This window comes from Cuculus canorus, chromosome 15 (genome assembly GCF_017976375.1).
Source record: "Cuculus canorus isolate bCucCan1 chromosome 15, bCucCan1.pri, whole genome shotgun sequence".
In the NCBI taxonomy this organism is placed as follows: Eukaryota; Metazoa; Chordata; class Aves; order Cuculiformes; family Cuculidae; genus Cuculus; species Cuculus canorus.
The window spans coordinates 2,246,723-2,523,741 of NC_071415.1; the positions used below are offsets into that span (position 1 = coordinate 2,246,723).

Genomic DNA, 277,019 nt, shown 5'->3' on the forward strand with positions numbered 1-277,019 from the left:
CAGCCCCAGCCCCGAGCTGGGTGTCCCCGAGCTCTGTCGCCTCCAATGATGCCGCGGGGCTCCTCCCCGCCGGGTCCCGCACCCCCACGGACGCGGCGCTATGGGATCCCGCGAGGAGGAGCCCCGCAGCCGCGCTCTTCCCCGCCCCATGACGGTGCGGGAGGAGCCCCACAGCCGTTCCCAGCCCTGTGACGGCGCGGGGCGGTGCTTGGCGGCCCGGGGAGCAGCATCAGCATCGGTGGGAGCGGAGCGGTGCGGGGCGTCAGGATGCTGGAGATCCAGCTGGACGATGGGGGGGTCGGGGGGTACCCGGGCGACGATTACTGCTCGGGGTCGGTGATGTCGGAGCGGGTCTCGGGGCTGGCGAACAGCATCTACCGCGAATTCGAGCGGCTGATCCATTGCTACGACGAGGAGGTGGTGAAGGAGCTGATGCCGCTGGTGGTGACGGTGCTGGAGAACCTGGACTCGGTGCTCACCGATAACCAGGAGCACGAGGTGGAGCTGGAGCTGCTGCGGGAGGACAACGAGCAGCTGCTCACGCAGTACGAGAGGGAGAAGGCGCTGCGCAAACAGGCCGAGGAGGTGAGCGGCGCCGCCCCGGCTCCATCTTGGCCGCGCGGGGGGTGCGGAGATGCTCGGGGGATGCTCGGGGGATGCGGGGATGCAGGAGATGCGGGGATGCTCGGGGGATGCTTGGGGGATGCAGGAGATGCTCAGGGAATGCGGGGATGCAGGAGATGCAGGGATGCTCGGGGGATGGGGGAATGCAGGAGATGCGGGGATGCAGGAGATGCGGGGATGCAGGAGATGCGGGGATGCTCACGGGATGCGGGGATTATGATGGGGATGCGGGGATGCAGGAGATGCTTGGGGAATGCGGGGGTGATGATGGGGATGCGGGGGATGCAGGAGATGCGGGCGGTGCGGGGACGATGATGGGGATGCAGGGGATGCTTGGGGTTGGGGAGGGCTGGGGGGCGAGGATGCGGGGCTGCTGGGGGCGCTGCCGGGTGGGGGATGCGGGGGTGATGGGAGGATAGTGGGGGTGCGGGAGATGCTCGGGGTTGGGGGGCGCTAGGGGGCGGGATTGCGAGGGGTGCGCTCTCGTGGGGTGCAGGGCTGCGGGCAGGAGGTGCGGGGGACGCGGGGCTGCTGGGGGGACGGGAGGGCGGGAGATGCACGGGGTTGGGGGCGCTGGGGGGTGGCGATGCGAGGGATGAGGAGCTGGTGGGGTGCAGGGCTGTGGGCAGGAGGATGCAGGAGGTGCGAAGGGTGCGGGGCTGCTGGGGGCTGAGGGGCTGTGCAGGGCGCTGGGGGGTGCGGGGCTGGGATCCGCTGCAGGGGAACGGGGTGAGGGGTGCGGGGCTATGTCTCCCCCATCAACCCGGCACAGTTGATGGCAGGGAGGCCTGGAAGGGCTGCGGGTGCGGGGCAACCACTGCTTTCCGTGGGATCTCAGCCCCCACACTGGGGTCAGGCACGATCCAACTCCCATTCTTCCTCCCGCACACCAGGATCGGGCAGGATCCCATCCCTATCCCTCCTCCTGCACACCAGCATCAGGCAGGATCCCATCCCCATCCGTCCTTCTGCACCCTGGGATCAGGCAGGATCTCATCCCCATCCCCATCCCTTCTTCTGTACACTGGGATCAGGCAGGATCCCATCCCTCCTTCTGCACACTGAGATCAAAGTGGGATCCCATCCCCATCCCTCCCTTGCAGGATCCCATCTCCAGGCCCTCCTGCACAGCCTGGTTCCTCCGCTGCAGCTCTCCCACCCCAGTAAAACCAGAGAGGAAAAACCTCAGCAAAAGCAGCCGCAGCCTAGCGAGTTTGCAGAATTCCCTTTGGAATGGCGGCAGCGCAGAGGACTGGACGTTTATGCTAATTTGTGGTTTAAAACAATACTTTAAAAAATGGATGATTTCTGTGTGGTCGCGCGGCTCTTTTAGATTTTGTTGGAGCAAAAAATTAACCCTTAGAGCAGAGCATCTGGGTTTGGAAACTTGTTTTTACCAAACCTGCACCCTGAACCTTAATAAAAGCGTTCCCCGAGTTAGCATCTGCCGTCCCCCTGGAGCAGGGATTTGCTCCTGTGAGAGCCCCGAGAGCTGCTTGGTTGGGATGGGGGGATTATGAGATGTGTGTGGAGAAGGACAAAACCCTCGGATGGAGACAAGGCTCAGATGGAGGCAGAACAGAGAGGGGAGGTGACTTGCACTCTGCCTGCTTCCTGCATCTGCGCCTCTCCGTGCTGGCACCAGGGACATCTTTTCAGCTGAAATGAGGACTGTGAACCATGGATTCAGCCTCTCGCGGTGAGGGGATGTGAACTGGGATGGAGCACTGGTGGTAGAAGAAGCCCATCACCTCCACATCATCCTCGTTTCACTGCAAAGTGTCTTTAAAAGTGGGGGTTTTTTTCCATCTCAACTAAGAGAGAGCAGAAGATTTAAGTTTCATGAGCCTTATGAGGAGTCAAGTTCTGATATGATAAGGGGAAATTAATGAAATAGCTTTTGAACTGGAGAATAGTGTACAACACCGTGCAGTATTTCTTCTTGTTGCTTAATAATCCCATGTAAGAATCTTGCTGACTGATGAGGAGGACACTCACAGTTCATTACTGACACTGAAGGCGAGAGCCAGGCAACTGAAGTTTTAGTCCCGGGCTTTAGTTATGTTTTAATGGAGTAAGAAATCATCTTTTAAAATTCTCTTGAATGTGTGTAGGGTTTGAAAAATGATTCTGAGTATATGAGACTTGTTAAATATTGTATGGGGCAGTGTTTGCAGCTTCTGAGAAATCAGATTTTTTGTAAGTGTACTATTTATAAGGAAAAAAACCTGTGAGCAGAAATAGGGAGTGGAAGAGTCCAGCTGGAATGGTCCTGCATCTTTGGACTGAGGTGGATTTCTGTTCTTGAAGTAGTAGATACAGGATGTGTTTTCTGGAGGGAAATGGAGTGCCAGTGGTTATGTTGCATGCACGGAGGTTGGGGGACCAGAGCGGAGCGGTGCCTGCTGAATTCCTTTAGGAAGCCCAGCTGGTGCTGCTGGGCTGTCCCACCACGATGGGGGTTACTGTGCCCATAGGAACCAGGGAAGCAGCGCTCAGCCTCCTACGCTGCGCCTTGGGGTGAGAGCTTCATTTTTGGGTGGGAGGATCCTCCTCTGGAATGGGATTTGACCCCATCTGTGATTCCTCTCTGCACATGAGTGCTAATTACAACAGTTGAAGTTGGGAGTTGGAGATGAAAGCTGTTCTTCTGCAGTGTCATGCCAAAAGATCCTTAGTTGTAATTACTTTATATTAGTTTATTGTCAAAGTAACTTGGAGCCACGAGTGGGCATTGTTCTCTGGTGTGAAGACGTGCGCTGTGGTGTGGTGTGACCGTGCTGTCGGGCCATCAACTCTGCTGGTTTGTCTTTATGCAGATGTTGTGCACAGACTCTGAGCTCTGGTTTGTTCAGTCAGGGCTGTTTCCAACTTGCGTTTCACTAAACTCCGTAAAGAAAAGTTTTTCCTTCTCAATATCCTTCTGTCTCCTCCTCTAAGAGGATTCTATATGTTATCTTTTAAAACAGTCTTTGCCAAAAGCAGATGATTGCTTTATTTTTTAAACCCCGAGGCTGCAGAGTGACTCTGTATTTTCGAGTTGTCCTAAAATAGGACAGCAGGAGCACCTAGGCAAGTGGGTTGGAGATAGGAGTTCCTTGGCACAAGGGAGTGCTGTCAGTCATGATTACGGGGTTTAGTGCACACTGGTTCCGTTCTCCATAACCTCCAAGGTTCTGAAAATGTGAGACTGCACCAGGTGTTTGGTGGTTCTCTTTTCTTCCATCTGTCTGGTGGTATGCGTGAACATAGGGTGATGATTGCTTGCGTGGTCTGGTGTTTGGTGGAATCACAGCATTGTTTAGTTTGGCGGTGACCTCCTGAGCTTGCCTGGTCCCACACTCCCTGGTTGAGAAGGCTTAGCCACATCAGGGTGCCCAGGACCGCGTCCAGTTGGAGCTGGAGCATCTCCACAGATGGAGACTCTACAGCCTCTGTGGGCACTTGTCCTGGTGTTTGACTATCCTCAAGGGAAGAAAGTGCTTCATTGTGTTCAGGTGGAATTCCACGTGTCCTTAGCCTCTTGTCCAGAGAAGAGGCCGGCTCCCCTGTTCTCGCCTAGCATAGCAGGGACTTAAACACTGATGAGATCTCCTGTGCCACCTCTTCTCTGGGCTGGAGAGCCCCAGCTCCCTCAGCCTCTCCTATGAAAGATGCTCCGAATCCATTTGACACCTTTGTGGTTCTGGTATTTGTGACAGTGTATACTTACTGTGGTGCATACCATATATTTTGACTGACTAAGTACTGGTTTTAGCTTGATTTCTTAAGGGAATGAAGCTTACGTGGTTGCTCTGTTAGGCAGCCACCTCCAGCTGGTGACCGCTTTCAGCCATTTTTGTACAAAAAAGAAAAAAAAAGGGCTACTTATCATTATTTGGGTTTTTTTTAGCGAAAAGAAGAAGAGAGAGTAGCCAAGTGAAGGTCCTGTCTGGAGGAGAGACAGGCAGTGCTCGCCGCTGTGCCGGTCAGTAGCAGGCAGCAGGATAGTGGTCAGTAGGTGGATCTGGGATGGGTGGGTCCAGCTCTCATTAGTCTGTATAAATGGCATCTCTTCCTGATGTCTGCTCAGAAGACACATGAGGCAGAGTTGGGATGGCGAAAGGACTAGGGGACACCAGCAGAAATCCCTAGGGAAAACAAGCTCCAGTTGACTGGAGGTAGGAAATGTGACACCCATCCACAAGAAGAGCTGGAATGAGGATCTGGAGATCTCCAGGCCTGTTGGTCTGACCTCAGTGCTGGGGAAGGTTATGGAGCGGTTCATCTTGGGTGCCATCACACAGCATGTACAGGATAACCGGAGGATCACACCCAGCCAGCACAGCTTTGTGAAGAGCAGGTCCTGCCTGACCAACCTGATCTCCTCCTGTGACCAGGTGACCACCTGGAGGATGAGGGAAATGCTGTGGACATAATTTACCTGGACTTCAGTAAAGACTTTGACACTTTCCCTCAGCATTCTCCTGGAGAAGCTGGTGGATTCTGGCTTGGACAGGCAAACATTTCAGTGGTTAGAAGAACTGTCTGGATGGCCGAGCCCAGAGGATTGTGAACGGAGCTGAACACCGGCGTTTGCCGGTCACAGGTGTGTCCCCAGAGCTCTGTGTTGGGGACGGCTCTGTTAAACATCTTTATCCATGATCGGGGTGAGGGGATTGAGGGGTCCCTCAGGGAGTTTGCAGATGACACCAAGCTGAGTGGGAGTGCTGCACTGGTGGAGGGCAGGAAGGCTCTGCAGAGGGATCTGGACATGCTAGGATGGGATTTAACAAGGCCAAGGCCAAGGCAAGGTGGAGAAGATGCTGGGCAACAATGGCTGAACATGATCCAGCAGTGGCCCAGGTGGGCAAGAAGGCCACCAGCGTCCTGGCTGGGATCAGCCATGGGGTGGCCAGCAGGAGCAGGGCAGGGATCATCCCCTGCACTCGGCGCTGGGGAGGCTGCACCTCGAATCCTGGGTCAGTTTTGGGCCCCTTACTCCAAGGAAGGACATGGAGCTGTTGGAATGAGTCCGGAGGAGGCCATGGAGATGATCTGAGGGCTGGAGCTCCTCCTGTACAAGAACAGGCTGAGAGAGTTGGGGTTATTCAGCTTGGAGAAGAGAAGGCTGCGGGCAGACCTTAAAGCAGCTTCCAGTGCTGAAAGGGGCTCCAGGAAAGCTGGGGAGGAGCTCTGGATCAGGGAGTGCAGGAATAGGATGAGGGGAATGCTTTGAAGCTGCAAGAGGGGAGATTGAGATGAGATCTTGGAAAGAAATGCTTTGCTGTGAGGGTGGGGAGGCCCTGGCCCAGGTTGCCCAGAGCAGTGGTGGCTGCCCCATCCCTGGAGGGGTTCAAGGCCAGGTTGGATGGGGCTTTGATCCAGTGGGAGGTGTCCCTGCCCATGGCAGGGGGTGGAACTGGATGGACTTAGAGGTCTCTTCCAACCCAAACCATTCCATGATTCTATGAAAATCGCTCCCTTCCCAGGATTTGTTAAAGGATGATTTAAGTCTTGCCTCCTATATTAATTCCATTTAAGAAGATGGAGAGGAAGGGTGATAAAAGTGATGCTCTGTGCTCCAGCCTCTGGTGTTCTCCACTGTGAGTGCTTTTCCCCTTTCTGCCTTGTATTTTCTTTCTCTGTGAGATGGTTCGCAGCCTGGGCAGGGACTTTTGATTTCCCCACCCTGAAACCTGACTCACAAATAGCTGATTAAACTTCTGCAGCTTGATGGTGACCTCATAGGATCGAAGGAGGAAAGCATTTGGGAATAGCAGAAAGCAGATAAAGGCTTTGCTTATTGCAAGGATCCTTTCTGTTCTGTGCGGTTGAAAGTAACTGTCAAGCATGAAATGCAGACGTGCTGCCCAGCTGTCTGTGTACAGGAACTGTCTGTATTCTTCAGGCACCTCTTTGTCCGTTCCTGAAGCCTACAGGCTCTGACAGGTTGCGCCAAAAGAATGAGCAGCAGAATCTGTCATTAGAAGGTTCCTTCAGCTTATCTTGAGTCCTGTTTTGTGATTGTCTTGTTTTACAAAATCCGTTGATCCCAGAGAAGCTGGATTCTTCATTTTTTTGTGACAAGTACTGTGATATTTATGATTTTTTTCTCCTAAGCTTGCAAATTTCATATTTCTGATATTTTCCTTCCTTACCTGTTCTAAGGTTCCAAAATAGTACCATGTAGTTGTTCAAAAGTAGAAAAAGCAGCACGAGCGTGAGTGTCTGTGAAGTGATCCCATGCCTTCTGGGTGAGACAAACCCTAAATGGTTGAGGTAGTAATAATCTTTTTTTTTTCTCCTGTGTGTTTTGTCAGAGATATTCAATACTCCTCATCTGGAGTATTGTGCCAGTTCTGGAACCCTCAACATTAGAAGATGGAGCTGTTGGAATGACTCCAGAAGAGACTACAAGGATCATGTGAGGGCTGGGGCACCTCCCATCTGAGGACAGGCTGAGAGAGTTGGGATTGTTCCACCTGGAGAAGAGAAGGCTCTGAGGAGACCTTAGAGCAGCTTCCAGTGCCTGAAGGGGCTACAGGAAAGCTGGAGAGGGGCTGTTCATGAAGGCTTGTGGTGATAGGACGAGGGGGAATGGCTTTAAACTGGAGAGGGGCAGATTTAGACTGGACATAAGGAGGAATTTCTTCACCATGAGAGTGGTGAGGCACTGGCCCAGGCTGCCCAGGGAAGCTGTGGCTGCCCCATCCCTGGAGGTGTTCAAGGCCAGGTTGGATGGGCCTTGGGCAGCCTGATCCAGCGGGAGGTGTCCCTTCCCTTGGCAGAGGGTTTGGAACTGGGTGGGCTTTAAGGTCCCTTCCAACCCAAACTATTCTATGATCAGTTGAACATCATTTGTCGTTGATCACAATATTGCAGATGATGATTAAAACTCGACAACTGAAGGCAATAAAATTAACTCCATCTATTTACCAAGTAAGCAACACCAGAAGATGTTTCTGGAGACCCCTTCTTTTGCAATTAATCTGGAAGAGGACAGCGTTAGTTGTAAGGATTCCTATTTTCTCCTTTCCCTCTTAAATGGTAAAACAAACCTACTGGCCAACCCCACCAACAGTGACAGCCTCATCACTGCTTTGCCCTGCGATCCGCAGGTCCCCGTCTGAGCTGCCTTTCCTTACGAACAACTGTAGCAATAAACCTCAATAAGATTGTCAGCCACGGATCTCGCATCCCGTCGCTTGACTGCTGATGCAGGTCTAGGATCGATGTTAATGCAAATAACAGCAGTAGAGACAATGCTTTCCTTCCGCTGAAGGTGAAGTAGGGGCATTTGCTGGGAAATAATTCAGCGGTGCCTTTTCTCTCCTCACATGTGAGGGCTGGGAGCTGCCTGTACCAGCAGAAAGAGGGTTTGCTGCAGCTCCAGAATGGTTTCTGTCCTGCCCCTGCCAACGTGACAGCAGGGGCGAGCCTGTCTGCAGAGGTTTGAGAGCAGCAGCCGCTCTATCCCCTCTCCCCAAGATGATTTTAGTATCGTTGCACTCTGCCCTTTGTTATTTCCTCCCTTCTCTGAGCATCACTCCGTCCCTGGCGCGTGGTGAGGTGTGGACCAGGGGTAACAGTGTGGATGAAACCCAAGTTGGCAGCACTGCAGCGTCCTGGAAGACGCGGAATGTGCTGATTTGTTCCCAGGACCGCATCTCCATGGGATCTGTCTCATGTTTGAGATGCAGGAGAAAGCTGTGTGCTTCTGCTGGTGGGAAGCCAGGCTGGTCTGATGGAGCAGTAGTGGATGCAGACTCAGAGCTGAAGAACAAGGTGTAATGTTTTGGGGTCAGGTAGAGGCAAAAATGCTCTTAGAAACACAGAAGCAGCTTGACCTTCCCTCTGCTTTTTTGATCTTCTCCGTGTAAGAAGTTTGTGTGCAGGATGCTATTTTTTGATGTAAAAACTATAGGGTTTTTTTAGCACTTTAGAGATGTTGTTATAGGACTTAAAGTTGTTGAGAAGCTGCTTGCTAAGAACACTTGATTAGTTATTCTGAATTTTTCTAATGAATGGTATGAAGTCCACACTGATTGAGGAAATTAATTGGGAGATTGTTCAGTTTACAAGCTTTGTTAATTTAAAGAAAACCAGCAAAATCGATTTGTGACAGGCAATAGAACCGACCCTATGAGACATATTTTCTTTGCGAGGAGTCAGGCTTTCCAAAGGCGATGGCTGTCAGTCCTTGTCATCCGGTAACCTTGTTTTATTCTCACTGATCTTGGAGGTAAAACCTCTATATCTAAACACAGATACTTCATGTGAATCCTTTTTGTGTTGCTCAAACGTATGGCACTTATTCATATACATAAATCAGTGCATGTTATTAAATGTTACCTTTAAAGTGAAATCAGTCTGAGTGAGCGCTATGAGTTGTTGCTGTATTCAAAGAGCAATTCAAGGTGATATTCTTGATGTCGGTTGATGATGATGATCTGGGGTGAAGGCCAGGTTTCCCCTCAATGGGGTTACCCACATAAGTCAAATTGTAATCTCCAAACAGGATTTTGAGAAGCGTTTTTGTCAGCTCCTGGTGAAACAAAGCCGACTGCTTCATGGTCGCTTTTGGCTCATGGCTCTGCAGGTGGGCTTTTCCAGGGTGTTGTTGGGATGTGCTGGGTAGATGAAGGCAGAACTTGGTACTGGGGTTTTAGGAGGTAGATCAAAGGCAGCAGGGCGAGGGAGGGGTTTCTGCCCCTCTGCTCCACTCTTGTGAGACCCCACCTGGAGCCCTGCGTCCAGTTCTGGAGTCTTCAGCACAGGAAGGACATGGAGCTGTTGGAGTGAGTCCAGAGGAGGCCACAGAGATGATCCAAGGGCTGGAGAAACTCCTGTATGAGGCCAGGCTAATAAGAGAGTTGGGATTGTTCAGCCTGGAGAAGAGAAGGGAGGCCTTAGAGCAGCTTCCAGTGCTGAAGGGGGTTCCAGGAAAGCCGGGGAGGGGCTCTGGATCAGGAAGTGCAGGGAGAGGACATGGGGGAATGGCTTGAAGCTGCAAGCGGGGAGATTGAGATAAGATCTTGGAAAGAAATGTTTTCCTGTGAGAGTGGGGAGGCCCTGGCCCAGGTTGCCCAGAGCAGTGGTGGCTGCCCCATCCCTGGAGGGGTTCCAGGCCAGGTTGGATGGTTCTTGGAGCCCCTGATCCAGTGGGAGGTGTCCCTGCCCATGGCAGGGGGTGGGACTGGATGGGCTTTGAGATCCCTTCCAACCCAAACCATTCCATGATTCAATGATTTGCAACACATGGAGAAGAACTCAATTATGGAGAAAAACCTTCCCCTTCCCACTATGGAGAGAGATGTCATTTCAGGATGTGTTACAGTTTTCTTTAATCGATCAATGGTGGGTTTGGAAAATAATCCAAATACGTGTTTTGGTTGAGGTAAACCCAAATACTCTTTTTATTTAGTTGTAAATCCATTGTGTCTTGCACAAGGTGTGACACTAGCGTGTGTTTACAGAATGAGCAATCTAAATTCAGCGTGTCCCAGTAAAGGAGGATGGAGGGTAAGGCCAGAAATGTGTGTGCAGATGTGTGTGTCTGCATGCACAAGACTAGAAGATAGTGGAGATACTGGGTCCTCATGTGGCATATCTCTGGGTTTCTCTCTTTGCTTTGGAGCTGCAGCTGAGAAGGCAAGAGCCTGTTTTCAGCAGAAGACTCCTTAGGTTGAGGAGTGGGTGGGCAGAGTTGGTGGTAGTCATTGTCGAGCTGCCCATGGTGGTAAAATTCAGAAGAATCTGGTGCTCTCAGCATTTAATTTGGTGCATATGTTCTTCTCCGCACTACTTAAGGAACCTGTATAGCTCGTGTTTTAGAGCTAAAATCAGAGTGAATCATTTCCAAGTTAGGAGATTTTCAAATAACTGATCCATTAAGTAGTGTTTTTCTTGTGACGTTGTAAGGCGGTTTGTATTTCATGGAGATGATGGCACTAACTGACGTTCTCTGTCTGGGTCTCCCTTCTTGTTTCACTAAATTTGTTGTTGCCCAGTTCCAGTGTTGTCTCCAGAAGCCCATGGAATGGGCCACCGCCCTCACCGCAAAACATTTCTTCCTAAGATCTCATCTCCATCTCCCCTTCTTCAGCTCAAAAACTGTTCCCCTCCATCCCATCCCTTTCAGTTTCTGTTCAAGATTTAAAACCAGGGCATCAGTGTCTTTTAACGCCCTGAACAGTGGCTTGTGCTAAGCTGTGCAGGAAACTGTGGCTTCGCTAGTGCAGTGTTGTACATGACAAACATTAGAAAGAAAGGGAACACAGGGAGTTTGGATGGTGGCTGTTGATGCTCTCCACTTGCTACACTTGTGTGTGGTATGATGATCTCTATGATTTGGGAGAAAATTGACATCTACACTCCTGAAATAGGGGAAGTTACCTTAAACTAGTATTTCATCCAAGAATGCCTCTGTCCAGGTGTCCAGCTTTCATGGCACAGCCTGTGTGGGAGTAGCAGGTGAAGCAGGAGGTCATGATCTGATGGGTGTCCAGCATCACAGGAAAGCTTGGGAGTGGGTCTTTATGAGTGAGTGCAGGGATAGGATGAGGGGGAATGGGTTTAAGCTGAAAGGGGGGAGATTGGGACAAAATCTTGGGAAGAAATGTTTTGCTGTGAGGGTGGGGAGGCCCTGGCCCAGGTTGCCCAGAGCAGTGGTGGCTGCCCCATCCCTGGAGGTGTTCAAGGCCATGATGGATGGAGCTTGGAGCCCCTGATCCAGTGGAAGTTGTCCCTGCCCATGACAGGGGGTGGAACTGGATGGACTTTGAGGTCTTTTCCAACCCAACTCATTCTACAATTCTACGATCCACTCCACTTGTTGTTTTAATACAGAATGCTCTATTAATTATATGTTTATACACACACACACACGTATACGGTAATATTAATATTGAATAAGTATGTAGCTATAGTGTTTATGGTTCTAGTGCTGGAGACTGCCGTAGTTTGAGTTACTCCAGACTTGATCCCTAGGGGCTTCTTGGCACATGGTAATTTTTGCACCAAATCTGTAGCTGTTTCGCCTCTGGCGTTCTTAGAAAGACAGTCGCTCTTAATTAAAATCTTGGGACAATGACACTGGAAGGACTTCCTGAGTCAGCATGTCCAGTCCCTTTCTATTGCAGGCAATTGAGTTATAGAACCAGTTTCATAAATATATCAAGCTTTGTCTTAAATCCATTAGTTACATTTCCTACCTCTGTTCTTACCTTCTTCTGAATTGCAGTGGAGTTGGATTGATTCATGGCCCGCCTTTACTAGTTTGTTCTCGGGCCAGCATTGTCCTTTATGATTAGGAAGGTTTCACTCTGTCAAATATTTCTGTCTTTGCTGTGTCTTATCCTGTTTTGGTCTCATTTTGCTCGGTGTTGGAGCCAAGCTCTTCCTTCGCCAAAGCAGGTGGGTGAACTGGTGTGTGCCACACATCCTGCTAGAATGGAGGTGCCCAAGTGTCACCTGGCCAACCGAGTGCTGGTTTACAGATTCCCTCGTCCCTCTCTTTCTTGAGTAATTTAGCCATGTCTGGTGCTTAGGTTGATCCTCCCTGAGAGGTAAGATGAACAAGAATAGACTCATAGAACAGTTTGGGTTGGAAGGAACCATAAAGATCATCCAGTTCTACCCCCTGCCATGGGCAGGGACACCTCCCACTGGATCATGGTGCCCAAGGCCCATCCAACCTGGCCTTGAACACCTCCAGTGATGGGGCAGCCACCACTTCTCTGGGCAACCTGGGCCAGGGCCTCCCCATTCTCATTGTGAAGAAATTCCTCCTTACGTCTAGTCTAAATCTGCCCCTCTCCAGTTTATACCCATTCCCCCTCGTCCTATCACCACACGCCTTTGTGAACAGCCCCTCTCCAGCTTGCTTGCAGCCCCTTCAGGTACTGAAGCTGCTCTAAGGTCTCCTTGGAGCCTTCTCTTCTCCAGGCTGAACAACTTCAACTCTCTCAGCCTATCCTCGGATGGGAGGTGCTCCAGCCCTCGGATCATCTTTGTAGCCTCCTCTGGACCTGTTCCAACAGCTCCATCTCCTTCTTATGTTGAGGATTCCAGAACTGGACACAATACTCCATATGAGGTCTCACGAGAGATGAATAGAGGGGCGGAGTCCACTCCCTCCCCTGCTGCCCACACTTCTTTGGGTACAGCCCAGGACACGGTTGGTTTCTGGGCTGCGAGTGCATGTTCCTGGCTCATGTCGAGCTTCTCATCAACCAGCACCCCAAGATCTTCTCCTCAGGGCTGCTCTGGAAGCAGTGCACAGCACCAGCCTTTCCCCACCTCACCTATGGTTCCCAGTGGATGTCTCTGCCAGGTGTATGTGTTCCTCGCTGCCTTCACCCCCTCAGCCCTGCCATCTCCTTCCAGTGAAGGTAGGAGGGGATGGAGCTGAGGCTGAGCTGCTCTTGGTGTGCAGGACCCCTGCAACACTGCCAGCCACGGTGGATTGAGGCCACGTAATAAGATTGCTGCATATGTGTGCATGACTGGCTCTCCGCTTGGTTTATCCCTCTTATGATGTGATGATTTCTGATTACGTGCGGCTATTTTTAGTCATTTTCTTCCTTTGCAAAAGGCAGTAACGCGGCAAGCCGAGCGTTCCTCACAGTACCACTGCTTTTCAGAAGAACACTTCTTCTTTCACCTTAAGATGATTTTATTTTGCGGTGTTTATCCTGTGTGAGGCATTTTTGTTTGCTGTTTAAATGTAACTGTTCATATTCAGGAATTATTCTTTGAAATGAAGCACAAGGACTCTGGAAAAAGCAGTTAAAATGATAAAAAATAGTAAAAATGTGAACTGTTGCGGTCTCTTGAGAACTCCTGGGAGCATGGGCTCTTTCTTCTTCCAGTTTACTTTGTCATAGTGGGGTTGAAAAAAGCCAAAAAGAATATTTTTCCTTAACCGTTGCTGGAATTATCTGGTCTGTTTTTATTTGGTTTTGAAATGTCTTTACTGCATCTCCATAAAGATGGAGCTGGAAATCACTGAGGTGTAGGTCTGAACTGAGCTCCGTGCAGTGAAACCGTCAAAAAAAATCAATTGTGACGCCTGGCTCTGCAATGAGAAACCCCTTGAAATCAAGGGCAGCTCCTAGCAGTAAGTTAAGCCCATGATTATTCACCAGCCCAGTATGGTTTTTTGCCTCTTGGCAGCACTAAAGTGAAAGAATGCAGTCAGCAAATTTGCGTTTCAGTTTTTAAACTCAGCACCCTGGCCATTTTCACTCTTGGCAGAGTTCTCTGTAAACACTATATCTCAGTTAATTTAAAATGTCTTTAAAAGAGGGGTTTTTTGGCCCACTCTTATCTTGTTAAATATTCAAATTTATAATGAAGCAAGAGTAGAATCTGCAGTAGCTGCTGTCAGTAAGTCATTGAAATTTGTACTATTTCTGAGGCCAGAGGTGTGAATTTGATTCATGTGAACATTTCTTTTCCTGTAGGAAGGTTTGCTGATTTTCATCAGCGCCCACAGAAATGTTGGGCTTCATTTTTGTGCGTCAAACTGCAGCGTTTGGGTAGGATTGGCTCTGCACAAGCTTAAATGAAACCCCTCGGTAATGGGAGTAAACCAGAAGGACTCTTTTTTTTTTTATTGTCACTGTTTTGGTGCTTTTCACAACTATTATAGGCAGAAAATGTTGAGATGGGAAGGTGACTTTCAGGTTAGTGTCCTCTCTGCCGGTTTGGCTTTAGGGAGTTTAAAAGGTTGGGGGAAAACTTAATCCGGTTCGAATCATAGAATCATAAAATAGTTTGGGTTGGAAGGGACCTTTAAAGATCATCCAGTTCCAACAACCCCTGCCATGGGCAGGGACACCTCCCACTGGATCAGGGGCTCCAAGGCCCATCCAACCTGGCCTGGAACCCCTCCAGGGATGGGGCAGCCACAGCTTCCCTGGGCAGCCTGGGCCAGGGCCTCACCACTCTCGTTGTGAAGAAATTCTTCCTAATGTTTAGCCTAAATCTGCCCCTCTTCGGTTTATACCCGTTTGAGAGACTGAGAATATTCCCAGAGCTTCAGTATGGCCAGGATTGTATCCACTCCCCGGAAAGAAGTGGAAGATGTGAAACGCCTGTAAATGTTTATTTACGGAGCTGCATTTGGGCAATGATGTGCTTGATTTCAAAGCCTCTGTGAATCTGGTTAATGAAAAATGAATGTAAATATGGAATCATAGAATCAAAGAACTGTAGAATCACCAGGTTGGAAAAGTCCTCTTCGTCATCGAATCAAACCATTCCTGTCTGCCACTAAACCACGTCCCTGAGTACCTCATCTATCCGTCTTTTAAATACCTCCGGGGATGGGGACTCCACCATCTCCCTGGGCAGCCTCTGCCAGGGCCCAATGACCCTTTTTGTGTAAAATTTTTTCCTCATATGCAGTCTGACCCTCCCCTGGCGCAGCTTGAGGCCATTCCCCCTTGTCCTGTCCCCTGTCACTGGGGAGAAGAGCCCAGCTCCCTCCTCTCCACAACCTCCTTTCAGGCAGTTGTAGAGAGCAATAAGGTCCCCCCTCAGCCTCCTCTTCTCCAGGCTAAACAACCCCAGGTCCCTCAGCCACTCCTCGTAAGACTTGTTCTCCAGCACCTTCCCCACCTTCGTTGCTCTTCTCTGGACACACTCCAGAGCCTCAACATCCTTGCGCTCTGTTTCTCTCTGCCCAAATTTGTAGCGGCGAGGGTTGGTACAGAGAGCAGGGGGATGTGCTGTGTGCTTGGGCTGCACCTGCCTGGTTACAGGAGGCAGGAGAGAGACCAGAACCAGCCCGCACAGTGCTGCGGTACTTGACCATCTGCACCCAAATGCCATGGGCCACAGCCCCAGGACTGCGGCACAGCATCCTGCTGTGGGTGAGGAGCTGCTCTCCATTCTGTGTCTCTGGAGGCTGTTCACAAGAATACAAACTGTGCTCAGTTCTGGGCCCCTCACCACAAGAAGGATGTTGAGGCTCTGGACCGTGTCCAGAGAAGACCAACCAAGCTGGTGAGGGGCTGGAGAACAAGTCTTACGAGGAGCGGCTGAGGGCCCTGGGGTTGTTTAGCCTGGAGAAGAGGAGGCTGAGGAGAGACCTTATTGCTCTCTACAACTGCCTGAAAGGAGGTTGTGGAGAGGTGGGTGCTGGGCTCTTCTCCCCAGTGACTGAGGATGGGACAAGGGGGAATGGCCTCGAACTGTGCCAGGAGAGGATCAGACTGGACATCAGGAAAAACTTTTTCACAGAAAGGGCCATCAGGCGCTGGCAGAGGCTGCCAAGGGAGGGGGTGGAGTCCCCATGTCTGGAGGTGTTTAAAAGATGGGTAGATGAGGTGCTTGGGGACAGGGTTTAGTGGCAGATAGGAATGATTGGACTCGATGATGCAAGAGGTCTTTTCCAACGTGGTGATTCTATGAGTCTATGATTTTAGGGGCAGTACGAGGGGGCCTGAAGTTCCAGTGTTCCCCAAACTCCTGACACCGTGTAGCTGTGGATGTGCTCGTATTCCGGAGCATTTCAAGCTCTGCTTGTGAAATGTCTGCTGCTGGCTTATTGGAGAAAAAGCAAAGCCTGCCTGGATACCCTGATGAGAGTTTGCTCTCACATAGCGGTAGGCGGCAGTGATAGCGAGGGCTGAGCCAGTCGGCTTTCCTCGGGTACAACCCTGGCAGGGAAGCCTCTCTTCTTCATCCTGCTGGTGTGGCTGTTCAATCCTCTCTGGATCTGGGACTTTTCCTGCTCTCAGACCTTCTGATGCACGAGGAAAACCTCAGGTGAGATGGCTTCTGAGGTAGGAGCAGGTGGAAGGTGCTGCACCCCCAGGGCAGTGGAGCCCTCCCCCCATGAATGCCGTTTGTCGATCTCTCCAGCAGACAGGATGGGATGTACTGCAATGAGTTCACCTGAAATGCTGTTCTTCCCTCAGAATACTTAGGGTAACATTAATATTTCATCTTGTTGTCTCCATCTCTCTTTTTTCTCCAAATGGTTAATTGATTTCCAGTTTTCTGTTTCTTTGATTACTTTGAGGCTGCAAAATAGATGGGAGTGAATAAGAAGACTGAGCCATATTTGTAGAAGACTTAATCTTTCAATCAGTTTGCTCTGAATTAAACCAAACAGCAGCAGCAAATCCAGGAATCCTATTAAAGATGACCTACATAGTGGGAATATAATTGGGCTTGTACCTTCTTTTGCTTTGTAGTTTACCGTTGAGAAATCTGTGAATGTTGTCATTAAAGTCCATTCATTGTTATTGGTGCTAAAAGCCTTGTTCCTGCCTGGCCTGGATGGCATGATCTTGGGTGGAGAACCAGGAGCAGGAGGGCATCTCATGCCAAGAGGGTGGTGAAAGCTGAGCCGCTGCGATATGATGAGGATACAACCCTTGGCTGTAATTAAAATTTTGAGTTCATCATCAGAGATTTAGCACAGAGTGGTTCCATCAGAACCCTACAAGGAGATGGAGATTAGACCGGGAAAATAGCGGTTTTTGTTGGTATAGCATTTGATCAGTTCTCCAAAGAGAATCATAGAATGGTTTGTGTTGGAAGGGACCTCAAAGCCCATCCAGTTCCACCCCCTGCCATGGGCAGGGACACCTCCCACTGGATCAGGGGCTCCAAGCCCCATCCAACCCAGTCTTGAACCCCTCCAGGGATGGGGCAGCCACCACTGCTCTGGGCAACCTGGGCCAGGGCCTCCCCACCTGAACAGCAAAACATTTCTCCCTAAGATCCCATCTCAATCTCCCCTCTTTCAGCTGAAAACCATTCCCCTCATCCTATTCCTGCACTCCCTGATCCAGAGCCCCTCCCCAGCTTTCCTGGAGCCCCTTGCAGCACTGGAAGCTGCTCTGAGTTCTCCCCAGATCCTTCTTTTCTCCAGGCTGAACAACCCACATGGAGCGAGTTAAAGTGGTCTTCTCTTGCTCTGTTGCTCAATATAGCTGTGTTGGTTAGGACTTTTTTTTCCTCTTTTTATTCACTCTGAAATTATGTTGTCACTCTGGAAAACGTTTCAAGCCAATTGCTTTATTAATTTCTCAAAAACCATAAAATATTGGTGGATATTTGTGAGCGACGAAGTGATTCCAATGTTTAATTGACATCTTGAAGAAGAAAGCTGACTTAGAACTTTGTCCAGTCTTAAGATTTCATTAAAAAGTAAATGTTTAGCCTCTGAGATGATGCCTGTATAGAAGAATCATATTGACATTTCTGGTATTTCTAGAAAATACTGCTGGAAAACAACCATAAAGGGGGGGGAAAACCCCTTATTGCAATGAATTTGGGCAAGTGAAAAGCCCAGTTAAAGGTTAAAAGCACTGCAGAACACAGAGTGCAGGACAATGAGTCATGGCTGAAATGCTTTTGATTGTTTCTATAAATACAGATGTGGAGGAATGAAAAGGGGCTCTTTGCTCAGCTGAATTTACTGGGCAGTTGTAAAAAACTCACAGGGCATCACAAGGGTTGTAGCCTGTCAGCCGTCTGATCTGTTCACAGACATCGTGATGGCTTAGTGTCACTGGTAATGATTACAGGAGGAGTAGAATCATAGAATCATAGAATCGTTTAGGTTGAAGGGACCTTAAAGATCCTCCAATTCCAACCCCCCTGCCATGGGCAGGGACACCTCCCACTGGATCAGGGTTCCCAAGGCCCATCCAACCTGGCCTTGAACCCCTCCAGCCACAACCTCCCTGGGCAACCTGTTCCAGGGCTTCACCACCCTCATGGTGAAGAAATTACTCCTTACATCAAGCCTAAATCTGCCCCTCTCCAGTTTATACCCATTCCCCCTCGTCCTGTCACCACACGCCTTTGTGAACAGCCCCTCTCCAGCTTTCCTGGAGCCCCTTCAGGTACTGGAAGTTTGATATAAGGTCTCCTCTGAGCCTTCTCTTCTCCAGGCTGAACAATCTGAACTCTCTCAGCCTGTCCTCATATAGGAGGTGCTCCAGTCCTCTCATCGTCTTTGTAGCCCTTCTCTGGACCCATTCCAGCAGTTCCATATCTTTCTTATGTTGAGGATTACAGAACTGGACACAGTACTCCAAATGAGGTCTCAATGAGTCAAAGTAAGCAATGAGGAATGTGCACGTGGCTCATCCTGAGAGAGCAGCCAATGCTCTGCATCTTGTTTCCTGTGCAGAATTGAACAAAATAATCTTATTGTGCATTTCAGTGCATTCATTTCCCTGGGAATCTTGCCTCAGAGTGATTTTCACCAGTCGCAGAGGGCAGTGGGGCTTTCCTGTCTTAAAAGAGAATGGCTGTGCCCTCCTGAGCAATGTTATTCGCAGAGAGCGATGCTTTCCCTGTGCAAAGGAGGGTGGGGAAGGCTTTTCTTCCCCAGTGTCCATACTTTTGGGTAGCAGAACTTTCAGCCAGCCGATGTGCACGTGCTGGTAAATCAGAGCTCAACCTAAGGAGTCTTTGCAACCAGAGGGAGAAGAGGAGAGGCAGCACCAGGAGCAGAGCACTCTTGTGGGCTTCTCATAGCCCCAAGGTGCCTCCTGTTGGCTCCTCTTGTTCTATCAGCATCCCCAAGGGAAATTAAAGCCCTTTTGGCTTTATTTCCTGCTCGCTGTCTTCCTCTGCAGCTCTGAATCCAGAGCTGCTCCTGGACCCCTTATTTTGCTGCTTAGTTCACGGGTTTGTGTTTTCATTACTGGAGTGGTTGTGGCAGATGACTCTGTTGTTTCGGCTTCCTTGGATGGGGCTGTTCAGGAGCAATGTAAGGAGACTGGAATTTTGGGGTTGGTAAGGCCAGAGTAGGACTTGTTCTGAAGCTAGTGAGTTAGCTCTACTACCCTCGCCACTGCAAGCACGATGCGCTGTGCTTTAGTCTTGATTTGCTGCAGAGAGGAGGTGTGTGGTTAACAAAGCAAAAGTTTTTTGAGTCTTATGGCTTTTTCCACCAATTTGTGTCAGGGGCATGACAGAAGTATGGATTATGGGTTGTTGTTGCATGTGGGTATGTGGTAGTATTTTGCGTAGAGAAACTCTTGTGACCACATACAGCATGAGAACGAGGCTTGCTTAAGCATGCTCGGAGATTTGAAGGTGCTGTGCTGGAGGCTGCTGCAAGGTCTTCTCGGAGCCTTCTCTTCTCCAGGATGAACAACCCCAACTCTCTCAGCTGTCCTTGTACGGGAGGTGCTCCAGCTCTTGGATCCTCATGTTGGACCACAGTTTATATATTAATTGTACATCGAAGATGTACTTTTTAATGTAAAATAGTCCCTTCAGCTTGATTAAATGCTATTGTACTAATTATAGTGCTTAAAAATTCTTATTTCCTCTTCTGTAATTTATAGTCTCTCAATTTTTCTTTTTTTAATGGGGAGAGGAAAAGTCACATTGGGCAAATGCATTTCATAGATGTCCTCATCTGTGCATCCTCCTCTGCTTCTTCCTTGTTCAGAAATTCATAGAATTTGAAGATGCACTGGAGCAGGAGAAGAAGGAACTACAAATCCAAGTGGAACACCTTGAATTTCAGACTCGACAGCTGGAGCTGAAGACCAAAAACTATGCAGATCAAAGTAAGCAAAGCTGTGCCCCAGATGTGATTGTCTGCTTTGCCTTCCACATGCTTGTACTGCTGCTTTGCCAATATTGTTCGTACTTTTTTGTTTGTTTTAATGTAATTTATGCAAAGCCTGAAATGTCTGATTATCCCTTAATTTGGTATAAAATGTTGACCCTTCTAAAGGATGGGATGTGTCTGCACTAATTTAGGAGGGCCCATGTTGCTTCTTTTTTATGGGGCTTGCTCAGTCGCTCCAGATGCAAGATTTAGAGCATGGGAGAATTTTCCATTTCTCCTTGTCCTTGAATAGAACCTCCAATTTTTCTTCTATTGCGTTTGTTCGTTTTTACAAATACTTCCTCAACATGCAGCCATGTTTGTTGGCTGATGGTCCCCATAGAATTCAGTGGTGTTTTGTCCAGGACTCCTGCTCCTCCAATGTCCATCCCAGAGGAGAATTGTTGTCAAATGAGGACACTTGCAGGGCACCAGACTGCTGCTAAAGATCTCTGCTTTTGTGGTTTTGTTGCGCTGTTTGGTCTGCTCATTTTTGGTGTATGCACATACCCATGAACTGAGTTCAGAGCTCGCCGTGCGCATTATTCTGTTTCTGTTTGTTTTGTTCAGTAGGTATAAATTTATTTCATGACAAAATAGGCTTTGAGACTTGTAGTTTGTTTTGAGAGCCTGGTGTCTGTTTGCTGATGGTTGGAATCTTCTCTTGGTAGTTTCACGACTGGAGGAACGTGAATCAGAAATGAAGAAGGAGTATAATGCTCTCCATCAGCGTCACACAGAGGTGGGATGTCATCTGATTGTTTCTGAAATAATAAACTCTTTGTCAGTAAGTGAAATCATGTCAGAGGATTCAGCTTTACAATTCTAGCGAGGATTATAGCTTCTGATCTTTGGGAACGTCAGAAGTATCTGGAGGGTGTAAAGAGTGTGGAGCCACGCTCTTCTCAGTGATGCCCAGTGACAAGACTGAAGGTGTCTGGCACAAACTGGATCACAGAAGGCTCCTTCTGAACATGAGTAAAAGCTTCTTAATTGTGAGGATGGTGCCAGGTTGCCCAGAGACATGGTGGAGCCTCCATCCTTGGAGTTCCAAAGCCACTTGGTCCTGGGCAACCTACTCCAGGTGGCCCCGTTTGACCAGGGACATTGGATCTGACGGACCCGAGGAGGTTGCTTCCAACCTCAACAGTTCTGTGATTCCGTTAACAGAATCTCCACTGCCTCATCTCCCACTGCCAACGAGCCTCTAGGAGGCTCTAACATGATTTTTGGTTATGCTCTTTCATGGCTTTTCTGTTATGAGATCAAGCTTAAGTAATTTCTGACACTATTTGCTGTCAGATTTCCTGTCAGATTAGTCCATTTACTTACATTGTCACTTAGGAGATGAGCAAAGGCAAGGAGAAGTGTAAGAAAAGAAAGGAAATTGAGAATGCATGCTGGAGAAGATTAAACAAAAGCAGAAAATGAGTCTTCTCTGTTTTGCTCATGGGTTTTTCTCTCCTCACAGATGATCCAGACCTACGTGGAACACATTGAGCGTTCCAAGATGCAGCAGGTTGGGGGCAATAATCAAACCGAGGGGAGCCTGCCTGGGAGAAGGTAGGGTCAAAACCTCTCCATGGAACGTGTGCTGCCTGGGAACTCACAAACTGAGTTGGAGAGAGAAAAACCAGGAGCAGGATCTGTCCTTGTGGGCAGGGGTTGTAGCTGAAGCCTTTCTGTAACAGGTTGTGGGTGAGTTGAGGGTTTATTTGCTCAGCTTGGCAACGAGGAGAGCTGTGTGTTCTGTTACAAAGCTTCAGCATTGTCACGCTGCTGTTGACAGGGGCCTCGGGGAAAATATATTTGTATTCCAAGGTAGCGTGTAACAGGTTTATCTATGAAATGGATGGAGGCATCAAATAAAGCATCTGTGTGTGTGTGTCTTTGTGTGTCTGACAGCCAGCAAAACTGTAGCAATTAAATGTGTTATCCCTTATAAGATTCCCCCCGCCCCGTTTCTTCAAGGGAAGCTTTCTCTAAGTCAGTCACACAATAGACCTACTTGTGCCCAAGAAATGGATTTTTCTCCCTCTCTGCCCCATTTTCAGAGCACCAGACCAGTGAGAACCAGCCTTTGCTTAAAGACAGCAGTGGTAGGATGGAGGTTCAATATAAGGAGAATGAGGCTTTTGCAGTCTTAGCACAACTTTAAAGCAGAAAAGTTGCAGTTATATTGACTTCAGTACGAACGCATCTGCTTTTAACTGCTCTGTGAAGGAATCCAATGCTTTCTCTTTGATGATGCTATAAACCAGGAACATTGCCCACGGGTGAGAAGTAGAAGTGATGTTCCATAAATACTGGTAATAGATCACAGGACACATGGTCACTCAGCCATAAAAAAGAATTTTTTTGTAGCAATTTTTATGCCCAGCAGATTAGTGTTTGCATTAATTACCTGCTAATGAGGTGATTACCTCTATAGTGACGCTGTCTAACCCAGAAGTTTTAAACCGAACCGTTTTCGAAGGGTAAACAAAGTTAGTATACTGCAGGAATGATATCTTTTTGTTGCCCTTACCTGTCTTTTTTTTTTAATTTTTGGGCTTCTCCTGACCTTGAGGAATGTTAAAGGTTTTGCACACATGCTGACCCTGAGCTGTGTGAGCTTTTGGTCTGAAAAATGGACAAAGACAGTACCAGCTGCACAGGAATACTGAGAAAATAGCCTGTGAGGTTCGTCCCCCTCTCTTACAAAATAGATCTGATTGACTGTTGTTTATAACTGTGAATGTCACTGAACTTCACTCAACTCCCTAATCTTTTGGAAACATTAGGCTGAGGAAAGGAATGGGGAGGGATGTCAGACTGTACACAAAGGGTAGCGTGGGCAAAAACACGGAGAGGGCTCTATTGGGAAAGCAGATAAATAGAAAACCGTGAAGGTTTTTGAAGTATCGCCTGGTAGGGACGAGGAAGCACAAAAAGCCAGCATTGAGAAAAATTTGGAGATGTAAGGAAGAGCAAAATGATTTGAAATTAAGAATAAAGAAATATATTAAAAAAGGAAGAGTAAGTGAGGATATATTAGTAACTTATATTTAGGTCTGTAACAATTAAATATCAGACTGTCAAATGACTTTGGGTTAATGTAATAGAAAGGAAATCACAGGGCTTGGCTCAGGGCATGGAAATCCCCTCTGAGAGAAAAAGACACCCAACTCCACCTTGTCAATGAAAGAGATTTGAAGGATGGAAAGGGAGTAGGAAAAGAGATGACTCTTCAGAAACTTTGGTAACTGGCCTGGGTCTCCTGCTGGGTTCCCTGCATCTTTAGAGTCATGCTATGTCCTGAGCTGGAAAGGACCCATCAGGATTATTGAATCCAGCTCCTCACCTCACGCAGGGCAACCTGGAGGTTAAACCAGATGTCGAAGAGCACCTTAGAGCAGATTCCAGTACTGAAAGGGGCTTCAGGAAAGCTGGGGAGGGGCTCTTGAGCAGGGAGTGTAGGGGTAGGAAGAAGGGAATGATTTTCAGCTGAAAGAGGGGAGATTGAGATGGGATCTTAGGAAGAAATGTTTTGCTGTGAGGGTGGGGAGGCCCTGGTCCAGGTTGCCCAGAGCAGTGGTGGCTGCCCCATCCCTGGAGGGGTTCAAGGCCAGGTTGGATGGGGCTTGGAGCCCCTGATCCAGTGGGAGGTGTCCCTGCCCATGGCAGGGGGTGGAACTGGATGGGCTTTGAGGTCCCTTCCAACCCAAACTGTTCTATGATTCTGTAGTAAGATTTTTGTACTCTCATTTATAAGGCTACCAAAGCCTTACGTAAAGGAAGGAAAGATGGTTATACTTGAGTGAAGGGGGCCTGTTTACCCTTCCTCTTCTGACAGTCTCATAGTCCTTGCAGAACAGAGGATCTCTCATTATTCCTTGCAGACAGGCGTAACTAAAGGCCGTTGTAGTTGTGGAGTGTCCTTGTGGAGTGAGTTCTCTTTGTGCTCTATTTTCTGCAAAACAATTAATCAGTCTCACAACAGAGAAGTGTTGAGGAGAATAAGGATAATGATACAATACAGTGCTTGATGTCTGCCTAAAACTGAATAAAAAACTCCTGGGGAAGCAAAAAATCCTGAGATAGATGGAATCGTTCCTGGGCAACAGAGACAGGAGGGGTGCAGGGAGCAGGAGCTGACATGGTGTAAAAAGAACCAGCTGTTTGTATGTGTTCTGCTCATAAAATTCCCATGTCAGGCTGGTTTTCTTCCTTGTCCTCTCCCCCTCGTGGTCTGGAAGTCCACAGTGAGCTCCCAGGACACGATCTGATCCTCATGATGCAGCTGGAATGGGATAACTCTGTTAGGTGTGTTTCTGTGCCCACTTATGCTCTGTACACAAGAATATGCCCGTGGAAACACTTATATAGTAGATTATGGAAGTACTAAAAGCAAAAGGCTGCATAGGGTCTCTCTTTCAAGAAGGCACTTCCTCCCTGCCAAAGCTGGGTTGGACTGCATCGCAGAAATTGATTTTAAGGAGGTTTTCCTTCCCTAACTTTCAAATACGCTAAAATTAATAGTGGCTTCACTTAATCATTACCATGAAGGAGATGTGCAGTGAAAAGTGTTACTGGTTGTAGCTGCCAGGTTGCCATTATTCGGGATGAAGGGCAAAAATTGCCATCATTGTTTGCCTCTTCATATTAGAGAAGTCAGTCTGTTACTCTTTGGAATGGGGCATATTGCATTTCCCCTTGGGAGATGGAAAGGGAAACGCTGTCTGTGAAATTGCTTTTCTCCTTTGAGAAAAGGAAAAAAAAGGAGAAGGAGAAGGAAAAAAAAGGAGAAGGAAAAGGAAAAAGGGAAAGAGGAAAAGGAAAAAAGGGAAAGAGGAAAAGGAAGAGAAGGAAAGGAAAGGGAAAAGGAAAAGGAAAAGGAAAAGGAAAAGGAAAAGGAAAAGGAAAAGGAAAAGGAAAAGGAAAAGGAAAAGGAAAAGGAAAAAGAGAAGACCGTGAAAGCCCCTGCTGGGGCTGCAATCCCAGTTTCTAGGAACCACCAGTGGGAAATGGGACATTTTCCTTCCTCTCTAGCTTTGCACTGTTGGCGTGTGTGCGTGGCTCTGTGTCTGTATGTGCTTGTGCACAGGGTCGTGGGACAGCTGTGTGGGTTTGGGGTGCTGCACAGCTGGATGGGAGCGACCACCAGCGATTTTGTGTCTCAGTGAACTGCCTTGCACGGGGGGGTACAGGGCGCGGGGTTCCTCATGGCCTGTCACACAAATTGGAGTGCATTTATTTCTTGTCATCTGTGGATGTGCTTGGGTGTGTCAGGCTGCATCGGGGGCGCATATATGCCCAATACCGTAAGTACACCGAGTGTGTTTGCCTGTCCCTTGGGAGAGGTTTGGGCAGGAATAGTTGGGAGGGTGATCTGCTGCCATCCAGGAGGGGTGGTGGGTCCGGTGAGCACTTCCACACCGTGTGGGTTACGGTGCATGCCTACCCCGTGTCTGTTGTAGGATTGCACGTCTGCATGACCTTTGCTCTCTAATGGTTGTTTTTTTGTCTCGCTTTTTGTGCTGTTGCTGCTCTGTTTTGGCTGTTTTGTTTGTCACTGCAGTCATCGCCAGTCGTGGAGAAAAAGGTAAATCCTATTGCTGCATCTTAACTTTGTTAATGCCGGTTGTGGAGATTGCTGTTGAGTGGTGACAGTGTCACGCTGGGGACGTACTGCACATGGACATGTTTGCCCTCTTTATCTACTGGTCTCGCTCCTTTGAGTGAGCTCCCACGCTGCTGGGATAGTGTATCAGGAAGAAGCTTGTGTGCACAAAGGCAGAAGATGCAGAAGTTCAGTCCAAAGCCAGGATCAGTCCTCTGTGACTGGACATTCCCATCACAGAATGTTTTAAAAAGTCATATTTTCTCTCTTGGTTTACTATATTGACCCATGAGCGAGGTCAGAAAATGCATTGCTAGCTCTCCAAAGGCACTTCTGACATGAGGTTGGGCAGCAAGTCCTGCACCTGGAGCCTGCAAAGAGAACAGTTCTCGTCTTTAAATGCTGGCAAACAAAATCATAGTTTTGTTATGTTTTATAAGCGTTAGGCTGTTACTTGTAGAGCATCCTGATCCCAGGTGTTGGCTACTGCAAATCTTTATTGAAGAGTTCACTAATCACCTCGTAACTAACACAAGGTGGAAACGTTCAAGCGTAGAGAAACACCCTGTACTGGAAAGAATTGGCTATATGGAGGCTACCCCAGCATTCAGAATGTAGACCAGCCCTGAGGATCATAGAACCACCAGGTTGGAAAGGACCCACTGGGTCATTGAGTGCAACCATTCCTAACATTCCCTTAAACCATGTCCCTAAGCACTTCATCAACCCGTTCCTTAAACATCTCTAGGGAAGGTGACTCGACCACCTCCCTGGGCAGCCTCTGCCAGTGTCTTTGAAGACTGGTAGCCAGCCCAGGACTGCAGAGCTAAAGTTGGCTCATCTGTAGCGTTTGCTCTTTCCCCATCCCTGTGAGGTTCAGAAGAGGCTGGAAGGTGTTTCTAGATAAACTCAGCACAGACATTTGCCAGTGATCATAAAATCATACAATCCTGGAATCATAGAATAGTTTGGGTTGGAAGGGACCTCAAAGCCCATCCAGTTCCACCCCCTGCCATGGGCAGGGACACCTCCCACTGGATCAGGCTGCCCAAGGACCATCCAAGCTGGCCTTGAACACCTCCAGGGATGGGGCAGCCACAACTTCCCTGGGCAACCTGTTCCAGGGCCTCACCACTGTCATGGTGAAGTTCCTCCTTATACCTAGTCTAAATCTGTCCCTCTCCAGTTTATAGCCATTCCCCTTCATCCTATCTCCACAAGCCTTTGTAACAGTCCCTCCCCAGCTTTCTTGTAGCCCCTTCAGGTACTGGAAGGTCATTCTAAGGTCTCCTTCGAGCACAAGGTCTCCTTGTCCAAGCACAACTTTCTCAGCCTGTCCTTGGATGGGAGGTGCTCCAGCTCCATGTTAAAATCGTTTCCTGAAGATCCTACAGCTTCTGATGCTACAGAGACTTTGTACTTCTTTTCTCTGTTCAGCGGCAGCAGTGAGGTTCATACATTCCCCGTGTGGTCAGTGGGGTGCTGAGTCTCCTTACATGTTGAATCCACATGTGTTTGTATGGGAATGGAGACACAAGCTATGGGTTCTCAAAAGAAATCTGATAGAGATGTCCTAAAGTGACATAAATGAATACATTTGGGGTGGCTCACAGACTCAGTGCTGCCAGTGAATTATATCAGGCCATCCCAGCATAGTCACAAAAGCATAAAGCACGTTGTTAGATATCCTGACCACGCCGCTGGTTTTGCAAGGCATGTGTTGCAGTTACAGGATATGTTCTCCATGTTTATACGCTTATGGAGCAAAACTCTCTTCAGACAGTCATTCTAACCTGAAGAAGGGAAAAGAGATGAAAGTAATGGCTAAAGCAGCTCAAAAAATGTCCTGTTTTATTTTCTCCCTAAAAAGGCTGATTCTTTTGAAGCAACTTTATTGCTCTCTACAACTACCTGAAAGGAGGTTGTAGAAAGGAGGGCGCTGGGCTCTTCTCCCAAGTGACAGGGGACAGGACAAGGGGGAATGGCCTCAAGCTGCGACAGGGGAGGGTCAGACTGAACATCAGGAAAAAATTTTTCACAGAAAAGGTCATTGGGCCCTGGCAGAGGCTGCCCAGGGAGGGCGTGGAGTCCCCATCCCCGGAGGTATTTAAAAGATGGGTAGACGAGGAGCTCGGGGACGTGGTTTAGTGGTTGATAGGAATGGTTGGACTCGATGATCCAAGAGGCCTTTTCCAACCCAGTGATTCCATGATTCTATGACTCTTTGGGACCCTTGGGTTTTTCTTTGACAGCAAAGCTAGGAATTTTCAGTCTTTGTGACATAAAGTTCTCATTTCTGGTTTCGTATCTCTTTCTAGTCTCTTGTACGTGATGTTTTGTGGCTTTTAGATGAGTACAGTGCCAGAGGTGAAGATTTCATAGGAGAGGAAAAATTGCCCTAGTAGATTATAGAGAAACTTAAAACACAGCTGTTCAAAACTTTCTGGGTCTTGGAATGATAGCAGTAGGATAAGGAGAGATAAATGCAGGAAGGCAGACAGAGGAAAATGTACTTTGGCATCATGACCCTTTAAGAGTGGGTGTAAATGCCCAGAGAGAGGTCACCAGTCGGGGTTTAGGCAAACAGCGCTGGAGTGTTTTCTATAAACCTTCAGTGACTGCTGATATATAATAGGAACAAGCACCAAGATGCCTTTTGAGTGGAAAAGCTATGAGGAAACTGATAATCCCTATCATACATGAATCCAGTTTTGAATCTCCTGGAAGATGATTGCACTTTCACCATAAAAGAAAGTGAGGTTCACCAGAGTGTGTCAGCTATCTGTGCTCCTCTAAAATCCTTGTAAGAGAGTTTGTCTATAAAACTTCCATGTATGAGTCTTTAGGATCTTCAAGACAGGATCTTAGGGGAAGTGCATCCTTGCTGGGCCACACTGAAACACCTTTCTGTCCTTTGTGCCTATCTCAGATAGGTCATGGCAAGGAACCATTGCTCAGTGCAGGTGACATTGTCCCAGTGCTGTGGTGTGCTGTGTTGGTTGTGCACGGCTGAGGGTAGGAAAGCTGGGCAGTTTGGTTTTCTCACAAACGTTGTCCCCTCTGCTCGACACTCCACCTCCTTCCTTCAGAACTGAGCTGGTTTCTGCAGCATCTCCCATGTTATGTGTCTGCGTGTCCTGAGGGCCGTAGGTCCGACTGCAGGCATTTCTCCCACACTCACAGCAGACGTGGTTGTGATGGTTGCCTGGCCTGATTGTCAGCCCGGTGCTGATGGTCATTAAGGAATGGCACAGGCCAAAAGCCGGGTCCTGCACTTGGGGCACAGTAACGCCGTGCAGCTACAGACTGGGGGAAGAGTGTCTGGAAAGCTGCCTGGAGGAGAAGGACCTGGGGGTGTTGGTTGACAGCAACTGAACATGAGCCAGCAGTGGCCCAGGTGGCCAAGAAGGCCAACGGCATCTTGGCTTGGATCAGAAACAGCGTGACCAGCAGGGCCAGGGAGGGGATTCTGCCCCTGGACTCGGCACTGGTGAGACCGCATCTCGAATCCTGTGCTCAGTTCTGGGCCCCTCACCACAAGAAGGACATTGAGGCTCTGGAGCGTGTCCAGAGAAGAGCAACAAAGCTGGTGAGGGGCTGGAGAACAAGTCTGACGAGGAGTGGCTGAGGGACCTGGGGTTGTTTAGCCTGGAGAAGAGGAGGCTGAGGGGGGACCTTATTGCTCACTACAACTGCCTGAAAGGAGGTTGTGGAGAGGAGGGAGCTGGGCTCTTTTCCCCAATGATAGGTGGTAGGAGAAGAGGGAATGGCCTCAAGCTGAGCCAGGAGAGGGTCAGACTGGAAATCAGAAAAATATTTTTCACAGAAAGGGTCATCAGGCCCTGGCAGAGGCTGCCCGGGGAGGTGGTGGAGTCCCCATCCTTGGAGGTATTTAAAAGACGGATAGATGAGGTGCTCAGGGATGTGGTTTAGTGGCAGACAGGAATGGTTGGACTCGATGATCCAAGAGGTCTTTTCCAACCTGGTGATTCAGTGATTCTATGATTCTATGATTCTATGATTCTGTGAGGTTCTCCTGTTACTACTGCTGGTGTACAGAAGGCCAGATTCAATCACTCCTCTCACCAATAACTGGAAGCCCTGTGCAGCAGTAGGCACAGTACCGTCGTTGAACCCCTCGTTGGGTGCACGTCGCGCAGAGGTTCAGCTTAGTTCGTCTCAAGGCACTGGAGTCCGGCTCACGGAGGCTGCGGGGATATCCCAGAATGATTCTGTGCTCTGTCCCTGCGGGCTGCCTCTGGCGCAGACCTAGCTGTTAGTTGCAGAACGCTGCTGCAGCCTCCGCCAGTGCTTGCTCTAGATTTTCTCCCTGTGGAACTTGGTCTCAAAGCCTGGGCCAGCTTTTAGGTTCAGGACCAAACCCACAGCTAGCTGTTCACCTGCAGTTGCCAGAAAGAAGAGCATGAAGCAAACGTCACTACAGACATTGGCAACATGGATGGTGCAGTCATTTATACCTTTGTTTAATTTCTCTATTTCGAGTGCATAGTGATGTGGGTTTGGAGAGAGGATCAGAGAGTATAAATATTATTTTTCTTGATTAATATTGGAAGTGATCCAAACCTCTCTGATTTCTGCTAGCGGAGCTAACTAGTTTTGGGGTGGGAAGTGCGGAAGTGCCATGTTCTTGCTTGAAAGAAAACAGGAGACTTGGGACGGGATCATCTTAAAAGTCTGTTCCAACCCAAACCATTCTATGAAAAACTTCTTTCCTGACCCAGATGTCATCTCTAGGATTTATGGGAGCTTCTTTTTTTGCTGTGAGAGGTGTTTGCTGTGGCTTGTTTTCACCCGGTACCTCTGTGTCTCGGAAGATGCACTGGTTTAAATTGGCTGGTGGGTCCCTGCACTACCGTTTCCCCTAGATGTTGGCTACTGAGGGAGAATTCAGTCCAGCCTGCTGTGGTCACTTGCCTCCCTCCCTCTTAGAGTCTTCCCAGAAGGGGATGTGGCTGTAGCAGCAGACACCATGGTCTGGATGGACAATACTGTGGGAGTTGGGAGTTCATACAGCTGCTACATAAGGGGAAGAAGTGCAGTTGGGTTTCTAGTGGCTAATATTTCACATAAGCTAGTAAGCTGTTTCTTTTCTGTAAGAACCTTGTCAACAGCTAACAGATTGTTTTCCCCTTTCTCTCTGTTTCTCTCTTTAGCAGGAAGGAACGTCCTAACTCTCTGAATGTCTTCCCCCTCGCGGATGGCATGGTATGTGGGCAGATAGGGGCCAAGATCGTCCCAACACTGGACCACTGGCACCTGAGTGACCTCGGCCAGCTGCAGTCCAACTCCAGCTACAAGGTTTAATAGACCATACAGAGCAAGGGTTTCCCAGTCTCCCGCTGTCGATAGCATCCCATGTGTTCATTAAGATGGAGACCAATCTGTGTCCGTAACCCTTTGCAGCCTCTCCCTGCTGTGTGTCTGCTCCCTGTGCTATGGGTGGGAGTAGATTCTTTGGCATAAGGTGTGGGAGGGGTTAGACACAGCTCCTCATGCTTCGTGTCTCAGTGAGCATCTCCTTTACTTGACTGGCCCCAAGCTGAGAGGAATGCGTGGGGATGCAGTTAGAGATTTAGGGAAAATAAATCCACAATTTTTTGTAGCTTATTTGGGAGAGGCAGTGGTGGAACCTGTCCCCTCTCTCCTCCTCGATAAGAGCAATGCTTTCACATCTCTACTGGGACCAGGCATTGATTTGTGCTTGGTCTCCAGGGTTTGTCCTTTTTGACTGATCTGTTCTGGCCTTCCTGTCTTCAGTACAAAGGGCTCCTGATCTTCTCTGGGTGCCCAAATCTTGCACTGTGCTTCAAGGTCTTCAGTTCCTCGTATATCTTGTCAGTGCTGTAAACTTGCATTATCTAGCTTCAATACACTTGACACTTTCGATGTGCTGCCTTCTGCACCGCGGCTTGCCAAAACACTCACCACACCACAACCGCGCTGACGCAGCTGCATGGTTCTGCCTGTTGCTTGTGGGGCTTTGGAGACTGATCTGAGCTCAAAGACAAGCGTTGCACTCTTAGCTGACAGGACACTGCAATTATTTACCGTTTAGACTGTGTGTGGTGACCCACATTCCCCATGAGCTGTATCTGCAGACTTGTTAAAGTTTTTGTGCTCAGGATCCCACCAAATTCCTCTTTTAATGATGTTCCACAAATGTCAGTGGTGCATCTACCCAGAGTGGCTTGCAGAACGTCCACCAGTATCTCACAGAGCTTCTGGGCTCTTTCAAAGGTATCTGATAAATGGACTTTCTCTCTGCCTGGAATTTGTGGAACATCAGGTGCTTTATGTGTCACATCTAAAGACTGGTGTCTTTTTGAGAAGCTGTGAATAATTAATCCTGTAAAATCCATCGAGGCAGTAAAGGCAAAGAGGAGGGAGGAAAAAAAAACAATGCCAAACCCCCTGAAGTTCTTTTTGTACCCATTTTTCATGTCTCTAAATTGCATTAATGATATTTTGGCTGGGGGACCCTGCAGGAATGGCCCCTTGAGGCAGAACATGAGAAACTCAGACAAATTCGAAATTCAGAAAAATTCAATATTTACACAGAAAACAAAGCAGCAGCTTCCCTTTTCTAACAGCATCTTTGTAAAGTAGCCAGGCCTAGCCCAGCATAAACTGTAGTACCTCACCAGCCCTCTGCCACCACCCTGGAAATCCAGAAGCGAGATCTTTGGATAGGGTGGAGACTGTTCTTAGAACCCAACCCACAGAAGTTTGGGAAAGAGAGCAACTGCAGAATGCTGGTTGGGTCCTGCAGTAATTTCTGGACAGCTTTGCCTGGAATGGCATGAGGTTCAACAAGGCCAAATGCCTTGTTGGGTCCTGCACTTGGGGCACAACAACCCTATGCAGTGCTACAGACTGGGGGAAGAGTGGCTGGAGAGCTGCAAGGAAGAGAAGGACCTGGGGGTAATGGTTGACAGTGACTGAACGTGAGCCAGCAGTGGCCCAGGTGGCCAAGAAGGCCAATGGCATCTTGGCTTGGATCAGAAATGGCGTGACCAGCAGGTCCAGGGAGGGGATTCTCCCTCTGTACTCGGCACTGGTGAGACCGCATCTTGAGTACCGTGTTCGGTTCTGGGCCCCTCACCACAAGAAGGATGTTGAGGCTCTGGAGCGCATCCAGAGAAGAGCAACGAAGCTGCTGAGGGGCTGGAGAATGTCTTACGAGGAGCGGCTGAGAGAGCTGAGGTTGTTTAGCCTGGAGAAGAGGAGGCTGAGGGGGGACCTTATTACTCTCTACAACTACCTGAAAGGAGGTTGTGGAGAGGAGGGAGCTGGGCTCTTCTCCCCAGTGACAGAGGACAGGACAAGGGGGAATGGCCTGAAGCTCCACCAGGGGAGGTTCAGGTTGGATATCAGAAAAAAATTCTTCACAGAAAGAGTCATCGGGCACTGGAACAGCTGCCCAGGGAGGGGGTCGAGTCACCTTCCCTGGAGGTGTTTAAGGAAGGGGTTGATGAAGTGCTGAGGGACATGGTTTGAGGGAGTGTTAGGAATGGTTGGACTCGATGATCCAGTGGGTCCTTTCCAACCTGGTGATTCTATGATTCTATGAATTAGGGAATAGCAATAGTGCAGTGACGTAGTTCAGAATGTTAAGGTGTCCCTGCCTACAGCATGGGGTTGGAACTGGATGGGCTTCAAGGTCCCTTCCAACCCAAACCATTCTGTGATGGTGGAAATAAGGATAAAGCATAAATACGTTTCCTCAGACTGACGCTGTGCCAGCACAACCCTGCTGCAAGGACACAGGCAGCAAACAAAATGCACGGAGACCACCCTGCTTCTGTTTCTGGAACCAGTTTCAGCCTTGGGTGCTGCACACTGTGGTGTGAACGTGCCCTTGGGCTCTTCAGCAATCAGGTGTGTGCGGCAGGAAGTAATTGTTAGAGAAGCACTGGGAGGACATTAGAACGGCCTTCCACAGATGTGCTAAGGTGTGATTATTTAGGCTGTACCGTTGCAGAGGTTCTGAAAGAGGTTAAGTGGATTTCGTTGATAACCCAGAATCTGTAGTGCAGGAGAATGCAGAAGGAGCCCATGGGAAGCTTTGATGTCCCAGTTGAGGTGATGGAGGGTTACTAACTGGATCTTGTAGTGATTGAAGGGGTCATTGGGCACTGGCAGAGGCTGCCCAGGGAGGTGGTGGAGTCCCCATCCCTGGGGGTGTTTAAAAGACGGGTAGTTGAGGTGCTCAGGGTTTAGTGGCAGATATTAGTTGGACTCAATAATCTAAGAGGTCTTTTCCAACCTAATGACTCTATGATTTTATGATTTGGTGGTGCCGAGACACTCATTCCTGGTTCCAAGCAGGCTTTGTGCAGAAGGAGCAGTGGCTACTCCAGATGTATCTGACGGGTAGTGCTGGCGTTTGTGTGGATGAGTGCTTAGGAAAACTCAGCAGTGGGGTGTGGGAGGCTGACCGTGAAGGTGGAGCTAGAGAGCTTGGGCTGTGGAAGCCTTGGATGGGAACGGAGCAAATCTTTGGATAATTAAAGGATGTGACTGACTGACTGACGATGTGCAGTTTGGAATGAAGATTTTCCTGCTGCAAGCTTCTGACGCGCCCTCTGACTGGAATGCTCTTTCTTCTATGGGTTGCATGACTCTACAGCACTGCTCACGCACCCCTTGCTTTTTTTCCATCAGCTCTGATATTTCACTGATATCAACTGCATGCCCTTGACTCTCTCTCCCAATATCTATATCCTGACTTTTCTGACTCGTTTCCCTTCTCCATGGGGCCATACGACGATTACAGTTCAAGTGTCCTTGTATACTCATTATTACTTTCTTCTGTTTTAGTTGCTGCCATCGTGTTATTTTATTTTTGCCTTCAGTTGTACATTTATTTTATATGCTGTTTTGGAGACGAAAGTCCTTAACGTTTTTGTTTTTATGTACTATGCTTTCAGTGTTATAACCATACAGTTGTGGCTTCTCATGGGGACATATGACTGCTATGAATGTTGGGCCTCTGCAATGCATTTTGGAGGTCACTGCTACACATTTGATGTTTAGGAGGTTGACAGGTATGGTTGTAGGTAAGTGGTGGGTGTGGAGAGTACACTTTGGGTGAGCTCTGGGGTATGGACAATGCCTCCTACGCTGTAGAGGAGAGCCGCATAGTGGAATACGTAGCATTAACGAAGCACTCAGGACAGTAGAAGGAAGATACCAGTGAAGATTATTAGAGCGTCTGGCCTGTGAAAAGACAAGCCGTAGTAGTATTTGTGTTGGGGAGAAAATGCAGGCTGGTAGATTGAGAGAAAACATCGTCGAGGTAATTATAAAACTCAGATGTATAACTACAGTGAAGTGAAGGATCAGGGTAATCACTTGCTGGTGTGTTCTGAGTGAGGGGCAGGTGATGTCGATGAACAAGAAGTTGCAGGGTGTCTGTGATACAAATATTGCCCTGCAGACACTGACGATACAGGGTTTCTGAATGATTTGTGGTTCATAAGAACAAGGAACGCGTGGGCTTCCCTGGGTGTCTCTTACAGTGCTGAGAGGCTCGTGGACTTTGATTATGCAGTGGGTACAAGAACATCTCCAAATCGTGGCGTCCAACAGAAGTTTTGTTTGGCGAGAGAGGTTTTGTGGTTGCATTCTACGCTTGATTCTCTCTGTCCCTTTGTACGTCAGAAGGCCCACCAGGCAAAATGTAGTAACACAAGGCTTTCTGGATCTTATTGCTTCTCAAAAACCTGGTTTGACTTTTTGTCTTCAAATATTAGGAAAGCAGGAATACAAAGTAGAGGTGGGAGGTGTGGTTTACACATGCAGCCTAAGTGAAAAGCCCCCGTCTCAGCCTTGATGCTAAAATCAGCAAATGTGCAGGCAGACAATGTGAATGTCCAGGTGGGAAAGAAGGTGCTGTCTGAACTGACAGCGCAGAAACGATATACAAAATGGGATTTGTATGTAATGGTAATGTAGGTTCTAAAAATCTTAGTTTATAATACAAATGCAAAGATGCAATGTAAAACCTTTGACTTCCCCAGTGCAACGTCCTGCAGACTGTTTTCAGATAAGCACTTAGAGGCCAGTCTAATTAAAGGAAGATCTTGATAAGATTCCAGATTTAAATGAATAATGGCTGCAAAGGGTTAAGTCACTGTTTTTTTCAGTCTTCTCTCTCATCTCATTTTGAATTTTTTGTCACGTTATGAAGTTATTATTAGTATAAGAGAATGAGGCTTCCAAACCAGTGAAGCGAAACAGCATCACAGCTCCAAGGTTGGAAGGCTCTGAGCGGCCTCTGAGCAGAATCAGGATCTTTGGAGTTCTTGCACCCACCAGAGGGGAGAGGCAAGGAGGAAAGGTTAAAGCTGGGTCTGGATGTGCAGATGCTGAATGTCACTGCACTCAATTCCACCTCATTATCACATGTAACTCTCCACATTAATTTGTCACCGCTTCGCAAGCAGTCGTTAGAGTGGGCTGCTCTGGGGAGGTCCCCCGTAGGTCTGGGAGTGATCACAGCACTGGTTGGGATGTCAACTGGCTGACTGCGAAGCAGCGCTGGTTTAATTGATAAACAAGGGTTGCAGAATAAAATCCTGACAGAGCCTTCTGTGTTTCTTCGGAGGTGGAATTACAAGGAACGGGGCTGTCATGTCTGTAAAAAATGAGACCCATTTGTGTGCGTTTCACACCAGAATCCATCTCCTTTGTTAATTTGTCTGAGCTTTTAATTCTTTAGTCTTGTCGTTCTGTCGTTTGGAAGCGGGGACCCCACCTCCCTTTGTACTGTGTTGTCAAGCTGGACCCATGCCTGTCTCGCTTCTGCAGAAGGTGGGACAGGGACATAGGTCTCCTGTACCAGCAAAGTCAGACCATCCCAGCCTGGTATTTGCTTTGCCTCTGCACTTCAGTGTCAAAACCACTTTGCTGTTCTCTCATTGAGGTTGTGTTGATGGCTTACAGCAATGATGTCACCCAAGACCTCTAAGAGGCCACTTCAGGTCCTTCCCAAGCAATATCCATGTTGCCTTCCACTCTTGGGAACCTCTGACCTGGCTTACCGCAAATAGCAAAGCCCTTCAGCTTCCACCGCAGTCCGTGTGAGCTATGGGTGCTTTTCACTTGTGATGAGGCCACCTTTCCTGGGCTGCAGGATGAAGAGGTCACACACATTTGAAGAACAGTGTTTATTAGTAAAGGAGGAAGGATGTCAGTCCTTTCACAGGTGGGATTTGCTTGCTGAGTTCAGCACGAGAACTCCAGCTTCGTTGTGGTTGTAGCGCCTGGTGTCACCCGCAAGCGCTGGACATGCGGCGAGCAAGGCTCATTCTCCATAATGCTTTAAGGCAGCCATGCACCAACAAATGGGAGATTAACTGAAATGTATAGCTGTGCTTTTCCCTTTTTGTTCTTCCCCCACCTTGGAATTGTCGTAGTGTCCCCAGGATGAAATGTCCGAGTCTGGGCAGTCCTCGGCAGCTGCCACGCCGAGCACCACCGGCACCAAATCCAACACTCCCACGTCGTCTGTGCCCTCTGCTGCCGTCACACCTTTGAATGAGAGCATCCAGCCCATGAGTGAATACAACGGCACAACCAAGAGCAATAAGAGGACACGAGAAAAGCGGAACAGCCGGAACATGGAAGTCCAGGTGACGCAGGAGATGAGGAACGTCAGCATAGGTACGCAAACTGGAGCTGGAGTGTTTGGGCATTGAAGTAATTGACTTGGCAGTGTTTGTGTCCCTCTATCACAGGACGGGGCTGGGAGATTGAGAGATGATTGGCTTCATCAGGATAGAGTTTGAGGTGGCCTTACTTCAAAAGATCTGTGAGCGAGACCGGGCTGATGGCAGTGTTCTGGGGAGCAGATGTTTGAACTATCGTTAATATGAATGGTTTCACAAATATACAGGACAAGAATAGGTTATTGAGGTTGACCCCTGCAGCTGAGCTCATCCATGTCACGGAACGTCTTTCACGCACAGTCATGTCCCATCGTAGTGTGACTGAGCTGTTGGAAAGCTGTTTCGGGATCCCATCAACATGATAGTTTAAAGCTTCTATTTAGTTTTCGCTTTGGATTTATGTGTAAGTATTTTATATCTGGTTGTTCATATGCCAAATCTGCCAGTTAAGTTAAACAATTATTTTCCCTTCTGTGTGTTTACCCCACACCCTGATGGGTTTAAAAATAGCAATTCTAGCCAACTGGTTTTCTCAGCTAAATGAGCCGGCTTCTCTCAGTCGTTCCCTAGTCTAAGAAGCCCCTCAAATCTCTGGTGGTTCCAGTTATTTGATCTTCACTTTCTGGAGTCCTGTAGTAATTGGAATTCATGAATTCTTGCCAGGAAAGCCATCACCTAAGCCTATTTAAATAAAGAAAAAGGTGTAATAACATGATAAAAGCCCTTTTCTGTGCCAATGTAGCGTCTGAACAGCTCCCAGCCTCCGCTGGATTCAGACTTGCAGCAGCCTTCAGAAATGAACAGTGCTGTTTTACAGGGCATGAACTTACGTACAACAGGACTGTAAAACTAGCTGGTGATCATAAGGCAGATCTGTGCAGGAGCGCAGGGGTGAGCATGTGTCTCCGAGGTTGGCATCTAACCAGATAATCATCTTTTTTTACTGAGTAATACGGAAGAAATTCCTCTGCTAATGTTCACAGCTGATTCCTAACAAATGAAGACCATAAGCCGACATGTAACATCTTCTGTTGTAGCATTTGGATTAGAATTGTCATGACTGAGTCGCATTCTGTGATTATATTGGCAGCTGGAGTGGTCTCAGTGTCACAGATGTCGATCAGCCAGAGACTAGTGTAGTTCTCCAGAAAAGCAAATAGCTTCTGCAGAGCCAACTGGTCTGTTGGGGTGAACTTGGCCAAGGCGAGTCAGGATGGGCATTGGTATCAGAGAAATGGAGGACGGGTGTCAATAGAATCAATGCCCTATAAATATCTTACTGATCCTTGCTTTTGCAGTTGCTGCCTTACAAGCTCCTTAACCATCAATAGCTCTCTTGGGTCACAGTGTCATAGAATCATAGAATAGTTTAGGCTGGAAGGGACCTTAAAGATCATCTAATTCCAACCCCCCTGCCATGGGCAGGGACACCTCCCACTGGATCAGGGGCTCCAAGCCCCATCCAACCTGGCCCTGAACACCTCCAGGGATGGGGCAGCCACAGCTTCCCTGGGCAACCTGGGCCAGGGCTTCACCACTCTCATCCTGAAGAAATTCCTCCTTATGTCCAGTCTAAATCTGCCCCTCTCCAGTTTATACCCATTGCCCCTCGTCCTATCACCACAAGCCTTTGTGAACAGTCCCTCCCCAGCTTTCTTGCAGCCCCTTCAGGTGCTGGAAGCTGCTCTAAGGTCTCCTCAGAGCCTTCTCTTCTCCAGGCTGAACAACCCCAACCCTCTCATCCTGTCCTCAGTTTGCTCTACGTGTGCACCTCTGAAGCCATTAGGTTTGCAAAGCTGCTTTTTTTTTTTTTTTTGGTGAAAGTATCCCTTTGTGGAGTCTACTCAAGGCCGAGATTTGTATCTTTCCTCTCTGCTCTACCTGTTCAGCCTTTCAGCCATTTCTCACATGAAGTGCCAAATCAGATCTCCGTGCTGAGGGGAACACAGGTACATGAATTTTAATGACAGATACTTGAATTTTTATCCACCGTGGTATTGGTGGATAAGAGCAGAATAACCAATGTCATCTACCTGGACTTGTACAAAGCTACTATCTGTCATATTTGAGAAGTCACAGCAGTCCAGTAAAGTTCTCACTTCCAATGAAGCCGTTATGATCTGAGAGCTGGAGCACCTCCTGTACAAGGCCAGGCTGAGAGAGTTGGGGTTATTCAGCCTGGAGAAGACAAGACTCTGGGGAGACTTTAGAGCAGCTTCCAATGCTCAAAGGGGCTCCAGGAAAGCTGTGGAGGGACTCTGGATCAGGGAGTGCAGGGACAGGATGAGGGGGAACGGTTTTAAGCCAAAAGAGGGGAGATTGAGATGAGATGTTGGAAGGAAATGTTTTGCTGTGAGGGTGGGGAGGCCCTGGCCCAGGTTGCCCAGAGCAGTGGTGTTCAAGTGGGGTTGAACCCTGGAGGGGTTCAAGGCCAGGTTGAATGGGGCTTGGAGCCCCTGATCCAGTGGGAGGTGTCCCTGCCCATGGCAGGGGGGTGAATTGGATGATCTTTAAGATCCCTTCCTTATTTTTTTATTTTAATGGATGAAGTATTTCTAGTTATCATGTTGTAATGAGGATTCAGGCCAGTGACCTTGGTGACACTCCTGTATGGTGGGAGGAAGGGGATGCTTATGGTCTGCCCACTCTGGAATTGTGAGGGTGCCTTCCCTGCCCTGGTGCATTTGTGACTCTAGAGGATCCACCACTTTCTGTTCCTATTTTAAGGCCTTGAACATGACACCATAAAGTTTTGAAACTTCAATATCCAGAGCAACGAAAGTTCCTTCAAGAAACAGCATCCTGCAAAAGTCCCGATCCTATAGATCATGTGTATTGTCTTACCTAGGAATGGGCAGCAGTGATGAGTGGTCTGATGTTCAAGACATCATAGACTCTACTCCGGAGCTGGATATGTGTCAAGACCCCCGCCTGGAACGCACTGGGAACAGGTATTGATTGTGACTTTTCACCATGTGCTCTTTGTTTTATGAGAAGTGAGGAGTGGGTGCTGTGGCTCACGCCGAGTTCCCAAAGCAGCTGAGAAAGTCTGTGTCTTGTGCCTGGCGTGAATGTGAAGGGTATTGACCTCCTTGAGTCCTCCAGAGAAGGCGTGTCTCTGCTGGTCATCTGCAGGAAAGTCTGACCAGTTCTGATCCAGAACTGGGCTGGTTTGCTCTGCTGGAGCGGAGAGGTCAGGGAGATGGAGCAATGAAAGGTTTAAGACAGGCAAAGGAGGTGTAGGTTTAAGCTGTCAGGAAGAGGGAAAAGTTGCATTTATCTAATAAGAGATCAGTTTTGAATTCAGTTTTAAACCCTCAAGCTTTTCTCAATTGTAATTGTTATAAGCGTTTGAAGAGCAGAAGCGACGCTGCTGTGTGAGGGAGGGTGAGGAGAAGCAACCTCAGTGACCCCAGCCCTGCAGGGTCGGAGCAGAGGGAGCAGAGCACTGACAGTGAGCTCCACCAGCAGCCCCAGACAGGCCAAGGAGCTGAATTAGGTCCTGGTGCTGCCCATGTGCTGCAGGAGACGGGACTGAAGGCAGGTACACCTCCAGAGAAGCTCAGAAGGCTGAAGGTGGTGGCCTGAGGTCAAAGAAGCCCTTGGATTGGTCAGTCCCAGGTGAGGCTGGTCGGAGCAATTTTGACACATCACTGCACTCAGGACCTCAACAGAGCCCTCTGAATTAGCAGACTTTTACTGAGCTGCTCTGCTGCTCTGGTTCCTATCCATCACCCGTTTTGGGCTAATCCAGTTTAGCTCCCAAAAGGCTATTAATTTAGCTCCCTCATTTAGCTCCCTAGTCTATTAATTTTGGCCCCATGTTTCTGTGAGGCATGCATTGATCTAGAATTGTTAGTCTAGGTACCTTGTTTTTACTAAGGTCTGCTGGTTAATTTGATACAATTCATTAAGTTTTACTCTCATCCAGTGGGTAATTCGGTACTACCCGAGCAAAAATCCCCTTCCGGCTCTTACGGGTGTGCAGATGAGAAACCCTTGACAAGTGGGAAGGGGCTCTTCATTAGGGAGTGCAAGGAGAGGACGAGGGGAGCGGTTTTCATCTGAAAGAGGGGAGATTGAGATGATATTTTGGTAAGAAATGTTTTGCTGTGAGGGTGGGGAGGCCCTGGCCCAGGTTGCCCAGAGCAGTGGTGGCTGCCCCATCCCTGGAGGTGTTCCAGGCCAGGTTGGATGGGGCTTTGAGCCCCTGATCCAGTGGGAGGTGTCCCTGCCCATGGCAGGGGGTGGAACTGGATGGGCTTTGAGGTCCCTTCCAACCCAAACCATTCTGTAATTCTATGAAAGTGGAGGTAAGATTTTCTCACAGTCCAAATCTGGGCTGGATTCCTCCTGTTGAGACCCCTCTTCGAGAAAGGCGTGAGCAGCAATAACAGATGCATTTCTCAACTCTGAACCCACGTAGAGTTTGGCTGCCCTCAGAATATGCAAGGATGCATGAACAATGGGATGGATGGACAATTGTTAAGGTCAGGTGCAGGAGGACTCTAGGTAGCCAAACCAGCTCTGTGCATGGAAGACAAAAGTGACTGAAGAGATCAGATCAAAAATGGGCCAGACCCAAGGAGAAGAAGGGAATGGAGAGGATTGCTGTACTGGGAGTTCTTCAGGCAGTGATCTCTGATAGAATCATAGAATAGTTTGGGTTGGAAGAGACCTTAAAGGTCATCTAGTTCCAACCCCCGTGCCATGGGCAAGGACACCCCACTAGATCAGGCTGCCCAAGGCCCATCCAACCTGGTTTTCCACCTGATCCAGGTGGGAAAACTGAAAGTGACACGGGATGCAAGCTGATTCTGGAGATGCTTGTTCTGTAAAAGCAGAATGCTTTTGAGATCTGTACAGCTTCTGAAAGTGGAGGGCCAGGCTGAACTGGGTCTTCAGGTCAGATGCTGAGTGCTGGTTGTTATCCATTAGACAGCGTGAAGGTATTGTTTGATTCTGGGGCAGTCACAGCACCCATATGTAACTCCTTGGTGCTCTCAGATGTCTGGGGAGCTGTAGCTTTTCTGTAATTGAAAAAATCACTTTTTAAATTTCTTTTTTCCCTGCAATTTGCTGTAACTTTGCAATATCAGACTGCTCCCACACCCCATTTGTAACCTCCAGGCTTTGTTGCCAAGACTTAGAACGTCTAAGAATGAAGCCACATGACTCAAAATATCTCCAGTGGTACTGACCTGGTTAGACTACTGGAAAAAAACTCCAGACTCTCTTCACACTGGCTGGTTCCTCTTACACAAGGCAGGGCACTTCAAAGCATTTATACCCCCATTGAGACCATTTCTTAGAGTAGGTGATGACAACTCCGGTGGCTGCCTCACCCTCACCTCATGTGACAGCACTTTTTCTGTTTGAGCTATGAGATTGGCAAGAAATGCAAAAAGATTCTTGATGGTATCAAAGCCACTGAGAGGTGGAAGCATGCTCCTGTATGATATGATTTGAGAACAACTTGGATTTACCTTTAATAAAATACATGTTTAGACTAGACGTAAGGAGGAATTTCTTCACTGTGAGGGTGGGGAGGCCCTGGCCCAGGCTGCCCAGGGAAGTTGTGTCTGCCCCATCCCCGGAGGTGTTCAAGGCCAGGTTGGATAGGGCTTTGAGCCCCTGATCCAGTGGGAGGTGTCCCTGCCCATGGCAGGGGGGGTTGGAACTGGATGGGCTTTAAGGTCCTTTCCAACCCAAACTATTCTATGATTCTGTGTTGATACGTGAATGTAGGATTTTGACACATAGACTCACCCCAAGAAGCAGCTAACCCTTCAGGGCGGTTTCTCTTACGGGTTGTTGAAGAAAAAAGACTTGCTGTTTTTCTTCTGATCTCACTGCTGTCTAAGGTTGCAATCTAATTTAATGCAACAATCCTATCGTCTGACAGGAGAACTGATAGGGAATCCTTGCAGAGTCTGAAATGTCAGAGCCGAGAGCTTCTGCAAGATGAAATTGTCTGTGAAGTACTGAGTAGTCATTAATTATTATGATTTAAAAGGGAGTCGGCAGGGCAAGGTTGTGCATGGTAGGTAGTTGTCCTTGATACGGAGGATAAAACATGCTTCTTTCTTAGTACGTTCTCTGAATCGGCCTGTGGTGAGCAGTTGGAACGTGCTCTCAGGGTCTTGATTGCTCTCAGGTTTTTGATTTGATGTCTGGCATGCTTAGGGTTCCAGAGAGAAATATTGGAGCTTAAATAGTACCAAATAACAAGAGTCTTGGTTTTTTTTTCCCTTCCAACAACAGCCCAACACAGGGGATCGTGAACAAAGCGTTTGGCATCAACACGGACTCTCTATACCATGAACTTTCCACAGCAGGGTCAGAGGTTATCGGAGATGTTGATGAAGGAGCAGATCTGCTAGGTAAAAGCTTGTTTAGAACCATTCTGTTTTCTCTGGTACAATGACAACTGTATTGAGCTTCCAGAAGCAGATAAATGATCTTCTTTTGTTGTTGTTGGTAGAACTTGGATGTTTAGCTTTTAAAAACTGGCATGGAAATGGAGACATGATGTGGCTGGAATATGTACCTGATGTTCAGTGATGCTTGCTTAGATAATAACTTAAACTGTTGGGTCGCTTTTATTTGGATCGTCTTTATGTACGTAAGTTATTTTTCTACAGGGTTCTCCCACACAAACAGTTAAAAGACAAAATTTGCTCCTTCTGCTTCCTTCCCCAGCAATTTTACACACTAATAATTTCACTTGGAATAAGGAGTTTGATTGAAATTTGCAATAAACTAACTCCTTTTGTTAAGTTTTTGACTTTGAAATGTTAAGGAAATATAATTCACTTTTTTAGGCTGATTTTGAAATAGCTTGTAATACTGAAGTCTGGTTATATTCCATACTCTTGACTAGGACTTTGGAGCAGTCAGAGAAGCAACTTTGCCTCAGGTAGCCGTCAGAGCCCTTGCTGTGATTTTTGGTGTTGGACCCTTGAGGATCTAGACTTTAATTCACAAGAGAATTTAAGCGTTTTCTGAAGCTGGTCTTGGAATACTCAGCTGACAAGGTTTATGGCCGTGTAGCTCCCTTTCTTTTTTACTGCTTGATTTAAGGAACCCTAGGAGAGATGAGGACTCCAAAAATACACCTTTTAAGCGTTTAGTAGCAAGAGATCCGATCTGAAGTGTATGTTTCCTTTCTGGTGATTACTGACCTAAGAGCTGCTCATGGAGAATCTTGAACTTATGGTTCTCTATGTATATCGAGGATAGGAGGAACCAGACCATGTCACGGCTTTGCAGCAGCTCAACTTTGCAGAAATTAAATTAAGAAGAGACTTAGAATCATAGAATCACCAGGTTGGAAAAGACCTCTCAGGTCGTCGAGTCCAACCATAACTTATGTCACTGTTGAACAGAAGTCTGACCTCAGGACCCTCTGAAAGGGTGTGTTTCTGCAGAGAGGATGGATTTTACCCTGGTCACTGAAGACTTAACCATGAAGATGTGGACCGAAGACTGGAAAGGAAGTTAATGCAATGCTTCTTGCTTTATCGGAGACAAAAATCTGTGATATTGTTACTATTATTGGCAATGGCATGATTGGAATGTAAGAACACATTCCAGAATGCTTGCAATATCTTTTTGGTATGGATAGGTTTAGTTTTTTTAGAAGTGTGGCTCTATCCCTGCATGATGCAGGATAATTCTCATATGTGGATTGATGCCCGTTGCCTTAAGTGTGAAAACATCAGTTATTTCACCTCCAACTCAAGATTGCTGAAAGAAAAAAATCTACAGAATAGCCAAGATGAAAGCGTGGGCTCTCTCTGCCTGCAACTGGAGCCAACGTGTACGGATACTTCCAAAATTAAGAATTTAGAAGGAAAAGTAAGATTTCAAGATTTGAGACTGACCTGGATGTTAGCAGTCATGGCAGAAAGTCTGGGACTCCTGCTTGAAGTGAAGATGAGAGTAGGAACAACATTTGATGGTTAAAGCTTCAACTGCCTGTTAGAGTGAGTCCAGAGGAGGCCACGGAGATGATCTGAGCACTGGAGCACCTCCCGTACGAGGCCAGGCTGAGAGGGTTGGGGTTGCTCAGCCTGGAGAAGAGAGGGCTCTAGGGAGCCTCCCAGTACTGAAAGGGGCTCCAGGAAAACTGGGGATGGGCTCTTTTATCAGGGGTTGGATGAGGGAGAATGGTTTTCAGCTGAAAGAATGGTGATTGAGATGAGATCTTGGGAAGATGAGATCTTGGCCGAAATCTTTAATATTTTGGTAGTAGTATGAAGCAGACTGAAGGCTCTTGATCAGGGAGTGCAGGGATTGGACAAGGGGGAACAGTTTTAAGCTGAAAGAGGGGAAATGGAGATGAGATTTTGGGGAGAAATGTCTTGCTGTAAGGGTGGGGAAGCCCTGGCCCAGGTTGCCCAGAGCAGTGGTGGCTGCCCCATCCCTGGAGGTGTTCAAGGCCAGGTTGGATGGGGCTTGGAGGCCCAGATCCAGTGGGAGGCGTCCCTGCCCATGGCAAGGGGTAGAACTGGATGGGCTTTGAGGTCCTTTCCAACCCATTCTGTGCTTTTATGCTTCCTCCACCTCCCTCTTTGTCCATTACCCCCTTCTCCCATCTGCCCCTTCCTTCTCTTCCCTATCCCAAGAGTTTCTGAGCATGAAGGAGCTCTGGCAGTTTGGTTGTGTGCCATGGGCAGGTCCTTCCTTTCAGTTTTAGGATGCCCAACCGTGTTTGCTTTGGAGATTAAAATCTCCCTTCGAGTACCAGGGGTTTTGTGGTGAAGACAGAAATTCAGCCCTATTAGCGGTAAGTTGATGTGTCGCTATTTGTGCAGACATTGAGATGGGATTATCAAACTGAACCCCAGCACTGCACTCTAGAAAAGAAAACAAAATGATTTTGACTGTAACTCATTTCTTTTGCAAACTGAATTCATTGAAGAGCACGTTTATGATCAAACCTAGTTGATAAAATCACAGCGGGGGGAGATAGGAGAAGGCAGCGTGAATGAGCTGTTCTGCATTCAGTGGTACATTACTAAATAAAGAGAAAACAAAGAGAAAATAAAGGTCTATCCAGTCCAGGTGGATGCGATTGCCTGAGATCCCTTTCTGGAACCTGGGAGTAGCCGAGGTGTGAGGGTGCACTTTTACCACGGGTACCTTCCCTTAATTTTCTTTTATGTCCTGTATGTAGAGTCATGCCATCTACAGCCATGACGGGTCCTGTCCTTACTATTTCATGCCTTATGACATGGAAATGGCTGAATCATTGTTATTTTTTTTTAACGGTATTTTTCTTTGGTTGGTTTCAGTCACTGATTGATCCTTTTTTTACTTCCTTTTTCCCTTGTCTCTCTGTGCTTCGCTGGACATGACCCATAGGGGAGTTCTCAGGTGTGTATCTCCTCTGCTCAGTTTCCTTTCTTGTTTCTTTTTGCCTTGTTGAGGTCCAATTACGTGGTATACACGTGTGATACTCCCCTGCTCTTGTCCAAACACAGTTGGCTTTGCAGACTTCTCCCCTCCTCACCTCGCTTGGTTGCCATGCACCGATGGGTCCCTGGGCAGCTCTGTGCTCCCACACCTGCTGCCTTTCCACGAGCTCTACTTGCGTGGCTTTCTGCAGGTTTTCTCCACTGCCGTACACTGGGCTGGCACGGGGGGGCTTGGGGCGCAAAGTGGGGTTTGTTCTGTCAGGAGAGGAGCTGTGCTTGGAGAGAGCTCGGGTGAGCACGGGGCTGAGTGAGGTCCTGCTCTCCTCCCGGTGAACCGTGCTTTGAGGAGTCCCTCAGGTGCACAATGGCCACAGGGGCTCTTCTGGAGTAGCTGTTAGTGACTTTATAAACACTTTCTTGATTGATTAGAGCAGCAAAATCTCTGTCTTTGCTGGAAGCTTTGCCTTTCTGGTAGGAGTTTAAGTGGTAACTTTTTCCAGTTCAAGCTGAAAAAAAAATGGAGATTGAGATGATATCTTGGGGAGAAATGTTTTGCTGTGAGGGTGGGGAGGCCCTGGCCCAGGCTGCCCAGAGCAGTGGTGGCTGCCCCATCCCTGGAGGGGTTCCAGGCCAGGTTGGATGGGGCTTGGAGCCCCTGATCCAGTGGGAGGTTCCACCCCATGGCAGGGGGTGGGAATGGATGGGCTTGGAGGTCTCTTCCAACCCAAACCATTCTATGATTATATGATTCTCTGTCTTGTTTTGGTGAAGGAGACTCCCTGCCTTCAGGCTGTGCTCTGTGGTCAGAAGGCCGGAGGCTCTGTGCCTGCAGAGTTTTTGCCTTTCTATAAAAAGCACTTGGGCCCCAGTGCAGTTCCAGATGAAGTTCAGGAGATCTCTCTTGATTTCAGTGCAAACTAGGTGAACGTTCCCGTGTAGGCGAGGCAGGCGGCTTCTGCCGCCACGATAGCTGTGAAGGAGTGAGCTCTGTCCCCTTCTTTTGCACGGCACTTCTGGGTGGTGGTTCTGTGAGGTATCAAAAGAAAGGGATGCCCTCAGCCTTTCTTTGAGTTCACACTGGTTTTACCACAAGCCACTTTTTGTGGTCCTTTCTCAGAAAACCTCCTGCTGAAGCTGAGTTGGAGTTTTTGCATGGCAGAGGTGGATTTGGGCGTGTGCCAAAGGGCCAGATAAGAGCTTTGACATCCCCCCCCCTTCTGTTGTTCCTCCTGCCCCTGTCCTCCCCTCACCCCATTCATGATGTCTCTTGCACCTCCTTTGTCGTGGGGATGGGAAACCCAAAGGTGTGTAAGCTGGGGGAGGTGCTGAAGGTGGAAGATGAAGGTGAGCTCGTCTTGAGCTTGTCTTGACCTCTCGAGTGTGAATCCCAGGCTGCAGCACAAGAGGGTGTAGGTTAGTGACTCCTGAGCCTCACGCGCACTGGCACACACACCACGTACACATGCTGATGAGCTGCTCTGTTTGCTGTTTACAGACTGGTACTTAATGGCTGCTTTTTTTCTCTTCCTTTCTTCCCCTTTGTCCCCATCTCTTTCTGTTCCCTTTCTCGTATGGGATGGCTCTCATAGTACGGGATGATTTCTTTGGTAAGGCGAAGGCCTTTTTTCTTTTCTTTTTTTTTTTCTTTCCATTTTTTTTTTAATGTGCATTTTTTTCCTAAATTCCTTCCATTCACCCACCATCCCTCCATCTGTCTTGCATTACCTTGATTTGGTTTGTGTGATGGTGGTATCACCGCTCCAAGAAGCAGGACGCAGCTGGTCAGTAGTGGTGCTTTGGGGATTCTCCTCTGTTTTTTGTGGTTGATTATCCACTTTGATGCTTCACACTATTTGCAAGGCTATGGGAGGCGGACAGTGTAGGATGGGCTCTGTTAGACAGGGCTCTGTCCAGAGCTCTTTTCCCTTTGCTCCACACTACAAAGGGATGAAGAGATCTCGCTTTAATCACTCCACGGGGACTTTTTTCCCTCTGTGAGCAGGGCTATCCCATTGCAGCCTGCATAAGGTTGCTTTATGATAGAGTGATGTGAGGGCTGAAGCACCTCCTGTACGAGGACAGACTGAGAGAGTTGGGGTTGTTCGACCTGGAGAAGAGAAGGATCTGAGGAGACTTAGAGCAGCTTCCAGTCCTGAAAGGGGCTCCAGGAAGGCTGGGGAGGGGCTTTTGATCAGGAAGTGCAGGGATAGGACGAGTTTAACGGGATAGGAATGGTTTAAAGCTAGAAGATTGAGATAAGATCTTGGGAAGAAATGTTTTGCTGTGAAGGTAGGGAGGCCCTGGCCCAGGGTGCCCAGAGCAGTGGTGGCTGCCCCATCCCTGGAGGGGTTCAAGGCCAGGTTGGATGGGGCTTGGAGCCCCTGATCCAGTGGGAGGTGTCCCTGCCTGTGGCAGGGGTGGAACTGGATGGGCTTTGAGGTCCCTTCCAACTCAAACCATTCCATGATTCTATGATCTGATAGTGTCCAGAACTGGGGATAAACTCTTTCCCTTGTTGTCCCTTCAGCACCTGTAACATCCTTTTGCCATTTTTTTGTCTTACCCAGTTAAATATTTATTTCATTATTTGTAGAACCACTAAAAAGGAACAACAAAATAGTTTAATCAACAGATGACTTCTGATCAACACAGGGCACGCCACCAAAGAAAGGCTGTAGGTCGTTCACCTTACCAAACCAAACATACAGTTCAGTTTACACTGCAGTTACTGCCTCTCCCTTGGTTTGCTGTTTGTCCTCTTCTTTGACACAGCACCCAAAGAACACATTGCCTGAAACATCAAAGTGATTAATTATCTGTCTACACATTTTTCAAAACTTACCTGAAGATGCTGCTTCTTACTCATTCTTGCTGGGAATTTGCTTTTGCCATCATGAATTCATGCCATTTAACTGTGGGAAGAGGATCTGTATGTTGGAGTGTCGTGATGTGTTCTCACTTCTTGTATGCTACCATGTTTCTCTAACTTCCATTTACTTCAAGTTTGTGCTGTTTTTATTTTATTGCAAATATTAATTAATTGGCCAATAATGGATCACGAAAACTGTTGATGCCTTTGCTGTAAAGGAAGAGGTAGTTCAGAGGGCAGGACGAGGAGCGCTTCAGCACAAACACTGATGTTTGTGAGGCTTCTTTGTGCTCTGAGAGCTGTGGTGAGAAATGAGCTGCAGCCCTAAGTGTCATCCCCCGACAGGGAGAGGTGTCTTTGCCTTTAGTTCTCAGGTGGCCTCTGTTCCCAGCTGTAAGATGACCTGGGGAGGAAGCAAATCCCTGGCAGCAGGAAACAATGCAGATACGCTTTTGGTCCTTAAATTCCTTTCTGTTTAGTTTTACCAAATACTGAAGTTGACCTTCACTCTTAGCCTCAGGTTTTTCCAAGCGCTTGCAACGCAACCTGCTTGTTGCAGTTGTCGCACATTGATGCCCAAGTACAAGCACAGTGTGGCTGATGTACGTGTTTTATTGATTGTGGGTCTTAAGTGATGGGACCAGCACTTAAGATTTTAAACATCTGTGAGAGAACTTTTAAAGGGAACTAAAGCAATGGACAATCAAAGGTCCTATTAAAATTCCTCTGGTGGAAGGCTGGTAATGAGAAGCCTTTCATGCACATGAAACTGGTCACAAGCGTGATCCCAGATCTCTACTGAGAAACAGAAAATTTGGCTTGTGCTAAGAAAGAAAGAAAATTACTGATGTGTAGGTCTGGCCACAGTTTGGACACTGTTCTGCTGTCCTTTGTGAAAATCCCGTGAACTTCTACCTTCTTTCTGTACAAGTCATGATAAAAAGCAGTTGCAATCACTCATGGCTGGACCAGGAGTTACTGACTTGCCTTCCTTTAACTGGCGTTAGGGAAGCTTTCCTCTCCATCCCACTCAAGGGAGTCTGTGAAAGGTGCGGTAAGAAGCTAGGTCTGCATTTAGGCTCTTTGTAGGACACATGGGTGTCTTGGCTTGTGCTGCATGGTGCAAGAAGCACTCCCCGCTCCGCAGCAGGACCCAGAAGCCTAGGGAAGCCTAACAAAAGTGATTTCTCTTCCTCAAGCATGAGTCAGGGAGTGCCACACAAACTTCATATTTCTAGGAGAGCGGGTGAAAACTGCCTGGCCTTTCTTTTCAGGAATGGGCAAAGAAGTGGGGAATCTGCTGTTGGAGAACTCGCAGCTACTGGAGACCAAGTAAGAAACTGTTGCGTGCGCTGAACTGCCTGCCTAGGTATAAATGAGATGCTGCCTTGGAGCAGGTCTGGGCCATAAGTCCTGCTTCACAGGGGCTTGCTCAGTTATCTAACAGGTTCTCTTAAATATTTTTTGTTCCTTCAGTTGTAGAAGAGGAATTGCTCTTATGAGCAACTTTCCTAACTGTTTTCCTTCTGCAGGCACTTGAGTGAAGTTTCTGGGCATGTTCTGGTAGGGTCTGGTGCCAACTAAAATCAGTGACAAGCTTTTAATTGTCTTCAGCGGGAATCTGGCTGTGGGGCTGAGCCTCTGCGAGGATATTGCTGTTTATGAGGTTTTATTTGCAAGGTTTGCTATTCAGAAAGAAAAGTTTCGTAATAACAGAAAGAGTTTTGAAAGATTTAGTAGCTGATAAAAGAGAAGCAGAAAGCATAGTGGAGTTATTTATTGGGAAAGGCTGGCAAACCAGATACTAAAGTGAAGCAACCAGGAAGAAGAAGGCAAAGTACCCCCAGGGGAGGATTGGAGAACTTTCTATGGTAGGAAACTGCTGCCTTTAAAGAGGGTAAGATATTTCAGAGCTGATCGGAAATGCTTATTTATATCGCCGCCCTCTACAATTACATGTAACAGCAGTTCTGAAAGACATGTTTTAGATTGTCATGCCGTTGAAAATAGATTTGAACCTTATGCAGATGATAGGTTGCCCTGCCCCTGCTTTCTGCAGCATCTCCTGAAGGAGGGGTTGGTCTGTCAGTCAGGAGACAGGACTGGACAAACCTCATCCTGACCAATTATGGTGATTCCTGTGTTCTTCTGCAGCTCCTTCTTGCCAAAATTTAGTTTGCTGTGAGTTATAGCTGGACTGAATTGTTTAAAGACACTCATTTCAACTCTCTTTGTAGTGCCTGTGACTTTAGTTTCAGGTCTCTCTTATGGACAGATGCTGGTTTTGGGCATTTTTGCTTATTGTCCCTTTCAAACCTTTAAGAAATGCTTTGAACGTTGTGAAGAATGATTTGATTGCCAAGGTGGACCAGCTGTCTGGAGAGCAAGAAGTGCTGAAGGGAGAGCTTGAAGCAACAAAGCAGGCCAAAGCCAAAATGGAAACCAGAGTCAAGGAACTGGAGGAGGAGCTGAAAAGGTGAGTGATCCACACTGTGCCCCAGAGGGCTGGGAGGACGTGAGGGATAAACCCACCTCCCCTGTTAGTTTTACACTGTTTCCCTCATGGAGTTCAACATGGGAATTCAGAGTTTCCTTACAGAGCACTCCAAGGCTGAGGATAGGTGGCTGGTTGGTTTTATTGGATTAAAATGGGTTATTGAACCTTAGAAAACCATGGGAATTTCCTCCCCAGGACTGGGATTCTGCAACAGCAACTGTAAATCCAGGCTTCCTGGAGTGAAGCATTCAGAGTTTCCATTTGCAATTTAACAAAAAGAAAAACAAGGAGGAATCTCAAACCCCGTAGTTTTGAAGGAAACTGTCAAGAGCTTGATCCTCGCAGCAGTCAAGGCAGCTCTGAGAGGAATGAATGCCCATTCATTTAATGAAAGAGCTAGTACAGCTCCCCACACACAATATTTAAATGCCGGTATTGTTAGTTGTTTCATTGTTCATGTTAAGAATGAGAAGAAGAGGCAGAAGAGATGTTGAAGCCCTATGCAGGAAGCATTTGGAGAAATCCCACTCCTTGTTTTCTACTCAAACTAGCGAAACCAAAGCCTGAATGCCTGGCAAAACCTGTGATGGTTCCAACTGAAGGTGCCCCATGGGGCTCAAAGTAACATCATGACATTTTGGCTCACTGTGCATTGCACTGTGGTGTCGCAGCTCAGAGATGAGCGTTTATTTTGCTATTGGAATCTGGAAGTCTACCTCCATAATCGAAGCATAGAATCACCCAGAATAACATTGATGGGTCTCTTCGTTGTTCAGAATATCTGAAATGAAAGCAGTCTCACAAGCGGTGGAGATAGCTCTGATTTTTTCAAATGCCTTTTGAATCTCTGATATAATATACATAATATATTTAATATACTATGCAGTAGGGACGTGGGCTTTTAGACAGCGAGTGTGCCTTTGTAGGAGATGCAGACTGCATTTGGTTTCCACAGTGTCTTTGCTGTTAGTAAAAGTGCTGTAATTCAAATGGCACTGCATGACTGCACCTCAGGATGGTGAAATGAAAAGCACTCAGATAAATACTTCAAGTATTTTATTAATGTATTTTATTGATGTTTTCTTCTTTACCGTTATGGCAAACTGTCATTCGCATTAGAGGTTTTTTTCACTGCACTGAAAACAGAAACGGCCCAGAAGAAGAACTTAAACCAGTGTTTTCACTGTTCATTTTCAGTGTTCACTGCTCAGTTTCCCTTGTGCTGCGTGCAGACCTTCCCACAGACGGTTCTCCTCCCAGAACACCTCAGGGCCAGGCAGGGTATCACTTGCTGGTCTGATGCCTTTCTTCCTGTTTTCTAGAGTGAAATCTGAAGCGATTGTTGCCCGACGAGAACCCAAAGAAGAGGTGGAGGATGTAAGCAGCTATCTCTGTACAGAATTGGTATATTACATTACTAAAATGCCTGCGGGGAAAGGGGGTTTATATACTTACTCTGTATGATTTCATATGTACGAGTCCTGAGATGCAGATTGATCTGCCTTTGTTAACAGTGAGGGCAAAGCTGGTGGGCTGTGGATTGTTGCTGATGAGCACTGCAAATAGACAGATTGCCTCTTCGTATGATTTTCAAACCCTAGTTGGGCAAAGATGAGCAGCCAACACAGTGGCAGTATCGCGCATGACATGGTTTCTGCAGTGCCCTGTTCAGCGCCTTCCCCTTTTATCTGGATCTTCCGAATCTTGCGTTACAGTCTGGTGTGCAGTGTGGTTTCTCTCAGGGTCTTGTGATAATCAGGCTGCTCCAGAAGAGCTTGTCTCCACGTTGGCAGTGGAGCCATAAACTGTGATGACATTGTGCAACGAAATGCAGTTTATACTGAACTGCATTCGGTTCTGGAGTCCTCAGCACAGGAAGGACATGAAGCTGTTGGAGTGAGTCCAGAGGAGGCCACGGAGATGATCCAAGGGCTGGAGAACCTCCTGTATGAGGTCAGGCTGAGAGAGTTGGGGTTGTTCAGCCTGGAGAAGAGAAGGCTCTGGGGAGAGCTTAGAGCAGCTTTCAGTACTGAAAGGGGCTCCAGGAAAGCTGAGGAGGGGCATTTGATCAGGGAGTGCAGGGATAGGACGAGGGGGAAAGGTTTTCAGCAGAAAGAGAGGAGATTGGGATGGGATCTTAGGAAGAAATGTTTTGCTGTGAGGGTGGTGAGGCCCTGGCCCAGGTTGCCCAGAGCAGTGGTGGCTGCCCCATCCCTGGGGGTGTTCAAGGCCAGGTTGGATGGGGCTTTGAGCAGCTGGATCCAGTGGGAGGTGTCCCTGCCCATGGCAGGGGGGTTGGATGGACTTTGAGGCCCTTTCAATACCCAAGCCATTCTGTGATACACACAGCTTTGTGGCAAGAACTGTCTTCTTTCATTAGTTCTGTAATCTCAATTTTACTGCCTGGTTTTTCTCATTATGTCTTTCACATATGCCAGAGCTGCCCGTCACGGAGCACAGGCAGGGAAGGCTCAGGGACTGTTCTTCTATGACAGCTCTTCAAACTGTTTGGCTGAGGTCGAGGCTTTTCAACAAAGACCAATTGTAACCAAAAAAAAAAGACAAACCAAGGCGGGAACAGAGATTTTACTTGTAAATGTCACTCTCCTGGAACAGGGAATTAGATATGCTTCTTTTCAATATTATTGTGTTCTTAACTTTCTATGGTAGCAGGTTCAATTCCAGTAATTCTCTTGATTTAACTGGGGTGAACTTGGTCTGTTGAGAATTTAGGTAAACAGGAATGTTTTCACGTTGTGCTTGAGAACTGCTGACGACGACTGGACTTCTTTTAACCTGAACTGACAGGAGTTTTCTTTCTTTAAATAAAAAAAAGAAAGCATGTAAAATTCCTTTTGATTTCCACTCTCCTTGCTCTGACTGGTCGTAAGGGTTTATTCCAAGTCCAGGGAGGCTGGAGAGAAATTGAGTTAATTTGTGCTCTTCCAGCTCTCTCAGCAGTTCTCACCAACCAGGGTGAGCTTCGGGATTGCCTCAGTCCAGGCACAACCCAGAGCTCCTTTCTCGTACTGAGTTCCCAAAAGCTTTAAGATTTCGTTTTGGGCAGATCTTTTCCCTGACTTAGCCATGTTGTTCTCATTTTCCACTCCTCAAAAGAGACAGACAGGGTCTCATTCCTATTGCCTCCTAACCCAAAGCTGCGCGTGCCCACATCGGAAGGCCAAGTTGTGTCACCAAAGAGGAAAAGTCCTTGCTTTCGTTTCTTGTGCCCTGCACCTTTATCTGGGGAACTCTTGGCCCATCAGCCTGACCTCGATACCAGGGAAGATTATGGAGCAGCTCAGCTTGAGTGCACTCACCAGGGAATTGGGCTCAGCCAGCACCACTTCATGAAGAGCAGGTCCTGCCTGACCAACCTGATCTCCTCCTGTGACCAGGTGACCGCCTGGAGCATAAGGGAAAGGCTGTGGATGTTATTTACTTGCACCTCAGTAAAGCCTTTGATACCGTTTCCCACAGCATTCTCTTGGAGAAACTGGTGGCTCCTGGCTTGGACAGGTGTACTCTTTGCTCGGTAAAAAACTGTCTGGAAGGCTGAGCCCAGAGAGATGTGATGAAAAGAGCTGAACCCCATTCTTTGCCGGTCACAGGTGTGTCCCCAGGGCTCCGTATGGGGGATGGCTCTGTTTAACATCTTTATCCATGATCGGGGTGAGGGGATCGAGGGCTCCCTCAGGGAGTTTGCCGATGACACCAAGCTGAGTGGGAGCGTTGCTGGAGGGCAGGAAGGCTCTGCAGAGGGCCCTGGACAGGCTGGATTGGTGGTCAAGGCCAATGGGATGGAATTCAACACAGCCAAGTGCCAGGTTGAGCAGGTGCCAGGCACTTGAGCCGCAACAACTTAATGTGACGCTCCAGGCTTGGGGAAGAGCAGCTGGAAAGCTGTCTGGTGGAAAAGGCCTTGGGAGGTCCGGTCAACAGTGGCTGAAGATGAGCCAGCAGTGGCCCAGGTGGGCAAGAAGACCACCAGCATCCTGGCTGGGATCAGCCATGGGGTGGCCAGCAGGAGCAGGGCAGGGATCCTCCCCTGCACTTGCGCTCATGAGGCCACACCTCGAATCCTGGGTCAGTTTTGGGCCACTAACTCCAAGAAAGACCTTGAGGGGCTGGAGCGTGTCTGGAGAAGGGAATGGAGTTGGGGAAGGGTCTGGAGAACAGGGGTGTGGGCGCAGCTGAGGGCCTTGGGGCTGTTTAGCCTGGAGAAGAGGAGGCTGAGGGGAGACCTCACCGCTCTCTGCAGCTCCTGGAAAGGAGGTTGGAGCGAGGTGGGTGCTGGGCTCTGCTCCCAAGTCACAGGTGATAGGATGAGAGGAAATGGCCTCAAGCTGTGCCAGGGGAGGTTTACACCGGATATTAGAAAAAATGCCTTTACTGACAGAGTGGTGAAGCCCTGGCAGAGGCTGCCCAGGGCAGTGGTGGAGTCTTCATCCCTGGAGGGGTTCAAAAGCCATGTGGCCACGCCGCTTGGGGACATGGTTTAGCAGGCATGGTAGAGCTGGACTGACAGTTGGACTGGATGAGCTTAGAGGGCTTTTCCAACCTTAATGATTCTGTGTTTCCAGTCCTCTTGAGGGGACAGTTTGCATTTCATGATGCTGCCTGTTGCATGTGCCTTTATTTGCTAATGTACTAAACCCTTGATTTCCAAACTTTCTGGACCAATGGACCACTGTCAACTCTCATAATTTCTTGCTGACTATCAAAGCACCTTGCTGGCAGTAGTCCCTGGGCGGGTCTTTCAGTTTGGTGGTGGTTCTAATTGTAAATTCCATGGGTTTGCAGAACACCCAGTGGTCCATGGGCCATAGTTTGGAGCTCCTCATACAGGGAAGTCGGGGTAATCAAACAGAACTAACAAATATATCTTTCTGTCTCCTGACTTGCCCTGTACTAATATCAGTCCCCTTCCATCTTTTGTTGGCTGAAGCAGTGCTCCTCCCCTCTGCAGGACAACATTCCCATAGCTCAGCGCCGCCGCTTCACCCGCGTGGAAATGGCCCGGGTTCTGATGGAGCGCAATCAATACAAAGAGAGGTTGATGGAGCTGCAGGAGGCTGTCAGGTGGACAGAGATGATCAGGTGAGACAATCCTGTTTGGGACAGAACCTGGTTGTGTTTGACCTTGGATCGGCGGAACCCCTACCAAGATATGGATTGAGAAATGCTGAAGACTTTCCAACCTGTAGATGCCTCTCTCCTAATATCTAGTTCTTTCTTATTCTTGAACCTGGGCTGCAAATCTCGAGTTGCCATCATTACTTGGAGACCGTAGGCAGCGGTTTGCCTTGCTTGATTCTTGTGTGCTAGTTAAACCAGGAAAAGCTGTAGGGAAGAGAGTTGCTTCTAATTAATGACTACTAAAGGCTGTGGCTTGAAGTGAATGTAATGCTGGAGTCTGTAGTTACCAGGGTCGTGCTGTGGCAGTGGTAAAGTTGCAGGGAGTTGGTAAAACTTCAAATTGAACACCCTTATGCACCTCCTGTCAATGTTGAAGCATAAAGTGGTTGGATGTGCTTGAATGAGACATCAGTCCATGTGATTTCTTCTGTTGTGCTTTGAAACATATTTCAATGAATTCTGAATTTTGACATGGCTTCCTTTGCTGGAAATACCCTGCTGGTTGGCAGAAACTTGGGTAAAAAAGGTGCTGAAACTAATTTGTGTTAGCTGAAACTGCTGTGTTTGTCCTTAGAGCTTCCCGTGAGCACCCGTCCGTCCAGGAGAAGAAGAAATCCACCATTTGGCAGTTGTAAGTGTTTTATTGTTTTGTATAAGGTTAAGAAAAGGGGAAGCGTCATTTCTTCTTTAGGGAGCAATGTGGTAAAATGACATGAAGGAAAGGTCAACTAAAAGTGCTGTTAGGTGAACTTTTTTGCCTTCAAGGGCTTCCTTTGTCCCTAGTGAAATTAGAATCAGATCTGAACATCTACATTGGTGTTGGTTTACAAGCTGAAAAAGCTCACATTTACCTGGAACAGAAACGTACTTCAGTTTACAATCAGTTTTAATACAAGTATTTTAATAAAGTACCTTTTCAGAATATATCTGTTCCTGGAAGCTAAAAACACATTGTGTCAATCAAACATATCCCTTAGCTCTGTGTTTGAAGTAGGGCAGTTTTCGAGAAGGATTTAAAGCCCCTGACTGCATACCTCTCGCTTCCCATCTTGGGACTCTATGGTGCATTGTCTCTCCAGGCATGTTTTCTCATATTTCTTGGCCTTTTTTTGTCCCTAGCTTCAGCCGCCTGTTCAGCTCTTCCTCAAGTCCCCCACCAGCCAAGAGGACCTACCCATCAGTGAACATCCACTACAAGTCTCCAACAACCGCAGGGTTCAGCCAGCGTCGTAGTCACACCATGTGCCAGATCTCCTCCGGCAGCCGCACCCTGGAGTTCTTCCCGGAGGAGTGAGTAGTGTGCTGTGTGCCAAGCCAGGCTCCCCTGCAGCTCTCCCAAATAGTATTTTGTCTTAAAATAAGCTATTTGCTGCTTTAAAAAAACCCTCTGTGTGTGGTTAATACATTTCTATCTCTTGTGGTGTATCTCCCTGATGTTTCACTCATCCTTTAACCACATGGATGGGCTCAGCAACCTTTGTCCTCTCAAACATATGTCACCTGTGCCTTTCTGAACTGTGATGGCTTATCTCAACAGGGACTACTGTGAGCTGGAGGTGGCCTCAGCCCTTGTTCTACTCTCATATCTGCAGACCTTGTGACAGTAGTAGGGCTTTTGTGGACGAGTGTGATGACAGCCTTGGGACAGCAGGATGGAGAGTCTTGCCCAACTCCCTTGGCAGGGAGTTTAGACCAGGACAGTTAGGTTATGATATTTGGTTTTAGTCTTGACTATGCTCAAAAGGGGCTCTTTAGTGTTGCTACTGCAGAGTCGTCTCCCTGTCCTTTGTGTCTTTGACTTCTGTGCTCTACTTGACTTCAAAATATGGATGTTGTACCCTTTTGAGATTGTAGAGTTTAATATGTGGTGTGGTTTTCTGGAAGGACTTTGGAGAGTGTGATGGTAAAGCGTTATAGCTTATAAAATAAGAAGGATTTGTTGGGAAGGCACTAGATCAGGAGAAGAGAGATTGTCTTGATTTTTATTTCCTAGGTACCCACAGTCTTTACTCTGTTCTTTTTGATCTTATTACAATTTCATAGTCATCGTGTGGTGTCTGAGTGCTTTGCAGCAGTGCTTTAACACAACATGGGAACTCAACATTGATTCAGCACGAGAAGGATGTGGAGCTGTTGGAGTGAGTTCAGAGGAGGCCACGGAGATGATCTGAGGGCTGGAGCACCTCCTCTGTGAGGCCAGGCTGAGAGAGTTGGGGTTGTTCAGCCTGGAGAAGAAAAGGCTGTGGCGAGACCTTAGAGCAGCTTCCAGTGCTGAAAGGGGCTCCAGGAAAGTTGGGGAAGGGCTCTGGATCAGGGAGTGCAGGGACAGGATGAGGGGGAATGGTTTTAAGCCAAAAGAGGGGAGACCGAGATGAGATCTTGGGAAGAAGTGTTTTGCTGTGAGGGTGAGGAGGCCCTGGCCCAGCGTGCCCAGAGCAGTGGTGGCTGCCCCATCCCTGGAGGGGTTCCAGGCCAGGTTGGATGGGGCTTGGAGCCCCTGATCCAGTGGGAGGTGTCCCTGCCCATGGCAGGGGGTGGAATTGGATGGGCTTTGAGGTCACTTCAACTCAAACCATTCTAAGATTTTGTGATTAAACAATGTGAGTAACCACTATCAGGAGCTGTTTGTGCTCTCATCCTCCCCCCCAGGGGAAGAAGCATGTGCAGGGCAGTGTTTTGTTTTAGCAGGGGTTCGTTTTGTTTTACATGTATAAGGCAGTGTGTGGGTGTGGGTGGAAGTTTGGATTGGATTTTTTTGCTGAAGTTGTTTGTATTTTTAAAAAGCTATTGAGAGCTGGAACAGATATTCAAACAGGCTTTATTTATATTAAAACATATCTTAAGAGCTCACAGATCGATTCTTCCTTTAACCAGTGCAAAGCTGGAGTTGTTCTGTGGAAACCAGCAGTTAGTGCTTATTTTCCTTGTCAGTGGAGAAAGCTTTAAAATGGACAGAAAAACAAATAGCTAACTATAATGAAGGAGAGAACTCAAAATGGCTTCCTGATGAGACAGCAGATGAGTGAACTGTAACATCTAAGCAAAAATGTGTGCAATCTCATAGATTCATTGGTCTTATGAACCTCTTCCAGGGTGGTGAAGCACTGGCCCAGGTTGCCCAGAGAGGCAGTAGATGCCCCATCCCTGGAGGGGTTCAAGGCCAGCTTGGATGGGGCTTTGAGCCCCTGATCCAATGGGAGGTCTCCCTGCCCACGGCAGGGGGGTTGGACTAGGTGACCTTCGTGGTTCCTTCCAATCCAAACCATTCTATGATTCCATATGGAAGATTAATTCCCTGTTTCTGAAGGGTTCTTGAAGCACTGAGGTGGAGGTGACAATGATTTGGCCTGCCACATTGCTCAGGTCACGAGGAGTTAGCGATGAGGGATGCCTCTTAGGGTTGTCTGCTTTTCTCTCCAGTTTCCTGCATCTGTTCTCAGAAATGGATTTGGTTTGCTTTGTGCTTCCTCCCCCTGCTCTGTCAATGCTCCCTTAACCTTCAGCTTTGGTTTGATTGAGAAGTAACGCCGTTGTTTCTCTCCTTAGTGACTGTACGTCCTCAGCACGCCGCGAGCAGAAGCGGGAGCAGTACCGCCAGGTCCGGGAGCACGTGCGGAATGATGATGGGCGATTGCAGGCCTGCGGCTGGAGCCTCCCTGCCAAGTACAAGCAGGTAAGGACCACCCTCTGGCCATCATCCCTCACAGTGAAACCAGAGAAGACCTGTGTGCCCCACTGATAACCTCAGCTTTAGTCCTTAAATATTTCCTGTAGAGGTCTCATATGCATGCTTTATTTGCATGTTAATTGTAGGCAGCCCAATCTAGTGGGAGGTGTCCCTGCCCATGGCAGGGGGATTGAAACTAAATGATCTTTAAGGTCCCTCCCAACCCAAACTATTTTATGGTTCTGTGATTAAATTAATCTTTTCTCCATCAAAGTCAATGGAGGGGGCATTCCTCTGCATGAAGGTGCTGAAAGACCTATCTTTAAACCAAAAGTAATTAATCTTCTTTGTCAAGAGTCCAGTAATTGGTTTTATTTCCTTCATTATTATGATTGGGCCTGGAACATTAGATATTTCGTTTATACTCTGAAAACTTTACCAACCATTTAGTGTAAAATACAAACGCAATGCAGTTTGCTTCCACTTCTCCCCAGCAGTAGGACAAAATCAGCTGTCATCAGCCTCATTTGTTGGCCTGTGACTCTTTCAACTGGTCCAAGACCACCTGGAAGGAAGGAGTCTTGCAGTGCGTCTTAAAAGTGGAGGAGTGTCAGAAACACTAGTGTTGGTTCTTCTTGGCAGGGAGCGTCCGTTAACAACCCTTTCTCCGTCAGTGAGGCAGCATACAGCCTCTGCTCACAAGAAGTGGGCACTGTGTCATGGTGAGAGGCAGTTTTTCGGGTAGGCTGCTCCCATCCTTGTAGGGACTCTGTTTTTCACAAGATGTGAGATGAAGCCTTAGCAGCATCCACCTCTGAGGCTAATATGTTCAATTCTGCCATATTGTTTACATCTCCCTTACCGTAGCCTGGTGGTTACAGCTTTGGACTGTCTGTCATCTTCTTTTCCCCTACAGCTGAGTCCCAACGGTGGCCAGGAAGACACTCGCATGAAGAACGTCCCCGTGCCTGTATATTGTCGCCCACTAGTAGAGAAGGACCCAACCATGAAGGTGTGTTGTCTCTGCGTACCATTGCAGCCCAGAAAGGGCACATGCAACAAAGAAAGACTTTTGGTTGCTAAATGTGCGATTTTTACAACAATTTACTTGATTTTTTTTTTACATTCTATATTTCAAATTCTATCTTCTGCTTCCTTTTTTTGCATGGTGGTTTCTAGTGAACGTAGGGAAAAGTACTTCTCTCTTCCAGTATGTAATTCTCATCCAAGAATTGCCAGGTCCCATCCTTCTGTTTTACATATTTTGCTTTTTTGAGACAACTCTTATATAATATCAGCAACATCTGATGCTTGTAAGACTGTCGCTAAGACTCTTTAGGGTGTAATATGAAACATAAGAAATCTTGAATACAAACAGGTAAAAGTGAAAATGCATTTCAACACTTCTTTAGATCCCACTGGTGACCGGGATTCACTGGCAATAGGCCAAAGTTCTGTAGGACAGATCTTTGTGAAGCTGTGTCTGTCCATGCTACAACGTTTTGAGTAGAATTGCAGTTGAGAATAGATGGTCACCTCTCTGCAGGAAGCACATCTGTCTGCTGTGATGAGTTGTTTTGAGTAGTTGGGTCACCATCCATGGAGGTGTTTAAAAGACAGGTAGATCAGGTGCTCAGGGACATGGTTTAGTGGCAGACAGGAGTGATTGGACTCAATGATCTAAGAGATCTTTTCCAACCTAGTAATTCTATGAGTTTTGGAATCCTCAGCATATGAAGGATATGTAGCTGTTGGAATGGGTCCAGAGGAGGCTACAAGGATGATTTGAGGGCTGGAGCACCTCCCATCCGAGGACAGGCTGAGAGAGTTGGAGTTGTTCAGCCTGGAGAAGAGAAGGCTCTGGGGAGACCTTAGGGTGACCTTCCAGTACCTGAAGGGGCTACAAGAAAGCTGGAGAGGGACTATTCACAAAGACTTGTAGCGATAGGAGAGGGGCAGTGGCTTTAAACTGGAGAGGGGCAGATTCAGATTGGACATAAGAAGGAATTTCTTCATGATGAGGGTGGGGAGGCCCTGGAACAGGTTGCCCAGAGCAGTGGTGGCTGCCCCATCCCTGGAGGTGTTCAAGGCCAGATGGGATGGGGCTTGGAGCAATTGGATCCAGTGGGAGGTGTCCTTGCCCATGGCAGGGGGTGGAACTGCGTGGGCTTTGAGGACCCTTCCAACCCAAACTATTCTATAAGTCTGATTCTATGATTCTGTGAAATAGGCAACTTGTTTGGTTTCTTTGGTGAAGGGTTTAGAGGTGGAGCTGTGTGAGGAGCGGCTGAAGTCACTTGGTCTGTTCATCCTGGAGGAGACTGAGGGGAGTCCTCATGGTGTATCTGCTCTCTCCCGCTTGCTTTGCTACAATGGCTTAGAAAGCATAGTCAGAAAAAACTGAGGACATTTCAAAGCCTGTTTCCAGCCATACACCTGATTGATTATCTTTATTTACTTTAAATCTGTTGTGTCACATCTGTCAAACCCAGTGATTTTCACTAGGTTACCGAGAACCTTTATTACCTCCATCAGTCTGTGTCTCTTAGTAGAACTCAACAAGATCTGGTGTTTCCAACTAAATATTTTAAGTGTTTGATGTGTGCCCATAGTTCTCTGCAAAGGTATCTGAATTTCAAGAGACCCTGGAGCTTCCAGAATTCTTAGTTTAAGCTTCCTGTTTCTGCCATAGCTATGGTGCGCAGCAGGAGTCAATCTCACAGGATGGAGACCGGTGGAGCAGGAGTCTGGGAATGGGCAGAAACTGGATCCTGGACGTGATCCCCTCACCTGTGATAGGGAAGTGGAAGGCGAGAACAACAAAAGTAACCACACATCTCCTGAAAAGAAAAAGGTGAGGATATATTTGTTGTCCAGGGGGTTTTCATCACTGACATGCCCGCCCTCTCAATGTCTTTGTATAACACAATATAATGCTCTAACTTGTATTTGTGAGGGAGAAGAGAAGGCCGAGGAGACCTTAGAGCCACCTTCCAATACTTGAAGGGGCTACAAGAAATCTGGAGGGGGACTGTCTACAAAGGCTTGTAACGATAGGACGAGGAGCGATGGGTATAAACTGGAGAGGGGCAGACTTAGATTAGACATAAGGAGGAATTTCTTCACTCTGAGAGTGGTGGGACACTGGAACGAGTTGCCCAGAGAGGCAGTAGATGTCCCATCCCTGGAGGTGTTCAAAGCCAGGTTGGATGGGATCTTGGACAGCCTGATCCAGTGAGATGTCCCTGCCCATGGCAGAGGGGTGGAACTAGATGATCTTTAAGGTCCATTCCAACCCAAACTATTCTATGATTCTATGATCATCTTGTGAGGCAGGGTTGTGTTGTGGCTCTTCTTCAGTAACTTTCTGTGTGATTTGGGATAAATCATCCAGGATGGAATTTTTTAAGTTCTGCTTTTGAAACATTTGAAATTTTGAAAGAAATCCTAATAATTAAGTGCTTGAGAGGTTGTCAGGAAGATTAAGGAGTCCTCATCACTGTAAATGAAACAGAAAATAAATTCAAGCAAAGCTTTGCTAAAAAGACGACTGACACAGCAGAGTCCATGATTCTATTTGGTTCAGAAGTTGAAGCTCTTGAGATTTATTTCAACTCTGTTTTTTAATCGTCTCAAGAGTTTTATTTTTAAGAATGAAGCTGTAATTTGCAGATAATCATACAGCGTTTCATCCTTTCTGGTTTGTGGGGTTGTTTTCCACAGCTGGTTTTCCCTGCTGCCCTATAGTCTGCTGAGATCAGCTTGATTACGCTGATAGGTTGAGTATGTCCCAGTTCCATGGGGTTCTGTCTGAAGTGGATGTTCAATGATGCATCAGTCAGACATCTCAGAAAAGAGAATAATGGCCAAGCTTCTCTTGTCCTAAGGAGGCGGATGAGCTCTTTGGCCACCGTTCCAGATATGAGTGCGGCAGCGTGAATAAAATTCGTACAGCTCATGCTGTTTCTTTGCATCAGCTGGGAAAAGGCTTACCTCTTTGAAGTGGCGTTGTGGTCTTGGCACGTGCAAGCGTTGCCATGCACCGCTGCGCTCAGTCTGATCTGAGAGGAGCACTGATTCCACCCGTGTGTTTGCTTTTCTGAAGGCAAAGGAGCTCCACGAAATGGATGCCACGTCCAGTCGCGTCTGGATCCTCACTAGTACGCTGTCAACAAGTAAAGTTGTAATTATTGATGCCAATCAGCCTGGCACGGTGGTGGACCAGTTCACTGTCTGCAACGCCCATGTGCTCTGCATCTCCAGCATCCCTGGTAAGTGAGACCTGGGCACTGGCTGTGGTCTGCACAGCATCACCTGCTCCACTGAGGAGTGGCAGCATCCTCACTTCAGAACTAACCCTGGGACCCTGCTGTGTACCATAATTATCCCTCAAACCCGATATCTCAGATCTTGTCTTCTTGTAGGACCTTTCCTTGGAGATCCTTCACTGTTGAACATTTAGTAAGTGGGTCCCTTGGCTGGTTCTTGGGAATGAGAGGGAGCCTTGCCCAGGTTTGGAGGCTCTGGAACTAGCTTGGATGTTGATGCTAGGGATGAGGGGATTCACCATAATATTGATGGATGCTGTGATGCCTCCCCAGGGTAGTGAACCCTGAGGGTCAGCATCTTCCATCCATGTCATTACGGATGGAGTACTACTACATTTAAATTAGGAATGACCGCTAGATTGATGGGAGAATCTGTTCTTTGCCCTTCAGCGGCCAGTGAAAGTGATTATCCTCCAGGCGAGATCTTTCTGGAAGGAGATGTAAATCCTGAAGAGTCATCTGGAGCAGATGGTGTCTTGGCAGGAATCACTCTGGTGGGCTGTGCAACCCGCTGCAATGTGCCCCGAAGCAACTGTTCCTCCCGTGGTGACACACCTGTGCTGGACAAGGGACAGAGTGAGTTTCGGGATGTAAAGCTTAATGACAGCCCAATTATAGCTAGTCCTGTGCGAGCTTACGGTCTTAGAGCTCATCCTTCTGTCCCTGAGTTCATTACTTCAGCGACCTAACTGTGGTACAGGAAGACCAGTGGCCCTTTCAGTACGTTTCTCTTTAGAGGCCTCCTGTTTAGCCTGGAGAAGAGGCTGAGGGGAGGCCTTATTGTTCTCTACAGCTACCTGAAAGGAGGTTATATAGAGGAGGCTGCTGGCCTCTTCTCCAAAGTGACAGGTGATAGGACAAGGGAGAATGACCTCAAGCTGTGCCAGGGGAGGGTCAGACTGGATATCAGGAAGATATCAGGAAAAAATTTTTCATAGACGGGGTTATTGGGCACTGGCAGAGGCTGCCCAGGGAGGTGGTGGAGTCCCCATCCCTGGAGGTTTTTAAAAGATGGGTAGATGAGGTGCTCAGGGACATGGTTTAGGGGCAGACAGGAATGGTTGGACTCAATGATCCAAGAGTTCTTTTCCAACCTGGTGATTCTATGATTCTATGGTTCTCTCAGAGTGATTCACATCCCACAGCCTGGTTGCAGGGGTTGTAGAACAGAGTGTTTTGGACAAGTGATACAATTGCCCTGCTAAAATTGCTTCCAGTCTCATTGGTTTCTCCTCTGAACCGTGCCTTCCTCTGAAGTCAGTTAAGCTCATATGAAAACCATAATGATGCCCTTGCTGACTCCGTTCTGCAGTGAGGAGCCCTGGTGAACTTAGGATATGATCATGCCCCTGTTCTCGGCTCTGGTGAGACCGCACCTCAAATCCTGGGTTCAGTTTTGGGTCCTTTGCTACAAGAAAGACCTTGAGGGGCTGGAGCGCGTCCAGAGAAGGGAACGGAGCTGGGGAAGGGTCTGGAGAACAGGGGTTGTGGGAGCGGCTGAGGGCCCTGGGGCCCTGGAGAAGAGGGGAGACCTCATCGCTCTCTGCACCTCCTGGAAAGGAGGTTGGAGCGAAGTGGGTGCTGGGCTCTGCTCCCAAGGAACAGGTGATGGGATGAGATGGAATGGCCTCAAGTTGCACCAGGGGAGGTTTAGATTGGATATTGGGAAAGATTTCTTCACTGACAGAGCAGTGAAGCCCTGGCAGAGGCTGCCCAGGGCGGTGGGGGAGTCTCCACCCCTGGAGGGGTTCAAAAGACATGTGCTTTTGGTACTTTGGGACATGGTTTAGCAGGCACAGTAGGGTTGGGCTGATAGTTGGACTAGAAGAGCTGAGAGGGCTTTTCCAAACTTAATGATTCCATGATCCTATGATTCTATGGTTTGCTCACAGAAAGTGCGTCACTTTAAAACAGCCTCTGTTCCCCAAGCAGAAAACATGGGGGAGCTGTTGTCTGATTTGCAGGCTCAGAGCTTGATTGAATTTGACAAAGAAGGATAAATTAAAGAATAGGCAGCCTGATTTCTGTATAGCCAACTTACCAGCTTGTCCTCCAGTGCATCCCACATGGTTCTTCATCTTCTAGGTGAGGTGTCCACTGTCTGCAATGGGAAGATCAACCAGTCCCAGTCTACTGAGGAGGCAACAGAAGCTACAGAGGTACCAGACAACAGCACAATGGAGGCAGAGCCTGCTGGAACCCATCCTGGGCCCCTCACGGAGCATGTGTTTACAGATCCAGTCCCACCCCAGGCACCTCCTCGGCAGAACAGGTAGGCACTCTGGGGCCAAGAGTGCTGGCTCAGTTCTTTGTCAGCTGTTTCCATAAGCTTTTTGATGTTTGAACAAGCCTGACCTCCTGATAAAGCATCAACCTTTTTTCAGTTTTGTGCCCAAGTGGTGTTACAGATGGGAGAAATAAATGAAAATCCACATGGTTCAGGGTGCAGCAGACTGTGTCCGCTGTGTGAGTGCAAATATTTGAGCTCTGAGAATGAATTCAGACAGATCTTCCTAAGTACATGCACATCAGTGTTCTTCCTGCAGGAGTTCATTGATTCATATGTAAACATGATGATTGATTGATTCGAGCAGTACCCCTCATGTGCTATAAAGGTAATGAAGAGAGCATGCTCACTACCCAAGGTATTCTTAAGACAAAGGAGTCTGATATGATGGCTTGAGGAGCTGGGTGGAAGTCTTGGACAGAAATAGTTCCTAAATGACCAAGTTGTTCTAAGTTGTTTGTGTTGAAGTTGGAAAAGAACCGAGAAAATATTGATTTTATAAATAGTGCTGCCAAACACTAAGTGAAGTTCCATAGATTTGATGTATTTCCTTTTTGTATTGGTGGGGTAAAAGTAAGTTTTGCAAATTGCAGATTCAGGAGTCAAGCAATTAAACCCCCCTGAAGAGAAGGAAGCGATTTGTGTGTACTAGTGCCCCTTCTTGCTTGTGAGTGCCAGGCTGTGAGTGTGGATGGGCGTTCTGTGTGCTGATAAACACCTCTAACGGATGTTCCTTTGTCTTTTCAGTGAGAACGGGCAGCTGAAGCCTGAGTCAAGCACAACACTGCCTGAGCAGGAGTCAAACGGGGATGCTGCTGGGTCTTGCACCAGCGCTGCCCCAACCATGTGGCTGGGAGCACAGAATGGATGGTAGGTTCCCTTGCGCTGGCGGATCTCTCTGTCACCTCCATTCTCTGGGCTACACCTTTCACGTCCTCACACCTTTACGTCACTGCTTGTTTCTGGAGTAGGTTTCCATTGCTTGTTTTCGTTCTGAGCCCTCAGCTCCCCATAGGCACAGGGACTGAACTTCACTTTCTCACCTAAACACCCCTTTCTGAAGAGAAGACTTTAAGCCTAGTCAGGCTGAAGATGGGAGGCCTTGCTGCTAATCCTCCCCAATTTGTCCTTTCACACAGGCTTTATGTGCACTCAGCTGTATCCAACTGGAAGAAATGTCTGCACTCGATAAAGCTGAAGGACTCTGTGCTGAGCCTAGTGTAAGTGTGCACGCCAAGGGATGCCAAAGGAGAAGGTTCAGTGCCTAAGCGATATTTTAGATGAGGGTAGCAGCTCATTGACAGTCTTTCTTTGCTTTCCTAATTGCATTGGTTTGTGAGGAAGGTTTCCCAGGGCTTTTGTTACTGGAAAACCTCATATTGAGCCATTTTCCTGCTCAACTGCAGACCTGAGCTGATTCAGTCAATAAAGTGCTAAATGTATCAGGAGGAAATAAGTGGGGAGGAGAAATGCAGAAATTCACTGGGGTGTAAATGAGATGGGATTTGTTAAAATGGATGGAGCTTGTAATGTGAAGGAGAAGTTAATCTCCACGGGAAATTTATCAATGACCTTACTGTAACAAAGGTGAGAGGTGTGACCTTCAGCCCTAGCAGGATGTCTCTGCAAGTCTTAACCTGGATTGGAGAGGAAACAGGAAGATGGTGTGCGTGGGTGTCAGAGAGGATTTGTTAGTCCCTCGCTTCTACAGATTTTTTTAAGGATTTACCTTTCTGTGATTTCAGGCATGTGAAAGGGAGGGTTCTGGTAGCTCTGGCAGATGGAACACTGGCCATATTCCACCGGGCAGAAGGTAAGAGTCAATGTAATCAGAGAGAACCAAACTTGACCAAAAGCATAGCAATTCATTAAATGCTGTTCTGAGTTGAGAAGGAAAGATGACCAGAGTACAAACGTGGTTGAATTGCAGAGCTCTTATACACATAATCCTTATCCTAAAACATCTAAGTTGTGATTTAACACCATTCCTGAAGCTTTTCTGAACAAAACCGTGTGTATGCCCTGTGTAGCACACACCGAGTAAAGGCAACGCTGTTAGGGATATGCATTCTCTTCAGCTGTTTGAGGCATTAGGCACATTTAATGCGTTTGGGCCACGTGGGGGATACTGTATGATCACAAATTAGCAGTAACAGCGCATGCACGGGGAGCTCTCCCAGCTCAGGCTGGACCTGAGCAGAGCATCTGTGCAGCGATGGGCTGAGAGAGTTGGGGTTGTTCAGCCTGGAGAAGAGAAGGCTCAGAGGAGACCTTTTAGAGACCTTCCAGTACCTGAAGGGGCTACAAGAAAGCTGGAGAGGGGCAGATTTAGACTGGACATAAGAATGAATTTATTCATGATGAGAGCGGGGAGGCCCTGGCCCAGGTTGCCCAGGGAAGTTATGGCTGCCCCATCCCTGGAGGTGTTCCAGGCCAGGTTGGATGGAGCCTTGGAGAGCCTGATCCAGTGGGAGGTGTCCCTGCACATGGCCGGGGGTGGGAACTGGATGATCTTTAAGGTCATTTCCAACCCAAACCATGCTATGAGTCTATAAGCCTGCGGCTTTGCAGAGAAGCTCCACTCTGTGAGAGCAGTGGAATCAATCGCTGCATACGTGGCCGGCAGAGCTGGGATTCTCAGGAATTCTGAAAGTCCCAAACAAACAGAGCCATTGCATTACGCTTGGTCAGTTTTTCTTGAGGGGAAAAAGACATCTCAGTGATCTGACGTGTGTTAATCTTGTCACTTCAAGAGACAGTTTGAATTCTGTATTTCTTGTCCTCTTCACTGTTGCAGGGTTTGTCTCCTTATGAAAGTGAGCAGCTCCTCAGCTGTGTTCCTACCCGAAAACACAGGGGAATTTGCTAACTGTGACAGATATTTGCGTATTAAGATCTTGGTCATTCATTGAGTAACAGAGATTTCTGGGTTTGTCCTATCAGTTTTGATTCAGGCTTTGTTATGAGCTCAAGCCTGACCACTGACATCTAAAAATTGTTCCCATCATAAATTTGATAAACCTGCAGAACATAGAGGCCACCTGAAGGACAAGGTCTCTGCCTGGTTAGTTTGAAAATAAGCGTGACAAGAGGACGATTGGCTCCTTATCCAGGATTTGACACCTTGGATGTTGTCCTTCTGTGATATGAGGAAGCCTCCCCACAAGGACTCTGTGTTCCATCTCCTTTGTGGTTCCTGCATAGTCTTGTCAGGCTGTCTGTCTTCTTCCTCTGTTGTTTTTGTTGTACTTGTTAGAGAAGCCTGTTCACTTTCTTAAAATAAAAGGACGTTTAAATTATTCTGATTTGGAGAGCTTTCAGCCCACCAAACTAATATTCATTGTTATGTGTTTCGTAAGGATAAGGCTGTGCCCGAAGTTGTGTTGCGGAGTCCTGGGAAGTTCCCAGACATAAGCAAAATGAGTGTTTGAGTATTAGCTATGCCTCTGTACCTAGATATACATGGGAAGGTCGATGATTTTATTGTATACTGACTTGTCATGAAGGAGCTGCATCTTCCTGCACTTGTTTTTCACCATAGATGGTCAGTGGGATCTCAGTAATTACCACCTAATGGACCTTGGTCACACTCACCATTCCATCCGCTGCATGGCTGTTGTGTATGATAGAGTCTGGTGTGGCTACAAGAACAAAATCCATGTTATCCAACCGAAGACAATGCAGATTGAGGTAAGAGAACAAATACGTGTGTGTGAACGGATGTGCTTGTGGTTATTTAGAACTCTTTTCTGCCGCAGTATATAGAAATGCAGAACCTGTGAGTCTGGGTCATGTTATGACCCTGTTAGCTAAGGGGGAATTTATTCCTTCCCCTCTTTGCAGAGCTTAAATCTTTAGAGAAATCTAAATTGAGCACTTTCCTTGCCTTCATTGGTGAGTCTATGAGGCCACATGTTGTATAAATGTATGGATGTGCTTTACAGCTGTCCTTTATGTATGGTCTAAGACTTCTCCACCTGTAGGGATTGTTGTACAAAGGAAGATTACGGTTAACAAGCCCCAGTGCTCCCACTTGCCTAAGAGAACAATGGTGTTTAGAGCCTTTTGGTTGAAATTCAATCCAGTGACATTGAAATTGAAATTCAGTCAATGACATTGGTACAAACCTGTTTGACAGTGCTTGGAATAACTCTAATCAAAGGGAGAAGAAGCACTGAATCAGGCAAGGCAGTTTGATCGTTGGAATTTGTTCTGGAGTTGTGTGTTTTCTACCAAGCATACCAAAAGCCCTTGGTTCCTAAACGTTCTTGCTTCTGAAGTGGTCTGTGAAGACCATAACCTCTACAGAGCTGCTATATAACTCGTCATGTTGAGCAAAGGATGTTCTCTATCCTGGTGTGAACTTTGGAGGTCAACTGGCATTTACACATTTTCTCCAAGAGCTTTGAAACCCAAACGAGTGATCTCAGTTGAGGAGAACAGATTATTTGTGTAGATCATTGCAAAACCTCTGTGAACTTACATTGGTCCACCTGTTTGGCATTTCAGAAATCCTTTGATGCCCACCCTCGGCGGGAGAGTCAGGTGCGACAGCTGGCATGGATTGGTGATGGAGTATGGGTTTCTATCCGCCTGGACTCCACTCTGAGGCTTTACCATGCCCACAGCCATCAGCATCTGCAAGATGTCGACATCGAGCCTTATGTCAGCAAGATGCTAGGTGGGGGCTTAGGGACTGTCAGTAAATGATCTGTTGCTTACTGAGATCAGAGAGATATCAAACTTCATTAGTATACCTTGCTCAAAGTCGTAACTGACTCTCCCATTCTTCCTTTTCTTCCTAGGCACTGGAAAGCTGGGCTTCTCGTTTGTGCGGATTACGGCCCTGCTCATTGCTGGCAACCGCCTCTGGGTAGGGACAGGGAACGGTGTCGTCATCTCCATCCCCTTGACTGAGAGTAAGTGATGTTTATTGGGCGTCCTCCTGTGTCACCCTCTAAAAACTTGTGTGTGTTCTCTGTGCACTGTGGCAGCTGGCTCTGGCAGCCTGATGCTATCTGGACATTTTTACTCCGGACTTGACACACTTTTGATCAGAGCCCTGAGTATGAGCAACCCTGAACTAGGTTTAACTCTCTTCCTCATTAAGGAACTAACAGCTGAATGGATTTAACCTGTTTAAAACCGAGTTGGTCTTTATTACTATCTCTTTCAGTTCAGTTGAAGCCATTTCCTTCTTGAAGGACCTTTCTACTATCTCTAAAGTCTTCTTTTTTGAATGTGATCATGACAGAGCAGACTGATGTGAAGTGATTCTGTAGCTCCTGGAAAGCAGGAGAAACAAAGCTTTGGGAGTTATAAGAAATCTCCAAAGGAGGCCATGGGATGAGAAGTTACCAGGAAGATCTCCCTGGAAATTTTGTTTTAGCATAGACATCTAAACCTCTCTATACGTCTCCCATGTGCCAGATCCTGCACTTGGGCCAGAACAACCCCATGGGGGAATGGTGGCTGGAAAGTTGTCTGGCAGTAAAGGACCTGGGGGTCAGGGGTGCTAGTTGACAGCAGCCGAACGTTAGCCAGCAGTGGCCCAGGTGGTCAAGAAGGCCAGCAGCGTCCTGGCTTGGATCAGCCATGGTGTGGCCAGCAGGAGCAGGGCAGGGACCTCTAATCCTGGTTCAATTTTGGGCCCCTCACTCCAAGAAAGACCTTGAGGGGCTGGAGCGTATCTGGAGAAGGGTACGGAGCTGGGGAAGGGTCTGGAGAACAGGGGTTGTGGGAGCAGCTGAGGGCCCTGGGGCTGTTTAGCCTGGAGAAGAGGAGGCTGAGGGGAGACCTTATCACTGTCTACAGCTCCCAGAAAGGAGGTTGTAGCGAGGTGGGTGCTGGGCTCTGCTCCCAAGGAACAGGTGATGGGATGAGATGGGATGGCCTCAAGTTGCACCAGGGGCGGTTTAGATTGGATATTGGGAAAGATTTCTATACTGACAGAGTGGTGAAGCCCTGGCGGAGGCTGCCCAGGGCAGTGGGGGAGTCTCCACCCCTGGAGGGGTTCAAAAATTGTGGCACTTTGGGACATGTTTTAGCAGGCATGGTGGGGTTGGTCTGACAGCTGGACTGGATGATCTTAAAGGGCTTTTCTGACCTTAATGATTCTATGATTCTGTAAAAGTATTTACAGAATACTGAGACTGACCTTAGAAAAGCTTTCTTTATTCAAATGAGGGCTCAGCTTTGTCAGTCAAGTAGGAATCAGTATCCTATACCAAATCCAACCTGGTGAGGGGTCCCAGCAGTAGTTAGTAGATGCATCTCTGGAGCTGGAGGTGTGGCTAAAGCTCTTTGTAATCCTGTTCTGTACCTCCTGGTCAGCATCTGACTTTGCAGGTCTGTTCCATGTTGTAGTGGGAGAGTAGGATTTGAGGCTGATCGCAGAAAGCAGCCAAATCTACATTTTCTTACCACTGCCAGCAGGAGAGCTGAGAAGCAAATGGCTTTTGTATAAGTGGAACAAGGTTGTTGTAATTCTTCTGCGAGTCAGAGCTGAGATGGTCTCCTCTACGGCGAGTGGAGCTGGATGTGCCAGGGCTGACACCAGGAACCAGTGACACCATCGCCTTTGCATGTTGCATTCTTGGTCTTATTTCTGAATCCCTTCTTTAAAGCCCATTTGTTCTCGGGGTTGCTTTCCTCATTCGGAGTTCAGCTCGTTCCCTGCTGTAAACCAGTTTGCATAATCTTGTGGTGTTTCTGTACAAATGGGGTGAGCAGGAGGGTCACACTACAGACTTTAGCAATGGATCCTTCTGGCCACGGTCCCTCTCGCATCATAAAAGCAAAGTGAGCAAGAACAGTGTCGCTATAAACTGATGCGAGCCTGTCGCTCCCATTGCGGTTTCTCTAGGTTTTATACATTTCTGTTGCTCCCAGAATTTTCTCCCAGTAATCACCTTTTTCTTCTCTCCCGGCCTGCCTGTCTCTTCCCGTGCCCCTCTGTGTTCCCACTCCCTGCCTGTGCCTAGCTGTAGTCCTCCACCGAGGCCAACTCCTCGGGCTCCGGGGTAAGTGCATTGCCTCCTCCCTTCAGCTTTCACTCCTTTCGCAGCCATTCACCTTCGCAGTCTCTCTCCCACCCTTCCATCCTGCCATTCTGCTCTCTCCATCCATTTTTTCTCATCACTCTTTCGTTTCAAGTTGCGTCTGAGAAAGGCGACCAGAGACAGTAATGAAAATATTCTCATTTCTCATGGCTAAAACCATTTTCATCCATCTCATTCTTCATCACTCTGCTTTTTTTGTGTCATGAGGACCTGACTCTTCATCGGTAGTTCCCTTAGCGTGGCAGGCCAGGTTTGAGATGGGGACCATAAAAGTTCATTCAGTCAAAGAGCTCCAGGAGGCAGGAGCAGGCTGTTCTTCCAAGGTCTTCCTTGATCATCCTTGGTTTTCCAAGGACGCTTCTCCTATCAGTTCCAGGCCCATGGCAGCAAGTGCTGTGGCACCTGAGAGCTGCAAGTAATCAACAAAGGCTTTTAACCAGAGAGGACTTTGATAAACAGTAAGAAATGTTTGGGTTTGTGCCAGTTGAGGCATGGTCTGAGTTCAGATTTATGCTTACTGTAGCCTTAGTCAGAAAGGAATATTTTTGTCTCCTTGTAAGTCATTTCTTTGACTGCCCAGAAGCATTATCAACACGTCTCCTCCTTTTAAACCATCTGATAGTGGTTGCAGTAAGAAGCCAGACATTGAGCTGGAAGGAGGTCTAGTACCAGCCTGTCTGTCAGTCAGATGAGCTCACCAGCTGCAGCTTCTCACCACAAACCACAGCACAGCACCTTCCCCTCAAGGCTCTTCCCCGGCACACGGTGATTCTCGTTCTTTCATCAAAATATTTGTGCTTATCTCGCCATCCTGGCTTGAGCCCAACAGGTGAAGGTCTCCTTTGCCCAAGCCACTTAGTAATTGAAATCCAGCCCAAGCCAAAATGCAGAACAACAGATAATTAAGCAAGCATTTCAGTCCTCTCGCAGGGAGTGAAAGCCTTCTGCTTGTGGGTACTGTGTCTGTTTTACTGATGGGGGTGCATGCAGCAGGAAAGCATCTCCCATCGTGAGCTCTGGCCACTGGTCTCTGTTCCTTGGTGAGTGGAAGCATTCACGTTCTTAGAGCCTGGACGTGAAGGATGCCAGCCCCTCAGCCCACCTTGAAGTCCCTGGGAGCTGTGGGTGCTGAGTATCTTTCAGATGTTCATCGCTTGAGTAGCTGTTCTTCCAGTGTCACGGCTAAATCAAGGACTATGGAAGGACCTCGCTCCACTGCTATGACATTTACTGGGCTGAGGGGCTTTCACCAGACCCAGAGACTGCCCTCAGCATCCGAGGTGCTCACAGCTTGGCGTTGACTTGACCCGGAAACCGAGCAACTTCACCAATCCAGAAAATAGCAGTGATTCTGCTTTTAATGGTTGCAGTGGACACCTTTGGGTACCTTACCAGGTACAAAAGACCAAGGTTGGTCCTGGGACTGTAGGTCATTTCTAGAGGCCGGACAGGATTGCTGCTGGTATCCACACCTCGAATCCTGTGTTCAGTTCTGGGCCCCTCGCTACAAGAAGGATGTTGAGGCTCTGGAGCGTGTCCAGAGAAGAGCAACAAAGCTGGTGAGGGGCTGGAGAACAAATCTTACGAGGAGCGGCTGAGAGAGCTGGGGTTGTTTAGCCTGGAGAAGAGGAGGCTGAGGGGAGACCTTATTGCTCTCTACAACTGCCTGAAAGGAGGTTGTAGAGAGGAGGGAGCTGGGCTCTTCTCCCAAGTGACAGATGATAGGACAAGGGGGAATGGCCTCAAACTGTGCCAGGGCAGGTTCAGATTGGATATCAGGAAAAAATTTTTCACAGAAAGGGTCATCGGGTACTGGCAGAGGCTGCCCAGGAAGGTGGTGGAGTCCCCATCCCTGGAGGTGTTTAAAAGATGGGTAGACAAGGTGCTCAGGGTCATGGTTTAGTGGCAGATAGGAACGACTGGACCTCTTGGTTGGATCCAGGAGGTCTTTTCCAACCTGGTGATTCTGTGATTCTATGGTGAAGAGGCCTTTGCTGGGCCACCTCAGAGACCTCGTCTAGCTTGCTCTAGGATCACGCTTGCCCAGCATCTCTAGGGTTGTGTGCCTCATCAGTAGCCAAATGGTTTGATGAGAGAATGTAGTTTGTTGTCATGAATGGATTGTTGCCAATCTAAGAGAGAGGGGCTGTACAGCCAAGTGTGGTTTCCTCCATCACATCCTTGACACAAGACCTTTAAAGAGACCTGCACCTTTAAAGGTTTTCCTTCATGGCTTAAGAGTTTTCTCTTTGATTGAGTCCCCTCTGTTATTGGGACTCATAGCTACTGCTGACAGTATTCCTTTTCCCTGTCTCCAGCCAACAAGACCTCACCAACCTCTGGAGAGGGCAGCCGCTCCGGCGGGGTCATCCATGTGTACGGCGATGACAACAGTGACAAATCTGCCAGCAGTTTCATCCCCTACTGCTCCATGGCTCAGGCCCAGCTCTGTTTCCATGGCCACCGTGATGCTGTCAAGTTCTTCGTCTCTGTGCCTGGTAAGGATGAGCACAGCCTTTCCTTCTCAGGGTGGTGTCCTGCTGTCCATTCTGTGTCAGGCGCTTGAGCTGATCTGCAGCAGACTCCGTCCGTGCCTTCCTAGCGCTCGCAGATCACTGTGGCTCAGACATCAGTAGTTTAAACTGCAGCGGTTTCCACATTTCACCAGCAGAAGGAATCGGCCTGCCCAGTTGTGATAACCGTGTGGGGGCTGAGCAGAGGCACTGACAGCCCCTCTGTCCTCTCCCAGGCAACGTCCTAGCAACCCTGAATGGGAGCGTGTTGGACAGCCCTTCGGAGAACCCCAGCACGGCAGCCACAGAGACCGAGGGGCAGAAGCTGAAGAACGTCCTGGTGCTGAGCGGAGGAGAAGGGTACATCGATTTCCGGATCGGTGAGTGCCTGCGTTGAGGGGCATCTGGGATGGGAGAAGCTGCACGGCCGCAGGCACGTTGAGAGGAACCACTGCTGTGGGGACTGAAATCTAAAAAAACACTGCTCTCCTGCCTCTGGCTGTGAGGAGGTGGCAGGCATTTTCTTTGCACAACACAAGGCTGCCAAACCCTTGCCCCGGCCCATGCCACAGAGTGGGCTTTAATGGCCCTGGAAGGAATAAAATATTGGCCCCTTTGGAAGTATCTTATAGTGACCTTCCAGTGCCTGAAGGGGCTACAGGAAAGCTGGGGAGGGGCTGTTCACAAAGGCTTGTGGGGATAGGACGAGGGGGAATGGGCATAAACTGGAGAGGGGCAGATTTAGACTGGACATAAGGAGGAATTTCTTCACAATGAGGGTGGGGAGGCCCTGGCCCAGGTTGTCCAGGGAAGTTGTGTCTGCCCCATTCCTGGAGGTGTTCAAGGCCAGGTTGGATGGGGCTTGGAGCCCCTGATCCACTGGGAAGTGTCCCTTCCCATGGCAGGGGTTGGAACTGGACGATCTTTAAGGTCCCTTCCAGCCTAAACTATTCTATTATACTATTCCAGAACAGCTCAATTTGGGATTTTCTTTCTTGCCTTTCTCACCCTCTGTTTTCTCCCTTCAGGGGATGGAGAAGATGATGAGACAGAAGAGAATGCAGGAGATGCCACCCAGGTGAAACCAGTACTTTCCAAGGCCGAAAGGAGCCACATTATTGTGTGGCAGGTATCATATATCCCTGAGTGAGAATTCCTCCTTTCCCACCACCGTGTCCCTTCTCCCGCCTGAATGCCAAGATGTACATACAGAACGCCTGCATTATACCTACTGCTGGAAACCGACCCCAGACAACTGCAACGGCTCCTGCCTCGGACTGTGACCCTCTTCTAACCTCTGAACTTGCAGCTTTCACCTCGGGCCTGTGCGCTTCCTGCGTGGTTGGATTACTGTTCTGCTCTGGAGCTGGCATCTACAAGGAGAGAAATGGCAGCACATCGATGAAGTGAAGCTTGGAGCTAGGACTGTGCAGGGCCTTTGCCCAGCGCTCAGGAGCTGGCAGCCGATGGGTGGTGGCCCAGGTTGGCTGGCAGGTTGCCTCAATCCCACCTGCATGAGAAGAAATACGTCCCCTGCCAAAACAACAATGATAAATCACAACTTCTGCAGCACCTTCGCAGAAATTCTTTCTGGCTCACAAGTGGACTCTCCACCGTATCCGCCCTTAAGCACACAATAATGTCCCGTGGGCTGAGAGCAGCCAGGTCCAAGGAACCTTCAACAGGAAGAAGCGGCAGGGTTTGGGCAGCTCTCGTGCTGTTTGGCTGGAGAAGGCAGCGGTGCCGTTCCTGTGGGGAGCAACACATCCTCCATCCCGGTAGATGGAAAGTCCCCCTCGTCTTCTGCTGCTGGTGTGTCTGGAGGGATTGTTTGGTAGCCTCGGATGAGAGACGGGTGTTTGATCCCGGAGGCCACAGGGCCTTTGGAAACTGTGGTAGCAAAGGGATATTGGAACTTGGCGTTTTAAGAGCAGAAGAGGCAGCAATACCTTTAACTCCCCCTTCCAAAAATGCCAGGCAGAAAAGAACTCTTAATTCAGAAAGGTTGAGGAGAAAGCTACCTCTGCACAGCATTTGTTGGCTTTTAAAATACAGGCGAGGGCGGATGACGTTGGTCTGCTGGGAATTCTGCGTTAACACATTGCGATTCCCTTGGCTCACGGCTGTGTCCCCATCCCGGGAACTGCTGGAAGGAGGTGGTTGTCAGTTAGGAATGACCATGTAGGTGCAGTCAAGGTGTAGGAAGGCTGTGTCTTGCCTGAGGTCACGCAGAGAAAGGAATTGAGGCCACATCCCCCAACCCCTTCTACTGAACATCACAAGCACTTTGGTCCTGAGTAGTTTGAAAAGCTGGAGGTTTCTGACTCCTGTAAAGAACTGAAAGCCCCAAGAGAAATGCTGAGAGCCCTCCCTGTGTAAGCAGGGTTGGGGGATTGCAAACGTACATCCCGCTTACAAGAGAAGTGACAAAAAATGGGGCCAGGGTGAGTGCTTTTGAGCTCTAGATGCAGAACGTGGCAGCTACAGATATAGAGACTGTGGTTTGTCCTCCCTTTTGGACAGCAGAAAGAGTCCTGTCCCAGCAAGGACAAGTTCTGCTTCCTTTGCATGCTCCCTCCTGGGTATGCAGGACTAGAGTGAGCAGCAGTTGTTAGTGATGGATTTGGAAGCTCCTGGTGGCCCTCTTATTTCTTCCCTGAGCCGTGCAGCGCTCTGGAGTTCACAGGGATGTCCTGGTGCCGGTGTGGTGGTATGGGCACAGCTGGGGGAAGCCGCCGTCTTCTGGGAAGCCCCCAGCTGTCCCTCGTGCTTGTTGCCACTGCCCCCAAGGCAGGTCTAAAGCTGCTCCTGTGCTGCAGGGTTGCAGCATTCCCAGGGGAAGCTCGAACATGCGGCATCTGTCTTGATGCAGCAGCACTGAAACGCTTTTTGGATCCCCAGTTCAGCAAAGGTTGGGACATTTCCCGTGCAGGAACGGAGGCAGGAGGACATCTCTGGAGAACAGGGGCCTCAGCCACCACAGCATGGAGCCACAGCAGTGCCCACGCTGCCCGCCAAGGTAGGGACCCAGGGGGACCGTGTCCTCCAGCCATGGGCGTTGTGGGTTCTGGGGCCCCAGGAGTGCCTGGAGCCACCACCTGCGTGCAGGGACATTTCATTACCAGGGACATTTCACCAGGGCACCGCCAGACTTCTCATTCACCCTTCCAAAATGCTTTCTGCTAGGAAGACCCCTTCGGATCACAACACAGAGTGAGTTAAAGTTAACAAGATCAACATTTAGAGCACAGATCCCACAGATGTGTAACAGTTCATCAGGTAGGGCCAGGGAAACGTCATCACTTGGGCTAAGAGAAGGGAAAAATCAAAGCCCAAGTAATCTCTATTCCTTCGCACTATCGACTCTCCCATAGGAAAATGCAGATTTGCAACGTTCTTACCTCTTCCTGGTTGTTCTCTATCCGGTTTTAGCAGTTGCAGTGACAGTGCTCGGTCTCCTGTCACCCACTGGGCCCCGACGACATAAGGAAACCAGTCTTGAGCCTCTCCCAACAGGTTCCTTTCCAGCTCAGTGTATGATTTCCTCCAAAAGAAGCACACGTCCGAGCGGGGCAGCTGCAGCTCAGCAGGACCGGCCTCTGCCAGCAGCTCCTGCAGGCGCTGGCTGGGCAGCAAGGTGAGAACTGACTGGCTTCAACACACTTCCCTGTCATATCTCCACTGTGATGTATGTAAAGTATCTTGTATGTTACAAAAGGATTTTAAAGTGTCTTAAGGCCTGTAAACTCCGCTCTTTGGTCTGAAGATGGCATTCTGTAAAGAGCCTGCTGTATGAATACGTCCCCATGCTTCGTCCCCTATGCTATCAAACAAGAAACCATATCTGTTCTGTATGTAATAAACGTGTTAACATCAGCACTGTGCAGGCGTTTGGTTCCTCTAAAGGCACTGGAATTTCTACTCCATCTTTAATGACAGCAGGACCCCGGGAAGGGTGGGAATGGCAGCTCGGGTGTTCCCTCACCGTTGAGCAGTTTAGAAATGAGAGATGTGGATTGCTTGCTGGGTCCGAGCAGAAGGGGCTGATACTGCAAGCCACAGTGTGATATGAAGCTTCTCCCAGCATTAGAAAATGTGGAGAAGACAACCAGTGAGCTACTGGCAGCCGTTCTGGTGTCCCCTGCAGGTGAGCTGCCAGGGCTGATGTGTCCTGCGCAGCTTTCAGTGCTCAGTTTACCATCATCCCCTCTCAATACCAGGTGGCACTTCACAAAGTCCCACAGGAACTGGTAATGTGCAGCAGTGCAGGGAGTGAGTTCCTCTTGGTCCCCCAGCAGCACTTCGATGTGTTCATGTAGAATAACAGAAAGGAAGACACCTCCTTACACCAGGAGCAGCTTCTGCCCTGAGCAGCTCCGTGACTAATGCTCGTACTGTAGCCCTGTGTGGGACAACGGGCAGCGCCCCTGGGTTACCAGAAGCATCTTAACAGGGACTGATAGCATGTCCTGTGCTGGAAGGGACCCCCAAGGACCATCAAGTGCAGCTCCTGTCCCCACACAGGACACCCCAACATTCACCTCGTGGGGCTGAGGGCCTTGGCCAGACGCTTCTGCAATATTGTCAGGCTCAGTGCTGTGACTGCTTCCCTGGGAGCTGTTCCAGGGCTCCACCACCTGCTGGGGGAAGAACCTGCTCCTAAGGTCCAACCTAGGGGATCAAGTGCTCCCTCAGTCAGTTTGCAGATGACACCAAATTTGGCAGGAAGGCTCTGCAGAGGGACCTAGACAGGTTGGATCCATGGGCTGAAGTAAAAGTCTAGAGCCCAGGGGTTGTGGGAGCGGCTGAGGGCCCTGGGGCTGTTCAGCCTGGAGAAGAGGAGGCTGAGGGGAGACCTCATCGCTCTCTGCAGCTCCTGGAAAGGAGGTTGGAGTGAGGTGGGTGCTGAGCTCTGCTCCCAAGTCACAAACGATAGGATGAGAGGGAATGGCCTCAAGCTGTGCCAGGGGAGGTTTACACTGGATATTAGAAAAAATTTCTTTACTGACAGAGCGGTGAAGCCCTGGCAGAGGCTGCCCAGGGCAGTGGTGGAGTCTCCAACCCTGGAGGGGTTAAAAACCCATGTGGCCATGGCACTTGGGAACACAGGTTAGCAGGCACAGTGGGGTTGGACTGGATGAGCTTGGAGGTCTTTTCCAACCCTAATGATTCTATGAGCTACTTCTACAGGATCATCTCTAGGGTTACAGACCAGAATATCTCGTGCCTGCTCTGCCCACACTCAGACTGGGTGTCCAGCAGCCCTGGTCACAGCAGCAGAATCTGCAGCCACCGCAGGAGAAACGAGGTGCCAACGGCTGCTCTATGGAGCTGCAGTTTTGTCCCATTCACCACCACACGCTGCACTGGAACAGGCAGTGATTTACGACTGGCTTCAAACAGTAAGAGCCAACTTATACTGGCTTCAAACAGTAAGAGCCAGTATACTTCGCATCACCAGAATTTAAATGATTTCTCCTATTCTGACCTCTGTCTCGGGGAGTAAGAGCTGGATGGCTTTGGATAAGCTCAGTATCCAGAGCCAAGCTGTGCTCCCCCTGTATTGTCACTGCCATCGTAATAAGTGACCCAGAGTGGCTGCAGTGGTGGGAGAAATCTGATGCTGTGCTGGTATTTGGTAACATATGACTTCACGTTTGGACGTCATAATGATCACCACCCGCTGAAAAACCAATACCTTCTCAGAACTGCGGAAATAAGAGACTATTTATTTCCCCTAGGACATACATTTGTTCACAGCCCTGCAGAATAACCTGATATTCTCATTTTATCCCAAATTATAAGAAAAATGTCCTTTAAAAACCATACTTTCAGGCTGCAAAGGAAATTGTGCTCCAAAGAATTGTAGCTGGAGGACAGGAGTGATGCATTCAGAGACTAGGCAGGGAACCAAGAAGGTTCCTCTGCTGACCCAGACCAGGGTTATGGAAAAAGAATGGGAATGCATCTGCATTTTTCCGTTCCTTTCAGACTGCACGGGGCTGGGGAGAAAGCTGGGAAGCCTGAACACACCATCCCAGCTGGGCCAAGGGGGTAATCCGTAAGATGCTCCTAATGCAGTGAGAGAACTTAGAAGGCTCAGGACATGGGACAAGTCTTTATACTGGTGTCCCTGTACCTTTTTGCTTTGCACGCCGACGGGGAGAGGCCATGACCTTCTCCAGATCAATCATTGGCTCCTCCGTGATCGGTTTTCCCTCCTTCTCCCACTGCGCAAGGATCATGGCTCGGAGCAGAGGTGGGTACGGAAGGTACCGAATGGTGTCCTCCACCACTGGGGTGAATTTCTTGAAGGCCTCCTCCTCGTGCTTGGGCACCAGGCGCCAGTCGTGGTACATGACCTGGTCGATCTCTTTGAGTTGCTCTTCAGTTTTGCCTGAGAAAAGATGATGAAACCAGTGGACAACACCGTCGACAACAAAATCCCGACAGGAAACACAGCAAGTGTCAACTCTACAGTGTCAAAAGTGCTACAACAGCAACGTAAAGGAAATTTTCCAAGGATCAGACAGCATCTTCCCTGCTCTGCTATGGAATCCCACTTCTATCCTTGGAAATCACATGAGAAACAGGGTGAGAGGACTTCAGGCGAGTTGTTCAAATTCTCTTAATTTAAAATATCGCTTCATCTCTCTCTGGTTCCATTTCAATGGCTGAGGAACAAGAGCAATTTTTCCCTACAACAATGAAAGGTTCCTAGGAAATTTGATGTTAAAAAATACCCAACAACTTTAAAACTTTTGAATGAGAAATGTTTTGGAAACTCCAGTAAATGACAATCATTTACCTTGTATAAAGCAGCTTTAAAAAGGGAAATGCACTCACCCAACTCTGGACGTTACTTTAACCCCCCACTCATATAAGTTTACTTGCTGTCACTCACATTTTATCGATGGCTTTACCAGGAATACTCTCATGTTCCTCTCGGAGCCCAACAGCCACTGCCACTCCATCCTTCCCCACACTGATTCTCTCACAACACTCCTCAGGAACATGTTCTGAGGGCTACATCCCAGCATTCCCAGACAAAACAGAATCACACAGAATCACACAGAATCACAAGGTTGGAAAGGACCCATTGGATCATCGAGTCCAACCATTCCTAACACTCCCTAAACCATGTCCCTAAGCACTTCATCCACCCGTTCCTTAAACACCTCCAGGGAAGGTGACTCGACCCCCTCCCTGGGCAGCTGTTCCAGTACCCAATGACTCTTACTGTGAAGAATTTTTTTCTGATATCCAACCTGAACCTCCCCTGACGGAGCTTCAGGCCATTCCCTCTAGTCCTGTCCCCTGTCACTTGGGAGAAGAGGCCAGCTCCCTCCTCTCCACAACCTCCTTTCAGGTAGTTGTAGAGAGTAATAAGGTCTCCCCTCAGCCTCCTCTTCTCCAGGCTAAACAACCCCAGCTCTCTCAGCCGCTCCTCGTAAGACTTATTCTCCAGCCCCCTCACCAGCTTTGTTGCTCTTCTCTTCTGACAGCAGCTCTGAGAAAAAAACATTTCCCAAGCGCAGGCCTGCATTTTTTAGAACCATAGAATGGTTTGGGTTGGAAGGGCCCTCAAAGCCCATCCATTCCCACCCCCTGCCATGGGCAGGGACACCTCCCACTGGATCAGGGGCTCAAAGCCCCATCCAACCTGGCCTTGAACCCCTCCAGGGATGGGGCAGCCACCACTGCTCTGAGCAACCTGGGCCAGGGCCTCTCCACCCACAGAGCAAAAAAGAGTAACGAGCCCCTACCCCGCATTCCCCCTGCAGACACCTGCCGGTCTCGTCCTCCTCAGGGCTGCTCCCAGCTCATTCTCACCCGGCCTCAGTTTGTGTTTGCCCGTTCCCCCAGCTCTACCCCTCACGGAACTAGTGGGTTTTACCTCGGAAGGTGAGGTAGCCCCAGGCTCTGCCATGGTCCATGTCCTGCAAAAGGAAATGACACAAGAAGTCATTACTGTTACAAGAAGTGGAATATTTTGATTCAAGCTAAAGTAGAGTCAAGTTTCATCTGCGTAATTGTGTTCTTTGAAAGTCAGACAGAATGTCCCTCTGAGAGGTGTTTCAAGCAGTTTTTCCAGATGCTTTTCTTTCTTTGGAGATGAGAACGTCTGTTCAGTGTGATCTGTGCTGATCAGAGGTGTCTGCTGCTGGAATCCCCTCTGTTTGCAGCCTCTCCCCCTCTCAAATGCAAGGTCAGGCAGAGCTGGAACCAAAGCTCCAAATTAGCAGAGATTTGGCTGTGGTGGAGTTCATCATAACATTAAAATGAGTCCTTGGAGAGTAATAGAATATGTTTGAGATTCCTGGGAGAATTTATCCAGGATGCTGGTAGCTTTCTCGCCCACCTGGGCCACTGCTGGCTCACACTCGGCCACTGTCACCCAGCACCCCAGGGCCTTTCTTCCAGGCAGCGTTCCAGCTGCCCTTTCCTAAGCCTGGAGCTGCATAGGGTTGGTGTGTCCCAAGCACCGGACCCGGCCCTTGACCTTGTTGACCCCCAACACCGCCAGGTCCTTCTCTGCCAGGCAGCTTCCCAGCCGCAATCCCCCACCCTGTCGTGGGACCCAGGGTGGTTGTGTCCCCACGGCAGGGCCCTGTTGCCTCTTGTCCCTGCTGTCACCCCTGGTGTGCCCATATCTCCATGTTGCACTGGTCCCCCCCGACCCCTGTCCCCACTGTCCCTGTCCTTGTCACCTGTCCTCCATCCCCCTCTGTCCCCACTGTCCTTGTCCTCTCCGTCCCCCTGTCCCTCTGCCCCCTTGTCCCCTTCGTCCCCCTCTCTGCCCTCCCTTTCCCTCTTGCCCCCCCAACTCCGTGTCTCCCTGTCCCCACCCCATCCCCCTGTCCCTGCTCTCCCCCCATCCCCTTTGTCCCCATGTCCCATTGCCCCCCCTGTGCCCCTTGTCCCCGCTGTCTCTCTGTCCCCTTGTCCTCTTGGTTCCCGCTGTTCCCCTGTGCCCACTCTCCCCCCTGTCCCCACTGTCGCTCTTGTCCTCCCTGTCCCTCTTGTCCTCCCTATCACCCCTGTCCCCACCTCGTCCCCTTGACTCCCTGTCCCCTCTCTCTCCGTGTCCCCCTGTCCCCCCTCTGCCCCCCCCATCCTCCCTATCACCCCGTCCCACCCCGTACCCCTGTCTCCTCTGTCCCTCCTGTCTTCCCATCCCCTCTGTCCCCCTTGTTTCCCCTGTCCCTGCTGTCCTTGCCCCCTGTCCCATTGCCCCCACTGTCCCCTCATCCTCTCTATCACCCTTATCCCCACCTCGTCCCCCTGTCCTCCCTTTGTCCCCCGTTCCCCTCCATCCTCCCTATTCCCTGTCCCCACCCCACGCCCTTGCCCCCCCCATTTCCCCTATCCCCGTTTCCCCTTTGTCCCCATCCCCTCGTCGCTGCTGTCCCCCTTGTCCACCCCATCCCCCTTGTCCCTGCTGCCCCCGCCCCACCATCCCCGCTCTCCCCCCCGTCTCCCCGACGCCTCTGTCTCCCGTTCCCTCTGCCTCCTTGCGCCCCTGTCCCCTAGTGTCCCCCCATCCCCTAACCCTAACCTTGTCCCCTCTGTCCCCCTGCTCTCCCGTTGTCCCCCCATCCCTCCTGTCCCCTCCCCCCGTCCCGTACCTCAGCCGTGTAGTCGGGCCTCACCCTGGCGATGACCCAGTAGCAGGGCTCGTCGTGCGCCCCGAGCCAGGACTTGCGGGTGACGGTGCGGCCCTGCCCGAAGCGAGGGAGGCGGCTCAGGAGCGCCAGGAGCCGCTGCTCGCTCCGCGCGTCCTCCCAAGCGCGCACCGGCAGCCGCTTCTGCGTCAGCGGCCGCCGCAGGGTCTCCGGGTCCAGCGCGAACCGCTGCGATTCCCGCGGCCGCTCTTTCAGCGCTCGGTACTCGCGGATCTTCTTCGCCATCGCTGCGATCGGCCGGTAAAGCTTCTTGCGGGCCATGGCGCCCGGAACGGCCCCGCGCGGCTTCCGTTTCCGCCCGGAACGGTTTTGCTGGGACACCCGGTGCCGTCCGGAACCCCTCGAAGGGGCACCGGGAACGGCCCCGAACCCCGCCGGCGAGGAACTGTCCTATGCGGCCGCCGTTCCTGATCGGAACCCGCACGCCGCGAAGCCGGGCCTCCTGCCCGGAGCGGCCCCGCGAGCATTGGAACCTGGAACCTGACCCGCCCGGAACCGCCTTGCGCGGTTCGCGTTTCCGCCCGGAGCGTCTCTAAGAGGCACCGGGACGGTTGCGGGTCAACTGCGGTTGACCCGCCCGGAACGGGCCCTGTGTTTCCTGATATCCGGTCTAACCCTCCCCCGGCACAACCCGAGACCTTTCCTCTCGCTCCATCGCTTGTTCTTTGGGAGAAGCAGCACCCACCTCCCTCCAACCTCCTTTCTGGGAGCTGCGGAGAGCGATGAGGTCTCCCCTCAGCCTCCTCTTCTCCAAAATGAACACCCCCAGGGCCCTCAGCTGCTCCCACAGCCCCTGTTCTCCAGACCCTTCTCCAGCTCCGTTCCCTCCGGATGCGCTCCAGCCCCTCAAGGTCTTTCGTGGGGTGAAGGGCCCAAAACTGGCTCCGGCTACAGAGCAGAAAATCGAACCTGTCAGGGGAAAGGGTTCTTCGCTCCCCTCTGTGCTGCACTGGAGCAGCCGCACCCGTTCCGTGCCAGCTGCGGGGCCCTCGCCACTGGCCCCGAGCACACAGAGACTGGCGGGGGTCTGCAGGGGAAACGCGAGGTAGGGGTTCACTACGCAGCAAAACAAATAAAACGTGTGTTAAAAGTTGTTAATGCTCCTAAAATGGAGCGTTTCCTCTTGAAAAAAAGCCAGGGGAGTTGTGAGGAGGAGGATGGACCTGGCGAAGCTGGTGAACGCCAATTTAGAATAAGATACATGACCTCGATCCTTTATGGACGGACTTGGAGTGCTGGGGATGAGAAGCTCAACGTGAGCCAGCAATGGGCGCTCCCAGAAACCACCGTGTCCTGGGCTGCATCTAGAGCAGTGGGACCAGCAGGGAGGGAGGGGATTCTGCCCCTCTGCTCTGCTCTGGTGAGACCCCATCTGGAGCCCTGTGTCCAGTTCTGGAGTCCTCAGCACACGAAGGACATGGGAGGGGGAAGGAGAAGAAGAGGAAGGAAGGAGGAGGGGAAGCAGGAAGGGGAAGGTGACAGGAAGGGGAAGGAGACAGGGAAAGAGAGGAAAGATGGAGAACGGGGAAGAGAGGGGTGAGGAAAGGATGAGGAAGGAAACAAGGAGAGGGAAGAAGGTGGAGGGGAAGGGAGGAGAGGAGAGGTGATGGGAAGGGGAAAGGTGAGGAGAAGGAAGACAGAGGAGGGGAAGGAGAGGAGAGGGAAGAGGGGGAAGGGGAAGTGGGAGGAGGACGGGGCAAGGAGAGGAAGGGAAAGGAGAGGGGAGAAGGAGGACGGGGAGGGTGAGGGGAAGGGGAAAGGGAAGGAGAAGGAAGGGGAAGGAGAGGGAGGAAGGAGGAGGGCAAGGGGAGGTAAAGGGAGGAAGGAGGAGGAAGAGGGGGATGATGAAGAAGAAGGGAAGGGCTAAGAGGATGAAAGGGGGTGAGGAGGGGTGTGAGAAGAGGAATGGGAAGGAGAGAGAAGGAGGAGGGGGAGGGTGATAGGAAGGGGAAGGGAAAAGGGAAGGAGAGGGAGGAAGGAGGAGGAGGGGGACGAGGAGAGGAAGGGGAAGGCAAGGGGGAGAAGGCGGATAAGAAAAGGATGATAAAGGGGAAGGGAATAGGTAGGAGGGGAGGAGGAAGAAGGGGAGGGGAGGAAGAAGGGGGAGGAGATAGAGCGGGAGAGGGAGGAAGAGGAAAGAAGAGGGAGAAGGGGACGCGGAAGCGGAGGGGTTCCGGGTCCCGCCCCCGCCCCACGTGACCTGTCCCTCCGCCCCGCCCCACGTGACCCGCCGCCCACGTGATCCGCCCCTCGGGTCCCGCCCCCAGGTGGTGTCAGCCCTGCCGCCCACGTGATGCGCGCGGCCAATGGGCGCGGCCGGCCCGGTCCCGGCAGCCCCCGCGCGCGGCGGGGCTCGGTCCGTAAGATGGCGACCGTCAGCCTGCGGCTCGGGGATCTGGTGTGGTGAGTGACCGGGGGGGAGCGGGAGGGGGGATTTGAGGAGGATTTGGGGAATGAGGGGGACTCGGGGAAGCAAGGGGAGGTGTGCGGGATGGAGGGATGAGGAGGATGAGGGGACGAGGGAGGATGAGGGGCCGGGAGGGGGATGCGGGGGGGAACAGGGATGAGGGAGTGATGGGGGTACAAGGGGGAACGAGAGGCATATGAAGGAACAGGGGGGATGCGGGGGGAATGGGGGAATGGAGGGGCGCTGGGGTGGGAGGGGTGAGAGGGGTGGGGGGGATAAGGGGAGGCGCAAGGAGGACAAGGATGAGGGATTGAGGGGGGACGAGGGGGATAAAGGGGGGATTTGGGAATGGGAGGATGTGAGGAAACTAGGGGAGATCTATGGAGTGGAGGAGATGAGTAGGATGAGGGGAGATGCAAGGAGGACAAGGATGAGGGGGCAAGAGGGGATACAGAGGGATAAGGGGGGACAAAAGAAATGTGGGTGAGGCTTGGGGAATGGAGAGATGCGAAGAAACTAGGAGGGATTTGGGGAATAGGGGGATGGGGAGGACAAGGATGTGTGGGGAGACGAGGGGGATGTGAAGGAGAGAGGAGGATGGGAGGGATTTAGGGAGTGGGGGGATGTGGGGAAACTAGGGAGGATTTGGGGAACGAGGGGACTGGGGGATGGAGTGGAAAAGGGATGACGAGGATGTGAAGGAGCGAGGAGGATGCAGGGGGATTTATGGAATGGGGGGACACAGGGAAACTAGGAGGGATTTGAGGGATGGATGGATGGATGGGGAGGGGAGATGGAAGGGATGAGGAGGATGTGAAGGAGCAAGGAGGGTGAGGGGGATGCAGGGGATGAGGGGGATAACAGAGGGAGTTAGGATATAGGGGGGATGAGACTGCAAGAGGGAGAGAGGGGGGTGTGGGGGAACCAGGGAGGATAAGGAAGAGATGAGGGGAGATGTGGGGCAGCAAGGGAAAGTGAGGGGGCTGTGTGGGGTGAAGGGGAATGAAGAGAGGTGCAGGGGGACCAGGGAGTGTGCAGAAGTACAAGGGGAAATGGGGCGGATGTGGGGAACGGGGCGGGAGTGAGGGGGAGCAAGAGGGATGTGGGGAACGAGGGGGGGATGTTGGGGAACAATGGGGCTGGCAGGGCGAAGACTGGGGAGGGGCGTGAGGGGAAGGACCTGGTGCGAGATGGAGTGATCGGGTAAGCGGTCTGTGCGGGCCTGGCTGAAGGATCCACTCCCAGGGGAGGTGGGAAGAGGCCGTGAGCCGGCTGGGCTGGCGGCAGGGGAGCAGCAAGGCCCACTCCTGGCACCGCTCTTGTGGAGCAACCTGGCACAGCAGCGGCTGTTCCTCCCTGCAGAATTTCCCCTCACCACTCCAGTTTTATGTTCCTCAGTGGGCTGTGATTCTGTGTTTCCTGGTCAGAAGAGCAGAGGGGATTGCATGGAGCCCTGTAAGCACGGATTTTTAAGTGCGTAGGCTCTACTTGACAGGCCAGGGTGTCCTGTGAGGGCTTGCGAGAAATGGCTAATCCCCAACACGCAAGTGCGGGCGTTTGTATTTATGTCCCGGATAAAAAGAAATGCACGCTACAGGCTGTGACAGCTGCAGCTTCTCTTCCGAAAAATTGACAGTGCTCTGAAGTTGTCTAATTTATAGCAAAGTAAGTAAGGATTGGTTCCTTTTAGCAAATTTTTTTTTTTCAAATGAGTATTTGAGAGCACAGTGCTCTTGGGTTTGGAATGCAGATTATCCTGCTTTAGTTTTGTACACGGTGATCTCGACAGGTTTTGTTTCCAGAGCCATCGCAGAGGAGTAACAATAAGACAGAAACTTGTGAAAGGCTTTGATAAATGTCTTGTTTGGTACAAGAGTGGAAGTATCGAATATGAAACAGTCGTGGTTGCAGCTCTTGGCAGTCTTCCTGCCTTGCCGTCACCCCAGGGTTGTCTGTGCAGCGTTGCAGCCTCAGGAGGGGCTGCACTGCTGCTTGTTGAGGATTTGTGGTTCAGGAGCTGGTGAGCTCCACAGGTTCTTTGCTGGCCTCTTGCAAGACAATGACTAATGAGGTTTTTTGAGCATGCTGCAGCCACAATAAGCAACAGGATTAAGGCAGCCTTGTAGAGGCAAAAATGAATGTCCCTTCCTTCTCTGTGAAGAAATCTTTGATGTAGTTTTTGTAACGGAAACATTTGCAATTGTAGGAAATAAACTTCTCAGCTTTTCTTATGGCTCCTTTTGTTTTTAGCACACCTTAGTGTGGCGGTGATCACCTGAAGAAAGCAATAACGGAACGCCTGTTCCAGGGGTCCTGCTGTTAATGCTTCCCTGTGAGAACTTGTCAGAATCCTAGCTCTTTGCGCAGTTGGGTGGTGGCTGCTCTGCTCACCCCACTGTTCTGTCTGAATGGACACTAGTTACCAATCTGGGCTTTGGTTTGGTTGCCTGTATCAGTACTATCTTCAGTTCCTTGTGAGGGAATATCCAGTCTTGCAAGAATAATAAGCGCTATAGTGCTAGATCGTCCAGATGGTCACTGTGCCGCTGCTGTTCAGTTCACTTAAATTTGGATAGTGCAGTGAGTTCCTGCTCAGAGGCTTAGTTTAGGTGCGAGTATCTTAAAAATTATTTCTCAGCTGCGTGCCTCACCTTTCACAATAGTTTTTCACTGTACGTTGTAACTCTCTTAGTAAGAAAAATATGATGTAAGGCAACAAAGTAGGCATGGGCTTTTTTTTTTTTTTCTGGTTCTAGCACCTAACATTTTCTTTTTTCTCTAGGGGCAAGCTGGGCCGGTACCCTCCATGGCCAGGAAAGGTGAGCCTTGCTCGTGTTTTGGTTTCATTTTGTTGTTATTGCTTTCTTACATTTTATTTGTTTATTTTTGCTTTTTCCTTCTGCACAGAGAAAGCTTTTCCTGAAAGAGTTGCATTTAAAGGTTAAAATGTGGAGGTTTTGTTTGTTGGTTAGTTTGGATTTTGGTTTTTGGACTTTTTTTTTTAAATACGAACCCCACAAATCTAAGCTGTGAACCCCTTTAGGGCTTTATTTAGTCTAGGAGTTCACCCTGTCGCTAGCAGCTGTTAGTTCAAGTGGAATGAAAAGCAGCAGAGCACAGTTCATCCAGCTCTGCAACTGACTGTGTTTCCCAGATTTAGTTATTTAATTGCTAGCACTTTCTCCAAGACATATTTCTCTCCTCCCATCGTCAATTGGTTAAATGCAGTGTGTTAAATAATAGAAATAAAGCATCTGGCTTCAGAAGTTACTGTTTTAGAGCTCTGTTTTTAGGGTAATAAATCTAGGGGTGGGGAGTTAAACTTTCTTCTCTGGTTTGGTTGGTTTTTTCTGATGGAAGGCTGAAAAGATTTTTTTTTTTTTTTAAAGAAGAACGGCGTGCCATTTTTATTATTTCTCCCTCTCTGAAAGAGCTTTGTTGTTGGTGTAGGTACGAGGACTAAGCATGCTAAGATAACAGCATGCGACAGGGAGAGGTGGTATCAGCGTGGCTGACAACCATAAACGTTTGGTTCCACTCTGGTTATTGGATGGAGTTAAGTCCAGGCTCCCCTGCAGGCTTTCAGGTGTCACTTGTGTGACTGAGTGACAGCTTTTCTCTTCATTGATATTTTAAACTTTATAAGCAATCTATTCTGGGAGTAAAAACAAAGCTTTAAATGTCAATTTTAGAAGTTACATAAGTGGAACACACTTTTACTCATGCCAAGTGACTTTCTGAATTTAAGAAAAGATCGTTGGCTTAATGTGTTTGGGACAGGGAGAAGAAAACCTTGCTAAGAGTGTGGTGATGTATTGGGGGAGTTTGAGTACCTTTTCACTCCGCTGCAACGTACCCATATTAAAGGAAATACATGGGTTACATATTTACGTGAAAGACTTAAACCAGATTCAAATTCTCGGTCAGATAAAACATAAATAAAAAATTAATCTGCAGTAGATGTAACGCACGACGGCAAGATTGCAGAGTATGAATTTTCATTATATGTCTTTTAACTTTCACTTCTGATCACCTTCAGATTGTTAATCCACCTAAAGATCTGAAGAAACCTCGTGGGAAAAAGTGCTTCTTTGTGAAGTTTTTTGGAACAGAAGATCAGTACGTACCTGCTTGTTTTCATCTGCTGAAAATACTGTGCCATGTAGTGTGGATTGTTGGCGAAAGAAATACTAACACGGCGCAGTGCAGCTGTGCAGAGGATTGTCTTTGGTTTGCACACAGAAAGATTGAGCTGTTATTGCATGCTGTGGCCGTTCTGGGTATGTGAAGACTGTAAAGACTTATGTACTCAATCAGGTTAGGATTTTAGCTGCTGCTGTGCTCTCTTTAGCTTGCCATTTATAGGGGAGTGGGTGTGCTGAGACTGGGGTAGGATTTAGACTGTGGCTGTGTACGAGAGACGCTGCTGAGAGTATTCATTGGGCTTTCTGCTGGAAAAATAAACCAGCTTGTATGCTTGCCATTTGTAAAAGCATACCCTGCCACACCTGATGGCTGAAACCACTCTTGCTGTGCTTTGGAAAGGCTTTGTAGGGTAGGAAAGCCAAAACTACAAAGGCTACCTTTTGGCAAGGCAGAATTTATTGATTCCAAACATGTGTGCAAAATCATAGTTGTCTTAGACTTAGTTACTTACAAACTGGAAAAAAACCCAAACCCTGAGTACGTCCATATTTCTTGAAGCAGAGAATTATTTTGCTAGCTTTTCAGTTTTTCCTTTTATTTTCTGCTGGTTTGCATTAAGTCATGCCAAACATTTTGGAGAAAAGCTAACAAGAACTGAGACCATTTAATGGATGTTTCTTAAGGAAGTGATTTTCAACTGTTAAATTATATTTGCTCAGTATTGAAAAGTCATTTTCCATTGAGAGCTTAGGTCCAGAATTGATGGAGTAGAAGTGAACGTTGCATGCTGCTAGGAACATTTGTTGGATCACTAATAATATAAGGCAGGTCAAAGTTGATTTGAGGGTAGAGGGTATTTTTTGGTGGTGGCATCGTTGTTCATCATGGTTATCCAAGCTCATCAAGCTCTAAAAGTTGAGGAGATTGGCTATTTCTGTCCCAGTTGTTCTTGATTCTTGTGCTTCACGTTACTTATATGCAGAAATGTGTTACATTAAGACAGGTTTTGAAAAAGCGGTCATACGTCTGTGGCACTGTAGCTGAGATTAGCAGCATGATTGCAACTGAAGAGTTCAGAGCTGCAAAGTAATCAGGATTTATTACAAGTTTCTGGAGCTGTGGCTGGGGAAAATCCTGTTGTCTGGCACAGTAAGGTGGTGTGGTCGTTGTTGTGTGTCCAACCCCCCTCCGTCTTGTGAAATTTAATTGTTTCCTGCTAGATAATTGTGATTTAGAAATTTTCTCACTTTGACTGGCACGCCCTACCTGAAAATTCAATAGGTACAGATACTGTTCCCTTTGTTCTTTTAAAATAATATTGATGGACAGCAGAGAGAGAAGCTTGTGTGCCTGCTCTGTCCTGACTCGGAGCTTTAAAGAGTGTGAGTGTGCTTGTTCGAGCTGTGCTGTTCTGACCAGTGTGCTGCGTGAGTAAATCCTTGCCTTGGAGTACAATCAATGAACTACACCAGGAAAAATGTATATTTAATTTAAAATGTGAGCACGAAGAGAAATTCCCTTTGCTTATGTTGTGCAAGTCAACTGCTGTGTTTTGTGAATACGTTTTTCTAGGTGTGTTTAAACAGTAAGTAGAAATAATGCGGTTGACAAAATGTCACTGCTCTACATCATGAACAGCGTGACGGATAGGAGGAGCAAAGCTCCCTCCCTGACTGTAGTCTGTGATGTGACGAGCACACTGACTCATTCTGACATCCTGGTGCATCTTGCTTCTGTTTCCTAGCACTTCACTCACTCTGCCACTTAGAAGTTTGTAGGGTGACGTTACTGTATTGCAGATCTTGTTTTTACAGCACTTCTCTAATTGTCTTACTCTGCTAAGGTTTAAGAGGTGGGATCTGGATATAAGCTCCTTGCCCACTGTCCTGTGTATGCGCGGCGATGGTCATGCTGGTTGTGGGGTAGAATCCCTCTCACAAACTTCAGAGGATGTCTGCCAGCTGGTTCGGCGATGGGTGGGTGATCTCAGACTTGATAGTCTTATTTCTTCCGAGAGTTCCCAGGTAACTGCTGTGACTAGAAATGCCTGATTCAGGCTAGTTAAAAATTTTTTCTTCCTGACTTACTTGGCTCCAGTTTGCTGTAACAACAAGTAAGGAGGAAGTTGCTTGGAAGTAAGAACCGGGCAGGTGAATAAAAACATACTGAGTTTAGAGGTTGTTTTGGTGTCGCATAAAGATAGGTTTTGGTTATCTGTGAAATCCTGAATGGCTTAGGATACAGCACAGAAAAAACACATTTTTCTTTCCCTGTATATTGAATACTGATCCTTACTGGCCTGGTACAGTGCTGCGGTGAAGTGACTGAAGACAGACAGCAACTGGAAGACTGCAGGTAGGTTTGGCCAGACATAAAAGTGAGAGCGTGCATGCATGCATTCCAACTGTGCTCTAAGACCTGGCGTTTGATAGTTTCTACTGAGCTCTGTGCTCCTGATGTTCATTGTGTTGACGAAGTTAGTTGCTTCTGTTGTCTTCAAAGCAATAGGATTTCTGAAAGATAAGGATTCTCTACCTATGGAAGAATAATTTTCTTACTTGCTTAAACTGTGAAGTTACCCCTGTGAAGTTACCACAGTGAAAGTCTCCTTGGGGTTTGTAGCAGTAATATAGCATCTGTGTCCTGTTCTAAGTGATTGCCTTAATCGCGATGCACATACTTGTATTATGTCTCTTACCAGTTTGGAGAGCAAGTTGATAAGGAGATTTTTCTAGTCTGCCTCAGAGTTCTGAGTGTCTTTTCTCAGAGCAAGTCACACTTCATCTAAAATCAAGAAGAGTTGATGTTGCCTGCCTATAGACCTGGCAAACGCAAAACAACATCCAATTATGGGAGTATAAACAGCAGTTTTCATTTAAGTCTTTCTAAATACGAGTGGAGCTTTGACCTCTTAGCTGTGTTGTTATCTATGCTTTTCAGATCGTTTTAAGACCCACTTTTATTTCCCAAGCTACACTCTTGGCATAGGAAATTTTTATAGGCCATTCCAGTAGTTAAGTACTGTGATGTAAGAACTTGTACATTGCTACGTATGTGCATTTATTGCTTTTATTAGAACTAGTGGACTGACAGGCACATAGAATAGTTAGAATAGCTTGAGTTGGAAGGGACCTTAAACGATCATCTAGTTCCAAAGCATACAATTCATTCTGGGTGTGCTTCATCCAGTTCAAAATGTTCTTATGTTTCATGGCCTGCTTGGGAATTCGTTATGGCATTGTCAAAACTAAACAAAAATCATTGCTTTGAAGGCATCGTCCAGCTACTTTACATAGAAGCACTAGGGAGAGTCCTGCAGTCATCAGAGTTGTGTGTACCAATGCACACGTTCCCCTCCCATCACACCCACTCCCCCCATAGGTATTCTGTAATAGCCAGAAGATCTGGCAAGTCATGGATACTGAAGTTCTGATAGGAAGCTGGAGCAGTCCAGTCGTACTCATAGCACCTTTTTGGAGCATCGGTACAATGTGGTGGGGTCAAGAGGCACTTTCTGACTTGATATATCAAGGAAAAATGGAAGGAAGCTTGCAATCCAAGATAAGTACGCTAATCTGTGGCCTTACCATTGGCACAGATATTTTAGCACCGTACTCGTGGCGTTCCCATCCTCTGTATCCTGTTAGGATGCAACCCCCTACCCTCCTTTTATGCTGCTGTTCTTCCTGGTTTTCAAGGAGAGACACGTTTCTAGATGTAGTCTTTCTAAACTGTTCTTTCAGGCCTCGACATCAGGAAACGCTTAAAGTTTGCTGTGTGCTGAACGTGGCGCTCCTTGGCCATGTGAGGAGCCAGAGGGGAAAGGCCAGGCTGACAAAGGGTCACTTTACGCTGCTGATGTTTTTCAGGGAGACAGATTATTTCGTGCCGAGCTCTGCGGTGCTGTGGCCAGGCTGCTGTACAGCAGAGCCGGCTGGAATGCTGTTTGACATCTCTGCAGGCAAAGTGCCACAGCTGAGACTCACTACAGTCAAAGCTTGTCCACCTCCTGCTGATCTCTCTGGATGTGCAAGTACTCAGCAAAATGTTTTTATTGTACAAATTGGAAAAATCTAGTTCTTCAAATTTCCTTCAATGTTGTCCACTGCTTCTTTTCTTCTCTAAAGTATTGCTTGCTTTTAGCTGCGTGGATGTTTTTTCTGATTTAGCATGGTCGGTTTTGTATTTTTTTTTTTTTTAAGAAATGCACAAGTCCAGTTCCAAAGTTCAGCCATTTGAGTTGTTTTGCTGATGAAAAGTAGGGCATTCCCTTTCAACAGCAGGAAACCCATCCTGACTTCTCTACTGTGTGCTCACACACACTGGGCGTGTAAATAACCCAGCTATTTTCTTTTGACTTTCCAAACTGGTTGTGTCAGCATTTAGAGTGCGCATCTAAACTGCTGCAGTGTCAGACTTTGTGAGATTTTTCCCAGACTGGAGTAAGTAATAGAAAGTTGGAGATATGGTGCCGCTGTGTTCTGTCCGGAACTGTAAGGATTGCAAAAAGTGAGTATTTGTAGCTATTCTTCAGGTTCCATTTGTCCAATTCATGATTAGGTATTAATATCTTTAGACTGGAAGAGAGGGGCTGAAAAGTTGGGGCTTTTAAGGTTTCTTTTTCTGTGCTAAGCTCACATCATGGATTTGAAGCTGGTATCTCAGGCTGCATCTCTTTTGTGCCACTGTTTTCCACGCAGCTCCGGGGTACTGCTCCTTTACAAGCATTCAGAGTTTTAATTATTGTTCCTGACTATAACATGAGTTTTACATGAGCCCTGGTGGTATAACAATAATATTTGGGAGCAGTTGAGGAAGGGGATGGAGAGTGAGCAGAGAAGCCTGTTTTTTTACGTCTTCTTACTTTTGTTTAGCTCACTCTTTACAGATGCCAGATGACTCTCGTGGAGCAGGATGAGTACAATCTCACCTTAATCTTGACATCTTCAGTACTCTAATGTCACTGATGCTTTTCGAGGGCATTAGTTCATTGCTGAGTTGGGAGAGGAATAGTAGTTCCTTTTGTATGTTGTGTCCTACAGACCTGTTACCTAAATACTGGCCTTCCTTGGCATTGAGGTTATTGCTTAACAGAGAGAGATCTTATGTATAAACATGGATGATTTTGTTTGATGGAAAGGTCTTTCATTTTCAAGTGTTTGAAACATTGCACACAAATGCTTTATGGACACCTGGTGTTAAAAGACATGGCCAGATCTTACAGAAAGCCGTTCAGGTAGTTGACACAAAAAGGATAAATTTGGAAAGAAAAGACCATTTTTTTATTAGTAGTATTTTTTCTTCCTTTTTTTTTTTTCTTAATTAATAATTAACCCTTGAGGCAACATTTAAGGCTTTTTCACTTATTAGTTTGTCTCTGAGAGCTTTAGCTCTTTGTCCTGGGGTAGCACAAGTGCCAAGTTGTACCTTCAAAGCCTGGAGCCAGAGAGCTTTGTGCTTCAGACTTTCTCCGTACTAAAGGAAAAGTATTGAGAAAGGAAGCAATGAACGTGTGCAGTAAGGAGGAGCAGGAAGTGTAGATACCAAAGAGTGTGCCTTGATATAAAAACCCCTCTATTTTTATTTATAACTTCAAATCTGGCAGCAATGTTTGGCTTGCTTTATTATAATAATAGAATCATGGAATGGTTTGGGTTGGAAAGGACCTCAAAACCCATGCAGTTCCACCCCCTGCCGTGGGCAGGGACATCTCCCATTGGATCAGGTTGTTCAAAGCCCCATCCAACCTGGCCTTGAACACCTCCAGGGATGGGGCAGCCACCACTTCTCTGGGCAACCTGGGCCAGGGCCTCTCCACCCTCACAGGAAAACATATCTTCCTAAGATCTCATCTCAATCTCCCCTCTCTCTGCTGAAAACTGTTCCCCCTCATCCTATCCCTGTCTTCCCTGATCAAGAGCCCCTCCCCAGCTTTCCTGTAGGTCCCTATTAACATATTCCTACGTTTTAATGCCTTTATGTACATAATGGCAAGGCTTCTCATGAGTTGATGCTGTGCAGTACCACATGCTTCGTCACTGGGTGTCACACAGAACAGCTTTATGGTATAAGAGAATTTTAAGAGCTGTTTCACTGTAATGTTCGGGCAGCCAGGGGGGATTCTCTGAATTGCTGCTGGATGACAGGCTCTAGGCTGAAAGTAACAGTTTGACTAATTCCATTACATTAAGTCAGTTATTATGGAGAAGGTGTAAACTAAGTAGAAGGATTCAGCTTTGTGTGCAGGAGAGCACTGGGTCCTGTTTCCAGGCTGTGGTGGAATCCTGCTGTAGGCTCTGCTATCAGTGAGGAAGGCATGGGACGTTTTTAGCAGTCAGTTCTACTGGAAAGCCTCATCTCCAAATGCCACCCAGAAAGTTTGTCTCCCTTAAACAAGTTGATTCCTACAAACAATAGCTAACACCTATGAAGAGAGAGCTCCAGCAAGTTTTAAAGAGTTTACTGGGCTTTCCTACCTAGTGAAGAGAGGACAAGCAAGATCCAGCAAAGCATTATTTGGTTGTGTTTTGTGTTCTGTTTCGGTTTGGTTAGTTGTTTTTCTTTCACTTCATGTTCAGTTTAGCTGTATGACACGATCCTTATGGTGTCTGAAAAGGCAGCTCTTAAACCACATCACCTGCTTGCAGGAGCCAGACCACACTGAAATCATGGGTAGTTAATGTAACAGATGTTTTGGGGCCAGAGAAAATCAGTTCGACTGGTTTTCACTGTGTTGGGCTGCTGTGTGCTGAGAAGCACTGCTGGCCACCTAGGCTCAGGAAGAGTTTTAGCAAAACTTAGGCAGGTCTATTTTCAGCAGGATGGAAACAGCTTTGTAACAGCACAACTGTTAAGCCTGGGCTTGAGACTGGGGAGAGGGGAAGGTAGTGCGATCTCTGCAAGAGGCACAAGGAGGGTTGGGAGCAAAAACATTCCCCTAAGCTGTGGTGGAGGAGCAGTAGGAGAGCTTGTCCACCTGAAGGGAAGAAGAGTTGTCCCCCTGTTCTTGACCTCTTAACCATTTGGTCAAGAAGTCCTGTTCAGCAGCAGTGGAAACGGGAAAGTCATTTGAGTTTCCCCACAGGCCTGCAGTCAGGTTAGTACTCTGCTACTGCACCGATTTATCTTAAGATATCAGCAGTGAAGAAAATGAGAGTTTTATTTCCTCCAAAGTGAATATGTTTTTGATGACAATATCAAGGCGCACTGGAAACACATTCAGCAGTGAGCTGTGGCATTCATGCTCACTGTTTGTGATCAGCTCTGTTGTGAGATATGTAATTTTGGTTTTTCTCTCCAGTTTTTGCAGGCACAGTATGTTCGAACGAGGGATTGATGGCTTAGAATTGTTGCGTGGCCTCTACTTTCAGTATCCTCTCGAACAGATTCGTATTATTGGCTGACTTGTGTGGAGGCGTTTGGTTGTGGGTGTTTCTCCTGGGGATGCAGGAGCAGTTACTCCCTTTGTTCTATACAACTACCTGTGATCACATCCAAAAGCTGTCTTGCTGACAGAGAATATGAATAATGCTTAGAGCACAGCACTGCTAGCGTGAAAGGATATAAAACTTGAGAGAAAGCAAGTAAAAGTGCTAGAAGCGCTAGAAGAAAAACCTCAGGCCTTCAGGTTGTAGAAAGCGAGTTTGGGCTGCTGTCAGCAGTTGCTCTGGAGAAACAAAGTGTGTCTGTGTTTCTAAAACTGAGATGCTTGAAGGTTGCTGTTTGGAGAATCTAACTAACTTTGTTTTGGTTTCTAGTGCTTGGATCAAAGTAGAACAGCTGAAACCTTATCACGCTCACAAAGAGGAAATGATAAAGATTAACAAGGGTAAGCGCTTCCAGCAAGCTGTGGATGCGGTAGAGGAGTTCCTTAGGAAAAACAAAAGCAAGGACCAGGTGAGTGGGTTCTTTTTTACTGTATGCATCAAAACAAGTCTTGGCATGAATGATGGTCAGATGCGCTTCATGTGGAAGGAGTTTGTTGCCTCTGGCAAGCTGATGGGGTTTTGTTTTCATTCCTTTAGTGGTATTTTTTTTTCCTTATTCTCTCTTCTTCCCCATTCAGTCGTTTTTTGGTGAGGAAAAAAGTGTTGTTAAACTGATGGAGAAACTGAGGAAGCTAATTGATCTGCTTATGGTCATTTGATAAATCAGTCTTAAGTCTTGGGCTAGAATTTGATATCTACTAATCTTGTCTTAAGTATATTGGAAGTGCATATACTTGCATGCGCTCCCAGCAAGTCTTCAAGTGGCCTGTTCCGTTACTCGCTTACTTAAACTGATGTATTTTTGCAGGAGAACTAACCCGGAACTTCCCTCACAGTCTTCAAAGGGCTAACAAATACCTAGTTTTCAAGTGACTGTGCCGTTGTTTTGCGTGATAGTAATCAGCACAGGATCCTTCGCATCCTTGGTTTTGCATGAAAATCATTCCAGCTCTTCTCTTCTTTCCTTACCATCTTCTATTCTGTAATCTCTCAGGCGTCTTCCCATAACTCCAACGAAGAGAAGAACCGGCGTAATTCCAGTGAAGAAAGAGGCAAGCAATCTGCTGGTGAAGAGAAACGTAAAGCCAGTTTGTCTGAAGGGAAGTTGAAGAAGGGCACAGGGGAAGGCAAAAAGAGGGTCTCTTCTGTATCGTCAGAGAGAGGATCAAAATCACCTTTGAAAAGAGCCCAGGATCAGAGCCCCCGAAAGCGGGGGCGCCCACCCAAGGACGAGAAGGTTTGTGTTGTGCATGTCTGCCAGTGCCCTGTGGACTTTGCAGATGGACTCTAGGGTTGACTGGCACCTTGGTTAACAGCAGGAAGAGTCAGTTCAGTATCAGGTTTTTTAAGCTTGTCCATGGTACTCTAGACCGTTTGGCTGCTTGATGCCTTTGGCAAGGATATTGTTAACTCTTCTCAGTTAGTTATTCTGGGTGGCTCTATTTGTATCTTTGAAAGGGCTTTGAGAGCTGTATCTTTAGACTCCACCTTTCATCTTGCCAGCCCTCAAGTTCAGTTTGTGTGGGAAGGATTAGTGAAGAGTGGTGGGTTTTCATCTGATTCCTGACTTCTCCATCTCATCTGCTTTGTATGATTAAATGAGTAGTAGTCGCTCAACTTCACCTTCAGTCCTTAAAGAGGATGGTGTATTCTTGAGGGCTAGGGCTTAAAGAAGAAACTCTTGTAGCCTGGGAAATCCACCAGAAGAAACAATCATTTCAGCTTCTACGCTATAGAATGTATTTCCATCCTCAATTATGAGGTTCCAAACTTGGACCGTTATTATTTTATCTCCTTTACTTTTCTGTTATTTCTGGATCTTGTGGCGGCAACGATAGCCACCAGTACTTTGTCTACCCTCATCTAGAGTTCCATTCCATTTATTGTGGAACTCGATGTTGTGGTCCAGATCTTCCTTTTCCGAACGGGTAATTATTTCAGTGGATTATTACAACGCAACTGCTCCATCGGAGATGACACCTGAAGACCGCTGGGAGACTTCAGACGATACACCGTGTGGCAGCGGGCTTGCTCACCTGCACTTTGAAGAGTTCGCCTTGTCCTCTGCTTCAGTCTTTACTTTCAGTGCGCTTCACGATGCGAGTCAAGATGGTAGTCTTCGATCTCCAAAGCTGTGAATGGATTTGCTTTTGCTGGCTGAACAGCAAACTCTTTCTTGATGTAGTAAAATGAAGCTGATCATCCTAGATAATGGCTATGAAGGAAATACCAGCTTTTTTTCAGCCAACTTCTGTTACATCAGGCTGTACAACAGAGCCCATTAGTTTCTCCGTTTAGGGAGAGTCGGGGGAGAGGAGGAACGGATGCGTATTTGAAATCTTACTAATGATTACAGAACATGTCCTGACTGGTTGCTGGCAACCTGCTTTCACCTTACAAAGTGTCTTGCTGTGGCCGTGCTGTATCTTCATGCATTTCTGTTACAGTAAACCATGGGGCCTTTTTTTTTCCTCTTGCAAAATGCTTTTGTGTCTTTGAGTTAGGTTTGCTCAGAAATGGATCCAAACTAATGGCTGGGAGAATTCTGATCGTGCTGACACGTTACCTGCTTAGATTTTATTGTATTAGCTCTCTCAGAGCATCAGAGAACTTTGAGTGAGTCAATAGTAGTAGTAGAAATTATTTTCCTGGCACATTGCAAGCAGAGTGGTTTTAAACAGCTTAGCACAAAGAGCTCTGTGATAAATGTCTGGCCACAGACATGACAGTAAGCAGGCTAATGTAGGACAGTAAGCTCATAGCCAGTGTTAGGTACTGACGATCAAAGAAATGGCCATAAAAATATAACAGCACTGCCTTAATACTGGTTTTCAGCCTGTGAAATAATATGAAAACCTAGTCATCTTCTTGCCTTGTTCTCATAATTTCCCCACATTCTTAGCCCAAGGGTAGAAAACATTTATGTTGCTGTCCTGAATTACTGCAGTGTTGGGATTTGGGCTTTTTTGCTTCATCACAGTCCAAATTCTGGCTTCCCAAGTAATAAGGATGCTCAAAATTCCAGAATCTAGTTGTTGCTGAGGTGTGCTCTGTCTAGAAATGCTCCACAGGCATGCAGGATCATTCACATATACCCTTACGTTTAAGCATACATGAACATTTTCAAAGGACCAATGTCACTTTGTAGGTATCGGAGCAGTTTTCATCCATGCTTTACCAGCTGAAACAGCAGCTTGGTCTCTTGGAGAGAATTTTAGCGTGCAAGGCTCCCCCTAGACACGTTAAGGCTGGAGACTGATGTTTAAATTGTCCGTGCCAACAGATGCATCAGTCTGGGTTACCTCTGGGAGTCTTGCTCTTGCCTTTTTTGCAAACAGTACTTTTCTCTTGTATTTCTCCCTGGACACTAAGGTATATTGTGCATTTTCAGGAAGTGATTGGGAAGGGAGTAATGTGATTCCATTTCAGGCAGATAACACACTGTGCTGAAGTCCTGCCCATTCTTTTCATACACTTTCATAAAGCACAAAGATGCGGTTTAACCTATATACTGGGGAAATAAGAAAGACAACTTTTACTCTCCTGGACCGTAAAAAACCCGATGCATTAAATATTATTGTGGCATTACAGATGGGGACCTGTTGAGTGAGTGGGGCAGTTTCTGTCTCACGGGTTCTGCACACTTGAGCAGATGTGACTGTTGGTCTCATGTTTTGAAGGTTCTCCCGTTAACAGGTAGGCTCCTTTTTTATGACGGGAGAGGATTTAGAAGATCTCAAACTCCTGACTGTGGTGATGTTCCTCACCTGTGTGTTTAGCTTTGTGCATCCAGCAGTGGAAGATTCCGGGTCACGTGTGTGTCTTTGCTTCTCTGCTCATTGCGTGGTTACACAAGTGCAGTGATTGCTCTTGCGTATGAAGAATGGATTCTCCAGAACCAATAACTACCGAATTGCTTCATTGGCAGTTTGTTTTCTTCGCCTCACCTGTGTTGATAAGGCATTGTGTGTTTAAATGTGAACACTCACAGAAAGGCATGTGAAACGGAAGGCCTTTGTAGTGAACGCTGTATGTGTGCTCATATGCTCAACGTGCTATGGCCAGCCACCGAGATGGACTGTAAACTCTTTCTGATCCTCCTTCTGTCTCCCCAGGACCTCACAATTCCAGAGTCAAGTACAGTGAAGAGAGTGATGACTGGAACAGTGGCTGGATTTAAATGGCCGCCAGGCGTCAGTGAGGTGAGAAACTTAACAGCATATGTGGTTTAGGAACTGAGTTTGTGGAACCAAATCTATAGCCTTTTGTCTGGGCTGTGAAATAGTGACCTCTTCGTCCTGTAGGAACAAACTAAGACACTCTCGTTCTGTCTGTCGGTGTGTAAAAAAGCTAGACAATAACCTAAGCAGTTTAGAAGTACCCTGGGAAGTGAGATTTCAGACTTTGTGGAACGATTTGCGCATTCACACTTAACTTGCCACACTCGTTTTTGCGCTGTATGTTTCAAAACTGTTTCTGCGACTGGCTTCCCAGAACCAGAGTAGGTGATGTGGATAGTCTCTCCCTGTCTGGATGTGGTTGTATGAGGTCGTTTAATTGGATTTCCTTCATAAGCAGCTTTTGGAAACCTTTTGGTTTTGTGCATAAATAAGTAATCAATAAAGCAGAGTGACTGTAGGCTCGTGCCCATGATGCTCATCAGGGAGGTAAGATATGACATACTTGGGCCTACAGTCCTTGATGCTGTTAATATTAATTAGCAGGGTTTGCCTAATGTGACAGTGCAAGGTGTAATCTCCAGCCAATTCGCAGAGCTTGGAAGCTGGAAAATAAATATTTTCATTGCCCTGGGAAGAGGAGGAAGCAGAACATGACATCTTTTCCTCCCATATTCATCTTGCTCATGATCTCTGGTATTCCTACAGATGTCCAGAAATGAGGAATTTGACTTGAATGGCTTTGGTTTTGAGAATGAAACACAATGAAACCTGCTTAATTGAACCAGGCTACATGATAGACCAGATACGTTTTGTTTCCGACCTTAAGCTGTTGTTCTCATACAGCTTGGGAGAACAAGAGAATTGTCCTGTGGTTGCTCAGTGTCTCTCTGGGAATGTTTCTGAGCCTGTACTTTCTCTCTTTGTAGCCTGTGAAGGACAGTGATCCACACTTTCATCACTTCCTGCTGAGCCAGACAGAGAAGGTGAGGATTTGGCAGACAGGATCATTTCTGCTGCTCTGTCTAGCTTGGCATCCTGCCCTTTGGGACTAAGCACAAGAAGGATGTGTAACGAGCTCTGGAATTCTGTTCTTTGGGGGCTAGCATCAATTAGATTCTTACGTGCGATCTCGTAGTTCAGTTACTTCCTGACCTTAAGGTTTAGAACGATTTAGCATCGAGTACAGTGGGTAGTTTAAGTAATTAAAGATTATCTAGCACCGGGATTTGACACATCTGTTGTAGTAAATTCTGTAGATTGAGCATTGAGGGGTAGAGAAAGCTGTTTTCCTGTTTAAAAAAACCTGTTATTTGGTTGTCTTTGGTTGTCCTACCAGTTCATTCATCTGGATTAACTTGTAAATTAACTGAATATGGCAGGAGAATTTCCAGGACTAGAAAAGCTCCATCTGAAATACAGCCAATTTATCTCCTGAGAGTAAGAGGCCTCGCAGGATTCAGTTTTCAACAGTGAACATCGGGAGGAAAAGGAAGGATCAAATTAAATGAAAAAGGATTTATGCCTAGCTGATGATCTAGGCAGAGCCGGAAGGATTAGGAGCAGCTAACAGTTTAATCTAGACAAGCTCACAATAAGCAGCATGGGAAGAACAGCCTTCACTTTAACGTTTGTTGGAAGCCACGTGTCTTCTCATGTCATCAAGGTTTTGCTCCTGCAGCTGCATTGGTGTAGTGAGCAAAGATACAAGGGTGGCAGGCTTGAAACAGCTGCTTTCTTGGGGCCAGATGTGAGAGTAGGGATACCCTGAATCCTTCCCTCTTGTATGAGCTACAGGAAGGAGCTCACACTAGCTGTATCAGAAGATGGGCTGAATCGTTGGGGCAGGATGGGAAGGGAAGGCTTTTGTTTTTACTTTCACCCGTTGAGGGAAGCCCGAGAGCTTTCCTGCTTTGCAGATGGCGGTGGGTGGGTGAGCTGTTTGTTTCTGTGTAACGACGATATGGTCTGTTTGCTCAGTGGAGCAAATCAGCACTGTTTTCCCTTGAATGCTCTGTCTTGTCCATACAGCCAGCTGTCTGCTATCAAGCTATCACAAAGAAGCTGAAAGTTTGCGAAGAGGTAAGGCAGCTCTTGGTTTTGATGGATCTTCCGTATTGTCATGAGGACTTGCAGTTCCTCCAGAGCTGTGCACTCTATTTTTTTTTTCCCTCTTCCCCCTCCCTCCCTGCCCCCCAGGAAACAGGATCCACCTCCATCCAGGCAGCAGACAGCACAGCCGTCAATGGCAGTATCACGCCTACAGACAAAAAGTAAGATCTCCAACGCACTTCAGCCATTTCCCTTCCTTTTTCTTCTCCCCAGCCCATACATGCAGCCATTATCCAGCTTGTCACTGAGAATAAATAAACCTAACATTTCCCTCTAACTACAAATCTCCTCTGTCCTTGTGTGAGACTGATCTAGGGGGCGGGGAGGGAGGTAGGCAGATCAAACCAAATGGGCTGTACAGTAGGAAAATGCAGAATAAGGTCTCGCCTGGATATGTTTGCAATTCAAGGTTTTTCTGCAGTTGACGTTTTCCTGTCGGACACACCGCAGAACATTCCGAAATGCTGCTGCTCAGTGCTGTGTGAGGCGGAAAGATAAAAGGGTATCTTTCTCCAGTAGTGCCTGGCAGTTGACTGGCGTTATTTAATCGCTCTCTTGTGCATGTAGAAGACAAGAGGAAGAGGGAGGCGTGTTCTCACAGCACAAGAGCTTTGCTGTGTAACACGTGAGCTTTCTGGTTTCTTCTAACGTCCCATTTCTCCTTTCTAGAGTGAGAGAAGCCTAACTTGAGCTTCCTGTTTCACTCTGTAACTTCCGCTCTGTTCAAATTGAGTTCAGGCCACAGCCTGCTCTTTGCCGTTGGGGTCGTTCTCGCGGAATGTCAGTTCTCAACTGTACTCCAGGGGTACCAAAATTACAATGAAGCTGTTCAGGTAAAACAGTCTCTCAGGAAAGTGTGGCTCAGAGGCGGATTGGGAGAGGAAAAATATCTCTGTTTTAGAGGCTTGAAAATAGGTGGATTGTGTTTGGGCTGTTTCAGGAGCCTATAGTGACTTGGTCGTACTAGTTTGCTCTAACAAAAGGCAGTGTGGGTAGCTGAGGGAGTGCAGATGGCTTGTGAAAGGATCTCCTACAAGAAGTACAGGTTTGGGATGAAGCCAGCTGCATGATGGCTCAAAGGATCCTTGTAGCAAGGACTGCAGAGGAATTCCTGTTGCAGGAACTCGTTAGTGCATTTCCTTTTTCTTGAAGGGGGAGCAAAACTCTTGCCAGATTTCATAGGGGCAAATGAGGGCAGGCAGCTGCTACCTGGGGCTGTGGTGTTTTTGCTGGTGGTGACCTGTAGTGGCTTGTTACATCTTTTCCTTCTGTATCTGTCCAAAATCGCAGCTGTAGAGCAGGGATGAGGTCTTTGTTCTGTGTGTGATGCTTAGCCCAGTAGCCCTTGCTGGGGTTTATTAAAATAAGGATTGTAATGTATCACTAAACAGTATAAGCAAATCATTGTGTGCGTGACTTGGTTTAAAAAAGAAGATTAATAGAAAAGTACTTTCTGATCTCTAAATATTCCCTTTATCTTCAATAAGGCAGTGGCTGGCAACAGAAAGCACAAGAGCAGCAATTTTAATAAAACAAAACGAACAAACCAACCTCTCAAAACAAACAGATAAACAAAACCAGACTGCCCAAACCTTTAATATTTTGGTAGTGTTGTGAAGCAGACTGAAGGCTCTTGATCAGGGATTGCAGGGATTGGACAAGGGGGAACAGTTTTAAGCTGAAAGAGGGGAAATGGAGATGAGATTTTGGGGAGAAGTGTCTTGCTGTGAGGGTGGGGAAACCCTGGCCCAGGTTGGGCAGAGCAGTGGTGGCTGCCCCATCCCTGGAGGGGTTCCAGGCCAGGTTGGATGGGGCTTGGAGCCCCTGATCCAGTGGAAGGTATCCCTGCCCATGGCAGGGTGTGGGGCTGGATGGGCTTTGAGGACCCTTCCAACTCAAACCATTCCATGATTCTATGAAATTGTTAGCGATGCTTAATAAGCTAAATAAATTCTGGCTTGCTTTAAAAGCTCAGTCTCTCTACCCATTTGGAATGGGTGGATTAAAAATCCTCTTATTCTAGCTGTGGCCACAATGAAAGGTGTTTGGTTTTGTGCTTTTGGGATTTTTCTACTGGTGGTGCTCCAAGGTTTGCTCTTCATAATTTCCGAGACCATGAGAAGCTGACACCAGTTGCTTTCTGTTCCATTAACGTTTTTCTTTTCCACTCAGGATAGGATTTCTGGGACTTGGTCTGATGGGGAGTGGCATTGTCTCCAACTTACTGAAGATGGGTCACACTGTAACTGTCTGGAACCGGACTGCCGAGAAGGTAGGCATGTGCTTAAGGTGCAGGTGATGCTTAACCTTGTCTAAACACATGGTTACCATCTCTAGCTCAGGGAGGCCTGCAGTCACCAGTTGGGGGGGTCTGGGAGAGGATGCCAAAAAAACACGAGTATATGCCTGCTGCCTTATTCTTTTATTTCCTAGGTGTGTGTTGGTGGCCAATTTTTACTAGATACTACAGCTTGTAGTCTTAGTATGGTCACTCTTACTTGAATAGCCCCCTCTATGCTGGCGTTTTGTATAAGATTAGAGAGTAGCCAGAAAAATTACAGCTGTTTTTGAGTTGAGGAATGCAACGTAAAGTGCTTCAGGAAATGCTGCTGATGGAAGTGGTGGAATCATTGTGTGAAGGAGCTTGGCAAAAAGACCAGCTGCTGGGGAGGTTATCCTAGCAGTGGTGCGGTAAGATGCGCTGCTTGACCACAGCTTCGTTTACGCGTCCGTCATGCTGTTCATATTGCAGTTAACAAAGGCTCTATTGAAAACCTGCTGTGTCATAAGACCAGGATGAGAAGGATTTTATAGGTGTATTCAAGGTGAAAGTGGAGCTTATAGTACACTCCTATTCTAGCCAGCATTATTCTCTGTAGTGAAGGAGGAAAAGTAGGTAACGGGGGGAGATGTGTACTCGTGATATTGTAGAATATCAAAGGCAAGAAGTGTTAGTTTGTTAAAAGGGATTACATGATTTTTTTAAACTGCAAAACATGGATGGTAAGAGGCAACAGGATAAGAAGGAGCTAAGATTTTGAAGCAGAGGCCCACTAAAACACGTCAGTCTGGGCTGTGCTTATTCTTGTTCACTGTCCAGTAGCACTTTTGCTTTGTCTGTTAACGAGTCTTTTTTCCCTCATCTCTCCTCCAAACCTCACAACATTCAATCTTTTGTCATTTAATATAAGCATTCTCTTTTCCTGTGTCTTTCTTTTGAAGTTCTTCACTTGGGCTTTCAGAAAAGAGCCCCTTGTTGGGGATAAACCTACAGCAGACAAACCCAGTTGGTGTGTGGTTGCTGTGCCTGACTCACTTTGATTTGGGTCCAGCAGCAGAGTTTGTTTCAGCAAGATGCTAGAAAACCCATTTGCTCTGTACTTATTTTTTCTTATGTTTGGATTTGTGACTTTTGCAGTGTGATTTGTTCATCCAGGAGGGGGCACGGCTGGGAAGAACCCCTGCTGAAGTTGTCTCCACCTGTGACATCACCTTTGCCTGTGTATCAGATCCAAAAGCAGCAAAGGATGTAAGGATTAGCTCTTATTTTCCTCCACTAGCCAGCGTACGAGATACAGTCACTGGAAGCCAGTTCTTGTTCCTAGTAAACACGGTAGCCTGAGTAATTGTAGATGTTGGCTGGTGCAGCTGTGTGAAAATAAATGTCCCAAGAAACATCATCCTTTTTAAATAATAATCCCCAGGGGTGGGTTTTGGTGTCCCTCTAGGTGTCTGCCATGGCAGTACCGGGCTCGTTTGAACTGCTCTCCGGCAGGATTTGAGTTTCTTTGCAGACACCCTATTGCTTTACCGCTCTTCTGTTCCCCACAGCTGGTGCTTGGTCCGAGTGGAGTGTTGCAGGGCATTCGCCCAGGGAAGTGTTACGTGGATATGTCCACTGTGGATGCAGATACAGTCACGGAGCTGGCCCAGGTAATCACATTGAACTGAACGTCTGACCTCTGTACTACAGCAACAGTACTGCAGTTCTTGTTGCTTCAGGTGTAAAGCCGTTGATAATGTAAATGTGTGTCAGGATTTGGGGGCTTCTTTTGGGTGATGGTCAAGTCCCAGGCAAATAAGACAAAATAAACCATCAAATCTTGACCAGCAAACGAAGTTGGATGAGATCTTCTCTGGTGATAACCACAAAGCCTGTAGATTTGGCAGGGGTGTTAACTGGCACTGGTGCAAACTTCAAATGTCAATCCCTTAAGAATATTATATAGACAGCTTGGAATTCTGTAGCAAACCGGAGGAGAAAGCACTGTCTGGATTAATAACTGTCCTTCAGTTGATAAAGTGCACAATCTGCTTATTGTAAATGTTCTAGCTGGGGAAAAAAGAAGGCCTTCATGTTTAATTCTGTAGAAATAATTTTGCAGAGAGGATTTCTGTAGAAGCATTCGCATTATTTCCCATATGGTATCTTTGATTTCCTCTGTGGTGCCTGGGTTGTTATGCTGTGCCCTCAAGGCAGTGTGTGGCCTTGCATGAGGAGGAGAGGAGCTTGTTCTGGTGAAGTTATAAGCAGACATTGGTGATGTGTAATATGAACTTGGAGAATGAAGAGCCTTATGTGTTAGTAAACCTCTGGCTGAAGAGAACTGTGGAAGGCCTTTCCTCTTAGGCAAAAACATCCTAACAGTCATTCTTCTAAGATTCCTACACCACATGTACAACTTCAGCGCTGGTTCCTTGGCTGTTACAGGGTGGCACAGCAAACGCCTGACAGTTCAGCTGTTTAAAACATGCACACTGGTAATCATAGAATAGTTTGGGTTGGAAGGGACCTTAAAGATCATCCAGTTCCAACTCCCCTGCCATGGGCAGGGACACTTCTCACTGGATCAGGCTGCCCAAGGCCTCATCCAACCTGGCCGTCAATGCCTCCAGGGTTGGGCAGCCACTGCTTCCCTGGGCAACCTGTTGCAGTGTCTTATCACTCATGGTGAAGAAGTTCTTCCTGATGTCTAGTCTAAATCTACCCCTCTCCAGTTTACACCCGTTCCCCCTATACTGTCACCACACGCCTTTATGAAGAGTCCCTTTCCAGCTTTCTTGTAGCCCTTCAGGTACTGGAAGGTCGCTATAAGATCTCCTCAGAGCCTTCTTTTCTCCAGGCTGAACAACCCCAACTCTCTCAGCCTGTCCTCTATGGAAGGTGTTCTAGCCCTCGGATCCTCCTCTGGATCTGTACTCCAGATGAGGTCTCACAAGAGAGGGGCCAGAATCAGCTCCCTCACCCTGCTGGCCACGCTTCTTTTGATGCAGGACACGGTTGGCCGCCTGGGCTGCAAGAAATGCCAAAAACCGTTGCTGGAGTATGAGCGCAACTTTTGGTCTTGAGTAGCCTTTGCAGGATGGTTACTGCAATGTTCCTGCTTTCCTCTTCTCTTTGTCTGTCTGAACTATTTGTCTTGCTTTAAAATCCTGTCCTCAGAAGCAGGAATGCCCTTAGCAAAGTGCTGGCTGCGCTGCCTGCTCAGCCTCAGTGTGTGCTGTTCATGTACAGCTAACCACTCATACTCTCTTGTCCAGGTGATCGTGTCCCGAGGTGGTCGCTTTTTGGAAGCACCGGTCTCAGGAAATCAGCAGCTCTCTAACGATGGGATGCTTGTGATCCTGGCAGCTGGTGACAGGGGTTTATATGAGGACTGCAGTAGCTGTTTCCAGGCGATGGGCAAGACCTCTTTTTTTCTAGGTAACTGGAACATGAAGGGCCTGATTGCAGATTCTTAGTCAGTGCAAGGGCTGGGGATTCCAGCAAGGAGGCTGAGAGACGTGCGTGTCATCTGTTTCTTGTCTCCTTGGGCAGTATGGGAAATTCTTATGAAACTTGACCAGTTTCAGAGGCTCCAGCCAGAGTTTTCTTTTTAAAATACTGGCTCATTTTGGAGGATCTGGTTGCTTTTCATTTTAAGTCATAACTTCAGTATGGTTTCTCCATTCTGTTGAGTGTAACAAACAGATAAGTTTTCTGAAGGCTTTCAGGGGAAGGGAGAGCTACCATGGGCTCGGTGTGCTGAGTTTAGTAGCACTAATACTGTGTGGGGCCGGGGAGCGAGGCTGTTGTGTCTCTTGTGGAGAACTGCTGAACGGTGTGTCTCACTCCTAGGTGAAGTAGGCAATGCTGCCAAGATGATGCTGATTGTGAACATGGTCCAAGGCAGCTTCATGGCAACGATAGCAGAAGGACTGACTTTGGCTCAAGTGACTGGCCAGTCCCAACAGACCCTTCTGGATATCCTCAATCAGGGACAACTTGCCAGCATCTTCCTGGACCAGAAGTGCCAAAGTAACGTTCTCTTACATTGTTTTATTATAGAATATTTGCCATAACCTAGCAGCATTTCAGATAATGCCAGAAGGGAGAAAATAACTGTCCCATCTTCACCAGCCTTCAGGGATTCTGAGTATTTTAAGCATTCTGGAGATGAAGAGCTTAGTTCCATTCCTTCCCCTTTATAGCCGAGACTTCTGAGAATACACCCCACACACTGCATTATCTACGCCCTGCTTGAGACTTGAGTTCACAGTGAGGATTGCATTGGGGCAGGGTGATAAGTGAAATGGAGGACAGGCTGCTTAGAAATCTGAGCTTGCTTTGTCAGTGGGCAATAGTGACAGTAGTCACTAGTAGGCAATAGTGTGGCTGGATGAAGGTGAAGAGCAGAGAAGCAGAAGAACTAAGAGCAGTGTTCCTGGTGTTGAGCATGAGAAAGGGAAGATTGAATTGCATGCCCTTGCATGTGGGCTTGATTTGCTTTTGTAACAGTTGTTTTTTGCGTGCATTCCTCTTGACAGATATCTTGCAAGGAAACTTTAAACCTGATTTCTACCTGAAATACATTCAGAAAGATCTTAGATTAGCTATTGCACTGGGTGATTCTGTCAACCACCCAACTCCCATGGCAGCTGCGGCCAATGAGGTAAGAGTTGTTCCAGTGTTCAGAAATGTTACTCAGCATTGCTTCAGTAGAGCCATTTGTCAGCAAGAGATGAAAAGTCTAAGAACTAAGTCTCTAAGACAGGGGAACAGCGATTGAAATATATTTGACTAGGGTGGAATTGGATTTATTTTGATTGTAGAAGTGCTTAGTGGTAAACACAGATGGCTTCAACAAGATCTGGTGTGCTCTGATCTGCTCTGTCTCATTACTTGCAGTTCCCTGGTCTGCTATGGTCAGCGAATTAATTTTTCTGCTAGAGAAAGGCTTCACACAGGAGCAGACGCTGATCCTTTTCTAATTTCTCTTCTCTAGGTCTATAAACGAGCAAAAGCATTGGACCAATCAGACAACGACATGTCTGCAGTGTACAGGGCCTACATCCACTAGGCTGCACCGTTCTTACTGTTAATACTATGATTATTGATTAATATTATTATGATACTGGGTTTTAACTCTGGACCAGTCCATCTCTGTCTCTCCATTTCCTTTTATACACAGACTTTGAGATCTGCCACGGAGGCAGCTGCTGCGGTGAGCCTTCCCCTGGTGGCAGAAAGGGGGGTGGAGGGGGCTCGGATTGTTGCAGTCTAATTAGAAAAATCCATGCCACGCACTGACGGTCATGGAACAGAACAGTGGCGGCTTGTTCAGAAGCTCTGAGGCAACTCTGCCAGAAATCTGCTGCTTGGCTGCTTTTATTTTCCTATTTGTATGCTTGTCCAAGATGCTGTTTCTAACGATCCGTTTTCTCCTTTTGCTGTGAAATAATGCGTGTGTTGGGCTCTGTACATCAAGGGCACAGGTGACATCCATCCCATCTTCCCACAAATATCACTAAAGTCCGTGTTCCCAAGTGAGGTGAGGAGCATTCATGTTAACCGGCCACTGTAAAGAGAACAAAGCACCTCCCATGGAGGAGAAAGGCACTTCCAGAAGGTAATGGGGTCACACACATCATTGTCTTGATTCTGGTTTTTTAAACTTCCACCTCCCCAGGACCTTGGTGGAGGAATTCCTCGTACTGTTAAGAACAGATTGCATCCATGTCTTCCCCTGTACAGACTATAGCTTAGAGAACACGAACCTCACTGAGAATGAGAGGATGTCAGTGTAGATGAGCCTTCTAAAAGGCTGATGACAGCTGCCCACTCCACAAACAGCGCTGGAGACCAACTCGTTTGCATAGGCACCTGCAAGAGAAATACAGAGCCTAGAAGTGTGCCAGAGAGTTTTATTTGGAGAAGGAACAAACCTCAGGGTTGCTCCTGGCATTGGCTTATGTTACTTCCCATCTTGCTTCTTTTGGGTTTTGGCTCTTGATTACAAAGGTGTCTTGGATTGTAGCAGTGTCACAAGCAGAGTGATGAGTCTGAAGGGGTTGAGAAGAATGATCCATAGAGCCAAGAGACTGAGAACCCTGAGCTCGTTTCCACGCTTGCTCTCTGGCCTTTGCATGGTTATTGTGTCTTTTAGCCTGTTTGCCCATCTTTAAAGGTGGGTGATGATTACCTACCTCACAGGGATATTTTGTGTACCGATGAGTGATCTTTATACGTGTCAGGTTTTCCGTATGTGTTCTTAGCATTACTACTCTGGTTACAACATTAGTGCAGCGTGAGGCTTTTCCCTGTGCCTGTGGCTCTGCTTGTGGCCAGATACCACCTTCTAGAAGGACGAGCAAATAAAACGAGAGGCCGACACCACTGCTGAGCTTCAGTCTGGAGGTGTGGGGCTAGAACTGCCAAGGCCGGAGAGCAGAGGTGTTCTCAGTGTCCATAGTGGAGCAACCTAGAGTCCAAAGGATGCCTGTCTCTCTGAAAACATGCAGAGCATGGCTTAGAGTGTGTTTGATGTTGTTCTATTAGCCTTTTAGGAGAGTTCTTGCAATTTAGATTTGTGAGTTACTAAAATGTCAGTAAGGAACTTTGTGCCACTGAGAAGGGATTTTGGCCAATAATCTCCTCCCTTGGATTGGGATTCTGAAAGAAAAGAAAGCAAATTCAAATTAGATCATGTTCCTTTACACCAGTGAGGTCTGCCCCTCCCACCATCTTATTTTGCTAGGAACTTAGTGGCTGTGTAGGGAAATTTCCCTGTGGGTTCAGATTTCTTACCAATCCTGCTTTGTGCAGCATGTGGTTTGGGGCACCTTCTTGAGAAACAGAGGAAGCATCAGATGCTCGTTTGGCATCCTGACATCTTAACACCTCATGCTATAAGTGTTACTTTGTGGGATAGTTTGCCTCCTGTGGTCACTATTTGTGGGCTGATCTTGTCATGCATTCTGTCCTGTGGTGAACATCTTGTTATAGACGACCTCTTAGGCATCTCCTTGCCCTTCTGTCAGTGGTGGAGGGGAGCAGCGCTAGCTCTACATCCATCTTTAGCAACACAACTGTCATCCTGCATAGACATAGTCATACTAAAAGCACACATAACGGTCCCGCATAACCAGCCATTAGCCCGCTTTTCACACACTCACGCTTCCCCACCCAAAAGAACTTGGGTGTTGGCATCCCAACTCCTTGGTTAAACACGCCGCGGTTCAGAAATCACTCGCACGAAGTGTGTATTGAGGGAACAGTGTTTTGGGGTGCAGGAGGTAAGACCATAGGTTTTTAGTGTAAGAAATCCTTTGAGACGAAGCGGGAGGTGCTGTCCCATGTCCAGCTGAGAGCAGAACCAATGCAGCAACATCCCTGACCTATCCCTGCTGAGCTCTCTTGGGCCAGCAGGATGGTGAATGTGTCTGAGCAAAGGTGGTGAAGGATCTCCTTCTCTTTTACTTTGTGGTGCCGCTGGATAGAGCGAGAATACAAATGGAGCTCTTGAGTCCTGGGATGTGTGTTTCACAGCAAATTCCAAGAACCATAGTTGTGATGAGGAGACCTTAGGGAACTCGTTCCTGCAGGCTTTGTTTTCCAGAAATACTGTAGTTGTCGAAATGGAGATGGTTCTTTCTTTGGGAGTGGGAGGTGCAGACGAGTTAAACACTGTAATTTCTCCTGGGAAAGTCTGCCTGCAGCGTTTGGGCGCGGGAGGTGGGTGTAGAGTGCTGGGGAGCACGGCGCTGCCCAGCCAGCTGGACGGTCCTGGGTGCGCCAGGGAGGAGCAGGAGCCCGAGAGCTCTGAAACGGAATCCAAGCAAGGAGGAGAGATGGGAATAGCGGAAAGCGGACTGCTTTGGATGCCGTTTGAGATGGATTCATGTCTGTCTCACTCGGATTCTTATATTTGTCTGTAGCCTCTGAACATGAATCTCAATCTGTTCCTAGGCCTGAGAGCTGGGGGACGGCAAGGGGAGGGGGGGTGCTGTGGATTGAGAGATGCTCCAATCAAACTGGCTAGTCAGTGTTGTCTTAATATTGTTGACAATTCTGTAAAGTTCCTTTTTATGCAGATTTCTGTTTTAGCAAATTGCTTTTTTTGACTTCCCTCCTTTTTAAAGAGAAAATGTGACACTTGTGAAAAGCTTGTAACAAAAGCAGTTTCTTTTTTCCTTGATGATAGATCCTATAGTTAATTAAGGTTGTGAATTTTTTTCTCTTGCCTTGTTTTTAATTAACGTTTGTCATTCAGAATAGGATGTGTGAAAATGTTTAAATGGCAAAACAAAACGATTTTTTTTTTGTGCAATTAACAAAGCTACTGGCAAAAAGAATAAAACCTTTCTTGGTAACACAATGTTCTGGTGGCAGTTTCTGAAGCCTTTCAAACTGCTATGGTGGCATTAAGGGCATAATTGCATTCCTCAAACATTCAAAGACAGAAGTTGCTGAAAACCAGCATTTTTGGTGCTTGGAGAAGCCTGATGGTGTCAGTGAGACGCTACAGATGGTGGATGGGGTGACGTCCAGTGATCCTTTCCCTGCACTCCATGGTGGTAAGGCTGCATCTCGAATCCTGAGTTCAGTTTTGGGCCCCTTACTCCAAGAAAGGCCTTGAGGGGCTGGAGCCTGTCCGGCGAAGGGAATGGAGCTGGGTTTAGAGCACAAGGGTTATGAGGAGCAGCTGAGGGACCTGGGAGTGTTTAGTCTGGAGAAAAGGAGGTTGACAGGAGACCTCATGGCTCTCTGCAGCGACCTAAAAGGAGGTAGGGGGGGTGGAGGGGGGATTGGTCTCTTCTCACTGGTAGCCAGTGACAGCACAAGGGGAAATGGCCTTGAGATGTGCAGGGGAAGATTTAGGTTGGATATTAGGAGGAATTGCTTTATTGAAAGGGTTGTCAAGTGTTGGAGCTGCCTGGCCAGGGAGGTTTGAATCACTATTCCTAGAGGGGTTTATAAGACTGGTAGATGTCATACTTGGGGACGTGGTCTAGTGGTGGACTTAGGGCTGGATTGATGGTTGGACGTGATGACCTTAAAGGTCTTTTCCAACCAAAACCATTCTGTGTGTGATCCATGCAGGTGGATGTGTGCATCTGGGCTGCCAGGAGGATGAAGGCTTAGCTTTAGAGCAAAGGATGCTGAGGCAGAGGTCCAGGAGTGCTTTGGTGCTGGTGGCTTCTTGTGTTCTCTGAGCCGTGGGAGCCTGGTAGCCCAGTGGCTGTGTCTACAGGCTCCTTCTGCAGTGGTGGCGGGGGGGGGTGGGGGTGGGGGGTGGTGTCCAGGAGCAGATCTCTGAGCTGGAGTGTCTGAAAGCTCTGGAAAGTTGGGTTTTGCTGCTTCAGGCACCACTGGCTGCAGAGAGGGAGGATGGGGCTGTTGGTGGGCATCAGGGGAGTCGAGAGGCAGGTGCACCATGGCTTTAACGTGATTGTCAACAGTGATGCAGAGCTCGTGCAGAAGGGCAGCTCCTCTGCTCCGTGAGGAGCCTGCGCTGTGTGTGGAGCAGGAGCCACTGCTGCTCAATGTGCCCATAGGTGAACCCACCTGCTCCCCTGTGCAGCTCCAGGGGCAGGATGAATTGATTGGAAAAGACCTTTGAGATCTTCAAGTCCAACTGTACCTGTACTACTGAACCAGAGCCCTGAGCACCTCATCTGTTAAACCCCTCCAGTGATGGGGACTCCACAACTGCCCTGAGCAGCCTCTGCCAGGGCCTGAAAACCCTTTTGGTGAAGGAATATTTCCTGATACCGATCTAAACCTCCCCAGGCACAACTGGAGGCTATTCCCTTTTGTCCCATCCCTTGCCACTTGGGAGCAGAGCCCAGCACCCACCTCACTCCAATCTCCATTCTGGGAGCAGCAGAGAGCGATTAGGTCTCCCCTCAGCCTCCTCTTCTCCAGGCTAAACAGCCCCAGGGCCCTCAGCCGCTCCCACAACCCCTGTTCTCCAGACCCTTCTCCAGCTCCGTTCCCTTCTCCAGATGCGCTCCAGCCCCTCAAGGTCTTTCTTGGAGTGAGGGGCCCAAAACTGACCCAGGATTTGAGGTGCAGCCTCCCCAGCGCCGAGTGCAGGGGACGATCCCTGCCCTGCTCCTGCTGGCCACCCCATGGCTGATCCCAGCCAGGATGCTGGTGGCCTTCTCGCCCACCTGGGCCACTGCTGGCTCATCTTCAGCCAATGTCACCCAGCACCCCCGGGGCCTTTCCAGCCGCTCTCCCCCAGGCCTGGAGCTGCTCGGGGTTGTTGTGTCCCGAGTGCAGGACCCGGCACTCGCCCTTGTTGAAGCCCATCCCGTTGGCCTCGGCCCATGGATCGGTGCACCCCGTGTCCCAGCCGGTTGTGTCATCCCCGCCCCGGAGGCTTCGCTTCGGCTCCCGCACCGCCCCGAACCCATTCACCGCCACCCCGGCCACCATGGCCTGGGCAGGGCGGTGCTGACCAATGAGGGAGCGGAACGCGGCGCCGTCAGCCAATGGGAATGGGGGAGGGGCCTCGAGGAGGAGCGCCGCGCCGATAGCCAACGGAGACGGGGGCGTGACCTGGACAGGAGGCGGAGCTTACGGAGGAGAGCAGCGCCTGCAACCAATGGGAGCCGGGGTGTAACAGAGGGCGTGGCCTCGGGAGAGGGCGGAGTCGGGGAAAATGGGAGCCCGGAGTGGGGGCGCGGCCTCTGGTAGTCAGAGGGCTCTGCCCACAGCCACTGGCAGCGCGGAGGCAGAACGGGGGGCGCTGCCTCGGGACAGAGAGCGCTGTCTTGAGCCAATGGGAGTGCGGGGGCGTGGCCGGTGTTGGGCGTCGCCTCGGGGAGGAGCGCAGTGCCGGCAGCCGAAGGGGACTCCGGGGCGTGGCCTCGGTGAGGAGCGGTACGTCGGCAGCCAATGGGCGCGGTCTCGGGCGGGGCGAGGCCTCGGGTCCTCCCCGCAGAAAGTGGAAACGCTGGGGGCGTGGCCTGGGGAGGGGAGGGCGCAGGCGACAGCCAATGGAAACTCATGGGCGTGTCCGTGGGCGTGGTCTCTGGGACGTCACGCTGCCCGGAGCCAATGGGATGGTTCGGGGGGGTGGCCTCGGGGCGGAAGGCGCTGCTCTCAGCCAATGGGGGGGCGATGGCGGCCGCCATGGCGAGCGCGGCGGAGCGGGCGGTGCTGGTGAGGCGGGCGGAGCGGGGCCTGGTCCGGTGGGAACGGGGGCGGCTGCGGCGACGGCGGCGGCAACGCCGGCACGGGGTGGCGTGGGCGGGGGGGAAGGGGATGTGGAGCTGGATCCGGTTTGGGTGCGAAGCTGCCTCGGGAAACCGGGATGTTCAACAATTAATAGCGTAGAATGAGTCGTAAAATGGCAAAAACAGGGCAGTATGCCTAAAAAAAACAGCCCAGTGCCCTGGGGTGGCGCGGTGACCCTATTAAATCCTCTCATCCCCACTATTGTATGACTACATTTCCAGTAATGATGTTAAATAATAGAATAGAATGGTTTGGGTTGGAAGGGACCTCAAAGCCCATCCAGTTCCACCCCCTGCCATGGGCAGGGACACCTCCCACTGGATCAGGGGCTCCAAGCCCCATCCAACCTGGCCTTGAACCCCTCCAGGGATGGGGCAGCCACCACTGCTCTGGGCAACCTGGGCCAGGGCCTCCCCACCCTCAGAGGAAAGCATTTCTTCCTAAGATCTCATATCAATCGCACCTCTCTCAGCTTAAAACCATCCACCTCTTCCTGTCCCTGCGCTCCCTGATCCAGAGCCCCTCCCCAGCTTTCCTGGAGCCCCTTTCAGTACTGGAAGCTGCTCTGACGTCTCCCCACAGCCTTCTCTTCTCCAGGGTGAACAACCCCAGCTCCTTCAGCCTGTGCTCATACTGGAGATGCTGCAGTGCTTGATCATCTCCGTGGCCTCCTCTGGACTCGCTCCAGCAGCTCCATGTCCTTCCTTTGCTGAGGTCTCCAGAACTGGATGCAGGGCTCCAGGTGGAGCAGAGCAGAGGGGCAGAATCTCCTCTCACCTTATGATCCTCCTGCTTTGGATGCATCCCAGGACATGGTTGGTTTCTGGGCTGCGAGTGCCCATTGCTGGCTCAGGTGGAGCTTCTCATCCAAAGCCAATACAGAATCATTGCATTGTTCTATAAAATGCTCACTGAGCTGTTCCTAAGGACTAAGGTTTCCTGCTCTGCAACAAGCTCATGATCGCTGCCAGCACACAGCTGTTCAGACCCAGGCTGATACTGAAGATCAAAAACCAGAGAGCTCTTTCAGAGAACTGTACTTTTATAGTACCTAAGATCTCATCTCAATCTCTTTTCTTTCAGCTCAAAACCATTCCCCCTCATCCTCTCCCTGAACTCCCTGAGTAAGAGCCCCTGCCCAGCTCTCCTGTGGAGCTAAACGTGTTACTGAATTTGCCCAAATAACTTGGCATCCTCAGCCTTTCTTTACCCTCACTCGCTTTTTACTTTAGCTTGGTCTATTTTTAAACTGCTGTTGCTTGGTAAAATATACTGAGGGGGAGGAGGAGCATTTCGTTTTTTATCTTTGTTTCTCATCATCTAGTTGGCAAGAAATTTGTCCACAAGTTGAGTCTGTTTTGCCCATGATGGGATCTCCCTTTCTTTATCTCAACCCACAAGTGTGTCATCTTGTTTTACAGAATCATAGAATACTTTAGGTTGGAAGGGACCTTAAAGATCATTCAGTTCCAACCCCCCTGTGATGGGCATGCGATGATCATCTAATTCCTGTTGAGGAGAGGCTGTGGGGGTGTCCAGCAGCTGCCCAGCCAGGGTCAGCCCACCCCAGCAGCTGAAAAAGGCGTCTCAGATTTTGGAGCAGCAGGATCTGTGCTTTGCTCTGAAATCCTGTGCTGCCTATGCTTTCTGAATTCTGTGATCATTGGTGCAGTGTATGAATGCTGCTTTGTTGGACAAAGTCAAACAAGAACAAGGTGACCCTGAGGGGTCCGTGCTGGGACCAGTGCTGTTTGATATCTTCATCAATGACGCTACAGACAACGTGATCAAGGGCGCCCTCAGCAAGTTTGCAGATGACACCAAGCTGAGTGGTGCAGTTGCCACACCGGAAGGATGGGATGTCATCCAGAGAGACCTGGACAGGCTGGAGAAGTGGGGCTATGAGAACCTCATGAGATTAAACAAAGCCAAGTACAAGGTCCTACACCTGGATTGGGGCAATCCCTGATTTCGGTACAGAATAGGGGATGATGTGATTGAGAGCAGCTCTGAGGAGAAGGACTTGGGGTACTGGTTGATGAGAAGCTCAACATGAGCAGGCGATGTGCACTCGCAGCTCAGAAACCAACTGTGTCCTGGGCTGCGTCTAAAGAATCGTGGCCGGCAGGGGAGGGAGGGGATTCTGCCCTTCTTTTCTTGTGAGACCTCATCTGGAGTATTGTGTCCAGTTCTGGAATCCTCAACATAAGAAGGAGATGGAGCCGTTGGAACGGGTCCAGAGGAGGCTACAGGGATGATCTGAGGGCTGGAGCAGCTCCCCTGCGAAGACAGGCTGAGAGAGATGGGGTTATTCATCCTGGAGAAGAGAAGGCTCTGAGGAGATTTTATAGCGACATTCCAGTACCTGAAGTGGCTACAAGAAAGCTGGGGAGGGACTGTTTACAAAGGCTTGGAGTGACAGGATGAGGGGGGAAAGGCTTAAAACTGGAGAGGGGCAGATTTAGACTACACATGAGGAGGAATTTCTTCACCATGAGGGTGGGGAGGCCCTGGCCCAGGTTGCCCAGTGAGGCTGTGGCTGCCCCATCCCTGGAGGGGTTCAAGGCCAGGTTGGATGGGCCTTGGGCAGCCTGATCCAGTGGGAGGTGTCCCTGCCCATGGCAGGGGGTGGAACTGGATGGGCTTTGAGGTCCCTTCCAACCCAAACTATTCTGTGATTCTAAGAATGAGGACAGTTCATTTGGCTGAGGTGAGAAAGTGGAGAGCAAGGCCTTTCAACAACAAATCACGAGGAAATATTTTTCCTCTCCTCCTGGCATGTGATTTTAACAGCATGAACACAGCAGTGTACTTCGATAATTTTCATACGCGTCTGAGAGATTTATTTCCAGTGTTTGACTTGTAATAATTCCTCTGCTCTCCTTCCCCTACTTAGGAAGAAGAATTCAAATGGCTTTTACAAGAAGAAGTCCATTCTGTTTTGAAGCAGCTACAGGACATTTTGAAGGTAAGATTAATTTGCTTCATGTGGCTTTTCTGTGGTGGTTTTGCTGCTGTCCCACGTGAGGGATGGTGATAGATGTCCCCTGGAGGAAAAAATCTTGGTAGAATGTGCACAGAAAGGTCCACAGCGAGTGGCTGGCGCTGCCCCAAGTGTTTCCTTGCCCCCTGGTCTCGAGTACATGCAATAAAGCTGATTTTCCCTATGATACAGTATGTGGAATATTTCAAAGTGGAATATTTTGATTTAAGCTAAAGTACAGTTAAGTTTCGTCTAAGCAGTTATGGTTTTTGAAAGTCAGACAGAATATCCCCCTGAGAGCAGGTTTTCTTTCTCTGATAGCATGTTTTCCTTAAAACGGTGTTTTCCAGACACTGTCCTTTCTTTGAAAATGATAACGTATTGTATGCGGAATGATTTGTGCCAAACAGATCTCTCTTCTTCTCTAATCACCTCTGTATGGAATCCTAACTAATCTGAAGGGCAAGGTCAGGCAGCGCTGGAGCTAGCTCCAAATTAGCAAGAGTTTTGACTATTGCAAAATTTCATAACATTAAAATTAGACCTTGGAAAATAATAGAATATGCATAAGACTTCTGGGAATATTTATACACATGCATGGAAGTGGGAGATCTGTTTTGTAATGGCCTTTGTCTTGTTGCATGTGATTGATGGAGATCACTCCCACACGTTGCTCAGGCCTGATAAAGGATGCTCACTTTCTAAAACTCCAAAACGCATCTTAGAGAGTTTTTATTTGCTGCCATTTTTGGTATCACCTAGACTGCTCTGCTCGTGACCCTCTTTGCTGAGAGAGAGCTGCTTTGAACAGGCACACTGAGGCAGCCAGGCCCATCTGCCCGGCACTCGCCTGAGAGAAAAATGTTTTCTGTAACAGAGGATCTGGATCAGGCTGTAACTCTGTCATGTGATGATGGTAATGAGCACAATAACCTTCAGCTGACGAGCTGCTACTTGTGCATTAGTAGCATGGGCTGTCCTCATTCAACACAATCTTTCCCTAGATAAACCCACTTCTCTGCCCATACATGTCCTTCCAGAGGTGTGGAGCCAAACCAGGCCTGAACTGGCTCAAAGGGACTGTGTGCATGAGAATTCACCGCTTTCCTGCTGGCTTAGTTTTCAACAGACCCAGCCTCTTCACGCCCTGAGGCTTTGGTGAGGGTCAGGGGGTGATACAGGAGCAGAAGCATGGAAGTGAACGCTGAAGTGCCGACCCAGGGACGTGACTCAGTAGCACGTGACAAAACCCTGCAATATCTGTATATGCAGCATCTGTCTTGGAGAATTTGTGATAGTTTGAAGGGTGAGGTGTGATTAAAGGACAGTCACCAGCCGGTATAACTGGTCAGAAGGACTGGTTTTTACTCCAGACTTCCCAGTTGGGTAAGAGACTGGTGGCACGCATGCCTGAGGGCACGCAGGGCTCAGCAGGCAGATTGGGGACCCCTCTTGGTGCCGCCTTGCCTGGTTCTGAGGTGTCACGCTGAGGCGCAGCATTTCCAGCACCTTCCACCACAAGCATGCACCTGCTCCTGTCCCGCAGGAGGGTGAGAGAAAATGTGTGCCCTGCTAGCTGCAGGAGGCAACTGCTGATGTCATGAAAAAGCCAAACTCAATAATCAATGCCAGTTTGATTATTAAGCAGGTATTCTTTTAATAAACAGCGCCGGGGTACAGGGGGGGAACCCAAATTGTGTCTGACTGTTGAGGCTGGTTACACGACTTTTATACTGGTTAAACATACACATTCATATAGATTCCCGGAAATATGTTACGTATCCATCATTTCTGGGAACTCATTATCGTAGTTTATCACCCACTCTTGTATGCACATCACAGTTTCTCTGTGTCTTCAGAAGTCTCTGATGGTCTTTATGTTATCTCCTTCCTCACTCTATGCTCTTGGTGGCCTCAGGTCTGTCCTTTGTTCCTGCTTCAGGACTGTCCTTTCAATACTTGATTTGTTCCTTGTTTCAACAAGTAAACAAGCTAAACTGCTGTTACAATCACATTCTTTTCTAACTGCAAGCTGGCCAAGATTTGATTCTTATCATTCTGAGAGGTGCAGTCGCCACAGCAGAAGGACGGGATGTCATCCAGAGGGCCCTGGATGGGCTGGAGAACTGGGGCTGTGAGAACCTGAAGAGGTTGAAGAAGGCCAAGTGCAAGGTCCTACACCTGGGTCAGGGCAATCCCAGGTTTCACTACAGGATGGGGGATAATGTGATTGAGAGCAGCCCTGAGGACTGGGGGTGCTGATTGATGAGAAGCTTGACATGAGCCGGCAACGTGTGCTCGCAGCTCACAAGGCCAACTGTGTCCTGGGCTGCGTCAAAAGCAGTGTGGCCAGCAGGGGAGGGAGGGGATTCTGCCCCTTTATTCCTCTCTTGTGAGATCTCATCTGGAGTATTGTGTCCAGTTCTGGAATCCACAACATTAGAAGGGTAGGGAGCTATTGGAACGGGTCCAGAGGAGGCTACAAGGATGGTCCGAGGGCTGAGGCACCTCCCATCCAAGGACAAGCTGGGAGAGTTGGGGTTGTTCAGCCTGGGGTAGAGAAGGCTGTGAGGAGACTTTATAGCGACCTTCCAGTATCTGAAGGGGCTACAAGAAAGGTGAAGAGGTACTGTTTACAAAGGCTTGTAGTGATAGGACGAGGGGGAAAGGCTTTAAACTGGAGAGGGGCAGATTTAGACTGGACAGAAGGAGGAATTTCTTCATGATGAGGGTGGGGAGGCCCTGGCCCAGGTTGCCCAGAGCAGTGGTGGCCGCCCCATCCCTGGAGGCGTTCAAGGCCAGGTTGAATGGGGCTTGGAGCCCCTGATCCAGTGGGAGGTGTCCCTGCCCATGACGCAGGGTGGAACTGGATGGGCTTGGAAGTCCCTTCCAACCCAAACTATTCTATGATTCTTATTATTCTTATTATTGCTTAAGCTAATTCATTCTCTTAATGTAATGATTTATTCCTTCCTTCACTGCTCCATATTTAACCACTTGCCAGCATTTGCGTTTCTGCTCTTGCCTGGCCTTTGCCCACTCTGGCTTGTGGTGGGCGCTCCAGCACTCACTGTGTCCTCTCTTGGGCAGGAGGCCTCTCACCGTTTTGCCCTGCCTGCCAGCAGCTCAGGAGGATCCATCAAACAGGAGAACTTTGTGCTGAGCACCTCTGGGTAAGTGGCCGTGGTAATGGGTCGCTGCTGCTTGGCCAGGCTGCTCCGGTGAGAGCCGTGCCGCATTTGTGCCAGGGTGTCCCCTCAAGTAGCAAAGGGCGCTGTTGCATGAGCGGCTGCAGCAGAGGGCTTTACAGCACCTCCAGAGAACACGGGGTATATTTAATTGATTTCACCTTCAGGAAAACAAATGAACAAACTCTCCCGGCAGGTCAATGTCGCAGTCTGCAGCCATGCTCCCGGCACTGCCTTGACCAGACCAGTGCTATTTCCTGCTGACACCTGTAATATAGTCATCAAATCCCTGCCACGCGCTGGTGCGCTGCATCCCTGCGCTGCTGGCAACTGTTTTGCCAAGGGGCATTTTTCCGATTCTCTGCGTGAGGAGTTGCTCTTGGCTCAGTTTCTGACCCTGACCCTGGACAAAGCTGAACCTTTCTCCTAATCGCCCCGAAAGATCAATACTTCAGCTTCCAGTACTGAAAGGGGCTCCAGGAAAGCTGGGGAGGGGCTCTGGATCAGGAGTGCAGGGACAGGATGAGAGGGAACAGTTTTCATCTGAAAGAGGGAAGATTGAGATGACGTCTTTGGAAGAAATGTTTTGCTGTGGGGGTGGGGAGGCCCTGGCCCAGGTTTCCCAGAGCAGTGGTGGCTGCCTCATCCCTGGAGGGGTTCCAGGCCAGGTTGGATGGGGCTTGGAGCCCCTGAGCCAGTGGGAGGTGTCCCTGCCCATGGCAGGGGAGTAGAACTGAATGGGCTTTGAGGTCCCTTCCAACCCAAACCATTCCATGACTCTATGATTCTTCAGTATTAAAGTATTAAATCGACTCTAGTTTTCATTCATTGCTGTTTCTAGGCAGATCTTGGATCTAAAGAGTTTATCCAGTGAGCTCTTGAAGCCTCAGGTGCTTTGGTCTTCCCCTCCTGTTCATTGTAGATGTGAGCCACCTTGCAGGACCTTTTAAAGGGTTTGGAATGTGGGTTTTTTCTTTATTTATTTTTTTTCCTTGTTGATGGGACAGAGTGGGATTTGTAGCTTTTGGCTCCTATGTGAACCGGGTAGGATACCATGTCAGTAATTCATCTCATCTCTTGCGTTTGTGCTCTCTAGAGCTGTTTGTACCAGCCACCAAATTGTTGATAGGTAATAGCTGAAGTAAGCCTGGGATCAGAAAGGAACATAATGTTTTTATCAGGGCAGTTAGGATGAGGTGGACACATCAGCAGCTGGCCACAGGCCAAGAGCTGGGGACCAGAAAGCTTGTGTAGAGCTCATCTGTGTCCCCGGACTGAGCCGTGGGCCGAGGGGAACCTGAGCAGCTACGCAGGACGGGGAGGGGTGATATCAGGCTGGCAATTTGGGTCGGTGCTTCTTCCCTCTTGGGAATTGCGTTGCCCAGATCTTTCTTCTCATTCCAGCACTGACCAGGTGAAAGGCATGTTGATGCTGCAGGGAGATGCCCTGTGTCAAGCTGTGAGTATTTGATGTCCTTCTTACTTTGTGCTACCATTCAGGGGTGGGAGTCATCCTTATTACGCCCTAAGAGCTTGAGAGGGAGAGGTTATCCTTACTATGTATTGCCAGGGATCAATGAGTATTCTTTGTCACTCTTCCCTAATAGGCCTTAAATCCTTAATGTTTCAGCAACCGTTGGAATTTGTGAAGATCTACTGCCACACACACACTCTGTGGTGAGGGGTGGAGTCACCTTTCATGGAGATTCCCTGTCTTTACCACGTTTGCTGTGTAATTTCAGATTTCCTCTGGGGCTCTCTGTGACAGGGCTGGATCCTGCCTGGATCCTCAGTCACTAAATGTCTTTCAACTTATCCTTTGTGTTAACATCTCCCTGTAGGAGGATGGAAGTTCTGGCCATGCTGGGACTGCTGAAAGCAGCTTGTCAGAATGTTCTGGGGGATGAAACAGAGTGGGACTGGCAGGTTTTGTGTGCTGGATAAGGGGGTTGCTCGCTCATACGTATTTGTTTCTTTCTTCAAGGACATTAATCTGAAAATGCCTCGAAATAATCAGCTCCTGCACTTTGCATTTCGGGAGGACAAACAGTGGAAATTACAGCAGGTACTGTGAATTTTGGATGCCTCGCTCTGTAGCATCTGCACCCTCCAAGCAGTAGCTGTGGTCCCCCACTTTCCAAGTGAGAAGGTTATGTCCATCCCACATCAGCTCCAGTGGGAAAAAACGAAGGGAGGAAAGAAATGCAATGAAATTAAATTATTGTCCTAGGAGAGAGGTGGGTTCTGCTCGTTCCTGAAACACCAGCGAGCTGAAGGTTGGCTGCAGGCAGTTGTAACCCTCCAAAAGGAGTGTCTGAATGGTCCTAGCTTTGTGTCTGCTTGTAAAACCCAGGCTAGCAGGGCAAAGAGCAACTTGAGAGGCTTGGAGTAGTTTCCTCTTACTCTCTTATGGAAGCGTTTCTTTATGCTGAGGACAAATCTCACTGCACTGTGCTCTTGGAGCGCAGCCGAGTTCCACGTGGCTATCCCAAATGCGGGATCTCTGTCGTACTGTTTTGCTGGGAGGACCTGATCTGGCACCTGATCTTGAAGAAATAATTTCCCACAGTTACTTTGTTGTAGTTGAGGAGGCTGGAGAAAGAGCAATTCCAGGGGCTTCACTGTGCCACGGCCCAGGTTTTACAGGTGATCAGTGCATTTGGTCTTGAGTGCAGTGAAGTGAAAGCTCTACTTGGAGCTTTTTAGGCATGTGGAAAATTGGGTAGTGGAGATATTAATGCCAGACTTGACTGAGTTTATTTATTCCTCACAACAAGGTAAGGAGGTTTTTGTGATAATGCTCAGCAGTGCATCCTGTTTTGTGAGTGTTTTGTACAGCTGGTTAGCTGACAGGCTTCTACCAGCTTTTATGGAAAACACCTTCCTTAATTTACTAGGAAGAGCTTTGTCTTCTAATATTGTTCTGATGTGGCATGTGAGTGCCTAAAGGGCTCTGTGCAGAAGCATTTACAGCGATTAGATGGAGATCTTTTGTCCTGTCTGAATTAAAAATGAGCATGTTGAGGTATTGGGAGTTTCTTCCCTCACTGAGTGGTGCCAGCTGGGCTTTCACTGTGCAAAGTCATTGGTAAGAAATTGTAGTATAAGTAGATTTTTGAGGAACACAGGTGCAGGCACACAAGTTTCGAGGACCAGAAAATAGAGAAAAATTAAGGGGGAATAGGAATGAAGCAAGTCCTTACAATAGCAGGACTTTGCTGGGTTGGATGACGCTGCCAGGAGCCACTTAGCTTGCTCAAAAGCATCTGGAAGATGTAAAGGCTGGAGTTGGTGATATTTGGAGATGCCACAGCCCAAGTAGCTTCAGAGTCTCTCTGCAGTTTGGCATGGGCTCTATCATGTCTCTCTTCTCTCCGTAGTCTCCAGTGCCTCGTACTTCCTAATAGCAGGGCCACTCTGTGATCCCTGAGCTCCAGATGGTTCTGAGCAGAAGGTTCTGCTGCCCGGAACCAAACACAAATCACTTTCTTCCAGGGCGATTTTCTTCTTCCTCTGGTTTGTCTTTGGTCCCACGAAAGCACTGGGATACACCTAAAACCTTACTTTGATAATTGTCTCCTGGCTGCGAGCGATCTCCCTTGAGAGGGACTTGAGCTGCCTGTGTCCTGTGTCTGGGCGAGTTCCACAAGCAGCACACGATGGCAGCTTTTTGATGCTGGAGAGAACTCTCAACTCCAACAATTCTGGTTTAGGAGGACTCTGAAATACTGCCAGACATGCTGTATTAGAAATCAGTGTTTGCTGCTCATTGCTGCTAGTGGTGTAAGTTGTGTCATTGGTTTTAGCTTTAGTAGTTCCTAAGGAAGACATTGTTATTCCTGTCGTTAGACCTGACTGCTGTGAGAATTCCTACCTGAACAGCCATGACCAGAGTCCTCCCAGAGTGAAAATGCCTGATGTCACTGTTCCTTCAGGGCAACACCACTGTTTTTGTTGACAGTCCAGGCTGTATCTGTCACCCTGGTCCTAGAGCGGAGAACCCAACAGTGTCTCTGGGCAGCATTTGTGTTAGCAAGTGTCTGGTGCTTAAATAGAAATGGCCTTAACCAGTCACCGTTTTCCTGACAACAAGATAATTGGGGAACCCTCCCTCGGCTGATGGTAGAGAGTGTTTCTTTACTAGAGCTGCGTTTGTACCTTTGCAGATCCAGGATGCTAGAAACCATGTCAGCCAAGCCATTTACCTGCTTATGAACAGAGATGTAAACTACCAGTTCAAAACAGGCTCGGAGGTTCTTAAGGTGAGAAGAAAGCCTGCTCTGCTCGGGTAGGAACGTACTTCTTCTCTCTATTTGTAGTTTTAAACATAGTTAATGCACATTACTGTCCCGAATCTTGTACTGGAAATGGATTCCTCAGCCGTACCCATGGATGCCTGTGTCAAGTGGTACCCATATTATCTCATCTTTGAGAGGAATCTCTGCTGGTTTAGCACCAGTAAGAGGGTTGTACCCTGTGGTGAATCTGAGCAGGCAGTGCCCTGTCACACAGCAGTGACATTCTGGGAGCATCTCCTATGATCTTTTTTGGATGATATGGTTCCACAGCTGATGCTCTTCTCTATCAGTCAGGGCTTTTGGGGAGAGACAGTCATGAAGCAAACATGATTACGGTTTGTACTTGTGATTTACTGATGATCCTGGGCTGCGTCCAAAGCAGTGTGGCCAGCAGGGAGGGAGGGGATTCTGCCCCTCTATTCCACTCTTATGAGACCTCATCTGGAGTGTTGTGTCCAGGTCTGGAATCCACAACATAAGAAAGAGATGGAGCTGTTGGAACGGGTCCAGAGGAGGCTACAAGGATGATCTGAGGGCTGGAGCACCTCTGCTATGAGGCCAGGCTGAGAGAGTTGGGGTTGTTCATCCTGAAGAATTGAAGGCTCTGAGGAGACCTCAGAGTGACCTTCCAGTAGCTGAAGGGGCTACAAGAAAGCTGAGGGGGACCTTAAAGATGATCCAGTTCCATCCCCTACCATAGGCAAGGACACCTCCCACTGGATCAGGCTACCCAAGGCCCATCCAACCTGGCTTTTAACACCTCTAGGGATGGGGCAGCCACAGTTTCCCTGGGCAACCTGTTCCAGGGCTCACTCTCATGGTGAAGAAACTGTTTTAGGAAGAGTCTAGTCTAAATCTGCCGCTCTCCAGTTTAAAGCCTTTTCCCCTCATCCTATCACCACAAGCCTTTGTGAATAGTCCCTTTCCAGCTTTCTTGTAGAACAGCTAGTGAGTAGCTGTTCTCTCTTCAGTGGCTGTGGTGGTAACAGTTAAAGTTTTTGTGGCTTAAACATAAAACACATAAAGTTTTAATGTGAGAGCCACACCTTCCCAAGAAGCCTCTGAATTCCTGGAAGGGTAGGGGTTTGTTGTTGTAGTAACACTTGCAGAAGGCTGTAGAGCTCTGCAGCGCACTCTCCAGAGCTGTGCAGGGATTGCCATTCATCTGTGTTCTCTACGTTATCTTGTAGCTGATGGATGCTGTGATGTTGCAGCTCTCCAGAGCCCGCAATCGGCTCACCACTCCAGCCACTCTGACTCTACCAGAGATTGCCTCCAGTGGCCTCACAGTAAGTATGTGGTGGTCTAGGTCTCCTTCCAGTCTGGCAGCGTGCAACAGTTAAGATATTGTGCTGCATCTTGGTGGAAACGGATTGCTGAAGTGTTTCCTGAGGCAGAAAGACAGAGATGAAGTCGGTGTAAGCCGTGAGCAGCTTTGGCTGCTCTGTATCTTCTTGTGGGGAAAGCAGATGGCTTGGGCTTGAAGACTCTGGTTCTCAGAGAGTAAATTCTGTTCTCTGCCTAGGAAGCTTGTCCAGGGATGTTTTGCCCTTGTGAACACTGCTCCATCCTCTTTTGTCCCCATCAAGCACACCCTGCTTGATCAAGTGCAGCAAGAGGAACAAGCAGCCTGCAAGCTGCTGTTTCTTTCTTTCCTAATGTCCCTCTCGCTCTGGGGTAGCTGCAGCGAGGCTTGGAAATGGTGATTGCCCAACATCAGAAATAATGGTCCTTTCACTGACAAACTACTGTTTTCTCACCAGAAAATGTTCACCCCTGCTCTGCCTCCAGACATCCTTGTGAATTTCTACATCAACCTGAACAAGCTGTGCCTGACTGTCTACCAACTTCACGTGCTGCAGCCCAGCACAACCAAGGTGACGCCTGTGACCGCTCGAGCCTTGTTGATTTATCTCTCCCTGCGTCCCCCTGTGAGGAGGAAGGACATCACGCTGCTGCGTGCTGCGATGTCATATGCATAAGATAACGCAGAATGACTGTCACTGACGTTAAGTGTCTGTGTTTAGATCTGCTGCAGACAGAACTGCTCTAAATCTACCTTGGAGGTGTGGCTGCTTAACCCAGAAGTAAATACCAATGCTCTGGAGAAAGCTAGTAGCTATTTTTTTTTTTTTGCCAAATAATGCTTTGTCTTACAACGCGGTTTAATAATTTTGTGTAATTTTGGAAGGGCATAGTTGTATTAATCCAGTTTACATCCAGGTTTAGATTTACATCAAAAGTTTACATCAAAATTTAGATGAGAAATGTTTTGCTGTGAGGGTGGGGAGGCCCTGGCCCAGGGTGCCCAGAGCAGTGGTGGCTGCCCCATCCTTGGAGATGTTCAAGGCCAGGTTGGGGGGGGCTTTGGTCCCCTGATCCAGCCGGAGGTGTCCCTGCCCGTGGCAGGGAGTGGGACTAAATGGGCTTGGAGATCCCTTCCACCCCAAACCATTCCTGATTCTGTGAGGTATCTTGGTGTTTTCTGAAGGGAGTTTTGATGGATACTTTTGTCCTTCACCAGCATTTGGGTTGGTTTGATGTCCCGTAAAAACAGAATTAAACTCTTAAGCTTTATGAAATACAGTCCCTCCATGATGATATGTTTCCTAAAATCTATCTCTTGATTTTCATCTGGATCTTCTCATCTTATCTTTCTGGTGCTAATGTTTGGAGCTAAGTTGGACTCAGCCACTGTGGAGATTTTTTTTATCCTTAAGAATCAGGAAGGAATCAAATGGCATGGATTGTGTATGAATGAAGTATTTGGGCAGATACACTATCGGCATTTCTTGATGTCAAGCTACTGAAAGGGCAAGCTTTAAATGTCCCCCTTCCAAGTAGTTTGTTTACTGCATCAAAATCCTAATGACCTTTTCCTTCCCCTTTAGAACTTCAAGCCTGCTGGAGGGTCCATCTTACACAACCTTGGAGCAATGTTGTAAGTACAGGCTCTGCAAGGGCTGTGTAACTGGTGACGGAGCATGCTGAGGGTGGGATCCAGATGGTTGTATGTCAACCAAAACGAACGTGAGGCTGTTGGCATTGCAATCTGCATTTCCTGCCTCTGTGCCTCTCTGGAAAGTGGTAAAGTTTCTACCTTAACTCTATTGGATTTAGCTTAAGGCTAAATCTGGCCAGAGTAGACCGAGAGTTTGCGTTCAATAACTTTGCTAGATGCTGTTCTGAATGCAGTTGAAACCATAATGGTCTGAGGATGGAGGACAGTTGAGTTTTGTGTTCTGTGCTGTTGTGTGTGTGAAGCCATGCTCTTTTTTTTTCCTCCGCTCCAGTGAGTTTGGCAACCAGCGCTATGAAGTCAGCCACGTCCATAAAGTGGAATGTGTTGTCCCATGGTTAAATGATGCCCTTGTCTTCTTCACAGTTTCACTGCAGCTTTGCCAGCAACTGAAGGACAAGGTAATGGCCTTAAGATTGGGCTTTGTTTTTAACGCTGGATTTTGAGAGGACCTCAGATCTCCAAAAAAACTGATGTGATGTTATTCTGTACAACTGAAAACGGAAAGCAAGTGATGAGTTGGTGTTGTGGGGCCAGGGAGCCGGCACTGCCCACAGCCAGCCACCTGCGGAAAGGGTCATGGTGTGGCAGATGTGTTTGCTGAACTAGTCAAAGGCTGGAGAGGAGCAGGTAGACACTTCTGTGTTCTCAGTCATGAGCTGGGTGTGAGAAAATGCCAGGGTGCTGGAAAGGAGGCACGGAGACCTCAGCAAACTAGATTCCAGCAGACCAGTTCTCAGTTCCAGCTCTGCAGCTGAGCTGGCTGCCACCTTGAGCAAGGAACTTTGTGCTTCAAGCCTTTTCAGTGACGTCAGCAGCAAATCCACCCTCCTTAGCGCTGTGCTGGAGCGCATAGTGTTGCAAAGCTCAGTCTTCATGCACATGTTCTGTGCTCTTTCTTCTGTGGCCCAAGGGATACAGGAACTTACTTGCTTTTCTTCTTGCTTTACAGATCTCTGTTTTCTCCAGTTACTGGAACTACAGGCCATATTAATTCATCTGTGGAGTGTCCGTGCCCTCGCAGTACTTCCAGTGTCTCCCTGTTTGTTTTCACTGTGCCAGCTGAGTCCCCGTCAGCCTGAGGAGCGCTGGGTTGGCTACCGAGTGGCTCCCTGTAGGGCAGGGTGTGCATCCAGATGTCTGCGGAAGCACCAAGCAGTGCTGGGTGGTTGGTGAGAGCTTCCGCCTGTCTTTATTCTCCCGTGGGTTGTTTGATTTATGCTTTCCCAGCCTCTGAGGAATTCCTGCGGCCCATTACAGGGGATGGGGAGCTGTGGAGCACTCTCACTAACTGTGTTTGCACGCAGTGCTGTAACTAACTAACTGCTGGACTGTGTGCTGGCTGGGAAGGGATGGAGACAGACTGATCTAACACACTACAAACTGCAGGGCATGCTGCTCCAAGTAGTGAAATCTGATGTGATCTGGTCCAGCCCTGAGCTGCTCCCTCTCTCATCTCTTCTGTCCATGCCCTTGTCATTGATTCCCCTTTGGGAATGTTCTTGCTGCTGTTTGAACTCTTTTTTTTATTATTTTCTCCCCTGGCATCAATGTGATTATATATATTTTTTTTTCCCTAAGACCTAGCTGAGCCAATTGTTTTTTTCCAGGTTTAGTATCTTGTTTTCACTGCCAGCCTTTGGAGCTGCCTCAGTATCTTGAGCACAGCTGTGCAGTCTCACATCCTGTTGTTAAACCCAAAGTGAGTACCATGTTGTTAATACAATTTACTGCCTACCTAAGGATGCTACGGTGTGTAACTCGCCCCTCTAGCAATTAATAACTGTGAAATAAAGATCCTTAGACCTGCTGTGCTCCTGTGTGCTGTCAGTTCTGAGCAGGGACAGGGATCTGTCAGAGCGAGTCCAAGAGGAGGCCACGAGGGTGATCTAAGGGCTGGTGCACCTCCTGTATGAGGCCAGGCTGAGAGAGTTGGGGCTGTTCAACCTGGAGAAGAGAAGGCTGCAGGGAGACCTTAGAGCAGCTTCCAATACTGAAAGGGGCTCCAGAAAAGCTGGGGAGGGGCTCTTGAACACGGCGGGCAGGGACAGGATGAGGAGGAATGGTTTTCAGCTGGAAGAGGGGAGATTGAGATGAGATCTTGGGAAGAAATGTTTTGCTGTGAGGGTGGGGAGGCCCTGGCCCAGGTTGCCCAGAGCAGTGGTGGCTGCCCCATCCCTGGAGGGGTTCCAGGCCAGGTTGGATGGGGCTTTGGTCCCCTGATCCAATGGGAGGTGTCCCTGCCCATGGCAGGGGGTGGAACTGGATGGGCTTTGAGGTCCCTTCCAACCCAACCCATTCCATGATTCTGTGATTAAGCGCACCCTTAGAGGTGAGCAGCTGTTCTTAGTTACGTGTGCTGGGTTACTGTTTACCTTACTTGGGAGGACAGCAGTGACCTCTGAGGGCAGAGCTGGGCAGCTCTTTGAAAGAGCCTGGGCCTGGTTTGTGTAGCCTCAGCCCAGTGCTGTCTGACACCCAAGTACTACCTGAAGTACTTCTCAAACTTTCCTTTGTGGTCATGTTTGGGAGAGGGTGTAGGTTGGGTTGGCTCATGGAGCTGGCTGGCAAGTGTTGAGGAAGCATCACCTTTCTTCTGCTTGGCTCCAGCTAACTCTGTCCGGTCAGTCTTTCTGGTGGCTTTCCTCACTGGAGTTCCTCACCCTGGAGCCTGTGTGGGTGCTGAGGTGGAGACTACAGGCTTGCCGATATCCCTGCAAAACCAGGGCCACTGAGCCTGTCTTGACAGCGTGGTTGGAAATCACCAGGATCTTGGTGTTTTCCAAGTGGTAGACAGCACTGCACTGAAAAGGATGAGCTCGCAGAATCACTGAATGCTTGAAGTTAGAAGGGAACCTCTGGGCTCTGTCTGGTCCATTTCCCCTGCTCAAGCAGGGCTGCCCAAAGCCAGTCTCCCTGGACCATGTCCAGATGGATTTTAAATAGCTCCAGGGATGGAGACTAGAGAGGAACGTGTTGCTTTGATTATTTTTTCTGCCTGGCCCTCCTCTCTGGGCACGTGTGGCCTCCCTTGTCTGCAACCTCCCTTTCTGTCCCTTTGTGAGATCCTGAGGATCCTAAGAGGGTTGGTGCCAGCCTCGTTGCTGCTGCAGCCGCCTTCTCAGAGGTCGCGATGCTTGGTGCTGTGCTTGGTCTAATGCACGTGAATTTACGGGTTGCAGGCAGTAACAGAGCCCACAGATGAGCATCGGGCTCTGACTGATGGATCTGTTTGTTAATAAGGAGTGGAAGATGGAGGGTAGAGAGGCCTGGATGGGCTGATGCAATAGTCTGATGGATCAGACTCATTACTGATTCCAGTCAATTAGCCTTCAGCCTAACTGCAGTCGTGACCCCGGGTATGCATTTACCAATCCTTGCTCTCTTCCAGACTCCTCTGCTTGAATAGTGGCTGCGCGTGTGTGGAACTGCTCACCATTAGCAGCTTCTTGGATGAGGGTATTTTTGTAGCTAATAACCTCTCTGGAGCCGTCTGTGCTCTTTAACCCTCGCTGTGTGTGGAGGAGGCTCCGGTTTTAATTGACACCGGTGGATGCAGGCCGATCAATGTTGGCACATCCTCTCCATTTCAGCTTCCCAATGACAGAGACGGAACACACAACTTGATGTGCGTTGTTTGCTTCTGATGAAAATAGTCCTCGAGAGTTGCAAAGTGGGATTCCTGTCCTGATTCCGGCTCTAGCAGGCGGCGGCTGCGTGGCGAGGGCTGTGTGGTGGCAGTGGGAGCTGCTGCAGCACCCTGCGTGGGTTACTGCAACAGGAGAACAAGGTAACAGCGAGGTAGGTGTGGGATTGAGGGCACCTTCGACAAGTTTTCCCATGACACTAAGCTGTGTGGCATGGTCGACGCGCTGGAGGGGAAGGATGGATCCAGAGGGACTTGGACAGGCTGGAGCGATGAGGCTTTGAGAACATCATGGAGTTCAACAAGGCTGAGGGCAAGGTCCTGCACCTGGGTCAGGGCAAACCCAGCACAACAACAGGCTGGACAGGGAATGGATTGGGAGCAGCCCCGAGGAGAAGAACTTGGGGTGCTGGGGAATGAGAAGCTAAACAGGAGCCGATGACGCTCACAGCCCAGAAACCAACTGTGTCCTGGACTGCATCCAAAGCAGTGGGACCAGCAGGGAGGGAGGGGATTCTGCCCCTCTGCTCCGCTCTGGTGAGACCCCACCTGGAGCCCTGTGTCCAATTCTGGAGTCCTCAGCACAGGAAGGACATGGAGCTGTTGGAGTGAGTCCAGAGGAGGCCACACAGATGATCTGAGGGCTGGAGCACCTCCAATCCAAAGGTGTCCCTGCTCATGGCAGGGGTGGAACTGGATGGGCTTTGAGGTCCCTTCCAACCCAAACCCTTTCATGATTCTATGATTTCAGCTGAGGTCGGTAATAACGTGAGCAGGGAGACATCTCTCTGGAGCGTGGAGCCTCTCTTCTGCAAGGGCTGGGCTACATTTCTGGAGGCTCCCTCTCCCCTCCTGTTTCTCCATCCTCCCGTATATCACTTGGGTGAATGCTGTGATCGGGGAGCCTTTAGCCTGACCTGGCATTAAGATAACACACTGTGTGTTTGGAGACAGGAGTCACAACACCTCCAGATGCCTTCAGAGCAATGAGTATCAACCCAGCAGAAATAAACTGCTCCCTTCCAACCCAAACCATTCCATGATTCCATGATTTAACAAGCATATTGTAGAATCAGCCTATATTTTTCTGAAGTATGATCATTTTTGAATGCCGGCAGGGCTGGAGGGACCAGGCTGGAGGCCCCGCTCCGGTTGATCAGCCCCTGTAACCCCATGTTCCCTCTCTTGCAGGGTCAGAGAGCAGCACCCACAGGACCTGCTGCAATTTGTTTTCCTATGTTTTGACAGTATTTTCTGCCTTTCCTGCTGACCCATGTTGTTTCACATTAAAAGGTGGAAAACTGATTTGGAAATTCAAACCACGGTGCTCGTCACCGAGTCTATAAAAATCTAGTCCTTATAAGAACCTTGTATGTGTTACTAAGTGCTGCAGGAGTCCTGAGGGAATGTGGCTTTACAGGGAGGGATGGCTAATGCCGAGGGTTGATTTTCATGTTTGCACAATAGCAACAAAAAAAAAACGTAGCAAAAGTAGTTTGGTATAAGATGCCATCCTGACGGAGCAAGGAGAGGGCTGGGGACTTGTGGGAGGCAAAGTTTTGGGTTTAGAGCCACACTGAACAGTTCTGAGATCTTTGAGTTTAGCTGAAGCTTTGACTCCAGTTTACAAGGGCTCGATGTTCAGCTGGGGGTAACCACGGCAGCTTTGGGGAACTGTTGAGAAGGGTTTCAGTGTGATTTTTCTGGATGCGTGTCCCAGGCAGATGGAGATGACCTCAGAGAGGCCAGAGCATCTCTAAATCCTAGAATAGAATGTCTTGAGTTGGAAGGGACCCCCAAAGACCATCAAGTGCAGCTCCTGTCCCTGCACAGGACACCCCAACATTCACCCCATGGGGCTGAGGGCCGTGGCCAAATGCTTCTGGAATATTGTCAGGTTCACCGTGGTGACTGCTTCCCTGGGAGCTGTTCCAGGGCTCCACCACCCTGTGGGGGAAGAACCTGCTCCCAAGTGACAGGGGACAGGACAAGAGGGAATGGCCTGAAGCTCCGTCAGGGGAGGTTCAGGTTGGATATCAGAAAAAAATTCTTCACAGTAAGAGTCATTGGGTACTGGAACAGCTGCCCAGGGAGGGGGTCGAGTCGCCTTCCCTGGAGGTGTTTAAGGAACGGGTTGATGAAGTGCTTAGGGACATGGTTTAGGGAGTGTTAGGAATGGTTGGACTCGATGATCCGGTGGGTCCTTTCCAACCTTGTGATTCTGTGATTCTGTGATTCTGTAAGGTCCTAACCCTCCCCTGGCAGCTTTTGCCATTCCCTTTGGTCCAGAGAGAATTGCTCAGCGCCTGCTCCTCCTCCTCCCCGTGTGAGGAAGCTGCAGAGCACAATGAGGTCTCCCCTCAGTCTCCTCTTCTCCAGGCAGAGCAGACCCAGTGACCTCAGCCGCTCCTCACACTCTTCCCCTCCAAGCCCTTCCCCATCTCCGTGACCTCCTCTGGACGCTCTCCAGCACCTTTACATCCTTTTTATCCTGTGCCTCCAGAGCTGCCCCCAGTGCTCGAGGTGGGGCCGCTCCAGTGCGGAGCGGAACAGGACAATCCATCCCTCGCCCAGCTGGCGATGCCGTGCTGGATGCACCCAGGACACGGCTGCCCTCTTGGCTGCCAGGGCTCTACTGGCTCACGGTCATCTGAGATGGCAGCAGGCAAGAGGGAGCTGTCGGTGTTTCAGCAAACCAAGACGGCAGTTTTAAAGTAGTGGTAGAGCTGGGGTCAAGGGGAAGGTGCGCTACAAAGCCTGTCAAGAGCGCTTGAGTGGCTGGGGCAGCTGGTGAGAGGCAGCGTCTGTTTGAGTGGAAGATGCCCTGACAGACCTAATACAATTAGGTATTGATTTCTTGCTGCTATGGTTTGAAAATCCCCATCTGCCTTCAGTTTTTAATAAAAAAAAAGACTATTTCCAAGCTAAGCTCTGACTCAAGAGAACAATTCATGTTCAAAAGGACTGGGGAATGTCAGCAAGACCTTACGAGCCCCTGTGCGAAGCAGGCAGGAGACTTCCATGGGTGCTACTTTGGTGATATTATTGCAGCTATTTTTTCGAGAGAAAAGCTGAGAAACAACGAGGATCTTTGGTGCCCACTTGAAGTGGAAGGGGCTCAGACCTCATCGTGGTAAGATCTCTTTGCTGTCCAGAGATGTGGGAGGACCACCGGCCGGTCCTGCTGCTGCCCTTGTGCTGCCAGGCAGGGAGTGAGGCTGCCTGGAGACGTGGGACTGAGTCCTTGAGAGCTTGGGCAGAGTTCTGGGTCCTCCCTGTGTTTGGGGAGGTCTGAAAAAGAGAGAGATGCACTGTTCCACAAGGACCCAGAGACCAATATTCCTTTCTGCTAGGGCAGGGCCTGAAGCCACAGGGCACAGAAATACTTCACAACCAGGTACCCTGCATTTTTCACAGACAGAGACGTTCACAGAGACCAACACTTGTTGGTCCTTGCAATTTATATGCAGATGGTTGCACGCTGTGGCAGCTGTTGTCTCACAACCACTGCACTTCACTGCAGGTCCCTCAATTACACCATTCCTGAAATGTGGTGGGCTGTCATCCCCTTCTTCCCCAGATTTCGCCTATGGAAGAGAAGAGCCCATCAGTCTCCACCTCCTTCTGTCTCCTCTGGGGACAGCTTCCACCATGGGGAAAACCTGCTTGGCTGAAAAGGGTGGGTAGGTTGCTCTTGGACCAAGAAGTAGCAGGGAAAAAGAACAATCATCACCACCCCAGTGAAGCACAGCAGCTCCTCAGGAAACATGGTCCAGCCACTCCAGCCATCCCTGTCCACCACTGAACCAGATCATCTGCCCATCTGTTAAACCCTTCCAGGGACGGGGACTCCACCAGCACCCTGGGCAGCCTCTGGCAGGGCCTGAGAACCCTTTCCGTGAAGAAATTTTCCATAATATCCAATCTAAACCTCCTCAGGCACAACTTGAGGCCATTCCCTCTTGTCCTATCCCTTGCCACTTGGGAGCAGAGCCCAGCACCCACCTCACTCCAACCTCCTTTCCAGGAGCTGCAGAGAGCCATGAGGTCTCCCCTCAGCCTCCTCTTCTCCAGGCTGAACACCCCCAGGGCCCTCAGCCGCTCCCACAGCCCCTGTTCTCCAGACCCTTCACCAGCTCCATTCCCTTCTCTGGATGCGCTCCAGCCCCTCAAGGTCTTTCTTGGAGTGAGGGGCCCAAAACTGACCCAGGATTCGAGGTGCAGCCTCCCCAGCGCCGAGTGCAGGGGACGATCCCTGCCCTGCTCCTGCTGGCCACCCCATGGCTGATCCCAGCCAGGATGCTGGTGGCCTTCTCGCCCACCTGGGCCACTGCTGGCTCATCTTCAGCCGCTGTCACCCAGCATCCCCGGGGCCTTTCCAGCCGCTCTCCCCCAGGCCTGGAGCTGCTCGGGGCTGTTGTGTCCTGAGTGCAGGACCCGGCACTCGCCCTTGTTGAACCCTCTCCGGTTGGTTTCAGCCCATCGATCCAGCCTGCCCAGGTCCCTCTGCAGAGCCTTTCTGGGCTCATTTTTCTGCATGTTCCCTTTTTCTTGTTCCGCTTCCCCTTTGCTGCTTTCCCACTGCTGATCCAGCTGCTCTCGCTGTCCCTGAGCTGCCACTAAACTTTGGGAGTGGGATTCCCTCTTACTGGGGGCCTCCAGGAGAGTAAATGTGCTTTTCAGCAGCATTTGGAAGTGGAAAATGGTTGTGAGATTGATTTTCCCTTCTTTAAGCAGATCTCCAGGTACTTTTTATTGGTGTAGGCAATGCCGCTCCGGTGCTCCGCATGACCGGCCCACAGCAGTGACCCAGACGCGGGGGTCAAACCCCATGCAGGGTGACAGATGATGATAGTGAGTGGAGGAGACAGAGAGGGAATGCAAACACTCACACCAATGCAATAAAGGGGCCAAAGGAGCTGCTTGGTGACTTTCTGCTCCGTCAGAGGGTATTTGCCCAAGGCAATGGTGGAGTCTCCTTTGCTGGAAGTGTTGAAGAAGCGCGTGGCCGTGGCACCTGGGGACAGGGTTTAGCAGGCACGGTGGGGTTGTGCTGGTGGTCGGACTGGATGAGTTGAGAGATGTTTTCCAACCTTTATGATTCTATGATTTCCAGCCGTACGCTCACCCAGAGGGCCAGGGGGGTCGGGCAGGTTGTCCAGCTCCTCTGCAAGCAGAGGACTGCCCAAGCTCCTGCACGCCTCATTTTTGCATTATTGGGGCTGACCTTCACCTTTTGTTTGAGAAAACCTTTGACCTGAGTGTGAAGGTTTCCACTGTTGGGCTGGAGGACTTGCTGCCCACCCTAACATCTGTCATCTTGCCTGGTAAAAGAAATGCAGCCTTTGGTTCCAGCCTGTGGGCGATTTCCATTTCCAGGGAGGGCTGAAATCCCAGCCTGAAAATTATCTTTTTTTTTGCTTAGCACAGCGAGGCGATATTCAGCTGGATTGAAATGCCCAACGCTCGCCTTCTCCCCGCCTGCCAAACAAGGTGGGTGATGGAGGGTCCCACATCACCAGCAGGACTCATTCACAAGAATGGTTTGTCCTTTCTTGCTGTGGTTTGTGGCACAGACATTTTAACGGAGCTTTAACCCACTTAGTGTGCATTATTCTGATTTTTTATTGTTCTGGTGTGTCAATCAAGCATTCAGGGATGGTCTAGCAGTCAGTGCCAATCAAAGTGGGGTTATAGAAAATAGCTCTCATCAAAGTCACTTGATATTTTTACAGTGCAAGTAGATATTTTATGTAAGATGACATCTGTAAAAGCTCTGCTCCGCCGCCACCTGATATATTAATTAATGAATCCCATTTCAGCTTTTCCATTGTTTTCCTGAATTGATATCAGGCTGATGGTGTCCTCCACGTCCTTTTGGTCCACAGCCTCCTTCTGGTTCTCCACCTTCTCCTAGACCTCCACCTCCTCCTGAACCTCTACCTCCTTCTGGACCTCCACCTCCTCCTGGTCCGCTGCCTTCTCCTGGACCTCTGCCTCCTTCTGTTCCTCCACCTCCTCCTCGTCCTCCACCTCCTTCTGGTCCACTATCTCCTCCTGATCCTCCACCTCCCTCTGGTCCACTGTCTCTTCCTGGTTCACTACCTCCTCCTGGCCTTCCAACTCCTCTTGGTCCACCTGCATGCTCCTGGTTTCTTTTTGCAAACCTCTCTGCTAGACCCGAATCCCTTCAAAGCCTTTGAAGATCTGCTGCAAGCCAGTGTTGCCTGGCCTGTGAGTGCCTGGAAAAATGTAGATGTAAGTTTTCTGCTCATTAAAGCTTGTTGCTGAGGTTTTCATTGACTGCCAGGTTTCATTGCTGCTGGGGAGGATTTCAGCATCCCATGACAGGAACACATTCTGCCCACTTGCCAAGGGAGAACTGAAATATTTATTAACTCCTCTGACCTGTCTGTGCTGTATTGCAGCACAAGGTTCTTCTGTTGGTTATAGCAATCTCCTTCCTTCCGTCGTCAAGGCCAGGTTGGATGGTGCTCGGAGCCCCTGATCCAGTGGGAGGTGTCCCTGCCCATGGCAGGGGGTGGAACTGGATGGGCTTGGAGGTTCCTTCCAATCCAAACCATTCTGTGAGTGTATGATCACTTTTCTGGCTTTGGTTATTGGCTGAGGAACAGTTCATTCCTCACTGCTTTCATTTTCTCTCTAAGCAAATCTGTTTTGTGCAATATTTTCCTTCCCCTTGGTTTTCCATGTTTCTCTTTTCCTCACTGGGGAACTGCATGATTTTTAGCCAGCAGTAAATCATCCTGAACAAAAATCCAATTGTCATATTTTTCTGTTTCAATTCTTTCCCTCTGTCAACCTGGTGCCTGTTGGGGCTCTCTGTGCAGAGGTTCAGTCCAGAATTCTCTGTCTGCCAGAAGTGTGCCCAGTTCTGGAGTCCTCAGCACAGAACACGGAGCTGTTGGAGTGAGTCCAGAGGAGGCCACGGGGATGATCCAAGGGCTGGAGCACCTCCTGTATGAGAACAGGCTGAGAGATTGGGGTTGTTCAGCCTGGAGAGGAGAAGGCTATGGGGAGACCTCAGAGCAGCTTCCAGTCCTGAAAGGGGCTCCAGGGGAGCTGGGGAGGGGCTCTGGATCAGGGAGTGCAGGGATAGGGTGAGTGAGAATGGTTTTAGATCCACCTAAGGGTCATTGGGCACATGACGGGTGGATGAAGTGCTTAGGGACATGGTTTAAGGGAGTGTTAGGAGCTATTGGGCTTGATGATCCAGTGGGTCATTTCCAACCTGGTGATTCTGTGATTCTATGATTGGGCCCTGGCAGAGGCTGCCCAGGGAGGTGGAGGAGTCCCCATCCCTGGAGGTCTTTAAAAGACAGGTAGACGAGGTGCTCAGGGACGTGGTTTAGTGGCAGATAGGAATGGGTGGACTCGATGATCCAAGAGGTCTTTTCCAATTTGTTGATTCTATGATTCTCCGCTCTGCGTCCTGTGCACAACAGCAGCAGCTCATGGTGGAGTTGAGACCCAGGTTGGTTGAACTGTGTGCATTTAGCTCTGCCCCTGCTTTAAATATCACCTCTTTCCAGGAAAGCTTTTTCATTAAAATCATCAAGGCAAAGATGCAAGTGACTTCATTTAAAACAGCACCAAATACTTGAGAAAAATTTAAGCTAAAATCGACTTATTCTAGATTTAGCGTCTGGCCGGGGCCACAGCCAGCTGGGAGCCATCAGTACATCAGGAAGGACGTGGGTAGGAGCTGAGGGCAGGAAGTCCTACTGGACACAGCACCAGGATTTACCGTCTACCACAAAGTCAGGATGAACACTTCATTAGAAGCAAGCTGTGTAATGTTCTAAGATTAGAAACCCTGCAAGCAGCTCGCTCTGCCTGCAGCCTCGGTGACCCAGCGTCCGCAGGGCCGACAGTGCCGGGGGCACGTTTGGTGCTCAGCTCGGCATCCGGGGCTGAGCTGCCGCGAACTCAGCTCTGTGCAGTGCAGGGCTGGGCGGAGGGGTGCAGTCCCTCTGCTCAGGCATCCACTGGACTGGTTTCAAAGGCAGCAGCACTGGGGAGATGTGACATAGAATCATAGAATCACCACGTTGGAAGAGACCTCTGAGATCATCGAGTCCACCCATTCCTATCTGCGACGGGCGAGGGAAGCAAGCGGACGACTCAATATGAGTGATAAAGCAAGCTTCGACTTTATTCAAAATCAGCCCAGATTATATACGCTAACATTCAAAAGATGCTTTGTGCTTTGTTATAGTTTATACATGATTAGTTACTAAAACTATTTGTTCTTTATTAATTCATTGTCCCTTGTTAATTCATTGTTGCTATGTTGCTACTTCGAGCTCTGTTTATCTTCTTGCAGTTATATTACAGTTGCAGTTGGGCTCGGTGCTCCATCCTGTTCCCTTGGGAAAGATTCGCTTGTCCTTCAGAAGTTTCTTCTTAGAGATTCCTCCTTGCATGCCTTCTTGTTCTTTTAGTCCATATCCACACTCAGAGTTTAACAAGGTTTCCATTTATACAATACGTGTCTCACAAAGCTTTTCTATTGAATCATGTCCTCACACCTATCAACCACTAAACCACGTCCCTGAGCATCTCGTCTGCCTGTCTTTTAAATATCTGCAGGGATGGGGACTCCACCCCCTCCCTGCACAGCCTCTGCCAGGGCCCGATGACTCTTTCCATGAAAAATCTTTTAATAGGGAACACTCCCTCACAGAAAATATTTCTCATGTCAGAGTTGTTGGCATGAGTTGATTACAATGCATCAGCCTAGTAGATGGCACTAAACAATTTGTGTTCAAATAACTCTTGAATTATGTGGCTTTCACTGGAAGAGCCTGATCCAGAATCCAGCACAGGGAACTGGAGCCTGTCAGATTTGAACTGTGGAGTCACAGAACGATTTGGGTTGGAAGGGATCTCCAAGCCCTTCTAGTTCCACCCCCTGCCATGGGCAGGGACACCTCCCACTGGATCAGGGGCTCCAAGCCCCATCCAACCCGGCCTTGAACACCGGGATGGGGCAGCCACCACTGCTCTGGGCAGCCTGGGCCAGGGCCTCCCCATCCTCACAGAAAAACATTTCTTCCCAAGATCTCATCTCAATCTCCTCTCTTTCAGATGAAAACCATTTCCCTTTGTCCTGTTCCTGCACTTCCTGATCCAGAGCCCCTCTCCAGCTTTCCTGGAGCCCCTTTCAGTACTGGAAGCTGCTCTAAGGTCTCCCAGTAGCCTTCTCTTCTCCAGGCTGAACAATCCCATTGGGAGCAGCCAACAGAGGTCCTCTCACCCCAACCCAGTAAGGACACGGCTGTGCTGTCTTCTAGACTACTTTAAATTGTGATGCTCGCTTCCTCTTCCCGTGGGGAAGTAATTCCATCTGTATATCCACTGTGGCCCCTCCGTCCACTCATCCCAGAGGGAAGCTGGTAGTGTTCCATCTCTGAGTGAATGGTGTCTATCCATGGATCCCCTCCACACCTGATGTTATGTTCCATGGCCTCGGATCAAGACTTGGCAAACTGGGAACAGTTTGACTGTTTCCACTGATGCTTTCTGGCTGCATGGGAAAAAAGAAAAAGATGTGATTTTTAACCCAAGATGATGTCCATAGCAGTTGTGGGCCTTGAAACTAAACCCAACTAGTCCACTGAGTGCAGTTTTATACAGAAATTATGTGTCCATCCAGAAACATCAAGTAGAATAACAACCCTGGTAGCTCAGCACAGCTGCTTTTTCCCATTGCCTGGACAATTATTCATCCAAATGAAAGTATTGCCCTCTGCAAGTTGAACACTCTTCGTCAGCAGGGAAGAATGGTCTTGCTGTAAGAGCTGACAGGGCCATTTATTTCTGCCTGGGTTGATACTCATTGCTCTGAAGGCATCTGGAGGTGTTGTGACTCCTGTCTCCAAACACATAGTGTGTTATCTTAATGCCAGGTCAGGCTACAGGCTCCCCTATCACAGCATTCACCCAAGTGATATATGGGAGGATGGAGAAACAGGCAGGGGAGAGGGAGCCTCCAGAAATGCAGCCCAGCCCTTGCAGAAGACAGGCTCCACGCTCCAGAGAGATGTCTGCCTGCTCACGTCATTACTGACCTCAGCTGAAATCATAGAATCATGAAGGGGTTTGGGTTGGAAGGGACCTCAAAGCCCATCCAGTCCCAAACCAGGCCATGGGCAGGGACACCTCCCCTGGATCAGGGGCTCCAAGCCCCATCCAACCTGGCCTTCAACACCTCCAGGAATGGGGCAGCCACAGCTTCTTGAGGCAACCCGGGCCAGGGCCTCCCTCACAGCAAAATATTTCTTCCCAAGATCTTAATCTTAATCTCCCCTCTTCCAGCTTAAAACCATTCCCCCTTGTCCTATCCCTGCACTCCCTGATCAAGAGCCCCTCCTCAGCTTTTCTGGAGCCCCTTTCAGTACTGGAAGCTGCTCTAAGTTCTCCCTGGAGTCTTCTCCTCCTTGGCTCTGTTACCGTTGCGCTTATTAAGGTGCTGCCGGGTCCTGCACGACCCACCCAGCTAAACGCTGATGTGTGTCTGTGTCAAAGTACTTGAATTAATTCTAGTCTCTGACATTAGGACAGAGAGGTATAATTAAGGTAATTGCAAGCCATTACGTATCAGTCAGGGAGAGCAAACTGTCTTTCACACGGGAAAAACAGCACCTTGGTCTGCCCAAACCATCGCAACACAGAGTAGAACCTCAGGGCTCCAGCCACCCCGAGGAATCATAGAATCACCAGGCTGGAAAAGACCTATGGATCATCAAGTCCAACCATTCCTATCAATCACTAAACCACGTCCCTGAGCACCACGTCGACCCATCTTTTAAATATCTCCAGGGATGGGGACTCCACCACCTCCCTGGGCAGCTTCTGCCAGTGCCCAATGACTCTTTTGGTGAAAATTTTTTTTCTGATATCCAGTCTGACCCTCCCCTGGCACAGTTTGAGGCCATTCCCTCTTGTCCTGTCCCCTGTCACTGGGGAGAAGAGCCCAGCTCCCTCCTTTCCACAACCTCCTTTCAGGTAGTTGTAGAGAGCAATAAGGTCTCCCCTCAGCCTCCTCTTCTCCAGGCTAAACAACCCCAGCTCTCTCAGCCGCTCCTCGTAAGACTTGTTCTCCAGCCCCTCACCAGCTTCGTTGCTCTTCTCTGGACACACTCCAGAGCCTCAACATCCTTCTTGTGGTGAGGGGTCCAGAACTGAACCCAGGATTCGAGGCGCAGCCTCACCAGTGCTGAGTGCAGGGGCAGAATCCCCTCCCTGTTCCTGCTGGCCACGCTGTTTCTGATCCAAGCCAAGATGCCATTGGCCTTCTTGGCCACCTGGGCCACTGCTGGCCCATGTTCGGCCGCTGTCAACCAACACCCGAGGTGGCTCCTGGCTGTGCCCCTGCTCATCGCTGGGGCTGGGGTTGAGACACGTGCTGTGGTCATCTGGGTACCTGGGTGAATCTGAGGGTGATGCTGTGGATGATGATGAGTTCATCCTGTCCAACCGAATAGATAGAGATGACAAAGAAACTCAAGAGAATTGCTCATTCTCTCACCTGCACATCAGAAAGAAATGAGATCTGTCAAGTTATTTACAACTGTAAGACACCTGTAAATGACCTGACAAATCCGTAGGCTCCTTCCCGCACGTCAGGGCCACTGGTGCTCCCAGAAAGATGCAGAGCCACTGGGAGCCCAGCATGCAGCCTGTTGTGGGGGTGTCACAGCACACTCGGATCACTCATATTTACAAGACAATGTACTCTGTGGTTTAAACTTTATTTCATGAACTCATTAAGATATTTGGCAAACAAACACAACAAATGAGCTCAATGCTTCTGCACAGACCAGTCTGTCACATGAATTCACTTATTTATAGAATCATGGAATGGTTTATGTGGGAAAGGACCTCAAAGCCCATCCAGTTCCACCCCCTGCCATGGGCAGGGACACCTCCCACTGGATCAGGGGCTCCAAGTCCCATCCAACCTGGCCTGGAACCCCTCCAGGGATGGGGCAGCCACCACTGCTCTGGGTGTCCCCTTGAGGTGTGGAGCAGCCATAGAATCAGAATCATAGAATCATAGAATCACCAGGTTGGAAAAGACCCACTGGATCATCGAGTCCAACCATTCCTAACAATCCCTAAACCATGTCCCTAAGCACCTCATCCACCTGTCCCTTAAACACCTCCAGGGAAGGTGACTCCACCACCTCCCTGGGCACCTCTGCCAGTGCCCGATGACCCTCTACGTGAAAAATTTTTTCCTGATGTCCAGCCGTGCCTCAAGGAGAAACACTGGCTCAGCTTGCGTAGGGAGAGGATGGAGGCCCCATCCCTGGAAACACTCAGGATGAGGTTGGAGGGGCTCTGAGCAACCTGATCTGGTTGAAGATGGCCCTGCTTCTATGGGATGGGAGGGGGTGGACTGGATGACCTGTAAAGGTCTTTTCTAACCTGACGCATACTATGATTCTAGTCCACCCTCACCCTAGATGACCACCACAGGTCCTGCTGTCATCTGGCTGAAGGAAGTGCATTTATTACCTCTGGGTTAGAAAGCCGTTTCTCCAGTAGGTACATCAGCATCATCCCATACATGCAGAGCCCATGGCCAGCCCCACATTCCAGGGAAGAACTCAGTCACTGGAAGAGCAGCCAGCACCAAAGCCATCACCACATCCATCCTCAGGCTGTGCCAGCTACTTTCCACTCCACCCTTGCTTGCCTGGCCCCACCTGCACTGCCCATCTCCCTGGCTGTGCGAGCCATTCTGGCCAGCAGGGGCACTGGGAGGCAGAAGGGACTGGCCACTAACCAGCGTGTCCAGAGCAGTGGGGCCATGGAGCAGAGAAGTTCAAAGGATGAGAACCAACAGAGAAGACAGAGCTTTAGTCCTTGGAATCCAAGTGGTGTGGGGATCAGGAGCGAAGTCTGGGTCTGTTCCTTCCCTCGCATGCAGCATGGTGTGTGGGGATGGCTCAGGAGAAGAGCTGGTGCGCGGAGTGGGAAGGAATACAAGGCCAGAAGCAGTGGGCAGCAGTTTTTGGCTTGCCTTTCCAGCACATGGTGGGAAAAGGTGGCCTGAAGCCGGTGACACAAGCTGGCAGAGTGTGGAGTTTGACCACTAAGAAATACGAAGGGGCTTGGAGGAACCGGAGGCGGTTGCCACGCAGGCTGGGTTCAGCTCACTCCTGTGTTCAGCTACTCTCTTCACGCCTCTGGGACACTTCACAACTCAAATCCAGGCACCGTGTGGGCAGTGTGCACCACGTGCACCTTGTTGTGGTGCTTTTTCCTCAAGAGACAGCTGAAAACTTTCTTGAAGCCTTTGCGGAAGTGTTTGGAGACCAGGGCATAGACAATGGGATTGAGGCAAGAGTTGGCATAAGCCATGCAGTGGGAAAGCAAGCGGAAGGCGTAGGTGGCCTGGTTGAAGGGGAAGTCTCCGTAGAGGTATCGGAGGATAACTACATGGTAGGGCAGCCAGCAGAGGCAGAAAAGGATGGTTACAATGATGATCATCTTGGTTACCTTCCGCTTGGCCTTCTTGGACTCTGATATGTCCTCCAGGGGATCCACTGTTGTCCAGAGGTACTTGATGGTCCTGGTGTAGGAGAGGCTGATGACCAGCACTGGGATGACATAGCCGAAGGCAAACGTGCTGGTGTCCATAACCTTGCGTCTCCACTCTTCCCAGCCAGGCATGCAGATGTAGCTGGACTCCCACTCAATCAGGTCATAGTAGCTGAGATAGGGCCCAGCGAAGACCATGGAGAGGCCCCAGATCACAGCCATGGCAGCCACCGCGTTGGGAGGGGTCCGCAGCTCCCGGGAGCGCAGCGGGTAGCGGATGGCCAAGTACCTGGAGGAGAGAACAAAGCAACCAGCACTGAGACTCCAGCCACGCTCTGCCTGGCCAGAGAGACTCCAGGGACAAGAGGGTTTCCTCAGTTCTCCTGAAGGTCCCAGAGCAGTGGCCCTATATAGATATAGTCCTGGGTAAAGCAGCTCTTCTCTTTCTACCAAGGACGCTTCTCCCGCAGGCTTAGGCTGTCCCACCCCTCAGTCCATGGGGGGCGGTGCCACCCCTGAGCTGGGGCCGAGGAGATGGAGCAGTGGAGACCATGTAAATATCCACTGTTTGACAGAGTTCACAAAGCAGAAAGGGGACTGAGCTGAGGATTCAAGAACTGCGTAAGTTTCACTGGGAGATGGCACTGCCCACCGAGGACCTACTTCCAGCCTTTGGCTTTCAGCCAAGCTGACGGGGACGAGGTCTGCTCACCAGAGCTGTGGCTGCGTCCACCTTGGTACCAAAGGGGCCAGGTGGGTCTTTTGGTACCATCTGCTTTCTCAGGCCAGCCCAAAGCAGGCGGTGATGGGCTGTCTGCACCCTCCACCAGCAGTGGTTGGATATGGTGTGATGGGCAACTCTGCTCCCCCTCCTCCAAGCAACACCGTGGGGCAGAGGTGTAGATGTCAGCAAGGAGAGAACGTAGCTTGGTGCTCGTGGGGTGGAGAGGAGCTGCCAGCACAGGCGGAGCGCAGCCTCAGCCTGCCGGCATCTACAGAAGGATGCTCATCTGATGGCCGGCAGAGCAGGTGATGTCATATAGAGATAGATATAATAAAGAGTGAGGTGACTCAGTGGGGGCCAAGGCACAGCGAGGAGCTGAGCTCAGGTCTCAAGTGCTGTAACCACAAGGCAGGTCTTTCCTGCAGAAAGCACAGACAGGAGCAACACCAGCTTTTGCGTTCCAGAGATCTGGAAATGCTGTTTGAGGGTTGTTAGGGCAAGACAGATACAACCGATCCCCAAACTGCATTCGGCACGGAGAGATACCACTGGGTTTTGAACCATCTGCCAGTGGTGGTGAGCCACAATCTCCCCATGCCCTCACCCAGGTTCTCCAACTGCTCTCCTCCAGCCCAAGGGCACCTTTAGACTCTTACCTGTCCACAGAGACAGCAGCCAGGGTAAAGCTGCTAGCGTACATGGTGAGGTAGATGAAGAAGTGGACAGCCTTGCAGATGAAGGAGCCGAAGACCCAGCCGTCAAGGGAGTAGATGGTGGCCTGGAAAGGCACGCAGAAGACAATGAAGAAGAAGTCAGCCAGGCTGAGGTTGAGGATGAAGAGGTTGGTCGTGTTGTGTCCCATCTGCCCGTTGCGCAGCAGCACTGCCAGCACCAGGCTATTGCCCACTGTGCCCAGGAGGAAGATGAGGGAGAAGACCACAGGGACAATGACACTGGCAGGGCTGAACTGGTAACTGTTGGAGGAGTTCCAGTGCCCAGCCAAGCTCGCGAAGTCCTCGTGCTCTGTCATTCTGTGTCGTGGTGAGACGCTGGAGCCTAGGCAACACAGGAAAGATGTGAGAGACTGGAGAAGCACTGTGTAGCTTGTTAGCTTGGCCGATGGGCTTTGTTGGCTCACTGGAGACCCAGAGCCCACTGCTTTCAGCTCTGTGACCCACATGATTTTCAGCAGACTCCTCTGGACACCACTGGCCCAGAGGACGGGTAGGGATAGGTTGGGGGTTAGGAGTGTACTGCTGCACTGCAGCACAGCATTTCATGTCTGGCTTGGACTTTTCCATTTTATAGTAACCTTGAGGTCCATGAACGCTGCTGGTGTGATGAGGGATCAGCTTTCCTCTTAGAGCAGCTCCCAGTACTGAAAGGGGCTCCAGGGAAGCTGGGGAGGGGCTCTGGATCAGGGAGTGCAAGAATAGGATATAAGGGAATGTTTTCAAACTGCAAGAGGGGAGATTGAGATGAGACCTTGGGGAGAAATGTTTTGCTGTGAGGGTGGGGAGGCCCTGGCCCAGGTTGCCCAGAGCAGTGGTGGCTGCACCATCCCTGGAGGGGTTCAAGGCCAGGTTGGATGGGGCTTGGAGCCCCTGATCCAGTGGGAGGTGTCCCTGCCCATGGCAGGGGGGTGGAATGGGATGGGCTTGGAGGTCCCTTCCACCCCAAACAATTCTATCATACTACGAAAGCTGGGATGGCCAGTACTGATGTGCATGCTACTTATTTTTGCCAGCTGTGCCTCGGCGCACAAACAAAGCCAATTTCAATGGCAGCGTTAACTCTCAGTCCAGGCAAAAAAACCCCTACAATCACCCTAAGAAGAGACTACCCCATGCAGGCTGCTGTGTGGGAAGCAGGGGAGCTTACACAGCTCCTGGTGTGAGTTGGAGAGATGGATGTATGGGGGCCAGCCAGAGAGTCTTGCGTCGGAGCCTGATTGAGGACCTAAGTCTCTTCTCACGCTGCCCAACTCCTCGGGGACCTGGGAGCCTCCCTGTGTGCAGAGCAGAGCAACTCGAGCTGCCACTGGTGTTCTACTCTTACCTCTAGTTGATTGGACTGGCTGAGGCTGGGCTTGGGCTTACATCCCATTTGCAAGGCTGTGGCGCTGAAACCTTTCTTCCATGGGGCTGAGAAAGGTATTAGCAAAGCTGGGGAAGAGCTGACAGCTCAGCCAGAAGCCAGCTTCATCTTTTCATCCACCCAGACAGTGTTTGTGTTGCCTGGTAGAGTTTCTGTCTGCCTCCCCCTGCATCCCCTCCCATCCTTCTCATCATGAAGCATCCTTTCTTTGCTGTTTCTTGCAAGCCAGATGAGCTGTCTGTCTGCCCTCCTCAAAGGCTGCTCTGATGAGAACAAATGGACTGAGAACACCTGTGCAGACCCCTGTGCAAATCAAGGAAGGGAACCCTGCAAACATTCCCCTCACTGGTGCAACCTGTAGAGAAATCTCCTTGGAGTACTGGCACATCCCAGCCTGGTTGCAGTCCAGACCTCGCATGCCATGATGTGCGCACAAGCACCCCATGCTCGACTGTTTCTGGGTGTCAGGGAGCCACTACTGGTGCCATTTTTCCACTTGGCTCCAAGCTTGAACCTGTAGGAATGGGAATTTGGGGAGCTTGGTGACTTGGAAGTTGCAGCTGCCCCATCCCTAGAGGTGTCCAGTGCCAGGTTGGATGGGACCTTGGGCAGCCTGATCCAGTGGGATGTGTCCCTCCCATCGCAGGGGGTTTGGAACTGGATAAGCTTTAAGATCCCTTCCAGCCAAGGTTATTCTATGATTCCTTTCAGGGATAGTTCGTAGCCAGGAGCGGAGGGCCAGGAAGGATGTGGTGGCAGGTTGGTACCTGTCCCCTCCCCACATCTTTGAGGTTCTCCCTGGTCACCTGTGGTTCATGTTTCATCTACATGAAGGCAAAGTGGTGCTTCAGTCACCTCTACAGACAGGAGCTGAGACACAGCGAGCATGAAGAGGTGGCTTTGAAACTGGTTGGATTCAGGAACTCACAAACACAGCAGAGAAATGAATCTCGCTCCCCACTGGGTTAGCTCTGACCCACCCTCCATGCAGGGCTGCCCGCAGACAGGACGGACGGAGCAGGCACAGCGTGAAAGCAAGGTCTGATGTGATATAATGATGATGCTGGGGCACTGAGGTGCTGAGGCTCTCACAGAGTGAGATGTCTCCCCGTCCCTGTTTAGCATCTTCTCAGGCAGCTTCCACTCGCCTCACCAGCTCTGTTGTCCCTAGGAAGCATTTTCCAACCCTTTCATACCCTACCATTTTGCAAATGCGCATTTCCCTTGGTTCGGAGCAGCCTTGAGCAGAGGCAAGAGGGACGGCTGCTCGGAGCAGAGGGACAACGCAGAGGGTGGACTGGGCTCCTCTCCCCCATCTGCTGCTGCGGGGGCGAAGGCGATGTGATGGAGGAGGGAACAATCCCAGGGAGGAGAACCCAAAGTTGGGGGTCAAGGGGTCTCATGTTACCAACGAGGGTTTGGTAAAGGGTTGGCAGGGAGAGTGGTTCCCAGTACCCGTCTGGTGGGGGTAACGGAGGGATCCACGGAGCCTTGGTGGGGTGGTGGACACGGACACCCGCGCGCTGGCATGCCGGGAGGGGAAAGCGGGTGGGAGGAGGCAGGGGGACAGGCAGGAGCTGGGGAGCAGGGGGAGCAGGCAGTTTGAACCCCATATTCCCGTGGGCTTGGGACGCGGGACCATCGCTGCGGAGTGCCTCCACTTGACATTTACACAGCCACGCTGCGAGCAGGCGCCTCTTTGGCTCCTCGAGGGGACAGGACGGAGCCCCCCACGCGTGGCCAGCCCAGGGCTCATCGGGGGCCACCGCTCCCCTCAGCCCCCCGCGTCCCCGCACTGCGCCCCGCAGCCCGTGCTGCTGCTGACGGCGCCCGACCCGCTCCAGCACTGCCGCACGGCTTCGGCACCAGCAGCACCCACCTGGCTCTGCCGGTACCGCCGCCGGGGCTCTCCCGGTGCTGCTGCCACTATCGCCAGTGCCGATACCGCTGCCCGTGCCGGGGCTCTGCCCGGTGCCACTGTCGGGGCTCTCTCCGGTGATATTGCCACCAGTTCTGCTGTTCCTGCCGGTACCGGTACTGCTGCCGGGGCTCTGCCCGGTGCCGGTACCGCTGCTGCTGCCGGTGCTGGTGTCTCTGCCGGGACTCTGCCCGGTGCTGCTGCTACCAGAGCTGCCGCCGCCGGTAGCGGTGCCGCTGCCCGTGCTGGAGCTCTGCCCCGGTGCTGCTGCTGCTACCGGTACCGGTGTCAGTAGCTGGGGGGGCTCTGCCCGGTGCCGGTCGCTCAGAGCCCGGCGGCTCCACCCCTCCCCCGGTACCGGCACGCGCGGCGCTGGGAGCCGCACAGACGGACAGACAGACAGACACGTGTGTGCAGCCTCCCCCGCTGCCCCGGGAACGCCCTCAGCAGCACACACCGAGCACAGGCGAGAATCAGCCCAGCCTCGAGCACCGGCCCGAGCGGAGCCTGATCGGGGATCGTGGGATGGTTTGGATTGGAAGGGACCTTTAAGCCCACTCAGTTGCACCCTCTGCCATGGGCAGGGACACCTCCCACTGCATCAGGGGCTCCAAGCCCCATCCAACCTGGCCTGGAACCCCTCCAGGGATGGGGCAGCCACCACTGCTCTGGGCAACCTGGGCCAGGGCCTCCCCACCCTCACAGCAAAACATTTCTTCCTAAGATCTCATCTCAATCTCCCCTCTTTCAGATGAAAACCATTTCCCCTTGTCCTATTCCTGTACTCTCTGATCAAGAGCACTTTCCCAACTTTCCTGGAGCCCCTTTCAGCACTGGAAGCTGCTCTAAGGTCTCCCCGCAGCCTTCTCTTCTCCAGGCTGAACAACCCCAACTCTCTCAGCCTCTCCTCGTACAGGAGGTGCTCCAGCCCTTGGATCATCTCTGTGCCCTCCTCTGGACTCGCTCCAACAGCCCCATGTCCTCCCTATGCTGACTCCAGAACTGGACACAGGACTCCAGGTGAGGTCTCACCAGAGCGGAGCAGAGGGGCAGAATCCCCTCCCTCTCTGCTGATCCCACTGCTTTGGATGCAGCCCAGGACACGGTTGGTTTCTGATCTGTAAGCACATGTTGGCAGCTCACGTTGAGCTTCTCCCCCTGCCCAGCACCCCCAAGCCTTTTCTTCAGGGCTGCTCCCAACACATTCTCTCTCCAGCCTGGATTTGTGCTTGGGATTGCCCTGACCCAGCTGTAGGACCTCACACTTGATCTTGTGGAACTTCATATACATATTATATATAGAATATATACTTCATATATTCTTGCCCATATACAAGAAGGGTTGCAGAGAGGATCCGGGGAACTACAGGCCTGTCAGTCTCACCTCAGTGCCAGGGAAAGTCATGGAACAGGTAATCTTGAGTGCTATCATGAAGCACATGCAAGAGAACCGGGTGATCAGGCCCAGTCAACATGGGTTTACAAAAGGCAGATCTTGCCAAACTAACCTGATCACCTTCTATGACAAAATCACTCAACTACTGGATGGGGGAAAGGCTGTGGATGTAGTCTTCTTGGACTTCAGTAAAGCCTTTGACACAGCTTCTCACAGCATTCTGCTTCAGAAACTGTCAGCCTCTGGCCTGGACAGGCGCACACTCTCCTGGGTTGAAAACTGGTTGGATGGCCCAGAGAGTGGTGGTCAATGGAGTTAACTCCAGCTGGAGGCCAGTCACAAGTGGAGTTCCTCAGGGCTCAGTACTGGGTCCAGCCCTGTTCAATGTCTTTATCAATGACTTGGATGAAGGCATTGAGTGCACCCTCAGCAAGTTTGCAGATGACACTAAGCTGGGAGGAAGTGTGGATCTGCTGGAGGGTAGGGAGGCTCTGCAAAGGGATCTGAACAGGCTGGACCGCTGGGCTGAGACCAATGGGATGAGGTTTAACAAGGCCAAATGCCGGGTCCTGCACTTGGGGCACAACAACCCTATGCAGCGCTAGAGACTGGGGGAAGAATGGCTGGAGAGCTGCACGGAAGAGAAGGACCTGGGGGTGCTGGTTGACAGCCGACTGAACATGAGCCAGCAGTGTGCCCAGGTGGCAAAGAAGGCCAACGGCATCTTGGCTTGGATCAGAAATGGGGTCACCAGCAGGTCCAGGGAGGTTATTCTCCCTCTGTACTCAGCACTGGTGAGACCGCACCTTGAATACTGTGTTCAGTTCTGGGCCCCTCACCACAAGAAGGATGTTGAGGCTCTGGAGCATGTCCAGAGAAGAGCAACAAAGCTGGTGAGGGGCTGGAGAACAAGTCTTACGAGGAGCGGCTGAGAGAGCTGGGGTTGTTTAGCCTGGAGAGGAGGAGGCTGAGGGGAGACCTTATTGCTCTCTACAACTGCCTGAAAGGAGGTTGTGGAGAGGAGGGAGCTGGCCTCTTCTCCCAAGTGACAGGGGACAGGACTAGAGAGAATGGCCTGAAGCTCCGTCAGGGGAGGTTCAGGTTGGATATCAGAAAAAAATTCTTCACAGTAAGAGTCATTGGGTACTGGAACAGCTGCCCAGGGAGGGGGTCGAGTCGCCTTCCCTGGAGGTGTTTAAGGAACGGGTGGATGAAGTGCTTAGGGACATGGTTTAGGGAGTGTTAGGAATGGTTGGACTAGATGATCCAATGGGTCCTTTCCAACCTTGTGATTCTGTGATTCTGTGATTCATGAAGTTCAAATGGATCTACTTCTCCAGCCTGTCCAATCCACAGGGATTGGAACTTGTTGGCTGTTCTTGAGCACACTGGAGACAAGCAGGAGCACCTGTTGGTGTTGTTGAGGCTGAGGGGTTCTGGTGGGACCTGTGCAGGACCAGCCATGGCAGAACCAGCTCCAGCTCTCTCCAGCAGAGCCCCTGAGGTATTTGGCCAAGTCCATGCCCCAGCATGGTGCACCGTGGCTGCCCACCACTCCCACCCCACAGCTGGAGTGGACACTGCAGGGTGTGCAGTGCTGGGCCAAGGGGAAGGCAGGGATGCAGCCAGAGCCGGTGTCACCCAGGACAGTGGCTGTGGTGATGGCAACCACCACAAGCCTTCACGGGTGGGGGCCTGGCAGTGACTATTCTCCACTGCACTGCACCACTGAGGGGTGCGAAGGGCTCCCTGTTGGCTGTGGGCATCCCACGGATGGTCAGCTGTGGGTGTCCTGTCCTGCTGGCCAGGTGGCCATGGGGCACATGGAACAGGGATGGGGAGAAGCAAAGAGACGCACAGTGAGGCTCAGCGCTGACGCAGGCACAGAGAGCTCAGTGTTTATTTCCAAACGGTCTCTGCGCAAGAAACAAACAGACTCTGCCACACACACAGACACACGCACCCATCACTGCAGGCTGCTTGGCTCCTCTCCCGGTATCCCAGAGGGGGTGATCCCAGAGAAGGCCATCCCAGAGAGGACCACGGCTCAGCTGGGAGAGGGGCTGCACCACCGCCCCGGTCACTGCTGCTGTGCCAGGCTCTATCTGTGCTTGTGCTGCCGGGGAGATCCCAGCCCGCAGCCATCCAGCCACAGGCACCCCCATCCCTCTGCGGTGCAGGTGAAGGACCAGCATGGTCCGAGCCTGCACTCCTCAAACATCTGCTTTGCTGTCATGACAGAGACACCTCTGAGCTCCCACCCTGCCGGTGACAGGACCCTTCCATTGTTATCACTACTCTACACTGCGATACCTCTCAGCTGGCAAGCGCTGCTACTGCAAAGCAAGTCTAACATGCACAGCCCTCCTGAACCTGGAGACCTCCTTGCTGCTAACAACAAAGTGCTTTGGAGCCACCAGCCTGTCCCTTCAGGGTGAAAGACATCAGGCATTTACTGCTGGGCTGGGGGGGGGAAGCACCCATCAGCGGGCCAAGATGTGAGGTCCTCAGGTGAGGTTTTACAGCACCCAGCCAGGAGATGCTTCCCACCCGTGGGACCACACGTCAGGGCCTGGGGAGACAGCAAGGGCAGAGTTGGATGAGCTGCAATCTCCCTGTCCCCTCCTGCAAAGAGCTGGTGGGTGGCTCTGAGCACCACCAGCATCCTGCCTGGAAGGACAGAACCAAACACAGGGCAACCCCAACAGCCACCAGAGCTGGGATCGGAGAACAGAACAAATACAAACGTGTGAGCAATCCTGTTCCATTGGACTCAGATGCTACTCCCAAGCTGATCAGCCCAGTTCTGGGGGGTGCTGTCCCTCCAGGAGGATCTGCTCCCCCAAATGAGAGTGTGGCCCTTACTTGTCGCTCCTGCTGAACCCCTACTCCCAGAACTCCTGGCCCAGCACCTCTTGAAGCTGAGCAGTTCTTGTCTGTGTGGAGGCTGTTTCCAGCATCTTTGTGCTCACCTGCATCCACTCAGGATGGAATTCTGAGGAAATCCTCACTATTTATCCACTTCAGCTTTCCTCCTTCCCCAGGAGCTGCTGAGAATGGACATGAATCAAGAGATGTATTAAGAGCTGGTTTGTTTTCCTTTTCTTGTCAGCCTCCATTCACTGATGCTGAGGTTGGGGTCTCACTGGCTTAGATCCACATCCTCGGAAGAATGGTGGATGTCGGGGAGAAAATGCTCCTCGTGTGCTTTCTGGCAGCCCAGCAGCAGGGATGTTTGCCTGCAGAGCACTCCACCCAGCTCCTGGGGAGCTCCTCGCCTCCCACCCACCCGTGCTAAGGGGAAGAGTCCCCACGGCGCTTACAACTCAGCCCAGAAAAGCCAGAGATGTAGGGTTAAAGCAGAGCCAACTGCCTCCAAAGCGATCCTGGAGGAGTGTTGCTGCACCAGCCTTTGGGAAGGCTTTCCTCACTCCTCTGGCATAAAGGTAAAAAGCTCCAGGACAGCAAATACTCCCTGCAGATCCAAACTGAAGAAGAGAGAGTGGTTTGGGGACAGCCTCTACATCACAAAAAAAAAGGGTCTAGCACAGCCACTGGATGGGGTTTAGTGGGCAGCTGGGATGGATCTGCAGCCCAGAGTGTTTCTACCAGCTGCATTGGCTCCTCTCTCGCTCTGAGCCTCTGCCTTCTGCATCCTTGCATCACCGTTCACATCCAACTCCTCTGGCCTCCAAGTGCTGCTGTGTGGGAGGGGGCTTTGCAAAGCCATTAAACAGGGATAAAAAGCTCTAGAGAAGGATGTGCACCAGGGCTCAGCCCCTGCGCCCTTTGGCTTTGCTCTCAGACACAAACTGAAGCTGCAGGTGACAGCATTGGGCTTCCCTGGCAGTGGGAAGCACATCCAGCCCCCCGGTTCCACCAGGGTTTGTATAAACCCCTTCTCCCCTCAGCCAGAAGGATCAGGCCAGGCAGCTCCCAACTACAAATGTCAGCAGTCTCAGATCGTGGGATCACTTTGAGTTCTGCACAGCCTGAGGGAGGCAACTACTGTGCAGTTGTGCTCACAGAGGCTGGCCAGGCCAGGCCCGTTGGTGTTTCTTGAGACGCTGCCTTCTGTTTTTAGGCCTTTTCTCTCAGTGCTGCATGGTGCTAAGCAGGGCCACCAGCTGGGTGGGAAGCTGGTCCACCAGCTGGCTGCTGGAAGGACTTGTTGAAGTGCAATCACTTCAGCCAGTCACCCTCTGGTTAGACCAAGATGGCAGCTTGTGTGTTTAACTCTCAGAAAACAACAAATGGACCTGACCTGGCCTCAACTCAGGGCAAGCTTTTAGCTTTAGCTGCATCAGAACTGCAATGCCAAGCGTTCCGCCTCCCCTCACCCAGGTACGCCCCTAATGATGCCCTGATCCTATCCCACCCCACCAAACCCCCTGGTGCATTCTAGGTCTCCTCCAAGAAAGCTGCGATGCCGCTAGTTCTGCAAGCTGTTGCCACACGCCATGGAAGCTGGAGCTGTTGAGGAACAGAAAGGAAAAGAGAATAAGATCCAGCTGAAGATCACAGCAGTGGGATGTAGACAGAGACTCTGGGAGGAGGAGCCAGAGTGAGAACTGACTAGGCAAGCGTCTGCTCAGGGCCAGCTTCACTTCAAGGCAGATGACAATAATGGCAGTAAAGACCATTTCTCTATTCCTGATTCAAATGCTTCCAGAAAGCCCTGAGAGCAGCAACACCTCTGCCAGCTCTGCCTCTCTTACAGAGCTCCTGGCTGTGTCTTGGCAGCACCAGGAGGAGGGTTTCAAGCTGGTGAACAGGTCATAGAATCACAGAATGGTTTGGGTTGGAAGGGACAATAAAGCCCATCCAGTTCCAATCTCCCTGCCATGGGCAGGGACACCTCCCACTGGATCAGGATGCTCAAAGCCACATCCAATCTGGCCTTGAACACCTCCAGGGATAGATTGTACACACAGAAGCCACACAAACATGAGACTGAGGCAGGAAACCTGTGGTGGTGGGGCAATGCACACAGATAGGTTCAGCCACATCCCTCCCCCTCTGGCACCACCCAGGCAGGGAGAAAGTGGGCAGGAAGGGGCACACAATGGGACTCCAAGCCCACTGGTACTTCTGGTGCAACACAAAGCACAATGCAAGATTCAGGACATCAGTCCAGCCCTCGTACTCTGCAGTTTCTCAATCATAGACACAGGTGGCATAGACAGCAGAGCCACACATCCCACCTGCACGTGTCACAAGCTGTGGCCACCCAACCCCTTTAGCCTGATGGAGCAATGTAAACCGGGCAGCATGTGATGGGGACACTCACCAGCTACTGCTCTAAGTAGTGTCGGTCTCAGGCTGAATGGCTGTTTCAGGCCTGCAAGAAAAGAACAAAGCCAAAAGATGCAGGAAGTCAGTTGGGGAACAACAACTGTATCTTGATGCAAGAGGAGAAACCAAACAGTTGGTGTCACCCTTGGAGGAAAGGACACTTTCACTGCAGCAGAGCAGTGGCCCTCAGCCCAGGTGGGCTCTGCTGGAGCTGCTCATGGGCTGAGGACACAGCAGCTCAAACCAAGGTCACCGGGGAGAGCAAAGCAGGTTTTGGTCAACCCGGTTGCAAAGCGTTTTGCACACTTACAGCTCTGGCCCAAATGCTCATCTTCTTTGCACCAGTGCATAGCCAACATGATTTCAGTGCCCCAAGCTGGACTGGAGACCAGAATGAGCTGTGCCAGAGCGTGGATGAGCAAACCAGCAGCCACAGCAGATCAGGTTGTCAAAGGCCCTTCCAGCATGCAGGGGCCCGGTGCCCACTTTTGAGGAGCATCCGAACTATGACAAGCTGAGACTGTTTATCCAGGGAGTGCTTGAACATTTGCAACAACTTCAAAGGGGGTTGAAACATGCACGTAACCCTTGATGCTGGGAAGCACAAGAAGTTCTTGCTTTCAGATGCATGTTGGAAAGGATGGGAAAGGACATCTTCTCCCCTCCTCGTCATCTCCTGGGATATGGACTTTCTGAATCTACTTTGGGGATATGTACTCGCTGCATCCACTCTTCTCTACTGTGTGCTCCAGGCAAAAACGGGAATCGGCTTCAACATCTCAATTAGCCTGGACACCATCCGAGGATCTCCACGTGGAGTGGCAGGGTCAGGCCCTTGCTTCCTGTTGAGATCCAGCCCCGTGATCAGCTCGTGGCTTTGCCAGCAGCGGCGCTCTGGGGAAGCAGTTCCCACCAAGCCGCCTTCCCCTTGATGTGATGGACAGTGGTGCCATGATTAACCAGGGTCTCACACACGGGAGGCACAAACATCCCTCCTCACTCCCCATCTTTCTCTGAACTGACTCTGCCACTGCTGAGGAAAGGGCTCTATTTATAAACCAGCAGATGCTTTGCATATCTGAGGAAGGTTATTTCAGCCGCCAACAGAACCTGATGCTTGTGGACCCTGGGTCAGCTCTAAATTGCCACGATAGAGCATTTAGCATGACTTACCTTGCACAGCCAAAGCAAAGCTACACTGTGCCATTACACCTACACCCACCATACACAGTTGTGCTTGATACGACCTATCATAGAATCACAGAACGGTCTGGGTTGGAAGGGAAATTAAAGCCCATCCAGTTCCACACCCCTGCTATGGGCAGGGACACCTCCCACCAGATCAAGAGGCTCCAAGCCCCATGCACCCTGGTCTTGAACACCTCCAGGGATGGGGCAGCCACCACTTCTCAGGGCAAACTGGGCAGGGGCCCCATTGCCTGCACAGGAAAACATTTCTTCCTTGTATCTAATACAGAGTGGATGCATCACAAATATCCCTGTAGGGGATGCTTAAGACTAAGGGGCCACATGTCAAATCCCATCAACAGTGCTTAATTTCATGAAACTAGCATCAATGTTTAATGTATGCTGAACACAGTAGGAATGGGCAGAGGATGTTGTAGATAAATACATACGGACACATCTCTATATGCTCACCCCCCCGTGTGCACAGCAGGCAGCACGCCGGACAAAGAGCACTTACTGCAAGGTGCAAACTCAGGCTCCCCCGAGCCGAGGATGACAGAACCACTCTCAGACTGTGTAACCAATGACTGCTGAGATGGAAAAGAAATCAAATCCCAAGCAGGTGCTTTTCAATGACTGGACAATGTAAAAAGAGAGCCATAGCCTTTTTCTTCTTTCAGATTTTGGCACTAATCCTATATCCCCCTTAATCTCCTCCTTTTCCTGAGGTGGCTGGAAGCTGGGCGGCCTGGCAGCAGGAACCCACACGGAGTTTCCATAGGTGCTATTCCACCCTTTCCTGTCACTTAGGTCATGGTAAACTTTGGAGCTAGCCTGAGCCTGCTGTGACAGGGGCTGTGAACCTGATCCATGGGCTCTGCTCCATCAGCATCACCCTGTTTGAGGACTCCGAACCTCCAGTGAAGGGGCTCAGTGACAGAAATAAATCCTTTCCTCTTTGCCTCAGGGGTGCAGACCTCGAAGCCCATCCAGTTCCACCCCCTGCCATGGGCAGGGACACCTCCCACTGGATCAGGGGCTCCAAGCCCCATCCAACCTGGCCTTGAACACCTCCAGGATGGGGCAGCCACCACTTCTCTGACCAACCTGGGCCAGGGCCTCCCCACCTGAACAGCAAAACATTTCTTCCCAAGATCTCATCTCAATCTCCTCTCTTTCAGATGAAAATCATTTCCCTTTGTCCTGTTCCTGCACTCCCTGATCAAGAGCCCCTCTCCAGCTTTCCCAGAGCCCCTTTCAGTACTGCAGGCTGCTCTAACATCTCCCAGTAGCCTTCTCTTCTCCTGGCTGAACAATCCCACTGGGAGCTGCCAACAGTGGTCCTCTCACCCCAACCCAGTAAGGACATGGCTGAGCTTAGCAGAAACAGTCCAGAAGAGCAAGAAAACAAAGGAAGAAGGCGGCAAGAAGAGCTACAGACAAAACAAGCTGCCCATGGAGAGCTGTCTTTACCGGTAACCCTCACGGTATCTCCTGGAAGCAGGCGGGTGCTGTCTTCTTCTCATATACACATCTGTGTCTACCGTCTCCTGAACCGCTTGCTCTGGAAGCAGGACAAAGAAAGATTTACCTCTGTTGGCAAGCTCCTTGCAGTCGTCAGCACACCCTGCAGGAGATTGCCCAGTAATAGCTGCCAGTGGGGGCCATGCACCATGGGAGGTTACAGCTGGTGCTCCCGAGTGCTGGATCTCACATAACATCCTGCAAATCTGCACTCCAGCCCTTTCTTTCCTCAGCTGAAATGCCTTTATCCTCTCAAGCTTGATTAAACTTTCTAAATTTGGTGCCTTTTTTGAGTGGCGTTTGGGAACCCAGCACACTGACCTCCTGAAGCTCAGAACTGCTGCCCAGTGCTGGAGACCATTGCCTCTGTGTTCTCCAAAGCTCAGGATGGCCCTCTCATACCTGGCCCACACAACCAGGACAAGGCAGTCCCTGGCTTCTGGCATGAACGCAGTCATTGAGTGCACACAGAATCCATGACCTTAGGCATGGCCAGAGAGCATCCAGCAGAGCGCACCTGGCACCACGAACCAGAACCATAAGCTAGGCCTGGTTCTTCCCCAGAACCATCAGCTAGGCCAGTAGGAGAATCTTCTGCTCGCTGACCCTGCTTTCAGGCCCCTGTAGGCACAGTGTTCAGGAGAATGGTCCTTGGGCATGAGAGAAATGCTGGAAAACAGCTCTTGGCTTGATTTCGCTGTAGGTTTGCTTTCCTTTCTCACAAACCACCTGCAGGAAAAGTGCACTCACAGTCGCACTCGGGGTGCTGACCAGGAAGGAACCTGAATACTGGGCTGGGTGTATAGCTATTCGTGCATGAGATGGGAAAGCCAGGAGCATCTTCCCTGTCACCCCTGGCTGAAGTGGCAAAAGCAAATGCCTGCATGGGAGAAGGCGATTTCTCTAGCTGTGATCTCACAGGCTGGCCCAACTCACCAATCTCTTCCACAATATTCTCAGGGCTTCCAGGAGGAGTGGTTTTGTCCTGTTCAGAAACAAAACAAAACAAAGAAGAAAAGAATAACAACCTCAGGTGGGTGCCCCCATGCTCTGCCCTTCGAGAGGAACGGGAAGCGCTGGGCTTTCCTGCTCATCGCGGCGATTAACACCATGGGTACAGGGCTGCTGTCCTCCTCCTCTCAGCACCAGCACCCGTCGTCTTCAGTCACTGCACCCAGCAACGGGCTGGCCACCCCATCCATGGCAAGTCCTAAACATCTCAAGTCCTAAATCCTTCTCCTCAGAGTTTTTTTTCCGTATAAAAACACATTCAGACACCTGCAAATCGGCACTGTTTGTTCTAGAGTTCGGGACAAAGAGCAAAACCAGCAACTGTGCGTCTTCTGAAAGCACTACTAAAGGGACTGGTGTGCACACAGAGAAACAACGATGAACAATGCTGCACCCAAACCTCCACATGCAGACTTAAAATGATTACAAAAATGATTTGCTTTAGAGAAAGCAAATATTAGGGGTTTGGGTAAACAAAGGCTCTAAACCCTAATGCTCCTCAGCTATTGGCACCATGAACCCCATTAGATGCTCACTGTCCCCAGTGACTGCACCCAGCAGAGCCACCTGCAGACACTGTCAGGGCTGCAGGAGCTGGATCCCACCCTCCTGCACTAGAACAGGGGATCTGGGAATCCGCCCCCTCTGCTCACTTGGCCTGCAATGCCACAGGAGGCTTTCTAATGCCAGCCAACTGAGGAATGCAAGTACCTCAACACATCAGGTGTCATTTTCTAATCTATTCAACTCAGCAGCCACAGAGCATGCAGAGAAAGAGGAGTTAAGAAAGGAAATGGGGTGAGATGGTCATAGAATCATGGAATGGTTTGGGTCCAAAGGAACCTCAAAGCCCATCCAGTTCCACCCCCCTTGTCATGGGCAGGGACACCTCCCACTGGATCAGGGGCTCAAAGCCCCATCCAACCTGGCCTTGAACACCTCCAGGGATGGGGCAGGCAGCCACCACTTCTTCTCTGACCAACCTGTTCCAGGGCCTCCCCACCCTCCCCGCAAACTATTTCTTCCTAAGATCATATTCCAATCTGCCCTCTTTCACCTGAAAACTGTTCCCCCCCTCACCCTGTCCCTGCACACCCTGATCAAGAACCCCTCCCCAGCTTTCCTGGAGCCCCTTTCAGTACTGGAAGCTGCTCTCTCCCTGCAGCCTTCTCTTCCCCAGGCAGAATAACCCCAAATCTCCCAGCCTCTCCTCGTGCAGAAGGTGCCCCAGCCCCCGCATCATCTCTGTGGCTTCCTCTGGACTTGCTCCAGCAGCTCCATGTCCTTCCTATGCTGAGTACTCCGGAACTGGATACGGGCGTCCAGGTGAGGTCTCACCAGAGCAGAGCAAAGGGGCAGAATCCCCTCCCTGGCCCTGCTGGTCCCACTGCTGTGGATGCAGCGCAGGACACAATCGGTTGTTGAAATCATCAAGCCCAGCTGTACCTGTCCATTACTAAATCATCCCTGAGCACCTCGTCTGCCCTTCTTTTAAACCTCTCCAGGGATGGGGACTCAATCACTGCCCAGGGCAGCGTCTGCCAGTGCCTGAGAACCCTTTTCATGATGGAATAGTACCAAGTATCTAATCAGAACCACCCCTGGTGAGTTCTCAAAGTGGCGCCTCCTTTTAAATATGAAGACAAAAATTAAATTTAGAAAGAAAAAAAATTAAGAAACAGCTTTAAAAGATCAGAATAAAGACCCCTTTTTATGGTTATAAGAAGAAAGTAACAAAACTCTGACTATTAAATCAAGCACGAGCTATCACTTTTGGCCTTGTGCACATGTCAGTATATGCTGCCACTATCTGTGTGCCCTTTGCTGCCAGTAGCTCCTCCTGGTGACTCCTCTCCCCTTTCTTTGGCACATTCCATGTCCTTTCCCCATGCTCCACAGGATCCAGTTCAGGAAGCCCCAGGCTTTGGGTAGGAAGCAGCTGAAAGCAGTGCACAAATCATATTTCAATCCATAAAAAAAACTCTTCTGAGCTTTCCACCATGCCTGGCATCTTCTCTACTTATCCTGCTTATGCCATAAACTTGGAAATGACTTAAGGAGGAGATTAAAGCATGAGAGAGCTGCGAGCAGCTGGGAGTGAGTTTGCTGTCTGCTGGCTGAAGCCACCCAGGTCCTGTTGCGGTGCTCCTTCACAGCGACCGTGAGCAGCACCGACTGTGCAGGGCCCTGCTAGCAACAAAGCTACGCGCCAGAAACTGGGGACACGGGTGACTTCTGAGCTCTCACACTGGTATTTAAGGTTAAGGGTTGCTTAGGTTGTTCTCCTGGCTTATGGATGGGCTGAGCCCAGCTGCCTGTGAGCCAAATGCTGCTAACTTCAAACTTTCCTGCGAGCAGAGACCCTTTGGAGTCGCTCCTTTCACGCCTGTGAAATGAACCTCTCTATACGTGAAGGAGCTCCCATAGATCTGGCTCTTTTGTCTTCAAGCACAGCTGTGGGTTACTGGGTTTCATGTATGAGAGCTGGCGCAAGGGTTCGTGTTTCTTCCTCGAATGGCAAACCCCAGCAGCTGAGCAGGACCTGACCTTTGAGCTGAGAAAACTATTCCCCTTGCAGACCTCCCCGAAGGCTGGACTCACCGTGGACCCGCCGTGTGGGCTCTTTGCTGAAAGCTGACTGCCCTCCAGAGGCGTCTTTGGACTTCATCGCTCATTCAAGCGCTTCAAACAACCCACGGAAACACCCTGAGCCACGAGATGGAAAGGTTGGCTCATCTGGGCTTCACTGCTACCCTCCAACATCCCAAACCTGATGTCCTTCCAGCAGGTTAGCACCAATCAGTGAGAGGGAACAAACAAAGGAATGGAAAAACACAAAGCAGATGGGAAAAACACATCCAATCAGCTCCCTGGACTGCACTGTCAGAAGCCTTCCTTCTGGCAAAGGTGTGCTGTGACATTAACTTGACCTCTCTGGTTTAAAGGCTGCCAGTGGCTCCTGCTCCGGGTTGGGATATCTGAACAGATCACACTGGCATGGTCCAGCATTCCTGTGGGGGCCTGACTGTAACTCAATACTCTCCTGGTCAGGGAGACCAAACGCGCCTTTGGGAGCCAGAGTCCAAGGGCCCTGGCTCCTGCTTGGAGGCTGAGTGTCCCATGAACGCTGTTTGGAGAGAGCAATACTTGGACAAAGCCAGGTTTCAAACAACAGGCAGGTTTCCCCAAACAAGAGCTGTGGGTTTTCTGGAAACAACATCCAGCAGGGAAGCCCACCGCTCAGGAGCAGAAGTTGAACAAGAGCAGTCAGGAAGAGTGGACCGTGTGTCTGAGTTCAAACCATCCAGCTCCTCCAGGTGCAAACAGCTTATGGGAGAACCTCAGCAGTGCCTGCTGCCGGGCAAGCACAGACGGGATTAACGCCTCCCTTGAACTCAGCAGGGTAAAGCTTTCAACTATGTGTTACACAGCTACTCCAGCTCCTACAGACCTGTGCTTCACGAATCCAAAGTGCATCTGCCAGGAACGGGCACCTACCGATGCTCCACTGCCCCCGGACACAGCCAAGAGCAAGTAGTGGGTTTGCTCTATCCTTCCTTAGACTTACTACAAGAGACTAACTTAGCACTTCTGAATGCTCCACCAGGCAGCCCACCCAAGACAGGACAGAAGGTGGTCAAAACACCTTGAGAGGGATTTAAGCTAAAATTCTGATCTCCATATCCACATGAGAGCTCCTGCAGCTCTGCTCAGGAGTTTCGCTACAACCTGCAGAATTACTCAGCACTTGTTTGTCGTTCTCCTCACTGAGCTCCTTCCTGGTCACCTTGAGATGTTCTCTTGTCACCACTCTGGGCTTGTCCTGCTCTCTCCATCCTGAAAGTTCTCTGGACTTAACACTCGTTCGTTTACAGTTATCCTTTAAAAAAATGACCTTCAACTCTCTTTGTTCAGCCTAGCCTGATCTCCTCCTTCCATCCTTGTTGACCCATCACTCCTCAAATTCATCTGAGGATTCCTCTCATCCATCCCTGATGAAAACAGTATTGATAGTCCACCAGTCTATAAACTCTGGTCCATAGATTCTGGTCCTGCCTGGCTTGCTGTTCAAAATACCTCCCCTTCCATTCTTCCTCAGGAACACTCCTGATCACACTTCATATCCATCTGCTTTTCCAGTTTACTACCCAATTCCGTTCCTCACAGTCCTCTGTCTCTCTCTGTAGTCACATCGCCATCCATTATTTTCTACCAGTTCCTGCTGGAAGTCCCAGTGCCAGCAATCACCTTCTCTGCTCTTGAACTGTTTCTCATCAGTTCTGAGCTAAATTGAGAGTCATTGATTTCCACCTACTACCTTCACATTGATGCTCCACCCTGGTGCCTCTGCCAAGGCATCATCTCTTGGATGTCTACACCACTTTATGTGCCACAGGTGTATTTTGTATTTTCTTAGGAAGAACTTGTGCTGTTTCCTTTCCATCCTGGTCACCTTAGCCTCCCTCCACAACCTCAGCAACTCTCATCTTTGCACACAAGCTTTCAAGTCCTGGTCATTCACTTTCCTCATCTGACCCCTGAAGAGGTAAAAGGTGTAGATGAGCCTTTATCCCTTCTTCTCTTGCAGCACCATAGCACCCTTTCCTTAAGGCTTTCTTATGTACGGGAAAACCATCTTCATTTTCAGAAGACAGACTAAGGCTGTGTTTCTCAGGAGCACCAAGTACTCCCCAACCCAACTCCCACGCATCCAAAGCCTGTTGACAGCCCAGAAGCAACCTGTGTGCATAGAATTGATAGTGACCAGACGGTCCTTTGGTGCTTATCTGTCAAGAGAACACGCTATTTCTTCCTGCTCTTGAGGGCTGCAAAATGAAGCCTACAATGAGACGGACTGAAGCTGAAGTAGAGCAGTGGGGAAGAAATTCCAGAACTGCCAAGCCCTGACTGTAATACTGTCCTTTTACTCACCAAAGACCACGAATCTAAAAAAGAGCTCAATAGTAACTTGTGCAAAACTCATGAAGCTCAACAAGGCCAAGGTCAAGGTCCTGCACCTGGGTCAAGGCAATCCCAAATGCAATGACAGGCAGGGTGGAGAGTGAATTGGAGGCAGCCCTGAAGAGAAGGTTTTGGGGTGCTGGGGGATGAGAAGCTCAGCATGAGCTGGCAATGTGTGCTGCACTGCATCCACAGCAGTGGGACCAGCAGGGAGGGAGGGGATTCTGTCCCTCTGCTCTGCTCTGGTGAGACCTCACCTGGAGCCCCGTATCCAGTTCCAGAGTCCTCAGCACAGGAAGGACATGGAGCTGTTGGAGCGAGTCCAGAGGAGGCCACGGAGATGATGCAAGGGCTGGAGCACCTCCTGTATGAGGACAGGCTGAGAGAGTTGGGGCTGTTCAGCATGGAGAAGAGAAGGCTGTGGGGAGACCTTAGAGCAGATTCCAGGACTGAAGAGGGCTTCGGGAAAGCTGGGGAGGGGCTCTTGATCAGGGAGTACAAAAATAGGATGAGAGGGAATATTTTTAAGCTGAAAGAGGGGAGATCAGGATGAGATCTTAGGAAGAAATGGTTTTTTTGTGAGGGTGGGGAGGCCCTGTCCCAGTTTGCCCAAAGAAGTGGTGGTTGCCCCATCCCCAGAGGTGTTCAAGGCCAGGCTGGATGGGGCTTGGAGCTCCTGATCCAGTGGGAGGTGTCCCTGCCCATGGCAGGGGGTGGGACTGGATGGGCTTTGAGGTCTCTTTCCAACCCAAACCATTCCATGATTCTATGATTTAATATTATCTTACCATTAGCTCCCAAATCCTGATACGTCAGTCCCACCTCATCAGTCTCCGGAAAGTGGTATCTTCGGCCCACAGGAAGAAGTCATTATCATGTTCAGGACACCACCTTTAGCTTATAATGGTTCCTCAGACGGTTTAATCCAGCTTGGCTCCCCATCTTGCCTGTTTTGCTCTTTCAGAGCCCCTCTGAAATGCAGCAGCATTTTTCACGGAGCCCTTCAGCTGTCTCAGCCCTGCAGACAGATATACGAGTGGCAGCAAAGCTGTCACTCCAAATGCTGGGAGCATTGCTCAGTACTAAGATTTGGAGAGCTAGCAACCATGTTGGATTCCCTTCTGGTGACCAGAACGTCTTGAAACTTGGTTTGTCAAAAGTGTGGCAGGGTGAAACACATGGCTTGCTTTTTTTATCTGCAAGTTCATCTTATCTGTTTGCTGGGACTCAGGAAACTCTTCCTTCTTGTGCAGGACTCCAAAGGCTGAATATTCAGCACACACACCACATCCTGCCTCTATCCAGGTTGCTTTTCAATGATCCCTGTTTCTAAGGGGACACTGAGAAGTCTTTTTCAGTCCAAATCCAGCTGTGACAAGCACAGGGTAACTCCTATGAATGCATTTAGACTGAAAAAAAATTAATAAATTGTGTTTCCAGGTTGTTCTTTGGCAGAAATTCCTAGTTAAACTCTGTGCTCTGTGAGTGCTGCTCTGCTTTAAATTTGATGCTTGGCAATTTTGTTGTCTAAACCCACTTTTGCACGGAAAGAGAGCTAATGCACAGTCATTCCCACCTCACCTTCTCTGCCCTTCAGGTTTTACAGACTTTACAGTATTTTCTTTGTCTGGTTTTTCCCAAGGCACATGTAAAATTTAGATTCATGATTTCCAAAACTAAATTGAATTTGTGTTTGCTTAAAAGCACAAAGATCAACAACTCTGATGCCTGTCTACAGAAGAGGTATGGCACGGACACCAACAGCTCACCCCGCAGCCTGGGCCAAGGTTCTGGCAGGTACCAGGCTGAGAGAAAAACATGTGTTTACTTACAACAGGACCAGGAAAAAAAGACGTCACAGAAGCCACTGGAAAATCAGATGTCAGAGTGTTCTATCACTACCGAGAAGCTGGTATTTAAGGAACCCACTTGAAGACGATGTCTACGTGCAATGTCCTGGAATATGCAGGGACCAGCTCCAGTGCATTCTCAGGCATGGTTAGCTTTGAGAGATTCCCCCAGAACAAAGGATCTGCTTGAACAGCCTGAAACAAAGGTGTTAATGCAGCTGGACAAAGTTTGCATCAGGGTGATTTCAGCTGGGTGTAGAAAGCTCACTGGCAAACAGAATTCTTTGAGCTGCAGCACTTTACAATGATGTAAATATCACAGAATCATGGAATGGTTTGAGTTAGCAGGGACCTCAAACGCCATCCAGTTCCACCCCCTGCCATGGGCAGGGACACCTCCCACTCGATATGGGGCCTCATAGATGACAAATACGTGTTCAGATACAAAGTAGAAATGTCAAAACTCCAATGTTTCATTCTGGAATATGCAACAAGGACATTGGCTCTGCAAGTCTTCCCCCAGGAGAATTCTTTGTACTATTGTGAGTTTACAGCAGGAATTCAACGTAAGACATTGAAGATCAACTGTGCTATTACCCTTATGCCACAGAATAACCACAACAACTACTCTGACTGAGTAATAGGCTTTTTGGTTTAGGGCTAAAGTACACATTTATTAATCTTATTTGTCAGTTAGTTTAATTTGGATCAAATAGGATGAATTCTTTCCAGAACATGAGTCTGTTCCCAAGCCCCTGAGCTTAATGGGAAGACCCCTACTTCTTTCTTAGCCTGTGGGTCACACCAGTTACACAGACACAATGTCCACTTTTGCCTCTTGCACAAGAGTCTGTGGAGCCTGGAAAATGAGCAAAAAAAAATTCTGTGAGAACCTCAGGAAGTTCTCAGGAAGGACAAGGTTAAGGTACAGGCTGGGCAGAGAATGGATTGAGAGCAGCCCTGAAGAGCAGGACTTGGGGTGCTGGTTGAAGAGAAGCTCAATATGAGCTGACGATGCTCACCCGCAGCCCAGAAATGGCCAATGTCCTGGGCTGCATCCAAAGCAGTGGGACCAGCAGAGCCAGGGAGGGGATTCTGCCCCTCTGCTCCACTCTGGTGAGACCTCACCTGGAGCCCTGCGTCCAGTTCTGGAGTCCTCAACAAAGGAAGGACATGGAGCTGTTGGAGTGAGTCCAGACGAGGCCACGGAGATGATGCGAGCACTGGCACACCTCCTATATGAGGCCAGGCTGAGAGAGTTGGGGTGGTTCAGCCCGGAGAAGAGAAGGCTGTGGGGAAACCTTAGAACAGCTTCCACTACTGTAAGGGGCTCCAGGAAAGCTGGGGAGGGGCTCTTGATCAGAGGGTGCAGGGATAGGATGAGAGGAATGGTTTAAAACCAAAAGAGGGTAGACTAAGATGAGATCTTGGGAAGAAATGTTTTGCTGTGAGGATGGGGAGGCCCTGGCCCAGGTTGCCCTGAGAAGTTGTGGCTGCCCAATCCCTGGAGGTGTTCAAGGCCAGGCTGGAAGGGGCTTGGAGCAACCTGACCTAGTGGTAAGGGGGGTGGAACTGGATGGGCTTTGAGGTCCCTTTGGACCAAAACGATTCCATGATTCTACGACTATAATTCTAAAGTGGTGACCTGCAGATTGTGGAGCAATCTGAAATCTAACAATTTAATTGCTCAGGAAAATGCTGTGTTGACTCACCCGAGCACTGCACCGTTCCAACAGCCTGTTCCCACCACCACCCCAGACCTCTCCAGACTGCTGTGCTCTAACAGGGGATGGGGCTCATCGCCAACTCAGGTGATCCATCTAAACAGAGATGGTGATGCATAAAGTAAGTCAGCCTCCCGGTTCGTCTCCCTTGATTACAGACGGATCCACAATTAATCAGCTCAAAGTGTAGATACTAACTTCCAGGTGGCTAAGATTGGGCATAGGAATTCTTCTCCCACAGTGTTTCAAGTCAGACAAGTTAAAGGTTCTGGCCTCTTAAGGGCACTCACAGGCATGGCACTGTTGAAGACTTCATCACACCTGAGCTGCCATTCTGCACTGCCAACTCTTCTGTTTCTCAGTGGCAATGTCACGGCTCATCGAAGCAGTGGAGGCTGGGAGCAAACTAACAGAAGGGAGGTGGTGTATGGTTAATTACATCATTAATCGAGGTTATTACAGGCATTTTATTTTTGCTCCTCCAAATCACACCACTCTCCCAGGGCACCTAAGTTAAAGGTCTGCAGTTAGATGGTATCAATACCTCCAAGGTCACTTCTGCTCACCTTAAGAGGTTGGCAGGGATACAGGTCCAGATCTGGTAACACTTTGAGCAGAGTAAAGAGAACATAGTGACTAAAAATTCCTTTCCATTAAACAGATTCCCATTTATCAGAGGCTGGGACACTGCTATTGTAGAGTGGAGGTTGAAGGACAAACTGATACGCTGACAGGAGAATCAACAAGGCAGCATTGGTAGCTGCTGGATTTGCTGATATTAAGAGGCTGCTTGCTTGGTTGTGGTCATTTTCTTCTGCTGTTGCCACCTCTTGTCCTGACTGTGCCTGCTGGAGGTCTGTAAAGCCCACTACAAAGTAGCGTTTCACAACCATAATCAAAGACAGAAGCACTGAAATTATCCCCAGATGTGACAGAGCAGAAGGAACACAGATGTTTCCACTATGACTTTCCCACCCACAACTGTAAAAGAGCCAGAAGGTGGTAACAATGGCTGCAACAAGCAAGTGGCAAAACTTCAGACCAAAGCTCAGAACCATCTCAGTTGCAGATGTGGTGCCTACTCTCATCAACACTGAATGAAAGAATCACAGAATGCTTTGGGCTGGAAGGGACCCTTATGGGTAATCCAGTCCAACCCCCCCCTGCAGGAGCAGTGACACCTTTAACCAGGTCAGGATGCTCAGAATCCCATCCAACCTGGCCTTGAACACCCCCAGGGATGGGGCAGCCACCACCACCCAAGATCCACCAGAAGCACACTGCAGAAAGCTTGCCACTCTTGCCAGATCTGGAGAAGTGATAGGATGAGGGGGAATGGTTTTCAGTTGGGAGAGGGTAGATTGGGGTGAGATCTTAGGAAGAAATGTTTTGCTGTGAGGGTGGGGAGGCCCTGGCCCAGGTTGCCCAGAGCAGTGGTGGCTGCCCCATCCCTGGAGGTGTTCAAGGCCAGGTTGGGTGGAGCTTGGAGCCTCCTGATCCAATGGGAGGTGTCCCTGCCCATGGTGGGGGGGTGGAACTGGCTGGGCTTTGAGATCCCTTCCAAGCCAAAGCATTCCATGATTCTAAGAAGTGAGGAGCACCAGGAGGAGGCCCATAGAAGTCAGCCCTGTCTGGATGAATAATAACTAATTTTCCTGCAGCTCTGCCTATTCGTGCCATGCCCACATGAATCCAGGCTGTATGAGCACTGATATGGCATCACAAGAATTTCCAGTGATATAACTCAAAGATATGCAAGTTAAGGACAGTGCTGGAGGTTAACGGCTGTGGGAAGCACTTCCAGCAGAAGCATTGGTTCTGCCAAACCTCCTGACCCATGCCAAACACCACTTATGCAAATACAGGCCCATCAGAGCTAGGTGAGTTACCACGAATTCACCCAGCGGGTATCTCATATGGCCACTGACAACAGACACATCTCGGACACACTCCTTCAAACCTGGAATTCCTGCTGTCAGGAGGCAGCACCAGCTGTGCACCCTTAGAACCAACTCTCAACTTGCCATGAGCTGGGCAATCACACGAGCTTTTCCCTCACCATGTGGCTCCAAGCTGGCACTGTGGGCTTGCTAAATTCTAAATCCATGGCTAAATTAACAGCTTCCAACTTCTGCCTTGTCCTACCAGGCACACAGCCTATCTGTACTGCAGACTGGCTGGCAATTGATTTTTCCAGCCCACAGGAGGCCCATACCTCTCTTCCATCTGCCACCATTCAGTTCTTGTTGCTTCTGAAAAGAACATGAAAACAACCCTGCTCTGATTAAGTTTAATGAAACAGGAACCCCTTCGGGTATATTTTTCCCCAATAATCTTATTCCTGCTCCATCACTCCTACTATCTTTAACTGTCCCAACTTCCAGCACTGCTGAATCCATTCATTTGCTCCTGTTTTGGCTGTAATGAGTGCCCTGCAGTTTCCATGAGAACAGGGAAGGAGAGGAAAATGAGGGGAAATCCAGAAGATCATTTAAGAATTTCCTGTATAGCAACAAATAGAAATCCAGAAGAAAATATGGATTCTCCCCTAGTAGGCAAGGGCCTAGATGAGTGCAATGAATGATAAAAAAACGCCAACAAACTAAGTCCTGATCCAGCGGGAGGTGTCCCTGCCGATGGCAAAAGGGTTGGAACTGGATGGGCTTTGAGGTCCCTTCCAACCCAAAGCATTCCATGATTCTGTGATTCTATGGACCTACATTCACTCTGAAAGAGAGACAAAATTCACAGAAGGGAGAGAATGCTACCCATCCTTGAATAACAGTGTCAAGGTCTTTCCTTGACCTGAGAGAGACCCAAAAGCCCTCATACATACCCACACATTCGTCGGCAGTACCTAAATAACATTCTGAGCTGACTGCATCTCCTTCACGCCACGTACCCAGGTAACCCTGCTCAAATACAGCTCCTGGACCTATCCCAACACTCAGCCTGAGCAGCAACACAAAACCCTTGGCAATTTTGGCACTAATGGCATTCCGAGCAAAGCTGAAGTTTCCTATTTCATTTCATTGGCTGGATAACTTACTGACAGTGCTTGTTTAGGTTGGTTGAGGTGGTGACTTCTTTCTCACTGCTCCCAAGGCACAAAATGAACAACAACAAATGATTATTTGTACTGCTTTGCTCCTGCATGATAACTGTTCATTCCATATGTCAGAGGAGCTTATATTAAAGTTTTCCACTGCCCAAGGAAGGATCATTTGCTGCACTGAGACTGTGAAAAAAGCGCCCTCCCTTTTCCTAAGCCAGTGAATGTTTGCTGAAGCTAACAAGCACTAAACAATACAAGACCAGTGACCACAGCACCTTTTCTCCCCATTTTGTGCTCAGCAAACATTGCTGGGTTTAACCATAGCAGAAAAATAAGCTAATGCTGTTGTTTTGCAACATGGTCCATTTCTATAATGAGAAGTCACTGCTATTTTTTGATCTGTAATACATCATGGTATAGTAGCACCTTCTGCGGCAAATAGAATATCACAGTGAGTAAATAATCCCTGGAATAATACTTTCTGCCCGCACACTCTGCATAACATTCTCACAACTAGTCTGTTTGCCCCTTCAGCTGGATGTGGCAATTCCCCGACAGCTCGGCAGCTCCTGGAGACTGAAGAAATCACAACATCTCAGCTCACTGAAAAGGCTGTGCCTTCTTCACTAAGAAATCTGTCTCTTGGTTCTTTGGCAGGGTACAACTATTACCATCGAGGCCTGGCTCTGCCCTCTAGGGTGAAGGCTTCGTTCTGGAGCTCCCACCTGGACCCGGAGCGTGCTCAGTGGCATTGGCACAGCAGGATACGTGTCTGAGGAATGAAGAATATCAACAGCTGCTAGAGTAAAGTAACCCAGCCTTGCATCGCTGCCACGAGCCTCTGTCATCTCAAGGGCAAAACCTGATGTATTGCAAGGAGGATAATGATAAAAATATAAAGGCATGCATCTTGTTCCATCCCCTAAAAAAGGGCCTTGGCCAAGGCACAGGGAATTTTGCAGGTTGCCAATGGAGACTGTCATGTTTGCAGAGTACACCAGGCAGGACTGTCATGCGCAGCAGAAAAATGATGTATTTCCATGCCTCAATACTGGGCATTCACCACTAGAGAGGTGTCTGCAGAGCACCTGTATTCTGCTCAGACACATCTTGAGCTGGGCAATCTGGCAAAACGCTGCTGTGTGTGGGGAAAGTGGGAGGTCTGTAACAGCAGAAAAGCTGAGCAGAAATTTCTGAAAGTAAGGAAGGACACCTACCTCTGTTATATAGGAAGGGATAATGTACACAGATACACATAGAGGTGCTAACACCAACACTGACATCTTACACACGTAAGGTACGTACGACTCACGTCACACAGAGCTGTCTCTGAGTGACTGCTCCATGCTGAAATACACAGTGCAAAACCAGGAGTCTGTTATTATACTTCAAAACAGTAAGACTTCCTCCCCACCTTTCCCCATCCAAGTTATGGACAATGCACATTAACAGGACTTTTGACCTCAGCCAGGAGCTCTAAGTTGAGTCTGGGAGTCTTTAGAAGCTTCATACCTGAACCCTTGTTTTGCTTGGTTGATACTGTGGGCGTGCTGCCTCCTTTCCTGAGTGCTCCCTGGTTTCAGACAGAACATCAGCGCTCCTGTGATGGTGATGGTGGGACTTCTGGTCATGGTGGCCATCCCTTTTCCTGGCTTCTGTGTCAAACAAGACGTTGGTTAACCTGTCCAGGTAGCTGTCCATCTCTTCTGGGCTGTGCTCCAGCTGTCTGCCGACATTGCTGGGGAAATAAGAAGAGGCTGGTGGGGGGCTTTTGCTTTCCTTCCCCTTCTTGGCCTCTTCCACATCTGGGTTATGCTTCATTAGGAAAAGCACCACGACAAGCAAGACCAGGCAGAGATACACAACCCAAACTTCTTCCATCGTGGTGGTGAGATGTCAGGAGCTGACAGTGCCTGTCGATGTGCGCAGAGGCAAGAAGACGGGTGGGCCAAGCAGAGGAGGTGGTCAGTGCTTCCCAGCTGCCAGCATTCGCGGGAAGGACTGCTGCCAGGAACCAAAGCACTGGGGGAGCTGATGTCAGAGTTCAATTTTCCAAAGCAGCGTGGCTTGCAAACCTTCCTGCAGTTCTAGATACAAAAGCAGCACAAACAGTGAGCAGCAAAAAATCCTAAGCAAAGAAAATAAAACAACTTTGTCGTTACAGTAAAATAGCTTGAGCAGAAAAACACAAGATTATCTGTCACTGCCCCACACAATCTTAAAATATACCTCCTTTTTTTCTTTTTTCGCCCAGGAACTGCAGGTTCAATGCTTATTACTCTTCAAATAACCTCCTTTCTGTTACAGGGTTCAAACTGCTGTCTTATTTGAAGTGGTAAGCTTTTCTTCTTTCTAATTGAAAGGAAAGATAAGTTAGGATCAGGGTTTTCTACCCCAAAGGAAGAGGACAGAATATTTTATCTCTTCGGTGTCATTTGATGCCAATTCTGCAGTCTGCCCTCAGCACTCTTCCAAAGTGGCAGAAGGGAATATTGGTCACTGGAGCTACGGATTCAGTAGGACCAACTTGTTGGCTTCCTTCTGCCCTTGCTAGTTTTAGGAGCAGGAGCCCTCATAGAGCCAGCTGCTAGGACTTGGGAGAGAACTGGGAGATCCCCTGGAGATCCTTTGTAGGCTGTTCCTCAGGGACTCTGCCTCTCAGCTACTCAAATCAGAAGATGGGCAGCCCAAGGACCAATAAAGGCATTTTCACAGACCAAATCCAAGGGAAGGGATTGAAGAACTCACCAGTTACTGCCCAGCATCCAGATTAACAACCAAAATAGAAGCGGGGAAAAGGAGCCAGAAGGATAGGGCCAGCCTGCGAGGGGGGAGATTGGCCATTGGTTGTGCTCTACCAGCCAGAGGCAGGGTCTGTCTGGAGGGGGATTGCGTTTCCTAACATTTGCTGGGGGATCTTTTTACAGCTCAGGGTGCCAAGCCTCAAAGGAGCAGAGATCACACACAGGTTTCTGCTGCCTCTGTGTGGAAACATTCTCTATGGGGAAACACCCCATAGAGTGTGGGCTCACTCTATCTACAGAAACAACTCCAAAATTCTTCACTTTGTTCCCAAAAGCAAGGCCTTTCCTCTGGTCTGAGAAAAAAACACAGCATTCCTTCATCCGATCCCTAACTTCAGAAGCTGGCCCTCAGCTTTTATTTTGTCCAGGCCACTGCCACACATGGGGTGAGGTCTCACAAAAGAGGAATAGACCTCATCGTGCTCTGCAGCTTCCTCACAAGAGGAGGAGGAGGACCAGGCGCTGAGCTCTGGCGACCAAGGGAATGATGACTCCAAGCTGAGTGGTGCACTTGCCACACCATAAGGATGGGATGTCATTCAGAGGGACCTGGACAAGCTGGAGAAGTGGGGCTGTGTGAACCTCATGAGGTTCAACGAGGCCAAGTGCAAGGTCCTATACCTGGGTTGAGACAATCCATGGTTTCAACACAGGATGGGGCATGGTATGGTTGAGAGCAGCCCTTTGGAGAAGGACTAGGGGTGCTAGTTGATGAGAAGCTCGACATGAGCTGGCAATGTGCGCTTGCAGCCCAGAAACCAACTGTGTCCTGGGCTCCCTCAAAAGAAGCGTGGCCAGCAGGGGAGGGAGGGGATTCTGCCCCTCTGTTCCACTCTTGTGAGACCTCATCTGGAGTATTGTGTCCAGTTCTGGAATCCTCAGCGTAAGAAGGAGATGGAGCTGCTGGAACGGGTTCAGAGGAGGCTACAAGGATGATCTGAGGGCTGGAGCACCTCCCATTAGGACAGGCTGAGAGAGATGGGGTTGTTCGGCCTGGAGAAGAGAAGGCTCTGAGGAGACCTTAGAGGGACCTTCCAGTACCTGAAGGGGCTACAAAGAAGCTGGGGAGGGGCTGTTCACAAACAGTTGTAGTGATAGGACGAGGGGTGATGGGCAAAAACTGGAGAGGGGCAGATTTAGACTGGACACAAGGAGGAATTTCTTCATGATGACAGTGGGGAGGCCCTGGCCCAGGTTGCCCAGGGAAGTTGTGGCTGCCCCATCCCTGGAGGTGTTCAAGGCCAGGTTGGATGAGGCTTGGAGCCCCTGATCCAGTGGGATCTAGTTGGAACTGGATGGGCTTTGAGGTCCCTTCAACCCAAACTATTCTGTGCTTCTATGAATGGCAGGAAGATGCCAGGGGAGGGTTAGGTTGGACATGAGGAGCAGGTTCTTCCCCCAGAGGGTGCTGGAGCACTAGAAAGACCCACAGCCTGACACCATTCCAGCAGCGTCTGCCGAGGCCCCCAGCCCCGTGGGTGGATGTCGGGGTGCCCTGTGCGGTGACAGGCGCTGCACTCAATCGCCCTCGGTGTCCCCGCACCCCTCGGCCCTTCCCGCAGGCCCCGCCCCGGCCCCGCCCCCGCCCAAGATGGCGGCGCTGCTGGTTCCGCTGCTGCTCCTGGCGGCGCTGGGCGCGGCGGCGCTGGCGCTGCTGTGGCGGCGGGCGGCGCGCGGCGCGGGGCGCGTGTGCGTGGCCGTGCTGGGCGACCTGGGCCGCAGCCCGCGCGTGCAGTACCACGCGCTCGCGCTCGCGCGCCACGGGCGGCGCGTGGCCCTGCTGGGCTTCGTGCGTGAGTGCGGCGGCGGGGCCAAGGGGCGGGGCCAAGGGGCGGGAGAGGGGAAGTGGGGGCGGGGCCTGATCAAGGGGGCGGGGCCAAGAGGGCTGGGGAAGGGGAGGGGGGCGATAGGGACAGAAAGAGGGGGGCAGGGGCAGGAGAAGAGGGGCAGGAGCAGTAGAAGAGAGCTGACGTGGGAGAAGGGAGGAAGGAGAACAAGGGCAGGAGAAGGGAACAGGGGGCAGGGAACCAGGGCAGGAGAAAGGGGGCGGGAACAGGACAAGGAGGGCAGGAGAAGGGGCAGGAGTAGGGATGCAAGGGGCGGGAGAGAGGGAGCAGGAGAAGGGGAGCAAAAGGCAGGAGAAGGGGGCCAGGGGGTGGGAAAAGGGGAGCAGGGGCAGGAGTAGGGAAGAAAGGAGCAGGGGCTGGATCAGGGACAGGAGAAAGGGATCGGGGGCAAGAGAAAGGGAGCAGGAGAAGGGGGGCAGGAGGAGAGGGGTGAAGTTGGGAGGAGGGGGCAAGGGCGGGGGAAGGGGCAGCAGGAGCAGGAGAGTCGGGCAGGGCCTGGGGCCAGGGCCAGGGCAGGGGCAGGGGCTCCCCGTGTGATGCTCGTCCCCCTTGCAGAGAGCCGGCCACACCGGGACGTGCTGCAGAACGATGAGATCCGGCTGGTGCCGGTGGCAGAGATACGGGGGCTGGCAGGTGGGTGCAGGGGCCGGGGCTGGTGGGCACCCCCGATCCGTTTGCTCAGCGCTGCTCTCCAGCCTCTGCTCCCCGGTCTGTCTGTCTGTCCAGCCAGGGTTGCTGTGTCCCAGGTGCAAAACCCAGCACTTGCCCTCTTTAAACTCCGTGTGGCTGGTGATTGCCCTGTTGTCTGGTTTTCCCGATCCTTCTGCAGGGCCTCTCTGCCCTCAGGAGCATCAGCAGCTTCTCCCAGTTTTGTGTCATCTGCAAACTTAGTAAACCTTCAAGTTCTGCATCCAGGTCATTTATAAAGAGAGTAAAGAGCCGTGGGCTAGGATGGATCCCTGTGGAACTCCGCTAGGGACTGGTTGCCAGCCAGCGCTATGCGAGGCGCATGTCTCCGGACAGTCACACTGCTCTCACTGCATGTTCTATCCTTTTCCAGCCCTCCCAATGCTGTTCCAGTACGTGGTGAAAGTCCTTGTGCAGGCAGTCCAGTTACTGTACACGATGCTGAAGATAGAGCAACCATCCTATATTCTTCTTCAGGTATGGTTTGTGGTGGGACTAGTATTAGTAAAAAGAAATAGTACTGCATTACAAGGCATTTTTAGCAGCCTTGTTCCAGTTTTTGAGAACTAAAACTAGTCTGGTCAGTGGTGTAAACCTATATCAGACTATTTATTTGGCTCTGAACTTTGATTTTTCTGTTGATAGCTTGCATGTGTCCTTCCTGTTTGTTGTTGAGCTTTTGGGATTTCACTGCTATGGACAGCAGTAAAGAATAAATCTTAACACAAATGTTTGTGTTTATTGGAGAGGAATTTTGATCCTGATCCAGCAGTAAATCTGAAATGCCTGCCAGTCTTCCCAGGAGAAACCAGCAGTTCTGTAATTGGTGAATACAAAGTTTTCTGGTCATTAAGATCATAGAATCATGGAATGGTTTGGGTTGGAAGGGACCTCAAAGCCCATCCAGTTCCACCCCCTGCCATGGGCAGGGACACCTCCCACTGGATCAGGGGCTCCAAGCCCCATCCAACCTGGCCTGGAACCCCTCCAGGGATGGGGCAGCCACCACTGCTCTGGGCAACATAATTTCAGCCATTTGATTTTCTTTTTCTGGGAGGTGCTTGGTGTTTGTCACTCCATCCCAGTCTCACGCTGTTCTTAAATATTTGTCTGATTTGCTGTACAGAATCCTCCGGGCTTACCCAGTATTGCTGTCGCCTGGGTCGCCTGCCTGTTCTGGAGAAGCAAACTGATCATCGATTGGCACAACTACGGATACACTCTGATGGGACTGAAACATGGGAGAAACCACCCGCTGGTACAGATTGCAAAGTGGTTTGTACAGTAAATTCTTCTTCTCCTCAGGGATTACGTACCTCGGCAGAGTTCAGAAGAACACAGTTCGTGAGGGGCTGTTTCTGTGAAGGGTTTCTGGGTTTTGCTGTGTTAAACTTTCTGTTTCAGGAAGCACATTCTGTAAAATACCTTCATTAAACATATGAGAAGGCAATTTGATGAAGTAGGTGGGTTGTTTTTTTGTGCATATGCAAACTTTGATCTTGTTATTAGCATTCCTGTTTATGTGCAGGTTTCTTTTATTCCCTGATGCCATTTACACTCCAGCTCATCTTTAAATACCCATTTCTTGCTGTATCCAATTGGTTACACGGAGATAAAGGCTGTAAAGGCTTTCAGGCGTGGTGTTCTTAGGTCTTGGAGGATAAGGGAGTTACGCTATATCCCTTCTCATAAACTGATACTGCTTTGGTATAAGGAGTCAATCATTAACTGGTAATTAAATTTCAGTTCCGGGGGGCAATTGTGGGTCTTCTGGTTTTGTTTACCTTTTAATTAGCACCGGCACTGGTGAGAAGTTGCTCTTTGTTTAATGCGATTGCCCGCCTTTCGTTTCTAACTAAAATTTCATTTTTGTCAGGTATGAGAAGTTTTTTGGGCGTTTGGCTGACTACAACTTGTGTGTCACTAACGCAATGAGAGAAGATCTGTGGGTGAATTGCGGCATCAGGTTAGTCGGGTCCCTCTGACAAATTAGTGTGTGCGTGCTCAAAGTGAAATGGAAAAACAGATGCCTGAGGATTCTGGATTCACAAGGATCTTACAAAGCAGCTTTCCCGAGCCCACCCGTCACCACTGGAACATGTTAGCTCAGTGTTGTAGTGAGCCAGTGCATTGCAGGCATTCAAGAAGCTTCATTAGCTGTCATAATTAACACCCCATTGACTAGAGGGTGGCAGTCCAGGCTTACAAAAGTTTGCTTGGAATCAGAATAAGGCAGACATCACTGTGGTTTTTAACAATTAGTCTGCCCTGCAGATGTTCTTCTGCAGTCAGAGGGCTTTAGGATCAAAGCTGCTCAGGAACAGTTATGAGGCAAGTCTGAAAGTCAGGACAACTATGTCTGCAGTTTGTATAGTTGTATTAGACCCTTGAGTACGCACACAAGAAGAGAGTCCTTTGTTACAGGATTAATACATCCACCTTGGTATATTCCAGCAAATTTCAGGAGTACAGAAGGCTGTAAGAGAAAATTAATTATTTTGCTCTATTGATTTACTTAATTCCGTTCTGCCTTACCTTGTCTGTTGCTGTGCCATGTATCTTGTGGTACATCTGCTTGTTTTTTACCTTGAGAATTCATTTTATTACAGGGCAGTGACGCTGTATGACAGACCAGCTTCCTATTTTAAGGAGACACCATTAGAACTTCAACATCATTTGTACTTGAAACTTGCCAAAGATTATGAACCATTTAAACCACGGTATGTGTAAGTAAAGCATGTGGTCACAGTCCTTAATCGAATGACATGAAGTTATTGCACTTGTTTACCAGAAACAGTTGTAGCTGGGGGCGCGGGTTACTGAACGTCAGTGGCAGAGCAGTGTCTCTGTGCTCGTGGCCAGCAGTCGGTGCGTGCAGGTTGGCTTAATTGTTGCTGGGAGAGGCCAGAGTAAGTGAAGTCATCAAATAGTGATAATTGAGTGCTCGGAGTGTGACATAACAGCAGTGTTTAATTGTTAAAGAAGCTGGCATAAGTACAGAGGGGAACTGTAATAGAACATCTCTGGGGTGGGACTTGCTCCCACTGAATGAGTTGGTGGTGATGGGAGGCTTCGTTCCCAGTAGCCCTTCCGTTCCCTTCCTGGGGAGAGCTCTCCAGACCGTGGTCTGTGCTAAGCATTCCTCTGTCTGTGTGCAGGGTGTCTCCTGTAGCAGACAGCTTTCTAAACATGGCGTTCTTTTAGCGAACTAATGCTTGGAAAAGCAGTGGAAGCCACGGTGTGTAGCGGCTTCTCTTTGGGAATGCCCACGGTAGAGTTACAGGCTCTGAGTTCAGCTGAATCATAGACTAGTTAGGGTTGGAAGGGACCTTAAAGATCATCCAGCTCCAAACCCCCTGTGATGGGCAGGGACACCTCCCACTGGCTCAGGCTGCCCAAGGCCCATCCAACCTGGCCTTGAACACCTCCAGGGATGGGGCAGCCACAACTTCCATTGGCAACCTGTTCCAGTGCCTCACCACTCTCATCGTGAAGAAATTCCTCCTTATGTCCAGTCTGAATCTGCCCCTCTCCAGTTTATCCCCGTTCCCCCTCATCCTATCCCCACAAGCCTTTATGAACAGCCCCTCCCCAGCTTTCCTGGAGCCCCTTCAGGTACTGGAAGGTCGCTATAAGAGCTCCTCAGAGCCTTCTCTTCTCCAGGCTGAACAACCCCAACTCTCTCAGCCTGTCCTTGTATGGAAGGTGCTCCAGCCCTCACATCATCTTTGTAGCCATGTGCTGTTGGCCCCCGTCTCTGCTGTGAGTTTGAAACAGAGCTGGAAAGAGAGGCTGTTCTCTCAACCTGTCACGGAAAACGCTTGGGTAAAGGTGGGATCATGCTGGTAGCAGTGATGTCAGTGGGCCCATGGTAGCAACAAGGAAGATGAATCACAGTCTCTGTTACGATGGAGTCTCTGCAGCTCAGAAGCAGTGTTTGGCGATTTCTCTTTCTTAAGTGTAGTGTTTCCTCCTGTTTGTGAGAACAAAACCCCTTTTTTGTGAGCAAACCCTTTCTCCGTAGTACAGAGTGTGTCGGTTTGGATGCCAAGAGGTCTGCCTTCACAGAAGTGGATGAGAAAACTGGACGCGTGCTAAAACCCAGAGGGCGACCAGCTCTTCTAATCAGCAGCACAAGCTGGACAGGTTTGCAAGCAAAGAGCTTTATATTTACTATTTAACTACTGGTTAGCAAAAGATAAAATGAGGGCTTTTGTATGTCCTCGCACTGGACGCTCACTATGCAGGTTTAAATAATCAATGGCAGGGTTGCTTTTTTCCTTCATCTGACTGAAAGGCTGTACAGACAGGTTGTATGGGATATCCCTCAGGGCTTGAACACGCTGGGGTTTAAGTTGTATTTTAATTATAGAGCTGCAGCGTAGAGGCTTGGCTTCAAGAACAAGTAAAGAGATTTCCTACTTGCTGTTTAATTTCCACTCTAGACGTACTGTCCTGCATGGCGGTGTCAAATGGATCAATAAACTCAAATATGTACTCTGTTATTTCTGATAATGTAGAGTACATAATCTTTTTTCCCCCTCTGTGTGTGAAAAAGGGAACAGAAAGTGGAAACAAATCCCTTGCTGGTAACCATGGGCAGAATTGTCTGTGCCTTTGAATTAACAGGGAAAGCTCTACACTTAATTTGGAAACTAGAAACGTTTAACGTCACAGCTTGGAGTCTGTGCAGGATTTGTGGCATTTGTCTGCCCCGGTGCCCATAAAGGCAGCAGGCAAGCACTGTGTTTTATTTATGAAAACCGTTCCAGCGGATATTTAGTAGGAAAAACAGATTCCATACTTAAATCATTTAAATGAAGGTGAGGAAAATCTTGATTATTGTTATTTAAAGACAACAATTCACTCTAAATGGTAGGAATATGAATGTCACTAATAAAGCCTTCTCTTTCAGAGGATGAAGACTTCTCAGTCCTTTTAAAAGCTTTAGAAGGTAGGTATGAAGGAATTCATCAATTCAAAGGAGAATAGTTGCTTTCTGGACAGTTGTGAGGGGTTTTGCTAAGGAACAGTGGTTGCAAATTCAAGAGAAAATGCAGGTGTATGGGATTAATCAGTGATTTAAGATTAGGAGTTGGAACATAGCAGTGCAACATCGGGATTCAATTAGAGTAGTTGTCGGGGAGAATTAATAGTTCTAACTAGTTTGTCTGTTGCTGTTTCACTTTCTAAGCTACAACGTGTGCTCACGGTGATCACAGTGAGAGGAGGGTGTGCACATTGTCTGGTTGTGTAGGCTTTGCAGCTGCAGTTTCTAAGTTGTGATACTGAAATGGCTGATATGGTGCACTAGAATAAACACCTCGTGAACAGTGCATTTAAACAGACCATAACTGACTTGTACAGGAGTTTGCAAATGTTAACATTGCTACATTTACTTTTAAACCAGGTGTCTGTATATTTGTTGACCCTAACTGGTTTTTATGTTCTCCAGTTTACGAGCAGTACATTGATGGGGGAGCTGAGCTTCCATCGTTAGTGTGTGTGATAACAGGTAAGGGTTTATTTGCATTACAGTTCTTTCTGTGCTGATACAGAAGACTTTATTTTCACTTTTGTTCTATGTTGACTCTTTGTTGGTGGTGAAGAGATAGGAGGGGCTGTTGTCTTTGTGTCTGGGGACAGGAGCAGTGATGTGCCGTCCATTACAGCCATGTCATCATGGCACCGCTTTAAAGAGGAGAAGCTCTCGACCTGCCTGCCTGGTACAGCTGTGCGTTATTCCATGGGCAGAAGACTTTTAGTCCAGCATTGAGATACTGCACCAAAAGGAATTATAATCTGATGTTTGGAGTGTGAAGCAGAAAGGTTTAGGTGTTGGGAAAGACCTGCTCATCAAACAAGGGTTTGCCAGTAAGCTGTGTAGGCAGAAGGGATGTGTTTGGTTAACGGTCTCAGTAAGAGCAAACTAAACCCCAGTGTGGTTTTTGAAGGGCCAGTTGTTCTGATGGAGTTTGCCCTGACTTCTTTCGTTACCTTAGGGCTGTGGACAAACCTGAGGCTGGGAGTGTGGATGGCCGACTCTTCTGAACGTGGAGTAAATGATGCTGGGTTCATGCTGTTCTCGAGGGGACTCGGTCCTCCCTGTGTCCTTGGGGTCTGCGTGTGGTGTCCTGTGTGTGCCTGGTACAACAGCAGTGTTCGCAAGAGGCACAGACCACACTATTTTCAGTCATCTTGATAAAAAAGACTATTATATCTATATTTTTCTGGTTTAAACAGGTAAAGGACCTCTGAAAGACTACTACAACGGACTGATAAATAAACTGCACTTGAAACACATCCAGATCTGTACACCGTGGCTGGAAGCTGAGGATTACCCACTTTTGCTCGGTAAATAGTGGATTGAGAATGCATGAAAAATCACTTGGCAAAGATGGAGAGAGCTGCTGCAGGTCTGACATAGGAGCTGGTAGAACACAGGAAGGGAATGAAGGTGCTGATTAGTGACAGCTTGATGTGTGCTGTCCCTGGGTTTGATCATGCCACCAAAACTGCTCAGTTTTTCTATCTACAGCTTTTCACTGTTCTCCCAAGAAGTAAGCGTAGTCTCTGCGTGGCTGTTTCAGCCTGTTCTTTGTACTCTTAATTTCTTCTAACTGTGCAGAAATACAGCGTGCCTGTGCATCTTCCAGTGCACTGTCAGGGTCACCACTAAATGAAATCATGAAGGTTTTGGCTGAGCAAACAAAAATAGCTGAAATCTAAATTAACAAACCCTTAGAATAGTGCTCCCTCAGTGTGGATTAGTGTAAAGAGTGAGTAAGCTTAAAAGTAGTAAAATACATATTCAACTTGATGTATGCTCAGCAGGGTTCAAGCTGCTGTGCAGCTGGAGAACACTGTCTATGCTTGGTGCTTTTTAACTCGTGAAGATAACGTCTATAAAATCACACTGATTTCTCTGCTTTGAACTCACTGGAGCTGGAGGTGGCCACTGGTGAGCCCTGTGGGTTATCCTGCCTGGATCATATAGAGTTTTCCTGTGCGCTTAACCACTTGTAGCAGATTCAGAGGCAGAAAGGCTGTTTTAAGATATGTGCAATGTTTAAAATTCCTTTTAATTGAATTTGCCCTCACCTGGTGTGTTTCTAAAGCCAGACTGACCAGAAACAAAGCATATTGCACTTGGTTTTCCCGAGTGCTTGAAATTGCATCAGTCTGGATGGTGCTGCAAGCAGTTGCTGTTCCACTCGCACCATCCAAAGCACAACATCAGTAGAAAGGTTTGCAGTGAGACTGGAGGAGCTGTTTGCCTCCAGGCTCAGCCTCTCGTCCATTCTGTTTGCCTCCAGGCTCAGCAGACCTGGGGGTGTGTCTGCACAAGTCATCCAGCGGCTTGGATCTGCCCATGAAGGTGGTGGATATGTTCGGCTGTTGTTTACCTGTGTGCGCGATATATTTTGAATGGTAAGAGCTTGCTTGTTCTGATGGAGCTTAAGGGGGATCACATTAAACATCCTTACAAAGCAGTTCCACATCTGCTGTGCGTATCCAATGAGATCCTGCTGTTATGCCATAACAGTATGGGGTTTTAATTCAATAAGATAAATTAGGAATCAAGGTTGTTTTATTTAAGATCAGTTTAAAAAAATTAACACTAGTTTCTACAAAGTTGGGAGTGTTTAATGCAACCAGTTGCCTTAAAAACCGACCCCGTAATCCTTTGTTTCGGTGAGGGTTGAGTGTGCATGGTCACTCTGGCAATTCACTGCCTCTTGGGGAAACAGCAGCCCTTATAAATGAAGAGACGCTGTCTGTGGACATCTCGTGAGCTGGATCCTGGGCTGGGATAGTCTGACAGAGAGGGGAGAAACAGTCTTAACATGTAAAAGCTTTACTCTCTTTGTCAGGCCTGGAGCTCGTCTCTCCCCATCCAGGATCCCTGGGCTGCAGATGCCCTCTTGCAGTCCCTCCAGAGGTCACCACACGACTCCTAAACATGTTCTGTCCCACTCACTGCTTTCTGTCTCATGCTTTCTTCCATGGCTTCTCTTCACAGCTTACATGAACTTGTGAAGCACGATGAAAACGGTCTGATATTCCGGGACTGGAATGAACTTGCAGAACAACTGAAGGTAAAGGCTGGACTGATTTCTCTTTGTAGTAGCTGTAACTATAGAGGTGCCACCATGTGAGCCATCTCCCCTCTGGCTGCCAGCTCTGTATTGTGCATCCTCAGAAGATACTGCTTTGCCTGGTGAATGCTATTGGTCTCACTTCTGTTGGAATGTGGATACAAAGCTGGCAAGAACACTTAAATATTGTCATTGTGTGCTGTTTATGGGGTCAGACAGACAGCTCTCTCCTTCTGCAGCCTTGTAGTTGAGGGATAACTGTGGGGAGGCTGGAATGAGTCTGAAATGTGACATGGGGTGTTTTCTGTGATCTTCTTTGTTTAACCTACAGATGCTTTTCTTGGGATTCCCTACACTGGAAGGGAAACTTCACAGCTACAGGGAAAACCTCCGTGCGTCCAAGCAGCTGCGCTGGGATGAGAGTTGGGACCAGACTGTTCTTCCTTTGTTCAGGCAGAACGACTGACCGTGGAGGAGGAGGGGGGAGTCAGAAAAACAGATTCATTCCTGGAGATGCATGGATCTGATAAATAGTGAATAAACGCTTTGTATTGTCTGTGTTTGCAGTTTGTAACTACTTCACCTTGGGACAGTGGTTTGGACACAGCTTTTCCTTCACAATTGGAGCTGTGTCTGAATAAGACAGGGCTGAAAGTGCAGCCGTGGCGGTTCATTGTGTGCCAGTGGTGGAAGTCCTGCGGGAAGACGTAATTCCTGTGCAGGAGAGCTTAAGCCTTGCCTTCTGGCCTGCCTTGCCTTCCATATCACTTGGGGTGAAGCTGTGGGAAGTGGGAGGGAAGTGGAGTTCCTCGAGGAACTTGTGTGAGCGAGACCTGTTACTTCCGCTGCTAAAAAGTCACTTTTTGGTGAACTTACTTAAATCCATTTCTCAGCTGTTGCCAGCTGGACCTGCTGTGTGGGAAGCGCTTCAGGAGGTGCTTGGAGTATTTTTTTCTTGGAAATAAGAGGTGCCTTTTATCCGAGTTGCTGTGTTTGAACTGAGGGTCCAGTGGGGTTTGTTTTGTGAACCAGTTAATATTCCTGGCTCACCTTCCTTAGACAAGTGCTGAATGTCCTCTGGTGTGATTTTACTGTGATGCTCGGAGCCTCTCCTGTGCGTTTGGAGAATTCAAGATAGTCTTGTTGCAAGGATTGCTCCTGTTGGTCTGAAAAGCCTCACTCTGTCGGATTTGAGGCTGTACAAATAGCTGGAGAATAGTCACATTCGGTTGCATGTCATCGAGAAGAATCCTGTGGCCGTGGGCTGGAATAACCTGCCATCTGATCCCAGCTTTATCTGTAAGGAGAAACACTGGGAATCATTCTGCTTAATGAAACGAGAAGCCAGAGCTGTGTGCCCAGGTCTGTAAGAAGAGACCTGCAGCATGTTGTTAACGCGAGCCATGGGGAAATGCTTAGGAGATGGTGATTTTAAACACAGCAGTGCTTGTGCTGTGCACTCCATCACTTTGTGAGTTAAGCAATTGCTTGCAGACCCAAAAGACAGGCCTCCCAAGGAAAACCCCTACTCCCTCCCTATTGTATTTAATCTCTGGTTGGATTTTTAACCCACAAAGAACAGCTAAAAGAAGGTAAAGGCTTTAAGCAGCCTCTGGAATGTTACACTGCAGCACAGGTTGATTCCTCCTTTCTTAGTTAACCTAAGCTTAACCCTTCCTCAGTTTCCCATCACCACCGCACCTGCATTTCCTCCCCAGCTGGCACTCAACAAAAGGGAATGGTGACAAACGGACATAGCAAAAGGTGACATTCAAATCCATGTGGAATACTCCTGCTCTTAGGCAGAGCACTCTGAATTCAGCTCTGGGATAAGCATCTCCCTGTTGGACAACACCTGGCACCAACCAGAGCTCCTTTCAGCTCTACTACGGATCAAGGGATGGGGAAAGAGGCCAAAACCACAGATACGCTTGATGCAAAAGGTACCTACAGAGCTCAGCCTGGAAGAGGTGATAGGTGTCCGGGTTACGGATTGTGGAAGCAATGTAGACATCTGGAGGTTTTCCGTCTGCTCCAAAGGCAGAGAGTTTCTGGAGCATACCAATAAGGGCTAAAATGATCTCTGGATCGTACACCACATCTGCACAGAAAGGAAAACATTCAGCACTTGCCAAGAGTAAAAAGCAGAATGAAAACTACAGAACAAAGATGTAAAATATTCACCTTGCAGGAATCACAGGATCATTTACATTGGAAAAGACCTTTGAGATAATAGAATGGTTTGGGTTGGAAGGGACCTCAAAGCCCAACCAGTCCCACCCCCTACCATGGGCAGGGACACCTCCCACTGGATCAGGGGCTCCAAGCCCCATCCAACCTGGCCTTGGAACGCCTCCAGGGATGGGGCAGCTACCACTGCTCTGGGCAACCTGGGCCAGGGCCTCCCCACCCTCATCATGAAGAATTTCTTCCTTATGTCCAGTCTAAATCTGCCCCTCTCCAGTTTATACCCGTTCCCCCTCGTCCTATCACCACAAGCCTTTGTAAACTTTATTTACTCTTGTAAACTTTATTTACTCCCCAGCTTTATTGTAGCCCCCTTCAGGAACTGGAATATCCAACCTAACCCTCCCCTGGCATCTTCCTGTCATTCCCTTGGGTCCTATCCTTGGTCACCAGAGAGAAGACCTCAATGCCTGCTTTTCCCCGTGTGAGGAAGCTGCAGAGCGCAATCCAGAAGCAGAAGCGCAAAACACCTGCTGCAATGATGACGTCAGGATGGAGATCTGACACTTGGGTTTCTGTAACTGAGCCCCAGTCAAGTTCTGCAACAGTGAGTGCCACGTTTTGGTGCTTTGCTGCCTCTGCCTCCCAGTCGTGGGGCTCCGTTTGGATGTGATGGGCAGCTCCAGGCTCCAGGACAAAGCCGTTCAAGCGGATGTTTTGTGCCAGCTCTTGGAGAACACGGGGGTGGCAGTCACTGAATATGAACCGCTTGGGATGGCAGGCTTTACAGATTGCAATTCCAGTGAAGCCGATGCCACTCCCTAGTTCCAAAACTGTCCTGAAAGGTAATAACAGAGTAAAGAAGTACTTAGGACTCCAAATTGAGTTAGGTAACATCTGCTGCAAGCTATTTCAATTATTTTTGAGTAAACCATCTACAATCCAATCTGTTTGAAATAACTGGTAGAGTTGGTAAACACTGAAAATGCAATTAAAAGCGTAAAAAATGACATACTTTAAATACTGCTTTTGCATACGGTACAAAGCATTTCCACAGCAGGGATGAGATACATTCCACCCGGGTTTACAGTTGTGCAGCGTGGTTGCTTCCATCCGAACTGGCTGCCTCATTCTTTCCCCAGAGACATATCCCTGCCCTGTAAGCTGCTGAAGAGGGCTACTGAGTTGCAGGGTGGAGGAGAGGGAGGTGGAGGTCTAGTGGCCGCTCCACATCAGTGGCCACATGCAAGGCCATGTGTGCAGCAAGGATCAGTCGAGGAGAACGAGCTAGCCCTGATGTCTCTGCCACTCGTTTGCCTGTCAGGATAACCAAACTGGCCCCTGGTCACCCCTCCCGCATATCAACACAGGCAGGGAGAGTTCCACCATAGCCACAGATCAACGAATCAGAGGGGTTCCTGAAAACAGATGTATTAATAAGATTTGTGAATAGAAACCAATATATGTTGTACTCAGATGACTTAATGGATGTGGAAACCATGAGTTTTGAGTGTTAGAAATGGCTTGATGTATGACCCTGGAGTTTTTCGGATCCCTACACGTTGGTGGAGGTTGCACCAGCAGGGGTGCAAAACAACCCACCGCATCCCTTACCAGCAGCACCACTGGCCGAAGGTAAAGAAGATAAGGAGCTGGGCTGACTGATAGCCCAGACGTTCTCACTACAGAAGGAACTGACATCAACATCCCATCATGGATCAATCCCTACACCACCACAGCATCTGCAAAAACTTCACCTGCAGCAACATCATGGAAACATCTAAAAAGACTTTATCATTGAACTCCTGATGGGTCAATACAGTCCCTAACAAATCCTTATAGGATACTAATATCAGTCTGCACTTAAGCTTATATTCTTGACTTAGAATTGTAACATTATAAACTAAATGTTTAAGGGCAGTTCCAGGTCCTGCTCCATCTGCCTCGGTGTGTGACACTCAGTCATTGGGGAGGAACAGGCACTCCGGCAGCGCAGCTCCTCTCCTCTGGCAGTTGCTATTTACAGTTAACTCAGCCGAATCATTCCTCAAAAGGGCTTATTCCTCTCACTGCTGATAAACGAAGCCCAGACTCTGAAACCAGATGCGGATACCTGCACATTGATCAACCAAGCTCAGCCAAATTACCATGGAATGCAGCAGACGTCACTCCTGGCTGGACAGCATGGCAGCTGAGATTTGGCAGCCTACTTTAGGGAGCATCTCTGACTGCATGGCATAATGGTTTTGATCTTAAAACCCATCTTAAAAGAACTATGTGGTCCCTTCCTGGACTAAAGTTTGGCTATTGCAGAGCAGATGAGAGCAACAATTTTCCAGTAGCAAAAGGGGGGGCTATTTCAGTTATTCTAATATATATATTAGAATCACAAACTGGTTTGGGTGGGAATGGACCTTCAAACCTATCCAGTTCCACCTCCCTGCCATGGGCAGGGACACCTCCCACTGGATCAGGGTGATCAAAACCTTGAACAACCTGGCCTTGAACACTTCCAGGGATGCGGCAGCCACCACTGCTCTAGAAACCCTTGGCCAGGGCCTCCTCACCCTCATCATATTGAATTTCTTCTGAAGATTCTATCTAAACCTCTGCTCTTTCAGCTCAAAACTGTTCCTCCTCATCCTGTCCCTGCACTCCCTGATCCAGACTCTCTCCCCAGCTTTACCTGGAGCCCCTTTCAGTACTGGAAGCTGCTCTAAGGTCTCCTCGGAGCCTTCTCTTCTCCAGGCTGAACAATCCCAACTCTCTCAGCCTGTCCTCACACAGGAGCTGCTCCAGCCCTTGGATCATCTCTGTGGCCTCCTCTGGACTCTCTCCAACAGTTCCATGTCCTTCCTGTACTGAGGACTCCAGAACTGGACACGGGGCTCCAGGTGGGGTCTCACCAGAGCAGAGCAGAGGGTCAGAATCCCCTCCCTCCCCTGCTGGTCCCACTGCTGTAGATGCAGCCCAGGACACAGTTGGTTTCTGGGCTGTGAGCCCACACTGAGCTTCTCATCCCCCAGCACCCCAAGCCCTTCTCCTCAGGGCTGCTCCCAATCCAGCTTTAATATTATTAAATTGCAGTTGTGTAGCTCACTCACAATACAACTGACAATGTCTGTCATCGTCTTTCCGTCCGTGCTGCTGTTGTTACCTGTTACGGAAAACTGCTGAGTTCTCTACTGCCCACTCAGCGAGGTGAAGAGCAGCATCCCAGGTGACGAGCCCCGTGGTTCCCCCAGAGATCATTGCCACGCTCTCGGAAAGGGTGACACATTCTCCCATGGGCTGGAAGTAACACAAGAAAACAAAGATGTATCCACACAGACAATGGGTTTACAGTTTACAGTCAATATTGGAAAGGTAGGAAGCACTTCGGGTTTCTCAGGGGTTACTTTGAAAGGCACCAATTACTTAGTTCAGATGATTAAAAGGGATTTCATAGAATAATCATAGAATCACAGACTGGGTTGGGTTGGAAGGGACCTGCCCAAGGCCCCATCTTCTGTTTTATAGTAACCTTGAGGTCCATGACCGCTGCTGGTGCAACAGAGGGATGAGCTTTCCTCTTAGAGCAGCTCCCAGTACTGAAAGGGGCTCCAGGAAAGCTGGGGAGGGGCTCTGGATCAGGGTGTGCAAAAACAGGATGAGAGGGAATTTTTAAGCTGAAAGAGGGGAGATTGGCATGAGATTTTAGGAAGAAATGTTTTTTTGTGAGGGTGGGGAGGCCCTGTCCCAGGTTGCCCAGAGCAGTGGTGGCTGCCCCATCCCTGGAGGGATTCCAGGCCAGGTTGGATGGGGCTTGGAGCCCCTGATCCAGTGGGAGGTGTCCCTGCCCATGGCAGGGGGGTGGAACTGGATGATCTTTAAAGTCCTCCCAGCTACCTTGTAGCCCCTTCAGGTACTGGAAGGTTGCTCTGAGGTCTCTTCACAGCCTTCTCTTTTCCAGGCTGAACAACCCCAACTCTCTCAGCCTGTCCTCATACAGGAGGTACTTCAGCCCCCACATCATCTCCCTGGCTTCCTCTGGACTCGCTCCATGTCCTTCCTGTGCTGTGGACTCCAGAACTGAACGCAGGGTCCAGGTGCTTTTTAACAATGCAGCATTAGTTCTTACCAGTAAGTAGGTTTTGTAACAGCGAGTAGATTCTTCTTCATTCAAAACACCTGCCAGCGTGTCATACAGTTCATCGAGGGGTTCAGCTCCCGTGGCCTCATGCTGTGTGACAGAGAATAAGGTGGTCAGGCATGCCACAAGGTCTGTCCTGAGACAGAGAACGTACACACACCAGGGCCTGTTTCAACGCCTCGTTGACCAGAACATCGCGCACTGTTCTGCTATTGCCCAGTGCAAACCAGGCAGGTTTTCAAGGGAAACAAGCAAAAGAAAAGTCAGCCCTACCTTTTTGATGAGTTCAGTGAGGAAGCATCTTCTGTACTTGGTGGGAGGGGGATATTTTACACACAGAGAGTGGAGAACAGTCTGAAACAGGAACAGCAATCATCACTGATTACTGAAGGTGGTGAGGGTCCAGAGGGAGAGCAAGGAGCCACGCGTCGGCTCTGTGTCAGGAACTGTGCTGCAACTTAGGCTGTAGCCAAACGAAGCGATACTGAGCCAGAAAATGAAATGCATTGCTTTCTGGTCAGTTTGTTGGTTTGCGGAGCCACAGCAGCAAACATGGCTCATGCCTTTCAAAAAATGACAAAACTGAGTGGAAAGAGCCCCATTTACTCTCCTTCTCCTTTTGCTTTTCTCTTCTCTCTCTCTCTCCTTTTCAGTTTGCCACCTCGCTTGCCGCTCCCCTCGCTTGCTGCTTCCTCAAAGTGCTGCAGACACACATTTTTTGAACCTGTCCAGAGATGGAGACTCCCCCACTGCCCTGGTCAGCCTCTGCCAGGGCTTTACTGCTCTGTCAGTGAAGACATTTTTCCTAATATCCAATCTAAACCTCCCCTGGTGCAACTTGAGGCCATTTCCTCTCATCCCATCACTTAGAAGAACCCAGCACCCATCTCAGTCCAATCTCCTTTCCAGGAGCTGCAGAGAGCGATGAGGTCTCCCCTCAGCCTCCTCTTCTCCAGGCTAAACACCCCCAGGTCTCTCAGCCGCTCCCACAGCCCCTGTTCTCCAGACCCTTCCCCAGCTCTGTTCCCTTCTCCAGACACGCTCCAGCCCCTCAAGGTCTTTCTTGGAGTGAGGGGCCCAAAACTGACCCAGGATTCGAGGTGCAGCCTCCCCAGCGCCGAGTGCAGGGGACGATCCCTGCCCTGCTCCTGCTGGCCACCCCATGGCTGATCCCAGCCAGGATGCTGGTGGCCTTCTCGCCCACCTGGGCCGCTGCTGTGATGGCAGAAGAGCTGAGTGAGGGGACAAGGAGGGGCTGTGCTGTTGCCCAGGCCTGGCTGCAGGGCTGCGTGACGATGAGCACAAAGCAAGGCTCTGCTCTCCATCCCCATTACCTGGTGCAGGATGTCCGCCAGCAGCGAGGGACCCGGTGCTGCACGCAGGTTCTGTTCAAGCTCCTAAAGCAGAGCAATCACAGAATTATTTGGGTTGGAAGGAACCTCAAAGACCTCCCAGTCCCACCCCCTGCCACGGGCAGGGACACCTCCCACTGGATCAGGGGCTCCAAGCCCCATCCAACCTGGCCTGGAACCCCTCCAGGGATGGGGCAGCCACAGCTTCCCTGGGCAACCTGGGCCAGGGCCTCACCACCCTCATTGTTAAGAATTTCTTCCTAATGTCTGATCTAAATCTCCCCCTTTCCAATTTAAAGCCGTTCCCCTTCGTCCCATCACTCGACTCCCTTGGAAATAGCCCCTCCCCAGCTGCCCTGCAGCCCCTCCAGCTGCTCTGAGCTCTCCCCCGCCCCCGGATACCCCGTACCGCCCAGGGGAAGGACCGGAGCGGCCGGCCCGCCAGGAAGCGGCGCTGGAAGCGGCTCCCGAGCTGCTCCGGCTCAGCCATGGCCCCGGGGGCGCCTCCTCCCGCCCGCGCCGGGACCCGAACCGACAGTCACGTAGACCCCAGTCCGCGGCGGAACCCCCCGCGCCACACCCACTCCACGCCCGCCACGCCCCCTCCAAACAGGCCACGCCCCCTCGTAAATAGTCTAAATAGGTCCTCTGCGTAAGCCACGCCTCTCACAAAATCACGGCCATTCGCTAATTCACGCCCTCCCACGTGGCACCCAAATAGCCCCCGCCCCTTGTGCAAACCACGCTCTCTCCTAACAAGCCACGCCCCTATAATAAACTCACACCCCTTCCCTCCGCGCAGGCCACGCCCCTCCACACAAGCCACGCCCCTCGCTCTCACGGCACACCTCCCACTGAGACGCGTGTGTCGCGCCCCGTGACGTCAGTGCCGCGCGCCGTGGCCAAGGACAGGGCGCCCGCGCGGGGCCGTGGTGGCAGCGGGGCCGGGCCCGGTGCAGCGGCGATGGGCGGGTACAGCGAGGACGAGAAGCTGCGGCTGCAGCAGCTCCGAGTCCTGCGGCGGCGCTGGCTGCGCGACCAGGAGCTGAGCGAGCGTGAGCCTGTGCTGCCGCCGCGCCGACTGGGGCCGATCGCCTCCTTCTGGGAGCGCTTCCTGCAGCCTGGCGGGTTCTGGCGGCAGCAGGTGGGGGGACAGCGGCCCGACACACCCCCTCCCTCCCGGGCCTGGGAACCGTCCCCGCGCCGGTCCCCACCCTTCCAGCCCAAACCCCGCCCATCCGGACCTGACCCCGTGCCCAGTCCCCTTCCTTCCAGCCCCACCGCCTTCCTGGCCTGGTCCCTGCCTTGCACCCTCCAGGCCCGAACCACCCTAAGCATGGCCCCTTCACCTCCTCCCACTCCCCTACCTCTACAGTCCCGGACCTGACCCGCCGTCCCCCTGCCTGATCCGCCGGCCCTGCCACCCCTATGGCCTGAGCCCTGTTTACCCACTCCGGGCCCGACCCCCAGCGGCCACGGGTCTGTCCCCTCACACCTCCATGTCTGACCCCCACCCGCCCAACCCATGCCCCTCCAGCCTCACTCCGTGACCAGTCCTCTCCCTTTCAGCCCCACTGCCCCCATGGCCTGAGCCCTGCCTCCCCCACCACCCCCAAGTTTGACCCCCCCTGGGTCTGGCCCCCTTGCTTACCGCGCACACACACACCCCCTGACTGCACCGGACCTGTTAGCCCTGTGCCTGATCCCCAGGCCCGCCCCCCACCCCCTGTCCAAGTCACCTTTGGGCCTCACCCCTGTCCGTCCAACCCCCGGTCCCCTATCCCTGTCACGCTAGGACCTGACACCCTTACCCCTGTGCCTGACCCCTGCCCACCTGTGTCTGCTGTCCCTGGCCCTCCCCTGGGGCCAATCCCACCACTCTCTGTGCCCAACCCCCATCTGCCCTGTCCTTGCCACCCCCAGGGCCTCACTTTACACCCCCAGCGTGACATGTGTCCCTGTGCCTCACAGGTGTTCAAGGTGTACCAGACAAGCACCTTCTTCGTGACACGGGTGCTGATCCCTTCCTGGCTCATCCTGTACTACCTGAAGTACCACATCATGGTGCGTGTGGACTCCGAGGGAGTAATGACAAAGGGGGTGTGGGGGAAGCGAGAGGGGCAGGGTTGAAGCCTGGGAGAAACCCTCCTGGAAAGAGCAGGCAGTGAAGCGAGTGGACACATCACGGCTGGTGTGAGTGCACATTGGGTGGCTGCTGCCAGCGCTGGTGACAGACAGGTCTGTTCACCGCTTGGTTTCTTTGCTGGGGTGGCACAAATGTAGTGATCTTCTACAGCGTGGTGACCAGCTCTGATGATGCTGCCTCCTGTTAGCCAGAAAGCTGTGGGCTGGGGGTGGCTTTCCAGGAGGAGGGCTGCCCTGGGATCAGCGGAGTGCGGCTGCTGGCCTGGGAGGGGACAATTGGGATGCTGCCAGGGGGGACAGACCCACTGCTGCCCTCCCACCTTGCCTGGGAGGTGCAGCATTACAGCCTTCAGGCATCTCCATAACCAGCAGGAAGCGCCCGGCGTAACAAGTGATGTCAGGCTGCTATTTGAGCAGGGCTGACATCCTTGGTTTGGAAATGCTTTATACTTCATCTGGGTAATGCTCTTTTTTCCTTCTCCCTCTCTTCTTCCCTCCCCCTTTCAGAAAACACCTCACGGTGTCGTTATGTCAAATCCACGGATATTCCCAGTAAGTCCATCAACACTTGTTTTATCTTCCAGCTTTGGATAAGAGGCAGAGAGGGGGTGGCGTGGGGAGAAGCGCGTGTTTGCACAGCAGCCGTGCAAGGAGAATTTCTCAAAGGATGACTCATAGAATCAAAGAATCGTTTGGTTGGAAAAGACCATTGAGATCATCGAGTCCAACTGTACCTGTCTGGTACTAAATCAGATCCCTGAGCACCTCATCTCCCTGCCTTTTAAGATGGGTGAACTTGATCCTGTGAGCAGCTGCCCCACAGCGGTGCAGGGGCTGTGGGTTTGAGCAGTTCCCATCCTGTCCTCGGGGCAGGCGTTACCTCCCCTGCAGACTGCAAGCGCCCGGCTGACAGCACTGCCCATCCTGGGCGGAAAACAACCGCTCCCTCATGAGAATGCAAACATCCGTTACTGCACAGTGGCAGCAGCTTTTGGCAGTTGAAGGCCCCTGTGGAAGCGTGATTATTGGTGCCTGGAATGACGGAGAAGAGGGGTTCGCCTGATGCGCGAGCTCCATGCCAGGTGTCCGTGACAGTCTCCACGCCTTGGTGTGGATCACAGATCACGGCACCTCGGAAGGGGAGACTGACGGGTTCTCTGGTCTCTGCCTGTGTTCACGCTGCACTGAGACCTGCCTTGCCACTTTGTGTAGCGAGGCAGTGGGCAAATAGCCTCCTATAAGCTTAGCTTTGATCTTTCTGCCAGTTGCGTGGTTTTTTTGCATAACTTCTGCCTGATTGTGCTTTATCTGGAATGAAAATGAGAGAAGTTCCATCTGTGACAACCCCACAGCAACATCGAATCCTGGGTTCAGTTTTAGGCCCCTCGCTATAAGAAGGATGTTGAGGGGCTGGAGCATGTCCGGAGAAGGGGAACTGAGCTGGTGAAGGGGTTGGAGAACAAAGGTTATGAGGAGCAGCTGAAGGACCTGGGGCTGTTTAGCCTGGAGAAAAGGAGGCTGAGGGGAGACCTTATAGCTCTCTGCAACTGCCTGAAAGGAGGGTGTAGAGAGGTGGGTGTCAGTCTCTTCTCTCAGGTGACAGGTGATGGGATGAGAGGGAATAGCCTCAAGACATTTGGAAAAAATTCTTCACAGAAAGGGTTGTGCCCAGGGAGGTGATTGGGTCCTTATCCCTGGAGGTGTTTAAAAGGCACGGGGATGAGGTGCTTGGGGACGTGATTTAGTATTGGATGGGTATGGTTGGAGTTGATGATCTCAAAGGTCTTTTCCAGCCTAATGATTCTATGATCCTGAGGGTCCTGCTGTGGGCCTCTGGCTTCAGCCTGATCCCTCACCTGAGTTTGGGCAGCTCTGTAGGCCAGGACAGAACCTGAGGCTGTGACAAACGGCTGCTGGGTGACAGAGAGGTTTGTGAGGAGTTAACATGGTTCTTCCTTGGTCCAACTCGCATGCGGCTGGGCTGGAGGGGGCCCTGCAGCACTCCAAGCCTGATGTACATCCCTAAAACAAGAGTCTGGAAACATCTGGCTGCCATTCTGTAGCTTAAAAGAAAAGGCAAAGTGAGTACAGATCTTGGAGAGTTTGCTTGTAATTTTATTTCGGCATCTTGGGAAATGTGGAGGGAATAGGAGTGTTCTGAGTGAGTTTGTGTTCTTGGGAAACAGGGACAGCTCAGGCGCAGCTACAGCCCAGTGCGGCGTGAAAGGAGAGGCTGAGGAAGTGCTCACCATACTCTTTCATTCCACCAGGGGGACAGGATTCTAGAGACTGGAGAAATTATTCCACCCATGAAAGAAGACTCCCATGAGCACCACTGAGGCCGGAAAGCCGACATCCTCCTGCCAGCCAGGCGGGAACTGCAGCTGCTCTCTCCTCTATAAAAGAGTCTGTATTCTGCGTAGCCTCAGCTGCTCTGTCCTTTCCTTTCTCCTTGGTCAACGTTGTTCCAGTTGCTGCTCACATGGGAGCGTTTTGGCTTCGTTGGGCTTTGTTGCCAAGTCCTGGGGATCACTGACCCCCTGGGGATCACTGACCCCCCTTCCTCAACTTTTTGTCTGGCTGCGAAGACCTGGCAGCGGGACAGTGTGGGCCTGCTGTGCGTCACAGGAGCTGCTGTGGGTACCAGGGGTTTGTGGCTCAGCCCACTCGGAGCAGGGTCTGCTCGGGCACACCCACCCACCGGCTCCCCATTACTGACCACTCTTGGGAGATTTGCAGTGACTGTTAACCTTCCACCCATGTCATTCCACTTATCTGCTGAGAGAGGGGGGCAGAAATGGCACTGCTGCCAAAAATTCTTTACCCTTTAGCACTTCCTTCTCTGTTTTCAGCCCCTCTTGGCTGGAGCCTCCCTGCCCTCGCTGGCCCCACGGACAGCCTCTAGATGGGTAGAGCGCCAGAGTCAGTGATCCTTGTGGATCCCTTCCAGCAGGAGAGATTTAATTCTGAGTATTTTGGTGGCTACTTTGGGGACAGAAAGGGTTAAAGCTGCAATGCAGAGGGAAACCTGAGAAGCCCCCCATAGAGCCCCAGACAGTGTTTGTGAGGTCATGGGGAGTGCCTGCTGCACCTGGGGGCAGCCAGGCCCCCAGTCCCCTCCAGCGTCCCCTCCATCTGGGACTTCCTCTGGCAGGGCCATGGCCAACGCAGGGGTGAAAACTCTCCTGCAGTCAGAGGTCGTGGAGGCCGTGGACCCTGCGTCGGGGGCCCACGCTCAGCCCGCAGCCCTGCTGGGCTTGGGTCCCCTCCAGGCCAGGCCCAGTGCCCTCACACTCCTCGGGTAAAGGCAGCTTCAGGGGGTGCAGCAAGGGGGGATAACGCAGGGAGGGGGTCCTGCAGGTCATCACTGGGAGGCTCTGGGGGGGGCACTGGGGAAACTAGGCTCAGTGGAGGCTGCTGGGGGGGGCACTGGGGGAGGCAGAGGGTCGAGTGGGAGACTGGGGGGTTGATGAGGGCTATCGAGGGTTATTGGGGTTAACAGAGGGGCTGTAGAGGCTGCGAACCGTGGCGGTGGGGGCCCTTGTCACTGCCTTTGCCCCACCTCTGCCAGTGCCCCCAGTGCGGAACTCTCCGGAAGTGCTTCTGTCCCGCGCTGCTGCAGCCTGAAGAGAACCTTTGCGTGTACCGACCTGTTGCTGCTCAGCCAGGCTGACCGCGATGCCTCCGTGGACAGGGAGGCTCCCCCCGGCCCTGTCCTGCACCCACCGTGCCCCAGGGACGGCAGCGAGCCCAGTGCCCCACTGGTGAGTGCCCCACCGCACTGGGCTCCCAAGACCCCTCCCCACTGAGGAGAGATCCCCTGCGTGTTTCTGCAGGGCTTGTGAGGAGCAGGACCAGCATCTCCTGAGGACACCTCACACCTGTGGAGGTGCCTGGTACCCCCAGGGCTTCTGGAGTCCCCCAAGACAGCCCTGACACCTTTCCTCCTTTAAGGAGAGCCCCCCAGGACCACAGAGAATTCATGGTACCCCAGAGTCCCCTGGACATCCCCAGAGCTCTGGCACCCCTAGGGTCATCCCTCATCCCTCACATCCCTCAGCTGTGGGGCCCCGGTGACTGTTGGAGGCCACGGACTCTTGTCTCCGGTCTCAAGGACCGGTGTGGGGCCATGGACTCCATCCCAAGTCTCAAGAAGCAGTGTGGGGCCGTGGGATTGCCCAGGCATTTTGGAGCAGATAACTCTCCCTTAGCAGAGGGAATGGCTCCCTGTCCCTCAAACAGGGAGGGGTTTGAGTGTCACAACCCCACTAACAAAACCAATGCAGGACCCAGAAGACGTTGCGGCACATTTCCAGCAGGAGCGTTCCTCACCGCTGCCTCACTGCTCCAACTGAAGACGAGAGCCCGTGGTGCCGGGAGAGCTGGGCGGTTGCCAGGCACTGCCAGCTCCTGCGTGGGACCCATGCCTCTCCAAATACAGCGAGGCTTTCCCCTCAGGGCCTCAGTTGTGCAACTCTCTCGCGTTCTCCGAGTCTTGTTTCCCTCTTGTGCTATGTGTGGGTCTCTTGATGATCCAAACTGCTCTGGGTTCGTACAGGATTGTTCCTTCAGATGTCAAAAAAGACACAGGAGTGCACACAGGAGCGCATCTTCCACCTCACTTTCTTTTGAGATCCCTACCCGCTAAATAACCCTGCCGATAGATGATAAACCCACACCTATGGAATATTTTTTATACATTTAGTCATGAGTTACATTTCTTTGCACCTGCCTTGTTGCAAAAATTCTTCTGTGACAACAGCCCAAGGACACACGGAGGAAGAGCTCCTCCCAAACAGATGATGTCCCTTAATGCTCCAGGCCATGACTTTCTGACCAGCCCTTTGGAGAGCTGTCAGGATCTCCTTCTTCCTCAGACTGCAGATGAGGGGGTTGAGGGCAGGAAGCAGAAAAGAGCCACGAGAGTCCCAGCTGTCCTGAACTGGAGGCTGCAAAGGAGGGCAACGCTCATTAAATGCTTGAGATCTTGGGAGATGGAAAGGGACAACTCTTGCCGTCCATTTCTATGCAGAGGACAACCCACAGCTGACTTTCTGCAGGGACAACTCCTCCCAGGGAGGGTTAGGATTTGGGGATCCTTGTGGAGAGTTGTCCTAGACCCCTTGGGAAACAAGGACTGGAAGATCCTTGAGTGGTTGAATGTGCTAGCCCTTCTCTCTCAACCCATGTGCTTGAGCAGGAGCTGCTGGTTCCAGCACTGCCTGCAAGAACTCAGCCAAGAAGCCACCCTGTGTGTCCTCCAGTCCTTGCCAGCCACAGGTGTGCCATTCCTCGGGCTTGGCTCGCTGGCTCTGCTCCAGGTCAGCTCCCAGTTTCTCCCAACCCCCAGGGTATCCCTTTCTGTATGAGCTCACTGTCAGTGCCAGGAAAGCTCTTTTGCCAGAGGAGGCGGCACTGAGGACACGGAGCCATCCTGGCACCCGAGTCTATGCCAACACACACCAAAAGCCGTGAGGATTCCTGCAGTGCTCACCTGTGGATCTCAGCTGTGCAAACTCGCTGATGGTGAGCTAGGACTCTGCTCTGGTGAGACTGCACCTGGAGCCCTGTGACCAGCTCTGGAGTCCTCAGCACAGGGAGGACATGAGGCTGTTGGAGCGAGTCCAGAGGAGGCCACGGAGATGGTGCGAGGGCTGGAGCACCTCCTGTACGAGGACAGGCTGAGAGAGTTGGGGTTGTTCAGCCAGAGAAGAGAAGGCTTCTAGGAAACCTTATAGTGACCTTCCAGTACCTGGAGGGGCTACAAGAAAGCTGGGGAAGGATGTTTTCCAAAGGCATGGAGTGATAGGACGAGGAGCAATGGCTACAAACTGGAGAGGGGCAGATTTAGGCTAGACATAAGGAGGAATTTCTTCAGGATTAGGGTGGTGAGGCCCTGGCCCAGGTTGCCCAGGGAAGTTGTGGCTGCCCCATACCTGGAGGTTTTCAAGGCCTTGGCCAGCCTGATCCAGTGGGAGGTGTCCCTGCCCATGGAAGGGAGGTGGAACTGGATGAACTTTAATGTCCCTCCCAACCCAAACTATTCTATGATTCTATGATCTTCATTGCTCACAGATGAACATGTGATAGCCAGTACAATTTGTGTCCATTGAGACCTCTAAGATGAGCTGATGCGATCCCAGTTCATGTGACTGCCTAACAGAACACACTGGCCTTCATCCGCCGCTTGCACTTGCTTTATTGCTGAGCAAAGCTAGTTTTATTGGCGTGCTCTCTAAGCTCAGAGGCCAAGCCAATAGTGGAATTTCAGCCAGGAGCGGCCCTGTTGTGCCAGAGGAGCTGGATGTCAGCTGCTGGGTGTTCCACGCTGGGTAGATATGGTGTTGAAACCCACACCAAGGCTGCTGTGACTCCACCACTCCTCTTCCCTCGGCACTGTGCAGTTGCACTTCTCATATTGCAATTAATAATCATATGCATAACAAAAGGGGGGCTTAATTCAATTGCCCACACGTGAGCGTGCAGAGACATTTCAGGTGCTTTGAGGAGCCCTCCTTGTGTTCAGCTGCTGCTCAGTGAGGCTGAAGGTGTGGAGGATAAGAGCATCTCATACAATGCATGGCAGCGCTGTGAGGGCATCTCACAGGGAGCTGTGGGTCAGGGGTGCTGTGGGTCGTGGGAGGCTGTGGGTCACGGAGCTGTGGATCGGGGGGGAGCTGGGGGGTCAGGGTGGAGCTGTGGGTCAGGGGGAGCTGTGGGTCACAGAGCTGTGGGTCCAGGGGGAGCTGTGAATCAGGGGAGGCTGTGGTCACAGAGCTGTGGGTCGGGGGGGCTGCGGGTCAGGGGGAGCTGGGGGTCACTGAGCTGTGGGTCAGTGGGAGGCTGTGAGGCTGTAGTACCGGACCCGGGCAGGGGCGGTGCTGGGCCCCCGCCGCAAGGCACGCTGGGAGTTGTAGTCCTCGACCCTCTAGCGGCCGCTTCCCTCACAACGCCGCCGCAAAGCACGCTGGGAGTTGTAGTCCCGACCTACGTCCGTGCATCCCACCGCAAGGCACACTGGGACTTGTAGTCCTCCACCCAAGGCGCCGCTGGCGCTCCCGGCCGGCCCGCCGGTCCTGCCCCGCTCCCTCCGCTCCCCCCGGCCCGGCCCCTCTCCGCCGCTCCCCGTGTCCTGCCCCTCCACCCCGCTCCGCCGCCTTCCGCTTCCTGCGCGCGGCGCCCCAGGGCCCGCGGTCCCCGCGCGATTCACGACGGGCGCTGCGGAGGTTGTGCCGGGGCCTCGCGGGGCCCGCGGGGGGCGCTGCGCAGGTTGCGCGAGGGGCGCTGCGCAGGTTGCGCGGGGGGCCCTGCGCGCGGCGCTGCCGGAGGGGCGGGAGGCGGCGGACAGAGGGCAGCGGCGGCGCCTCCGCACCAGGTGAGCGCGGGGCCTCCTGCAGACTCAGCCCCGCAACCTGTTGCAGCGGGGGCGGCGGGGCGCGGGGTAGCCGGGAGTCCCGGGGCCTGCGGCTGCTGGGGGGGATCCAGGTCCCGATGCCGGGGAGATCCCGCGGTCCCGGTGCCCGGGGGTATTTGAGGTCCCGGGTCCAGGGAGGGTCGGGGGCCCGGTGCCAAGGGATGCCGGGGGGTCCCGGTGTCCAGGGTCTGCGATTGCTGGGGGGAGAGCCGGGTCCCGGTGCCGGGGGTACTTGGGGTCCCGGTAGTCGAGAGTCCCGGGGTCTGGGGGATCCCAGGTCCCCGTGACAAGGGTCTGCGGTTGCTGGGAGGGATCCAAGTCCCGGTGCTGGGGATATTTGGGATCCCGATGCTCGAGGGTCTTGGTGCCTGGAGGATCCAGGGGTCCTGGTGCCAGGGGGATCCAGTACTGCAGGGATCCGGTGCCGTGGGGATGTGGGGGTCTCAGTGCTGGGGAGCAGGCACAACCCAGGGCATCCAGGGGTCCTGGATCTGGGGTGCAGGGGGATCCAGGTCGCGGTGTTAGGGGTCCCACCTCGGGACTGTGGGATCCCAGGGCTGCAGCCACCCTCCCCTTGGCTCAGCCTGACCCCCGGCGGGGCTGTACCAGGCTTAGGAGCCCGGGGTAGGCTTCGAGCATCCTCCCCTGCACTCCCTGCCCGCCAGCGCCCGGCTTCGGTATGGGAGAGGAAGCCTCTCTGTTCTCCTCCCGGGCAGGGATCAGCTCGCTGGTGGTGAGCACGGGCTCCAAGCTGGCTCCGGAGAGAGCCCGGGATGCCTGTCCTTCACCCTGCGCTCCCACCACCAGGTTTGGACCTGGCTGCGCGGGATTTGTGCTGAGTTTCTAAGGCTTTTCTGAGTTTGCCCCTTAGAACCAGCCAGCTGGCTCTTGTGTTTGCATCTTCAAAGCATCCTGAGGCTGTTCGGGCCCTGGTGCCTCTCCAGGACCTCTGGATTTGACTACACATCAGCTCAGCTGCAGTTGTGAGCACGTCAACCTCTAGATCCTGGATGGAGAAATCCTTTATGGGGTTGGAAAAGGCTCTGCCTGCTGGCGAGCCTCTCCATTTTCTGAGCAGCCATCCCTTCCCTCTTCTGCAGGACATCCCTTCCCTCCCCGTCAGCAGGAAGCAAACCGTTTGAGGTGGTTGCCTGCTGAACTGTTGGAAGAGATCGAATAATGTGCACGTTGTGTTTGAAATGCCATCTTGTTTCCTCCAAGCATTTTTTAGATCGAAATCTCAGCTGGTGCTCAGCACTCCACAGCCCTTCAGGCCTGGGATGCAGATGGGTGGTTTTCATAGGTGGACAGAAGGTTATCTTTTATCTTGGAAGCGCTTGCTGGATGTGGCCAGGGGAGTCTGTGCATGGACTGTGGTGCGTGGCTGTGGTGGGTCAGGGGGTGCTGGAGACCAGGAGATGTGTTTTGAGGAGGCTGAGGTGGGGATTGCAGATCTCAGTGGATTGCAGCTGAGGGCTGGTGGGACAGGCTGCGGACCTGAGGCTCTCACCCCTCTTGGTCTGCACACAGAGTTCTTGTGGCTGCCCCGTCCCTGGAGGTGTTCAAGGCCAGGTTGGATGGGGCCTTGGCCAGCGTGATCCAGTGGGAGGTGTCCCAGAAGGGGTATTGGAACTGGATGATCTTTAAGGTCCCTTCCCATCCCAACTATTCTTTGATTCTGTGATTCTTGCAGTGCTTTGCACATTGTCACCAGGGAGTCGCAGGGACTTGTGCTTCATGCAAGCTGCCACCTCCCCTGGAGGAGCAGAGCTGGTGTGGGAGCGCAGCTGAGCCGGAGCTTGTGACGCCGCAGCTCTACCAGTGGTTTCTGCGTGGCTTGAGCACGGCTGCCAAACAGGGTGGCCGTGCCCCTGGGTGAACCAGGCCCAAGCTCTGCCCAAGGAATGAGCTGCAGGAGTGTGTCAGAGAGGCATGGCTCCAGTTACCTCAGCTTTATATACGTGGGAATATTAATTGGTTTAAAGTTGCATCAGCTTCTGTTCATTTCCAAGGCTTTAACGGTTGAAGGCAGAAGGCAAGACCCAACACTGCTCCCTTCCCCGGAAGGGGCTGGAGAGGCCTTTGAAGGTTTGATGCGATTGCTGTGTTTGTGGAGCGCTGTTGCTTTGGCAGGAACGAAAGCGGCCTCCGTGAGCCTGGCGGCGTGGTGCGTAAGGGAGCCCAAGGCGTGGGCCAGGCAGGTTGGCTTTGGAAGCAGAATAAATATTGATAGCCAAACCAAAGCTGCTAGAGTTGCACGGAAAAAAGGCCGTGCCTCCTGCCCAGCCTCGGAGCTGCCTGGGGGTGGCGGAGGGGCTGGGTACCCGCCGTGGAGGAGTCTGGTGCCCTGGAGAGACTCTCGGGTTGCCCCGCTGCTCTCGTGGGCTTTCCACAGGGCACCCCGAGTCTTTTCTCTGGATACTGCTGCTTCTTGGGGGGAAATGGGCTGGGTATTGGTGGTGCCTCAGCCTGCTGAGTGTGGTGGGCTTTGTCTCATGGAAAATACACTGCTTTCATCTGTCCTGGAGGTTCTGTGGGAGCTTGCCAAGCTTGCAGCGGTGTCACATGAGATGAGGAGAGACTCGGCCAGCACGCGTTAAGGTGGCTGTGGCGGGGACAGTCCCTGCAAGCAGAAGAAATGCTGTTGTCATCCCATCTTCCTGTGTCATCTGAAGCCAGGCTGTGTTTCTGGGTTCATGTCATCCAGTTCATTTTGGCGTTGGCACCGACCTCTTCTGTGAGCAGAGGGGCCTGGGAAGGAATGGATCCTGGGGCTCCCTCCGAGTGAGGGTCTTTCTCATTATCATAGAATCATGGAGTGATTTGGGTTAAGAGGAACGTCAGAGCCCATCCAGTTCCACCCACTGCCATGGGCAGGGACACCCTCCACTGGATCAGGTTGCTCCAAGACCCATCCAGCCTGGCCTTGAACACCTCCAGGGATGGGGCAGCCACCACTTCCCACTTTCCCAAAGCAGGGGGAGGCTGGAGCAAAGGGCTGTTGCCTGAATTGGAGCCAGCAGTAGGGCGAGAGGAGGCTGGTTTGGAGAGCACGTGTCCCAGCTCGGAGTCCTGCCGAGATGGCTCCCTCCTAGCACACTATGCTGGGAGGAAACTTGGAAACAGCCCATTTGCTGCAACCTGGGGCTCAGAAAAAGGTCACATGCAGTGCAGCCTTGGGAAAGCTGCTTATGCGGGTGGGACAGGTGAGTCAGTGGTTTCCTCCTCGTTTTTCGTCATAATCCCACTCTTCAGAGGGAGACATGCTCTCTGCCTGTGCCCCAGAAGCCTCCTGCGTCTGCCTCAGCCTCGCTGCTGGCTGGGGGACCCTGCTGTAGCGTGCAGCCCTTCCCAGGCTACTGCCACCGTGCTGGGCAGGCAGGAGCAGGCACTCAGGACTCTTCCGAGCGCTGCCGTGGCGGCTGAGGAAGCCAAGGGAGGCAGAAGAGCTGTTGCCTGCGCATGAGAAACATTTAACTCTTGCCTTCGCAGCTGCCTTCCCCACACGTCTCAGGCTGGCGGTGTTCCTGAAACGTGCTTGTGTTTGGTCTCTTCGAAGTTCAGGGAGGGTTTGTATGCTGCTTCCTCTTGTCCTGGAAAAAGTGCTGCTGCCCTGGTGCCTGGGCAGAGAAGGGGGAGCCCCGGCGAGGAAATAAGAGCCAAAGAAATGTGTCACCAGCGGAAAGAGCAATTGTTTTCCTGCATTTCCATTGCAGAGCAGCGCCCAGTGCAGGCAGCCGATGTTTGACAGCCAAGATAATACATTTATATTGATGTAATTAGCGGGATGGAGAGTTCGCTGAATGGCTCGGGGCAGCAGGCTTTTCAGTCTAGCTCCACAAATGGATTGGGGAGGGTTGGAAGGCTGCCGGGAATTGGCCCTTTGGGTTTCTGGAGGTTGAGTACAGAACTGCTGATATTTCCTATTGTGCTGTACACTGCCTAGTTGAAAAGAAAATAACTTGAGGGAACACGGGGCTATTTTTGCCAGCGTGAAATGATCGAGCTTGATTGCTAAAAACTGAAGTGGAGTCTTCAGGCTGGCACATTAAGAACACTACTGGAACCCTATCTGCTCCACTCCAGCCACACGCCTCTGCGCTTCACCGGTGGTGTGTGTTCGTATAAAACAGCAACAGCTTTTCTGTTCCTGCGGTGCAGCCCTTTTTGTAGGAAGGCAGGGTGCTCACTGGGTGCTGTGGTCTGAGCAGCGTCAGCGTTGGGGGCGAGGGGTGATGGCATCTTGTTCCCGGGTCAGCAGCCCTTGCTGGAGCCACAGGGTTATCAGTACGTTTGCTCTGGTAAAACAGAGACTGTACAGAAAGCTGTTGTTCCCCCCTGGTGATACCACACAGATGCTTCCTGTTGCGCCAAAGTTTCCCCTTCAGCATCTTGTTCCCAGCGCCAGCCCAGATGATCCTGTTTTAGTGAGCACTGAGGATATCACAGGCAGCTTCCCAGCATGCGTTAAGTTGCGTTTCTCCGACAGCAGACGCTCCTTCTGTGACTGTAACGGACAGGTTTGCAGAGCAATGGACTCAGGCAGCTCTGCCGGGTAACAGATGAACTCCCTGTATTTGTGCTGGTCCGTGGATGTGGGAATGCAGTACTGGGCTGTGTCCCGTTCCCTGCCCCGCCCTCCACCCCGGCAGCTCTGCTCTGTAGAGGTGATGTGGTCAAGGTCTCACTCTCCAGCTTGTCCATACCCGTCACCTGCCTGCAAGCCTTGGGCCAGCAGGCAGAGCTCAGGCTGTCCTTGGAACTTCAGCTTTATTCTAAGCTGCCGGGTGTTAAGCGGTTTCTCTTCCTGGCCCTTGCGTATGCAAGCACGTCTTCTGCAAGAAGAGTGCCGTGGTGCCACGTAGATGGCTGTGGGCCTGTATAGAGTGAGTGTCCTCCGGTGTTTGAAACGTTCTCTAAAGCTTTAAGCCTTTCCAATGAGCAGAAGCGGCTCGACTCTCCGAGTGCCGCGGAGGGGCTGTGGGCCTGGAGTTCCCTCTGTAGCCAGTGCTTACAGACCATAGAATCACAGAATGGTTTGGGTTGGAAGGAACCTTAAAGCCCATCCAGTTCCAACCCCATACCATGGGCAGGGACACCTTCCACTGGATGAGATTGCCCAAGGCTCCATCCAACCTGACCCTTGGGCCGAGAGGACTGGGGGGTCCTTTTGAACTCTAACCAGTCCCTTAATTACTTTTTACTGGTTCATGAGTGGTGTCCCTTGCCTTCTCCATAGCTTTTGCTGTTTGCTGGTTTGGTTCCATTAGCAGGACACCTCCAAGTGGCTCACAGAGGCCATCTTTTTCCCACTGCCTGGAGATCCCAGTGGTGCAGAGCACTGGGAGAGGAAGGCTTGGTGTGAATTCCCCATCGCTGCCGTGGTGCTGGGCCTCTGCTGTGACTGTGGGGAGCGTGGCTGAGGTCGTGGGCCAGAGCTGGGCGCCCTGAGCACCGTGCTCAGGCTGAATCCTTTGCCTTTTTACCCCCTCCTCAATCTAAGATAGAGGAAGCAAGAGCCTGCTGGTGAGCAAGGCAGTTGTGGACAAGGGTTCTTGTTGCTTCTCCATGGGGGAGCCAGTCCCAAGGAGACAGCGCTTTCATAGCATGTGAATTCCATTAAAGCAGGTTGTTTCAACAGCGGAGAATATGAAGGGGGAAAAGTCTTGGGGGAGGGAGGTTTGTGGAGGCAAGTATTCCAGCTTCGTGCCTTCTGGGGGTGGGCTGGGCATGTTTGACATAATCGGAGGAATCTGTACTTTGGAATTTCTAGCAGCTCTAACTGCTAAGGATGTCCTGGCCATGCTGAGTAATCAACATCTCTTTCTGTCTTTGAACAGCCAGGTGGTGTGGTGCACCCCTCCAGACATCCCTGCACTCGCATCCAGCCCTTGGGAGAGCATGCCTCGTTGCTTGTGGTGAGCTGTCTGCAACCCTTGTCGTGGAGTTCCCGCTGTGCTGCTGAGGTGCTGCATTACCCGGTACAACAACCGCTCTCGCTGGAATGCTAAGCAGCTGCTGCGGCCCAGGAGAGTAAGGCCAGTGGTGGGAACAGGACTATAAGTTCACTTCCAAAGGCTCTGAAACCACGAGTGAAGAACTTGAGTCAACCCAGACCAGTTCCTGTCTCCAAGCTGGACTGTCGCTAGCTGGATGCTGTGGAAAGGACAGAGCCTTCGGAGCGCTGCGCTTCAAGTGAATGCCGATTGAGTGACTTACAATGTGAGGTTGGTTGCATGTGCTTGTGTGGTACTGGTCAGCCTGGAGTCTCAGCAGCCGTTTATTCTTACATGCCTTTCTTTCCTGTCTGTTCACCAGCCTGGTGTGGCGGCCGCTCCTTCCAGCTGGCTGAGTGTGCTGCCGGTGCCTCTCTGCAGAGACCTTCTAGCATGCTCCTCCGAGCAGGCCACTCCACGGGCGCCAACAGCAGCCACTCGGTTCCAGGGACACCAGGCTGACTTCCTCCCAGCTGGGCGTTGGACCTGCAGAGCAGAGACAGCATTAGGTGGGAGATTCTTCCAACTGTGGTTGGTTCTGGGCTGCATTGGGAGGGGCTGAAAGGAAAAAGACCTTTTCTGCTCTGGTTTGTCAGCACGGTGACCCCGCTTCTTGTCTCCCATGCCTTTCGTTCTTGTCTGTCTTTCTTGTTTTGACTTTTTCTCTGAGTGCTTCCTCTCTCACTGTCTGTGTGAAGGCCGGTGCTCTTGTGGGTGGGGATGCTGATGTTCCATGGTTTTCTCATGGCGACGAGGAAACTCTAAGAGCAGAAGAAACAATGTGGGATCTTCCAGGACCCCCCAGGCTTAAGCTGTGGAAGCTGCCTGACTGTCCCAGGGTGCGTGTCTTTGAGGCAGGGCAAGGAGGGGCAGATAATTTAATGTCAGTAACTCTGTGTTGTGTTGCCTGCAATAGCCACAGTGGTGTGGCAGTTCCCAGCCCGGGGCTGGGTGCAGAGGTGGCTGTGTGGTACGGTACATGGCTGGGCTGCTTCCAGACCCTGCTCTGCAGACAGGATGAGGTGATGGGAAGCCAGTGTGAGCTTGTCCCTTTAGTGTCTGCTGCAGGAGAGCACCTGATGGCATTGTCTATGTGTTCAAATGAGCCAGGCTGACGTCGCCCAAGCCAGACCAGGGTGTTGGATTAATCGAATGGGCACTAGCATGCAGTGTGTTGTCTGGCTGTCTGTCTGGCTGCTTATGGGCCGGTTGGAGTCTCTGCATGACTCTGGTGCCCAGCTGCTGCAGGTCTGCAGGAATCTCTTACAGTTTGGGGTCAGTGAGGCCAGGCTAGGAGCACCCTGGTCTTTGGGTAGTGACCACCACCAGGCTGGTGCCTGATCTGCGCCACACAGTGAGTGAGAGCTGTGGAAGGAAGTAACGTTCCTGCTCTTGGATCAGTTTTGATGCAGCCTTGGAATCGCTTGTGAATGCTCCTGCAGGCACACAAAGCCCTTGTTCCTGTTGCCTGCCCTTCCACGTAGGATGCTTTAGCCAGCAGAGCCGGGCAGAGGGAGGCCGGGGTCTGTGCAGCACGTGAGGCGGTGGCAGCGGAGGCAACCGGCCATGTCTGGCAAGGCGTTTGAGAGCTACTCCTGTAATGCGATCTCTTCTCCAGCTGCCTGTTTGGACTGAGGTGCGATCGGGACGCAGCCAGCTGGCCTGGGTTAGGAGGCCAGCTCCGTAGCTGTGCACGATGGCCTGTTAGTGCTGGCTGTGCTGGAGCAAAAGCAGCTTTTTACTCAAGGCATCTGTGTTGTGTTCCAGCCCTCTCATCTTAAAGCGCAGCATTTTCCTCGTGTGATCATTATATTTGTTCAAATAACTGCTCTCATGGGCAAGTATTGCTTAAGGCATTGTGTAATTGCACACATCCCACAGTTCCAGCTGTATTGGTGTAGCTGAAGAGGAGCCGCTGGTGACGGAGACAGCCAGGCAGTACGGCTGCTCCGGGGAGCACAGAGGAGTGGCGTGCTGGTGGCGGGCACTGTTAAATCTCTGTTGCCTCAGCTGTGCCAGGTTTTATTCCAGTCTCATATTTTCTATTGCAATATTATCTCCAACCAGAAATAATGGTGTGGCTGCAACGTCGGCGTGCAGGATTCTGGTGTTTTCAGGACAGCGTAGAGGTGTGCTCCAGGGGTGCAGAGGGGGCAGTAGCACAGCAGTGGTGCTCCCATAGGGTATCTCGCTGAGCTGTGCCAGAAGAGGAGCTATTGATCGCCCCGTCTGGGTTTCCCTTGCCCTGCCCAGCTCTCCTGGTTCCCTGTGCGGTTCACACTGATTCTTGTGCTTTTATCTCCCAGTTGTTTCTGTTGGAAATGCCAAATGGCACTATTGTCTGTCAGGCATGCCCTGCCTCTGCGCCTGCCAGAGACAGAGTGGGTTCAATCTAGGCTGGTTGGATGGAAATTGGGGCACGGTGTCCGCTTGAAACTGGGGAAGTCCAAACTGCATGGAAATGGGAGAAGGAGGCACCCAGATACTGCTGCCCCTGTGAAGAGCCCTTGTGGCTCTGGAGAGGGCCGAGCAGTGAAGCCTTGGAGCTCTCTCCTGCAGGGGCTGCAGCTGGACATGGCTGGACAAATCCCGTATTTACTGTCTGTCTCATTAAAGCTGTGGCTGGAGTGTCTGGGGGCAGCATGCTCAGGGGACGTCACCTCCATCTCTTGTCTCTGAGATTTTGCTTTCCAAGCCCAGGCCCTGGGTTTCACTGGCTGTGAGACTTCACTTCATGCTGCCCCTCTCTTCCCCTCCCTTCTGCAGTGGCCAGCTCTTCATCTGCTTATCCATCAGCTTAGTGTGGTCTGAGGTGCAATCCCTGGTGTCCTTTGGGTGTGACCTCCTGTTTGTGCTGCGCTGGGGCACCCGCAGCCCTCTGGGAATTCCACTTGCAGAGTGACTGGGAGGAACTGAATGGGTCATCCTGTCCAGTTCCCTGCTGCTGAAGAAAGTCATCCTGTGCATGTTATGACCTTGTCCAGGAACCAATGGTAGGAGCTAACTGTGCTTTTTTCCCCCAGTGCTTCTGGAGCAGCTGGTCCCGGTATCTGCTCGGCACAAGGTTAGGAACCCTCCAGTGCCCGATGTTCCTGGGCTAGCTTGTCATGCTTGTGCTGTTGCTGAGTGTCACCTTTCACATGAGAGATGACTTGCACATTTTTTTCCTTCCCTGGTTCACTGTAACCTTTGCGTCCTGCACCGTTTGTGGCTCTTGATGCAGATTTGTCCCGAGAAACGTGTTGAAAGCTTCTTTCTTTTTCCACTGCTGCTTTCTGGGAGTTTGCTTTTGCTGGGCCCATGTATTTCCATGTTGTGCTTTTCAGTGTTCTCAGCGCAGCTGGAGTTCTGAGCTGCACAGTTTGTGAACGTTAGCAAATATACAAGAGCACTTCTTGCGTTGCTGTCACTCTGTCTTCTTTTTTAATGTTTGTCCTTGCTACTTTTGCTGTCTTGCCCCTCCAAGAGGGAGAGTTGTTGTCAGGAACAGTCGAGTCAAGGTGAACCTGATAAAGCACTGCATTGAAGAGCCAGTGCCTGGCTCTTACTCGTGGCTCTTATTCATGTTTATCTCTAGCTGTGAATGTGCAATAACAACAGTTCTGTTCCGCGCAGGCTGGCACAGCCTCAGACAGGAAGATCTGCTGTTTACCAATCAACACTCTGCTGTAAGTGAGAACTGGGTGGGGGAAGATCGTTTATTGCTGCTGGGGAACACAGAGTGTAGTTAAACCCTTCTGAAAAAAGAGGAAACGAAGAGCACATGTGTTACTCAAGATGCCTTTTCCCTGGCAAGAGTCCCATGTGTGTGTTCTTCCTGCAAAGCGTCCCTACTTATGCTGCTTCCCATTAAATCTGTAGCATATCGGGAGCAGGCGAGTAAAAGCTTCCTGGTTTATAATGCAGCAGTTCTCGGCAGACAGTCTGTCGAGGTAGTTTGCCAGCCTGGCGTGTTTTGTGGCTGGGGCGGGCTGTGGACTGAGCAGGAGGACAGAACTCTGCTACAAGGATTATAATACAGAGAGGAAAAGCTCTGGCTCTGCTGGTAGAGCTTCCTGAGATTGGATGCCGTGGCTTGGCTTGTTTTGTTCCATCCCGTGTCGTTCTCTCTGTGCGTTTCTCCGCTGTTGCTAATGAGAGGAGCCGTGCCAGCCCACACATGCTCTTGTTAACGCTGCCCTCCAACGCCAACCACACTTGGAGAGTGAGCTGGAGGATGTAAGCGGCTCCTCGCACTTCATTGAAGCGGTGTTAATTGACTTAATAGAGCACTGGGGGCTCAGAGATTGGGTTGTGGGTTGGTTTTTTTTCTATGTGTGTGTGTGTTCAGGCCCTGCTTTGGCAGTGCCTTTGTTGCCATTTTCATGCTTATTCAGGAAAGGACCTTCTTGCTCCTCAGTTGTCAATGGAGATGAGTTTAGAAGTTAACCCTTATTCAGAAGAAACCTTCCTGTCCACTGCTTCCCTTCTTTCTCCACAGCTCGTAATTAAGATGTTGATTGCTTTTTCAAGTCCGTCTAATTCCATCTCTCAAAGAGACGGTGATAGATTTCCAGTAGTTCACTGGATAATCTGTCACTGCTTTGGAGTGTCTGGTGCGAGGGAGAAGAGGAGTCTTTGTTCAGACTTCGATGCTGGTTGCTTTGTGGCTAAGCTGGCTCTACAATAAATCTACTTTTCCTATCAATCTTTTGCTTCAGGCTTTGGACATCTCTTCCTCTGCCTGCATACATATGAAGAGGCAGTGCTGGGCATTAAAAACAGCTCAAGCCCACTCAGCTGCAGCGTATGAGTTTCTTCTGGGTTAACCAGAACCAGTTTCAAGGCAGCTGGAAGAAGGTAAAGATCCTTGAGCTTGACTTTGCATGTTAACGTCCATGGCCAGAAAGATGTGCTGCTGCTCTGGACTTTGCTAAAGCGTAGCATGAAGCGAGAGGTCCTGTTCTGCGCTGGTCTAGGAGTCCAGGTTAAATTATCTTGTTACTTCTTTAATAGCCCATCTGGAAATCTGTTTCCAGGTAGCTAATTTCATCTAACAACATCTCTGTAAGTAGTGCACCAGTACTGTTTCTCACTGTCATTTGGAAAACACCTCACTTGCAGCTTCCGGTCCCCTAGAATTCCTCTAAGGCCAGAACATCTGTCTCACCTCTCTTCTCTCAGCCCTGCTGGCCCATTACAACACTCGGGTGAGCTTTACCCTTCTCTCCCTTCCCCCTCTCCTCCTGTTTGTGGTGCTTGCACTGCCTTTTATCCTTGTGCCTCAGAAGGTGAGCACTTCCTGGCCCCCGGAGGCAGGGCCGTGCTTTCTGAGTCAGAAGACGGTGCCCCAAGTCACACAGAAAGCTCAAGCAGGAGGGCTGGAAAAGCCTCCCACGTCCCAGCTGAGTGTGCCAACTGCTGGCCCGTCCTTCCTGTTGTACCTGTGCCTCGGTCTGTCCTTGAAGGTACCTTCCCACCCCTCCCTGCCAGGAGCTTTACAAGGAACTGGAACTTGCTGACACCTTAATTTCCTGCCAAGACTGCAGCACTCGAGCTGCCCTGTAGGCTTGGCAGGAGAGAATAGCAAGAAAGTGCAGCAGAACTTTGTTTCTTGTCACCCAGATACCAGCTTTGTGCAAGACCCCTGCTGAGCATGGAGCTTCCCTGTGTGCTTGGCTGCTTTGCAGCAGGGCTCCTGCGGGGATCATGGGAGCTCCTGCTGTGATATTGACCTCTCGCTGGGTTGGTGTTTAGCATCTTGGATTTCAGGCTGTCCTGCATCTCTCTGAGGTGGATGTCTCGCTGCTTGTCCTGCCTTGTGGAAAAAGAGATATCCTTCACCCTTCCTCCCCTGGGTTACTTCTTTTATCAGGGCCACCTCAGCCTGGCGAATACAAGTCACGCTCTGCCAGTGCCAGTGCCTGGCTTTGCACATCTGTGGGTTCTGCCACCCTGCCTGGTGGGGCTGGGAGCCCGGCTGTCCACACAAATGCTTGAGCTGCTTCTCCTCGCTTGGTTGGCATGACACACCTTCAGGCCTCTATTCTGCATCCTTCGATAGTTGTCCTGTGCCTGACCTGCTCTGTACCCTTCTGACATTGATGCGTCTCACACTGTGTGCCTCGCCCATCCCTGCACGCCACCCCTGCTCACTCTGGGTGCCGGGAACACGTGCCTTCTGCGGTGCTGGGCGGGAGATCTCCTGTGCATGGTGCCAGGATTGGTAGAGGGCCCTGTCTCCATGATGTGTGAAGTGCTCTCCTCCAGCTCGATGCCCCAAGCTCACACCAGCTGCTCCAGCTCCACTCATGGGGCTCTGAATGAGTTGCATCCTGCAGTCCCCAGGGAGGAGGCTGCTCCTGCCAGGGCTGCGCATGGGGACTGGGCACTCAAAGCTCTACAGGAGTGCTTCTGTCTCCCTGCAAGCAGCAAGTTGCGTGTGAGGGAGAGCAGAGAGCTCCTCCTTTGCTGTTGACTGTGGCAGGAGGTCCCAGCTTGTCTCAGTCAGCCCCCAGGCAGGGGAGTTCACACAGCAGGGGGAATCATAGAATCAGAATGGTTTAGGTTGGAAGGGACCTTAAAGCCCATCCAGTTCCACCCCCTGCCATGGGCAGGGACACCTCCCACTGGATCAGGTTGCTCCAAGCCCCATCCAACCTGGCCTTGAACACCTCCAGGGATGGGGCAGCCACCACTGCTCTGGGCAACCTGGGCCAGGGCCTCCCCACCCTCACAGGAAAACATTTCTTCCTAAGATCTCATTTCAATCTCCCCCTTCTGGCTGAAAACCGTTCCCCCTCATCCTATCCGTGCACTCCCTGGTCAAGAGCCCCTCTCCAGCTTTCCTGGAGTCCCTTTCGGTACTGGGAGGCTGGAGGAGAAGGGCTGGCACTGGAGGAGAAGGGCTTCCGTTCTAGACAAAAGCTTCCTGCTGTGTGGCTTCCTTTGGGCACAGCTTTGAGGGACATTTTTCCCCCAGGTATGTGCTGTGCCTTCTTCCAGGCAGCTGCTAGCCCAGCACCTTGATCTATCGAGAGCTGTCTAGTGCACTGGGTGGCTGTGTTTTCATTCTTGGAGCTTCCCTGGAGCAAGGGAGTAGCTCAGAGGTGGCTTTATTTATAGGTTAGGGGAGTGGAGGAATTAATGAAGTGACAAAGTCTTGTCCCTGAGTCTGGGAGGCTGAGAACCAAGAGAGGCTGGAAAACTTGGGCAGGAGCTGAGCTGGCTTGTGCTGCAGGGACGATTAAATCAATAAGGAAGGGAGCATGGGGGATATCCCATGGCAGGGAGGGACTTCTGCAGTGAAACCAGCTGGGGTCAGTCTGGCTCGCTGGCTTCCATGGCGCCAGAGCTGCCAGGACCTCTGTCTCCTCTTACCGCTGCCTGCCAGAGGGAAGAGCTTGGGGCTGATCATAGGAGGATCCTAGGGAAAATCAGTCCTGCAACTTCCTAGATAGGTTGAAACACATGGGCTAGTTCCGTTTTTGCTTTTTTTTTATCCGCTCTCTTCAGGGCCATAACCTCCTCTGGAGCCTAAGGGAAGGAAAAGGGGCTGGGCAGACCCAGATCCCCACCCTTCCTGCCTCCTCTGCTTTGGGTGGTGTGACATGTGAGCTGGGGCGCAAAGGGTCAGCCTCGCCGACTCGGGCTGAGGAATTGGCTTAGTCTGGAAATTTCCAGGCAGCAGCAGGAAGAACCTCCATGGGAAAGCTTTGCCATCCTGAACTTGCTGTAAGTGCTTACTGCTCCAGGTGCCGCTGAGGCAATTTGGGGAACGGTCTGCCTCACTTACAATGGATCTGAGTGACTGGGAGTGAGCGGTTTGGAGGCGGAAAGATCAAATCTGGTTTTATTTTGGGAGCAGTTCAACAGTGTCAGCTCAAACCCAGTAATTATTGCTGCTGTAAGGGGCAAAAAGCCCAAATCCAAACTCAGCATCTTGCTAAGATGCTTAGTTGCTAATTTCCATGAGTGAGATCTACCCTTCCCAAGGCACTTCAACCTGTTCACATTGTTGCTTCCTCTCCTGATTAGATAGGTGGAAGCAGTGCTTTATTAATTAGGAAGAAAATCCTGCTCCCTCCTTCCGAGGCAGAGCAGTTCTTGGTGCTTCGCTCCCGTTCCAGGCCGAAGCCTCCCCTGTTTGCCCGGGCGAGATGCCGGCTGGGTGGGCATCTCTCTGCCCTGTGGGAAAAGTTCCTGAAGAATAAGGCTGGGTGCTTCCAGGAAGGTTTTCTTCTTTGTAGGCTTCTTTAATTGCCCCTTCCCTTGCTGGAACACAGTTTTCATTCTCACCTTTCTTTTTTGCAGGCTCTTCATTTGCTTAGCATTGGTCAGAGGCATTTTCTGGCACAGCGTGGTGAGCACGCTGAGCTGTAATGCTGCCACTCCTTCTGCTTTCCAACAGGTTTGCCCTCTCCCCTCCTTGGGCCAATGTTCCCCCTAAATATCGTTAACTGGCTGCTCTCACCCGGTGTGAGGTGACCCTGAAGGAAAGGATTTACTGCTTTGCTTGGAGAAATCCGATTTCAGGCAGTGCTTGCAGCAGCGCCCTTAGACCAGACAGCCTTGGCGATCCCGACGACTTAGCCCGGTTATCCTCCTCCTATTTATAGTTCCTGTTCTTTCCCCAGCTCCACCCACCGCAGGGTTTTGCCGTACTGCTTTAAAGCAGGACTCCCAGCCTATCCTCTCCCTGCGGAGCGTTTGCGTGGAGCTGCCTGCTCCAACTCCCTGTTGCAGCCCTGGCAGAGGAGGATGGGCCGAGACCCCAGCGAAGCGTTGGGCGCCGGCAGTAGCGTGGGCAGCAGACATGTCTCTCGCTTGTTTTGGTGAGCTCAAACTGGTGTTTCTGTGTGTAGGAGGAGGAAGCAAAGGGTTCTGCTTTTCCAGCTTGAGAGCCAGCTGAGGAAGTGGTCTCAAACCAGCCTGTTGAATTGCTTTCTTTGGCAGTTTAGCATCCTGCCTTCTGTCTCGCTCTTGCCTTTGTTTATTGACTTTATCATGGTAGAAACCAAGTCTTGAGGTGAGAGACTGAGTTTGTTCTTCTAGCAGCTCCTCAGTTGCATCCACCATGCCTTCGCTGCTGCTGGAGTGCGCGTGGCACTTGCTGTGGTGGAGCCATCAAGGGTTGCGGCAGGAAGGGCAGAGACACCGTAGGTGTGGGGCAGCCGAGGGCTCCAGCTAGACTTGAGCTGGTAGTCCTTGGGAGTACTCTTTCCCTCACATCGCACGGCTTTCATTTAGCCGGAAAATCAGATTTGGTACAAATTAACTGCTTGAATAGCAGGAAATGAGCGGGAAGCACCCAGGATCCATTCTGGCTGGATCTGAAGTCTTGCTGGGAGCGGGGAGTGGCACTGACTGGGGCACAGGAGTTAGGCTTAAAATTTGGAAATCCAGGTTGGGAAAATTATGTTATTGAGTTGTATCTTCTTAGTGTGGGCTTTGCAGGTTACAGAGCAGTTGACATCCTCCAGCTGATGGCCTAATGCCGGCACGTTCCGGGGTAAAGCTTGGAGCAGAACTGCACCTGCTTCTCGAGCTGTTGCATTTAAGAGTCTGTTACCTATCAAGGCCTTTCTTGATCCCTTAGAACAATCCTGGGATTGAAAAACTCTATTTTAGGAGTCTTTGTTTCAGCCTTTTTACTGCACAAAGTAGTTTCTTCACAAAGGTCTTTCTGCAGTCCATTCATCTCTGTAAATCCCAGTGGGGAATTGAATCAGCTCAGCTGGGCTAATTTTTTTCTTCTTCCTCGTTTCTTCTTTTCTGATCTGTCAAATGTTCCTTGATCCATTCCTCCAGACACGGATCCAGTTTGCTGTGCCTTTTTCCTTTAAGGAAAGACACATATGTTAAAACTTCTTTGAATACTGGAGGCCACGAAGTGTTTCTGTGCTTGAACTGTGAGGATGCTCAAGGGATAAATTCTAAAAAGTGGGAAAGAGAGAGGGAGAAGACAAAGAATAGTCAAAGCCCTAAGCGTGCTTCTGGATGCAGGGGGATGCTCAGCATCAGCTAAGAATTGGTGTTAGCTGAAAGGAAGTATTTCATTGCACTCTGAAATCGCCACAGAGACCATACGTATGCAGGTGCCCATTCTGTCCTTTTGCAGCCGTATGGAGGTGTTAGCAGGGAGCAGGAAGAGAGGGATATTTTATTTCACATACAAGAACAAGGAAATCTCCTCCCTGCATATGAGCCATCAAATTATGCTCCTCGTAGCTGAGGTGTCTGGAAACCTGGTGTGCCAGTCAGCCTGGAGCTTTCCCAATAGCCTTTTTCTTGTGTGATTCCCAAAGGCTGCCAGTGTGGGCTTGAAGTGAGGCTCACTTGGCCCCTTTGCTGCTGCTTTGCAGTGGTGGTCAGGGCTTTCTGCGGGGTACTTGTGTGCATCCCTCCACTGCCCGAGCTGGGGAACTCCTGGCTGGGCAGAGCCTCTTCTGCAGCCTCACACTCCCTGCCTCCAGGCAGCAAAAGCTGGATTCAGAGTAACAGCCCTTCCCATCACAGTAAGCACTGGGATGGGGATCCTGGACAGAGCATGCATTAATAGGCTTCTGAAAATGGAGGAGTGTTGCTTAAATCATACCTTTCTCTTTCTCTTTTTCTTTCCTTTTTTTCTCCTTTCTCTTTTGTTTTTTTTTTTAACTCTGGATCAGATCCTCCCTCCCTTTCTCCAGGGTGCTGGGATCTTTACCGCAGCCCATGCCGCAGCGCCTCGCCTGTTCTGCCCGAGCTGCCCGTGCCGCTGGCTTGGACCTAACCTAGGATAAATCTCAGCGTGGCCCGGGTAGGGGGGAACCATGGGGAGCTCTGCCTCGTCGCTGGCTGCAGAGACGGAGTCGGACCATGGCTTCGGGAGTGCGCCCTACCCGGGGCACCCAGCCGTGGGCTGGTATAGGAGTGCTCACAGTGGCCCCGTTTGGGAAAGTGCCCTTATAACACGGCAGCATCAGCATTTACACCACCGGGTGCGAAGGTAAGGAGGAGGGGAAAGGAGCCTGCTCACCTGCTTACCTCTCAGCTTGAATCTGGGGTGCTGCATTTAGGAAAGAAGTTGCTTTGCATCCTGTTGGGTGTTGGGTCCTTTCAGCCAGAGGCTCAGTTCAATTCCTTGTAAAGGCTAGAGCCAAATTCCCACTGATTTGAGTGATGCCAAGCCATGTCCTTTCAGGGCTGCTGATGTCTTCTGCAGAATAGACTGCAGGACTAATCACAGCTCTTCCTCACTCACTGGAATGGTGAAAGTGGCTGCCTGGGAATGGGATCTCAGTTCCTTTAAAAAGTTTGCCGTGTTCTTGTGGCTCCTTCTGCGCTGTAGGTACTGCAGCTGGAGCATTGTGACCCCAGGCTGGTGACAAAAGGTACCAAGAGCTTCTGAACTCCAAAGAGCGGGAGAAGTTGTTTTCATGCAAATACAGTGAAAAAAACGGATCCTTTGAAACACACTGGATCCAGAGGAAGAAAATACACCAAAACAGAATTACACTGAAAAAGAGCTCAGTGTTTCCAGCCTGCTTTCTGTCTCTCCTCAATGAACTCAGCACCTCAGCTGTGCCTCCGAGTCATTGCCTCTGCCCCTTCCCCATCAGCCACTCTCAGTGAGGAATTGTTCTTCCTGTTGGAGGGCTGGTGTCCTGCATTTGGTCTCTGACAGGCTGAGAGGTATGGCAAAAGCATCTAAAAACCCTCTGCCTGGAGGCTTGGCTGCAGAGGCTGCCGTGTTTTGTGCTGGTGATACCTGAGCCCTTGCCTCACGCCTGCTCTGTGCGGAGTCCAGCCTGGCTGGGGGTGTGTACTGGCTGAGCCTGTCTGGAGCCGCTGGTCTTTTAGGAATAGCCGCTTGCTTCTGAGTGTCCCGAGCTGCCGTGGGTCTCCACAGGAAGTGTTTGCTGTGATGGGCACGTAGTGTCTGTTGTGTAGTCCTCGTTTCCTGCCTTACTGCTGCTGTGACTCCCAGTATGTCTGCTTCCCAGGGTCTGGTGCACGACTCCCGTGAGACCTCAAGGCACATGATGTCACGCTTTGCTCTTTGTGGCTCTGTTTGGGGTGTCCTTGTTGAACTGGTGGCAGTGTGAAACCCATGAGCTGTTGTCTTTGCTCCCATCCAGGGCTAGAGCTCCTCGCAGTGCCGGGAGGCCTTTACCGAGGCCGTTCTGTGTGGTTCCCTAGAGCATCTTGTGCCGGACCCACAGCTCTGGTTGGTGCCCTGGGCTGTTTCCCTCTGATTTAGAGCGATCCTGCAAGCAGAACCAGGTCCTTCCACCAGGATTATTCCTTCTGGACTGCTGGTTTTATCGGTTGCTGCCTTGAAGAGTTGGGGAAGGTGTGGACGGCTCCCAGGTGGATCCTGGGTGTGGCAGAGCTGGCTCTGGGCAGTGCAGAGGCTGCGTCTCTGCAGGCTCGGATGTGCTGGCTGGGACTCCTCCTGGTTCCAAATCTGGAGCTTGGAAGGGCCTGAGAAGCTGAGTGGGATCTTGACATGAGGCAATACGTTTCCTGAACACCCAGCCTTCGTGGTGAAGCAGATGCCGGGGCAAGAACAGGAAATGCTGGGCTCGGAGCGGATAAAGCTGATGTCCTGTTAGGATGGGAGAGGGTTTCTGATAATTGTGTATTTCCCCTGCTAAGGGGAGAAAAGAACTCTTCCTGGCTAAGAGCCACGTGGTTCCTGGAGACAGGAAAATCACTGGCCATGATTCACTGAGCAGTGAATTGCGTGGGAAGAGCCTGCTTTAGGCAGTGATTATGGAAGCAGGTTCAAAAGACCCGCTGAGATCAGCCAGGCTGTCAGGCATCCCAGTGCCTGCGGTTCCCACAGTGAGACGGGTGAAGCTGGGGAAAGGAGCAGCGGATGATGGGTTTCCAGAGGGGAACAGATAAATATATTCATTTAAAAAAATAAGTCAGTCAATAGAACAAATTGGGGAAGGCAGCCCTGCCTCTGCATGTCCTCGTACCTGGAGTCCTGTAGTGCAGGAAGGAAGTGGAGTACTGGAGAGTCAATTTGAGGCTGGATGGGAGTTCTGGGATAGACTTTGCTTTTCCTGCTGATTTCCTGTCCCTGCCTGCAGCCGCCTTCAGAGCTGATAATGCTTTGACTGCTCTAGCACAGCACAGAGCCAAGCCATCCCAGCTCTTGCTCTGGGATGAGCGCAGACTTTCCTTGGCAGGAAAACAAGGCTGTGAGTGCTTCACAAGTGACTTTGGCCTGTACTTGGTGTGGCATTTGGGGGTGGCTTCCCTCATGGAGGGAAGAAATTGGTGCCCTTTGGCTTTCAAGATTTTAGAAGCTGGGAGGAGGCTGCATTGTCTCCTGTTGCCTGGGTGAGGCTGGTGAGCTGGAGTTCCCTGTCTACTGAAGACAGGTTAGCATGAGGGAGGAGGAAAAAGGCCTTCAAGGTAGAAACAATGCACTTGGGACATCCAGAGCTGAGTCCCTGGTCTCTTCTGGATCAGGCCACGCAGTCTCTCTCCATGTGTCACCTTTGAAACAGGAGCGTATCTCTACCCTTCCTAGCACGCTGGGAGGACACAGCTCCCAAAGGGACCAAGTGTTGTTAGTTAAAGGGATTTTATTGCTGAATGCTCTGCTTAGGGCAAAGATGTTTAAGATGCATCCTTGGTAGGTGTGTGTAGCCAAATTCTGTCTCAGTTACAAGTCCTCTTAGGCTCCTCTGTGCTCCTGTGCTTAAAGGTGCTGACCTGGGCAGATGTTGGATGTGAGTGCTTGGCTGAGCCTGCAGACCCATCGCGTCCAAGCTTCCTGACATGCTGAACCCTCATGACGCTGGGAGCAGCAGGGTGCAGTGCCCCAAGCCTGGCCACCAGCGCAGGATGGCTCTCCGCTGCTGCTGTAGGTGAATGGTTTTGAGCTGTGGGCTCATGATGGCTTCTCCTGCTGCTGCTGGAAGTGGCAGCTTTTCAGTGTGTGTCCTTCTACCTCTGTAAATTGGCTGAGAATTGCTTGAGGTTGCTCCATTCAGGAAAGGCTTTTCGGGGTAAGCGTTGCCAGGTCTGCACAGCTGAATTGGAGCGTCCCTGCCCACCACTTGGTCTGGTTGAGGCTCTCTGACATCCTTCCTTTTCCAGAGAATACACATTTTCTGGGTTTCCCGCAGCGTTCTGCAAAGGCTTTGTGTTCTTCTGTACTAGCCTCCTTGGGAATAAACACCCCTGGGCCTCAGTGGCTGCGGAGGGAGGAACAGGTTTTTTTTTTAATGCTAAAAAAATATAAATCCCTCCGCTTTTAGAGGGAAGTGAGGAGACCTGAGTTTGGTTTTGGCAGCCGGTGGGAGGGCTGTATGCCCTGACCTGCTCCCCTGAAGCACCACTGAATGCTGGAGAGAAACCCACTGTTCAGTGGTGTTTGTGAACCCCATGGCTTCCATGTGTGAGAAGAAGCAAGTCAGAACTGCTGGGTAGTGCTGTTGAATGATAGAATGTCCTGAGTTGGAGGGGACCCACAGGGATCATCGAGTTCAGCTCCTGTCCCTGCACAGGACACCCCAACTTTCACACCATGGGGCTGAGGGCCCTGGCCAAACACTTCTGGAATATTGTCAGGTTTGGTGCTGTGACTGCTTTCCCGGGAGCTGTTCCAGGGCTCCACCACCCTCTGGGGGAAGAACCTTGTTCAACCTAATCCTCCCCTGGCATCTTCCTGCCATTCCCTTGGGTCCTGGCATTGGTCACCAGAGCCATTGGTCACCACCCTGATCCAGTGGGAGGTGTCCCTGCCCCATGGCAGGGGGTTGGAACTGGATGGGCTTTTAAGGTGCCTTCCCACCCAAACCATTCTGTGACACTCATGGCTCTGGGCTCGAGGCTCTGACTGCTGCATTTTGGAACTGGAGAGGGGAATGGAGCAGGGCTGCAGCCTCCCTCTGCCCGCCTACCGTCAGGCTTGGCCCCATGCTGTCCGTGGCACTGACCGGCAGCGTTGATCCCACCTCGGCTGGAGGTTGGTGCTCGGAACATGCACGGAACGAACCCTTTGTTTCCCCCGGGTGGAACAGCCCCTGGTGCAGCTGCTCCAACAGAAGGGCACTTGTTCAGGGGACACAAAGGGGACAGGGGAGCTGTGGTTGATGCTGCTTGTGTGGGGCCAGCTGGGGTTGCATCCGTCTGTCCTGTCTCAGGGATCAACAACCCGCCCGGTAGCTGTGCCTCATCAGCCGCTCTCCTCCGCAAACCTGGGCATGTGTTAGAATTGGGAACCTTCTCATGCTTCTCTCCCTGCTGCTCCTGCCAGCCTTCCCGCTCTGCCCGGTGTTGGCGAGGCACCAGGATTGCAGCCGGCAGCCCGTGCCAGCCGATGCATCTGCAGCATCCATGCCCATAAGCACGGCTGAATCCCTGCGAGGTGCTGAAGGTCACCGTGAGGAGGGATGAAGAACTGATCTGAAGAGAAAGAACTGCTCCTGTGTTACAGATGGCATTCATGAGGCTGCATCAGGACAATCAGGCCAGAAGGAAGCTTGAAGTGAAGTGTGAACGCAGCCTGCAGCCCTTCTGGATGCCATGGGACAATCAGTAGGAGCATCAGGGCAGTGTGTGGGGAGAGGATGAGAGTTGGGGCTGCAGGTGCTCAGAGGCTGCCAAGGTGGCAGCTTGCTGCGAAATGGAGGGACCTCGCCTGCCCTTGCCCTGAGCAGCTCCGAGCTTAGCTTTGTCTCCAGACACACAGGCTCAAGCCCTGCTGCTCCCCGTGCTCAGAGTGGTGTCGCGGGCTGGGGCTTCTGCAAATTGCGTTGCAGATTCACTGGAGCACCTCCCACTGAATCAGGGGCTCAAAGCCCCATCCAGCCTGGCCTTGGACACCTGTAGGGATGGGGCAGCCACCACTGCTCTGAGAAACCTGGGCCGGGGTCTCATCACCCTCACAGCAAAGTATTTCTTCCCAAGATCTCATCTCAATCTCCCCTCTTCTGTCTGAAAACCATTCCCCCTTGCCCTATCCCTGCTCTGCCTGATCAAGAGCCCCTCCCCAGCTTTCCTGGAGCCCCTTTCAGTACTGGAAGCTGCTCTAAGCTCTCCCCGTGGCCTTCTCTTCTCCAGGCTGAACAACCCCAACTCTCTCAGCTTGTCCTCATATGGGAGGTGCTCCAGCCCTCACACCATCTTCATGGCCTCCTCTGGACTCGCTCAGACTCCTGATCTAGCGGAGCTTGCCACAATGGCGTGGTTTCCTTGAGTTGTGTTTTCTGACAGCAAAGGTTTAGCTGCTTTGCATCCTCTGGGCGTGCTGGTGTGGGCACTGCAGTGCCTGTGCGGGGCCGCTGTGTGGTGACGCAGCGGGGAGGGCACGGTGGCTGACAGGACCCATCTGTCTTGTGCAGCGCTGGTCTGCTGCAGGCAGGGCACACGTGCTCTTTCTCTCCTCTCTGTCCCATGTCCATGGCTTGGCAGTGATGTCCTTGAGGAGCCTGTGGTGCGGTTACCCAAGAGCTGTTGGAGAGAATGTGTATGACTTGGAGAGGTTCAGGAGCTTTAAATGGGAGTGGGAGCTGCCCTCCTTGGTAGGAAGCGCTGTGCCCTGCTGCAGGCACGGGATGCTGAGCTGTTTGAGGAGCCGCGGTGTCCTCTGCAGGGTTGCTGTGATGGCAGGATGCTTCTCTGTGGCACACAGATATGTGAGGGTTAATTGCAAATGCTCAAGCCAGAAGCGTCCTCTGGATTCCAGCTGTTCAAGCACTAACTTCAGGATGTGTCAGCTTTACGAGGCAGTAAACAGTGCTATGGGCTGAGTTACTGAGTCCAGAGGCCTCCTGGGTACAGGATAACCTGTAGGGGCTTCCCTGGGAGCTCCTGCCTGCTGCCCGTGCCAGGAGTTAACCACGCATGTTGTTGGCTCAGTGAAGGTGGCGGCAGTGCTAAAGCGTGAAGCCTGAGCAGAAGGAGCAGGCTGGGGTGCTCAGTGGTGGTGGGGCTCCGCCTGCCCCAGCACAGCTCTGTTCAGCTCTGCTCCTGGCCCTTCCAGCTTTGTGTAGCCCACCCCGTCCTCCTTGCTGTCTCTGAGAAGCTGGAGAAACCAAACAGCCACCGTTTACAAAGCGCACAGCAACGCCAAACTGAATCCACAGCCACGTGTGGGTTCCTGTGCTGGACCTTTGTTTGATGGAGTGGTGGGAGCAGGGTGGGCCTCTGGTGTGGTGCAATGCTATTGTGTCCGCCTGGAGCTCCTAGGTTTGCCCACGGTATACTGCTGGGTGATGTGTGACGTGGAAGCTGCCCCTGGTGGCCTCCAGGCCCTGCTGAGGGCTGCCCCTTCACATGGTGGTGATGGAAGGTGCAGGGGAGGGTGTGAGGCTGCTGCGGATCACGGCGTGTGGAAAGAGCCCGTCTCCCGGTTTACACGGGGTGCTGTGCCGCTGAGCGAGTGGGTCTGGGGCTGCTCTGCACTGCCAGTGCTGTTTGATGGGCACAGTGGTGCTGCAGGCTGGCACGGGGCTGTCCTCGAGGCCACCAGCACAAGGCAATGGAGATGACAAGCACGCTCTGCAGGAGGAAGTGCTCAGCCAGACCACAGTCAGATCATCGAGTTTTATCCCCTGAGCTCCTTGGAAACTGCTGATGATTGTCCCTTCTGAAGTGCAGGCCCATGAGAAAGAGAAGCAACCTTTAGACAGGTCCCTTGCTGTTGGTGAGACTCCTTGTGTGCACGATCCTGGCTTCTCCCTGGCAAGAAGGAGCTGGGCTCTGTTGCTGGCTGGAGCACCACAGGAAGATCCTTCAGCAGTGGGGCTCAAGAGCTCCCCTGCTGCGAATGGGGTTCTGGCCTCTCATTAAATGTCCTGGAGTGGTTTCGGTAACAAAGTGTGAGTCCTGGAGGCCTGGCTGTGCCCTAAGCAGCAGGGATGCTGCGGTGGTGGAAGGCCCATGTCTCCTTGGATGTGGTTCTGGATTGCAGCAGTCCAGGACCGAGCAGCTGGCTCAGGGCTGGGCGGGTTCCCTGGTGTCAAGAGGAATCTGCTCTCAGGCTCTTTAAAGAGGTTTTGTGTTTGATTTTTGAAGGTTGTGTGTCAGCATCCCATCCTGCAGGACAGAGCCAGGGTTCCTCGACAGCCCTGTCCTTGGCTCCTGCTCAGAGGAGGGGCTGGGGGTCTTGGTGGGGAAATCCTGTGCCTCTTTGCGTGTGCAGGGGTATGATCCGTGACTCCAGCCTTGTTCCTGTGGATCCAGTATGCAGAGCTGCCAGCCTCTGGAGGAATAGGGGGTAATTTAGCTCCCCTTCAGCCTTGGCAGGAATGATGTTTAGCCAGTGCTGGAAGAAGCAGGTAGAAGGCAGGGAAGAACATTTAGGGTAGGGTTGTCCCTTCTTCTGCCCTCTGAAGCCTTGGTGGCTGCAGAGTGGAAGTTCTGGGAGCAGCCACCAGTCTGTGATGCCCTGGACCTTTTGTGCCACTGTCTGCCGTGACTCCAGCCTTGTTCCTGTGGATCCAGTATGCAGAGCTGCCAGCCTCTGGAGGAATAGGGGGTAATTTAGCTCCCCTTCAGCCTTGGCAGGAATGATGTTTAGCCAGTGCTGGAAGAAGCAGGTAGAAGGCAGGGAAGAACATTTAGGGTAGGGTTGTCCCTTCTTCTGCCCTCTGAAGCCTTGGTGGCTGCAGAGTGGAAGTTCTGGGAGCAGCCACCAGTCTGTGATGCCCTGGACCTTTTGTGCCACTGTCTGCCTGCTGTGTTTATTGAGCCTGATGCTTCAGCCACTGCAGAGATGGATGGGTTTTTGTCAGCCGTACCCTGCAGTGCCCCCTATGAAGTGAGCCCAGGTATCAGTGTTGCAGGAATCAAAGGCAGCGTGACAGCTGGAAACACAGGGTGATTTATTCAATGTAGATGTGAGAGATTGGAGCAGGCGGCTTTGGAACTATGGTGTTGCTCCTGGTCTATTTTCCCTCCCTGATCTTTCGTTCTCTCTTTCTCTTCCTCCACCACTCTTCCAATTTTATTTTAACAGCACTAGAAATTGCAGCATAAATCTTAGCTGAGCAGCAGTTCAGGCTGGTGGCCACCAGTAAATCTCCTCTTCCAGCCTCCCCACGCAAGAAGGAGGTTGCACTGGGAGTAAACCCAGTGCCTGGTTTACAGCCCCAGCAGGTTTTCCTGGCTCTTTCCAGTTATGGGTCCGTAAAATGTTTGGCCTCAGTCCCACATCTCTCCAGTCCTGGGAAACAGAAGGATTCTTCTCCCAGCCGAGCCTCCAATGCGTTGGGAAGTGGTGGGAAACAGCCTCAAACACAGGGCAGGAGGGATGCTAAAACATGGGATAGGAGAAATGCTGGCATCAGTTACTGAAGCTGTTGCTGGGATGTGTGACGTATGAAGTTGTTCTCTGTTCTTAAAGACAGAAGAAGGTGATCTTCATCAAGGCAAGCAGACCTGGTGAGACCCTGTTTGACTTGATCTGTGGCTCTGGCCATGTCCTGGAGACTGGACCTTCACCTGGTTAGGAGGTGGCAGCTGTTGTAGGAGGGAAACAGGATTCCTGCTGATCTGGGCAGCTACAGATCTCCTTGCTAGTGCTGAAGGACCGAGTGTGATGTAGGTGAGGGTCTAGAAACACATTCACAGCCCTTGATCTAACGTTTGCAGACAGAGGTGTTCTCTGCTCTTCTGTGGCCAGGCAGGGTCTGTGTGCCCCGAGGTCCTGGCAGCTCTAAATCCTGGGCTGGGATGCGTGTTTTGTTCTCTTAAGATTCCCCCTACGTACATAGACAAACCCTTTCAGTGCAGTAATAAACATATGCCCTTGTTATTGAGATAGAACAAAAAAAGTTGGAAGAGCCTCCCAGGAGCATCTGGAACTTCCTGACCTGTGGAAACACGGCAGTGGAGGGAGCTGTGTGTGTGGTGGAGAGTGGGGAGAAGAGCCCCTAAAGGCAGTGTCAGTGGAAAAAGAGGAGTGTCTGAGTCTTTCATCCTCCTGCCAGTGCTCGAGTGCAACTCCAGCTGCTTCCTATTCTGGGATGCAGTGAGCGTGTGCTCCCACACTCGGTTGTTATCACTTGCAAGGAATGGGTCTGGATTGATCCAAAGGTTTGGGAATCATTCTGCTGTTGTATAGGAATCATTTAGAGGATGGTCAAGGGGCATTGCCAGGACTTGAGAAATTCGTGTTTGGTTTCTGGACTCATCTTCAACTGAGTGGCTGGGCAGGACCTGTGGCTGGCAGTTCCTTGGGTGTTGTGCGGATAAAAGGCCCCGTGGGAGGAGAATCCAAAGCTCCACTGCCTGCTGCAGGCACGTGGCTGCACGGAGCCGTTCACAGAAGTGGGTTCAGGCACACTGTTTTAGTTCTTTCAGCTGCTGGCGGTGTTTTTTAGGCTGCTGTAGGAAAGTCATTCCCAGTTCTGCCCAGTTCTCTTCAGCTGCTTTGTGGAAAGAAGGAATCTGACAGCCAGGCAGTCGTTGCAAGCTGAAGAGGAAACAGCCATGCCTGTGCAGTTGCCGGAGACCAAATGGACACTGAATCCCCCTTCCAGAGGGAGATTCTGTGCTGCTGGGTTGTTCTCTTGGCTAATCCAGACACCTGGCATCCCAGATCCTTCTTATTACAAGTCCCCTGTGAGTTAAGAGCTTTTATTTCCTGAGCTGAACGCTCCCCAGCCAGATTGAACTTCACTTACAGGCTCAAGATGCAGACATGAACATCCCACCTAGGCCACATTGCTGGGTGCTCCTTAGGGTCTGGAGCATAAGTCTTAGGAGGAGCGGCTGGGGGCCCTGGGGCTCTTAAGCCTGGAGAAGAGGAGGTTCAGGGGAGACCTCATCGCTCTCTACAATTACCTGAAAGGAGATTGGAGCGAGGTGGATGCTGGGCTCTTCTCCCAAGAGACAAGTCAGGATGAGAGCAATGGCCTCAAGTTGCGCCAGGGGAGGTTTTGGTTGGATATTAGGAAGAAATAGTTTACTGACAGAATGGTGAAGCCCTGGCAGAGGCTGCCCAGGGCTATGAGGGAGTCCCCATCCCTGGAGGGGTTCAAGAAGTGTGTAGCTGTGGCACCTGGGGACATGGTGTCGCAGGCACAATGGGGTTGGTCTGATGGTTGGACTGGATAAGCTTAGAGGCCTTTTCCAGCCTTAGTGATTATATGATTAAGGCTCCATCTCATCCCAGAAGCATTTGTGCCCAAATGGTCAACTGCTTTTGAGGCTGAAGGGTTGATGTGAACGCTCTGGAGGGGAGGGATTTGCGTGTCCACTGCGCGGAGCCCCTGCTGCTGGCTGGCAGCCCTGGCTGTGGAGGACACTTGGCAATGGCTGGTGAGCACACACCCTGCTGGCCTGCCACCAGCATCCTGGTGGGGTTGGCATCCTGGTGGTTCTGCGTTGTCAGTCATCTCCCTCTGAGAGTGATGTGTACATCACTTGACTGCCGTTGCCCTCCCTGCTGTGGTCTGGCGCGTAAGCCTCGCTGTGGGACACCGGCTCTGACAGGAAGGGCTGACCCTGATGCAGGCTTTCACCGTTTGTCAGAATAAATTGCTTCTTCCTACTGTGTTGGGGAGGAGACGCTGCTTGTTGGCCCTGAGTCTGAACAGCACCTGAGACGGCTTCTCCCGCTCTTGGTCTTCCTCCCCCTGAGCCTGTGAGGAGAGCAGGGCCTGCTGGCTGCAGCACAGCAACAGGCTCCAAACCCGGGGCTGATGCAGCAACACAGTTTGGCGGGGGGGATCCTTGTTGAACGCGTGCAAAACGTTTGGTGCAGAGATGGGCACCTCGTGCTAGCAAGGAGCTCTGACCCCTCATGGAAGGCTTCCTGTAGCTTGTGTTCTGCATTGAGGCACTCCAGCACCTGGAAGCAGCCTCCGGGGGAAGAGGTTAAAGAAATGTCTGTCTCGGTGAATGTGGCTGTTGTTTCTAAATGACTCTTTGCCTGGTGGTGGTAGGTGTTTCCAGGCTGCAGATGTTGGAAGACAGGTGATGCTGCCAGCATCAACGTGGTTGGGACTTGGCTTGTCCTCCCTGGTCCTTGCTGGGTGTGTGGTGGGACTGATGGTGTTCTGTATGTCCTGATGTTGCCGAGGCCACATTTGCTCTGTAGTAATCTCTTCTCCCACCATCTTCAAAGGACCAAGGTTTTTTGGCTGAGAGTTGATGGTGGATGCTGCAGCCAGGTTGGCAGATGTCACTTCTCTGGTGACTGGAACCTGTTTGGCCTCTGACCATAGCCTGTCTCGCTGCCTGGCAGCCGCACGGCTCAACTCCTCACCCTGAGTCACCTTTTCTTTAGTCCATCTGTGTTACTGTCTGGGGAAGGTAGTGACCAGGATTGACCCTTCATGGGCTCTTGAGAAGTTTTTTTCCAAGCCGCCTCAAGACATGGGAGGATTTATCAACCAATCAGGGACTGATTACATAAGTTTTTGGAGCCCTTGCTCTTCCTTCCTAACCACGGGGATCTTGTCAGGGTTTGAAATTCTTCATTCTTTCCTGCAGGAGAGTTTAGGCTTCCCCATGTATGAATAACTGCAAACTCCCTCCTGCTAGGGCCAGGGAAGTGGAACCACAGTGCACTTTTATACTAAACCTGTTCTCAGTTTTGGGCCCCTCATTAGAAGAAGGACATTGAGGTCCTGAAGTGCATCCAGAGAAGGTCAATAAGGCTGGTGAAGGGGCTGGAGAACAAGTCTTACAAGAAGCGGCTGAGGAACTTGGGATTGTTTAGCCTGGAGGAGAGGAGGCTGAGGGGAGACCTTCTCTCTGCCTACAACTTGCCTGAAAGGAGGTTGTAGAGAGGTGGATGTTGGTCTCTTCGCCCAAGTGGCAGGCAGTAGGACGAGAACGAATGGCCTCAAGTTGCACCAGGGGAGGTTCAGTTTGCACATCAGGAAAAAATTCTTCATAGAAAGAGTTCTCATGCCCTGGCAGAGGCTGCCCGGGCAGGTGGTGGAGTCCCTATTCCTGGAGGGGTTTAAAAGGTAGGGATATGATTTAGTAGTGGACAGGTACGGTTGGACTTGATGATCTCAAAGGTCTCTTCTAACCTAGGGATTCTATGATTCAACCTCAACGTGTGAGTGGGGCTCCAGTGGTCATCCACTGGTGTGTGCGCACAGCGAGGAGCACACACGGTGCTGGCGTCTGCACTCTAGCCCTGAGTGCTGTGTTGGGGCATCAGCTCTCCACATTTGGTGACTGATGGGGAACTGGTATCCTATCATCTTGGTGTGGAGAGGCAAAGGTCCTAGAGGTTGGTTTGGGGTTTGTGTGTGTTGTCACCTGCTGGACACTGGCTGGAGGTAACCATGGGACTTGGCTCGGCAGCGGTTTGTTCTCATGAAACCCTCTCAATAAAATATTGGGTTGGGACAAAAATAATCACCATACTTAACCGTTAACTTTAAAGCAGTAAATCTCAGCTTAGGATAACATTTATTTATCAAAATCAGAACCATTAGCATTTTTTGTCAACAAAACCCAAGTCTATTTATTCTGGTTGCACAGAATTCTGCACTCCTGGCTCTGATCATCATACATTCATAGGCTGATTTGGGTTGGAAGGGACCATAAAGCCCATCCAGTTCCAACCTCCCTGCCATGGTCAGGGAAACCTGCCAGTGCTCAAAGCTCCATCCAGCCTGGCCTTGAACACCTCCAGGGATGGGGCAGCTACCACTTCTCTGGGCAACCTGGGCCAGGGCCTCCGCACCCTCACAGTAAATTTGCTCTCGGTTGGTTCAGATGTCCAAGGTGTGTGGGTTTCAGCCAAGGTCAGTGTAGTGTAGTCAAAATAAGGGAAGATATGGATCAAGAAGATATGGTTCATCACCACCTTGGGTCAAATCAGTGCATTAAGTTGTTCTCAATCCTATTGAAGCATATCCAGACTACGGTGCTCGGCTGAGTTAGTGACACAAATTTTCTTCTCCCATTGTCATACTTGGGTGCAATTGGAGCTTGATATTTTTTGCTCTTAATTTCCCAGGTACCCAAAAGACCAGGGAAATTTGGTGCAGAGAAGCTCAATAAAGTGATTGGGTCCAGGAGTGATGGCAGCAGTAGTGCTGTGTTAAATTGTCTTCTTTGAAGTGAACTGTGATTGCAACTGCAAAAATTCCCCGTGCTTGCATGCGGGGAGGCAAGGTGAGGTTATTAATTATGACAACAGACTGGAATTGATCTTAATGAGCAACAGCATGGTCTGAGGAGCTGAGGCTGTGCTGGTGACTGTCCCCAGGGCTGGAGCTCCAGAGGGACCTTCCCAGGCTGTCCTCCTGCCAGCTGTGCTGCAGCAGCACCGGCCCATGCCCATCCAGTGTGGCTGGAACGTAGTACGTTGCTCATGCGTCCATGCTTCTCTGATGATGTTTTGTCTTCTCCCCATGGAGGTGTGGTGCAGGGATCATGTTAAGGAGTGGGGAGTTTTGAAGAGGTCTCGTTGCTGTTGGCCGTCTTTTATTGGCATCCCACTAACCATGGTGCAGAAGTGCTTTTGCAGGGTGAGACACTAAGTCCCTCTCCAAAAGCTTGTGAATTCAGAGCTTGCAAAGCCTTGGGACGTTTGAGCAAAGCTAGAACTTGGGCTTTGCTGGCCTCCTTGAGCTATTCCATCTGCCTCTTCCTTTCATATCCCCAGGGATTCTTCTCATTGCCCTGGCAGAGGTTTGAGTAACCTGTTCATGAGTGAAGGAACATTTGAGAACAGTCCTGTCCCAGCATGCCTGTGCTGCACGGCGCTCTGCCAGCCAAACTGGTTTGCTTCTGAAAGCCAATATCTTACAACACCCCAGCAATTAAGGAGTATTAAAGGCTAATGATGCCTGCCCTGCTTCTCTCACAAGGCAGGCCCTCCAGATCCTGATTCTGCTTTGACTATTTCACATGGAGAACGATAAAAGTCTCTTGTCGGCAGTTCATCAGGTCAGGATAGTGCTGCCTGTGTGTCCTGAAGCCTTAGAGGAAGGCCACTGTGCAGTGTGCTCCTTGCCGATGTGTCGCTTTGTGTTCTTGCAGCAGCACTGGGCCTGCAAGCCCAGTGACCATGTATTCAGATGGGCAGATACCTTCAAAGACGCTGCTCCTTCTTTCCTTTTCCTGGCCAAACACAGCCAGAGATGTCATATGTGAAGAGAACTGTCCACATGATCATGGTCTCCTCAACATCCATCCTTCCTTCCTCAAAGCCAGGCTTTGGTTGTGTTCCATGAGCTCTCAGGGTGCTCCTGTTCCAGCCTCTGTCTTCCTCCTATTTCCCACCTCACTCTTGACAGGTTCCTTGAGGCCTCTTCATGGCTGGCGAAGAGTTGAGGAGCACATCCTCTGTCATTCTTGCATCCTTTGTCAGCATTTGCACTCAGAGGATTGCTTTGGCAGTCCTTTCTTCCTATCCTACAGAAGAATATTCCATCTCAACCCAAACATCTGTCTTTCTTGAGACAGGCAAGCCCTGTCTTTGGGGAGGTGACAGCAAAGGAAATGGCAAGGAAAGATGCAGTTGGAGAGGGTGTCCTGTGGTTTTGTTGGCTGCCACACAAATATACGGCTGAATGAACTCTGTCCAGCTGGGGCCAGAAAACTTCTTCTCAAACTTCTCAACAGCAGAGTTTGGTTTTCCTCTGGGAACTTCTCGTTAAAACTCACAGCCTTTTTTCTCCCTAGCTGGTGGGGCACATCGCAGCTGGTGGTGCCTGTCGGAGCTGATGGAGCCTCTCAGAACTGGTGGAACTGTGTCTGGAGAAGTAGAAGCTAAATAGAAACTGCAAAAAACCTCTCCTGAGCTTTGATGCAAGGGGACCAAGAAATTCCCAGGAACTGGAGTGCATCATCAGCTTGGAAAACTCTTAATGTCCATCCGGGCTTCTCAACACCTAGGAGGGTTGTGTGGTGTTCATGGGTCTTCAACGGCCCTGTTCACTCTCAGGTGCTCACCTTTGCAAGATCTGCTGCTGCAGAATTAGAGTTTTTTGCCTTCCTCTGCTTTGGTGAGGACTGTCCTTTGCCACCACCACTTTATTGAGCAGAACAGACCCCGTTGTCCTGCTTTGATCCATTGCGAGTTGTTACCAGTGGGAAATGCAGTTTGCTGCATAAATGGAATTGCATGGTCAGGAGCACTGGGAGGAGGGAACCCCAGAAGGATGGGGAGTCCTGAACAGAGGAGGGTTTGGCATGGAAGTGGAATGGGCTGTTCCATTGCCTGTTTTTCCTTCCTCTATCTAAGCAGGTTTCCTAGGAACTGGTTGACAGATTGCCCTGGGTTGACTCTGGAGAGTGAGAACAGATATAAATATAGGATAAAGCTCTGGAGCACTCAAAATTAATATTTCAGGATCAAGAAGTTATTTCATCGCCTACTTCAACAAAAGGAGGAATTTGTGGTGTTGTACACGTTGTGGTTCCCTTCCACCAGACTGAAGGAACAAAGAACATGGTGCAACTGGGAGCTCAGACTAGGGCCCCAGCACCAGTCCCAGCTGAAGGCGCTGCCTACTGTGAGAAGGAGGTTGGAGTTGGAGGTGGTGGCTGCCTTGGAGTTGTGTTTTCTTTCCTCGTTTGAATTCGGTATGATGATGAGGTCCCAGAGCTGCTTCATAGCAGGGGCTGCAGGTCCTGAATGTGACAGACCAGGTCTGCTGGGAGGTACTGTTGTCCTGGAAGGGACAGCCGCCTGCAGTGGTGCTACCTGGCAGGATACGAGGTGTCAGTGTGGAGATAAAGCCAAGGTATTCCAGCAGGAGGTCCAGCAAAAATTAGTTCATCCCCAGAAGGCTGAAGGTGCTTTTGTTGGGTTCCTGCTAGAGTGCAGCTGTGTTTTGTATCAGCTTTTCAGCAAGGCCTCCCTCAGGACTCAGCTTCCCTGGGGAGGGGGCGAGCCACCAGTCCTGTTCTGCAGGGTCACTCAGAGCCATGTGGTGCCAAGCCCTTCCCCGGTGCTGTGCCAGGGGAGCAGGAGCGCACCTGGGAAAGGGCTGGTTGTGAGGCTTTTAGTGGTCTCCAGAGAACTACGAGTTGAAGTGGAGGGGCACTGGGATGGTCAGGAAGCTGGAGCATGTTTCCTGCAAGGAGAAAATGAGGGAGCTCAGTTCTTTTGGGCTTTGGAGAAGGTTCACCAATATCCGCAGAGACATCATGCAGAAGACGTAGCAGCAGTGCACGGTGGGAGGACAGGAACAGCAGGCGTAGAATGGAACAGGAGCAGATCAGACTGGATGTGAGGAGAAGCGCTTGTGCCCCAAGGAGAGTTGGTAGGGTTAGCTGCCTAGAGCAGTCTCCATGCTTGGAGGTTTCCAAGACCAGACCATGTAAACTGAGCAGCGTCATCTAAGAGACACAGCTTGGAGCAGGAGGTTGGGCTGGAGACCCTGCTGAGGTCCCTCTGCCCCAAGTCACCCCGGGGTGCTCCATACTGGCTGCTGCAGAGGTGGGGTGCTGCTCTCCCAGGTGAGAGGTCCAGCAGGACCCTCTTTGGTGGGCACCTTTGTGCCGGGGGCTTGTGGTGGGAGGCTGGTGCCTCCTCAGGCGAACGTGGCAGTGTTTCCCCGCTGCTCTGCCCTGGCTCAGCAGAGCTGTCCTGGGGTAAAGCAAGAGAAGAGGGCAAAGGGACAGGGCCCTCCAGGTGCTTTATTTTTGCGTCTCTCTGAGGTTGTGTGAGGGTCCCCGGTGTTGAAGCCTGGTTTATTTTCTCGCCTGACTTCGGAGGAGCAGGAAAGGCAGGATTTGGAAGTACTGCAGCCTGCCCTGGTTGATGATGCTGGCACAGAGCTGGTGGCATATCTGCACCTTCAGGGTTTACAAATGTGAGTCAGAGGCTGTTTTTCTCCTGTAGCAGTTGGTAAGAAGCGGTGAGTCCCCATTCCTAGTGTTCCTGCGTGTCTCTGCCGGTGCATCCGCTGCAGCTTCTCCTGGTCCAGCCTCCCAGCCCGTGCCTGGCTCTGCAAGAGTGAGTCAGCTCAGCCAACAGCACCTCCTTGCCCGGCCTTCAGGACATGGGGGCTGTGATCCCAGCCCACCTGCCCTCCTAACAGCAATGCCACGCTGTTGCTGACCTCCCGCACCCCCTTCTTGTCCAGGCCTGGATGTCTCTGGCTCGGTCGGCTCTGGCGATGGGGTAGGTCTGTGTGGGAGACGGCTCGGTGCTTCTCTCGGGTCTGAGCAGGCTGTGCCGTGGGAAGAGGGAGTTACAGAGCAAGCAGCTGGGTGGAGAGGAGGGGAGGGATTCACAGCTCGCAGACAATCTAGGCAGGGATTTCTTTGGGGCTTATTGTGATTTTTCTTTTTCATCCACAAAGTTTTAGTGTTGTTTCTTTTATTTGTCAAGCAAGGATTGTGCTCCAGCACGTTCTGTGTCAGGGAGCTGGGGAGCTGTGGGCTGCTGACTAGAACGATTGATTTGTACTTAGCTGTTTATTTACTGCGGAAGCAGCGACTTTAAAGGCTTTTGCTGTTCAGAAGGAGTTTTATTTAGAGAAGCAGCCTGATTCCGCTGCTATTTGTGACTGACACATGCTGCTGTAATCCTGTCCAGCATGGGCTCTGCAGTGGATCTCTCACTCCAGTGCCCAGGTGACCTCAAACTGTTTGCTCAGGCAGCCCAAGGGGCTTCTGGCCAGGGCTGGTGCCAGCTCCTGTCCTGGTGCTCAGCTGCACATCACCCAGGCCTGGCACAGCGCCAACTCCCTGCTGTCCCGAAAGGCACAAACTGCAGGGTTTGGTGCACTTCCTGGTCTCACAGCCTGCCCTCTTCCTTCCTGGCTTGTCTTGCTCTGGTGAGGCTGCAGAAAAGTCTTTGGTCCCAGGTGACACCCAAAGGTGGTGGAGATCCCTGACAGGTTTGATGGCTGTGTGGGAGCCAGGACACACAGGAGAAGGACATCACTATACCAAGGTGGGTTTGGAAGGTTACCAGCCTTCTTAACCCCTTCCCTGTCTTGTCCTAGCGATTCTGCCCTGCTTCAGTTAGAGGAAAGCTCCTGCACGCCAGAGGGAAGCCAAGGGCTGTGAAGCTGGTGAAGGGGCTGGAGTTATGAAGGAGTGGCTGAGGGACCTGAGGCTGTTTAGCCCCAGAAAGGAAGAAAAGGAGAAAAGGAAGCTGAGGGAATACCTCATCACTGTCTACAGCTGCTTGAGAGGAGGTTGTAGAGAGGTAGGTGCTGGTCTCTTCTCCCATATAACGAGTGATAGGATGAGAGGAAATGGCCTCAAGTTGCACCAAGGCAGGTTCAGATTGGATATCAGGAAAAATTTCTTCTCGGAAAGAGTTATCAAGTCCTAACAGAGGATGGGCAGATAAGGTGCTTAGAGATATGATTTACTAGTGGACAGGTACGGTTGGACTGAAGGATCTCAAAGGTCCTTTCCAACCAAGCGATTCTGTGTCCCTGCAGTATCACTCTTCTGGTGACAGCCCTTTTCCGCAGCCTCTGTGCTCTCAGAAACAGTGTCCAGAGGGAAACAGCCACACAGGATTCAGGCAGCGGGCTGTCCTTGGCATCCTTGCCCCCCAAGGCAGAGCGAGCAGTGAGGTTCCCTGGGCCGTGTTCAGCACGCCGAGGCTCCCTGCTTGGTTGAGTGCCTTCTAGATTCCATTTCAAGTGTGAGAATTACACAGTGGTTGCCAAGGTCAGTGCAGCCCTGCCAGCGTTGTGGTGTCCCCTGCCAGACAATGTGTCCTGGATGGACAGAGCTGCCATGGTGGGAAGCGTGGGAAGCCCTGTCCAAGCCCTGAGAGGTGGGGCTGTACGGCTGCTGCCCTTTCCTGTGTGTACCCAACAAGAGCTCCGGGCAGATCCAAGTTACATGGGGCTTTGAGCACCCTGATCCAGTGGAAGGTGTCCCTGCCCGTGGCAGGGGGGTGGAACTGGATGAGCTTTGAGGTTCTTTCCAACCCAAACCATTCTATGATTCTATGATCCTGGCTGCCATCTGGTGTCATTGTGCTTCCTGTAAGTGTCCTCTTCCCAGGAAAAGCCCTTCTGCGGACAGATAACCTCACCAGGTTCCTATAAAGGGGCTGTTTTGAGTGGAGCTCCTCTCCTGCACAGGGAAGGGGCAGGCGGTGTTAATCTCCATTATGTTTTCTGGAGCTAGAATGCATGTGTGTTACTGTACAGCTGATAGGCCAGGTGAGTCGATGGTGGAGACAACTTGTTGCCTGCTGGGAAAGGAGCCAGCTGGGCTTCGTAGGGAGAAGTGTGGAGCTTAGACAGGCTGTGGTTGGGTTTCTCCTTCAGCCAGTTTGTTTTTGAGATGTAGGTGTCGGTCCAAAGCTGCTGCTGCCACCCACCATGTGCTGGTAGGGGCTGTGCCATGTAAGGATGGACCAAAAGCCAGTGTTCGATGCTTTTCTTCCAGCTTAGTGCCCTCTGGGGTCTTTGTGCCCTCTGGGATCTTCAGACCCTTAAATTATGTCTGATGCTCCAGGCAGGGACTTGAATCGTCCGTCAGTCCTAGACAGGAGCCTGGTGGGAACAGGCTGTGGTCTGGTGTGCTGCCAAGTCATCCAGGCTGGGGGGCTTGTGGGGGACAGCCCAAGATGTCTCTCCTGTGTCCTCTCACATTTCCATGTGTCTCCTACCGGCTTGCAGGGAAAGCTCCATGGCTGCCCAGCACCATGACATGGCGTAACAGATGTCCTGGGGAGGAGCGGGCAGGGAAGGCTCCTGCCAGAGCTTGCCACGCTGGTGGCCCTGCAGTGGGAGCTGCAGACCTCTGAGATAAGAGCTGGTGATCTTTCTGGGAGGCTTTTTAGTTTTTCTGAGAGCTGGCAGTGGAGAAAGTCAAGCAGATGGAAATCTCACTGCAAGGGACAGTGTTGAGAGCTGACTTTCGCAGTGTTGGAGAAAGAAGGGGACGGGACAGGGACAGCGTGACTGGAGGTGATCGCAGCTCCCCAAGGCTGGGATCAGAGCTTGGAGAGAGCATGTCCCATGTCAGGACAGAGCACGGCTGTGTCCTGGTGCCCCCTCCCTTCCTGCTGCCTGGAGCTTGGATCACCTACCCAGTTGAATGAAACCGTGCTACCTTCTCCGACCTGCAGCTCGTTGCTGTTGCAGGTCTGGTGCTGTGATGTGTCCTGCTGTGCCCTCACGTGGTGCTTCTGTCCTTCAGGTTATTCTATGTTTTCTCTTTTCTCTACTGAGTAGGGACAAGGTGGTTTCTTTCCATGGTGCTGTGGTGGCTTGGGTAGAAGCCGTTGCCTGCTGGGTGGGAGTGTGGGTGCAAGTTCTGTGGGCAGCAGGAAGGCTGGAGCATCCTGAGCTGCAGGGAGCACTGTGGCATCCACTCTTAGCGGTGGATTTTTTGGAGCCAGAGCTCTTCAGCCTGGTGTACGGAAAGTAACGATGAGGGACACTGCCAGAGGATGGCCGTGTATGCCTCAGGTTGCTGACAGCCTTTGATTGCCTTTTGCTGATGCCCGTGGTTTGAGGAACCTCATCCAGTAAAACGAATGGATGTGACAGGTTCATAGTGCCCTCATGGCCCTGCTTGCTTCCCTGCTTCTGCCAGAGGCGGGCACGCGACTCCTTCCCTTTCTCCGTTTGGGTAATGATCTCCTGTTCAGCTGGGCGCAGGCACAGCGCTGCCACGGGGAGAGGACTGCGCAGGGCTCGCAGCTACAGGGCTGCAGGCAGAAAAAAAAATCAATGTTTGTATTTCTCTTTGCGGGGAAAGATTCCTTAAATAACGCCAATAAATAAATCCCATGTAAAGTTCAGGCCGTGAAAGCTCCGTATATGAACCAGGATGAATTCTCAATCTCTCTTGGAATAAAATGGATTTCTTGGGTTTGGGCTTTATTTAGAGAAATGTTTGATTTAGGGAAGGTTGTGTCTGATTGGTGATAGGTGATAGGACGAGAGGGAATAGCCTCAAGTTGCACCAAGGGAGGTTTAGATTAGACATTAGGAAAAATTTCTTCACTGAAAGCGTTGTTGGGCACTGGAATGGCAGCCCATGGAGGTGGTGGAGCCAGCATTCCTGGAGGTGTTTAACAGACAGGGAGATGAAGTGCACTGGGATCTGGTTCAGTGGTGGACAGGTACGGTCGGACTTGATCTCAAAGGTCCTTTCAGACAAACAATTCTATGATTCTATGATTGCCATGCGAGGGGGAGCTGCTCTTCTGATGACGGTGAGGCATGCTCTGGACATGGGTGCTGTTTGCTGCTGCTGGGGCGTTCCCAGGAGAGTTTCTCACATCCCCAGCCCAGCAGAGGGTTGATCACCTCCTCTGCAGCTCTGGCTGTGTCCTCCATTCCCTCCAATCCCGTTGCTGCATTGCGACCTATGCAGCCGCCAGGAAAGCTGGGTGCGCAGGTGGTGCTTGGGGTGCTGGAGACCAGCCAGGACCCAGTTCCCTCCGTGCACTGCATTGGTGTCTCGTGGCTTTCCGTGCTCGCCCTCTGTGGCATAGAACACCTTTGTTCCCTCTCTGTTCCAGCTGGTGTTATGGTTGAACCAGGTCCAAGCTAGAGAGGGAGCTGGGGTGTAGCCCCCATGATGGAGGCTGCTCCTTTGTTAGTCTGGGATGGCCGGAATTTTCTATTCCCAGGAAGGGCTGAGGGCATGGGGAGGTCTCAGAGGCTTCTCCTGCAGGGCTGGCCCTGCCCTGGGCAGGGTGTGAGGGTTTGAAAGGGGACCAGCGCATGTGGAGAGAGGTGCAACTGGCCTGGAGCTTGGGTTCAAGGTTGGGGGTTTAGACTTTGCCATGTTATCTGGGAGCAGGAGTGCATGGAGGGAGGGTGCTGGGCTCATGCTGCACGTTTACCTGGAGGAGAACTGTTTTGTCCTTGTGCAAAGGAGGAGAAACAGCTCTGTTTCCACCCCACCTTTGCTGCAAGCTCCAGGAAATGACCTCGAGTAGGTGACAAAGGGCACCGTGCAGTGCTGGGATTCCTTCTGCCAATCGTCACCACGTGTGCAAGTGTGGCATCGCCTTCCTGAAGGTAGCAGGAGGGCAGCGCTGAGGGAGAGCTGCTTCCTGCAAGCCCAGAGGCTGCTGAGGCCTCCAGAGCTGGTGCTGCTCCTGTGTTTCATTTGCTGGAAATCGAACCTGCTTAGAAAGCTTTCCTGTGACTTTCTGCCCCGTTACGGGGTGGCTCTGGTGTGCTTTGGGCTGGTTCTTCCATTGGGATTTCAGTCATTCCTGTGCAGCACTGAAGGTTGGAACCGAGAGCTGGTGCCGAGGGCAGGGCCCCATGGCCTCTCCGCTTCCCAGGTAAGCGTGGCAGAAGCTGGAGCTGGGACTTGGTGCCCCCCTAAGCCTGCGGGTCAGCAGCACCTCTGTCAGAGGCTGGGGAGAGTCAGGAGCTGCTGCTGATCTCAGAACTTGTTGGTGAACATTCCTGGCACCGTTTCCATGTCCCGCCTTGGCTCTGGCACGGAGCTGTGGTCTGGCTGGGCCAGGCTTCTGGTCCCAGAGCTGCATAAAAGCCCCCTGACCTGCTTGTCTTTGCTTGGTGGTGCCTGGAGTGGGATAACACGATTATCCCAGTGTGGGTAAGTCGTGTGCCCATGGTGGTGAGCTCAAAGAAGAGGGGAGCGACAGGAATAGAAAGTGAAACAGAGGTGGGCTGGAGTGACACTGGAGGAGGAAAAAATTGACCTGCTCTGGCAGAGCAGGATGTTGCCTCCTCCAGAGACGTATGAACAAGACACACTCAGGGCTAGTGTAGGGGTGGTGTTATTGCTCGCCGGGGTGCATCCCTGCAGTGAGAGAGCAGTCGGCAGGGTTGCAGGGCTGTTTTGTGCCCTTCCTGAAGTGTTTTGGCTGGAAGCCAGTGCGTTGCCGTGCTGCTGGAGCAATTGGTTGTTAGTGCCAGAGGAACAAGTGCCTGGAGAGCAGTGAGTGGATTGATGGTTCTCCCCTTCCTGGAAGCAAGGTCCTGACCGTGCCAGCCCTGGAGCTCCTCGTGGCCCTGGCCTCATGCTGTCTTCTGCTTTCTTCCAGCCACTCCAACTCGCCTGGCTCCATGGCTGCCGTCCGCGAGTGGTCCTGCACCCGCTGCACCTTTCTGAATCCCGTTGGCCAGCGCCAGTGCTCCATATGCGAAGCCCCCCGGCAGAAGCCTGACCTCAACCACATCCTGCGGCTCAGCGTGGAGGAGCAGAAATGGGCCTGTGCCCGCTGCACCTTCAGGAACTTTCTCGGGAAGGAAACCTGCGAGGTGTGCGGCTTCACCCCGGAGCCGGGGCCCAGCACCTCCCCCTTGCCCGTCATCAATGGCATCTTGCCCAAGCCCACTGTGCTCGTGGAGCCCAAGGGCACGTCCAAGGAGGAGTGTGCCAAGGCAGAAAGCAGCAGCGAGGACTCTGAGGGGAAGAGCCCCGATGAGGCGGAGCTGGAGAGCGGCTGGGCTTGCCAGCGCTGTACACTGCACAACACGCCGGTGGCCAACTCCTGCTCTGCCTGCGGTGGCCCACGCAAGCTCTCCCTGCCCAAGATCCCGCCAGAGGCGCTGGTCGTCCCTGAAGTCATCACCCCTGCTGGATTTCACATCGCCCCCTCCACCCCGCAGCCTTTAGTCTCTGCAGAGATCTCTGATGGTGATGCCGTGGCCACCCAAGGCCCAGTGGCTATGGAACAAGAAGCCCAGAAGGTGCCACCTTTTAGTCCCTTCTCCCCGGGGCTCCAGAACAATCCTGTTCCCCGGAGCCGTCGGGAGGTGCCCCCCCAGCTGCAGATGCCGGGCCCCGAAGCCTCCCAGCCGGCAGCTCAGGGCGCAGTGGGGCAGAAGGGCTCTCCGCAGGGTGCGGCCAGGGCTGCCCCCGCTGTCCGCTTCCAGGAGCTGCTGTCCAACAAGCGGCTGAGCGTGCTGGAGGAGGAGATGGAGGTCTGTCAGTCCCACTGGAAATGCACCTCCTGCTCCCTGCTTAACTCCGCCGGGGCCAGCAAATGCGAGGCTTGCAGCACCCAGAAAGGCAGTGACACAATCAATCTGGTGGGGGACTCGGTGCGATTCACCCCCTGCAGCCCCTCCAGCCCTGACTTCACCACCTGGTCCTGCTCTAAGTGCACCCTCAAGAACCCCACCCTGGCCCAGAAATGCAAAGCCTGCGGCTCCTCCAAGCTGCACGGCTTCCAGGAGCACAGCACACAGGGTGAGCCATCCCCCCGCTGCCCCGACTGCGCGGCTTCTGACAAGGGTGCCTGCACCTCCTGTGGTGCCAGGGCCCCATCTGCCCGCAAGGTTGCCCGCCTCTTCCCCTCCCAGCTGCCCAGTGGGCAGGAGAGGCCGGGCCAGTGGGCTTGTCCGGCGTGCACCTTGCTCAACGAGCTGAAGGCCAAGCACTGCGCGGCCTGCCATACCCCGCAGCAGTACGTGGCCCAGCGCAAGGGCCTCAAGCCCCTGAAGAGGCGCGAGAGCATGCACGTGGAGAAGAGGCGGCAGACGGATGAGGGAGAGGCCAAAGCCCTGTGGGAAAACATTGTGACCTTCTGCCGAGAGGTGAGTGCTTGCTGAACTGGTCTGACACTCAGTTTCACTTGGAGGGGGCTCCCTTCCTGCCTCCTGTACGGGCCTGGGGCATCGCTGGCACAGATGAGCTGCCTCACAGGTCCCAGAGATCTTCACCTGCAACAGAGGATGCTGATGTTAACATTGAAATGTAACATTTTTAATTGGTGCAAGATAATCTCTAGGGTGAAGGCAATCCATACAGTTCACTCCTGGTCCAAGGGTGAGGAAGTCTGCAAGCATTAACTCTGAACCCTCATGAGGTTCAGCAAGGCCAAGTGCAAGGTCCTACACCTGGGTTGGGGCAATCCACAGTTTCACTACAGGATGGGGGATCATGTGATTGAGAGGAGCCCTGAGGAGAAGGACTTGGGGTGCGGGTTGATAAGAAGCTCGATATGAGCCGGCAACATGTGCTTGCAGCCCAGAAACCAACTGTGTCCTGTGCTGCGTCCAGAGCAGTGTGGGCAGCAGGGGAGGAAGGGGATTCTGCTCCTATATTCATCTCTTGTGAGACCTCATTTTGAGTATTGTGTCCAGTTCTGGAATCCTCAATGTAAGTAGGAGATGGAGCTGTTGGAAAGGCTCCAGAGGAGGCTACAAGGATGATCCGAGGGCTGGAGCACCTCCCATACGAGGACAGGCTGAGAGAGTTGGGGTTGTTCAGCCTGGAGAAGAGATGGCTCCAAGGAGACCTTATAGCGACCTTCCAGTACCTGAAGGGGCTACAAGAAAGCTGGGAAGGGGCTGTTCACAAAGGCTTGTGGTGATAGGACGAGGGAAATGGGCATAAACTGGAGAGGGGCAGATTTAGACTAGAATAAGACTGGCTGGAACCTGAGAGGCGAAGGCGCGAGGCCGGGCTGGGGTTGCTGGCCGAGGCAGCAGAGGCAGCTGCTCGCAGCTGGAGCAGACAGTCTCCTTGAGAAAGCCAGGCAGCCCTGGGACATGGCCTCTTTGGCTTGTGTTGGTGTTTGAGCAGCGACATCTATTAGCTGAAAACCACCCCTCTGCAAAGAGGAGATGGAAGTGCCAATTGAGGCCCCACGAAGGGAGCATTCATGCAGGATTGCATCAAAAGAGGAAGGATAACGACCAATTTGGTGCGCAGAAAAGCCAATTGAATCAGAGCCGGCTTTTGCTGAAAGAATTTCATTTTGTTTAATTAACAATAACAAAGAAATCCCAGCTCTCATTTCACCCTGTGTCAAACCATCTGAAAAAGCCCCCTTTCTCCACTTGGTGAAGTTCTATGCTTCCATGCTGCTGCTGTGGCTGATACCTGCGGGATTATCTGCTCTTCAGCCCGTTCTGCTTTGTTTAATATGCAGCTGCTCTTGCCGTGAGGATGCCCTCCCTCCAGAATTGCTTCCCTGTTTGTGGTTGGGCTAAGTCCAACTCCAAAAGCTGCCCCTGACCTCCTCCTCAGCCGTGCTCGGGGGACAGCATGGGGCTGCCGAGCTCTGCACATCTCCTCGGGAGCAGGGCTGGTTCAGCCCGCAGCATAGGGCTTGGGTTGAGGAGCGTTTGCTTGCCAGGTGGCTGCTTGCAGGACTGCTGCTCACATGCTTTGCCACTTCTAGAGGCAGCCAAGGTTCCCTGCGGTCCAGCTTTTAGCACCAGCATGAAGCATGAGACAGTCACTGCTTGGGAAGGTTCCTGTGAGACACAAAAAGGTGGATTTGAGTTGTAGTTCAGAAATCAGGGGCCAGAGAGGTGAGCCGGCTCATGCAGGGGTGAACTCTGGACCTGATTCACAAAATGTATCTGTGCTGCTGCCAGCAGCCCCCTGGCCCCAGAGCCGCTGCCCTGCCAGGTGCTGGAAGGGGCTGCTCGGGCCAGGCAGGAGGCTGGGGAGTCCAGTCTCACTCCTGGGGCACAGGCGGGGCTTCCGAGGGCAACCCGGCCCCAGGAGCCCCAGGGAGCTGAGTGCCACACGGCCACACACTGATCCTCTCCTTGCCTTTCGCTCTTGCAGAACAAAGTCAATTTTGTAGATGACAGTTTCCACCCTGGGCCCAAGTCCGTGGGATTCCCAGAAGGTGACAGCGTGCAGCAGAGGGTGAAACAGTGGCTGCGGCCCCACGAAATCAACTGTAGCATCTTCAAGGACCGGACAGTGAAGTGGTCGGTGTTTCGAACCCCCAGGCCCTCTGATATCCTTCAGGGACTGCTGGGAAACTGCTGGTAAGGGGGAGTGAGCCAGGCTGACACCCTCCTTACCCCTTCCTCCTCTGCCTGGTTCATCCAGCTCCACATCAGCCCCCTCAGCCCTGCTCAAACCCATTTATACCCCCAAGCATGCTCCCCATCCTCTGCCTCACCCCTTTCCAAGTGGCTGTGGACCGCAGTCCCCTGCCCGCTGCCTGTCTGAGCGCCCCTGAGCCTGTCCCGTCCTGCTGGCAGGTTCCTGAGTGCCCTGGCCGTGCTGGCTGAGCGGCCGGAGCTGGTGGAAAGGGTGATGATCACGAGGACGCTGTGCCCCGAGGGTGCTTACCAGGTGCGGCTGTGTAAGGACGGCACGTGGACCACAGTGCTGGTAGACGACATGCTGCCATGTGATGAGTGTGGATACCTCCTCTTCTCGCAGGTCAGCAGCCCTGGTGGGGAGAGCGGTGCCAGGAGGGGGTGGGCAGCGCTCCAAGGGCAGGGGGGGGCTCATCCCGGACTCTCCCAGGAAGGGATTAATGGAGGCAGTGGGAAAGGGTGCTGCTGGGGTTTGTATGAGGCTCCTACTCTGTGCTGCCTGTGGCGTTTGTGGCTCAGGATCCTGCTTTTTGCTGCACCCTCAAGGCAAGTGAGGTCTTTGAGGCCATAACATAAATGTATTTAGGACTCTTGGAATTTTCCAGGCTATGATGGAGAAGTTTCATTTGCAGTTGCTCCTTGCTCCTCCCTGCACTGCAGCCACTTCACTTGCAGGGGGAGCCATCCTTATTCTTCACAGCAAAAAGAAAGTATTTTAACCTGTGTGTTTTGCACAGCAAGGGGCTGAGGGAAAGCTGCTCCTTTCCTCTGCGGGGAGGTCTGGCAGCTTGGCTTTGCCAGGAAAGGAGTGTGGAGAGTGAAACGGATCAGCCTGGTTCTAAGCCAGTACGCAGGTGCTCCGAGCACACTTGAGTGGCATCTGCTGGGATTAACGAAGCTCCCTCAGCCGCTCTGGGACATCTCTGCATGTTACGCCCTGCCCTGCCTGCCAGGCGCTGGAGAGCGTGCTGGGATCACATCCATGAAGGAGACTGAGAATGTCTTTATTGAAACCCAGGCAGCAAAATCTGCCAAATGAAACACAGCCCTGCTGTCAGGAGGAGATGGGGACCCGGGTCCGTTGGGTTGGACTTTGTGCTGCAAATCCCAACCCTCTGTTTTAAAGTCTTCCCAGCCCCAAACAGCACCGTGAGCGAGTGTCAGGACAGGACTCTGGCTGGGGAAATGGGGTCTGAAGAGGAGCATTTGAGGGACTTCATTGTCAGCACAGCTTGCGGAGTCCCCGGCTTGTGTGGGCTCAACAGCCTGTGTCCCCTGCAGCAGGGAAGTGGCCTTGGGGCAACTGCTCATTGTGTCGGAGCTAATGGGCAGCAGCCTCAGCACGGTTGGCAGCGCTGGCTCCCCACCCGCTGGGCAGAGGGGCAGGGGCTGGGCAGGCACAGGGACGGGCTGCCCGGCTGCCCTCTGAGCAGAGCAGGCGATGTCCCCAAGGACACAGGGACATGGAGTGGGGCAAGATGAGCACCAGAACTGCCAGCTGCTGGTCCTGCTAAGGGGAAGCTTTGGAGAGGGGAAGAAAGAGGAGTCTGTGTCTACAAAGATGATGCGAGGGCTGAGTACCACTTGTACGAGGGGCCAGGCTGAGAGAAGGTTGTGGGGAGACCTTAGGGCAGCTTCCAGTCCTGAAATGGGCTCCAGGAGAGCTGGGAGTGGGCTCTTGATCAGGGACGATAGGATGAGGGGGAACATTTTTAAGCTGAAAGATGGGAGATTGAGATGAGATCTTAGGAAAAAATGTTTTGCTGTGAAGGTGGGGAGGCCCTGGCCCAGGTTGCCCAGAGCAGTGGTGGCTGCCCCATCCCTGGAGGTATTCAAGGCCAGGTTGGATGGGGCTTTGAGCCTTTGATCCAGTGGGAGGTGTCCCTGCCCATGGCAGGGGGTGGAACTGGTTAGTCCCTTCCAACCCAAACCATTCTGTGATTCTGATACTGCTTTACAGTAGGCAAAGAGGATCCAGCCGGACTCTTTATTTTCAGCATAAGATTTGCCTGTCTTGGTTTTTTTTTTTGTTCCCATCTGTCTTCCCTCTCTTAAAATTTCAAGTCTAGCTTTTTTTGTGTTGGAAGATGCAGGTTTTCCATAGGCTGGGCTTGCCCAGCTTTTGCTTCCAGGGGTGTCTGAATTGTGATGAGGTTTTTCTGCTGAGCGTTTAGTTGTGTGAGCTGAATGTGGGACTAAAAATGGAAAACTGAAGAGTTTTAAAAATAAAGGAAAGTCAGGCTCTTATCAGAGCTCCTTGGCTGTGGCTCAGGAAGAAATAAACATGGATTTTACTGAATGAGGGACTCAAAAAGCAGTGAAAAGCACTTGTAAGCTTTATCTATTGGAAAGAAACCTTGGCTGCCTGCTTTTTCTCTCCAAGCTCTCGGCTGCCACCTGTGAGCCGCTCACAGTCGCTGTATCCCGATGCCTTTCCCCTGCTCCTCTCCAAGCACTGACTGCGGAACCCAGAGTGCTGGGGACCTGGAGGCCACCAAATGTCTCTGCGCCTTCTGTCCTGCCGCACCTTCCTCTTTGCATCCTCGCTGCAGGCGGGGGCTGGAGCTGAGGCATCTCCCCCAGCCTGAACATGTCCGGGAGTGAAGCAGGGCTGCTGGCTGCCCCTGAGGACCCGCAGGGGGAGCTTGGTTGTGGTGATGAAGGCTGCACCCTGAGCCCACGTTTCCATGCCCCTTCAAGGCGTTACAAACCTCTGGGTGCATTAATGCAGCTTCTGCGTTTCTTTCTGAATCCATAGTCAGCCTTGTGATGCCAAGAACTACAGCCTGGCACCAGAGCAGAGCTCCCCACTGCAGAACTGGCATCTTCTCCTGACCTCCTGCCACTTTCCCTGTGCTGGAGTAGGGAAGTTTGCCTGTCTGCCTGGAAGTGTTTGAAGCCTGTCCTTGGAACCACAGCTCTGTTCCAGAGGTGAAATCTAGTTGCTCCCCCAGGTCTTTGTGCTCTAGGCAGCCTCCCATGCCAAAGGTGCATGAGTTTTGCTTTATAATGGTGTGTGAGTGAAAGGCAGCTGTTCTGGACGTGCTTGTTGTTCTCTTCCATTAATAAACCTCTTGAAATCCAGGTTGAAGCAGAAGGAAGGGGCCATTAGCTTACAAGGCAGATGCCCATCCCGCCAGCCCAGCTGTCTGGGCACCCCTGCGTATAGCTGGGTCGGCATCTGGGCCTCCTGAATGTTCATTCCAGGATGTTTTCGCAAGGGGAATTAAAATGTGCTAACAAATCACTGAGCAGGCAGCGAGCGGGGTCTTTGTTGGCCTCACATGGACAAGCTGGTGGCTTGGCCTTGCTGCTTCTACCTCTCCATCTCCCATCGCAGCGGGAGGCCTGGCAGGGGTGGCTGAGAGGGGCTCAGCTTTCCCATCCCCTGCCCGGGCCGGCTTGTGACGTGTTTCTCCCTCTTTCTGCAGGCCCAGAGGAAGCAGTTGTGGGTCGCCCTCATTGAGAAGGCTCTGGCCAAGCTTCATGGTTCGTACTTTGCCCTCCAGGCGGGGCGTGCTATCGAAGGCCTGGCTACACTAACGGGTGCCCCCTGCGAGAGCCTGATGCTGCAGGTCAGCTCCACTAACCCTCGCGAGGAGCCCATTGACACTGACCTCATCTGGGCCAAAATGCTGAGTTCTAAGGAGGCTGGGTAAGACGAGGCGGGAGGGCACCGTGGCAGAAGCAGGGACACTTGGAGAGGGGGAGCGAGGGGGGCTGCTCAGAGGAGAGGGGCTATTGCATTGCCTCAGGTGGAGATCACCCCCTTGGTGTTCATCTGGAATGCTGGCAGAGCTCCCTCTCTAAGCTCTAATATTTCTCCTTTGTTAAATTTTCATATGAGATTAAAATTGTGGAGTACTTCCCTGTGCATGGTGACTGCTGTTTTGCGGGAGTTTTGAAGGGGCTGGCATTGACCTTGCTTGCTTTGCTTTGAGTTGGTTTGTATTGTTGAGTGCTTGACCCTGTATGTGTCTCCCACCTGCACGTGGCATCTCCGCTGGCCACACCGGGGCAGGACTACAGGTGGTCTAGAGGAATCATGGAATGGTTTGGGTTGGAAGGAACCTCAAAGCCCATCCAGTTCCACCTCCCTGCCGTGGGAAGGGACACCTCGCACTGGATCAGGGGGTTCAAAGCCCCATTCAACCTGGCCTTGAACCCCTCCAGGGATGGGGCAGCCACCACTGCTCTGGGCAACCTGAGCCAGGGCCTCCCCACCCTTATCGTCAATAATTTCTTCCTAATGTCTAATGTAAATCTGCCCTCTTCCAATTTAAAGCCCCTTGATCCTGTCACTACAGGCCCTCCTAAAAAGTCCCTCCCCAGCTTTCCTGGAGCCCCTTTCAGTACTGGAAGCTGCTCTTAGGTCTCCCCACAGCCTTCTCTTCTCCAGGTTGAACAGCCCCAACTCTCTTAGCCTGTCCTCATAGTAGAGGTGGTCCAGCCCTTGGATCACCTCCTTGGCCCTGACTCGAAGGAGACAACACAAAAGCCATGACTCCAGCAGGAGGAGCAGGAGCACAGTTGGTTTCCTGGGCAGTGGAAATCCCAGTGTTTTTGCTGGGATGCCTGAAGGCAGGGTTGCAGCTGCCAGCCTGCAGTGCTGGGCCGCATGGGAGACTGATAGGTCCCAGCACATGGTGTCCCCCCACGCCTGCCTGGTGCAGACATCCTGCCCCAAGGAGCCCATCCTCACCCTGGCACAACAGGCCAGTGCTTGGCTTTCTGAGTGGTGGAGCCCTGCCAGCCATCGGAGGTGGGCTGGACCTCGGGGCCTGGCAGAAGATGGGCAACGAGGTTTGGACAAAGGTCCGCTGTGCCTGGGCAGAGCTTTCAGCCCTGTGAGCGAGGGCACTGCTCAGAGCTCACCACAGAGTTTGAGTGGGCAGAGCTTTGGCTGGTGGGGTTGGGGCACTGCTCTGGGGAAGCTTACGGTGGTGTTGGGGAGAGGGAATATCCAGGAGCCACCTGGGGTGGAAATCTGTCCCATTCGTCAAGCGCTGGGACAGAGCTTCCCCCCAGTGCCAGGTCTGGCAGGACACTGAGGGTTCTGCTGTCCCCCATGTAGGTTCCTCATGGGCGCGTCCTGTGGTGGAGGCAACATGAAAGTGGACGATGTGGCCTACGAGAGCATGGGTCTGCGTCCACGGCATGCCTACTCTATCCTGGATGTACGGGATGTCCAGGGCTTCAGGTGAGTTCATGGTGGAGGCTGGCATGGAACAGCAGATGTGCTGGCCAGCCCTGGGGACAGGTAATTGAGGGCATGCTGGGCAGAACCTTGGAGACCCTTTGGTGCCCCAAACTCATGGCCAGCGAGGGCTGTTTCTCCATCCCAGGTTGTCCCATAAATGCTGTTGTGACATCAACTGTTCTTGCCTGGCACCAGCTCCACGTCCGTGGCTGCTCTGCTCCAGGACACACTATGGAGCAGGACAGCTCTCCTGATCTTTTCACAAGATGCAGGGATTGAGTTGAGCTCCTTCAACTCCGTGAGGCAATCAGGGCATCCTTCTCACCTTAGGAGGGTGGAAGAGGTGCTGTTCCCAACAGCCTGGGTGCTCTATGAAGCCTGATTTTCAGCGGGGTCACACTCAGCAGCCTCCTCCCCACAGCACCGGGCTGGAGGCCTTTGGGGCAGGGAAGGGCAGAGAGAGCTGCAGCAGGACTGGAGCTGCAGGACAAAGGTGTCTGAGGCCGTGGTGAGGGTGGCAAATTTGGCCTGCAATGCTGTGAGGGCTTTGAAAGGCAGGGACAGAAATGGGATGGTGGCCTCCAAGGCAGAGTGGCTTGGTCTGCAGAGCTGGGAGAGCATCTCAGAGCTGTCCTGCCTTGGCACTGTCCTCCTGCTGGGCCTCTGACACTTTTTTCCCTTTTCCTCAGGTTGCTGCGGCTCCGAAACCCCTGGGGCCGCTTCTCCTGGAATGGCAGCTGGTCGGACGAGTGGCCGCACTGGCCTGCTGCCTTGCGTCACGACCTGATGCCCCATGGCAGCAGCGAGGGCGTCTTCTGGATGGAGTACAGCGATTTCATCAAGTACGGGAGTGCCCAGGAGGCAGAGGCTGTGGGGCGGGGAGCTGGGCAGGGGCTAGAAAAATGGGATGTGGGGGTAAAGATGGGACAGGCAGTACTGGGCATCCCTGGCAATGCAGGTGATCTCCCTGTGCTGCTGAGCTGGGGTGTTGGGGCAGAGCAGGGCCTCCCCAGAGGACCCCGCCAGGGCTGAGTCCAGCTTCCCCGCAGGTATTTTGACTCCGTGGATATCTGCAAGCTCCATTCGGACTGGCACGAGGTGCGTGTGCAGGGCATGTTCCCCAACAAGGCCAACGGGCCGGTGACGGTGACATCGCTGACGGTGCTGGAGCGTGCTGCCCTGGAGTTTGCCCTCTTCCAGGAGGGCAGCAGGTGAGCTGGGCAGCATGGGCTGCAGACAGCGACACAGAGGCAGGAGAATCCCCAAACACGTCACACTGTTGCCCCATCCCATCTCATGGGGTCGCAGAGCTCAGGGCTGGGCCCCCATTACTCCACTTCTCAAGGTCTGCTCCTGCTGTAGCCATAAACCCAAGCCCTGACCGTGTGCTGGTTCCTGGAGCTGCATATTTGGGGCAGCGGGAGGACTCTTCCTGTGCATCTACTCTCCTGCCTGTGGCCTCCGTGTGCTCTACGGTGCGGCTCTGGGGTGATGTGTGACCCTTGTCCCTGTCCCGGCGCAGGCGGTCGGACACGGTGGACAGCCACTTGCTGGATCTGTGCATCATGGTTTTCCGGGCCACCTTCACCAGCGGGAACAAGCTGAGCCTGGGCCGGCTGATGGCTCACAGCAAACGAGCCGTCAAGAAGTTCGTCAACTGCGACGTCATGCTGGAGCCGGGCGAGTACGCTGTCGTGTGCTGTGCCTTCAACCACTGGAGCGCTGCGTTGGCCGGCTCCACCGCCGTCCAGGGTAAGCGCTGGGCTCCCTCCTCGCAGCACCACGGGCTGAGAACCTCAGGGCGGCAGGAGTGGCAAAACCCTTGGTCTTCACCGTGGGGTCCATCTTGGGGAGGAGGTTGCCTGTGCGTGCAGCACCCTGTACCTGGGGTTGTGGGCTTGGGGATGGTCTCACTGATCCTCCCTTTCCTCCATGTGTCTCCGAAGCATCCAGTCCCACCAGCAGCCGCCCAGCCACCGATTATTCCAGCTATATCCTAGCCATCTACAGCTCCCGCCTGGTGATGGTGGAGCAGGTAGAGGCGCAGCCCACCACGCTGGCGGACGCCATCATCCTGCTGACTGAGAACAAGGGCGAGCGGCACGAGGTGGGTGTGGGTGGCACAGGTCAGGGGCTGTGTTGGGGACAGGGGTGGTTGTTTAGCCTGGAGAAGAGGAGGCTGAGGGGAGACCTCATCGCTCTCTGCAGCTCCTGGAAAGGAGATTGGAGCGAGGTTGTCTTCTCCCAAGTAACAAGGAAGAGGATGAGAGGAAATGGCCTTAAGTTGTGCCAGGGGAGGTTTAGATTGGATATTGGGAAAAGTGTCTTTACTGACAGAGTGGTGAAGCCCTGGCAAAGGCTGCTGAGGGAGGTGGTGGAGTCTCCATCCTTGGAGGGGTTCAAAATCTCAAGCTGTGGCACTTGGGGACATGCTTTAGTTGGCACAGTGGGGTTGGGCTGATGGTTGGACTGAATGAGCTTAGAGGCCTTTTCAGAACTAAACAATGCTATGATTCTTCTATGATGCTGCAAGTGGGATCCTGGACCCTGCCTTGGCCATGTCCTCAGTCGGGCAGGGCTGTGCCAGCTCTGGCTGCCACCCAGTCCTCTCCTACCCCATGGATGCCCACCACCTGCGCTCCCTGGGCGGCACAGGGTACCCCAGCAGGTGGAGGTGGAGGATGCTGGTCCAGGGGCTGAGATTTGGAGGCAAGAGTGCCCAGAGGGGTCCCATCCCTGACCTTGCTTTTTGCCCTAGGGCCGCGAGGGGATGACCTGCTACTACCTGACACATGGCTGGGCAGGACTTATTGTGGTGGTGGAGAACCGGCACCCCAAGTCCTACCTGCACGTCCAGTGTGACTGCACTGACAGCTTCAACGTCGTCTCCACGCGTGGCAGCCTCAAAACACAGGACAGCGTCCCCCCCCTGCACAGGTCTGGGGTAGGCAGGGCTGAGGCGGCGGGGGGCTTGGGGCCAGCAGGGAGCCGGGGGCAGAGGTTGGCAGAGTGGGCAGCAGGGAAACGGGCAGAGGCTGGGACTGCGGGGCAGAGGCAGCTCCTGGACCTGAGCCCATCACTCTCTTCACAGGCAGGTGTTGGTGATCCTCTCCCAACTGGAGGGTAATGCCGGCTTCTCCATCACCCACCGCCTGGCGCACCGCAAAGCCGCCCAGGCCTTCCTCAATGACTGGATGTCGACGAAGGGCACCCACAACCCGCTGCTCACGCCCGAGGTCGCCGGACTCCATGGCCCGCGGCCCCTATGACGAAGCGCCTCCCCCTCCCCACTCCGCTCCCCCATTATTTTCCCCGAGCCCCTGGCCCGGGGTGCTGCCCTGAGCTGTCCATGCTGAGCCGTGAGGCAGAGCTGGAGCATCCCAGCCAGCACTTTGCCCTGCGCCTTTGGGCTGGGGCGAGCTCTCAGGCCCAGGACCAGCTCTGCCTGCCGCCCTGGCACCGTTGCCCCCCTACGCACTTTATGAGGAGCGACTGGGGCCATGGGGCCATCTCAGGATCCCACCTGCCCCATCCCTGCGCTGGGCTCGGTGCCCTCGGCCGGGCACGTGACGGGGAGCTGCGGGAGAAGGGGGCTGGGGGTCACTGTCAAGGCCCTTCCCAGGCTCCGTGCTCAGGACTCTGCCCCCTCCCGCGGTGCCAGGGTCCTGGCACTGCAAACAAAAACATATACCTCTGACGTCTGTCCGTCTGTGTGCCCCTCCGTCTGTCCCTGGGCCCTTCCAGCTGTCTCATTCCCCACATCGTCCGCTGCCAGGACCTACATGGCGCCAAGGTACCATAGCCAGGCAGGGGGGGAATGCAGCGGTCACCCTGCTGCAGTGCTGCTCGTGCCAGCTGCTCGTGGCGGGGCTCCTGGCCCCCCATCCATCTCGCCCATCCTGGTGCTGGGGCTGGGGAGCAGAAGGTGCTGAGTTGCTTTAGAAAGCAGCTGCCACTGGGGTTTCACTGCACCTCGGGGTGAGATGTGGAGGTGCCCTCCTGCACTGGAGTGGGGCTGCGGGGCGATGTTCGGGGGCTGTGATAGTGAGGACCCCCCTCAACTCCTCACCCAAGCGTTACTATGCAAAGGCGGCCACTGGAAGCAGTGCCTGGAGAGAAGCCATGCGCCCTGAGCTGCGCGCAGACCCCGCCACGCTGGTGGAGGCCAGGGGCAGCGGGTGCGGAATTGGGGCTCGGGGAGCAGCTCCTCGCGGCTTCACCCCTTGTCCATGTGTGTGGAGGGAAGGAGCCATTTGGAGAGCAGGGGAAGTGGGGAGCGCAAGGCAAAGCTTTGCAGGAGCCTTGGGGTGCTGCTGGTGCCAGCGGGGGCTCCGTGGTGGGGCTGAACCCATGGTTTCAGGGCATCGTGGCTCTCTGGCTCGATGTGGGCCTGTATGTGTGTGTGTGTATGTGTTCATGTGTGTGCGCACATGTGTGTGTGTGTATTTTGGGGGCCCTGGCATTGCCTGCTCCTTCCCGTGTGGCCCCGCAGGGTGGTGGGAGCTGCTGGGTCCCCATGCTGGGGGCAGCCTGCACCCCAGCGCCGGGCAGAGCAGTGGGGTTTGCCCAGCGTGTCTGTCTGTCTGTCCCACCCTGGGGGAGCCTGGGGGGCTGCGCTGGCCCCTTCCCGGCCCCCCTGGCCAGGGGAGTGAAGCTCTGTCTCTGGATTTGTTTGTTGTCCTGTTTTCCCTCTTCCCTGCTCCTTCCTCCACCGGATGATTTGTCCTCCCCATTTTTCTCTCTCCCTTTCTGTCTTTCTGAGCTGTGAATATTTTTAACCCTGTAAATACTGTCCAGCTCTTCAGAAACATAGGATATTTTATCAATTGTAAATCGGAGCAGTAATCCCTGTATGATACGGATTATCCAGGGGTGGGGTTCAAACTCAGGTTCTGACGGACCAAATAAAGTTTTGTTTTTTACGGAAGCTGCTTTGTTTTGCTGTGTGTGGTCCCGAGGGCAGGAGGGGGGAACAGAGGGGACAGGGGTGACGGGATGAGGGGTGCAGGTGTGACAGAGGGAACGGGGTGGACAGAGGGGATAAAGGGGAGAAGGGGGGACAGTGGGGATGAGGGGAGACAGTGGGGATGGGGGGGGACAGAATCATAGAATAGTTTGGGTTGTAAGGGACATTAAAGATCATCCAGTTTCACCCCTGCCATGGGCAGGGACACCTCCCACTGGGTCAGGCTGCCCAAGGCACATCCAACCTGGCCTGGAACACCTCCAGGGATGGGGCAGCCACCACTGCTCTGGGCAACCTGGGCCAGGGCCTCCCCACCCTCATGGTGAAGAAATTCCTCCTTATGTCCAGTCTAAATCTGCCCCTCTCCAGTTTATACCCATTCCCCCTCGTCCTATCCCCACAAGCCTTTATGAACAGCCCCTCCCCAGCTTTCCTGTAGCCCCTTCAGGTACTGAAGCTGCTCTAAGGTCTCCTCGGAGCCTTCTCTTCTCCAGGCTGAACAACCCCAACTCTCTCAGCCTGTTCTTGTATGGGAGGTTCTCCAGTCCTCTGATCATCTTTGTAGCCTCCTCTGGACCCGTTGCAATGGCTCCATCTCCTTCTTATGCTGAGGATTCCAGAACTGGACACAATATTCCAGATGAGGTCTCCCAAGAGAGGAACAGAGGGACAGAATCCCCTCCCTCCCTGCTGGCCATGCTGCTTTGGGTGCAGCCCAGGACACGGTTGGTTTCTGAGCTGTGAGCACACATTGCCGGCTCACGTCGAGCTTCTCATCCCCAGCACCCCGAGTCCTTCTGTGCTGAGGACAGAGCGGACAGGGCACGAACCCTGCCGAGGCGGAGCTGGGGGCGGCGGGGCCGGAGTGGGGCGAAAACGGAGCGAAACTCAGAACCTCGTGTGAGCGGGGCCGGGCCGGGCCGGCAGAGGGAGCCCATCACCGGCTGCGGCCCAGCCCGCAGCTCCCTGCCTGCTCCCCGCCCGAGCAACGCCTGCTCAACGCCTGCCTGATCCCTGCCCGATTCCTGCCCAACGCCTGCCTGATCCCTGCCCGATTCCTGCCCAACGCCTGCCTGATCCCTGCCCGATTCCTGCCCGATCCCTGCCTGATCCCTGCCCGATCCCTGCCCGATTCCTGCCCAACGCCTGCCTGATCCCTGCCCGATTCCTGCCCAGTCCCTGCCTGATCCCTGCCCGATCCCTGCCCGATTCCTGCCCAGTCCCTGCCCGATCCCTGCCCGATTCCTGCCCAACGCCTGCCTGATCCCTGCCCGATTCCTGCCCGATTCCTGCCCGATCCCTGCCTGATCCCTGCCCGATCCCTGCCCGATTCCTGCCCAGTCCCTGCCCGATCCCTGCCCGATTCCTGCCCGATCCCTGCCTGATCCCTGCCCGATCCCTGCCCGATTCCTGCCCAACGCCTGCCTGATCCCTGCCCGATTCCTGCCCAGTCCCTGCCTGATCCCTGCCCGATTCCTGCCCAGTCCCTGCCTGATCCCTGCCCGATCCCTGCCCGATTCCTGCCCAGTCCCTGCCCGATCCCTGCCCGATTCCTGCCCGATCCCTGCCTGATCCCTGCCCGATCCCTGCCCGATTCCTGCCCAACGCCTGCCTGATCCCTGCCCGATTCCTGCCCAGTCCCTGCCTGATCCCTGCCCGATTCCTGCCCAGTCCCTGCCTGATCCCTGCCCGATTCCTGCCCAACCCCTGCCTGATCCTCGCCCGATTCCTGCCCAGTCCCTGCCTGATCCCTGCCCAATTCCTGCCCAATCCCTGCCTGATCCTTCCCTGATTCCTGCCCAGTCCCTGCCTGATCCCTGCCCGATTCCTGCCCAGTCCCTGCCTGATCCCTGCCCGATTCCTGCCCAATCCCTGCCTGATCCTTGCCCGATTCCTGCCCAATCCCTGCCTGATCCCTGCCCGATTCCTGCCCAGTCCCTGCCTGATCTCTGCCCACTCCCAGTGCTCAATGACTGCTGCCTGTTCCCTGCCCAATCCTTGCCCACTCCCAATGCCCCTTGCCTGATCCCTGCTTGATCCATGCCTGATCCCTGTGCTCCCTTCCTTATCCCTGCCTGATCCTTGCCCGATCCTTACCTGATTCCTGCCTGATCCCTGCCCACTTCGCAATGTCTACTCCCTGTCCGCTGCCTGCCGGCTCCCTGCCCTCTGCCCAATTCCTACTGCCCACTCCCTGCCTGATCTCTCCCTGCTCCCTGCCCTCTCCCTGCCCACTCCCTGCCTGCTGCCCATTTCCTGCCCGCTGCCTGTTCCCTGTCTGCTGCCCACTCCCTGCCTGCTCCCTGCCTTCTCCCTGCCCACTTCCCACTGCCTTTGCCCTGCCAACTGCCCCCTCCCTACTCCCTACCCACTCCCTGCCCACTGCCCACCTGCTGCCCTCTCCTCCCTGCTCCCTACCTGCCGCCCACTCCCTTCCCACTCCCTTCTGGCTCCCTTCCTGCTGCCCACTGCCCCCTCTTTGCCTGTGCCCTGCCTGATGCTCACCCCCTGGCACGAAGGCTCCAGCTCCGCAGGATTATCCAGTGTCCGGAGCCAGTGTGGGGCTTCAGGTTCCAGCCAGAGTTAGACCCCAGACAGTGCCAGTGCACCTCCTGCCTCAGTTTCCCCACTTGCACCATGACAGGCTCTGGGCTGGCCGAGCAGTGCGATGGTGCCAGACCCATGCCCAGTGCATCGCCAACACTGTGCCCAAACTGGGGATGAAGGAGTGGCTTCTCCATCCTCCTCACCACCCCACCACCCCACGGCAGCACCCACCCTCCCTCCCGCTCCCTGTTGGGGCCGGGGGCGTTCAGGCTGGCGCTGGGGAGAGCTTTTCCGGCTGAGCGGAGGCGGCCGGCTGCACGCCAGCCCGCTCTCGCCCGGGGTGGGCACCTTGAGACCAGTAGGGAGAGACAGAAGGAGAGGATTTCGGTCTTTCTTACAGCAACTTGTAATAGATTTTTCCGGGCGAAACATCTTTGCATTCAGGAGGCCCTGTCACAAGCCATCAGCCTCAGCCGAGGAGAAACAGATGGAGAGTTAATTTTGGTGGGGAGGGCACTGCCACGCTCCCCTCTGCTCCCTCAGTCTGTTCAGGGAGAGGAGATGAAGAAGGAGGGTTTAACCCTCGCGGCCACGCGGCTCCTCACCTCTGCCTGCGTGGACCTCGCTGCCCCTGCCCTGTCGCTCACAGGGTGGGTTGTGTGGCTGAACCCCCTGCCCAGCGCCACCCCGGGAACACCCCATGTGTGAACAAGGTCACACTTTGAATCCTGAGTTCAGTTTCGTGCCCCTCATTACAAGAAAGGCATTGAGGGGCTGGAGCGCATCCAGAGAAGGGAATGGAGCTGGGGAAGGGGCTGGAAAACAAGAATGAGGAGCAGGCGAGGGACCTGGGGCTGTTTAGCCTGGAGGAGGCTGAGGGGAGACCTCCTCAGTCTCTGCGGCTCCTGGAAAGGTGGTTGGAGCAGGTGGGTGCTGGGCTCTGCTCCCAAGGAACAAGTGATGGGATGAGAGAGAATGGGCTCAAGTTACACCAGGGCAGGTTGAGATTGGACATCAGGAAAAATTTCTTGACTGAAAGAGTTATCAGGCACTGGAACAGCTGCCCAGGAAGGTGGTGGAGTCCCCATCCCTGGAGATGTTTAAAAGATGGGCAGATGAGCTGCTCAGGGGTATGGTTCAGTAGTGGACAGGTACGGTTGGGCTTGATGGTCTCAAAGGTCTTTTCCAACCTAGTGATTCTATGATTCTATGACTAGGTCCTCCTGAGCTGGCTCTGTGCTGCTCCACACCAAGGACACATGTGGGCATCTCAGCCCACATCTCAGCGCAGTGACCTCTTTGTCCTGACTGTGGCCATGTGGTCAGCCCAGGTGGACGACTGAATCCTGCCTCCCCCTCTGGCCAAGGCTCTCCCGAGCCCCATGGGAGCCAAGGTGGTGGGGTAAAACCCTGCCATGGCAGGAGCTCTGCAAGGCAGCTGACAGTGCAGCCAGGGATTCTGGATCATGGGGTGGGCTGCAGTGTGGAGGAGACAGCGTTGTCCAGGAGCCGGCACGGGGGTGACAGCAGACCCAACACGCCCAGGATCCTGCAGGGAGCCCTCAGGACACCCCACCCGCAGCACCGAGAGCAGTGGTGAGGCCATGGGAGGAGTGGAGGTGAGATCAAACCATAAATGTGTAGGTTACAAGGGCTGAGACAGCTTTAGCAGCTTTATAATTACATAGAATTGTGTGTCAAAAGGTATCATGGTGTTTGACACACACCAGCTTCGAGCAGCGTGCCGCTTCCTCAGGACATTTGTCCTCCCTTGACTTTGTCGTGTCTCAAGCCTAAGCTCTGAAGAGGGAGCTGGGGACAGGCAGTGAGGGCGGGGAGTCAGAAGGGAAGGACGGACAGATGGACGGACAGCGGGCTTCAGGGAGAGGCTGTTGGGATGACCTGTGTGGGTGGCACAAAGGCTCGATCACGGGGCGACAATGAAGGCAGAGCGGGCAGGGGTTGTCCTGTGGGCCCTGGTGCGCTGTAAGGCTGTGAGGTGGCTGCCAAAAGCCAAGTGATGGCACAAATCTCCCTGGGGAGGCCAGGCTGCCGTCGGCATGCGAGCCCACCTCGCTGCCAGCTGCCTCCCACTGCCCACCGCGCCCCGCTGCGCACAGCATCGATGCTCCGGCAGGCTAAGGCATTTGCTGTCCTATCGCCCAGCCAAGCCCAGGGGTGACTCCCAGGGCTGAAGGTGGAAAAAGGAGGTGTTTGCTGTGGGGTCCGGGTGGGTGCTGGCTATTCGTCAGACCCTGGCACCGCCACCATCGGTGCTGCACGGGGAGGGGGCATGCGGAGGAGCGAGGGCTCGAGCGTTCTCCGTGATTCACTCTGACTATAATGGGAGCTGCTGGTGAATATTTTATGGCTCCCACAGGGCAGATAGAACATATTGTGCATTTTACGCCACAAATCTCCGCCTAGAGACAGAGGGAAGCTTAAAAAAGAGCAGCACCAGCGCTGTGCCGGGCTGGCGGTGGGCAGAGCCGCAGCGCCGGTGCTGGAGTGGGGTTTGCGAGGGCACAGCCACCCACCCACGCCACTTCACTGTGGTGCCCCAAGCCCAGCATCGTCCTGGGCGAGGAGGATGCTCTGCAGCTGCAGGACCAGGCTGCTGCGGTGGCTGCGGCTGCCAGGCCAGCCGCCCTGGGCCGATCCTGCCTGCTCTGCGGCTCTGCGGTGCAGGCAAAGTGCTTTGCCCGGGGCTGAGCGCTGCAGGAGGGGGCTCTGCCTGCACCACCGCCGCCTGTGCTGGGTTTGCCTTCTCCTTCGTCAATAATGCAGCCCCTGCCCCGGCCTGCCCGCCGGCACTGCCCGCAATAATGGATCTGGGATGTGAGCATCCACCTCGGCTCAGTGAGCAGGAGGCTCAGCACCTCCATCCATCCCTCAGCATCCTCCTCATCCTCAGCCGAGGCTGATGCTCTGCCAGGAGCGATGGAGGAGCCCACAGCTGCCTTCATCCTCCTATGCAGCGGCTGCTGCTGCCCAGTGTGCAGACACCGGAGCAGGGTTTTGGGGGGGAGCTGCATCCAAGGCAACCCCATGCCAACCCTGCACCCCTTGCAGACCCAGCACCCCTCGCCACGGACACACGGCTTGGTGACACCATCCCCAGATGCCAGGCCGGCGGCTCAGGCTGGGGGTGAGCTCCCCTCAGGCGTGGAACCATTAGTGGGATCATCAGCAGCTGCCTGGGCTGGAACTGGGGATCCAGCTCGGAGCCTGGCAGCAGGGAGGAGGAGGAGGATGGCAGCATAGGAACAACCAGCCTGCACGTGCCGTGCAGCCCCTCACCCTGCAGCCCCTCCGTCGGGCAGGGTGAGGATGTGACAATGAGGAGCAGTGGGTCATTGAGATCGAGGAGACCCCCCAGAGGGAAGGGTCAGCTCTGGGGACCCCCTAGTCTGGGAGCAGCACCCACCTCCCCTCTAGGTCCATGCAGAGAGCAAGGAGGGGGACATGCAGCCACCAGAAAGGGACCCTCCCAGCACTGCCCTATCCCCATCACTGATGGATGAGTGCAGCCCTCTGGCATCTCCCCCACCCCAGCTGGGTGGACAGCAGAACTTCATCCTGGGCTGTGGGGCTGCGGTTGGATCCTCACCCTTGGCTCACGGGTGGGTGGCTTCCCAGCAGGGCTGCGATGGCACCCAGGAGACTGGGATGCCCCAGGGATGAGGCTCGGGGGGTGACACAGGTGTTTGCCCCTTCTGCACCACAAGCACGGGCAGGCCATGGAGAAGACTTTGCTGCGATGAAAAGGAAAGCCCCAACCCAGGGCAGCTCCTCTCATCCTCCTGGCTGTCGTGTGGCCCAGGCGGTTGGGCCAGGGACTGCACGGGGGTCCAGGACAGGCTGGCACAGCTGGGGCTGCAGCGGCCACGCCACCCGGGTTTGTCACGGGCTGGGCTATCGAATCTGAAAGCAATTAAAGCCATCATCAGTGCTCGCTCGGGGCTGGCTCCAGGCTGCAGGGAAGCTGCCACAACAGATCATGTGCTCGATGCTGCTGGCCCGAGGTCCGGGCTCAGCCCTGCGCCGACATGCGCCGGTGCCATCCCCAGCCAGCACCTGTGCGAGGCGGGGCGAGAGGCCGCGGCGAGGGGCCCCGTGCCACCCCAGCAGGCAGCCACAAGCTCTGGGTGCATCTCAGATGGTGTCCTGCCACTTGGGGACTTGCCCACCAGTTTTGGCCACTGCCACGCTTGCCGTGTGTTTATTGTGGCAAGGAGGTGGCGATGCTGGGCAGCCGGGTTTGTCTCATGGGTGCTGAGGGGAGCTCGGTGCCTTGGTGCTCTCCTTTGGGTTGCAGTAGGGCCGGGGCTGGCACTGTTGGAGCTGCCTGTGATCGTGGCTCTTCCCGACGTGGTGGCTGGAGCCTGCAGCCCACGGCTTAGTGACAGGGGGGACACACCATACCCTGGGCATGGGGCAAGAAGGAGCAGACCCTGACCCAGGGAGCTGCTGAAATGGATGGGTGATGGTGGGGTGCAGCAAAGGGTCTGTCCCCAGGGTGAGGGTGTTCCACCCTTTCCTGCTGCTAGGGGTGGTGCCAGGACATGCCACCCCTCACCCCGTTTCGGTGACGCCGGAGCTGCCTGCCCGCTGACCCCGGCTCAGGGCCTGATCCAGCCACTCTAGGAGCTGCTCCCAAGGCCAAACCCATCGGGGTGCTCCCATCAGGGTGGGGGTCCCCCCTCGGTGGACACCGCACAGTTAAGTAGAAGTTTGCTGGAACGGAAGTTGCACATTGTCTTGAGGCACATTTTCTGTTTTTTCACTTGTGAAATATTTCTGTCAGAACCAGTTAATGTACAAATTAGCAGCGGTGGTCTCTCTTACGTCTTCTGACTCACTAATTTGACAGGGGGTGTTTTGGTGGCGGAGCTTGCTCCTGACAGGCAAACGGGAGGTCAGAGACCCGCAGGGGGAGGAGGCACTGAGCCACGGCTTCCCGAGGGTCTTCTCCTTCCCAGCCCACCCAATCGCTCCCGTCTGCTCAGCCCTGTCTCGAGAAGTTGAGCTTTGTTGGTTTTTTTTCTCCAAAATAATGTTTTTTTTTAACCCAAAAAGGATCCTGTGCTAAGTAAGGAAACGGGGAAGGTGCTCAGGAGTGGGGGTTACACTTTTAGTGTCCCGAAGGCAAACCCAAGGTGCATGAAGAGGAGACATGGGCACAGAGAGGGCTTCCCGTGCCACAGCCACATCCATCAACTCACTCAAGCCAGGTCACTCCTGGAACTCCTTTTGATGGATGACACCCTATCCTCAACAGCCCCCATCTTCCTTCTGTCATCAGAGAGAAACTCATTGATGCTCACATTATCTGGGCACATCATTCCCCCACTCCAGGTTATCAATGAGCCAAGGGGCTCTATCTCTTTCTCTCTCTGCATGATTGGGATGTAAATCAGCAGGGAGAGGGGGGAACACGGCTGCCCAGGGGCTGGAGGCACTGGCTGGGCACTCCGGCAGCAGAGGGGAGCAGCCAGAGCTGCCTGTGCCCTGGAGACGTGGCCCCAGCATTGAGCAATGCTCAGGACCATATCGTGCAATCTGTCCCCAGGCTAGAGGCTCATGCGACAGATGGACCTTGCGCCGTGCCCGCAAGGTCAGCAGCTCTTTGGGCTGTAGAGGGATGCGTGCTAAAATCCACCAGCATCTGCTCGTGCCACCCTCCTTGGATGTGCAAGGACCAATAGGAACTGCAGCGAGTTGCCAAGGACTGAACTGGACAAACACAGGCACCTCCTGACTGTTCTCCTGCTGGAGGAGAGGAAGGAGCTTGGTTGTTGCTCTCTCCAGCCATGGTCTCATGGCTGTATGGATGCCAGAGCTGGAAATGAACCTGGGAAGATGCCCAGACTGAGTGGTCCTTCCCTCTGCAGAGATTTAACTCCACTTTCAGACATTCTGTCCACAAACCGGACCCTTAAGATGTTGCTCTGGAAAAGCAAGACACCAGGTTCCAAAATAGTCAAGAAAGGCAGTTTTATACCATACTGCATAGAAACTACAGCTCAGCCCAGGCTCTTCCTGGAGCCCCTTGGCAGCGGCATCAAGTCTGGAAAGGAACTGGGAACTCCCGATTCGCCTTGCTAAATGAAAAATGGAAGTTTGCTTGCCAGGGATGAATCTGTGCCCAGCTGGCAGATGCAACCAGGCTCTGGTTATGCTGGAGAGGTTGCCCAGGCAGGTCCTCCCCAGCCCCTCACCACAACACACAGTGGTTCCCACCTCTTGGAGAAGCCCCGCTGAAGCACCACTGCCCTCCTTTTCCCGACGTGGCCAAATTCCCTGTGGACCTGCCCACTCTGCCCAGCCCTGTAGCCACCCTAACACCTCTCAGCAGCTTCTTAGAGGTGTCGCACTTCTCCCTATCACAGAAAAGTCCCCACTGGCAGTGAGCTGACATGAAGACTGCCGTGCTTAACACAAGGGGAGCTGCCTACTGCATCTCCCGCTGTCTGGCTTGCTTCTGGCAGGAGCACAGGAAAGCTGGGGAGGGACTTTTTTTGCAAAGGCATGGAGAGATAGGACAAGGGGGAATGACTTTAAATTGGAGAAGGAAAGACTTAGACTAGGCATAAGGAGGAAATTCTTCACAATGAGGGTGGTGAGGCACTGGCATAGGTTGTCCGAGGAAGTTGTGGCTGCCCCATTCCTGGCGGTGTTCAAGGCCAGGTTGGATGGGCCTTGGGCAGCCTGATCCAGTGGGAGGTGTCCCTGCCCATGCCAGGGCGTGGAACTGGATGATCTTTAAGGTCCCTTCCAACTCAAACCATTCTATGATTGGATGGGTCAGATGAGCAGGAGAGTACTCTGGGCTGACCCAGCAGCTTTCCCTCTCGGCCAGATCCAGACCTCCTTGGAGCCACCTGAGATCATAGAATCACAGAATCACAGAATAGTTTGGGTTGGAAGGGACCTTAAAGGTCATCTAGTCCCAACCCCCCTGCCATGGGCAGGGACATCCCAAGGGATCAGGCTGCCCAAGCCCCATCCTATCTGTCCTTGAAGACCTCCAGGGACGGGGCAACCACAACATCTCTGGGCAACCTGGGCCAGTGCCTCCCCACCGTCATGGTGAAGAAATTTTTCTTAATGTCTAGTCTAACTCTGCCCCTCTCCAGTTTATACCCATTCCCCCTCGTCCTATCACCACAAGCCTTTGTGAACAGTGCCTCCCCAGCTTTCTTGTAGGTGCCACATGGTGGCAGGGGATCATGAAATGGAGAGACCCTGGGGAATCCCTGTGCATGGCACAGCACTGGGGCTCAGGGAGGGCTCGGAGCAGGACTTGTTGTGTCTTTTAGGGTCTGCAGGGCAGCTCTGGTGGGGAGCAACACACTTGCAGGAGGGCCAGGCAAGGCTGGAAAGCAGAGACAACTTAGAGCTGGTGGCTACTTCAGGGCCATTGGAGTGATCTCCCCAAATCCATCCCGATGCTATGGTGGGTGTCAGGCTCTATGCAGGGGTCCCGAGGAGCACCCCAAGGTGTCCATTTAGCCCTGTGTTGCAAATGCATCCATCCCACCACCCCAGGCACCCGTGCACCACCCACATCCCACGAGGCCCAGGGAGCAGAACTGCAGCCGGTTGCAGCCCACGGAGCTGCCGGCCGGCGTCCCTGGCGCGAGGGGCTGCCGGAGCAGCGAACACCAGCCTCGCCGCTGCCTGGGAGGGAGCTGCAGGATGCAGAGGCGGCTGGGGCGAAACAGCTCAGGCAGCACAAATCGACTGTGACAGCCCCAGAAAGGCTGAGCCCGGGGGGGGGCGGAAAAATACAAGTTAGTTTCCTTTTCCTTACCATATGCTCCTCTTCAGCTGTGGGCGGCACGGTAATTACTGCCATCCACCATGCTGGTCTGGCTTGTCACACAGGCTGCTGGCTGCTCCGCAGCGAGGGCTGAGCACAGCATCGGGGCCATGGGCAGAGCCTGTCCCAGACCCACGCGTGCTGGAGAATGGGATTTGGGTGCCCGTCCTCCACGCTTGGTTCTTCTTAGCACCAGGAGCATCAGCCTGAAGGCAGCAGGGGTGAGGAGCGAGCTGCAGCCCCTTCGTCCCCCAGCAGGGTCTCCTGGGGGATGCACGCCTCCTTGCTGCTTGCTTTGGTGTGGGTGCCGCTTCTCCACTGGACATCTTCCAGCTGTGTCGGAGCCAGGCGTGAATGTCTCTGTCCCTCTTAGCAGGATTCTGCCAGGGACATCCTGTGCTACCTCCCGCATCTGGCTGCCAGAAGAATCCCTGGGGTCAGTACTGTTTGGGCAGATTAGGAGACAAGCTCTGCAGAGTACCCTAAAGATCAAGATGGGGTAGGCATTGAGCACAGAGCTGGACTAGGGCTCCTCCAGAGGTCCTTGCAGTCCCAAGCATGTTGCGGCTCTGTAAGGATGCAACTGGTGCCATGCAGAGAGGAGCATCATGTCCTGAAGAACATGCAGTCCCCCTGTTATGCAGAGGACATGAGACACGGTACTGTTCTCCAAGGCAGGAGCAGCTGGGGGCTGGCAGCAGGGGTAGCTCTGTGCCTGGACAGCCCCTGGACCACAAGGTCCATCCAACATAGGATGGAAGTCTGCCCACTCAACCCTACAATCATCCCCAAAACACAACAATGATTCTTCAGGCCTCCCAGTGCCTGACCAGTGATGTCCCTGTCACTAGCACACATGCTGGTGTTCTACTGGATCATGCAGACCAGAAACCTTGAACCATAGCTGGTTCTATCACCTTCAGAGATGTCATGCCAAGGCAAGGACAAGTTTGTCTTGGTCAGCCCTTGAGGTGCCTTCTCTGTGCATGGGTCAAAATGGATCTTCATGTTCCAGATTATGCCTGGCATGAACACAAGCTTCTCCAGTCCTGTTATTTAGCAAAGGAATGATAACCCCAGTGACCATCGCACCTCAGTGTCTCTTTGTACCAGAGCTGGACCATGAGCCCAGCGCAGACGGCTGTTGGTGGTCAGTGTGTCACCGAAACAGTCCATCTTTCCCCGGTCTTCGCCAGGCAAGCTTCATGAGGCAAGACGAGAAAAGGGCCTTGACATACATTCCACATCTCGCCCCACACTTGCCCTCACTGTGGACCATGGGAGCAGATGGAGATGCAGTCCCACAAGTTCATGTAGTCCTTCAAGGCAGTCACACCAGTGCATGTCCAGCCATGGGCTGTGCTCCCCAGTGCCACTGTAGCTCCTTCTGTGGCTGCTCTCAACAAAGCCAGCAGCTTCCTGATGGTCCTACACCCCATCCATCAGGACTGGACAGCACAGATGCTCAATCATCCAGCTCCTGCCTCAGTTTCCCCTTAACATCAGATAGCTCCCTCCGGCCTCGGCAGCATCCCACAAACACAGGGAGATGGGATGCAGAGGGGACTGAAAGGAGATGCAACAGCTGACAAACTTAATCCAGACTCTGGCAGCTTTCCTGGAGCCTCCTTGGCGGCTGAGATGGATAGAGGAATGGATCAGCCCCTGGCTGAGCCAGCCTCTCCCAGCCCTGCCCGGAGGGTTCGGCTTCACAGGGCAGACACATGATAAAGCAAAATTTAGGAGATGTGAGGTGCCGCAGGCTTGGCAGCACCGCGAGGGGCTCCTAGGGACAGGAACTTCCCCACACACTGAGCAGGGATTTCTCTTTCCCTTCTATGTTTCAGAAAACCCCCTACCCCCATCATCCCTGGGAGGACCCCGTGCCCCGCGGTGCCCGCGCCACCCCTGGCTTTGCCCAGCCGGTTGAGTGAATCGCTGACTCTTTAACCGGTTCTGCGGCGAAGGACCTTAATCGAGTCACCGCGCCGCGGCAGGGATGCTGATGCGATGTGACAGCCGCCCCGCACACCTCCCCGAATGCAGCCGCTCGCGGCAATGGCCACCGTGGCACCCTGGTGCCAGGGCACGGGTGGCAGCGGGGCTTTCGGCAGTACCGGGATGGGGGGCACGGACCCAGCAAGGGTTGGGGTCTCTGGGATGATGGGGGCCGGGGAATCCTTTGCCATCACCCAAGCGAGCCCTGACGTCACTGGAAGGCAGTTTAATATCCGTCAATCGCACGGAAAATCGCATGTTTGGCCCCAGAGCCCTCCTCTCCACACCCCCCCAGCCGCCTGTCCTAGTTTGAAGGGCTCATTTTCCCAGCCCTAATGAAAGCGACAGCCGTGCAGGGCTGATATTTGGGGTTATCAGTGAGAATATTAATGGCTGGTGCTCGCCGTTAACTCTTTGAGAGTCCAGCCGGAGGCCAGAGCTGGGCTGTCGCTGCCCCAGTGGAGCCTGGTCTCCCAGCACCGTGTCCAGGACCGGGGTTGAGATGGTGGCCCCATTTCCAGGAGGGTTTAATTGCCAGTTTTCAGCCCCGGGGGAGGCTGTGGACCCAGCTGCTTCCATGGAGGAGCTGAGGAAGCAGCAAGGTGGAAGCTGCAGGGATGGTGGTGGGTGTTCCTACCTGATGCAGCAGTGAGGCGAGGGCTCATGGCAGTGGTGGAGGATGGATGATGCCAAGGCACCTCCCTTTGGATCTTCTCAGAGACCTGGGGGACAGGCAGGTGCCTGAGGTGACCTGTCACAGCCAGGACGTGGGTAGGGAGAAGCAACAAACTCACCTTGCAACCAGGAGGGCTCTGGCAGTCCGAGAGTAATCATAGAATAGAATGATAGGTTGGAAGGGACCTCAAGGATCACCCAGTCTCAACTTTTTGAGTGATCTATAGCTTAGCTGAGATGGCCCAGCACCCTGTCAAGCCTTAAAAGTGTCTCATGCAGGGGAATCCAACACCTCCCTCCGGACACGATTCCAATGTTTAGCTGTTCTCATGGGGAAAAAACCTCTTCTGGAATCCAATCAGCATCTCCCCAGGGGCAAATGGTCCCCATCACCCCTTGTCTTTTCCATGTGACTCTTTGTAAAAATGGAGTCTCCATCCTCTTGGCAGGCACTCTTTATGTACTGCTGCATAGTTATAAGGTCTCCCCTAAGCCTTCTCCTCTCAAGGCTGAACAAACCCAGCCTTCCTTCAGACAGTAGGTTTCCTTGTCCTCTGATCTTCTTTGTGGCCCTTCTCTGAGCTCTCTCTAGCCTGGCTGCATCTTTTTTTGTGTAGCAGGGACCAAAACTGGGTGCAGCCCTCCAGGTGCAGCCTGACAGGCACTGAGTAGGGTGGGATAATGACTTCTTTATCTCTGCTGGTCATGTTCTTCTTGATACACCCCAGGATCCTGTTGGGTTTGAGATTGGTCAGCTGGGAAGCAGAGTCCCCGACGAGGGCTTTGCAAACACTTGTGTACCACTGCTGAAGAAGAAACACATCTCAGAGTCCATCCTGTAAGACTCATTGCATTGGACCTCCCTCGCTCCATCATTGGCATCTCATCTGGTTTCAAGATACCAGGTCACTTCAGTGCCAATGGAGTTCCCCACGTGAAATCAGGAAGCCACTAACTTTCAGTGGGATCTTGGGTTGCCTTCTTGTTGATCCTGTTGGAAATGGGCTTTTTGCAGGGGTGAGGGGATGCTTGTGGTGGACTCCCCACAGTGCACATCCTGCGGAAAACATTCAAGCGTCCTAGGAAGAAAGCATCTCCTCTGAGTGCACCTCGGCACCAGAAGACAGTAGCCATGAAGCCAGCTGAGAAGCTGGCACATCAGCCTTTCATCACACAGGGTAACCCTGTCAACGGAGAAGGGACAGGAGACTTGTCCTGTTTCCTGAGACACCAGGCAGCAGTTGCAGCAGT

At 51.3% G+C, this 277,019-nt stretch overlaps 9 protein-coding genes across 55 annotated transcripts; 6 read left to right on the forward strand and 3 right to left on the reverse strand.

Moving 5' to 3' along the window:
* The first annotated feature begins 208 nt into the window (after positions 1-208).
* On the forward strand, positions 209-81,178 carry MAPK8IP3 (mitogen-activated protein kinase 8 interacting protein 3). Of its 31 annotated transcripts, none has more exons than XM_054080242.1 (33): positions 209-585; positions 20,042-20,162; positions 20,878-20,948; positions 21,678-21,769; positions 25,767-25,790; positions 30,983-31,127; positions 37,250-37,496; positions 40,350-40,452; positions 43,766-43,884; positions 46,871-46,882; positions 48,513-48,530; positions 51,067-51,124; positions 52,116-52,268; positions 53,612-53,693; positions 57,238-57,389; positions 58,003-58,059; positions 58,548-58,718; positions 60,975-61,101; positions 62,012-62,107; positions 63,788-63,949; positions 65,201-65,366; positions 65,814-65,999; positions 67,509-67,695; positions 68,458-68,580; positions 68,850-68,930; positions 69,456-69,523; positions 71,252-71,400; positions 72,220-72,391; positions 72,516-72,629; positions 74,694-74,732; positions 77,090-77,269; positions 77,521-77,664; positions 78,313-81,178. In XM_054080242.1, exons 1-33 carry the CDS (start codon positions 268-270, stop codon positions 78,432-78,434), a joined length of 4,059 nt encoding a protein of 1,352 aa, XP_053936217.1. In that variant the 5' UTR covers positions 209-267; the 3' UTR covers positions 78,435-81,178. The 31 variants fall into 31 exon arrangements, with proteins under 31 accessions (XP_053936217.1, XP_053936218.1, XP_053936223.1 ...); XM_054080243.1 differs by having other exon boundaries at positions 57,241-57,389; XM_054080248.1 differs by having other exon boundaries at positions 57,259-57,389.
* A 1,815-nt stretch (positions 81,179-82,993) lies between these two features.
* On the reverse strand, positions 82,994-87,495 carry MRPS34 (mitochondrial ribosomal protein S34). The gene is made up of 3 exons (XM_054080279.1): positions 86,914-87,495; positions 85,182-85,224; positions 82,994-83,681 (listed from the first exon to the last, which is right to left on the reverse strand). Exons 1-3 carry the CDS (start codon positions 87,229-87,231, stop codon positions 83,404-83,406), a joined length of 639 nt encoding a protein of 212 aa, XP_053936254.1. The 5' UTR covers positions 87,232-87,495; the 3' UTR covers positions 82,994-83,403.
* Positions 87,496-89,251: 1,756 nt separating this feature from the next.
* GLYR1 (glyoxylate reductase 1 homolog) lies at positions 89,252-117,937 on the forward strand. 4 transcript variants are annotated; one of them, XM_054080275.1, is made up of 16 exons: positions 89,252-89,373; positions 92,160-92,196; positions 93,417-93,496; positions 101,281-101,419; positions 102,005-102,247; positions 105,126-105,212; positions 106,118-106,174; positions 107,220-107,270; positions 107,388-107,461; positions 109,473-109,572; positions 110,719-110,829; positions 111,132-111,233; positions 112,842-113,004; positions 113,419-113,598; positions 114,108-114,232; positions 114,566-117,937. In XM_054080275.1, the coding sequence occupies exons 1-16, from the start codon at positions 89,264-89,266 to the stop codon at positions 114,638-114,640; spliced, it is 1,734 nt and encodes a 577-aa protein (XP_053936250.1). In that variant the 5' UTR covers positions 89,252-89,263; the 3' UTR covers positions 114,641-117,937. The 4 variants fall into 4 exon arrangements, with proteins under 4 accessions (XP_053936250.1, XP_053936251.1, XP_053936253.1 ...); XM_054080276.1 differs by having other exon boundaries at positions 111,135-111,233; XM_054080278.1 differs by lacking the exon at positions 102,005-102,247.
* A 2,709-nt stretch (positions 117,938-120,646) lies between these two features.
* On the forward strand, positions 120,647-136,112 carry ROGDI (rogdi atypical leucine zipper). 3 transcript variants are annotated; one of them, XR_008452445.1, is made up of 12 exons: positions 123,479-123,517; positions 123,704-123,775; positions 126,881-126,963; positions 128,383-128,437; positions 128,963-129,043; positions 131,145-131,240; positions 132,467-132,565; positions 133,040-133,153; positions 134,168-134,217; positions 134,570-134,696; positions 135,248-135,467; positions 135,906-136,112. XR_008452445.1 is itself a non-coding variant. In XM_054080870.1 (11 exons), the coding sequence occupies exons 1-11, from the start codon at positions 120,691-120,693 to the stop codon at positions 135,287-135,289; spliced, it is 861 nt and encodes a 286-aa protein (XP_053936845.1). In that variant the 5' UTR covers positions 120,647-120,690; the 3' UTR covers positions 135,290-136,112. The 3 variants fall into 3 exon arrangements, 2 of the variants coding, with proteins under 2 accessions (XP_053936845.1, XP_009569346.1); XM_054080870.1 differs by lacking the exon at positions 123,479-123,517 and adding an exon at positions 120,647-120,732 and having other exon boundaries at positions 135,248-136,112; XM_009571051.2 differs by having other exon boundaries at positions 135,248-136,112.
* Positions 136,113-149,796: 13,684 nt separating this feature from the next.
* LOC104068153 (galanin receptor 2b-like) lies at positions 149,797-156,632 on the reverse strand. Of its 2 annotated transcripts, XM_054080720.1 has the most exons (3): positions 156,217-156,632; positions 152,897-153,296; positions 149,797-151,805 (listed from the first exon to the last, which is right to left on the reverse strand). In XM_054080720.1, the coding sequence occupies exons 2-3, from the start codon at positions 153,268-153,270 to the stop codon at positions 151,172-151,174; spliced, it is 1,008 nt and encodes a 335-aa protein (XP_053936695.1). In that variant the 5' UTR covers positions 153,271-153,296; positions 156,217-156,632; the 3' UTR covers positions 149,797-151,171. The 2 variants fall into 2 exon arrangements, with proteins under 2 accessions (XP_053936695.1, XP_009569293.2); XM_009570998.2 differs by lacking the exon at positions 156,217-156,632 and having other exon boundaries at positions 152,897-153,469.
* Positions 156,633-182,624: 25,992 nt separating this feature from the next.
* On the forward strand, positions 182,625-192,253 carry ALG1 (ALG1 chitobiosyldiphosphodolichol beta-mannosyltransferase). 2 transcript variants are annotated; one of them, XM_054080454.1, is made up of 13 exons: positions 182,625-182,857; positions 183,467-183,544; positions 183,972-184,075; positions 184,725-184,873; positions 185,475-185,564; positions 186,208-186,324; positions 187,623-187,744; positions 188,514-188,552; positions 189,054-189,113; positions 189,842-189,952; positions 190,915-191,029; positions 191,622-191,697; positions 192,029-192,253. In XM_054080454.1, the coding sequence occupies exons 1-13, from the start codon at positions 182,656-182,658 to the stop codon at positions 192,161-192,163; spliced, it is 1,398 nt and encodes a 465-aa protein (XP_053936429.1). In that variant the 5' UTR covers positions 182,625-182,655; the 3' UTR covers positions 192,164-192,253. The 2 variants fall into 2 exon arrangements, with proteins under 2 accessions (XP_053936429.1, XP_053936431.1); XM_054080456.1 differs by having other exon boundaries at positions 182,627-182,857; positions 186,208-186,318.
* A 137-nt stretch (positions 192,254-192,390) lies between these two features.
* Positions 192,391-199,956, reverse strand: EEF2KMT (eukaryotic elongation factor 2 lysine methyltransferase). Its single transcript, XM_054080457.1, has 8 exons — positions 199,778-199,956; positions 199,351-199,413; positions 198,290-198,370; positions 198,005-198,106; positions 197,042-197,175; positions 194,415-194,722; positions 193,649-193,798; positions 192,391-192,994 (listed from the first exon to the last, which is right to left on the reverse strand). Exons 1-8 carry the CDS (start codon positions 199,856-199,858, stop codon positions 192,786-192,788), a joined length of 1,128 nt encoding a protein of 375 aa, XP_053936432.1. The 5' UTR covers positions 199,859-199,956; the 3' UTR covers positions 192,391-192,785.
* Positions 199,957-200,227: 271 nt separating this feature from the next.
* On the forward strand, positions 200,228-203,942 carry NDUFB6 (NADH:ubiquinone oxidoreductase subunit B6). The gene is made up of 4 exons (XM_009570999.2): positions 200,228-200,512; positions 201,340-201,432; positions 202,021-202,065; positions 203,784-203,942. Exons 1-4 carry the CDS (start codon positions 200,333-200,335, stop codon positions 203,850-203,852), a joined length of 387 nt encoding a protein of 128 aa, XP_009569294.1. The 5' UTR covers positions 200,228-200,332; the 3' UTR covers positions 203,853-203,942.
* Positions 203,943-208,624: 4,682 nt separating this feature from the next.
* On the forward strand, positions 208,625-262,684 carry CAPN15 (calpain 15). 10 transcript variants are annotated; one of them, XM_054080405.1, is made up of 16 exons: positions 208,625-208,888; positions 214,768-215,154; positions 215,246-215,432; positions 219,624-219,762; positions 225,570-225,889; positions 248,804-250,301; positions 252,289-252,497; positions 252,717-252,900; positions 255,989-256,212; positions 257,632-257,757; positions 258,447-258,599; positions 258,807-258,968; positions 259,280-259,509; positions 259,704-259,864; positions 260,516-260,701; positions 260,849-261,024. In XM_054080405.1, exons 5-16 carry the CDS (start codon positions 225,714-225,716, stop codon positions 260,882-260,884), a joined length of 3,345 nt encoding a protein of 1,114 aa, XP_053936380.1. In that variant the 5' UTR covers positions 208,625-208,888; positions 214,768-215,154; positions 215,246-215,432; positions 219,624-219,762; positions 225,570-225,713; the 3' UTR covers positions 260,885-261,024. The 10 variants fall into 10 exon arrangements, with proteins under 10 accessions (XP_053936380.1, XP_053936377.1, XP_053936375.1 ...); XM_054080402.1 differs by lacking the exon at positions 219,624-219,762 and adding an exon at positions 217,947-217,987 and having other exon boundaries at positions 208,626-208,888; positions 260,516-260,694; positions 260,849-262,684; XM_054080400.1 differs by having other exon boundaries at positions 208,626-208,888; positions 260,516-260,694; positions 260,849-262,684.
* The last annotated feature ends 14,335 nt before the right edge of the window (positions 262,685-277,019 follow it).

What these genes read in the sequence shown, in the direction of transcription:
- MAPK8IP3 (XM_054080242.1), top strand. Translation starts at nt 268, where the DNA reads ATGCTGGAGATCCAGCTGGACGATGGGGGGGTCGGGGGGTACCCGGGC. An exon ending in AGGTGGACAGAGATGATCAG is followed by an intron (nt 57,390 to 58,002) that starts GTGAGACAATCC and finishes GTTTGTCCTTAG; the next exon opens with AGCTTCCCGTGAGCACCCGT. An exon ending in TGTGCTGGACAAGGGACAGA is followed by an intron (nt 66,000 to 67,508) that starts GTGAGTTTCGGG and finishes TTCATCTTCTAG; the next exon opens with GTGAGGTGTCCACTGTCTGC.
- MRPS34 (XM_054080279.1), bottom strand. Translation starts at nt 87,231, where the DNA reads ATGGCCCGCAAGAAGCTTTACCGGCCGATCGCAGCGATGGCGAAGAAG. An exon ending in GGCCCGACTACACGGCTGAG is followed by an intron (nt 85,225 to 86,913) that starts GTACGGGACGGG and finishes TTCCTTTTGCAG; the next exon opens with GACATGGACCATGGCAGAGC. An exon ending in GGGCTACCTCACCTTCCGAG is followed by an intron (nt 83,682 to 85,181) that starts GTAAAACCCACT and finishes ATCTTTTCTCAG; the next exon opens with GCAAAACTGAAGAGCAACTC.
- GLYR1 (XM_054080275.1), top strand. Translation starts at nt 89,264, where the DNA reads ATGCGCGCGGCCAATGGGCGCGGCCGGCCCGGTCCCGGCAGCCCCCGC. An exon ending in TGCTGAGCCAGACAGAGAAG is followed by an intron (nt 106,175 to 107,219) that starts GTGAGGATTTGG and finishes TTGTCCATACAG; the next exon opens with CCAGCTGTCTGCTATCAAGC. An exon ending in ATCCAAAAGCAGCAAAGGAT is followed by an intron (nt 110,830 to 111,131) that starts GTAAGGATTAGC and finishes TGTTCCCCACAG; the next exon opens with CTGGTGCTTGGTCCGAGTGG.
- ROGDI (XM_054080870.1), top strand. Translation starts at nt 120,691, where the DNA reads ATGGCGGCCGCCATGGCGAGCGCGGCGGAGCGGGCGGTGCTG. An exon ending in CGGCGGAGCGGGCGGTGCTG is followed by an intron (nt 120,733 to 123,703) that starts GTGAGGCGGGCG and finishes TCCCCTACTTAG; the next exon opens with GAAGAAGAATTCAAATGGCT. An exon ending in TGCAGCCCAGCACAACCAAG is followed by an intron (nt 133,154 to 134,167) that starts GTGACGCCTGTG and finishes CTTCCCCTTTAG; the next exon opens with AACTTCAAGCCTGCTGGAGG.
- LOC104068153 (XM_009570998.2), bottom strand. Translation starts at nt 153,420, where the DNA reads ATGTGGGTCACAGAGCTGAAAGCAGTGGGCTCTGGGTCTCCAGTGAGC. An exon ending in GCTGCTGTCTCTGTGGACAG is followed by an intron (nt 151,806 to 152,896) that starts GTAAGAGTCTAA and finishes TCTCTCCTCCAG; the next exon opens with GTACTTGGCCATCCGCTACC.
- ALG1 (XM_054080454.1), top strand. Translation starts at nt 182,656, where the DNA reads ATGGCGGCGCTGCTGGTTCCGCTGCTGCTCCTGGCGGCGCTGGGCGCG. An exon ending in CATCCTATATTCTTCTTCAG is followed by an intron (nt 184,076 to 184,724) that starts GTATGGTTTGTG and finishes TTTGCTGTACAG; the next exon opens with AATCCTCCGGGCTTACCCAG. An exon ending in GTTAGTGTGTGTGATAACAG is followed by an intron (nt 189,114 to 189,841) that starts GTAAGGGTTTAT and finishes TGGTTTAAACAG; the next exon opens with GTAAAGGACCTCTGAAAGAC.
- EEF2KMT (XM_054080457.1), bottom strand. Translation starts at nt 199,858, where the DNA reads ATGGCTGAGCCGGAGCAGCTCGGGAGCCGCTTCCAGCGCCGCTTCCTG. An exon ending in TCCGGTCCTTCCCCTGGGCG is followed by an intron (nt 199,414 to 199,777) that starts GTACGGGGTATC and finishes GCTCTGCTTTAG; the next exon opens with GAGCTTGAACAGAACCTGCG. An exon ending in TGACGTCATCATTGCAGCAG is followed by an intron (nt 193,799 to 194,414) that starts GTGTTTTGCGCT and finishes CTTTCTGTGCAG; the next exon opens with ATGTGGTGTACGATCCAGAG.
- NDUFB6 (XM_009570999.2), top strand. Translation starts at nt 200,333, where the DNA reads ATGGGCGGGTACAGCGAGGACGAGAAGCTGCGGCTGCAGCAGCTCCGA. An exon ending in GCGGGTTCTGGCGGCAGCAG is followed by an intron (nt 200,513 to 201,339) that starts GTGGGGGGACAG and finishes TGTGCCTCACAG; the next exon opens with GTGTTCAAGGTGTACCAGAC. An exon ending in CAAATCCACGGATATTCCCA is followed by an intron (nt 202,066 to 203,783) that starts GTAAGTCCATCA and finishes TCATTCCACCAG; the next exon opens with GGGGACAGGATTCTAGAGAC.
- CAPN15 (XM_054080402.1), top strand. Translation starts at nt 225,714, where the DNA reads ATGGGGAGCTCTGCCTCGTCGCTGGCTGCAGAGACGGAGTCGGACCAT. An exon ending in TTGTGACCTTCTGCCGAGAG is followed by an intron (nt 250,302 to 252,288) that starts GTGAGTGCTTGC and finishes TCGCTCTTGCAG; the next exon opens with AACAAAGTCAATTTTGTAGA. An exon ending in ACAAGGGCGAGCGGCACGAG is followed by an intron (nt 259,865 to 260,515) that starts GTGGGTGTGGGT and finishes TTTTTGCCCTAG; the next exon opens with GGCCGCGAGGGGATGACCTG.